This window comes from Momordica charantia, assembly GCF_013281855.1.
Source record: "Momordica charantia cultivar OHB3-1 chromosome 5 unlocalized genomic scaffold, Mcharantia_2.0 BLBB01000005.1, whole genome shotgun sequence".
NCBI lineage: Eukaryota > Viridiplantae > Streptophyta > Magnoliopsida > Cucurbitales > Cucurbitaceae > Momordica > Momordica charantia.
In genome coordinates, this window is record NW_028275163.1 from 1,680,470 (window position 1) to 1,889,048 (window position 208,579).

At 33.0% G+C, this 208,579-nt stretch overlaps 23 protein-coding genes and 1 long non-coding RNA gene across 46 annotated transcripts; 15 read left to right on the top strand and 9 right to left on the bottom strand.

The window, feature by feature from the left end:
- Positions 1 to 4,822: 4,822 nt before the first annotated feature.
- Positions 4,823 to 11,730, bottom strand: LOC111016028 (very-long-chain aldehyde decarbonylase CER1). Of its 2 annotated transcripts, none has more exons than XM_022291266.2 (10): positions 11,493 to 11,728; positions 10,865 to 11,088; positions 10,462 to 10,694; positions 10,101 to 10,320; positions 7,160 to 7,535; positions 6,660 to 6,767; positions 6,381 to 6,581; positions 6,149 to 6,247; positions 5,891 to 6,064; positions 4,823 to 5,266 (listed from the first exon to the last, which is right to left on the bottom strand). In XM_022291266.2, exons 1-10 carry the CDS (start codon positions 11,550 to 11,552, stop codon positions 5,087 to 5,089), a joined length of 1,875 nt encoding a protein of 624 aa, XP_022146958.1. In that variant the 5' UTR covers positions 11,553 to 11,728; the 3' UTR covers positions 4,823 to 5,086. The 2 variants fall into 2 exon arrangements, with proteins under 2 accessions (XP_022146958.1, XP_022146959.1); XM_022291267.2 differs by having other exon boundaries at positions 5,110 to 5,280; positions 11,493 to 11,730.
- Positions 11,731 to 23,976: 12,246 nt separating this feature from the next.
- LOC111016029 (very-long-chain aldehyde decarbonylase CER1) lies at positions 23,977 to 30,450 on the bottom strand. Its single transcript, XM_022291268.2, has 9 exons — positions 30,293 to 30,450; positions 29,688 to 29,911; positions 29,052 to 29,284; positions 28,020 to 28,239; positions 26,139 to 26,514; positions 25,718 to 25,825; positions 25,041 to 25,343; positions 24,497 to 24,670; positions 23,977 to 24,395 (listed from the first exon to the last, which is right to left on the bottom strand). The coding sequence occupies exons 1-9, from the start codon at positions 30,350 to 30,352 to the stop codon at positions 24,201 to 24,203; spliced, it is 1,893 nt and encodes a 630-aa protein (XP_022146960.2). The 5' UTR covers positions 30,353 to 30,450; the 3' UTR covers positions 23,977 to 24,200.
- Positions 30,451 to 39,871: 9,421 nt separating this feature from the next.
- LOC111016141 (zinc ion binding protein) lies at positions 39,872 to 42,599 on the top strand. Of its 7 annotated transcripts, XM_088123676.1 has the most exons (6): positions 39,884 to 39,973; positions 40,091 to 40,135; positions 40,774 to 40,934; positions 41,017 to 41,934; positions 42,005 to 42,147; positions 42,216 to 42,599. In XM_088123676.1, the coding sequence occupies exons 2-5, from the start codon at positions 40,115 to 40,117 to the stop codon at positions 42,105 to 42,107; spliced, it is 1,203 nt and encodes a 400-aa protein (XP_087979802.1). In that variant the 5' UTR covers positions 39,884 to 39,973; positions 40,091 to 40,114; the 3' UTR covers positions 42,108 to 42,147; positions 42,216 to 42,599. The 7 variants fall into 7 exon arrangements, with proteins under 7 accessions (XP_022147140.1, XP_022147139.1, XP_087979802.1 ...); XM_022291447.2 differs by lacking the exon at positions 40,091 to 40,135 and adding an exon at positions 40,443 to 40,556 and having other exon boundaries at positions 39,882 to 39,973; positions 42,005 to 42,599; XM_088123675.1 differs by having other exon boundaries at positions 42,005 to 42,599.
- Positions 42,600 to 43,336: 737 nt separating this feature from the next.
- On the top strand, positions 43,337 to 57,062 carry EMB2411 (DNA replication helicase). Of its 11 annotated transcripts, none has more exons than XM_088124295.1 (35): positions 43,337 to 43,899; positions 43,991 to 44,158; positions 44,223 to 44,444; positions 44,576 to 44,638; positions 44,836 to 45,042; positions 45,146 to 45,199; positions 45,282 to 45,343; positions 45,908 to 46,040; positions 46,181 to 46,291; positions 46,475 to 46,571; positions 47,745 to 47,827; positions 48,256 to 48,321; positions 48,487 to 48,642; positions 48,773 to 48,828; positions 49,176 to 49,233; positions 49,310 to 49,420; positions 49,498 to 49,554; positions 49,999 to 50,133; positions 50,238 to 50,489; positions 50,943 to 51,017; positions 51,177 to 51,298; positions 51,420 to 51,492; positions 51,569 to 51,673; positions 51,807 to 51,974; positions 52,688 to 52,757; positions 52,842 to 52,993; positions 53,708 to 53,785; positions 53,880 to 53,972; positions 54,069 to 54,206; positions 54,746 to 54,785; positions 54,885 to 54,958; positions 55,112 to 55,249; positions 55,712 to 55,831; positions 56,024 to 56,190; positions 56,719 to 57,062. In XM_088124295.1, the coding sequence occupies exons 1-34, from the start codon at positions 43,432 to 43,434 to the stop codon at positions 56,186 to 56,188; spliced, it is 4,170 nt and encodes a 1,389-aa protein (XP_087980421.1). In that variant the 5' UTR covers positions 43,337 to 43,431; the 3' UTR covers positions 56,189 to 56,190; positions 56,719 to 57,062. The 11 variants fall into 11 exon arrangements, 7 of the variants coding, with proteins under 7 accessions (XP_087980421.1, XP_022147124.1, XP_022147123.1 ...); XM_022291432.2 differs by having other exon boundaries at positions 56,730 to 57,062; XM_022291431.2 differs by lacking the exon at positions 56,719 to 57,062 and having other exon boundaries at positions 56,024 to 56,334.
- A 4,207-nt stretch (positions 57,063 to 61,269) lies between these two features.
- On the top strand, positions 61,270 to 69,649 carry LOC111016131 (putative ABC transporter C family member 15). 2 transcript variants are annotated; one of them, XM_022291429.2, is made up of 11 exons: positions 61,274 to 61,483; positions 63,008 to 65,370; positions 65,542 to 65,628; positions 65,956 to 66,609; positions 66,868 to 67,032; positions 67,120 to 67,414; positions 67,888 to 68,102; positions 68,223 to 68,528; positions 68,671 to 68,734; positions 68,826 to 69,065; positions 69,179 to 69,649. In XM_022291429.2, the coding sequence occupies exons 1-11, from the start codon at positions 61,420 to 61,422 to the stop codon at positions 69,307 to 69,309; spliced, it is 4,584 nt and encodes a 1,527-aa protein (XP_022147121.1). In that variant the 5' UTR covers positions 61,274 to 61,419; the 3' UTR covers positions 69,310 to 69,649. The 2 variants fall into 2 exon arrangements, with proteins under 2 accessions (XP_022147122.1, XP_022147121.1); XM_022291430.2 differs by lacking the exons at positions 68,671 to 68,734; positions 68,826 to 69,065; positions 69,179 to 69,649 and having other exon boundaries at positions 61,270 to 61,483; positions 68,236 to 68,395.
- A 2,257-nt stretch (positions 69,650 to 71,906) lies between these two features.
- Positions 71,907 to 78,782, top strand: LOC111016062 (putative ABC transporter C family member 15). The gene is made up of 11 exons (XM_022291334.2): positions 71,907 to 72,002; positions 72,625 to 74,984; positions 75,122 to 75,208; positions 75,442 to 76,089; positions 76,300 to 76,464; positions 76,549 to 76,843; positions 77,078 to 77,292; positions 77,510 to 77,815; positions 77,942 to 78,005; positions 78,095 to 78,334; positions 78,416 to 78,782. Exons 1-11 carry the CDS (start codon positions 71,975 to 71,977, stop codon positions 78,541 to 78,543), a joined length of 4,536 nt encoding a protein of 1,511 aa, XP_022147026.2. The 5' UTR covers positions 71,907 to 71,974; the 3' UTR covers positions 78,544 to 78,782.
- A 625-nt stretch (positions 78,783 to 79,407) lies between these two features.
- MSI1 (Transducin/WD40 repeat-like superfamily protein) lies at positions 79,408 to 82,759 on the bottom strand. The gene is made up of 7 exons (XM_022291355.2): positions 82,278 to 82,759; positions 81,670 to 81,996; positions 81,124 to 81,276; positions 80,801 to 80,925; positions 80,559 to 80,654; positions 79,776 to 80,367; positions 79,408 to 79,628 (listed from the first exon to the last, which is right to left on the bottom strand). Exons 1-6 carry the CDS (start codon positions 82,620 to 82,622, stop codon positions 80,142 to 80,144), a joined length of 1,272 nt encoding a protein of 423 aa, XP_022147047.1. The 5' UTR covers positions 82,623 to 82,759; the 3' UTR covers positions 79,408 to 79,628; positions 79,776 to 80,141.
- A 1,347-nt stretch (positions 82,760 to 84,106) lies between these two features.
- COX10 (cytochrome c oxidase 10) lies at positions 84,107 to 88,271 on the bottom strand. The gene is made up of 7 exons (XM_022291273.1): positions 87,830 to 88,271; positions 87,154 to 87,283; positions 86,512 to 86,649; positions 86,252 to 86,385; positions 85,530 to 85,655; positions 85,066 to 85,169; positions 84,107 to 84,764 (listed from the first exon to the last, which is right to left on the bottom strand). Exons 1-7 carry the CDS (start codon positions 88,180 to 88,182, stop codon positions 84,394 to 84,396), a joined length of 1,356 nt encoding a protein of 451 aa, XP_022146965.1. The 5' UTR covers positions 88,183 to 88,271; the 3' UTR covers positions 84,107 to 84,393.
- A 651-nt stretch (positions 88,272 to 88,922) lies between these two features.
- On the bottom strand, positions 88,923 to 94,563 carry LOC111016031 (protein NRT1/ PTR FAMILY 7.3). Its single transcript, XM_022291272.2, has 5 exons — positions 94,358 to 94,563; positions 93,286 to 93,424; positions 92,532 to 92,749; positions 90,442 to 91,004; positions 88,923 to 90,330 (listed from the first exon to the last, which is right to left on the bottom strand). Exons 1-5 carry the CDS (start codon positions 94,388 to 94,390, stop codon positions 89,487 to 89,489), a joined length of 1,797 nt encoding a protein of 598 aa, XP_022146964.1. The 5' UTR covers positions 94,391 to 94,563; the 3' UTR covers positions 88,923 to 89,486.
- An 11,946-nt stretch (positions 94,564 to 106,509) lies between these two features.
- BSK2 (BR-signaling kinase 2) lies at positions 106,510 to 111,215 on the top strand. 2 transcript variants are annotated; one of them, XM_088124190.1, is made up of 11 exons: positions 106,520 to 106,969; positions 107,066 to 107,286; positions 107,441 to 107,576; positions 108,252 to 108,385; positions 108,543 to 108,648; positions 108,782 to 108,867; positions 109,097 to 109,282; positions 109,392 to 109,550; positions 110,085 to 110,198; positions 110,329 to 110,625; positions 110,874 to 111,215. In XM_088124190.1, exons 1-10 carry the CDS (start codon positions 106,888 to 106,890, stop codon positions 110,578 to 110,580), a joined length of 1,476 nt encoding a protein of 491 aa, XP_087980316.1. In that variant the 5' UTR covers positions 106,520 to 106,887; the 3' UTR covers positions 110,581 to 110,625; positions 110,874 to 111,215. The 2 variants fall into 2 exon arrangements, with proteins under 2 accessions (XP_022147029.2, XP_087980316.1); XM_022291337.2 differs by having other exon boundaries at positions 106,510 to 107,286.
- Positions 111,216 to 118,603: 7,388 nt separating this feature from the next.
- LOC148211132 (uncharacterized) lies at positions 118,604 to 120,496 on the top strand. Its single transcript, XR_015790682.1, has 3 exons — positions 118,604 to 118,654; positions 119,810 to 119,925; positions 120,464 to 120,496. It is a non-coding gene; the product is annotated as an uncharacterized LOC148211132 (long non-coding RNA).
- Positions 120,497 to 128,842: 8,346 nt separating this feature from the next.
- Positions 128,843 to 134,822, top strand: LOC111016043 (ent-kaurenoic acid oxidase 1). The gene is made up of 7 exons (XM_022291289.2): positions 128,843 to 129,147; positions 132,312 to 132,789; positions 132,873 to 133,136; positions 133,318 to 133,486; positions 133,555 to 133,661; positions 134,210 to 134,331; positions 134,427 to 134,822. Exons 1-7 carry the CDS (start codon positions 128,915 to 128,917, stop codon positions 134,530 to 134,532), a joined length of 1,479 nt encoding a protein of 492 aa, XP_022146981.1. The 5' UTR covers positions 128,843 to 128,914; the 3' UTR covers positions 134,533 to 134,822.
- A 1,071-nt stretch (positions 134,823 to 135,893) lies between these two features.
- On the top strand, positions 135,894 to 141,940 carry LOC111015994 (P-loop containing nucleoside triphosphate hydrolases superfamily protein). The gene is made up of 9 exons (XM_022291215.2): positions 135,894 to 136,207; positions 136,516 to 136,620; positions 137,226 to 137,303; positions 137,650 to 137,800; positions 137,940 to 138,010; positions 138,331 to 138,427; positions 138,655 to 138,842; positions 139,475 to 141,060; positions 141,745 to 141,940. The coding sequence occupies exons 1-8, from the start codon at positions 136,040 to 136,042 to the stop codon at positions 139,721 to 139,723; spliced, it is 1,107 nt and encodes a 368-aa protein (XP_022146907.1). The 5' UTR covers positions 135,894 to 136,039; the 3' UTR covers positions 139,724 to 141,060; positions 141,745 to 141,940.
- Positions 140,919 to 145,589, top strand: LOC111016000 (E3 ubiquitin-protein ligase PUB23-like). The gene is made up of 2 exons (XM_022291223.2): positions 140,919 to 141,060; positions 144,031 to 145,589. The coding sequence occupies exon 2, from the start codon at positions 144,063 to 144,065 to the stop codon at positions 145,341 to 145,343; it is 1,281 nt and encodes a 426-aa protein (XP_022146915.1). The 5' UTR covers positions 140,919 to 141,060; positions 144,031 to 144,062; the 3' UTR covers positions 145,344 to 145,589.
- Positions 145,590 to 151,225: 5,636 nt separating this feature from the next.
- On the top strand, positions 151,226 to 153,190 carry LOC111016145 (pentatricopeptide repeat-containing protein At1g08070, chloroplastic). The gene has a single exon (XM_022291453.1). The coding sequence runs from the start codon at positions 151,226 to 151,228 to the stop codon at positions 153,188 to 153,190; it is 1,965 nt and encodes a 654-aa protein (XP_022147145.1).
- A 188-nt stretch (positions 153,191 to 153,378) lies between these two features.
- Positions 153,379 to 160,774, bottom strand: LOC111016041 (3-hydroxyisobutyryl-CoA hydrolase 1). The gene is made up of 14 exons (XM_022291287.2): positions 160,616 to 160,774; positions 160,135 to 160,215; positions 159,398 to 159,466; positions 158,542 to 158,605; positions 158,249 to 158,328; positions 158,067 to 158,150; positions 157,356 to 157,440; positions 156,426 to 156,511; positions 155,568 to 155,689; positions 155,103 to 155,163; positions 154,824 to 154,922; positions 153,961 to 154,062; positions 153,835 to 153,876; positions 153,379 to 153,705 (listed from the first exon to the last, which is right to left on the bottom strand). Exons 1-14 carry the CDS (start codon positions 160,652 to 160,654, stop codon positions 153,568 to 153,570), a joined length of 1,152 nt encoding a protein of 383 aa, XP_022146979.1. The 5' UTR covers positions 160,655 to 160,774; the 3' UTR covers positions 153,379 to 153,567.
- A 994-nt stretch (positions 160,775 to 161,768) lies between these two features.
- Positions 161,769 to 165,383, top strand: LOC111016114 (transthyretin-like protein). Of its 3 annotated transcripts, none has more exons than XM_022291401.2 (6): positions 161,769 to 162,147; positions 162,238 to 162,323; positions 163,200 to 163,257; positions 163,416 to 163,517; positions 164,055 to 164,211; positions 164,728 to 165,383. In XM_022291401.2, exons 1-6 carry the CDS (start codon positions 162,004 to 162,006, stop codon positions 165,186 to 165,188), a joined length of 1,008 nt encoding a protein of 335 aa, XP_022147093.1. In that variant the 5' UTR covers positions 161,769 to 162,003; the 3' UTR covers positions 165,189 to 165,383. The 3 variants fall into 3 exon arrangements, with proteins under 3 accessions (XP_022147093.1, XP_022147094.1, XP_087980757.1); XM_022291402.2 differs by having other exon boundaries at positions 161,771 to 162,147; positions 164,731 to 165,383; XM_088124631.1 differs by lacking the exons at positions 161,769 to 162,147; positions 162,238 to 162,323 and adding an exon at positions 162,352 to 162,586.
- Positions 165,384 to 166,375: 992 nt separating this feature from the next.
- Positions 166,376 to 167,681, top strand: LOC111016115 (uncharacterized). Its single transcript, XM_088124538.1, has 2 exons — positions 166,376 to 166,518; positions 167,230 to 167,681. The coding sequence occupies exons 1-2, from the start codon at positions 166,437 to 166,439 to the stop codon at positions 167,493 to 167,495; spliced, it is 348 nt and encodes a 115-aa protein (XP_087980664.1). The 5' UTR covers positions 166,376 to 166,436; the 3' UTR covers positions 167,496 to 167,681.
- A 439-nt stretch (positions 167,682 to 168,120) lies between these two features.
- On the top strand, positions 168,121 to 170,921 carry LOC111016109 (Heavy metal transport/detoxification superfamily protein). Its single transcript, XM_022291395.2, has 4 exons — positions 168,121 to 168,242; positions 169,012 to 169,202; positions 169,759 to 169,843; positions 170,504 to 170,921. The coding sequence occupies exons 1-4, from the start codon at positions 168,134 to 168,136 to the stop codon at positions 170,863 to 170,865; spliced, it is 747 nt and encodes a 248-aa protein (XP_022147087.2). The 5' UTR covers positions 168,121 to 168,133; the 3' UTR covers positions 170,866 to 170,921.
- Positions 170,922 to 172,120: 1,199 nt separating this feature from the next.
- On the bottom strand, positions 172,121 to 174,062 carry LOC111016091 (AT-hook motif nuclear-localized protein 23-like). Its single transcript, XM_022291371.2, has 2 exons — positions 173,423 to 174,062; positions 172,121 to 172,704 (listed from the first exon to the last, which is right to left on the bottom strand). Exons 1-2 carry the CDS (start codon positions 173,860 to 173,862, stop codon positions 172,326 to 172,328), a joined length of 819 nt encoding a protein of 272 aa, XP_022147063.1. The 5' UTR covers positions 173,863 to 174,062; the 3' UTR covers positions 172,121 to 172,325.
- Positions 174,063 to 185,048: 10,986 nt separating this feature from the next.
- Positions 185,049 to 190,589, top strand: LOC111016144 (replication factor C subunit 3-like). The gene is made up of 10 exons (XM_088124462.1): positions 185,049 to 186,138; positions 186,991 to 187,023; positions 187,154 to 187,310; positions 187,902 to 188,080; positions 188,563 to 188,699; positions 188,796 to 188,894; positions 188,997 to 189,066; positions 189,351 to 189,428; positions 189,593 to 189,707; positions 190,311 to 190,589. Exons 1-10 carry the CDS (start codon positions 185,239 to 185,241, stop codon positions 190,376 to 190,378), a joined length of 1,836 nt encoding a protein of 611 aa, XP_087980588.1. The 5' UTR covers positions 185,049 to 185,238; the 3' UTR covers positions 190,379 to 190,589.
- Positions 190,590 to 192,165: 1,576 nt separating this feature from the next.
- Positions 192,166 to 193,959, bottom strand: CYCP4;1 (cyclin p4;1). The gene is made up of 2 exons (XM_022291210.2): positions 193,489 to 193,959; positions 192,166 to 192,792 (listed from the first exon to the last, which is right to left on the bottom strand). Exons 1-2 carry the CDS (start codon positions 193,827 to 193,829, stop codon positions 192,513 to 192,515), a joined length of 621 nt encoding a protein of 206 aa, XP_022146902.1. The 5' UTR covers positions 193,830 to 193,959; the 3' UTR covers positions 192,166 to 192,512.
- A 3,775-nt stretch (positions 193,960 to 197,734) lies between these two features.
- Positions 197,735 to 200,668, bottom strand: LOC111016090 (Tetratricopeptide repeat (TPR)-like superfamily protein). Its single transcript, XM_022291369.2, has 2 exons — positions 200,191 to 200,668; positions 197,735 to 199,372 (listed from the first exon to the last, which is right to left on the bottom strand). The coding sequence occupies exons 1-2, from the start codon at positions 200,557 to 200,559 to the stop codon at positions 198,128 to 198,130; spliced, it is 1,614 nt and encodes a 537-aa protein (XP_022147061.1). The 5' UTR covers positions 200,560 to 200,668; the 3' UTR covers positions 197,735 to 198,127.
- Positions 200,669 to 201,137: 469 nt separating this feature from the next.
- On the top strand, positions 201,138 to 205,981 carry LOC111015984 (TatD related DNase). 2 transcript variants are annotated; one of them, XM_022291204.2, is made up of 10 exons: positions 201,164 to 201,293; positions 201,406 to 201,527; positions 202,622 to 202,773; positions 202,870 to 202,943; positions 203,060 to 203,141; positions 203,637 to 203,687; positions 203,879 to 203,979; positions 204,386 to 204,539; positions 205,071 to 205,295; positions 205,727 to 205,981. In XM_022291204.2, exons 3-10 carry the CDS (start codon positions 202,630 to 202,632, stop codon positions 205,835 to 205,837), a joined length of 942 nt encoding a protein of 313 aa, XP_022146896.1. In that variant the 5' UTR covers positions 201,164 to 201,293; positions 201,406 to 201,527; positions 202,622 to 202,629; the 3' UTR covers positions 205,838 to 205,981. The 2 variants fall into 2 exon arrangements, with proteins under 2 accessions (XP_022146895.1, XP_022146896.1); XM_022291203.2 differs by lacking the exon at positions 201,406 to 201,527 and having other exon boundaries at positions 201,138 to 201,293.
- Positions 205,982 to 208,579: the final 2,598 nt, after the last annotated feature.

A 208,579-nucleotide genomic window follows, 5' to 3' on the forward strand; every position in this document is an offset into this window, starting at 1 on the left:
ATTTATGATTTTTTTAAAGATTATTCATAATCTCTATAATATATTATGATTTTTATTTTTGACCATACTTTTATGTTTCTTAATTGTAATTCAATTCTCTAATAAATGATACTATCATCATGGTTTTAATTACATAATAAATAATTTTCATCTGCTGAATAGGAAAGATGGAGAATCATTTATGTATTAGTTTATTCAAATTATAATTTTACCATTTGAGATGGGTCTCTTACTCGTACCAATTTTAATATAACTAAACTGATAAATATATATTTCTTTTGAAAAATTTAAATCTGTTAATTTGAACATAGCTCTTATTGTCATTCTAATGGTCTTTGATTTGATCCTTACTATTGCAAGTGAAAAAGAAAAACATATCTTTTTTGGGTTGAAAGTCGAATCTCTCACATCCTATTTTTTGAACTAAAAATGTGTCCCCTAATAATCAAATTATTTATATTTATTAATTGTAATATAATTGTCTAATAATAACTGATGCTCGTGTTGATTTTAATTACATAATAAATTATTTTCATTTTACTATATCAAGTAAAGGGAAGATAGAGAATCATTTTTGGGTTGTTTTATTCAAATTTTAGTTCAACCATTTTAAATGTATCTTTAATAATACTAATTGAAGCATAATTAAGTAAATAAGACATATATTGTCTATCAATTCAAGTATAGATCGGATGACTTAATATCATCTAAAAAGTCATTAAATATCTATCGACATGTCAACATTTTCATGTATTAAATATCTATCGACATGTCGACATTTTCATGTATCCATAGATACAACATCGACATTTTCATAATATTATAAAAAAAATTCGACAAAATATGAAAAACATCAACGAAATTTCACTAATATATACATAATATTAATATTAATTATTTTTAACTTATTTAAAAAACATGAAATGTTTATTTGTTAATTTAAATATTTTTTATGAATTTTTTATTTTTATAATCTTTCAAGATTGACATCGACATTTTATGGATATTTCCATTGACATTTTCATGAAATTGAGACTTCGAAATTGTCATCTAAATCGATATTTAAAACCTTTATTAAATTAGACAAAAAAAATATTATCCTTTTGAATTTGAAGATTCCAATCTTCTCCTAATAATCAAATTATTTTTATATTATTTACTAATTTAATATGTATTGTTCTTATGAAAAAAAAAAGTAAAAAAAAAGACATACATTATTTTAAATTTAGTTGATTATTCGATCTCTTATTATATAAACACGATATATATAACCTTTTTCTTTTTTTACTTTCAAGTTTTAAAAATATTTCAAATTCATTAAAGCAATAAAGAGTTTTTGTTTTGTTTAAATTTTTATTTACTAAGTTTTTTTTTTCTCACCGTGTCATATTGCTTATGGAGCCACAAATTGCGAACCATATCTAGAAACAATTTTTTAAAACAAAAACCCACCGTTTTCAATTCATATTAATCTAGTCCGAAATGGTTAGAATAATAATAATAATAATAATAATAATAATAATAAAAAAAAAAGAAAGAAAGAAAATTAGAGGGAAAAGAACTATTTTTAGCCAAACCAATAAAGTATGAAATAAAAAAAAATCATCTTCTAGGTTCTAAGCGATCAACTTTATAGAAATAGACCAATATACTATCATATATTTAAATTTATTGTTTTATCAAATTTTCGAAACTAACTATTTTTAAACCTTATCTAATCAAATCTCTCTCTTTCCAACAAAAAAAAAAGACAATTATGTAAAATATTTAATAAATAAGATATTTATTTCTAATAAAATACAAAATAAAACAAATTTGATTAAAATTTTATAAAACGTGTCAACTCTAACATAACTCAATATTTGAGGTAGGGTAAATAATTTTGTTATAGATTATACGAAGAAATGGCTATAATGTTCATTTTTTTCCCTTTTTCTTTTCTAGCTACTTCCTAATTTTTCGGCTAATATAGGCTTTTTTTTCCTATATTAAAATGGTGGGCACTCTTTTTTTTTTTACAAAGGCACTTAATTACCAACCATATTAAAATTCTCTACAAGTTTTAACTACTAAATATTATATAGTGTTATTTCTTCAACATGATTAAACTATCAATAAACTCGAAATCTTAAATTGAATTAGTATAAATTTACTGATTTATAGATATCTTAACATTATTTGTGTAAGTTTGCCTATACACTTTTGACTTTCCTATAATAATTCTTTGATCAAGATTTTAACCAAGTATGCAAACCTCGAACCTTGGTGATTGACAAATGAAAGAACCTGCACGAAGAGAATAAACAACTCTGACGCTAAAGTCAGTACAAAGTTCGATCTATACTTAGAGAGATTATAATTTTACGTACCTGAAAAGTTAGAAAAAATGCCCTACTAATTAAAGTTGACCTTCTTACCGCAATTGAGGAATAGTTTAGGACTTGATCAAATCATTATTAATAATAATAGTTGTTTGATCACTAACAACAACGATTAAAACACTAACAATAATAATAATATATATATTTTTGAAATCGAACAATAATAATAATAACAAAACAACAATAACAATAATAATAACGAGTTCTAAGTATGAATAACGAATAACGAATAAATGAATAGCGACAATAACAACCGAAATAATAATTGGCACAAAATTTTTAAGGTTCAAGACTACATTTCCAAAACCTATAAAATTTTTAGAAATTTTCGACCACATATTTTAAAGGTAAAAGTTTCGAAGTTTGCTTTTAAAAAATCATTTTTGAAATCTTAGCAAAATTTTTATAGAAAAAAAAAACAGAAGAAACATAGTTTTTCTTAACTCTTTCCTCTTAAAATTTGATTACGACTTCAAAAATATTTTAAATTTAACGTTATCTATTTTATTCATATAATATTAATATTATTACTACAACAAAATTAAATTTATAAATAAAGCATATATTATCCAATAGGTTTGGAACTTTAAAAATTATGTAAAAGGATAAACATATATATAGGTGGGGATTGCAAAATGTACATATATTAATATTATTACTACTGGAATATATATTGGAAAATGATTATCAATTATTTCACATTTTAATACAACAAACCTAAAAATGCTAAAACTAAATCATCACATAAAATACTTTTTTTTTCTTTTAAAATATTACATCATCAATATATGGTGGAGATTTAAATCTAAGTTTTCTTAATATAAGGGAAAGATGTTTAAACCATCAAGATCGAGTTGGTCTATTAAAATATTACAAAAAAAATTATAAAAATATTTAAACCTATCCTTGTGTTAGTAAATTCAAAGAAGTTATTTACTAACTTCTATAAAATCAACGTATTTGTTGAATTCAATTAATAAATAAATAATTAATATATTTATTTATTTATGAGTACAATAAATAAATATTTGTATATAATAATAATAATAATAATAATAATATTACTAATATCACGGCTACGAATAACAGAGATGGATACACATTTAAGTTAAAACTGATAATAGAAATTATGGTTGGAACTGCAAATAGAGCTAAATTAGAAAGAAAGTAAAATTTTTGCCGTTAACAGGTAAATACTGATGAGTTTGCAGTATGCGGCCATGAGGTAGGTGATGGCGTCGCAGTAGGAGTTATTATTGGCTAACCGGCAGTACAGGTAGGAGGTCAACCTTTGCCAATTCAGGTCTTTTTACTTTTTCTTCTTGCTTTTTCCTTTTCATGAAAGGCAACATTAAAGCTTTGATTGGTATTTATGTCCTTTTCTTCATTTTTTGTTTTTTGTTTTTAGGAGAGAAATGGAGAAAATAACAAATGAGATTCAATTGAATTGCATTGAGAAACAAAATTAGTAATCTTTTTATGCTAATATAATCTAAATCATAATTCAAATAGGAAATGTAATTCAAATAACATAATCTACTAATAATTCAAATAACCTAATGTAATAATATAATATAACAAAAACAAACTCCAATCTTAAATTATTTTTGAAAATGAGTTTATTATGTTTGTGTCAAGAAATTTTCCAAAAGTAAACTTCGTCCTACTCCTTATCAACTACCATAAGATTTGATGATCTTAGCTACTCTCTATCTCATCTTCCTTTCAATGTCATAACCAACAATTTAGAAAAAGCACATCAAAGATGACAAAAATTTCCGACTTTGATTTTGTTAAGTAGAAAAATGAGGTGGAAACAAGAAATAAAGTTCCTCCACTTTATCATCGATCCCCTAATTTTGTAGAGTAATTAGGTATGATAAATAATATATTTAAATTTGCAATTTTACTTACTTCTTGTCATTTAAATTTATTGACTAAGCTTTAGACTTAGGACTCCCATTTTCTTTCTCCAAATTTAGATCTAAACAAATTTATTGATTTTGGAATGTAAACCAATATTATTACAACTTCATTCTATGGAGAATTTGAAAGTGTGTAGATAAAAGGCTAACTTTCTTTCTGCACTGCAACTATCAATCTTCTCAGAGCCAATAGTTGGAAATCTCTTCGATTCGAATTTCTAAACATTATGTTCATGCACTCGCACCCTAAAAAGATATAATTCTATTTCTTGGCTCTAGTCATACTATTTATAATATTTTGAAGTAATTTCTACAATTTTTGTATATAGGTGAAATTATAAATTTAACATTTAAACCCCTAACTATAATATATCCCCTCAATCTCTTAAAAAGAATGGTTACTTATTCGAGCTAGCTATGTCAGGCTTCCATTTAATCTATTATTATAGTCATCACTATTAATAAAAAGTTATAATTAATCTACTTATTTATCACATCACACCAACTCAATCAAAATTTATGCAATAGATATCTACCGACACTATTTTATTAATAGTATTAATAACATAGAATAAATACGAGCAAATAAAAAAAAAAAGAAAAAAAAAATGTTCCACAAACACCTATTGTTAATCATAATAGCTATTTAGGGGGGAATAACAAAAGTGAGCCTATATCCAGATGGCACATACTCATATAGGCTGATGATACCCCTATTAATTTTAAAATGGAGACATAATATATAATTATATACTTAAATTAGGTTATTAATTGATTAGATTACAGGGAGCCACAGGGAGTGGGTGTGTAGAGAGGTTGAAAACCATGTCCAAGGCTTGCCTGCCAGACTTTGTCCACGTTGGACATTGAGTACCCACACTCGTGCTCCGTCCACCCTTCCATCGCGTGCACGACACCCGCGATCCGCCACGCGCTCATCACTCTTCTCGGTAACCAATTCTGCAATTATTGAACTTCCGCTTAGAAAATGTTAGTGATACATATCTTGACTAGTTGAGTTAAAACTAAGTATAAGTAAATTTACGGTGATTTATTAGTTTAAACTTTTATGTTAAAGGATAATTTAACCGGTATTATAGAGGAATAGAAGATCCTATGTTTAAATCTCTTCAGCGTCCTATCCTTTCGAAGGGAAGTGTTAGAATACGAATAAAGAACAAAATTACTATAACCATCGATTTAAGTTTCTGAGTTGAATGGCAAGGTCTTAAATTATGCCGTTATGCTAGCATAAATTTAGTATCTTCAATATACTAATTACTATTAGTTTAAACTCGAGACCCTCTTGCTTATTAATTTGATTGTTGAAACTCTACACATAACTACTAATATCAAAGAGGAGAAAATGATCACATTCCATAGATTTGAATATATCATATTACGCTCTAATACTATATCAAACTACCCCTAAAAACAAAATCTAATCTTAAATGGATAGGCTACGCATGGTTAAGTGATGCAAACTTATATCTAAAAATTTAAATGAATAGGTCGGTTAAGATTTAAATTTGTTTAATATATTTTTAGTAAAATATTTGTGAGGAAATTTGTGGGAGTGCGTACCTCGCAGGAGTGCACATTCTCAATAGAAGGAGGAGCCTTCATGGCAGGGGTGCAGTGGTAGAAGCAGTCTTTGCGTACAGTCTTTGGAGGGAACTGAGAGAAGGGAATGAAAGTGGTTCCTTTTGGTGCCTTAAGCTGTTCTTCTTCTGTAACTCCATCTCCCACTAACCATATCTGCAAGAATCTTTTTTGTTAAGATTATGGCTAAAAAGAGTTGCCAGAAAAGCAGGTGAAAAGATTTTGAATTTTGAGAGTTACATTTTGGGAATAGCCTTTTGAAAGCACTGGATTGCTTTCAAACTTGGTGTTGAATGATTTGTTGAGCTTCCTGTATTCTTCTTCATGTAACACAGCAACCTGTACACAAGAATTCGCTATTAAGATATTTATAAAATAAAATAAAAATTAAATTTATTTTAACAAATCAACTTAAACATTTGAATTGATTGATGATTTAACATGGTATCAGAGTTAAACATCCTCTATTCACCTGAATGCCTTTTTGGCAGAGAGAATCAGAAAGGGCATAAGCCACTTTTGTAAGTTTTCCTCTAAGGAGAACTTGGGTGGCCAATTTGGGGATGGTGTTGAGAACTACAGCCACAGCCAGGCTACTCCCATCCACCACCTTCACTCTTAGCTTAGGATTCCTCTGTACATAAAGCCCTCCATATAGGTTTAGCTCCTCTCCCTGGAAATTTCCATATTCTGTTAGCATTATTTCTACTGAATATTTATGATCAGTTCAGGGTTTTAGTAAAGAAATGACCTGATTCAAGAGACCTAAAGTCAAGACTTTACAACCCTTTTGCTCTGCCTTCACTATAGCTTCTTCAATCAAACTGTTTATTGACTGGGTTTGCCATTGAAGGAAGTACTGCACAGATCATAAATAAGTCCGAAAAAAGGTTCAAGCTTTAGATAGAAGTAGATGATGTTCATCTCAAAACTAATTGATAATAGGAAGAATAATCCACTTATATTATAAATCCTCATCATGTCCCTTAACTTTTTAACGTGACATCATTAATAATAACTATTACTTGTCAAAGCAAGAACTCAGTGGTAATTGATATATATCTTCAACAAAGACGTTGTGAGTTCGATCTCATCCCCAACTTAAAAAAATAACAAATGTTATTTCTCGCATTTCAATTTTGAAAACTAAACAAGAGTAGATTTTAAATTTTTGTTCTTGCTTTTTAAATTTGGCTAACAACCCAAATGAATTTAAGAGAGAGGTTAAAAACATAAGATAATTAACGTCACCTGAAGATTATACTTGGGGATGGCCCATGTTTGGAGCTTCAGCTTTTCAAATTGGTTCCTCTCGACGACAAATGTACGGCCATAAATCCAAGTCATCAGCATCGACCACATGGTGATGGGAGACAGGAGCCACAGATACCATGTGGAGGTGTGGGGCCTGGAGGCCAGCGCGGCAAATCCTAGCCGTAGATGATAGATCGACTCAGGAGTGGTGAGATGAGTCAGATGAACCACGTCAGCACCCTCTTCCTCTCTCTTGAGGGATTTTTCGTACAGAGTATCTGAAGATTTGTCCAATGTGCCGTATAGGTAATCATAAAAGGGCATAAATAGGGAGTAGTTGGTCCGAAATTGCGTGTGATGCAGCGAATGGAACCTGTAATTGTAAGTAGCAACTTTTATTCTCTAATTATTTCTAAGAAAAGAGTTTAGCCTCGTTCCTACTCTTTGTATAATAGTACTTTGGGTTATTGTTTTTGAAAAATATAAATAAACAACAAGATATTTAGATTAAAATAATTTTTATGTAATTTTATAGTAAAGAGTTTAGGTCTAAATGTTTAGTGATAGCAAAAATAAAATATAAATCTAACTTTATTTTGAAAAGGTAAAGTTTGATCACAGTTAAGTCTGAAATTGTTTTTTTTTAATCTAACTAAAAGGAAACTTTCTATGAAGTAAAGTTTATGGGCGCTTCCAAAAGTAACCCAAAAAAAAAAAAAAAATTAATAGGAATTTGTAAAATTAAAATCTACTCTTTAATTTTGTAAAAGTAGCAGCTATGAACCTAGCTCACGATATACCATATTAATAAACACCAAAATCACACAATGATATACATGATATAACAATGATGTGCTTGATATACGCATGACTTGATATATTATTTATATAACTAAAAATCTGAAATTTTTAAATAAAAATAATTAAAAATTCGAGAATCAGATTTCAATATTTTAGGCAAATTTAAAAAATCTAAAAGTTATTGCTATATTTATAAACATGATAAATATTTTAACCATCCATTACAAATTCCCTAGAGTTTAAGGTTTAAATCTTATTTTTGGTGTCATAGCTTCAAATTATTAAATATTTTATTTTATTCTCCAAATTTGTCTTAAAAAAATTATTTTATCCTTGCTGATAATTTTTTTTATAAATTATTTAACAACAATCTAACATTATTTTATTTATTAGCCGAATAAATAAATAATATTTACATAAATGAGTTTTTAAGTTACCTATAGTAAGTTAAAGTTATGTTTTAAAATAGAGTACTCAAATCTAAGTCGAAACAATTGAACATGGTTTAAACTTGTTAAGACACGTACCTTCAACTAAAAAATTGTGAATTTGAATCTACACACTCTACATGTTCCTAGTTCAAATTGTTAAGACATATCTCCAACCAAAAAATTGTGAATTTGAATCTACACACTCTACACGTTAGTATTAAAAAATCTATGTCAAAATAATTATTAAAAAAACTAACAAAGTAATTATTTATGCAAATTTTAGATACTAAATAAAAACATTAAAATCTAAAAGGACTGAAACAAAATTTTTGAGAATTTAATACTAAAACAAGAATGAATAGTTAATAAAAAGTCATTTAAACAAAAATTGGGAATTCTAAAATTAGAAGGCACCGCAGTTCATCCACGTGGTTGTATTAATTGCAAGGCAGCTATTATACGTATGAAAAGCGACGAGAGAGTCAAAAAGGAAATGTTTTTGGAACTCATTGATGTCGGAGTTTGCTGTCAGCCTGTCTCAATATTTAATGCCTGCCAGTTTCTCCAAAGAAACGTAATTTGTTTTTTATTATTATTATTTGTTTTTTTTTTTTTTGGTAGAGTTGCTTGTTTATTTGTTTTTCTAATATTATATTTTAATTCTTAATTCTTCATAAATGTTCCTTTTGACCTTTGATGTAACATTTTGATTTTGTATTTATTAAAAACTTTTCTAATACTGATGTAAGCCAAAAATATGAAGGTTAGGACACAAGTTCACTATTTCACAGGAAAAGGAAAAAAGGAACACATAAACAAATTCACGCGTGATAACACGCAAGATTTTTGTCAAATGTAAGATAGAAACTTTAATCAAAATGAGCTTCTTCTTGGAGATCAAATGTATAAAAAAAAATTATTTCTAATACTAATAATATAAAATAAAGATGAATGGATAAATAAATAAATTAGTATATAATAAATATGGAAAAAAGTTCCCCCTTAAGTTTAAAGCCAAGTTTTTTCCAATAAATATAAGGATGTGATAGAGAAAGTTAGTCACCCATATTAGTGAAAATTTTTGGTTGAACTATGATTTTTGCAATAGTAATAAATATTTTATCTACTTAAATTATGTTTTTAATATAAAATTGAGAAACAAGATCAAAATATTTAAACACATATTTAATATCTAAAATAAAATAGGTAGAAGATTTCTAAAGATGGAAATAAAATTTAAACAATTCTAAAGAATACCATGGAAAAGGATCCAAATAATTCAATATACTTCTATTTCTTGCAACAAAATTTCTATTTTATTTACTTTTCTTACTGCATCTAACCAGTCTCTATTTATTATTTATAAAATATAAGATAAAATAAAATTTTATTAGACACTTTTAATTAAATGATTAGTTAGGCACAAAATTGAAACAATATTAACAATAAAAATATTCGGTTCCTCGTAAGTTTGTCCTCCCACCATTAAATTTGACAGCTCCATATTTTTTAAAAGAAGTTTACGATTTGAGTTGTCAATGATTTAACGATAGTAAGAATAAAGTTGTTACTTATTGGAGCCAAATATTTTACTTTTTCATTTATTTCTCTTAGGTGGACATTTAAGAACGTGGAAGAGAGGACAAGTTAGAACAGCCAAATATTTTTTCCAATCAAGTAGAGGGGGGAGAGAGAGAGAGACTTACGATGGAGTATACATGAGATACTTGAGAGGAGGGAAGAGAGTGAAGAGGCGATTGGGGATGATCTCGAAGTTGCAATGCCCCATGTTGTTCATGAAGTCAATGTATGTAAGGTATATTGTGTAGACTGCTAAAGAAGCGGTTCCGTTAAACAAAACCGTCAGCATTGGAATGGCGAAGAGGAGGAAATATGCCAAATGCTCCGCAAATGGATGAATTACAGCTGCCACATTTCCAACCCAGAGGCAAGACATTGGGAAACTTAAATTAATCCAGTGATACTGGAAACTCAGAAGAACAAGGCAGAGGAGCAGAGTACTATAATAGGAAAGTAAAATATAAGTGCAGAGAAGGAATGGCTTACAAGTAATAGGCTCTGTAACAATGGAGGAGTGGTGGTGAGAATGGTAGCGAGAATAGAGATAATGATGGTGCAGAGCTCTGTGAAACCAGTAATACAGAAACTCCACTGGACCTGCGTGTAGCAGAAACGTAATAATCACTCCATCTGTCCTCCATAGAGGTAGGTTCCAAGATTTCGTCGTCAAATTGCCGACTAAGTAAAATAGGACTCCATTTAACAAAATTTGGTCGTCCCTGTCCAGTAAAAACAAATCAAAACAAATAAACCGCCAGTTTGATTTTCTCAACTTTTGTTGGATGCTTTGTGAAGAATCTACTATCTAACTACATTGCATATGAATATTGAATATTAATTCAATAGTTGAATGGTGCTTATGAATAGATTTGGAATGTATAATACTGACCAATTTCTTTCTCTATCCACTTGATCGAATTCGAGGCCCTTGTCCAAGATCCGAGCATTGCCTTTCGCAGTTCGATAACGAGAGAGAGATATCCATATCTGGTTATGAATCATTCTCCATAAAAGAAGTGGAACAATAACAAGGCAGGTAACGTTTCTCTCTGCTTCATCCTTCGTCACGTACTGGTAGATGCTGTAGATGAATCCAGGAGCCAAAATCGCGTACTGCAACCGAAAAATTACACTAATTACTTCATTTCGATAGCTCTGCCGACTGAAAATACACATACACGGCTCACACATCACATTTATAGTGCTCGTAATTTCTCGTTGCGATACATATCTAAACGACGAAGAGCAAAACCTCAACAGAATGAAATTAGAAACAGTTTAGGGCCAATGTACATCATCAATACGAGCACAACATCAGAAGTTAACTATAGCGGAATGCTCTATCGTCTATATGACATTTTCACAAACAGATGGCGGACAAGAGGTGCGATGAAACGGAGAAGCATTGAACGATAAAATCACCATAAACGACGACGGCATACGAAAAATGGGGGAAAATAAACAATGGCGACATATAGGAACGAAGCAGGAGGAGAAAGAAGGGACATGAAAGGTACCTTGAAGCTTCCGAGAGGCGTCCATGGCCAATCGGTTAGGATTCCAGGAGTAGAAGCCATGAACGCAGAAGCTCCAACGCTGCTACGGAATGTATTCTATTTTTGTGCGGTTGCTTAAACCTCCTTTAGAGCACCTCTTTTATAACAGCTGATACCTGTCCTCTTTATTGCCAAATTCGTAATTGCCCCCCTCGGTTTCTTTCGTTTGCTAAAAGTTTCCCTTGATTCCTTGAAATTATAGAATGTGCCCACTGCACTCGGGATGGGCAACGAGTCCTAGGTAGACGCGGTTCCTTTTTATAATAATAATAATAATAATAATAATAATAATAATAACAACAATTGTGGTGGGTCTGGGAATGATTTTAGATGGCCAAAATCTTGGCAAATTGAAAAATTAATTTTAATAAAACTTAAAATGATTATAAATGGTAAAAAAAAACATAGCTCGATGTTAATTGAGATATATTTCTAACTAAGAGGTTCGTCACTCTTAAGCACACAGTTGAGTTTTCGTGAGTTAATAAATATCTTCAATTTATTACTATTAAAAGAATTAACTATATTAAAAATTGTATAATTTTTTAAATAAATAGCTGTTAATTTTTAATGAGGGTAGTAAGTGTTCAAGAAATATTTAAATATTATCATTTTAGTACAATAATTAGTAGATAGAAATTTAATTATGTGACCTTTCAAGAAATTATTTAAATATTTCAACCGTTAAAACTATGCTCGTATGGACACGTTGAGACGGGTAAAATCATTGTCTCTATTTTGCCAAATAAAATTGTACGGTCTACGTTGTATTCCTCAAGAATTGGAGCTGGATGGGAAAATCTCCCTTCGTTGAAATTGAATATTTTATTAAAAATGAGTGAAAATATATAATAATAATAATACTTTAAAATTTAATTAAATATACCAAAGGGTCTCTCCTTCATTAGAATAATTTTAATTTGATTTTTTTTATCTTTTTAAATTCTTAATTTATCTTTTATTGTATTAAAAATTCTCACATCATTTGATTATAAAAAGTTGATGTATATATTATTAGACTCTTGTTTGGTTGATATATTTGAACGCGTAAACATATTATCCGAATACTCTTCATGTGTGAACTTCAACTCACACGTTAATTTGGATTAGATTCATTTATAAACAAAATTCATTAACTTTATATTAAAAGAATATATTATCCAATGTCTTCATTGAAATTTATTTTAATATTAAGAGTAAGATTGAAAATTTTTAAAGAGTAATAACTAAATTGATAATTACGTAAAATATTAATGACCATTTAATATATTTAGACACAAAATTTTGATCCAAGTCAGAGGTCAGAAAATTAGTCGTCCCCCATCTAGACAAGGCTCAAGAAACTTGTGGCAAGATATCCACACACACTCTCTACATATGTGAAAAATGTGGATTAAATATGGTTTTATTTTGGTGTATGAATTTTTTATTTTCTATTTTATCCTTTGATTTTTTATTTTCAAATTTTGATTTTGATTTCTAAATTAGTTTTAATTTTTAGTTTTTTAGTTTTTTAATTTTGAAAACCTTAATGGTGCTGGTATTCAGCTTCCAAACGTTTATGTTATAAAAAATTTATCTTAAGCCAACTTGGACTATAATTGGTAAAGCATTTATTTTATACTAATGTTTGAATTTTTACCCCTACATATTGTATTCATATGGTATTTGTTAATCATATATCGTCATTTTTACAATATAGCAGTTAATTACTTGAATTGAAATTTTAAATAATGAAAATAGAAAGTGGTAAATATTCCACGGAAAAAGTTCAAAATTATCACATAATACCACTAATATTCAAAGTATTTTCAACAGGTAGGTTCTGATTGGTAATCCTTTCGTTTTCGTTTTTTAATATATGTTTTCAAAAATATATGCTTGATTATTTGAATTCTTGGTGAAATTTCAATAACAAAAATAAGTTTTTAAGAATTACTTTTTTTAGTTTTAAAAAATTAACTTTAGAGTTCGGAATTTTTTTCAAAAAACCAGAAAAGAAAAAATAAAGAAACATATAGATGGAACTAGTATTTCTGCGTCTTAATTTCTTTAATAAAATAAAATAGTTATTAAACAAGTTAATTTTTCTTTTTCTTTTCTTTTGTTATTTTTTAGTATGGGAAGCTTTCTAAGATGTGGTTTATGATTGAAATAAATGGTTTGTATACCATAGAATAATAATTATATTAAAGAAAAAATAATTATCTAAATATTGAATCTTGAAATTTCCTTTTGTAACCGTGTAATAAACTATGAGAAAACAGCTTAATTAAAAAGAAAAACTATTATCAAAAACATATTTTCATTGAATTTTTGTTTTGAAAGTTTAAAAATTTTATTCCAAGATACCTCCAAAAAATAAAATGTCATCTTTACCAACTATTATATATAGTGATTCCACGTGGCTCACCATAATAGGAAGTTAGTTGATGGCATGATGAACCAATCCATATTTCCTTAAGATCCAAAAATTTCTATCTATCTTTATTTTTTTATTATTTTATTTATTTGAATAATTAAATGACAATAAATATGTATCTATTAAACTAGGTTCGAATTTTGAATTGACCAAATCTATTTTCTTTTAGTGACTTACATCTTTATATTTTAAATTGTATTTATTTCTCTTTCCGAAAAAAAAATTGTATTTATTTCACGTTGATCGGTAGAACGATGATATTCTATAGCATAATTTCTTTTATAAGGTGTGATATGTTAGTTGATTGAATAAAGTATAATTTGTTGATTTGTGTTCTTATATAAAAATTTAAAAAAATACAAAATTGCAATTTGTGTCTAATTGGATATCAATTTAGGCCACATAATTCAAACAAAAAGTCTAATATATGTATAGTTCAACTGTTAAGACATTTTACATTTTTTTAGATGTCGAAGACTTAATCTTTCATTTATACATTTGTGGTAGTAAAAAAATAAATTATATTTCGAAAAATTAATTTAATGGAGTGAAAATTAAAGTTAAATGTATGATTATTGATTTGTTTATTTGATAAAAATATGTAATTTGTCGCTGTCAAAGTAGGTAGTTTCATTGGAATTTTATCCAATTAAATAATTGATGTTGTTTAAAAAAATTAAAAATTAAATAGACACAAGACTCAAATTAGGCGACAACATACGTGGGTAAATAAAAATCACAAACAGAAAAAGATTAATATGTCATTATTCATTTTTGGAAATTCGACTACGTGCCGTCGTTGAATTCCATCGGAATTTGGAAAAATAGATTCGTACCATTTTTCCATATGAATCCAAGCTCCCAACTTTGGGAAAAAAAATATTAAAAACAATTTTTTTTCAAAGGAAATTATAAACATTATTGAAGTACCTTATCCTAACATTAAATATTCAACTACATAGCTAGTTCTTTAAAATAATAATAATAATAATAATAATAATAATAATAACTACATAGCTAGGTTGAAATGGTACTTTTATTTAACATTCGAAAAATGTTGTTGCGGTTCAAAATTTAATGACAGTACGATGAAGAAACGTCCACACGTATAATTAAGACTCTAAATATTAAATTTAATGGTCCAACTTCATAAAAATAATTGTCAATTTGACCGTAGCTCAATTGGTTAAGACATCTATTTCAACCAAAAGGTCAATAAAATTTTTTATAAAAAACACTTTATGTTAAAAAATTAATATTTTACTCACTATCTTTAAAAAATAGTTGTCGATGTATTTCTTTTAGTAGGGAATTAGTTGGGATGTTTATAGATATTTTACATTTTGATTGCAAATTTGATATTTGAATATTTTAAGTCACGTATAATATGTCATTCAATTTTGGAGAGTACCTCATGAATTTCTAAACATGTCTGATAGATCTTCGAACTTTTACATTTTTTGTCTAATAAATCTTTAGTAATATTTACAAATATTACAAAACATAAAGAAAGCTTAGAAATTTTATTGAATATATTTTTTTTAAAAAAAGGAGGGAACTCTAAAAATTTAGAGGTGATAATTGTAATTGAATAGTGAAGTGGATATTTACTCGCAATTCCCCAACCACCTCATGGGCAGCGCCAACTTAGAATTCATTAGGCGGCTGGATTGGTGGTCCTGCCCGCGCTGCCCCGCTTCTTTATGCCGCCCGGTCGCCACTCGCCTACCTAGGCTGCACTTGTCAGTTCCTCATTATGTCTCATTTCTTTTTTTTTTTAATGGTATATGCTGGCTCAATTATTGTATTTTCAAAACGTAAAAATTTGATTTAAATTTGTTATTTGTAAAAATATAAGGATGGAAATCAACATTTCTTTTTAATTTTATAGCAATAGAGAACCAACAAAAAAAGACGATCAGAAGTAAGAACTCAAATGATGGCTGTGAGATCTTCCTCAAGCCACATTCTATTAACACGCTGCACTAGAGTAGCTATACTTAACTAGTCGATGGAAATGAACACTTTATTATGACTAAAATATTTTTTTTAACCAGATTAATATTTAAATTATAGAAATGTAGGATAATTAATATTGGGGAGTTTTTCTTTTTTCTTTCTTAGTTAAATCGTATTTGTGGTGGGGATTCAAGCCTAATTTTTTTTAGAAACATATGTCTTAACTTAGCTATTATAGGTTGGTAATATACTAATATTTGAGAATAAACATCTGTGTTTGTTTTATGACGTTTGCTAAAAGAAAAAATATTAAAAAATATATATTATGGATTAATTAATTAATAAAGAGTAACTTAATGTAGTTTCATTAATTCAGATTTTAATTAATGAGTATTTTCTCTCCCTGCTCCAATTTATTTTTTCATAAACAATATCTCATGATATTTTTATCATGGGATAATAATTATGTGACTCATCTCAAAATTGTCAATATAAACATGGTTTAATTGGCATCTACTATTTCCTTTAAGACTGGAGTTTCGAATCTCATATCCAATTTGTTATATTAAAAAAAATACTCATATTAGAACCTATGGAACAAACAAACTCACTTATTTTCCGTTTTGCCCCTCTTCCTTTCCAAAAACAACATGACCTTGAAAGTACATTTTCTACCATCTTTTAATATCAAGGGTAAAATTGAGTTGTTTCAAAATATTGACTGAATTGAGAATTACCTAATATATCAGAAAATGTTTTATTTTTCTTTTCTTTTGATTTAGTCCATGTGCCATGTGAAGTTTCAAAGTTTAAATTAATTAAGTTGTCGTGGAGTCATATGAAACTTTGATTTATATAATTGAGCCAACTTTAATTTTGAACTTTGGAGCGGACCCAATTTACTCATTTATGATCAAATCACATGCCTAGGTTTCTTATTTGACCAAATTTCCTGCCTAAATTGAGGACATTTTCAATTTTGCAAAGGTACTAAAACAAAACCACACTCACTCTAACAATTGCTCGGGTGGTTATGTTACGGTTACATATTCGATCAAAATATTGGAAGTTCAAATTTCCATCCTTGTACCAGAGAAAGTAATTAAAAAAACCATTACTAAAAATTGATAGTCAATAATGTTGAGGATCCCACGTTAGAAAGATAAGAGACCTAACAAATCTCATCTTATTTCTAATTAGTTTGGAGATAAAAACTGTGAATATTGATACTAACAGATAACTATAATGTTATAAGAGTTTCAAATTTGTGTTCAATAAATTTTTAAACTTTCAATTTTGTATCTAACAGATATTTCACATGTTTTGGCATTTTTAAAAATTAATCAATATCTTCGACATAAAATCGAATTTTGTATCTAATAAATTCTTGAATTTCAAGAATCTAAAAATACAAATTTTAAGTTAGGAGATTAAACTTGTAATTTAACGTAAAAAGAAAAAAGAAAAAAAAACTTAGTTATGAATGGAAAGGGCATTAATTGGGGGTGGTTTCTAAGGGGAGGTTGGTTTGGTGGCATGGGCGGTCAGCGGTCAGCGGTCTGCTTCACACCAACTAAACTCATAAATGCTTACAACTTCTACTTCTCAAATTTCACCACCATTCAATTCAATTTTACACCAAAGAGGCAGCCTCAGTTCAACTTTCTTGCTTTTCAATTAAAAATTTTCCCCTTTTCCCTAATAATAAATGTGTAAGATATGCAACTTGATATGATTTTGGTTCATGATGCTTAGCAAAGTTCCATGAATATCGTAAAATTGATATGCGATTGCAACGTTTCACTTGAAATTTTGGACTATATTGAGTAAATAGTTATGACATCTTTAACATGAGATAAGAGTTGTTGTACGTTTTATTCTTTATTTGATAAAACGTCAAATTTGAATTTAAAACGGGCAATACTTTATGAACCTTTACCATGTATCTGGTGAAGTTAACTTTTAGGTTAGTGAAAAGTATTTTTATTTAGTTAAATGTATTTTTTCATAGGGTAAATTGATCCGAGCTAATAATGCAGAAAATGTTACTCTACGTATTGTTCTGCCATTTTCAAATGAGATATCGTGGGTGGTTATAGTCTAGTCGTTACATATAAATACATAGGATAATTTTTTTTTTTGAGAAAAAATACTTAGGGTAAATTGATCCTTAGATGCATGAATCTTAATATTAATTTGAGATCGACATATTTTAATCTTAAATTAACTTGAGCGTTAGAGTGTTCATTTCTATTTTGCTGATCAATTTTCATTTGGGATTCATGATGAGTTTGAGTGAATTTTGTGCTCAAATGTAATTCGTTTATGATGTTTGGCTGCATGATCCAACGTTTTTTCAAGATCAAGATTAAAAAAAATTAATTGGTATATAATTAAAAAGAAAAAGAAAACTACCTTTGATTTAGATGAAGATCATATGATGTTTGCAAAACAAAGTTTGGCAAAGAAAAAAGAATATGGATTCATGCATATGGAATGCTGGCCTTAAATGGGAAAGACTTATATTTAGAATTTTGGAGATTAATTCTTCATTTATCTTCCATATAATGAAATTATAATTTTTAAATATTACCTCATCCATTTATTTTTTTCAGTATTGGAGATCGAATTCGCTAACTTCTTAACTGGAAATATATGCCATAATTATTAGTGAGCTTCGTTTAATTAATTTTCTTTTAATATTCATAATGATCTAGTCTAAATATAGTAAAGTTTAATAATTTCAAGTGAATCATTAATCTTACGACCAAATTTTATTCTCGTCAAATTTCCATATTTTGAATGCAATTATTTTACAAATAAAGAATTAAGTAATAAAAAAAGTGAATTTTATATTCTGTAGGTAAAACAAAAATTATATTAATTCTAGATATTAATTAGATTATATAATTGAAGTTAGTGTGATATTATACAGCTTAAATTAAATTATAAATGAAATAAATAAAATTTGTTTAAAAAAACTGTCAGAAAGGGAAAGCATGGCATAGTTTTTTTTAAAACAGTAATAAAGCATATAATTGAGTTGAGTTGGCCATTTCCAAAAATTTAATGAGTAACATAATTTATATTATGTTATTTATTTATTTACTTTTGACAACCAACATAATTTATTTTTCAGTTGGATGGGCATGGCTGTGGGACAATGATCGCATAAAAGTTTGTCATCCCTATGTTGCCTTATCCACATTCATTAATGAATGTAAAGTTTATAATTAAAAATTCAGAAACTGTAACAAAAAGATTAAAAAAAAATGGTCCCATTCTCAAGAACTCAAAATTTAATGCTATAATTGGGAAAGGTGGAAACTTTTAAAAACTATTTTATGAGTATAAAATTCCATTGTACCTCTCACACGTGGTACATTTTGATTGGGTAATGTTACACGGGACTTTGATTGATAAGACTCCAGCTCCATTACCTTGGTCTTTTAACTATTTGGACTGAATCGAAGGCTTCGTAGACGAGCCGACCAAACTTCCTTAAAGTCTTGTTCTCATTTATTTGTTGAACTAACTAGTTTCACTTCGATCCAGTCCCAGTCTCCAACAGATTTCGTGACAACACGTTGCAATTCACGGTTACTTTAAAGAGTCGTTGAGGCCTTGTCGGAAATATTTTCGGGAAAGTTGCATATAAATAGAACCCATTTGTTTCATTTTGATGTATGCGAACACTCAATTATCTCTTGAGTTTAGTTCGGTCAGCTATTGACTTTAGCATCGAAGTGTGTTCTGTTTTGCTGGTTCCCTACTCATTCCATCTCCAGTTCGTTCGTCGAGTCATCTTCAATCCGAATCGAGGTTCGCAAAATTGGTCAATTTCTTGATCAAACAAATTCAATTATCATAGAATCATACTCAATAAATATTGAGTATCAAATATGAAAAATAAAATATGATATAAAATATCTTTCTTTATTAATTATATATGTATACAGATTAATTAATTTCAAGAAAACATTTTTTTATGTCCAATAATATAAATAATCAATTTGGTAATTTGACACGTTAATATATATACTAATTATAGCATGCGTTATTTAATAATTTCTAATCTCATTGACTAAAGATTAATATATTAGTTCCCTTCCAGTTAAAATTAAAGTTATAGATGACCTCCTACCTCAATCAAGTGATGTGAATCCATCTCCGATCGCAAGAGTATGAGACACGACTAACCTGCCAACGTGTCTCCAAGTAGGCAACATACAGCGTACGAATACCCGCCGACATGTCTTTAATTACAACATATAATGTATATTCCACTGATGTGTCTTCTAATGTATGATAAGGGACATGATCCTAGGTACGAAACAATTAGGTTGCCTGATTCTTCCTTAGGTCCTTTGTAAATAACAAAACTCACCTCTCCATAGGCAAAATTATCCTTGCTCATTCGTTGCCACCTCAAAATATTGACTTAAGCATCAGAGTGTGTTTGACACATCACCCTACAGATTATGAGTTTCTTTGCGTAAAAAATGAGAAGTTGTAAATTGTTGAAATATTTTTTTCCTTTAAACATTATTCAATTTCATTAAGAATTTAATTGAATTTTTTCAATACGAGAGACAAAATTAAAGTTCTTAATATACAAAAAAAAAAAAAATAAAAAATTATAGACATACCTAGAACTGAATAATAATATATTTAACCTTTATTATAACTTAAAAAGAAAGAAATCACAATAAATATATGCAACAATAATAAAAATTGTTCTCCGTTTCCATGAATTTTCACACATCACCACTATTATTATTTTTCGAAGATCATGTTACAAATAATATATAGAAAATTTCCGACTGGTAGTTGAGGATTTAAATGTAGAGCAATTTAAAGGCTTAAAAAATTATATTTATTTGGAATAATAATATCAACAAAATTAAAATAAAAAAGTTTTCCGCCCATGAGGTAGGTCAGACGGTGCCTACTACCTCGGGAGTAGCTCTCGTCCAGCCGAAAAGGGATCCGTTTATTTTTAAAGAAAAACTCTATTACGTCACTATTGTTGCAAGCCATTTCCTCCAATGGAGTTGGAGACTTTATCTTTTTAATAGGCATGCCAAGACGTCCCTCATGTCTCAACAGCACAAGATCGAGCGGGACAGACTTCTGAGACTATTAAAGTCTGATCTCAAATTGAGACTCGTCCCTCAGAGGCTCGGAGGAACCTATCTCTCAGTATCTCCCTCATTCTCACTCTAATAGAAAGATCGAGAATGACCAGAAGTGTATGGACGTTCATTCAAAATGATCCGTATTTTCAATTAGAAACAAAATGTAGAATAGGTGTGACGACGAGTTACACAATGAACTGTAAAATATTAAAATAGAGGTACACGTGACCATAAATGTTTTCAATTATGCCTTTAAACTTCAGGACAAGTTTCAATTATGCCCCTATTGTTTCCAAAATTTATACTTCTCGTTAAAATGAAGCTACAAATGTGACTTTGACGATGAGTTATAAAATAGAAGTTACATGCGAGTACAAATAGATATTGGAGGATTTATTCACATTCAAAATGGTGTAAACTAGGGAGAGAAGCAGATTTTGTGGTAGAGTTTTAGTCAAAATTTTGTCGATTAAAGAGTGAAGCCACACACTATGGAAAAATCATCGACTGTCATAAAATAAATAAAAGCCTACCTGTATTAAGTAAAGTCGTGTTTTGTGAGAGGAACATATCCTTAAGAGAAAAATTGTGAAAAAGTGAGGTTCGTGGAATGTATGGGTTGAAAGTTAGTAGGAAAAAAAAAACGAGAAGGAAGATTTCATCTTCAATTATAAGAAATTTATCGAGTAATACATTGGCCTGTAGATTTGATTGTCTATCGATTATGGGAGGGAGACTCCATATTTTATTTGTTTTTTTGTCCCCTGCTCTTAAAAATTTTGTTTCCTTCCAAATCTTTTGATTGAGAAAGAACAAAATTTTATTCTAACCTCCTAAATAAATTTATGGAAATGATGTTTTTTTAGTGTATCTTTAGACTCAATTTTTTTACAATTCTCATGTCATATTTTTATTTTTATTTTAATGAGAATTAAAGGATACAATTATTATGAACCATTTTAAAAGTGAAGTATTAAAATCAGACTTTTTAAATTATAAGAGCATCATTAAAATTTAATGTAAAATTCTTGGACATAATTATATGTCGATATGTACTACCTCTGTCATCACAACTCATTGTTAATCACACTTTTATTTTTAGTTTGAATAGAAAAGTTGATTTAAGATACTTTTGAGATAATTTTAAAGATCGAGAGTAAGATTAAAGTTTTTATTTTATTTTATTTTAGTTTGGAGTGAAATTAAAACTTTTCAAATACTAAGAACATAATAAAAACATACCCTAAAGTTATGGATATTTTGTATAATCTTGACTAAAGTTAATCCTCCGTAAAAAAAAGAAAAGAAAAACTAAAACTAAAAATTAATAAAGAAAAAACACCGATAATCTTTTCAAGAAAGTTAAAAGATTTATACTAAAAAATAATTTAAAAATGTAAATATCAAAATCAAAATAATTATTCGAAGTTTTTTTTATTTCAAATAATTATTAAAGTTATAACCAGCATTCTCGACCTAACTCCAAATTCTCTAAAATTGGAAAATAGGTCACAAAAATGTCTCCATCTTTGACCTACCAACGCAATCTCATCACTACATGAGGACAATTATTAGATATAGATAGCATGTGATATGTTTGAGCTTGAAATTACTGGGCTTGGATGGATAGCAGATCGGATCAGGATGAGCTATTCCAAACTGCCCAACACCTTTCCAGAGCACTCACGACACCTGCAAAACAAAGTTGGCACTCCGACAAGCAAGTTAGAGTAAGGGTTTCTATATATAGAAACTGGGTCCGACAGGAACTCTGACACACCCTAAAAATGCGACGTGTTGTCGAATTCGGAAGGGACATTGTTACGGACTTCGCTTAAGGCCAGCTCGACCTCGTAGGTCCTACCCTAACCGCCAACCTAATCGTTTTGCAGTTAATTCTTATTTCGTGTGCGCATTAATTCAACCCGCCTCTTCGAGCATGACACGTGGCAGGCCAGGATTCGCATCCAACATGATAAATTGATTATGTAAAATCACTAATGTTAGGGTACTTTTTACCGTTCTTTTAGAGAATATTTACAGTTAAATTATAAATTTGGTCCTAACCTTTTACCATTATTTTTAATTAGTCCATTTAATCGAAATCAGTTCCGTTTAGACATTTCGTCGAACAACATGGCTGCATGTAGAACTGGAATGGCGCCTCTCAAAACAACTCAACCAAATGAGATTCTCATTTTATTAGACGAAGGAAGAAATTGATCTTAGAGTAAAAGAGAGAATACCCAATTCTGTTCTGTTCGGTTGCAAGTTGAAATTAGGGGCGTATTGAAATGAAGGATCAACTGCATGAGAAGAGCAGTGCGTTTCTTGTTTCTCGTTTTTCGTTTTCAATTTTCTTAAAAAATCTATGCATTTTACAAATAACTATGCTTCTTGTTTCTCATTTTTTCTCAAAATTATATAAAAGTTTTGAAACAACCAAAACACGTTTCTTCTTTTTTGTTTTTATTTCAATTTATTTAAAAACAAAAGTAAAAAGATTGTTTTTGTCATATTTAAATTCATAGATGTTGAGGTCATGAATTTTTCTTTTATTTAAAATGAAGGAAGAAAATCGAGAGCTATATGAGTATAAAAAGCAAGAGTAAAGTGCCTCCAAGGTAATGTATTGGAATAGATATAAACTTAGGCTTTTATAGTAATTTTTAAAGTTATATTTTTCTACAACTACAAAAGTGGAGATGTTTGTTTCTTTTTGGTTGTTTTTTTTTTAAAAAAAGATTGTTTTTGTTAGGTTTGTAAAAAAAGTGCAAACAAAGTTTCAGATTGGTTATGAGAGAGCAGGATCTATGTGTGATATATAAAATAGGACAAGTATCTCCATTGATATAAGGTATTTTGAGTGAAACCAAAAATAAAATCCTGAGGATTATACCTTGTAGTACTTTATTCGAAGGGAGGATTGTTGAAGAATTTAATCTATAATATATAAGAGAGAACAATTTTCATTTTTCTTTATTGAAAATGAAGAGACAGAAATATGAACGTTACTACCATGAGCCATATATACCCACCCTTTCTCATCTCCTCAATCATGGCCTTAGATTCCTCACACACCACAAATACCAACATATATAAAGTTATTATAAAAACCACACATAGGGACCTATTATATAGTACATAAAACTATAAATTACATAGAGAGCCATTGGTAGTCGTACTAGGCATCTTCAAAGGCTGAAAACCATGTCGAAGACTTGCCTGCCAGACGTGCTCGACATCGAACATTGCGTCGCCACACTCGTGCTCGGTCCACCCTTCCATGGCATGCACAGCTCCCGCAACGCGCCATGCACTCATCACCCGTCTTGGCAACCAATTCTGCAAACAGATAATTAAATCTTTCGCTCAGCCTACACTACAAAATTCTAACGACGTGTCGAATCGAGTGCGGTTTTAAATATTTGTTGTGAGTGCCATACCTCGCAAGAGTGCACATTTTCAATGGAAGGAGGAGCCTTCATTGCAGGTGTGTAGTGGTAGAAGCAGTCTTTGCGTACAATCTTTGGAGGGAACTGAGAGAAGGGAATGAAAATTGTTCCTTTTGGAGCCTTTAGCTGTTCTTCATCTCTAACTCCATCTCCCACCAACCATATCTGCATGATTTTTTTTAAAGAAAGTTATGTATTTAACCTTATACAACTATATTGATCTTAAAACTACTCTCTATATTCGAGCTCAAATATTAATTTGATTCACAAACACACCACATCAAGTAAGATTTCGGCTAAAAACAACTTTGAACCCCGTCGAAACTTATCGATGAAAATATATCAAAATCGAACCACCTCGATTCGGACAGCTTTTTGGTATTGGGGTTTGCGAGCCTCCAAATCATGTAGGGGTATAATTAGTATGGCAAGAGTTCGAATTCTATGATCTCTCCCACTCTAATACTACGTTAAATTATCGAAGATTGCAAAAAGAAAAAAGAAAGAGAAAAAAAAGCTTAACCATGGAAGTTACCTTTTGAGAAGAGCCTGTTGAGAGAAGTGGGGTGGCATCAAAGTTGGCACTATCAGAAGCTTTTTTGAGTTGTTTGTAGTGTTGTTGATGCAACACAGCAATTTGAATGCCTCTTTTGGAGAGGGAATGATAAAGGGCAAAGGCCACTTTTGTAAATTTGCCTGTGAGGAGAATTTGGGTGCCAAATTTAGGGATGCTGTTCAGCACTATACCCACAGCCAAGCTACTCCCATCCACCACCCTCACTCTTAGTTTAGGGTTTCTTTGTACATAAATCCCTCCATTTTTGTTCAGTTCCTCTCCCTGCAAAATAATTTTGAATATAAATATTTATCTTTATGATTAGGAATTTGTTATGTTTTAGGAAATTAAAGACCCTATTGGTAACGTTCTTATTTTTTGTTTCTCGTTGAAATATAAGTATTTTGCAACTAACCATATTTCTTGTGTCTCATTTTTTTAGAACATTTTCAAAATTGTATAGAATTTCTGGAAACAACCAAAACAAGCTTTTCATTTTTGTTCTCATTTTCATCTTGTTCCAAAACATGAATAAAAAGATAGTTTAACCGTACTTGAATTCATGGATGTTTGAGATCATGCAATTCATTTTATAGAGAAACGGAAACAAGAAATATGAACGTTACAAACGAGCCTTAAATGACTCATTGGCTGACCTGATTCAGAAGGCCTAAAGTTAAGACTTTACACCCCTTTTGGTCCGCCTTGGTTATCGCTTCTTCAATCAAGTTGTTTGTTGATTGGGTTTCCCATTGAAGCAAGTACTGCAAATATAGACGAGGTTTAAACATGATTAAACGACCAATGAATCTAAATTTAGGTTGATGAGTCACATTAAATTTTAATCGTTTATAAGATATTTATTTTGAAGAATTAAAATTGAGATCCTTACCACAAGTTCATTTGTTTTGAAAATAGGTTATTAATACGCTAACAGAAAATAAAGGGAAAAAATCAAATGGTCTTTTATAGATTCAATTTATTTTTTTCCCCCCAAACCAGAAGACTTTTATAAAAGTATTTTCTAAATAATTTATATCCAAACATAATAATGAAGACAAAACAATTTTGTGTCACCTGAAATTTATACTTGGGGATGGCCCAGGTTTGCATCTTGAGATCGCCAAACTGGTTCCTCTCGGCGACAAATGTACGTCCATAAATCCAGGTCAGCAGCATGGACCCCATCGTTATGGGTGACAGCAACCACAGATACCACGTGGAGGTGTGGGGCCTGGAGGCCAGCGTGGCAAATCCTAACCGTAGATGATAGATGGATTCGGGAGTTGTGAGATGAGTCAGATGGACCACGTCAGCAGATTCTTCCTCTCTTTTGAGGGATTTTTGGTGGAGAGCATCTGAAGATTTGTCGAATGTGCCGTAGATGTAATCATAAAAGGGCATAAATAGTGAGTAGTTGGTTCGGAATTGCGTGTGATGCAACGAGTGAAACCTGTCATTGTAATTGTAATTGTAAATCATAAATTTCAATTTTCTCTCTCTCATCATTTTTCAAAAATTGTACTTCATCATTGTTGTTTTCTTTCAACAAGTAAATTAAATTGTACTTTATCGTTGTTGTTTTCTTTTAACAAGCAAATTTTTAACTCTAACATCAATCTAGTTCAACATATTCAAACATATATTATCGAGTTAATATTCAATCATATATTATCGACTTAAAGATTGATAGTTCGAGTTTACACACTCAATTTAAAAAATATAAAGAAATAATTGGAAGACTTCTAGATGATATAATATTCGAAAAATAAGTGGATCTCATCCTTCCTTGAATTTTCATCCATGTACAATGCTTGGTGAGATGAAATGTTGCCACCTTAGCCTATTGAATGCTCTACTCCGTTCAAATAAAATAATAGATATCATTTGATCACGTTGACAAGCACATGTTAGTTTGAACTTTCTTGTGTAGTCTATTTTTATTAATTTTTTTAGGTTAAATTACAAGTTTAATCTTCTAACTTTCAAGATTGCGTCCAAGAAATTAAGAGATCTCTAATTTGTTAATTTATATCTAAAATATTAGACATTCTTTGAAATTAATAGATACGGTTACTGCACAAAGTTGAAAGGTTAACAACCTATTAAACATAAAATTGAAAGTTCAAAAGCCGGTTAAACAAGTTTAAAATTTTGAAGACTTATTAAATATACTAGACTAAACTTGTAATTTAATCTTATTTTTATTACTTTTTTTCTTTTGCAAAAGAAAATTTTATTTTATGATACATTCAGACTTCAACTTGTGATATAAGTGTTAACATTCCACCTCTAACCAAACCAACGTGTCAAGACCTTAACCAAACCAATATATCAAAACCTTAGGATTATTTTTATTACATTTCACGAATACAAAAGAAACCTTGTCTTGAATTTCTCTTTGCTCGTTTGGAGTAGAGGTGAATTTTTTAAAAAATTCGAAAGAGCAACCGACCAAAACGACATCGATCAACCAGTCTCACGAAGGATTCATCCATTTTCTAAAACTCAAAAATTGATTAAACCGGTCGGTCGACCAACGTTTAGTTTATTTTTTTAAATAATAAATAAAACGATACAGACTGCATTAAATGCAGTGCAAAACCACCCTTAAGGTTGTACACTAAATTTTAAAAAAATAATAACTATTAATAAATATCTTTTATTAGTTGAAATAATTAATTTTAAAGAACCTTAAAACATTTTTCTCACACTTCTATAAAGTATAAAAAATGTGTGCGTATCAAATTTAAAAAATATTAAAATAGGTCAAAGCGAGCTCAACGGTAATTAACGTATATCTCCCACCAAAAGGTTGTGGGTTCAAACCTCTCCCACATTGTATTAAAAAAAAATATTGAGATCGGATGAAGAATTTTTCTGTCTCCGATCCCATTTTCAACCAGAAATTCCCCTCCCCCAATTATAAGATAGAGAGAGAGAGAGAGAGAGACTTACGAGGGAGTATAGATGAGGAACTTGAGAGGAGGAAAGAGAGTGAAGAGGCGATTGGGGATGAACTCAAAGTTGCAATGTCCCATGTTGTTCATGAAGTCAATGTATGAAATATAAACAACGTAAGTTGCCACAGACACAGTTCCATTCAATACTGTTGTCATCAAAGGTATGCCGAACAGAATGAAATAAACCAACTCCTCTGCAAATGGATGGATCACAGCTGCCATATTAAATCCAATCCAAACATTAACACTTAATATAACATCAACATGGAATCCCAATATAATTACTAACACTGCTCTTAAAAAGTCCTTGATTCGATCTCCACCATTTGCATGTCTCTATATATAATTACTAGATTCAAAAAGGAAAAAAAAAAAAAAAATTAGAACCCACCCACACAGTTTTATTATTTCAAACTATACTCTCATAGCCTTTTGAGAACTCAGAAAGAAAGTAAGATGGAACTGGAGGAGAATTATTAAAAGGGGAAGGAAGAAGGCATAATCAACTTTTTGGAAAAAGTGCTACTCACAGATATTAAGATGGCCCATCTCTACATATTAGTTGTCCTCATATCCCGTCCTTTTTTAAAGGAAAGTTGTTTGTTTTTTGTTTTTCGTTTTTTTTTCCACTTTGAACCAAACTTCATAAGAATTTTGACTACTTGAGGAACCGACGATCTCGATATGGTCTATATATGAGTTGTCTTCATCATCAATTTAGTTTTTATACTTTCAAATTGGTAACAATCTGTTAATTTATGATGCAACAGTTTAGTGTCCGTACTTTAAAATTTGTAATAATTTAGTCCCTACCATGAGAAATCTTATCAAAATTAAGTGTTAATTTTTATTATCTAACAATTTAGGCTTTGTAATTCACCACCCTTCATCATTTTATCGATCTGCATATATAAGACAACTTACATGGACTAAATCCTTGTGATCTAAAGTTCAAAGCCTAATTTTTTAGGAATCTGTATGCTACAGTGAAACAAAGTCAAAGGAAAGGTTAGAAAGTGAGACTTACAAGTAATAGGCTCCGTAACAATGGAAGAGTGGTGGTGAGAATGGTAGCGAGAATAGAGATAATGATGGTGCAGAGCTCTGTGAAACCAGTAGTATAGAAACTCCACCGGACCTGCGTGTAGCAAAAACGTAATAACCACCCCATCTGTCCTCCACAGAGGAAGGTTTGAAGCTTTCGCCAATGCATTGCTTACTATGTAAAATAAGATTCCATTCAACAATATTTGGTCGTCCCTGTCCACAAACATTCTTTACTTTGAATTATGAATAAAAGATTAAATTTACCATAATTTTAAGCTTTTTGGTTTAGTAGTAGTTTAACGAATTCTTGTGTCATCAATTCTTCTGAGATTAAAATTAATAATCGCTTATGCAGCCTTGTGCTAATGTTCAAGGTGATTTTCAAGCTCACAGCGAAGGAGTGTTAGAGTATGAATAAAAGTTTGAACATACAGTAATCTATCAGCCTTCAGTTTTTTATTTAGTGGTGATTTAACGCTTTAAAAGATGCAAATGATGTGTTTAGAGGTGTAAAATTTTGACTCTATTTGCTTGAACAGTTCATAAAGTAAATTACTACATATGGATGATTCAAATAGTTGGATATGGTGCGTAGAAATGGGTTGAAAATACTGACCAATTTCTTTCTCTGTCGACTTGATCGAATTCGAGGCCCTTATCTACAATACGGGCCTTGCCTTTAGCAGTTCGATAGCGAGACACAGAGATCCAAATCTGGTTATGAATCACCCTCCACAACAGGAACGGGAAAAAGATAAGGTACGAAAAGTCCCTCTCTGTTTCATCCTTCACCACGTACTGGTAAATGCTGTGAATCACCCCAGGCGCCAAAATCGCGTACTGCATGCCAAAAACCAGCAATTACACAAATTACACCATTTCATTTCGATATACACAATCGTAATGCTCGTAGTTTCTCCTTACAATACACATCTAATCGACGAACAGCAAAACACAAAAGACGCGAAAAAAAAAAAGATTTAGCGCAGTTGATCGTCGATTAGACTTCATCAGAAGTTCATTTTAGTGGAAGTATCATCGATAAGACTTGATCAGAAGTTCATTTAGCGGAATGTTCTATCTGACGTTTCCACAAACAGATGGTGGACATGAGATGGAGTCGACAGGCAGAGGAACGTTGAGCGACAAATAATGGAGGAACACATGCGTAGAAACGAGGCAGGAAGAGAAAGGAAGAAAGTGAGAGGACATGAAAGAAACCTTGAAGCTTCCGAGAGGCGTCCATGGCCAATCGGTGAGAATCCCGGGATTGGAAGCCATGGATGCAGAATCTGAAGCTCAAGCTTCTAGGTTTTCAGTTATACTCTCAACCTTCCCCGCAGCAACTCCTTTTATAGGGGAGGATCAGTCGTCTTAACTTTTTACTAATCATTCTTGAGTTTACGTCCAATAAAATATGTTACAAATGTATATAAAGTTTTCCTTTTAAATTTGGATTTTAAAGTGATATATTTTAAAAAATTAAATACAGTTGTTATTTTGTTTTTCTCATATTTACAACAGTCCAAAAAAAATATCCTTCTATTTTATCTTTATTTTTAATATTTTTATCCTTTCAAAAATTTTAATATTACCAAGTTTTGGCTTTGCTTTTGGTTCCACCCAAAATACAGATAATTGTTCGGATCACCCATTTTCTTAACTAATGTGGGAATTTGTTTGCACTCCTCACAAACCCAACAATACACGCTCATCATTTTCGCTTTTAGTTTAAATCGCAAAAACAAACTTGATCAAATCAAAATAAAATAAATTCTTCAGCTCTGTAGTATCACCTATTATAAAGTATTGGGTTCAAGTCTTGTGCTGATCGCTATGTTGCTTAGCCTAAACAACGAGTCCCGATTATAGGAATCCATAACATATAAGTCACATGATATCAATTCCAAAAAATAAAATAAAATAATAGGTCGAGTATTTAAATCTTAAATTTAATCCTATACTAAAAATAATATGGAGTGAATAATTTTGAGTTCAATGACCAAACGTGATACACATATGCAAGACTTCTGTGGTAGTTCAAGACAGATAAGGGTTGGCTGCTCACAAGGGAGAGGCACCATCAAAACCATTATATTATTAAAAACAATTAAAAAAATGAAGAAGAAGAATGCTAAATATATGTTGTTGCTCCTAATGTTTGAGAATTTTTTCAATTTGGTTCATATTGTTTTAAAAGGTTTCTAACATTTTCATTTTGGTCGCTCGTTGTTGGTAAATTATAAACTGCTCGGTGATAAAAGAAGATCAAAGAAAATTTTGAAATTTCTACTAAATTTATAGAAATTTGGATGAGGTCATTTAAAACTTCTCTTTCTATGATCTTTACTTAATTTACTATAGTTAATTTACTAAATATCGTGTCATTAAGTCTATCGTCGATAAGTGATTAAATTAGAACTTTTTTAAATAGTAGAGGCTAAATTATAAAAAAAGGACGCAAATATTATGAACAAAAATTTATATTTACAGTTTTCAGTTACAAAGAACTATCTTGATTTGAATATGGGACATTTTTTCCACAGGAAGAACATGGGACACATTTTTTCACAATAGAACATGAGACACATTTCGTACCTAACAACCTTATCCACTTGCAATGCAAATCAACGTAGATCAAAAATGTATTTTTTCCTGGTTTTTATTATTTCGACGGAACGTTTATTATTATTATTATTTTTTTTTAGTACAACATGTGGGAGGGGGATTCGAATTCGCAACATCTTAGTTGGAGATATATGTCAATTACCGCTGAGTCATGCTCATTTTGGCAACAATTATTATTGATATTATTGTGATGATGATTGATATTTAATTTAGTGGAGTTGAGGATGTAAATTAATTGCATGGAAATGAAGAGACAAGAGGTTGTTCGAAGCATAGTATATTAATATTCAATTTCTGTTGACATGTCGATGACATTTTTATGTGTCTACGGGTTTAATATTTATATAAGTGGTGAATCGACATTTAAAAAGATTGACAAATGCGTAAAATATCGATATATTATTAATTAATCATTTTTAATTTATTTACTAAATGATGAAATATTTATTTGTTAATTTAAATATTTGTTACGAAAAAATTTAATTTTTATCATCTCTATAAATATCTATTGACATCGTATTTTATTGATATTTCCGTTGACATTTTCATGAAATTCAAATCTCGACATTTCTATCGACATCAACATTTAAAACTTTGGTTAGAAGTTTGAAGGTTGTAGATTAACTGCGGCATTCATTTTTATGGATTTCAAATGTTTGATACTTTAGATATCCAAATGCATGAAAATATAGATATCTATACTTTTAGATAGTCGTATTTGTTTTGTAAAAGTATTTATAAGGATCTCTGAAAATATTTGAATACCATGTTTATTTTGCCCAAAAATTATATATATTTTTTTCCGAAGAAACATTAACGAATGTAATTTATACCTTGACTTTTATGTCTTTATTAATTCTATATACTTGATTTATATTAAACTTAAATATTATTGTGCATAACACGTTAATTTATATTAATTTGATATTTTTATAAAATATAAAATATTAACTATTGATTCCAATTTTAATTTCAACCTTTTTTTTCCTCAAAATAAAATTATATAATTGATGACATTTTTATAGGTTAATACTTTTACGTCTTTATGGTAATATTTTTCTGGAATTTTACTCTTAGAAACACCTAAGTTTGAAGTAATTAAGTCTTGTATTAAGATTTCGTTCCTTGCCTTCAATTGGAAAACGACTTGTCAAGAAAAAAAGAAAGAAAATTATTACGGTCGTCCCCCATTGGTTGTTGGCAGATTCTATTATCAAAAATTACATGTCCATAACTTATTCAAAGTACAATTTAATGGATTTTGTTGTTTCAATGATTTACCTAAAATAAATTTGAGTTGATCCAAACCAACTTAAATTTACTATTGATTTGAAAGCCACTAATTTTACTTACTATAAAATTATATATGGATATAGTTATTTTACTTTTATTTCATTAAAAATTCTTTGTAGATTATTTATTTTCCAACAACCTTTAAATAACTTTTTAAGTTTTTTAAGTATAAATTTTCACCGTATAAATCTTCAAGTTTTTAATTGTTTTGTTACACAATCAGAATTGCATGAACCATAAGCCAAATAAACACAACTCAAATATTTAATGGTTGAATAGATTTCGTTGTTTAATAAAAATTATTTGGGTTGAACAATTCATGAACACCAGTAGTTGCCAGCCTTAAAAGATGGATAATTTTTTTAATTTTTCTTTTGTTGTTATTATTATGTTTGAGGAGGTGGATAAGGGTCTTTAAATCTAATTCCCATGGTACTATTAGAGGTTACTTTTTTTTTTATTACAACATGTGGAGGTGGGAGATCGAATTCACAACCTCATGATGAGATGTATATGTCAATTACCGTTGAGTTATGCTCACTTTGACTGGTACTATTAGAGGTTAGAGTAATAGAAAAAAAAAGATAAATAAAATAATAATAATATTATTATTATTTCGAAATAATGAATTTGGTACTATGATTTGAACTTATTTTATTTTTTAAAAAAAATATGTGGGATGCAGATTCCAACTAATAATATTTTGATTGTTAAACAGTTTGAATTATGTTATTAGTTTGAAATTTTTGATTTGATTACTAATATCCCAATTTGTATTGTTATCAATGTGGCCTGCTATCTACTCACCTGGTGATAAGCTAGGTCTTTTTTTTTTTATTGTGCTACCTGATTATAATAGGGTTTAAAGTGGATAAAAAAACATTAATTTTTGTCCGTGAGACACGTGTGAAATTTAATCAAACTATATGAATTAAAATTGAAATTTTAACAATAACCAATTGAAAATAACCTCGAACACAAACACATACCAAATGGGCAGTTTAACATTTTTCTTATTTTTCTTTGGATTATAATGTAAATTTGTCATTTCGACCTTTAGATTTGTGTTTGCTTCTTCTTAAAAAGTTTTAATTATATTTTTTAATTTCAATTTTGTGTTTGATAAGTTATTGTTTTGTTATTGGTTTAACTTTACCCACAAATATAAGAATGTGTTTGCGTGGCAGTGGCTGAAAAATTAAAAAAAATATATTGTGGGACCCACTTGCTCTGCCAGCTAATCAAAATAATAAAATGAGCATTATTTTTTAAATTAGTTTAAATGTTGCAATATTTTTGGAATTAGTTTCTGTTTTAACAATATTAAACAAAAAATCTCCCACATGTTGCCTATATTAATTAAAATTATGTGTAAAATGACAATTAAAAATGTAATTATGGACAACTAGACAAGCTAATGAAGGCGCCAAAGTCCATTTTGTAGTTGCGGCTTGTGAAAAATACTTTTATAATCCATTTTATTTGCAATTTCGTCCCAAAATTATTTCACCCTTCAAGGTTCTCTAGTTACCACGTGGCACCAAATAATTTTTAACTAATACATGTAAGGTAATATTTATGGTTTTTTTTAATATAATTTAACGTGTGGAATTTAAAATTTAAAATTTATAAATTTATAACTTTTTAGTTTATGATATAGGTTAAAGTTCACGAAATTTTATGTAAATAGATGCAAAAACTATAAAATTTGGAGATATATTGAATTTTTTGAAAATTTATATAGTCAATAGGCATAATTTTAAAACCACCACATTTTAATTTAATTTTCTTCTAATGAGAACTTAAAAAAAAAAGAAGAAAACATTTTTTTATGACATATGGGTTTAACCGATGGAATTTATTTAACTATCAAAGGAAGTTTACTCATCCAAAAGAACTAAGTTAAAAAACAAAAAACTTTAGAGGGAATGAATTTAAACTCATGATAACCACTTACGTATGAATTAATTTTCATTTGTGATATCATTGCCAATACTAACAATATCTCATAGACAACTGTCATTCTTCTAATATGCAACTGTATATGCTTATTCGAGCAAATGCATCCGCCACCTGATTTCCTTCTCTTATTCTCCTTAAATTTTTACTTTAGAGTAAATTGAAAAAGTGAATTTATTCAATGAACTAACTTATGATTTAATAAACTTTTGCCATCTCATTTCCTTCTCTTATTCTCCTTAAATTTTTACTTTAGAGTAAATTGAAAAAGTGAATTTATTCAATGAACTAACTTATGATTTAATAAACTTTTGCCATCTCAGCCAAGAAAATGTTCAGTTTATTATTATTATTATTTTTTTGTTAACTTCTCATTTTAAAAAATAATTTTTTGTCAGGTAAAAGGAAGGTTGATGGGAATAAAAAATGTGAATTTTCCCAACTTCAGATACAAGAATGAGTTTGAAAATAACCAAAGTGTAAATTAAGCCCCATATAGGGGACTAAAGTGCATTTTAAGAACAAATAATTATTTTTAAAACTATAAAATTTTAATTTAATTTTCTTCTAACCGGAACTTAAAAGAAAATAAAAGCTTTTTTGTTATGACAAATGGGTTTAACTGAGAATTTATTTAACTTATCATGGTATACGGGTCCTCATGATGATCAGCTATGTAAGAATTAATTTTTCGTTTGTAATATCATTACCAATACTAGCAATATCCGATAGGAAAGCACCCATCCTTCAATAATATGTAATTTTATGTTTCTTCGAGCAAATGAATCCACCACGTGATTTCTTTCCCTCATTCTTCTTAAATCTTCACTTCATAGTAAATTGAAAAAGTGAATTTATTCAATGAACTAATGTCCATTAGACATGATTTAATAAACAATTGCCATCTCAGCCAAGAAAATGTTCAATATTTTTTTTTTTGTTAACTTCTGATTTAAAAAATAATAATTTTTGCTAACTAAGTAACAAAAAAGTTGATGGGAATAAAATGTGAATTTTCCCAACTTCCGATACAAGAATATGTTTGCAAACAGCCAAAGGGTAAATTAAGCCCAATATAAGGGACTAAAGTGTATTTTATACAAAGAAAGTTAGGATAATTAGAGTGTTTTAGGGTGCGTTTGGTTGATAATGAGAAAACATAAATTTGAAAACGAGAGATCCAATAAAAACTAGGGTTGTATTTTTTGTTTTCAGTGTTTTCATATATGTGTTTGGTAGCAGATTGGTAATTGAATCTCAATTTAAAAAATTGTTCAATGTCTGTTTAGTAATATATTTGTAAACTAGAAATAGTTGCAAACTAAATTTTAGTTTAATCTAAAAACTTATATTAATTAACTTATTAACATTTTCTTTATGAATTTTGTATAATTGTTATTTTACAAGATTGTATAATTTAGAATACATTATATTTTACATGTTTTAATTTTAACACACATAATATGAAGTAATATATTTATCAAAGTTTTTATCATTTTTAATGTAATTCTGCATCTTAAAACAAATATCTGCCAAACACGTATTGGCTGGATCCAAAATCTAAGTGAATCTGAAAACAAAAAACAGAAATCGAATTTCCAACCAAACAAGCCCTTAGCTACCGATTTTATGAGAATGAGCAGAAACCATTTATTGTCAAGCACGCTCATGGACGAAATAGTGACGAAAGAAAGAAACTCCAAACAAACAAAATTGTAAACTTTAGGTGGCTCTTAATTATTGTGCGGCTCTTGCGAAGTTAGGAAATCGTACCATAGGTCTCTTTATTAGCTTCTAGCACGAAATTCAATTTCTCTCCTATATTTTCTATCTTGTTTGGTCCTCCAACTGATAACTTTTGCGATATCGTATCCCATGGGTGAATAGAAAGTTGGATCTACATTGGATAGATGAGTTGCAGTCTATAATATGAATTGAAGGTATTTTTTAAAAATAATTTAACGCATGTTTGGTTGACAATTCAGATTATGCTTTTTGTTTTCAGATTCACTAATCAATCTTGATTCAGTGAATATGTGTTTGACAACGTTTGTCATATTTGTTTTTGAAAATTCTTTTCGTTGTGATCAAAACAGTGGAAATTCTGAAATCAATATAGTGTTTTCATTGTTTTTAGATTTTAGATTTGAAACTTTTCAAAATGTAGAATTATATTAAAAAATGATAAACCTTTAATAAATATATTATTTCATATTATAAATTTATTTTATATTTTTTTTAATTAAAACGTTTAAATTGTAATATTATTATAAATTATATAACATTGTAAAATAATAATTATAGAAAATTTATAACAAAAATGTTAATAAATTAATTGATATTATTTTAGATTAAACTAAATATTTAGTCGGTAACTACTATTAGTTTACAAATTGGGAAGTATCCTTGGCCTATGGATTTCTTAACCTCGGGTCAGCCAAAGCGGCTCCTTCAAATCGGGAAGTATTCTGGCGGGTCTACCTAGTGCAGCGCGAGCTGGAAGGATCTTTCGAGAAATACCTGATCGAGGGTTAGCGGATATGTTTTCATATTGGGTTTCAGACCTTATTCACTCGCCTTATAAGAGCTCGCTCGATCTTATGATCCTTAACTTGAAATTCAATTTTCAAATCTGCTACCCAAACACATATTTGAAAATAAAAAAAAATTTTTTTTTTATTGAATTCCTTGTTTTACATTTATGTTTTCGGATCACCAACCAAATCCACCCTTAATTTCACTGTATTCTTTAGATGCATTAACTAAAAAAATGAAATTTTTCTATCCCCATCTATTTGCTAGAAACAATTGGTTTCTATTGGTAGGTCGAAGGGAATGGGCCTAGATCACAAGCTAATTAAGGCCACTAAGGGCTCATTTGGTAACAGTCTCGTTTACCATTTCTCGTTTCTTGTTTCTATTTTTTTTTAAATTAAAAACAAGAATATGTTTGTAATCATTTCTGTTTCTTATTTCTTGGAAAAAAGAAATAGAAACAAAAATATGTTTGATAACTATTTCTGTTTCTTGTTTCTATTCTTTTAGTTAAATAAAATTTAGTAAATATAATATAAAAAGATATAACATAGGCTCGAAGAATAATATTTATTAAAAAATATATAATTTAGAATATAATTTTTTTGATATAAAAGTATCGATTATTACCTTAAATAAAGAATAAAATTTCAAATTTTTAATTTTATAAATATAAATTTTTTGTTTAATAGATATAACAAGTTTAAATAAATAATATTTAAAGTATAAATTATTAGTTTAAATAAAGAATAAAATTTTTAAATATTTTTAATTTAAAAAATATAAAATTTTTTGTTTAAAAAAATATAATAGCTTTAAATCAAAATAAAATTTCAAAATATTTTAGATTATAAAATATAAAATATAAAAAAAGGAAAAAAAATAGTAAAATAGTAAAATTATATAAAAATAGGAAATTTTTTGTTTAAGAAAATATAATAGTTTTAAGTCCAAATAAAATTTCAAAACATTTCAGATTACAAAATATAAAATATAAAAAAAGAAACTAAAAAATTACCTTGGTGTCCAATTCTATCAACCTTGTACAAGGGCGGTCATATGCACCACCAGATCATTGAATACTTTTTCAAAACCTGACACACATATATTATTTAACTTGAGACAACGCCTGCACACAAATAAAGAAATAAAAATGGCAAAAACGAAACTATTTTTGTAGTTTAAAAAAATTGGTCCCTTTTTTGGAAACGTTTCTCAAAATTTAGAAACGAGAAACGAGATTGGTTACCAAACATGTTTGTTTCTCCAAAAATGAAAAACAGGAACAAGAAACATGAAATGGAAACGTTACCAAACGAGTTTTAAATAACTGTTTAGAGACCTTTTCCTACTACGAACTAGTCGGACTAGGGAGAGCCACTCATCTTGGAAGAATTTTAATATTTGTTTTCAACCAAAAAAAATTAAATGTTCAACCTACATTAATGAATCATAAATTTGAGAGGGTGTGTTGTGTTACACAAGTTAGGTATGGACATTTTTGGTTTTAAACTCCAAAATAGATGTATCATATTTAATGTGTGTGTACATATCAACTCATCCAATCTGAATGAAAAAGAAACTAATTACCTTCTTTACCATTGCATATGTCCAGTAGACAAGACACGTTTTCATATATATACATATAGTTCGAGTCTAACCAATAAGAAAGTGAAGATTTAAGCATCTACCTTTAAGGAAAAGTACAAATATAGTGACTACTTGTGACGCCCTACTAGAGATGAGGGGTACATGAAAATGAGAGGATCCTGAGATTATGGAAAAATGGTAAATAAAAAAAAAAGGCTTAAAAGAATTGATAGTCATTACCTATACTAACAAGCTGCACCTTCATTTTCGGTGGCTAAATAGTAAAAACTCCAAAGTTAAGCGTGCTTGGGTTGGACGACCCCCTACTAGGAAGTATGTGAGACTCGTGTTGGTTAGGGATAATCTACGCTCTTCTAAATATCTGAGAATAAGATGGTGGCTCCTTCCCTAGAAATTGAAGTTTCAATCCTCCGTACCCACATTTATTGTGCTAGAAAAAATTAGACTTAATTTAGTTATATTTTTATATTTACATTTGTTTATCAATTCAGTAAAAAAACAAAATGTTGTGTATACAATAATTTTGAAATTGTTTAACACGGAAATTTATATAGACGTTATATAGAAAATTTTCGTTTTTTATAGGAATCAATTATACATTGAATGTAATTACCCACATAATTCCTTTGCAAAAGAAATATATACACGAAGAGGGAACATAAATTAACTGGATCGGACCTATTGGGCTTGAGTTAAGATTGGGCCGTTGGCCCAGAAGTGAAAAAGGCCTAAGAGAGAAAAGCAATAAATGGAAAAGAAAAACAGAAATATAATAAACAAATATTATGTTTTGGCGGGAATCAATAGAGCGCGAAACGGAGTTCTCCGCCATTGTCTTCTCTGCAAATCCTCGGCCGACCTGTATCAGTTTCTGTAGTAAGTTTTTCGCTCCCGCCGTTTCGCTTTTTCTCTTCATTCATTGCTGATGTTCAAATCTGAAGTGTCGTCTGTGTAATCTTAGGTTTGTTTCTGAATCTGTAATTGTTTTTTTAGTTTCTTCAGTTTCTCCCGAAGACGATGAATGAAATGATAGAGGAGGTAATTATGTTGATGATCGGACTTGAAACGTTGCGTCTAGCAGCTTTAATTTGATTGATTTGTGTTGCAAACTTGTTCTAGGGTTTCGTTTTATATTCCATAGATTTGTGTTTCGAACTCTTCTTTGTCCCTCTTACAAACATGTTCTAGGGTTTCGTTTTATAGTTGATAGATTTATGTTACGAACTCTTATTTCTCCCTCTTACTCTATTCCAAGCGATACATGGTTAGGACAACGCACAAATCTCTCTCTCACGGTCACTTTGCTATTCTCTCCCCCTCACCTCCTAGTTCCCTTCATCTACAGGCCTCGAGCAGCCGACACTACGGATTCTTTTAGCAAAAATGTGGCGGGCGAGTAATATGGTTTATGGAATCTTGATTGTCTAGATACTCGAAAGGCCTCGCACACAATGTTAAGGTCAATTGGTTTTTGTTAGATACAGAGAATTAAGATCTACATTTTTCATTATCTATCCCAATCTTGTGGAAGCCTTCTCATGGTTGCGTTAGGTTTTATGGCTTTCTGTATATACAATATTTAGTTAGTTCATGACTATTCAATGTTGGGATTAATGGTCATCTCGACAAGTGGTTAGACATAGCCCACTTAATACATTTTGATTCATTTTTGGAAGATGGAGCAGCAACTTCCGAATGGAAGTGGAGCCGATGCAGTTTTACATCTTCGGACAAACTCCTCCATTTCTATTGCATATCATTCACTCTTTGGTCCACATGATGATTTAGTCCTCCTTGAGGTCGACGAAAAGCTTCTGGAAGAAGTTCTCCACCAACGGTAAACAGGGGTGGCCTTAAGTTACTTGCTAATCTCTTAGAACTATTTGAATTGGTCTAACTTTGGGGTTTTCTTTTCTCAGAGTAAGCATCAGAGGACAGCCAGAAGAAGATGCCGTCTTTTGCACTAAGTCAAAAACTTATGGAATAAAATATGTTGGAACTTCCAATTCTGTACTCCTCATACCCCCATCAGGTCGTTTGGAATATTATGAGAATGATCTTGATAGCCATGGGAAGGATAGCAGTAGGAAAGTTGCATCTGTGATCAAAGTTGCTCCTGGCATCATGGAACTTGTTGAGATTGCTCCCAGGATTGATAAGCTTAAATTGCTTCTCTCAGAGAAACCTTACAGCTTAGCCGATGAGTGGGAAAGCGATGAGGTGGACAAATATGAAAAAAAGCTGTATAATTGGGATGATCTTATCAACAAGATTCAAGCTAGCGATGATGAAATGAAAGCCGGATTACAAGAACTTTCTGCGGTTGAGATTGACGGGTACTGGAGAGTTGTGGATGAAAAATACATGGACTCCATACTACAGATGCTTTTGCATAACGCAGTTTTGAATGACTGGTCACTGGACGCACTTAATGAAAATGAAGTTATGAAAGTTATGGAAGTAGATGGCTTTCCTGAAAAGCTTGTGCGTCATTGTCTCCATGTTTATGGCGATAAATTGGATGAAGATGAGTGCAAGAGCTGTTTATGGAGATTGGACCAAAAACGGGTATGTGTGCATTTTGCAAGAGAAGTCTTGAGGAAGGGAAAGATGAAGTTGGAGAGTTTCATGGATGAATGGACACGGAAAATCCCACTAGGAATGCGTGCTGTCTTTGACCTGTTGGAAGGTGAAGTTCTGACTGAGAGGATCGGTGTCGAGACATGGGTTCGCGGTTTCAGAGTTTCTTCATTGCCATCAAATCCCGCTGAGCGTTTCTCCATTTTGTTTAAAGAGCGACCAAAATGGGAGTGGAAGGATCTGCAGCCCTACATCAGGTTTGTTTGTGTCTTATTGATTATTTGTTACTTATACAGAAAGTTTTAACAACTGTATTGTGATTTCCAGGGATCTTACCGTTCCAGGTCTTTCATCAGAGGGTTTGCTTCTGAAATACACCCGAAGAACCCAACCGAACCCCAATTCAGAACCTGTGTTCAGTGCAAGATGATGATATGATGTGCCATGGCCTCACTTGCTCCTAATGACAGGTTTGGTAGATTGTTCAATGTCACATCTGGCTTAGGCTTATCGTATTTATGTACCCGAAATCTTGCAGTTTCAATGGAGAAATCTACTCGATCGCGATCACAGACGACGTTATAATAAGTACCCTTTAACTTTGCATGGTCTAGAGGGCTCCATTACTCCCAGAATAGAGATCCAAAGGTTCCCCATTATCAGAAGTCTCTATTTCAGTTTCAGGCATGGAAAGGGAAACCTTGAGGAGAAGCAAATTTTTAATGTGCTCTCAGAGTTTGTATAAGTCAGATCAAATGGCTATTGGAAGGTGAAAGTAGGGAAAAAGACCTGCTCTAAAGGTTTCTACTTTCTACTTTCAAAATTAGCCTGGCCCTGTACATAGTCTTTTGAAACAAATTGTGTGTGAGAAATGAGAATCAAACATTTTCATGAAATTTTAATATCTGGTTGAAGTTTTGAAGTTCTAAATTTTCAACGTTTCCTCGATGTCATTGTCAAAATATTATAAATAATGTAAAATAAATATCATGAGATAATATTGAAAACGTTTAGAATGAGAATTTTGTAAAGCAAATGAGATATATTGTCTTTATTTAAAAAATAAAATGGGGGGTGTTGGAATTAAGTTGTTGAAACTAAATCGGAGGTTTCAAGTAATTATATGGTAAGAACTTTCAATTAATTAACTACTTAAAATATAAAAATAATTTGCAGTCCAAATAGTTTATCAGTACATGAATATGTTGGCGTGAGGTATTAGAGGTTCAAATCTTCACTTTCATGCATAATGTACTATTATATAACTTTTTTTTTTGTTGGATTCACTAAATCGTAGGTGAGGGATTTGAACTCACGATCTTTTAATGAAGTACAAGTGCTAATTACGGTTGAGTTAATCTATTTGTGAAAATTTTGTTGAACTGAGAAAAAAAAATAATTACGTAAATATTATTAAATTACACGAACTTCCTAAAATTCTTCGCAATCAATCAATAATTAGCATATTAGCTTGACTTGATAAATTCATTTGAGCTTTTCGGAAGCCCATTAGAAGTTTCAACAGTCCAAAACCCTAACATTATGGGCTTAAATTGGGTCAATCAACCAAAAGCCCAGCCCAGCCAGTACAGTTGCTGAAACATAAGTTTTGGCGGGAAACCAAAAGTCACTGTATAGTCATATAAATAAAGACGGCGTCTTATCTCTCATCCTTCTCCGATGAACGTCCGATGCCGGTTATTCAGAGGAAGGCTCAAGAGCTTCACTTGTGATATAGCCTCGCCTCGATCACCATGCCTCCAAGGAAGAAGCCTAATTCTTCTTCTAAGAAGCTCAATTCAAATCAGCAATCGCAGCCTTCCAAGTTCGGCATCCAACACTTTTTCGAGCGCCACTCTCAGAATGTTGCGCAGTCACAAAAGCTCACTTCACGATCTTCCGATTCGAAAACTGATGTTTCTAACTCTTTGAAACGTGGAGCTGATGATCTGAATGCGGCAGCGGTTGATTCAAAGGGCGCCGCTGCGGCTACGGCAGCTCAAAAGTCAGAGTTGCGGGTGCTCCCAGTGAATGATGCAGTTTTAGCTTCTGAAAACCCTAAGGTACCGCAGGGGAATGATGCTAGCTGTTCATCTCTGAATACGACGCCTGAGAATTTGGTTACGGCTGTTCGGAATGATGGTGATGATCATCCTAATGAGGTGTCTCCACAATTTTCCAAGTCCGTGTCCCTGAAGCGCTTCAAGTTCTCTCCGGGGATGGTAACTTTATAATTTTTTTCTTGTTGGCCTCTGTTTTTGTTTTAGAATGTTTAGAATGAATTTTACTTACGAGAGTAACAATGGTGAATAGCTGATAAAGCAAAGTCAGGATGATGGGAGTGATGAGATCACATGGAAGATATCTCCAGTAAACGTAAGGCTTCAGGCTGCTTCAAAGCAAACGCCAGAAACTATAAGAGTTCTGGCGAATTCCTCGAGGCTCAGTTCTTTGAGAATTCGACAGTGCTCACGAAATAAGGTATTGATATTAAGTTCAAATTGGTTATCTTGACGCAAGGATTCACTAACAATGATCCATACAGGCTTCTTCAGTAGAACCCGAGAATTTGGAGCAGTTAAGTTCACCAGAGTTGAGACCTTGTCAAAGATCAGTGGTTTCGTTAAATAAGACTGGATTGAAAAGGTTAAATCCTCAGCATGATATGGAACCTAATGGAGTTGCGATTGATAGTTTGGGTGGCTCTGGAGTAAGTAACAGTCAGAGTCCATTCCGGACGCCCCCATCTTTGTCATACTGCGATAAGGTAACAGTTACTTCATAGACTGTATTTCCTGTGCTTGATAGGTTCTATGAAATTGTCAGTTACAAATGTTATTATGTTTCTGCCGGGTGGACTGTATAATTCATATACTTTATGCCCTTATTGATCTGTAGATTGCCAATGGCGTTGAATGTAATGAAGCACAGAATCACCCTACTTTAAGACCGCACAAAAAGGTATTAAGATATAATACTATTTGTTGGCCTTTATGATTTGACATCGTTCTGTTTGGTCCAAATTCCAATCAGCAGCCTTACCTGGTGGATGATTTTCCTCATTTATTGAACTAGTTATACTCGTTAGTCGAGCAATTTTGTTTTTATATTTACTTTACAGCTACATTTGATGCATTATTGGTTCTTTATCTTTGCAGGCATTGCTTGATCTTTTAGATCAAGTAGAAGATGTCATTGCTGTTGATACTGTGGCTTCCATCGACTTGGGGGTGCATTCATCTAAATTAAAAGGTAGAAATGGTAACAAGTTGACTACTAGAGTTGATTCAGCAACAACGCAAGTTACTAAAAGTCTTCCAGACACAGTGATAAAGAGACCCCCTTCTGATTTTCTTGTCTTGGAGGTATATTTCACTTTTTCAAACATTGTTCATTTTCAGGATTGCGCATCTTTTAGTTGCTTGTTGATTATTTGATATTAACACATTGATTCTATCTATTCCAAAGGTAACTGAGAAGTGTGAGCTGGATGCTACATCTGGTGGTAGACGCTCATATAAGGTTTCTTCTAAGCGTTATTCACTGATTTCTACATTTCCTCACTATATCAAGTAAATTAATAAAGGTAATTAATTAATTTCAGGTTCTTCGTCTGCTAAATGAGCAGAGTGGAGAAGAACGGGCTGTATATCTTTGGGAAGACTGGTAAATACATAAATATATTGTGCTGCTGAGGCATGTAACTGTGCTGCAATTTCTAACTGTAAATTATACTGTTTTCTCGTCACACAAAATCAAAGCCTAAAATCAACTTGAAATCTGACCAAAAAAAAAAAAAAACGTCGGAAGAGTATATTTGCTCTTTCGTGATTAACATTCCCATTTTTCTTAATGAAGCTTTCTTAAATACCTTCTTAGTCTGAAGATCAGATTGCATCACAGTAGTAGTGATGAAAAGCTTGTTGTTCCTTCATTTCTGTTTGACTCCAGCATGTCCTCAGGAAGAAACGAGACTTTTACTTGTTACCTTCATGAGATTGTTTCTTGATTTTGAGTTCAAACTCTAGATCCCAATAAATGACTATTGAATCAAAGACAAAGACTTTTATTTTTACTAATTATTGTTGTCTAAAAAGTAAAATTAGAATAATAGTTTTGAAACCATAATCTCTAATCTTCTTCTTGAAAGCCTTTCAATACTGAAGGTGAATTTGTTTATTAGTTACCTACAGTTTCTGGTTTGAATTTTCTTTTCCATTTGTTTGTCAGGTTTGACAGTATTATTGCACCTGGAGATGCTGTGAATGTTATTGGTGAATTTGATGACGAAGGAAGGTGTCACGTTGACCATGACAATAATTATGTTATCCTACACCCAGATATACTTGTCTCTGGAACTCGGGTAATGTAATTCCTTTGCCAAGTACTTGGCACCTCACCCTGCCTTTTGGGTCATGGTGCCTTTGAGCTATTGAACAAAGTTATGATTTGGCAATCATTCATGATTAATTGTCATATTTACCAATCCCAAATGATTTCTAGGTTGCTGGTCATTTGACTTGTCCGAGAAGGAGTGTTCTTGATGAGAGGCTGAAATGTAACGAACAGTCAATTTCAGCATTACTTGGTACTTTGCTGCACCAGATTTTTCAGGTTTAAAGCTCTATCATTACCTATTACTAAGAATAGATTCACAGATACAAAATTATTAATAATACACTCGATGTTTGTATTTATTTATCTGTATGTGTTTATGATTGTCTTTTTAATTCTTCTTAACGCTCAAGCTTTTAGCAGTTACCAATCTAGCACATTTTAATTCATCTTGCTTTGAAGGCTGGTCTTATGGAAGAAGCACCAACTGTCGCCTTTTTGGAAGAGGTTTCAAGAACGGTGCTCCAGAAAAGTATGGAAAACGTGTATGCATGTGGAGGTGATCATCTCTTTAATATGCATTCTTTTGGTCATGATGGTCTAGAGGCAAAGGTGCAATGGATGGCTTTTAATATCTTTTAAAAGGGATGCAGAACTTGCTGTTATGGAAACTTTTTCTGCATGTATATATATCTGCCTCCATTCCATGCAAATGGATCTAAAATACGGATTTTTTTCACGTTGTTTTTTCCAGTGTTGTTGAAGCGCACCCGGGCGCTCGCCTCAGGCGAGAGGCGAGGCGATTTCCCCCAGGTGCGCCTTGCAAGGTGCCCAGGCGAGCGCCTTCAATCGGGCGCTCGCCTTGGTGCGCCTCGGTGCGCCTTTGTGCGCCTCTCGCCTGAGGCCAGGCGATCGCCTCATTGAAGTGAGGCGATCTGCCTTATTTATTTTATTTTATTTTAATTTTTAATGTGTTTTTTTTAAAAGAACCTTTCTCCCTCGCGAAATACCTCAGTCCACAAACCCTAACCATTCTCTCTGCCTCTCGACATTCACCTTCACCACCCTCAATCTTCGGCCATCGCCCACTCCCGTCTCCGATCATCACCGTCGCCGCTCCCGTCTCTGACTAAACTTATTGCATTTGGTTGTTTTATGTATCTTGTTGACATTTACTATGACACTATTTTGGTATTTATTTTTTAAACTATGTTTACTATATAAATTTATGCACTATATATATAATTTTTATTTATTTATTAAGGTGCGCCTCGCTTCACTCGGGCGTCGCCTTTGTATCGCCTCTCGCCTCAAGGCGATCAAAGGGCTTGTCGCCTTGAGGTGCGCCTTGCGCCTCGAAAATACTGGTTTTTTCCACTTTTGTTTGAAATGCTACACCTGAAGTATATGACCCAGTAATTTGGGCGTTAAGGCACACTGCCTAGAACTTACGAGGCTAGAGCCTCTAGGCCATTCGATTAACTTGTCGGATACTTTATGAAATGAATATGTTTCCCTTAAAAAACATCTCATTGGTACTTTGAATCTTTGCTTCAGCTAACTGCAGGATCAGATTTCTTGCATTATTGAATTCTCTCCCTTTTTTTTAAGTGCCATCACATATTTCAATGTATACATCTGCTAAATTTATTGCATTTAATATTTTATATAAGTTGTGAATAATAATTAATAATTTGAATGATTCATTTTCCTTACATTACCTTGGATGCAGCAAATGAAAAGGATATACGCAAAACCATGAATGAGGCGATTCCAAAAATGTTGCATTGGATCACCCTCTTCAAATGTTCCATGGTGAGAAAATATCATGTTTAATTGCCTTTACATTGTCCTTACCCAAACATGGAGCTTTGGTTGTTAAATTACCAATTCCTCACTTCCCATTCCTGATGATATGAATTTTTTTTCGAAATTTATCTACACTGGTGTATAAACTTGATAATGCTTTCATAGGCCATAGCTCTGGATTTCTGTCTTAGATTAAAAATTCACATGGTAATATTTACTGAATATAGACTGTGATGTTATTAAACACGATTTGAGTTTCTTCTTTGTATGTCTGTCTTCATTTCCATCTTGTGTACTGTTCATGTATTTTAATCCTACGCAGGTAGTTTGATGGATTAGATATTGCTTTATAATTATTACTAGGTTTGAGTTTGACATTGTCATTATGAAACAATTATGAATTCTTTTGTAATAATTGCTTCCACTGATAGCAGGGTTCTAAAGCACCAACTATTGAGTTTAGATCTAATGATGGTCCCAAGAAAGTTAGTATATCGGAGGTAGGTCTTGTGAGTGCTGTTTCTACCATTACTGCATTTTTTTCAGTATTCATCTGTATACTTCCTCATCTAAGTATCTGTCCAACAGGATGCACCTAACTGACGTGAAGTGCTTGTTTCAATGTCTGTATGAACCTATATTCTTATTGAAGCTTTCATTTTTAGGTAATTGATATTGAGGAGATGGCATGGGCTCCCAAATATGGCTTGAAAGGAATTATTGATGCTTCTGTCAGGGTAAATGTAACGTCAAATGATAATAAGCGTGCTGAGAATGTCATGCCTTTAGAGTTTAAAACTGGAAAAGTGCCAGCTGGCCAGGCAAGTATGTGATTCCTTTAAGTCATATTTGTGCATCAAGGGTTCCGTGTAGGATTGGTCTTGTTTACTGTGGACCAATCATTTTTTCGTCGTAATTAGCATGGCATGATAATACTGATCTGTTGTGCAGTCCTCCATGGAACATTCTGCCCAAGTGATCTTGTACACACTGCTTATGTCCGAGAGGTATGTACATCTTACTTATTTTCTTTTTAAATATTTTCCTAAGCAGTGGCAAGCTAGAAATTTTTATGATAAAAATTTTACATTTTAACTCTTTACACGTATAATATTTCAATCTGAAAATTTAGGGGGAAAGTTAGAGAGAACTTCAAAATTTAACTTTTTTATATAATGTTTAATCTAAAACTTACCTGGAGGGGAGAAATTCCCTCCTCTCCTTCGCTGCATCCCTGTTCCTAAGACTGTCCTATGGGTGACATTTGAATTGCCTTTTCTTTGGGTTGTTGTTCTTGTTGTGTGTGAGAGAATGATTAAATGCATTCTGTTATTTTGCTCTGTATTTATGTTAGGTACCAGAAACATGTTGGTCGTGGTCTCCTTTATTATCTCCAGTCGGATCAGACACAGGTAAAAACCATATTCATCTGAAAGTTTGTTCTTCCCTTTGATGGAAGGCTGTTTAAATTATATCAAACTTGTGAAGGGAATCCGGGTTCAAAGATCTGACCTGGTGGGGTTAATCATGCGTCGGAATGAGCTTGCAAATAACATCCTCAAGGCATCAACTGCACAATTACTTCCCCCTATGTTACAGGTATGGCCACTCCTAGACATGGTTCTGCAGATCTCTACTGATCACTGAATCACTGAAAGTTAATCTTTTTGCTATAGATTCAAAGTGTGTGCAAAGGATGTCGCCATCTTGATGTTTGTACCATTTATCATAAGGTATATATATTCTAAATACAATTCTATAGTGTTAATTTGTCTTCATTACCATGTTGGTTATACATAACTGTATGCTCTAGGTCTTCCCATGACAAAAATTTGCCTTAAAGCATTCGCATTATCTAACAGAAATACTCTGTGCATGGTCACTGTAGTTCAGTCACCTGATATAGCTCTAATTAGAAAGTTACATTACCATTCCTAACCCAAGTTCACAATAGTTTCATGCTAGTCATGGGAGATTATAATCTAAAAACTGTTGGTGAATCTTGGAATTGGCATAATTCCTGCAATATTCGAGAGAAGTAGAATATTTAATAACCTTTTCATTACCTCTAATGAATTAGTTGTTTCTGGTGGGACATTACTTGTTTGTCGACTGACGTTATTTTTCGTTTTTCTCTTTATATTTTAGTTGGTAGTTCACAATTTTATATACTGCAGATGCAAAATGGAAGCAAAGATAGTAGTGGGCTTGGAGTTCTATTTGACTCCCACACGGATCATTTGAAAGCTTCTCATGGTACTTTCTTTCAGCATTGGGAAAGATTGATTGATTTAGAAGCCAAAGAAACGGAGGTTGAAATTTTAAGTGATTTCAAATGTATCATATATAATATTCAATTCCCATGCTTATTTATGCCAATGCTGAGCCCACTCATCTACGATGTTCATTTCTTCAGCTTGTAAAGAGGGGAGTTTGGCACTCACGTAGTGTGGGAAAAAATCAAATGTCTACCTGTATTTCTTCTCTTGTTCTTACCACGTTGGATGAGCGACCACATTGTACTTTTGAAAAGGACAACCGGATCATCTATCGTTTTGTCCGTCAAGATTTGTCTTCACCGTGTTTGAAAGATTCAAATGGTGATAGTTCAAACACTGATACTTCAATAAATGAAATGGATAGTTCACTTAGAGTTGGAGACTATGTGGTGAGGCCTTTTCTCCTTGAATGTTGAATTGATTAATATTGTTTAATCACTTGGGTGGAAACGATTTTGCATGTATTCTGTACTGATCACTAGCCTATGTTACAATGATAATTCATAAACTGAAATTAGTTAGAGGTACTAAGCCCGAAGTTATCATTTCCAGAAGTAGATTTATTTCTTTTATACTTTCCTATTTATTTTAACATTTAAAGGGAAAAAGCTCAGCTTCTAGCTGTCTTTATGTACTTCCAATTGATTTTGGATCTGTTGGATGTATGGTGTCTACAAGTCGCTAGCCGGATATCTGCTCCTGAATATTAGAAAGATTTAACCATGTTCATGTACTTCAATTTATGGATCACCTGTCATTCTAAATTCTTTCTTACACGTTTTTTATCTTCCATAATATTTCTTCCAGTAACTAATAGGCGATTTCTTTTGCTTGTATTTTAGATACTTAGTACAGATTCTGGGCATTTGACCCTAGCAAGTGGTATTATAACAGATCTAAGCAGTCTCCATATATCTGTAAGAAAATTTCCCTGGTTTCTTTCCCATTTTCTGATGCCACGAGCTGGAAAGTTTCACTACTTACTGGAGGCAACTATAAATCACAGTACTGTTAGTGATCGAAGACATTTTTGTAGTCTCTTCCTTTCAGATGATTATATGGTTTAAAACTTGTAGGTCTCTTTTTCTAAGCGCCTACGTTTGCCTGGAAGCACTCCTTCTACAGAGGCACGTGATCTTTTGAAGCAAGTTTGGCAGATTGACAAGGATGAATTTATGACTTCGTTTGCAATCATGAGGTACTAACTTGATATAATTGTTCTGCCAGAAATTATTATCAATTTCTTCCGGTTGTAACGTCAGCTGCTCCCAAACATAGTAATGCAATATTCTGCTCTCATGTTTATTTTGTTGCTGAAGGTTTAATCTTGTACAACTGTTTCTGCAAGGTGAACGAAATGCTCATCTTAGAAAGTTGATAGTAGATCTTTCGGTAAATGCTCATCTTGAAAAGTATTTGTTCATTGTCCCCTTAGATATTCTTTATTTATAGGCCTTTTCACTTGTAGGCTCCAAGATTTGACGGTGGATGCATATTCAGCCAGGATCCAGCAATATCTTATATCCGGTCAGAGAAAAGTTTAAATGATGACCAGCGTCGAGCCATAATTAAGGTGTTTCTGTAAAAATGTTTCTTCTGATGCTAACTTGACTCTCCTACTCTATCTCTCCTTCCCCCTCTTCATTTTCTGGTTTTTCTTGAAAGACAAGCTATTCTGACATGAAATTGTTACATGATTATCTTAGATACTTACAGCAAAGGATTATGCTCTCATTCTAGGAATGCCTGGAACAGGCAAGACGTCCACAATGGTTCATGCTGTGAAGGCTTTGTTGATGAGAGGTGTATCCATTTTGCTCACATCTTACACAAACACTGCTGTTGATAATTTACTTATCAAACTGAAATTTCAGGTATTCATTTCAACTATTTTCATCTTTAAAGGATTGAAAAATAATGTTTCATTATCTCTCAAAAGAAGAGAGAGGAAATGGTAAAAACTTCCATTTATGGTCCCTAGAATTATTTTTATCTTTTAAAGATTGATACTATTGAAATACTGGGAAGCCTGTTTTTTGAGTCTGTTGTCACTGTTTTCTTTTTCTATTCTTAAATTTACAAATCATCCAACAAGGCATGATATTTTTGGCCCCTGTGACTTACATGTGACTCCGCACCATTAATAGATCCTTGAAATTTATTTCTTTTTTTTAAGCGCCCATCACCTGAGTAATACTTGGATAATCATCTTTAAGCTTCCATAAAATGACATTTGCTAGGGTCGAGGTCGAGGATGGAAATGTCATCAATTAACATGTTGGAGGTAGGTTTTTTAAGAATTAGTTGGAATTTTTTTTATCAGAGTGCAAAACTAAAATTATTAATGGTTGTAGAATAGTCGGCACAAGTTCCTCGTTATATATATAATTTTTTTTACTTTTTTGTGGCTTCGTTGTTTGGTTTCGCTTGTGTTTCTGTGAGGTCTTCTTTAACAATAAAGATCTCTTAGTTTTATGTACATGTATCAAAAGCATAAATCAGATTCTTTCTCAACTCTAGTCATCTAGTCACATATAAAGTATCATGCAAGTTGGCTTACTCTTGTTGATTTATCACCGAACTGCAGAACATTGATTTTATACGAATTGGGAGAATTAATGCAGTGCATGAAGACATTCGCAGCCATTGCTTCTCGGGTCTGATTTTGCCTATTATGTAGTTTTGTTTGTATCTGGATACCTGCTCTTCTTTTTGTAACTGGTAATAGTTATATTTGACAGAGTTGAACATACAAAGCGTGGAAGACATCAGAATGAGATTGGACCAAGTCAAAGTTGTTGCAGTTACTTGTTTGGGGATAACTAGCCCCTTACTTGTCAATAAAAAATTTGATCTATGCATAATGGATGAAGCTGGACAGATCACCCTTCCAGTATGTAGAACAGCGCTGTTTGTTGCAAAATTTTATTTTGGTAGTATGATGATATAGTGCACATTGACGATCAATTATTTTTGCGATTAGTTAGCACATGTCTAATTGGTAAATAATTAGAGAACTCGTTGTCCTTCATTTCTTTTAGTACTAGCATGTCACAAACACCTTCACTGACAGAAGGTAGGGTCTACTTGTATTTCAAGAAATTGCCAAGAGCATAAGACTAAATGATAGCAGAAGCCAGAGGATGCATGGTCACACGCTTGATAAAACAAATGCTGTATTTTATAAATTGAAAATCTTTGTCATGATTTTGTCCAATCTTGTCAACACCAGTATGAGATATAACTCTATATTGATAACTCCAAATTGCAACATCTTCCTAAATTGTGTTACAACAAAACATAATTTTGTTGTATATAAGGTTATTTCTAGAGAAGCCTTGTTGGTGAAAGGCTACATTCCACTTTCATTTACTAACAGGACAGCATTCATTCAATTTCATGTATGCTTCATATAAGATTTCTAAAGTGGAACTGAGTTTCTGATATCCATCTCCTTCTACAGTTTCTGATATCCATCTCCTTCTACAATCATTGTTCGTATTTCTTCTATTGGCTATAAATGAAATTGTAATTTATATAATGTAATCAAGAGTTACTGAAAAAGGGGAATATCTTTGCATATTTAATTTTTATATCGACCCATCAGGTTTCCCTTGGACCTTTGATGTTTGCTTCAACATTTGTCCTTGTTGGCGATCACTATCAGCTACCTCCTCTTGTTCAGGTGTTTATCATGCATTGTCATTTGGATTTTTAATTAAATTTTTTTTTTTAATGATGTTGCACTTTTTAAAGTTATCATTCTCATTTATTTCTAGAGTACAGAGGCTCGAGAAAATGGAATGGGGATAAGCTTGTTCTGTAAGCTTTCAGAAGCACATCCTCAAGCAATTTCAGCATTGCAAAGCCAGGTTCTTTTTCTTTTTATATTTTCAGCATTGCAAAGCAATTTCAACTTTATATTTCTATGCTGCCGACATCAATTTACTAGGTTTCTTTGAGTGTAGTATCGCATGTGCCGAGAGATTATGGAATTATCAAATGCCTTGATATATGGAGACAGATTGCGTTGTGGTTCTGAAGAAACAGCGTACGCAAAGCTTGAGTTTTCTAGTTTAAAGTTGTTCCCATCTTGGCTTAAGGAGGTTAGTGATCTTATTATAACTTTCATGTTGTTTTATCTTTATCGACTGGGTTTATTCTGCCTCAATAAAATAGAACTTCGCCAATTTTTCCATGTGCAGACCGTGACGACAGACTCTAAATTACTACTTTGCTGACCATTTTTTTTTTTTTAAATTTTGATATATGATATATCGTCAATATACTAATTTGATGGGGCATCTGATATAGGGCAAGCAATGAGTTAAACATCCAACCAAATTTTGTTTCCTCATTTGTGGGCAGTTTCACATTAAATTTCATTAATTTAGTACTTGACTATTTGTGTTTAGAGAGTTGTCATCTTTACATTTGTTTGCTTCAATTCATCGAACTTAGTTTGTATTTCACTTATTTTTCCTCGAACAGCTATTTAAGCAGGACTAAAAAAAAGGTTGATCATTTCATGAAACTAAGTTTATGTCATATAAGTCGGTGATTTTATTTAATTTGAACATTCAAATGCTGCTCACTTCTAAAACTTCCTTGACTTAACTAATACACTTTCTATTCATGGTTACAGGTTCTAAACCCATGCAAACCTGTTATCTTTGTTTGTACAGGTTTCCGAGTATATTCTTTTTGCGTTCCAAATTTTGTTAATCAGTTTAGTTTTATCAGTGGTTCTAGTTTGTTAACTGAATCATGCCCAACAACTGTAGATCTATTACCTGCTTACGAGACAAGAGATCGCAAGATTGTGAACAACCCAATTGAAGCCAACATATTAGCAGAGGTAGAATCTTTACTTTGATATGTCTCTTATACTGCTTATCGGTTATCAATAAGATCGCTACTTTTTTTCTCAAGAAGATTGATACCTTGGAGCAGGGAAAGCTACATGGAATTTTACTGTGCGACACTCATCTCCATTTTCATAATTTTATAGGTGACGAATGGATTGCTTGATGGTGGGATTAGAGGGAATGATATTGGCATCATTACTCCGTACAACTCCCAGGCAAGCATCATTCGTCTCGCTATCAACATAGCCTCTGTGGAGATTCATACCATTGACAAATACCAGGTTAGACCAGTTATAAGGAAATTAGTAAAGTAATCATCAATTGTCATAAAATGATTAGATTGTCATGTGTATTAAAGTATAAACCTCAAAGATGTCTCATATTATTAGTGATCAAAGAACAGCTATTTATACAAGCTGTTGAATACATGAATAAATTACAATTCAGCCCATCACCTAAGCACTCAACATAACAAATACAACAGAAATGTAACCACCTATACAGATGACTCAATGTGCTCTCTTAACAAGGTGCTTTGTCAAAAGATTATGAATGTCTATAAAACCTTTGTTTATTGGACCGAGTTCCCTCCGAGCAATTTGTGATAAGTTTTAAATTTTCATGTGAATGTGCATTTTTTGGTTATTTTGTGTGAATAAATTATTATATCTTATTTTTGGTCCAAGTTGTCTGTTCTTCACGACCCATCTGTTTTCCTTTTTGGTTTGTTTTTTCTTTTTTAGGGAAGAGATAAGGACTGCATTTTGGTGTCCTTTGTTAGGTCGAGTGAAAATCCAAAGAGCTGTACGACCTCACTTCTTGGAGACTGGCATAGAATTAATGTGGCCATTACACGTGCCAAGGTTAGAAATCCACCTTTATCTGCCCACCTCCAATAAAAGGAAAAAAACCCTCATGTTTGGTAAGAATATTAACATGTAAACCCTTCTTGTCAAAATAAACCAATAAAGAAATAAAAGCGAGGCTGCTTGTAAGAGCTAAGCAATTTTCAAGTCATCAGTTTGATTGATGTATAATTGAAACATATTCTGCAGAGAAAATTAATCATGGTGGGATCACGTAGAACACTATCAAAAGTTCCACTGTTGAAGCTTCTAATCAAGAAGGTCGAGGAGCAATCAGGAATTTTGAGTGTAACAAAGAAGGATATTCGCCAAAGTAGCAAGCTTCGGGATTGCACTTCGACCGACTTGTTGTAAAGGTTTAACCCATCGTCTTGATTTTGTTTAATCATTAATCTGTGTTTAAAGTATGGCAGAGTATGGCAGAAATGTGTCATAATGGTATGAAAATTTTTGTGCATAAAAATAGAAAAAAATTGATTTAAATTTTTTATTTTGGTTCATTTTAGTTCCTTTATTTTCAAAACATATATTTTTTTCCAAAATATATATTTCAATTCCTATATAATATATATATATATATATATATATTTTTTTTGATGTTTGTAAACATTTTGATTCTTTTACTCGAAAGAAAATGATATTTTGATATTTTAATTTTGATTTTAATCTTATTTCTTTCGGACCTAGCATTGTACTTTATTCTTATAATAGAGTGTGTTAAAATTTTACCGAAGGGATTAAATTGATTACTTTTTAAAAGCACACATACTAAAATGAACATTTTAAAAATACAAAAAATTAAAAGTATAAAAATTAAAATAAATATTTTAAAAATATGTGAATCAAACAGATAATCAAAATAATTATAATAATAGCTAAAAAAGGTTGGTCTCAGTGAACGGTTGTAAAGGGGAGAGGAGCAGAGGCTTTACTAATGTCATGTGTGAAGCACAGAGGAAATCTTGTCTACTTGCGAAAGGTACTTTCCATTTCTGGAAGTTTTAGTGATACTGCTTGCATTGCTAATTCTTTTCAAGTCTCCATCTGATACGGCCAAAGCAATTCACTATCACAATTGCTGGACCCTTCACTTTATTTATTATTTGTACTCTCGACGGTCCAAAATCCAATGTTCTGAAATGATTTTTTGGAATATATAAAATTTAAGTAGTTAATATAAAAAAATCATACGATTACACTGCCACTTTGTGTCAGTGATTTCAGCCGAGCTGATGCTTTCCCTTCTTGTCCTTATATTGCATTTTATTCTTTTTAATTGTAAACTTCTATTACAAAATATATAAATAATTGATAGATACTAGGCACTTGCTGACTGCTGCCCTTTCTCTGCCAACAAAAACCAGTGGGTCTGGGTGGGAGTATTTTATTTTTATGTTACATTTTATTTTTTTTAGTTATAACCTTTTATTACAAAATAGCCTTTTTTTCCCGATAGTTGAGCCCATGCAGGTAGTGGGGCAAGGAACCCATGTATGGATCCAGGGTTAAAACATATTTTCTCAACTAAAAGTCTGGATATTTGAATCTCCGCTCAGATTAGTTAAAGAATATTTTTCTTGTCATAGGAATGTTCAGACTCGATAAATCAATAGTCGCAAACACTTAAAAATATAGTTAGCTTATTATCAATGTCTTTTGGATTGATGTCATTGTTATCCTTGTGGTGTTGTAGTTTTCTAAATCTATTTTCAACTATGAGGTAACTAGTCAGTTTTTTTTTATGGTCAAAATTTTATTTTAACCATGTCAAGACAAAGCATCATTCAGTTCTTGCTGTGTCTCATTTCAACTTTATTGGTAATGAACAAAGACTTGTGTCCAAATCCAATATGATTCTCTACCACTTCCTAAAAATAATTCATGTTGAAAATGACTTCGTAAAACCACCGAGCATATTACAATAATTTCATTCAGACAAATTGATTGAGACAAAAATGCCACTTGAAAGGAAATTTCCCGTACAGCCTCATATGTAATTTTCTATTAAGGTCTTTCTTTTGTTTTTCTAACTTTCTTTGATTTATAGGGATCAATAAATCTTCTGCTTGCTTTTTGTGTTCTAGTTTATGTGGTTGGTATTGGTACCTAACTTTGTGATATCCTTTCAATATGATTTCATCTCCTTTTTAGATTTAGATTTAGATTTAGATTTTACTTAAAGAAAGACCATTTCAATGGGAACTTCTTTGACCTTCGTATCATTTTTGCTTAATATTGCTAAGAAAGATTCTATGCCCATTGTGTTGGAATTTTAACTAGAGAGTCGAGTAGAATCTCACAATTTTAACAAGTCTTAGGTTTGTGTACCTTGTATTTAGGCTATAATGTGTAACATGCATTTAGTTTGAAAGTCTTGTGATTTGCAAAATTAAATGTGTAGTGTGTGAAATATGGCTTTCAAAAGCTAAGTTCTATGTTCTATGTAGCTTGGAAATTTTTAGAACCTGGAATTTGTTTATAGAAAAGGGCTGCAATGGACTATAAAAGTGATGGGTAAGGATCACATGGCCTTGCAATTTTGCCAACTTTATCTACCATTTTAGTGGTTCATTCTTTAGCTTCTCTCTCCATGAAATGATGAAATTCCACATGCTACTCCCAAAACCTGTCCCGTATGTCACTTTTGGGGAATCTGTGAAAGATAGATTTCTTTTTCTTTCTTTCTTTCTTTCTTTTCTCTTTTTTTTTTCCTTTTCTTTTTCTTTTCATCATTTTCAAATAGATTTCAAAATGACAAGTTTTTAAAAGTACTCGAATCAAAACAAACATTTTGAAGATACAATGATAGAAATACTAGAATGAATCAAAGTTGAAAGTATGAGTTAAAATAGATATTTTGAAAATACATAAATCAAAATAAACCAAATTTAAAAGTAGTATTAATTATTTATTATTATTATTAGTATTTTGAGGGAGGGGTGCAACTTGCAAATATAAAACTCTCTCTGCAACTTGGTGGGATTTATCCAACTCAAAATTTTGTTAATCAGCTCCACCTAACTCTTCTAGTTGATTGAGAGAACTTTTAACGAAGTGCATTGTTACAAAGTATTGTATTGTTGCTTTTTCTAAGGTCCATTGTTGTCCTGCTGCACTATTCATTTGAGGTGGGGAGGGGAAAATGGTTAATAGGAGTAACTTTTTTTTTCTATTTTGGTCTCATTTTATTAAAATGTTTAATAAAAATTTGATATAGGTGCATATTTTGTTCATATATGATATACTTAATCAATAAGTGTTTATACAGATAGGTGTTGGAAGCTACACATAGTGAATTAGTTATGTGCTGGATTATAAATGAGTTTAGGTTCTTTAACGTAGGGATTAAAACGTCTTTTTATGCCAAGTTTTGGACCAAAATCCGAATAATTGAAAATTGACTGCCTACAAGGTAGCATTTGGAAGCTTTAGAGATTAAAATAAAAAAGAAATGTAAATGATGTAGACTATCACTCAGGGTAGTGGCAAAAGGAGAGGCCTTGGAATTGGTGGAATAGTCTAATGAAGACATAAGACACTAAAATTGACTCAAATAAGTTGATGTGAAAGCTCGAGGCTTTTTTTTGTTTTTTTTGTTTTTCTTATTTGTTGATGAAAAATCAGATTTCTTGGACGTCAAGTATGAATATTCCTCACGATTCTATTATTACATCTTTCTAATATGGCTGACCCAAATTTACGTTTCATCACGTGAATAACTTTTTCTGTGGAATGCTTTAAATAATCGAGTAATAATTTGATTGGGTATGGATGCATTTTTTTCATTACATTGACCAGGTAGATATTATGATATTCAAATGTTTTTTTTTTTTTTTATCATCTTTGAGATGGTGATAAACTTGGGGTTAAAATCATACCTTGGTGTCTATGGTTGATTATATTTTACTGATTGACAATTAGGCTTTTAATCAAAATTCTTTGTTTATTTATTTATTTTCCATCTAAACGTTACCCTTCAGAACCACTGTATTTGTGTGGTCCTGTGAATAGTGCTTGAATTGGAGTTCCTGAATAAAATATGGAAAATATTACAAATTCTAATTCCAACCAGTAATGTTGCTCCATGATTAAGAAAGGACAAGGAATTGCCTATAAATCATCAAATCTGACTCAGAAGCACTCATTATTTGGGATTGAAATCTCAGCCATAAAAATATAATTAAAAAAAATCAAGATTTGCCTTGGAATTCTCTTTTTGGAGCATAACATAAGTTTTTATAATCAAATTTAGTAAAGTAGTATTAAAATTAGATTTTTTTATTAATCATTTTTGCATTCATTTCGTTATGATTTGAGCCAAACAAAAAGCATATATTTCTGCTTCTGCCCAATAGGAACAAACCTAGTGTGGAATCTTATCCTGCGGTCAGCTCAAATAAGATAATCTGGAGAAATTCTTATTGAATTAATTGAATTTTTATATACTTTTCTTGCTTATATTTGGCTACATTCAAAGTATTTAAGAATAATGTGGGATTTATACTAGAGATACTATACACTAATTATTGGCCTTATATGATCAATTATATTGTTACAACTTGAAGTAGAAATGGAAGACGGACAAGTTTGAAATATAATCCACACATTTCAATGGCTAAAATTGTAAGATAAAAATTCCAATGGTTTCGTCAATCTGGGCATAATTCAAACTTTTGTAAAGGTAGAGGCTTGAATCCCCATCTCACTTAATGTAGAAAATTTTCAATCTTGCCATTGAAGATTTTGATTGAGATTTTTTTTTTTAAAAAAAAAAATGTAGCTTTCAATTCAATGAACTTCATTGATATGATCCATATAAACATTCTTATATTGGAGTGTTGGTCCCCTATGATTCCCACGCATCGTACTTGCAACCCACTTCCAAAAAATAACAAGCTACAAAAGCGATTTTCTCACTTCATTTTGGCAACTTGAATTTGGTCATTATATTTTTATCTACTTTTTAAATGTTTGAAATTTGGACATTTAGTCTACAAATTTTTGTTATGTTTGAGAAAGTCAAGACTTTTTAAGAGTGTGTAATCCACCATCATCTAAATAAAGATGTTAAAAGGAGATTGTTGTGTGAAAGAAACGTAGTTTTCACAAATAAACAAGGGGAAGAAAGCAAAAAGATGAAGTAATCCCTAGTTTAATGAGTTATTTTAATAGGAATTGGTAACCAAAGTTAAAAGGACCAACAAAATTCACAACCAAATCAAACTAAAAGTGGACAAAATCAATCCCACAAACCCAATTCTATTCTTAAATTTATTGACAAAATTATATCGTCATAAATAGTCCATTTCATTTTCTTGATAACTTCCAAATTATTTATATTAAAAAAAAAAAGAGTTGTAGAAATTTTGGACACTGGTTTCAAAAAGTTTCGTCCTTTTGCTCCTCAAATCTATTTACATATACACCACTTCTAAAACTCAAATCTTACCCTCTCTCTCTCTCTCTCTCTCTATGAGCAGCCATAGCTAGAAAGTGGGAGCAGTTGTTCGAAGGTCAAGCAAAGATGGAAGATTATTCTCTCTCTCCTCTCTCTTTCTCTCTCTAAAATTTTTCAATAATCCACCATGGCTGTGATCACGAAGAATCAGCTTCATCACTTCTTCAACTCTATCTCTCTCTCTCCTCCATGTGAGTTCTCTCCCTTCCAAATTCAATACTTCAAACTTCATTTCTCTCTCTCTCTTTTCAATATAAAGTTTATTTGGATTTTACTTTGATTCGTTTAAAACAAAAAGCAAACAAAATGCTACAAATGTCGATGCCCAATTTTCCATTACAGCAGATTCTCAAGAAAATTAATCAATTTTGATTTTGATTTTTTCTGTAGTACATTCTTAGATGGATCACACTTTCACGAAAGTGGGGAAAATCATACCAACCAAATTCATGTAGTTTTAAGCTCAAATTCGACGGTATCATACACTTTAATATTTGTATTAAAATATCAATACAAATATTAAATTTGTTATCTTAACTCAATGCTGATTTCACATTATATCACACAATAATATTATGTATTCAAACTGTTGTAATATTGAATGTGCTAATTTTTTTCAAGTCCATAAAAGAAGGACAAGTGTCTTATCGACCTAGCTATTGTCGAATTTTTGTTTACTTTATAAATTGGTACAACATTATTATTTTAAGTTAATATTGATATGATTTCTCTTTCTAAATTAGGAATGAGTCATCGATGGATATTTGATGAGATATGAAATTGTGTGTGTTTTATATATTTTGCACTTTCTACTTTCATGCTTCGATTTGATTTGATAGGTATTTTTGCTATTTTATTATGTCAAGTACGATGGAGTGATTGAGTAGAGATTTTTAACTTGAATTATTTTAATATATTTATTACACATGAAATTTAAAATTGATATATATTTTTATGCCAAATTATAGCAAATTTGAAATGATTTTAAAGAGTTGAAATTTTGTATAGTAATTATAACATACCTAAAAATTTTCTGTAAAATGCTTTGAAGGAAAATACTCCATTGATATTTAAAAAAAATATACTTATAGAACAAGTAATTCACTTTAAAATATTATTTTTAAAAACACTAATCTCAAAATCACCGTTAGTTCTTTTTCTCTCTTTTTTTTTAAGATAACTATTATTATTTTCTTCGAATGAGATAAGTGAGGTTTTTAAAAATGTACATATACACCATGACATTTTAATTTCTGCTATTAATTTAATTTAATTTTTTTTATGAATAAAAAAAATGTGTTGCTACTCGCTATGAATAAAACATTATATTTTTTCTTTTATGTTTTTTTAATGTCGTCAAAACTAAAAGCGATTTCCTTTCGGGAACAATTTCTTGAAAACTGAAACTGACCTTTTTCTCCGAGTGGGCCCGCGGCCCAAGACTGATTGATTTGAAGCTCAGAAATAACACAGAGGTTTCAGAGAATAATTCTAGGGACCCACATATATAGTAAACCGACGTCGTTTTCAACGTCCCTTTCAAAATTCTAGCCGGCCCACTAAATGATTGACAAACCCAAGTCGTGGGCCAGAACTTTGGGCCTCAGAAATACAGCCCATAACAATTGGGCCTAAATTAAATCGTCTCTGGCCAATATATTAGGGCCCAGTCCGCAGATATTTTTGTTCTGATTTGTTCGGTAAATCTGTTGCAGTTTATAAGCTTCCTCAACTGGGAATGAACTGGCGGGAATTTGATTCGACCTCGCCGTGTTTGTGCGAGTTCATTAGCATAGGAGTGCAATTAGGGTTCGTTGGATTCTTGTGCTTTCGAATTCTTCAGAAACTTGTTGGTTGGATATGGGATTCTTACAATGGAGGGAGAAAATCGACGGATCGTGCTGCAGAAAACTGCCGGATCAGTCGGAAATTGAGCGTTTCTTACAGAGCCAGTGTAGGTTGCTCCTTCTTACTGTTGGCGGTTCATGTTCTTATTGTGTTTTCCTTGCAAAATGGAGATGGTGGTTCTTATTGCGATTCGAGAATCGGAGTTTTTTCTTCGGAGATAATGCAAGTGATAGCGTGGGGAGGAGCAATTCTTGTAGTTTGTAGAATTCTTCGCGATAAATTTGTCAAGTATCCTTGGATTCTACGAGGGTGGTGGTTTTGCAGCTTCGGTTTGTCGATTCTTCGTCTGGCTTATGATGTGTATTTCGGAAATGTCAATCACTTGAGAGTGCAAGATTATGCCGATTTTTTCTGCCTTCTTCCATCGATTTTCCTGTTTGGGATTTCAATCTATGGGAAAACAGACATTGTTTTCAATGCTCATAATGGCTTGGATGACCCGCTGCTCCCGGGAAAATTCTCAGAACAAAAGGGAGGTGAGAGGAATTCTCCTTATGGAAGGGCAACGCTTGTTCAACTTGTTACCTTCTCGTGGCTCAATCCCCTCTTCGCTATTGGATTCAAGACTCCTTTGGAACAGGAGGACATTCCAGATGTTTGTAGAATTGATTCTGCGAAATTTTTATCACATTCCTTCGAAGAAACCCTAAATTTTGTAAGGAAGAAGAACAATAGCACAAACCCATCAATCTACGAGACAATATATTTGTTTGGTAGAAAGAAAGCAGCGATAAATGCTTGTTTTGCGGTAGTAAGTGCTGCAACATCATATGTTGGACCATACCTTATTAACGACTTTGTAAATTTCCTCACTCAGAAGAAAATGCGTACCTTATCAAGCGGGTATCTTCTTGCACTTGCCTTTGTTAGTGCAAAGATGATCGAGACGATAGCTCAGAGACAGTGGATTTTCGGAGCACGCCAACTGGGTCTTCGCCTCCGAGCTGCTTTGATATCTCACATATACAAGAAGGGCCTGCGTCTGTCAAGCCAATCTCGCCAAAGCTGCAGCAGTGGGGAGATCATGAACTACATGAGTGTTGATATCCAAAGAATCACAGACTTCATTTGGTACTTGAACACCATATGGATGTTGCCCGTACAAATTTCATTAGCCATCTACATTTTGCATACAAATCTTGGATTGGGGTCATTGGGTGCATTAGGAGCAACTCTAGTAGTAATGTCCTGCAACATACCAATGACCAGAGTTCAGAAAAGTTACCAGACCAAGATAATGGAAGCTAAAGATAATAGGATGAAAACCACTTCAGAAGTTCTCAGAAACATGAGGACACTCAAACTTCAAGCATGGGATACTCAGTACCTCGAAAAGCTTGTTAGCTTAAGGAAATTGGAACATCACTGGCTATGGAAGTCGTTGAGATTATCAGCAATTTCAGCTTTTGTTTTTTGGGGAGCGCCCACCTTTATCTCTGTTGTGACATTCGGGGTGTGTATCTTACTGGGGATTGAATTGACTTCTGGAAGAGTCTTATCTGCTTTGGCTACCTTCCGTATGTTACAAGACCCCATATTCAATCTGCCCGACTTGCTCTCTGCCCTTGCACAAGGCAAAGTCTCAGCGGATAGAGTTTCTTCATACCTCCATGAAGATGAAATACAGCAGGATTCCATCAATTATGTTTCTAGGGATCAAACAGAATTTGATATAGAGATTGAAAATGGAAAATTCAGTTGGGACCCTGAATCAAGCAGGGCGTCTCTTGATCAGATAAACTTGAAAGTGAAAAGAGGGATGAAGGTGGCAGTATGTGGGACTGTAGGTTCGGGGAAGTCCAGCCTGCTCTCATGCATACTTGGTGAAATTGAAAAGCTATCTGGAACAGTGAAGATCAGTGGCACGAAGGCCTATGTTCCTCAGTCTCCTTGGATACTGTCAGGAAATATCAGGGAGAATATTCTTTTCGGAAATGAATATGAAAGTACCAAATATAACAGAACCATTAATGCATGTGCTCTGACAAAAGATTTTGAGTTGTTTTCTTGTGGAGACCTGACTGAAATTGGAGAAAGAGGGATAAATATGAGTGGGGGACAGAAGCAGAGGATACAAATTGCTCGAGCAGTTTATCAGGATGCCGATATTTACCTCCTTGATGATCCTTTCAGTGCAGTTGATGCTCATACAGGAACCCAACTCTTCGAGGTTAGTCAGGATATTAAATACTGTAGAGGATAAACGAGCAGAACTAATACCATTTCTTTCTTTTTCCTTTTAAAACAGCAGTCCTAATACAGAATACAGCTCGTTCCTGCAATTTTTAAACTTGAATCAACAACCTAATGAAACTTTTTGATTTCCTTTAATACTCTGTAGGATTGTCTGATGGGTGCGCTCAAGGGAAAGACCATCATTTATGTAACCCACCAAGTTGAATTTCTACCGGCCGCAGACCTCATCCTGGTTAGTGTAGTGCCAGAAAAGTTCTCTCTTTTATTCATCTTAATTGTTTCTATATACTTTACTGTGCATGTCTTCATTATCCAAACAACTATGCATCCGAATTAAGCAGTCATCATGTCCAAAAGGGGAATTCCGCCCAGGATTACCTTGAATGATAGAGAAATTTCCTCCAAAAGCTAGTCAAGTGGCAGGAACTATCCATCTTATTAACAATGTTGTGAATTGTATATTGCCTAACAAGTTTAATGCAATTGGTATCTGTGCTTGTTTGTGATTGATAGTCTCTGGTCTCTAAGATGGGCATGTTTTGTAATTAACATTTAACAGGTGATGCAACATGGAAAAATTGCACAAGCTGGAGGATTTGAAGAACTTTTGAAACAAAACATAGGGTTTGAGGTTTTAGTTGGGGCTCATAGTCAAGCTTTAGAGTCGATCCTCACAGTTGAAAACTCAAGTAGAATACCTCAACTGCCAAATCCTGAAAAAGAGTTGAATAAAGATTCCATCATGAATGTGAAGCCTAAAAGCTCACAACATAATTTAGTGCAGAATAATAATTCTGCAGAGATAACAGAGAAGGGAGGAAAATTGGTTCAAGAGGAAGAGAGAGAAAGAGGAAGCATTGGTAAAGAAGTGTACTGGTCTTATTTAACCACAGTGAAAGGAGGAGCAATTGTTCCAATCATAATCTTAGCGCAATCATCATTCCAAGCTCTACAGATAGCTAGTAACTATTGGATGGCATGGGTTTGTCCTCCTACAAGCGACGGAGAACCAGAAGTTGGGATGAACATCGTACTACTTGTTTATTCACTACTTGCTGTTGGAAGTTCACTATGTGTGCTGCTGCGAGCTATACTAGTAGCCATAACAGGACTTCAAACAGCACATAAGCTCTTCACAAATATGTTATGTAGTATACTTCGGGCACCAATGGCCTTCTTTGACTCAACTCCAACCGGAAGAATTATAAACCGGGTAATTTCAACTTACAATTCAGCCTATGATACTAACAATCTGTATAAGTTTACCTATAAAACACAATTTTTAGTGACATGTTACAAAGATACAAGGAAAAAGTTCAATAAATTATTGCAAGTATAAGTTATGTTCCAAACGTATGCCCAGGTGGATCTTAATGTTTTCATGAGGAAGACACTAGATGGTCATGTTTGGCAAAAGAATTCAAGAAATAATTCCCAGGACTTTAAACTTTGCTCATATTTTAATTTGCAGGCATCCACTGACCAGAGTGTTCTAGACCTGGAAATGGCCATGAGGTTAGGTTGGTGTGCATTCTCTATAATCCAGATTATAGGGACCATTGTAGTAATATCGCAGGTAGCATGGGAAGTGTTTGCTATTTTTGTTCCTATTTCTGCAGCCTGCATCTGGTACCAAGTGAGTAACTTCACCTCTGTAGACTTGATCTTTACAAATTTTTGTAATGTCATTGAGTACTGATAAACTAATTTGTGATTGTGTCAGCAATATTACACACCTACGGCACGAGAACTTGCTAGGTTATCTGGGATACAAAGAGCTCCAATCCTCCACCACTTTTCAGAATCCCTAGCAGGAGCAGCAACTATCCGTGCTTTCAATCAAGAAGACAGATTTTTCAAAACTAACCTTGGTCTTATAGATGATCATTCAAGGCCGTGGTTTCATAATGTTGCAGCAATGGAGTGGATTTCCTTCAGACTGAACATACTATCAAATTTTGTTTTTGGATTTTTATTGGTTTTGCTGGTAACTCTCCCGGAAGGAATTATTGATCCAAGTGAGTTTCTCTGATACAACTAGTTTGTGTACATGTTTTTACCATGAAAGAAATCATAAGCTGAAAATTTTGGAATGACTTTTGAAAAAAATGCTTTTTAAATAAAACTATTTTTCTCACACGTAGAAGAATTACTAATTTAGGGTGTGTTTAGTATAGCTCCTTAATGATTTTAAATACAGTAAGTTTTCTTTTAAAAGATCTACCATGGTAAATTAAAAAAAAAAAATTCGAAAAACACTTTAGAGAGGATTATCAAAAAGTGATTGACACTCTCGTAGTTTAAGCACTTAAAAGTTGATTACTCACAAAATAGTGCAAAAGATGTGTTTAAATTAAAAGATATACCGAGCTCACCCTTAACATGTTCTTATAGAAAGATAATTTAACTAAATGTCAATTTTAACTTTAATATCTCACGGCCAAAATAAATAGGAGAATTAACTACTTACAAAAAATTGGAAACTTTTCAGGTATTGCAGGCTTGGCAGTAACGTATGGGATAAACTTGAATGTTCTGCAAGCTTCAGTCATATGGAACATATGCAACGCACAGAATAAAATCATTTCAGTTGAAAGAGTTCTTCAGTACTCGAACATAAAAAGTGAAGCACCTCTTGTTATTGAAAATTGCAGACCACCAAGCAACTGGCCACAAGATGGGAGGATTTGCTTCAAAAATTTGCAGGTAAACCTACGTTTATAAAATTTAGCAAAAGAAAATTCAGGAGTACTTAAGTCATATATTCAGAAATACAAGTTCTATATGTGTGCCATTTTCTGTATGATGAGCTTCAACCTTTTGTAGATCCGTTATGCAGACCATCTCCCGGACGTCCTGAAAAACATCAGCTGCACCTTCCCAGGAAGGAAGAAAGTGGGTGTTGTAGGAAGAACAGGTAGCGGGAAATCGACTCTCATACAGGCAATTTTTAGGATTGTTGAACCTAAAGACGGAAGCATTATAATAGACGAGGTTGACATTTGCAAGATAGGCCTTCATGACCTGAGATCAAGGCTAAGCATCATCCCTCAAGACCCCTCCATGTTTGAAGGAACAGTTAGAGGAAACCTCGACCCACTAGAACGGTATACGGATCAAGAAATTTGGGAGGTAACCTTTCTTATTTCCTGAGGTGTCTTGTTTTCTGTTTTGAACAAAATCATTTAAGAAAAATGAAAGAAAGTTGGAAAGAAGAAAAATGAATAGTATTCTGAAAGTCTCTCTAGTTCACAGTGCTTTTACTGTCTTTCAGGCCTTAGACAAATGTCAACTAGGCGATTTGGTGCGTGCAAAAGACGAGAAGTTGAATTCTTCAGGTTGGCCTTGCCAGTTTGAAATTGATTACATTAAGTTTAAAATATGGTATACTTGGCTTTTCTAATGCATCAATGTTTACGTTTTTGACAGTGGTCGAAAATGGAGAAAATTGGAGTGTGGGTCAACGGCAGCTATTTTGTCTTGGAAGGGCATTGCTCAAGAAGAGCAGCATTCTGGTGCTCGATGAAGCGACCGCCTCAGTCGATTCTGCAACTGATGGCATCATACAAAACATCATTAGCCACGAGTTTAAAGATCGAACAGTGGTTACCATAGCTCATAGAATCCACACAGTTATAGATAGTGATCTTGTTTTGGTCCTCAGTGATGGTGGGTTTGAAGTTCTTTCCCATTCATACATAATCTTGCTTTCTGTTACTTAGAAGGTTTGGTTACACAATACTTTTAGAGACTGAACAACTACTATTGTTTTTGATGAGCAGGAAGAGTTGCAGAGTTCGACTCACCGAGAAAGCTTCTCGAAAGAGACGATTCGTTCTTCTCTAAGCTAATAAAAGAGTACTCCATGAGATCTCAAAACTTCAATAGTTTGGCAAATCAAATGTATGAATAGAGCTTCTTCTGTGCAGCTCTCAGAGGCAGATTGTGGGAGAAGCAATATAAGAAGCAAAAAACTAGCAGTGAGAGCATTCAATAAGCAAAAATCTTCACTGAATTGTAACCCTTAAGGTTGCTGAATAGGGAATTGGAATTTTTTGAGAAAAGTTTAGTAGGAAAAAGAATAATTTGAAGTCTTTTTAAGATTCTCAAGATTTCATTTGAACTCTGGAAGTAATTGGAGCATTGTTTCCACTACTCTTGCTGATTACAGGCTTGTAATTTATGATCCTCCTGAAAACTAACTAAGGTTTATCATATTTTTATATCTATTCAGCTAAATTGGTTCTTTGCTAGCTAGTTGCTATCCTACAGTCCGGAGAATCACGGACACAGCAACATGTCAATTTTAAAAGTATAAGACAGGAACATGTAAGGGATGCATTATTTTCTTTTAGAAAAATTAGATAATATGTTATATATCACGTAGTAATATTTCTAAATAAATTAATCATACAAATTGAACATGCCAAAAAGAAATGTGCTTTATTCATACCTAAAAAAACAATAGTACAAAATTCGTTATCCAACCAAACGTTACCGTACAAATTAAAAGGAAAAAAGGTAAAAAAGTATTGTTTCATACAAAAAAATAAATATAACATTCATCTCAAACTTTCATGACGTCTTCATTTTATATACATTGTTTAACAAAATGGGAGGACTCAATTGTAAATCATAAAATTCATTTTTTCGATACAACATGTGAGGGTGAGGAGATTTCAACTCATGACTTTTTGATCAGAAACATATATGTCAGTATCGACCCAAGTTCGCGATACAATTTCTTTGACCACACATTTATTAATCATAAAATTAAATAAAGCTTGAAATTCATCGAACACAGATGCCTAAATTAGGAGTAATGGCTATTATTTCTTACACCAAAAAGTAGGCCTTGGAGTCCAAGTTCAAGTTTTCCATTTTTTTTTTCCCTCTTAAACAAAGACCAGAAGGTTCAGCTTTTGGCTCACATTGGTGGTCAACTTTCAAAATTTTATTTTTTTTTTGGTGGAATCTTTCAATCACTGTTACCTAATCTCCATTAGGGTTAAGATTGGAATGATAGCCACTTTTATAATTTAATAATTGATGCACCCACTTTATATTTGTCCACATTTTTCTAATAATGTAAAATAAATGTAGAATATTAAGTCTCCATAAAGTATTATTTCTTTAAAAATGTTTCACTTGATATGCAAGCCATGAATTTTGTTATTTATTTCTTACAATCTTTCTAACTTTTTGGCCTTATTGTTATATTCATTGAACTGTGTAATTAATAATAAAAAAAATGCACATAGAGATGTAAGAAAAAAAAAATTGCAAGGTCCTTTACATGGGTCACAGATAAACTAATTAATAACTAATAAGACTTTTTTTATATCAAAATAGCGTCCCTCACGCCAAAGGGCACTAAATAAAATTTATGTGAAATTTAAAGAAAAAATATTAGCTCACTCAAAAGAAACCAAATAAAAAATAAAAATTTTGTCGATGAACTAATTATTTCTCTATTATTTATAATATAATATTATAAAAAGAATAATAGATAAAATTATGTCAATCTGAATATAGCCTAACCGTCGAAAGGAATAGATGGAATCAACCAAAAATTTTCAGTGGAAAATATGCAATGCTTGAGTAGCAAGTATGAAATTTCCACATTTATTATAATAAACTTTTATGATTATTTTTTATTTTTTATTATAAACTTTTATGATATGGATTGGTAGAAGCGCATGGGCATGCATTATGAGGTCAGTATTTTTGTCTCATAATGCTTCAAAATATGTCACAATAGACAAGTTAGAAATGTCTTTTCTATCCTTAGTGTATCTTTTTGAGGATTGAGAAAGGAGTTTCATCCCTGTTTCAGTCTCTCCAATCTGGATGGAAAAATAAGTATCTTACATTCGAATAGAGAATAGATACATGAATGAAACGACACAACATTCGAAAGAAAGGTTATGAGATCATACGAGCATGGTTAAGAAATATTTAAAAGAGTTGATAGTTATATCAACGAAGTCAACTTTTTCTTTCGTTGTGGTTCAATCGTAAGAATTTCAAAGTAAAACGTGCTTGAAAGTTGAAACGACTGAATGACCTGTGTTGGTCTATGTTGAAATGACGACACAATCTTCACTTTTCCAAATAACTCAAATCGTAAGCTATACAGGAGAATATCGAGAAAAAATCCTCTATTATCTCTCATTTGTCCTAAGGCTTACCTTGAAAAACGACATCTCTATCTATCTCCAATTTTCGTCTCAGGGCCATAATTGTAATTATGATATGAAAATGAAAACCACTTTCTTTGAACGAACATACTTTATTAAACGTGTCTTGACTCATTAACTTATACTTATAATTGCACTAAGTTGGAAGAAGCCAAGAAACTCACTTTTATTACATTAAAAAAATATTCGAAATAAAGAAATGAGATAATGGGAAATAATTAATTAATTAAAATTTATTATTATATATATATATTTTTTTTTTGCAAAAGGAATAATTAATAATTTACATCCTTTATTTCTATATTTATACCATAATCTCCTGAACCTCACACCTCTTGGCCCTATGTTATCTCCCTTCCAAGTTCTAAGCACTCTCAAATGGATTCTCTCATTCTCACTTTTCCAAGTAAGTTTTTCCCTCTTTTTCTTAAGGAGGGAGAGGAAAAAACACTTCACATAAATAAATAAATAAACAAACGAAATTTGACTACTAAAATCTCATTTACTAATCTTTTTTTTTATTTTCTATTATAGAATTGTATTTTGATACTAACAAATTTTGAGTTATTTTGATAATCAAAATTCTATAATCTAAAATTATCATTAATCTTAAAATATAAATATTTAAATTAAGGTTCATGTTATTTTCCATATAAACAAACATGTATTTTTCTTTATCTATGAATATATTTTGTAGTAGTAAACTGTAACATATTCAAATATTTTTTTGGTTTCTAAACTTTAGTAGTGTAATAATTCAATTTTATGAGTCTATTTATGTTATGGATTTTCAAATTAATCTACTTTGTTATCAAAACTTAAGGATTAAAGGTTAACAAAAATAAGCAATTCATATTCAGATATCACAGAAAAAGAAAAATTAATCTAATTCTAAAGGGGTTTTTTTTTTCTCTCTTTCTAATGATTTCTTTACTTTTTTTCCCTCCAAAAAAAGTACTTACTTGCCGATGAGAATTTCATCCATTTTTCCTCTCAAACCGCTGGAAATTTTTGATGATCTGCTACAGAGTTTAAGCTTCCCAGATTTGGAGGAGATTGGCAATGGCAGCAGCTTGAATCGCCTTGTCTTGGCGAACATTTGAGCATCGGAGTGCAACTCGGGTTCACGGGAATCTTGTTCCTTCAGTTCGTTCAGAAATGTATCTTTCAGGTATTGGATTATCACAGAGGAGGAAGAAAAACGGCCGATCAAGCACCAGAAAACCGCCCGATCGGACGGAATTTAAGTGTTTCTTACAAAGCCAGTGTAGCTTGCTCCTTATTCTTATGGGCGATCCATGTTTTAATGTTCTTCGCTCTGCTAAATGGAAGTGGATCTCGTTGTCGTTCGGAAATCTCAGCATTTACCTCGGAGATTATGCAATTGATCGCATGGGGAGTTGCCGCGATTGCGGTGAGTGGAATCGTCCGAAACAAGTCCGTCAAGTACCCTTGGCTTCTGCGAGGATGGTGGATTTGCAGCTTCTTTTTATCGATCATCCGTGTGGCTCTCGGTGCGAATTTCAGAAATGGAAATCAAGGAAGAGCTCACGATAATGCCGAACTTGTATGCTTTCTTCCATTGATTTTCCTGCTTGCGGTTTCAATTTATGGGAAGACGGGCATAGTTTTCACTGTTCATAATGGCTTGGGCGATCCACTTCTCCATGGAAATTTCTCTAAGCATGAGGAAGAGAAGAGGAACTCTGCTTACGAGAGGGCAACTCTTCTCCAACTCGTTACCTTCTCATGGCTTGATCCCCTGTTTGCTGTGGGATACAAGAGGCCCCTTGAACTGGATGACATACCAGATGTTTGTAGAAATGACTCTGCCAAGTTTTTATCCCATTCTTTCGCCGAGAGGCTAACTTTTGTGAGGAAGAAGAATGAAGACATAGACCCATCAATCAATGAGGCAATGTATTTGTTTTGCAGAAAGAAAGCAGTCATTAATGCTTGTTTGGCTGTGTTAAGTGCTGCAGCATCATATGTTGGACCGTATCTTATTGATGACTTTGTAAATTTCCTTACTGAGAAGAAAGGACGCAGCTTATCAAGTGGATATCTTCTTGCACTTGCCTTTCTAAGTGCAAAGGTCATTGAGACAACTGCTGAAAGGCAATGGATTTTCGGGGCACGCCAATTAGGCCTTCACCTCAGAGCTGCCTTAATTTCTCACATATACAAGAAGGGTATACGTCTTTCTAGCCGGTCTCGCCAAAGCCGTACCAGCGGGGAGATCATAAACTATATGAGTGTTGATATTGAAAGGATCACTGACTTCGTCTGGTACTTGAACATGATATGGATGTTGCCTGTACAAATTTCATTAGCAATTTATATTTTACATACAAATCTGGGTTTGGGGTCGTTGGGTGCGATAGCTGCAACTTTAATTATTATGTCATGTAACATACCCATGACCAAAATTCAGAAAGATTACCAAAAGAAGATAATGGAAGCTAAGGACAATAGGATGAAAGCCACTTCAGAAGTTCTTAGAAATATGAAGATACTCAAACTTCAAGCATGGGATCATCAATACCTCCAAAAGATAGAAAGCTTAAGGAAAGTGGAGGATGATTGGTTATGGAAGTCGTCAAAATTATCAGCATTTTCAGCTTTTCTCTTCTGGTCATCACCTACCCTGATCTCTCTTGTGACGTTTGGACTCTGTACCATGCTGGGGATAGAATTGACAGCTGGAAAAGTCATATCTGCATTGGCTACCTTCCAAATGCTACAAGATCCTATATTCAGTCTTCCCGATATACTCTCTGCATATACACAGGGCAAAGTCTCAGCAGATAGAGTCACTTCGTACCTCCAGGTAGAAGAAATACAGCAGGATGCCATCATTTATGTTTCTAAAGATCAGACAGAATTTGATATAGAGATAGAAAATGGAAAGTTCAGTTGGGTCTCAGAGTCAAGCAACCCATCTCTTGATCAAATAAACTTGAAAGTGAAAAGGGGGATGAAGGTGGCAATTTGTGGGACTGTAGGATCGGGGAAGTCCAGTCTGCTCTCATGCATTCTTGGTGAAATAGAAAAGCTCTCTGGGACAGTGAAGATCAGTGGTACAAAAGCCTATGTTCCTCAATCTCCTTGGATACTGTCAGGAAACATCAGGGATAATATTCTCTTCGGAAATGAATACGAAAGTACCAAATATAACAGAACTGTTAATGCATGTGCTTTGACAAAAGATTTGGAGTTGTTTCCGTGTGGTGATTTGACTGAAATTGGAGAAAGAGGGATAAATATGAGTGGGGGACAAAAGCAGCGGATACAAATTGCCCGTGCAGTTTATCAGGATGCAGATATTTATCTCCTCGATGATCCTTTCAGTGCTGTTGATGCTCATACAGGAACTCAACTCTTCGAGGTTAGTCAGGACATTAAATAATGGGTGAAAAAGTGAGAAGGCTAAAATATCAGTTGTCTACTAAACTGATGTTCTTGTAATGACCTTAAGTGGATCTCTCTAACAGATCATTGTAATTGTTTTTTAACATTGTGTAGGACTGTCTGATGGGTGCTCTCAAAGAGAAGACTATAATTTATGTAACCCACCAAGTTGAATTTCTACCAGCAGCAGACCTCATTCTGGTGAGCAAAGTTCCTAGTGTTCTTAGTTCTATTTATTGACTTGACCATTCATGCTGTGATTACATAATTTCTGGATACATGGGGGATTTTCTCAGTCAGATTTACCTTAGCTAACCAATCTTATTATTGATCAACTGAACTCTATCATTTGAAACTTTTGGAGTTGGAGAAAATATTCGAACTTCTGAGTTACTGTCTAATAGATGTGCCTGTTTGCAATCGGCATTCCGCAGGTGATGCAAAATGGGAAAATTATGGAAGTTGGTGGATTTGAAGAACTTCTAAAACAAAATTTTGGATTTGAAGTTTTAGTTGGGGCACATAGTCAAGCTCTCGAGTCAATTATCTCTGTTGAAAACTCAAGTAGAATATCTCAAGTTCCAAATTCTGAAAATGAATTTGATGGAGATTTTATCACAAATGCTGATCTTCATAATTCCCAAATAAATCAGAACAATTCCGCACAGCAGATGACAGGAAAGGGGGGGGAACTAGTGCAAGAGGAAGAGAGAATGAAAGGAAGCATTGGAAAAGAAGTGTACCTATCTTACTTGACCACCATAAAAGGAGGAGTCTTTGTCCCAATCATAGTCTTAGCACACACATTGTTCCAAGCACTTCAGATAGCTAGTAATTACTGGATGACGTGGGCTTGTCCAACTACAAGGGAGACAGAAGCAAAAGTCGGGATGAATATCGTACTACTAGTATATTTTCTGCTTGCTATTGGAAGTTCACTAGGGTTGCTGCTGCGAACCACGTTATTAGCAGTAATAGGGCTTCAAACAGCACAAAAGCTCTTCAAAGATATGTTATACAGTGTACTCCATGCACCAATGGCATTCTTCGACTCAACCCCAATTGGAAGAATTCTAAGCCGGGTAACTATAACTTTAAAATCATCCTGAATAATGCCTTTGATCTAATTTATTTTTGCTAGAAAACACACATTACACTTGCAATATATTGATGAAATGTGACAAAGACACAGGTAACTAGAAAGTTCTAAAATATTGCACTAAGTTATTCATAATATATACCAAGACTGGATCCTAAGACTGAGAAACCTCACGTATATTCTCTCCTGCCAGGCATCATCTGATCAAAGTATCTTAGACTTAGCCATGGCTGTAAAGTTAGGTTGGTGTGCGTTCAACATAATTCGGTTGCTAGGGACAATTGTAGTAATGTCTCAAGTAGCATGGGAAGTATTTGCCATTTTTATACCTGTTACTGCTGCCTGCATCTGGTACCAAGTAAGTCATTTCACCTTTTAGATTTGAAACCTACTAATTTGTGTAATACGTGATTACTAATCAAGTAATTTCTGATTATGTTAGCAATATTACACACCCACAGCACGAGAACTTGGACGGTTAGCAGGGATTTATGAAGCTCCAATCCTCCACCACTCTGCAGAATCTCTAGCAGGAGCAGCAACTATCCGTGCCTTCAATCAAGAAGAGCGGTTTTTCAATACTAACCTTTGTCTTATTGATGGCCACTCAAAGACATGGTTCCATAACTCTTCAGTTATGGAGTGGCTCGCCTTCAGATTGAACGTGCTATCCCATTTTGTGTTTGCCTTTTTATTGGTATTGCTGGTGACTCTGCCCAGAGGAGTTATTGACCCAAGTGAGTTTCTCTGATACGCTTGAAATGTAATGTGCTTCTTAAACAAAAGCTGGAAGTCTTGAGTTAAAACTGTGAATATATTTATACAAACTGAAAATTGTTTCAGCACAAATTTGAAATTCATGATCAAATAGACCAAGTTTCCAACAAATGTCAAATTATCTTAAAATACAAGATTATTTCCTTTAACCCAAATGAAATAGGAAGAATAAAGTATTCATGATGAATTGACAGGCAATGCGGGCTTGGCAGTATCGTACGGGATAAACTTGAACTCGTTACAGGCTTTAATTATATGGAGTATATGCAGTGCACAGAAAAAAATCATTTCAGTAGAAAGAATTCTTCAGTACTCGAAGATAAAAAGTGAAGCGCCTCTTGTTATTGAAGACTGCAGACCACCAAGCAATTGGCCGCAAGAGGGGAGTATTACTTTCAAGAATTTGCAGGTAAGACTCTGCACAATAAATAATTAAAAAAAAACATAAATCTAGAACTTTGTTAAAGAAGTTTGAAGATTTTTGAGTCATTAACCTCAAATTGTTCTCATCCAATGAAGTTCTTTAAAGTTCAAGTTTGACATGTATACAAAACAATTAACTCTTGTGCGTACTATGTTCTTCAATTGCACACCATTACTTCTTAATGAGCTTGAACCTGTTGTAGATCCGTTACGGGGACCATCTCCCGGATATCCTGAAAAACATCAGCTGCACCTTCCCAGGAAAGAAGAAAGTGGGTGTTGTAGGAAGAACAGGCAGTGGGAAATCAACCCTCATACAAGCAATTTTTAGGATAATTGAACCTAGAGAAGGAAGCATTATGATAGACAATGTTGACATTTGCAAGATTGGCCTCCATGACCTGAGATCAAGGCTTGGTATCATCCCTCAAGACCCGTCCTTGTTCGAAGGAACAGTGCGAGGAAACCTCGACCCGCTAGAACAGTACTCTGACCAAGAAATTTGGGAGGTAGTCTTTCTTATCTGCAAATTTGAGATATAATCTTCTAATTGAGAACTAGTAACTAGCTAACTTTACAATCACCAGCAAACCATGGAGAATTAACCGTCTCTTTTCTTTCTTTTGCGTCTTCAGGCTTTAGATAAATGCCAATTAGGTGAATTGGTGCGTTCGAAGGAGATGAAGTTGAATTCTCCAGGTTGGTTTGTCAGTGTGGAATACTGAAATTTAAGTTGAATTCTATCCTTCCGCTTTGCTAGTTCATCATGGTTTGAATTCTATTGATAGTGGTTGAAAATGGGGAAAATTGGAGTGTTGGTCAACGACAGCTATTTTGTCTCGGAAGGGCATTGCTCAAGAAAAGCAACATACTGGTACTCGACGAAGCCACGGCGTCTATCGATTCGGCTACTGATGGCATTATACAGAACATCATTAGGCAGGAGTTCAAAGATCGAACAGTGATCACCATAGCTCATAGAATCCACACGGTTATTGATAGTGACTTCGTTTTAGTCCTGAGTGATGGTGAGTAGTAAGTGCTTACTCCTTTTATGTAATTTGGCTACGAAGTTACTAAAAGTGAACCTCATTGCTTCTAATGAACAGGAAGAATCGCCGAGTTCGACTCGCCCGGAAAGCTACTAGAAGGAGATGATTCCTTGTTCTCCAAACTGATAAAGGAGTACTCCATCAGATCTCAGGGCTTCAATAGCTTGGCGAATCAAAACCATTGACAGATTCTTTAAGAACAAGTAATTGGTGGAGCATTGAAAAATCAGAATCTGCAGTACCAGTAGTGTTGCGTTTTGCGCAAAATTTTGTCTGAAGCTTAGAACTGCTTGAGGCACTTTTTCAATAGCTTTAACGAAATGTTGTGGTAATGTTCCATTCAGAACTTTTTTTTTTATCTATCCATACATCCGTGCAACATTTGGTGCCAAAAAATACAAATACATATGAATCAATTTCTTAAGTACAGTACCATTATGAAATTTAAACACATTCTCACAATTTACCTGCTCTTTGGACCAATAAACCTATGATGGTTCCTTTATCCATTCAAAATTTCTTTTTTTTTTATAAGAAAAATATATTTTAAAAATAAGGTTATGTTGTCTAGAGTCATTTTGTCCAGGCTATTTAGGTGAGGAAAGACCATTTCTGTGGAGGCGTAAAAGAAATTGCACGTGTTGATAAGAGAAGGGAGAGTTCCTCTTCAAATCATTTGAACTAAAATTGATTATTGTTGCTATCAGGTTCAACTACTTATGAAATATTAGCCATAGAATTTTCAATATTTATAGACGAGCAATTATAAACCCTCAGCTTGTATTTACATTTCAAAATAGGGTTGAGATCGAGGTCGGAGGGAGATTTTTCAGGAGGTGAGGTGGTGAATCAAGGACGGGGATGGGGGTACATTCCCTACCCCAATTCATTGCTGATCTCGATTTGGAGAAATCGAGGAATGGAACAAGATCGGAGATTAAAAGTCCCATTAACTACCTGTCGATCCCTAGTTTTGGTCACCATAAATGCATATTTTTTGCTTCCTATTTGAAAAATAATAATGATTCGAGGAAGAGTAAGCTAAAATGTGAAAGAAGAGGAGGAACCAGCAATCATATAAGATCGAATTATCGAGATACATGAAGAAGCATACATCGACCAGCTGAACCGTTCATCAAAAGATGGATACGATATGATACGATTGATGCGTAATTCTCTTACTAGATAAGATGATAAAAGTCCTTTGGTCATTTTTAATCCTTCGGGTCATGTTTCATTTTCTGTTAGGTCTCTGTCTTTCCGATGCTACCTACAAAGAATAATAAAGATCTAAAACAAGTTATCTTTGCAAAGCCTCAGTCCCCTAATAGTAAGTTAACAGTGAATAATTATAAACGCTAACAATAAACATGTATACTACTGAAGGCACTGAACTAAAAGTTTAGGAAGGACAGACCTACACCACATCCTCTCGCCATTGCTCGTCCTGCATGTACTTCTCTGCAATCTTTTCTTCCAACACTCGCAACCTCTATCGCCACCACCACCAAGCTCTACGACGTTTCGCCTCTTGACACATACCCATGAGGTGAAAATCACCACAAACCCAAAGCCTCAAAAAGTACCTCTTCATATTCAGAACTGGGAAAGAAAATTTCTAAAACATCACTTTGAGGTGGCTTTTTTTTGTTTCATGTTTTGGAATACTAAGAATAGGGACAAGTAGAGGAGAAAGACTGCTAAGAATTGGAAGACCTAAATGACCCCTTGGTAGATTTTAATTGTCTCGAGTAATTCTTAAAATACATGGAATAAAACAACATTAAGAGGCCTTGGGAGGTTCTTCTGGCAGATCATCTTCATCATGGTAGATGTTCTCAGCCATCTGCCAGATTTGGAGTATGTTATCTTCAGCTACGCTAGCAACGACCCAATCCTCACAGGGATTCCAAGAAAAGTCTGATATTTTACTGGTGTGACCGCCGTGAATAAACAGCAATTCTGGTGGGCCATCTTCCGCATCCTCAGGCGTCTGCTCCTCGTCGATCCTGCAGAATAAAATCAAATAAGAACTCCAATATGTGTGCGCATAATTTGGTGACAAGTTAAACAGGATTTAGTTTATGGCTTAGCTTATCTCATAACAAAGATTTTTTATTAGATATCTCTCACCGACTTTAGCATGCAGTCGTTAATCAAATAAAATATCCATGTGACTACAGTTTGTTGATAAAATTACCTGCTAAGGTCCCAAACCATGAGTCTCCTACCAAGACAACAAGAAGCTAAGATCGTTTCGTTCTTTGGATTCCAGCCAACCTGAAAAACCTCCTCCCTACAGCAGAAGACAGCAGTATAGAAGTTCAAAAACAGGTGCACAGCAGCAATAAACTAGATTTTAAAATCTGTCTAGACGTGTAGCTGTGGGTGCAGTGTGTTTCCAACAAGCAAAATAATGGTTAACGTAAGGAAGATGCTTACTTGTGACAGTCAAAGGTATGGAGTGCAGAGCTGATCTTACGTAGATCAAACAACTTCACCGTCTTATCAGTTGATCCAGTGGCTACTACCCACTCATTAAAGGGATTGAACGCCAAGCAATTAACCTGAGACAAAATTACAATGGAAATTTATTCTATCAATGCCAAAAGACCAGCATCTATTTCATTAGCACAGTGAATATAGCGCCACGTGATTTCAACCCAAAAAGGGAAAAGAGCCACAAAAGGAGCACTTCCTCGCATGGAAGACACCAAACATTTACAAGTGCAGTTTATTTTTATCTATCTTCCAGTAGCACCTACCTCACTTTGATGAGCAACCACAGACTGTACAGGCTTATTAACTGTAGGAGTTCGCAGATCCCATACGAGTAGGTATTGATCATCACCTACTGAACCAAATAAGTACTCATGCCTCAGATGCCATGCAACATCTTCCACAACACCTTCATGAACCTATTATAGAGATCATATCAAATATTCAAATCATAGTTAGAACCAAAATAGCACAACACAATAGCTATAACATGTTCCACAAGTTCTTTCCTAGGAATAATTATTACATTATAGTTCACCATTCAGGACATAAACTGCAAGGGCTCTCCACTAGCTAAGTACCATAAATTATAAATGGCCATCTGAATCAAAAAATTATACACTTGTACAAGTTCTAAACAAGTCCTTGTCTAAGATCCAAACAAAACATTATGTAGCTGGATCCCCTTGATTGAAAGCAGTACAACAACATCAAATTTAACATGAGATGCCTGATTATTATTAACAAGCATGTAAGCACGAAAACACAACCTAAATTATTGTAAGAAGAAGGCCTGGTTAAGAGGAGCTCACCTTAAAAATTTGCATAGCCTCAAGGGTTTTGTTCTTCGGAGTAGCATTAATGTCCCATAAACAAATCTGTGCATCATCAGAGCCACTAAGTAAATGGCCCTGTTTGAACTTACTCCATGATAAACCATAACCTTCAGTATTGTGGCCCCTCAACCGTAAGTCGGGATTGCATGTACCATCTAGAGGTGGTTTGGATGGGTGTTTACTATAGTCAAAAACAAAGACTTCGGCACTGACAGTCTTTGTGGCAATGATAAATTGATTTTGAGGCATATAACGGGCTCTATTGACCTCGCCATCGTGATTTATTTGCTGGATTATTTGTACCTGACTTGAGAAAAGAAACAAATTAAGTTTGAATCTCTACAACAAAATTCCATCAACCGATCTACTTTGAATCTACGAATCGCAGTGCCTAAAGATAGTATATGTTCCCTTTCAAATTTCCCGCTACCTTACACTTTAACCACTGGAGAAAATTCCCGTAATGGTGATTAGAAGGAACTACTCCGAATGCAAATTCCCTCCAACTCCAGATTAATATTTCCAGTAAACAAAATTCAACTTTACGTTCTTTCTCTCCACGAAAAGGGTAAAAATACACAAACCTTGCCGTTAGCACACCCGAAGCCACCCGCATCGGCACGGTCGTCGTCGTAATGGCGCGCATCGTTCTCGGAATCCTCGAGCGGAAGCTGAACTTGAGCGAGCATGAGGTAATTGGGCTCATTCTCGGAAGTATGAGTCCCCAAAATCATCTTCTGAACGGAGTAATCCTTGCCGGGAGGCTCCTCCCGGTCCGGCAACCACTCGACGGTGAGAGAAGGCCACTCTAGGGCATGAGTGATGACCAAATCGTAGAGAAACGGAGTATTCTTCTTCCATATCTTGTACTCCTCGTTTATCAGCCGCTCCTCCATTTCTCCACGCATCCCCTCGTCGTCCTTCCCCATTGGAGCCTTCGATGAAGCAAAATTCGCAGAGTTTGAGAGCCGATTGCGTCGGTGAGAAGCAGAAGTAGGGGTCTCCTCTGAGTTTCCCGGTGAAGTTCCCGCCAATATGTCTCCACCAAAAGCTAGGGCTAAAATTAGAACCCTCGTGAAATTTTCGAGGACCGTGGCATTTAATATATTTTTAATGAACTGTTTTTTTTGCCCTTTTTTTTGTGAAATGAAATAAACTATTCTGATTATATTGAAATAAAAGTTAATTGCTTGATTTGACTTTTTAAATTTTAAAATAACTGATGTAGGATTAGACTATTTAATATGAAGTGATATACTAAATAAAATGATATATATATATATATATATATATATATATATATATATATATATATATATATATATATATATTAAACTGAGATACGGGTGTAAATTCTCTCCCTTTAAAATATACATTCGCATTTGAAAGAGGTTGACAATAAGTTCTTTCATCATTCGCTTGGGAAATGAAGTAGGTCAATCTCTTTTTGGCTTTGACCAAACGCTTTTTCCAACTTGATATCTGGATATTATAACTACGAAGAAGACTTTTCGAATTTTGATTCGTTTCACCCGGGAGATTGGCCGAGTTAGTAGGACAGATTTTGGCCCCATTTTTTCATTGGGTTCGAGTAGAGACCAAAGGTCTTGAAGGACCAATCAAACTATTAGCTTGGTGGTAGAGCGTGCCTCTAATAATTGCATCGTTGTGCCTGGACTATGAGCCTTGATTAAATTAGGCTTCGCAGCACCCTGAATCAATTAAAAAGTTTACTTGATTTACCAACAGGATCACGAGTACCATACCGTATCATATCCAATCGTCAAGCGAAGTATTATGGATGCAATTATTTTAAGTGGACGCTAATCCAATTTATCTTAAATCAAACTATAAAGCTTTTCTTTTCTAAGGAAAAAAAATAATGATATAGTGAACCTAAAAATCATTGAAAAAAGTAATTTATATATCCAATTTGTACAAAATGGCAATATTAAATCCAGTTCTTCTACTAAATTTCTTAGTTCAATGCATATTAAATATTGGTTAGAGACAGGTACCAATATAGAGATGAAAAATACTCCATATCTAATTATCCAATATAATATTACAAAAAAAAATCATAAATATTTGATATAACTTTTGGAAGGTAGGGTTTAACAAATTTAAATGTTAGTCTGATTAATCGTATAAAACGTATAAAAGATCGATAACTCAAAGAGAAGCATTAAAATGCACCAAATTCTGAACGTTTCCCTTCATTTCTAAACAAATATAGTCACACCCTTTTAAGAAAAAGATATAAGCATCTATTTGTTGACTTGAGATAAAATAAACATAAAAATAGAAGAATAAATATATTTTTCGGTCCGTGGGGAGTTTTTTCAGTTTAACCGCGAACATAACATACAAAAGAAAATAGATTGGGAAGTGTCAAATGGCCATGCCTAAAATGTGAAGAAAGAGTAATGCAAAGTCGCCTAGCTCAATGGGTTAAAGATACATATGTTTGACTAGTTCGAATTCTCGACTCACCTGTCGTAAAAAAAAAAAAGAATGGAAAGTCTCACTGCATGCCCCAAAAATATCACAGTAGTATGTATACCTCTGCGTATTTCTATCACCATACAAAATGAGCAATAATTGATTTTACATAATTTGAGATCCTTCCTCATTATTTCCACTCAAAAGAGGAAGCTGTTGAAGGTGGATGGTTACAAAGCAAAACAGGAACTAAGTTCATCAAGAATCAGCATATAATGGAACAGGCAAAAAAGGGAAGGGTGCAACCGAGGCGTACGCAACAGGCGGTCGTCCTTGGGCGACACCTTTGCTATACCCTGTCTTGTTATTTCGTGCAATATATCCATCCTCCTCCTGTGCTCGACCATCCAACATCCTCTCGAAACTATCTTCTTCCATCGTCTGCTCGTTGTCAGGAAGACGGTGGAGCAGAAGTCCTAACATGAAAACAGGAAGGTACAAGAGGCTAGCATGAAACATCCTTCTTGCTTTCTGCATCGTGCAGTGACGGTAGAAAGAAAATGCGGTCGCACTGATTGCAAGAGTGAGGATAGATGATTCTAGGCAGAACCAACCTGAAGTGATGTCCCCTGAAAAGATTAAAATTCAACAAGGAAATACCGGTGTGAATTCGGTCGTGTTTAGGGACAAAAACAGGTATACAACACAGTGGTCAAAGGTATTATAGCTTAACGAGTACTAGAACAACGTGACACCAAAATTTAGTCCTTTTAGATCAGTACTATACATTAGTTCTACACTGTGTACTCTGCCTATGAGGAATGAGCTATTGTGACTTGAAAACTACTCATAACTACTTATAATTTGCTTGCATCATGATGAAATCTGCTGCTGGTAACCAAATATAAAGAGGGTGTGATTGTAACTTACAATCATAAGCCAAGAATCCCAGAGGAACGAGATACAGACAGTTTCTTAGAGCCACTGCGGCAGTTCTCTTGCCAGAAGCATCAGCAAGAGAATACATTTTATACCTAAAATAAAAGAGAGCAGGCTAAGAGAAGGAACCACAAATAGTCCCTATAACCAAACAACTTCTCATTATGTGTTTTAAATTTTGAAAAAATATGAAAATTGTGAACCACATGAAGCCGCCGTAAATTTCATATTGTTAAGCTTCTAATATTAAATTGTCAGGACGTTTGGCAACCTATGACAATTTAATCTAAACTGAAAGTAAACTTGAACCCTTAAAACTCTTCCAAATTTCCAATATATTTCAAATCATCCAGGTGCATGAACACTTTTAGCAAGTATTCATTATAACACTGATGATAATTTGATGGGAAACAATTAACATACCAATAAGTATTGCAATCATAATATGTCCTTACCCTCCAGCAGCATAATCGTCACGGCATAAATATGCAAGAGCCATAAAATGGGGTATTTGCCAAAAGTAAAGAGCAGCAGGGAGAATCATTGCGTTCAAAGATATTTGTCCTGAAGCAGCAGCCCACCTGAAAAACCACATCAAAGAGCTTTCATACTGCAAGGCTGCAAGCTAAGGATTATGACTATGTTCAATATGATATCATTACAAAATATTAGTTTTAAGTTTTAATTCAGATGTTTCCTTGATCATGATCATTTAATTGTCCTTGGCAACAATTAGGCTCGTGTCTATTATTGTCCTGTCTTTTGGTTTGTGTCTACAATGCCATAATCAGCATCTATTTTGTATACTTTAGTCTAGTAACTTAAAATGGAGAAAATACCACATAAAAATCTAATGTTTGTAGATAATCAAACACAAATAATCATATTACGCATACTAAAGGACCCATAGCTAAACTTCATTGTCACTTGAACTGCAATGTACACTCAAATCCTAACAGTACTTATGCAGCAATATCTTACAAAAACCACATAGATCAAATGAGAAAAAACATGAGACTCCACTTGTTGTCTAGGATGAAAGGGTTATTTAGTCGGAAGATTTAATTGTCAAATTTGAAAGGTAAGGGCCCGATATGTAAAAACCTCTGTTTTCTAAAGGGGGAACATCTATTTTACTTAAAAAAACATATAGGCGGAACACTGGGTAAAAACGTACCCAAGAAGTGGTGGAATAGCACCAACTATGGCCCCAACCCATGTATTAACAGGGTGAATCTGCTTAAGTGGGGTATATACAAATGCATAGAGAATCAAATTTGAAGCTGCAAGACCAGCTGCCAAGATATTAGCCTGCAACAACCTTGTCGATAAAGATTGAAATAAGCATATTGGCTCATAGTCAGTGGAAATTGGCAACATATTTATAAATAATGGTTGAATGACAATAAAAAGATGATGAGCGATTTATCTTGTCACCTTGCTAGCTAACATAACAGTGCCAGCTAAACCAACAGAAGTTGCCCAGGTGACTGCATGTGGTACTGTGATGCGCCCTGAGGGTAGTGGTCTTCGTTGTGTTCTCTTCATTTTAGCATCATTGTTTATTTCGAAAACCTAGTTAAATAAATTTCTAATTAGTGTAACTAACAAGAAAATTACACGAACATGGAAATCTAATGCTTTTGTAGATAAGCAGCTTAAGTTTCTCTCATGACTTCCAAGGAATAGTGGGTGTTGATATCAAGGTCGCGCTGTTATTATCTTAGTGGAAGTCAATTTCAGCCAAAAAACAACAACAAACCAATAGGCAAAGATGTTGCAATTATTTTCCATGATATCATCCAGAATCATAAACAGGTCCGTGTTTTATTAGTTCTAATCTTTTACAACATTGGCTATTATGTCACAAGTCTCAAAACTCGAAGTGATCACCTAAGAAGCATGGACACGAACAATATACATGAATACGATGCAACAATTACAAAGTGAAGCGCTATTTTCTAAAAAATTAAGACACAAATACAACATGGGAACTTTTTAGAGTTTTCAATTTACGATGCAAGAAAGCGGATTTAAGGTTTCAATATCACAAAATAAAATTGACGATGGAAAAAAAACCTGATTTAAGGAGTTTGCAGATGCTGCAACCATCATGGTACCAGCACAAGTCCAACAAAGTCCCCCAAGGTCCATAGCACTTCCACTCCCTAGAACAAACCCAGTCCCAGAAGTTGCAACAACCAGCATGCTGCAACAGATGTGTAAATCCGAGACAAGATACAATAGTCATAAACATGAATTTAGAGGTACAAATTAGTTCATGCAAGTAGGAAGAAAAGAAAAAACTTTTCATGAGAACAAGAACCTCCATTGAAGAAAGAAAGAGATACAGTTAAGGTTATTTTTCAACCTAATAATATCAACCAATAAAATATCCTTAACTCTGGCATAAAATACTAACGTCGACTCGAACTGATGCATTTGCATGATGAAGACAAATAATACTCGAAGTTCCTAAAATAGAAGCTATAATTATAAAGAAAAAATCCAAAACAAAAAAAAAGAAAGATAGACACGAGACGACCCAATAGTTACAATATATTCCTCGTCAGAATTTTGGGATTCATTGAGATTCAATGCTGCCCTTTGGTGCTGTAGCTCAATTGTTGCAGTATATTGCAAAGCCCATGATACGAAATCAAATTTTACTTAAATTAGAGTAAAATTAAACCGTAAAAGCACGGTCAAACACTACCAACAAATGAACACAATCAATTTAACAGTAACAAAGTACCTAAGGCGAGCCTTGGAGAGCTCCCAGTAACAGCGACCATAATGGCGAGCTAAATCCACGACCTCCCTGGCTCTAGAAACCGATGCGGAAGCCAAAGACGACGGATCAGCAACACTAGAACATGCTCGAAATCCATAAGAATTCGAAAACCCTATTCTGATGGGATCCGAAGAGGACGGCGACGAAGATAACGAATTGAACAACGATGATGAATATGGATGGAGGGCGCGAAGAAATGGACGAGCAACGCCGTTGTGACCATAGAAAGTGGAAGCGGAGGGTGTGGTTTTAGGGCTGGGAGAGGAAGACGGTGACCGGAGTTTGGATGAGAAACTCCGGGAGCTTCTCCACATGGCGGCAGCGGCGATGGCGCGGGACGGATTTTGGGATCTGACGCGGTCGAGAAACAGACCTTGGATGCCCGAGGCTCGACAAATATTATATTATTCATATTTTCGTTGATTTTCTTTTTTCAAGTGGATTTTTCTAAAACAATATATCGAATTTGTAGATATTTAATGTAAAATATGTCTTGGGTCAATAATTTCAATGTAATCCTATATATTATTGGTTTTTCTTTTTCCTGAGAAAATATATTATTGGTTGATAATTAATTATTTCGATGGAAGTCTGCCAAATATTTTTACTCATTAGTGGATTAAATACTATGATTTATTGTAAATATTTTTTAAGAGTTATTGTGATTAACTAAATTTGAATATGTTTGTAGTTTTTTTTAGCACAAAAATACGGAGATGGAGATTCAACCTTTAGAAAATTAGCAAAATGTCATCCATTTTTTTTTTATTATTACTTGTACTTTTTAGAGCTGTGACCTTAGTTTATTATTATTATTAATAAGTTTTAACAATTGCATGATGAAGGATTAAATCATTGACTTATGAGAGCCATCGATGAGCCCATTAAACTATCCAAACAATTTGGATAGTCCATCTTAAGTTTTCGTCAATCTACTAAATATTATGTCATATTATTTTACCGTCAACCAATTTTAACATTACCAACATTGATAACTTAAATTAAAATTTTCTAAATATCAAATATTAAATTTAAAAAATATACAAAAACATCATAAACGAAATAAAACTAAAACATATATTTTGTTTACAAAAGCGAGTATAGCTCGGGGTAATTGACATATATCTCAAACCAAAAGGTTGTGAGTTCGATCCTTTACCCCACATGTTGTACTAAAAAACATATATTTGATCATTTAATTGGACTTTAAAGTTAAAATTAACCAATTAAACTAGACATGGGAGTGAAGAGTGATACAACTTTTTTACATAATAATGAAACATTGAATTAAATGGAAGAGATGAACAAAAGTTTTACTCAACACACCCACATGGTCAAGTAAAATATCTCACAACACCCGCTCAACTGGAGAAGTAATCGGAATCATCTCTCTAGTCTCATAGCACCAACGGTTGATCATCCCTTCAACCGGATCTACGGCCACAATTGTCCTATCCAATTTCAACGACTTCGATCAAATCACCTTGAAAATATTTATTTATTTATTTCTCCAATCAAATAATTTGATCAGACACCATCCAAATCAGATCGAACGGCGTGGATTCCACTGGCAACTACGCTCTACCTCTCCGCCGCCACCGTCGACCGGAGAAAAACCCTAGACGGCGGCGTCCGCCTCCCGGCTCTCGAATTTGATGTACTTGTACCATTTCGCGCAGAGGATGTAGACGGCGAGGTCCGCCGCCGTGAGGGCGGCCAAGAGGAAGAAAAATCTGTCCAAATGGCCTCTGTTTAGGTTTCCGGGGATCCATCCCGGCATGTTATCGGTCGCCGAGATCTTCATCACGATCGTCACCAGCAAGCTGCTCACGTAGTTTCCGAACGAAATCGACGTCATACACAGCGCGCTACCGAAGCTCTTCAGTCCGTCCGGCGCCTGACTGTTGAAGAATTCCAGTTGTCCGACGTACATGAAGACCTCCGATGCGCCGATCAGAACGTACTGCGGAATCTGCCAGAATATGCTTAAGGAACTCGATCCATCGCAGTGGAGGCAATCTCTTGTGGCGTGTTTTAATCTGAAAATCTCGACGGTTCCGGCGGATACCATGGCGCAGATTGCGATTACGAGGCCGATCCCCATTCTTTGAAGCTCGGTGACGCTTGATTTGGTCAATCGAGCGTAGACTGGATCGATTACTCTGCGGTAGATGAAGATGAACGCTGCGACGCTGAGAATGTCGAAGCTGGACATGCTTGCGGGAGGGATGTGGAACGTGGAGATGTTGGTTCTCATGGCGGCGCCTTGCTCGACGAACAGAGAAGCCATTTGAGTGAAGACGACGGAGTAGAGGATCGTGCAAAGCCAAATCGGCAGGAGTCTGAGGATGCATTTGACTTCTTCGACTTGAGTAACAGTACAGAGACGCCATGGATTCCGAGCTCCGTCCTCCAATTGGTCCGACTCCGACGAGGTAATTACTGCTGCTCTATCCAAAAATCTGTAGAACAATGACACAATCACAGATTCACAAATCACATTCACTTTTCTCAGAAACAGAACAATGACAAAAACTCCTTCAAATAAAACAAAAATTGATCACGAAACTCACTTGAATCCATTGGTATGGAGAATCTTCCTAGCTCCGTTGCTGACTAATTCCTTGTCATCTTCGTCAAACAAACCCTCTGAATCAGTCATGATCTGAACCTTCCACTTTGTGGTGGCTGCAATCACCACCTGAGAGACCCTAGAGAGGGGATTTCCTTTAGGAGTGAAATGTCTGTACCTAGGGATTCCACATAGGAACAAGAGCAAAGCCATGGCAGCAGAGGCTGTAGAAGCCCAAAAACCAAGGACCCACATGCCTTCATCCTCAAAGTAACCCAAAATAGTGTTGGAGAAGAGGGAGCCAAGGTTGAGAGCCAAGTAGAAGTAGCTGAAGAAGGCAATTTTGGAGAGGCCTTCTTTAGGGTCCTCTTCATCAAACTGGTCTGCCCCAAATGTGGCTATGTTGGGCTGGTAACCTCCATTGCCAAGGGCAACCAAGTAAACAGAGAGGTAGAACAGAGCCATGTGGAAGGAGGAACGGGAATTGCATGGAGTTTGTTCATCACCACACCCCTTTGGTCTCACCAGAAATATGTAGGATGTTATTGATAGTGAAGCAAGACCCTGTTCAAAACGAAAAAAAAAAAAGGTAAACAAAACTTGTTCTTTCTCCATATTTACTTTCAACAATACTTAGATGTTTACGGGTCAACAATGTTTAGATGTTTACATGTCAGTATCCATCTTTGTGCGACTACCAATAGAGTTTAATGATCGTCACGTAAAAGATGGGCGTCCATCGATATTCTCCTAAGTATTGTTCTTACATCGTGACTTCTTATCCATTTGTTTAGATGTCCTGTCTATTGAAAGATAAATCATGACAAGAAACTAATGGCCAGATATTTTTTACTTATACCCAAAAATTTCTTCATTGTTTTACATTTTCTTAAAAACAAACTTTAGCTAATATTGGATGCATTAGTGTTTTGTTGTCAACGTAAGCCTAGTTTTAGCGATCTTCTTTGTAGTTGAAGGTTCGAGTTTCCTCCTCCAAAATTGAAATGGTATATTGAAAAAAAATATGTTTTGTTTGACTTGGTTAGGCTTCTACAACTCAAGTATATGGGAGTTGCTATACTCATCTTTTATGACTGTTAAAATAATTGTTTAGTCTACACACTGAAGATAGTCAACACAAACTCAACTTCTCATAGCTTCTCTTTAATAATTCCAATGCAAATTATGCAAATCTAAGCTTTTTACCACTAGATTTCACAAATTCAGCCTTATGAGCCAAACAAACATTTCTAGTAGTTTGTTTTATTACTTTGTATTATTACATCAATATTTGTTATTCAATAAAAAGTTAATAAATGTCATATGTGGGGCCCAAGTTTTTTTTTTTTAATTATTTTTCCTTGATCTAAGCATTATTGGGCCAACACTTTCCATCACACATTTTCCTTGAGCTCACACTTTATTAAACATTGTCTTATGGTTTATATAAAGCATACATTTGCCAAGGCTTATGTCATGAATAAAGGCAGTTTTTTTTTTTCTAATTTTTTTTAACTTTTATATACTTTTTCTCTTTAAACGACATCGTGGGGTCATAAGTACCCACTATAATTTTCAACAAGTGGAGTCATATATTTAGTTGCAAAGTTGAAATCGACCCTATAAATAGTTCCATTTATATTTTTAATTTGAAAAAAAAAAATTCACTACTCAACATTCTGATACCCTATCAAACTACTGTTTATCTTCACATGTCAGAGTATAATTATAAACATTGCCATTTTACTTCAATTATCAGTTCCCCATTGGCCATTTCTAACATTTTTAGACCCACTATTTTGATTTGAATAGTTTTAGTTAACAGCAACCAAAAAAAAACAATAATACGATAAATTGACATGACACCCTCGAACCAAATAACGCGCTACGTCATGTTAGGTCATCGGCATTATTGACATACAAGAACAAAGTATTAAGGACAATAATGATAATTAAATAGTTTAAAATGACTAACTTCAGTAGTATGAATTACCTATGAAAATAAAAAGTTTGGTGGGACTGTTAAAAAAAGTGATCAAGAAAGCATTAAAGGTAGAAGTGATTGCAGTTAAGGAAAAAAGGGGGACTTACAATGACGAAAATAGCCTGGAAAATGGCACAAGTCTTGAACCTTCCCCAGTAGGAATCGCTGAGGAAGGCACCAAGAAGAGAGAAAATGTAGACAGTTCCTGTCCACTTGCTAACGTTGTTGGCCGCCGCGGCGTTGTCCTGTCCCACCACCCGTGTCAGAAACAGCACCAAGTTCACTCCTACTCCGAAGAACGCCAGTGTCGCCAGCCCTTGGTTCACTGCATAAACCATTTTTCATTCCATCAAATAATTTTTCACCATCAATTTTCAACAATATATATATTCTCTTTTTTTTTATTTATTTAAATTTGGTTCATCGATTGAATTGCAGTAAGGTCGGAGGTTCGAATGTTCCAATACACACGTTCTTGCATTTGTTGTCCTAGAAAAAAGACTTTAAGAGTCATGTGTCTAATACGTTTATGATCTTTTAAGAAAAATTTAAAATTCATTGTTACCGTCACTGTAAATATATACTTTAATCTATTAGCTTCGAACCTTTTGAATCTCAATAACATATATTATAAGAGGGATGTAGGTTTTTATTTCACAAATAAAGAAATTAATATACTTGAATCTATTGTCTAACCTAAATTTAGTTTCTTAAAAAAAACTGAACATAGCTTAATTGGTTAAGGTCCGAAGTTCGAGTCACCATCTTACATGTTGCCGAACTAAAATAGATTGTTTTTTAGTCCGATTAGTTATATATGTGTGTGGTCTGCCATGCATGGGCTGGTTTGGTCGGACATACCTAGTATCAGGATTCCTGCGAACCAAGTTCCGGTTTTGTCCCGGATGGCAGGATGGCCGTGTCGGTCGACAGCTCCATCGAGCGTACATGTTTCTTTCTCCGATATCGTCCTCTTCTTCGTCGTCTTCTCTCCAACAGTCTGAAAAAAAAAGTGTCATGTGATTTGTGTCACCCATCAGCTAACTATTTAAAAAAGCACCGAATTTCAGGAATCAGAAGGAATAATCAGCTCAAAGTTCTGAATCCAAACCATATATATATATATATATTCCTTAAAATTATTAAAGAAATAAAAAAAGCTTCAGAGAAGAATTTGGAAAAAAGAAAAATAGAGTAAAGTTTTCTGAACAAACGAAAGTGCTTTTTCACTTTTTTTTTTTTTTTGGTTCACTTATGAATCCAACACTGATCCCTAAAACACGTCAAACGATACCCACTCAATGGTACGGCAACACCAACAGCAAAAATTAATAATAATAAAAGTAGAAATAAAAAGTTCCACTTAAAATTTCCCTCTCCCTCATCCTATTCCCACATCATTACTTTTTTATAGAGAGATGTGATTCAAGTTAAAAAAAGGGGGAAACATTTGAAGTAAATATTCTAAAAGAGTGAAATGAAAAATAGAGATTTTTTATATAAATTAATGAATTGTCAAATTATCAAATTAATGGTCTTTACAGCAAAATATTTTTCTTAAAAAAACTGATTAAACAATCATCACCCAGTTCAAATATTCGTAGCTAAATTACTCACTTTTTGATGCGGTGTATTTTTATTAACTACAAAAATGGAGTACAATTCACTTCTTTATTTAATAATACAATAAAAATATACCATCAACCCATATATCTTACGGTTTTGAGCTTTTTTTACTCTTAGAACCATTTTAATATACATAAATTATAAATTTTGCTAGGTTTTTTTTTTATCTTTTTCGACTAAATGATTTAGAATATTAATATCATCTACCATACCAGATTAGTCGAGATACGTATATGTAAATCGATGCAACGCAGGAAGTAAATATAAAGAAGAGATGAAGTGAAAAGTTGTATGGCACAATACAAACCTGACGAAAACAGGAGGTATTGAGACACGCCATTGGGAGGGCGTGCAGTGGAAGTGGAAGAACTTGAGAGAGAAACAACAATGGCGGATTTTTGTGGGAGAAAAAAGAAAACAAAAAGTTAATTTTGGAGAGGATATGATGGATGGATGATGATGAAATGGGAAGAGATGGTTTGGAGAGGTGTATCTGGGGATATGCGATGTGGGATTTGGGATCTATTTATAGACTCTGAGGAGAGAGAAAATCATGAGAGAGAGTGGACAGCTGTGTCGAGAGAGAGGGAGAGGGGATCAGAAGGGAGGAGGAAAGACAGAGATAGAGAATTTATTAATAAAAAAAAACAAGAAAAAAAGAATTTATTAATAAAAAAACAAGAAAAAAGGAAAAAGTGTGAGTTAATGATTCTTTATTTTTGTTCTCTTGAGTTAGCGATCTAGTTAGTGATTTGAACTTCTGATATTTTGGTTGATCACTTGGTTAATATATGATGAGAGTAATTAAAATAGCTAGTTTGAGTAGAAAAAAAGAAAATTTTGATTTATAGGATTTGAGTGGGTGTGATTTTTTTATTAACTAGTAAACAACACCTGCATCGTTTATCATTTTATTACCTAAGAGTAATTTTGTGGTTCAAATACAAATTCTCTCTCAATTCTTCTAATTTTATCTATATTTCTAAATACCATCTCTTAATCTTTACAAGTTTTTCTCTCTCGATCATTACCCTCTCATATTCGCTAATTTTCTCTCTCTCTTTTTAAATATTATCTATATATTCATCTTTGAAATTTCAAATAAACTTAAATAAATGATAATTTGAATAAGAAATTTGATTGGGTGGAGAAAAAATTGTAAGAGTGAATGAGAAAGAAATAATGGAAATGATTATGAGAGATAAATAAAGTTTTCGAGGGAGAGTTAAAATTATTTGAGAAAAGTAAAATTTGTAATCGGAGAGTATGTATTTGAAAATTAAGAGGGCGGTTCAGAGAGGGAGAGAGAATTTGTGGAATTTGAAGAGATTTGGAGACGGATAGATGAATGACACAACTATCAGTGAAGTAATAGATAAAATTATTAAAATTAAATGGCAAAATAGGAAGATAAAATTTCTCCCAATTGTACTAGATTAGTGGTTAAATCATATTTTGAGTTATGAAACTTTCAACTTTTGTCTGTGGTAATTTTTTACCATTATTAAAACTAACATTTTCAAAGTATAAGGAAAAAATGAACAAAAGTTAGAAATACATAACTAATTAGTTTAGTTATACTTCAATTGGTGTTCAGGGATTTTTCTTTTCGTCCGAGAATATAATTGATTAATGTATATCCTATCCATCAAAATACCTAAGATTTTAATTTGATTGAATTTAATATTTTTGTATATAAAACTATTTTGGTACTTGTGGTTTCTATCCACAAAATTTTACCCTAGATTTTATATAGAGCGATTGTTTCTCCATGCAAGTAAAAATATTATCAATTTAAATTAATTATGATTGGCGTCCTGAATATTTTTATTCTTAAAAATGCCATTTTATAGGAGCAAATCAAAGAAGAAACAAAACCACCTTTGTAATAAATGTGTCTTTTCAATTCCAAAAATACCCCTCAAAATATATTATCACCTAATTAAAAAGAATGAAGGGGGAAGAACTTCTCAAAAAAATAAAATAATATATATGAATTCACCGAAACGAACAAATATCTTTATTATTTTTTAAAGGAATTTTATCTCATCTTTTAATAATGGTGCATATTTATCACATTATCGGTCAATGTTAAAATTGGAAAAAATAAATCAGTGGATACTATAAAATGGCTGTGTCATAAATAAAATAATTATTTTAAAAAATTCACATTAAATCCACACAAAAATAAAGGAAAAAGGTAAGATAAAAAGTGCGTAGGGTGCACAATTTTTTGTAATTACAAATTTTTTAAAAAATATATACTCCATCTAATTATTTAATCATATAGTTGTTCAGATAGAGATAATCTTAGAATCTTAATTAGGTGAATCTTAATTAGGTGATCATTATAATTATAATTATAATTATATATATATATAATAAAGCAAGGTCTAAAAATTAATCATTTCTACTAAAGCTTTCAAATTCATATAATCGTACCTTTAATTTGAATAAGTGTGATAATATATGTATTAAACTCAAACTTTATATGGTTTGGAGAAGTACTAATAAATAAACAAATTAATTGTGCAAATATTGACTTTCATCCAAATTCATGAGTTTTTATAGTTCTTTACATTGTTTATGGGTTAAAATTAGTGGTTAAATTAATAGAAATTAAGCCAAGGTAAAAATTGCCTAGCTTATTTAATTTTAAAGTTTAAATTAATAAATAAGTAAAAAATACTATATATTAATTCCCTCCGTAGTAATATGTTATTGCAATTTTTTAAAACATAAAATAAATATAGTAATTTATATTAGCTTAAGAACAGTTCAATTAATTAATATGTTAACATATATATTATATATATTAATTATTCGTCATATGGTATGTTACGAAAAAATAATATTTAACTCTACTTCTTAACATTTTTCGAGGGTAGAAAAATCTAAAATAATTATTGAACTAAAGAGATTGATGTATAAGTAAACATAATCACGAGCTCGTGGGAAAAATATTCTTAATTAAAAAAATGACCTTTACTTTAATTAAATATTATATAGCTTTAAGATAATTAATTATTTCAACTACTATTTAAACTCAATTTAATTCAATTTCAAAATTTAAGTTATATTGATTGGGTTCATTTTCTTCTTCGAAAGTCATATAATGTGGTTAAACGAAATTATTCGTCTCCCTTTTATTTTTTATATTATATATATACTGTAACAATAAAATTATTCAACATTAATAATGACTTTAAATGAAGCTTTCGGCAGTCAGTTTCAATTTTGCAAACAAAGTTCAAATTAATCAAACTACCCATTGGAAAAACTTAGATTTTTAAGTAACTGACAAAAATCACATATCGGAAAGAAGTCAGAAAATATCTTATAAAGTTTTTGATAAATTTCAATTTAATATATGCATTCTACAAAAATATCACAACTTTTTACTTTTGTTAATATAATACAAATTTAACTTTTTTTTTCTTTTTTTGTTTGATGTATCTTGTCCGACAATTGAGTTTGAATATATACCTAAGTTTTGTAAAGTTTTACATTTTTTTTGCTGTATTTATAAATATATATTTATTTTATGTCATTATTGTAATTACCTTGTTATCGTAGAAAAATTACGGTAGTTAGTAAAAATCTTTTATGTATTTCAAAATATGTCACCTATTTTTTAAAATTTTCAAATGTAATACAAATTTTTATTATATCAGTAGTATATCAGATACTCATATCAATAGTATATCGGACACGTAGTATATCAGATGTATATTACATCACTCCATATACATTCATATCAATAGTAAATCAGATGTATATCACTACATATTGCAAGTATACCAAACATTCATCAGTAGTCTAATATATTACATATATATTACAATTATATACCATTTGAGTAAAATTGTGATTTTAAAATTCAGACTTTCATTTTTTCTTTAAAGGACTATATTTAAAAAAAAACTAAATGTGGTTGCTATTTCATGAATTTTACAAATTTTTTTTGCTATATTTGCAACTAAGACGTTGTTAGAATATAATGTAATAAACAAAGTATAATTATTTCGAATGATATTTATCATTTTCTTTCTTTATTTCTTTCTTTCGCGTTTGGATCGTTTTTCACGTTCCAATAATTATTGTGAGAAATTGAAGTCTTTATTGCAAATAAAAATAAAAATAAAATACAATAAATTATTTGCTTTAAAAAGAATTAGAGATTTTGTTTTTTTATTTGACTTCGAACTTGAGAATCTAATTTCTTGGATCCAATAATATCATCATACACGTCACACATTACATCTTAACATACTGTTCAGCTACATTCAATTCACATAGCTCTAAATAACAATTTAATAATAATAATAATAATAATAATTATTATTATTATTATTATATTACATATATATATTAAGTGTACGAGGGAGAAATTTCAAAATATTTCCTAATAATATTATATTGTCTACAGCGGCACCACCGTAGCTCTATAATTAACATATTTTTTATATCATAAAAAGGTCATAGGTTCAAAATTTTCTTTTGTATTCATGGCTGATAACAACAATAATATTAAGATTTGATGGTACGTTTAAACAAAATTACGTTTTGACACCGTGAATATAACTCAATGATTAAGACACCTTATTCCTTTCCTCAAGTTTGGAGGTTCGATTGACCATCCTCATATTTGTCGTACTAAAGGGGGAAAAAAAAAGAACGGTTGAGTGTTAAACTTAAAAAATATTGATTTTACTTTTAATTTTATTGTCGAACTTGTTGATGTGGAATTTTGATTGAAGTTATACATCAACAAGCGATATGAGGCGGCCCCTAATGTAGGCTAATAAACGACCTGAAAATATAAAGTTGCACTGGTGTCTAGTGTAGTACTCGACCATGTATACCTTGAATCTTAAGTTAGTATTTAGTATAAATTGGTATCGAGTTGAGCTTAGTTTAATGCACATAAATTACTTGTACCTTTAAAAATGTAAGACTTTGTGTTTGGGAGCTTTAATAATTGGCGCTCTGCTCGTTGATGACGTTCGTACTTGTCATTAAGCGGACCTTTAGTCAGTAGTTAGAAGGTACTCTACTAGCAACATTAACGTTAATTATGTCAATCTTCAACATATTTTCTATGAGTCATAATATTTTCCAAGTCGGAAGCAGAGCTGTTGGCACCACTTATTCCTTGTCTTTAGATTGTCCGAGCTAAGACTCGTACACACATGTCTCAGGATAACACATATTTATACTTGATTCTTCATTTAATTTTTTTCCCTAGGACAATTTACGATGATTTGGTTAACAATGTTGAACTCTTTCAATTCACGAGAATATCGTAGAATATATTATATATCATATTATAGGAGTCAAGTTAAATAATTTCTTATCTGTATTTGATCAACATAATTAATTTAATATACCAAAAATGCCTTCGGGAGAGAAAATGGTAGGGATTTAGTTCATGTTTTTGGTGGGAGACAAACAAAAGAGGTGGGCTGCTAGGTTCTATGAAACATATGTGCATGTTTTGTGTAAGCTTTCGGAAAAATAAAGGAGAGGTCGGCTCTCATAACCAAATATAGACGCGGCTCTAAAATTCGTGTTTTCTTAGTACAACAAATAACAGCATCAAATTGACATTATTTATGGTCGAAATAGAGATGCAGGTTCAAACTTGAATTGAACTTTCAATATATGCATGTACATATATAATGAGGGTATCAAATTGACATTATTTGCTATCTAATATATAGATGTTTCAAACTTGAATTCAACATTCTATATATAGTTATATAATTTTGTGTACGAAGATATTAATTTTTAGTATGGGATACTTTTGGTCAGATAAAAATTGACATGCCAACCACATGTCGGGTAAGAAATATTTATAATGTGACACAATATTAATGTGAGTGATCAAATAAATATAAAATCTGTAATATGTAATATTTTTCTATTCTAGTCAGTTTTTATAAAAAAAAAAATTTCAGGTGATGAATATTGTATATATAATAAACCTATATTAGTCTTAAGTTAAATTTTCGTTTAGTCATTTGATTATTTCGAAATTGACGTCCGACCTACCAAACTCTTTCTTTTGCATATACCGTTGAATAAATAAATAAATATATATGTGTCTATATTAGACATTTGTAAAATAATTGGTAAAATAAAAAAAATATCCAAACAATTTCAACAATCATAAAAATGACATAATGCAATTGACTCGCTGAATTAGGTACAACAATATAAAACAAAAATTTTCAAAATATTAATCTTAGGTGTCGTTTGTCTGAAATCTTGGGTGTCAACATCTAAGCTCTTGCTACTGTGCCAACCCCCGAAAGTACTTTAAACTAATTATTTTTATAGATGGTAAAAAGTTATTATTTTGATCATTTATGGTAAAATTTTAACATAAATTTTTATATATAACGAAAACTGTTTAATACAAAATTGTGACTACATTTCAAGAAAACTAATGATTAAAAAAATAAATAAAAAAATAAATGGACTACAATGGTTGCTTTTAAAAAGTAGAAGGACGAAAATGGATGTTACTAGAATGGATAAAGGTCAAAATAGTTTCTTTTTTATTACCGCTAAAATAGTATTTAGACATTTAAATTTTATATATTTAGTTTTTAAATATTAATTTTCCCATCTACCAAACAAAATGCACCAACCAAACGGGTCGTTGGAAATAATAATATTATTATTATTTAAAATCGTGCATGGGATTGATGGGATAGGTGACGTGGCTTTTAGGTCGATGAATCTGATCTTTTCTCTTTCATTTTCAGGAAAAAGAAAATAAAAAAGACGAAGAAAAGAAATTAAGGGAAATGACTGAATAAAATATATTATATCAATCAAACTTTTCCACTTTTGTTTAGTTGCTTACTTAATCTGTTTCCACTTTCGTTAAAATAATAATAATAATAATAATAATAATAATAATAATAATAATAATAATAGTAAGTAACGACCTTCTCTCTCTCTTTATTTTTTCCAGTTTCCACATTTATTTAATTTACGTTTTTTAAATTAAATTATCTCCGACTTTCAAACTACAAATTTAGATAACTATTATTTAATGAACAAAGTTGAAATAGATTTAAGTATAATTGATTTTTCAAAATTATCATCAAAGTGATAATTTAAAAATCAATTTAAGGTGATTTTAAGTTTCTTAAAATCAATTTCTTAGTTTACCAAATATGAGATTTTGATTATGCCACAATCGCTCCCAGATAAAATTTCATAAGAAAAAACAAAAAACAAAAATAAAAACAAAATTTATTGTATATTTAATTTTGTTTAATATTATATTATAAATAAAGAGAAGGAGATTTTAACTTAAATTTACTGATTAGGTATGATTACTAGTTATATAGAGTGATAATTTTTTTTAGGAGAAATTTGAATTCATGACTTATGTTGATTCGTATACTTAGCTGAAGGAGGTCACTTTAATTTTAATCTAAAGCATAAAGTTGAATAAGCACTAAAATTTATATACTTTTCATAATTATTAAAAAAATTAATTAATCACAATCTTTCAATTATTAAAGCATTTAAATTCAATAGTAGTTTAATATGGCATTAGAGCCGAGTTTCTTTTTTCTTTTTCATTATTTACAAATGTCATTTCATCCCTTTCTAAAAGCAATATCATCTCCAAATAAATCATTTCTAAAAGCAAATCATCTCCAATCACATCTCAAGACAAAATCATATTTCATAACTCATTTACATAAAAAGCATAAAATAAATATAAAATTTTAAATACAACAAAAAATATATAAAATTATACAAAAACAACGTATAATTACTAAAAAAAAAAGTCAAAATTATGCTGTGTTTGAAAGCAAAATTGAAAAAATTAACAGTTTTTCGAAATACATATTAACGAGAATGTATCTAAACTTTTGTTAAGCAGAAATTTCCAATTTTAAATACCTACATCCTGCTAAGCTAATAAAGAATATCTAATATTTTTCTATAAAGTCGTGTCTCTTTAAAATACACACATAGATACATATACAAACACTGTATTTTGATAAATGTCACACCTTATCATAAAAAGTCGAAGTTATCAGCATTTCAGCCAACAATTCCGTTCAACAAGCTCGAAACCCCAAATATAATATAGACGAACAATATTTTTTTATAAGAGTTAAACACACTACACGCAAGCTTACTCGAACATAGACAAAGTTTTAGTTTAATTCGAAATAAACAAGTAAATAAAATGTCTATATTGTTAATAATAAATTAGGGGAAGTGGTGGGGAAACGTGCGAGCCACGTCGCCAATTGCGACAATTCCACTGCCGTATGACGTGGATTTCAACCACTGTAGTCTGTAAAATTTATTTTTAAAGCATTTTAATTTTGTCTTTTCACAGTTTCAGTTTCAGTACAGAATCCAATTCCATTCCCTCAGCTTCTGAGTTCTCTAGTGCGATCCAAGTAAGCGAGCTCGGCTTTAATGGCGGAGAGAGACGCTGCCCGTTTGCCCGCGGGCAGGGTGTGGGGCAGTGTCAGTGCGCTGTCGGCGGTCAACGTCATCGCGCTGAAAACGACGTCGTTGTTCGTCGGGTAGCCGCCGCCGTGTTGTTGTATTGGCCACCTGCTTAGCTGGCTGGAGTCTGAAAAGGAAGCGCTCGTATCGGTATCGCACTCCAATTAGGACACGGCTTCTGCACGCACGCCCACCAGGTGTTCGATGAAACGCCTCTTTGATTTTACAATACCAAAATCTAAACAAGATGAATCAAATCTAGTTTTATATTTGATTTTTTTCAAAAAGTTAACTAATTTTGTCTTTATTTATGGAATTTGACACAAATTTCATACAGTTAATGTACCATCAAAACTTGTTAATGTAAAGAAGTTATGATCGTATTTCAAAGCACGAAAAATTTGACCTTTTGAAAATACGGGAGGTAAATCTTGTTTAGATTTACAATTAAAATCAACTAATTACACTGTTCCTTCAAGATAATTGATAAGGTATCTCGTAATCTATTCCCTTAAATTTTTAGTTTGATTGATGATTTGACATAGTATTTGAATAAGAAGTCATGTTTGTGAATCCTTATAATATATTTGATCCACGAACGAGAAAAGTGCTAAGATATTATTATAAATGATTAAGTTTACTGTTACCCATCAACCTAATCATTTTGGTCGATCGATAATTTAACAATAATTGTGTTTTCTATGTAGTACTCACATGGTCAATCTCATAGCAAGCAAACCCAATAGTATGTCAGTAACCGTAAAGAGAAGAAAATAAAATTTGAATATATCTATTGACTATATGTCATCATCCAACTAGTTGCTTATCTTCATTCGTATAGAATCATATATTTTAATAAAATGATGAATTTCTCCGTATAAAATTGTATTTTTTTTATAAACAACATATTATTCATATAATGTTGTGTTGTTATTCAAGAAGATAAACTATGGTTGTATAAAATTGATTGAAAATTGTATTTACAAATCTACAAATATCCAAAAAGTCCCTTATAAGCAAGGTTGGATATCTCTGTCATTTTTGTGTGTGCTTATCAACTGGACCGCAAGCAAGCGCCACCGCCGCCGGCTTGTGGTTGGTTTGGTTATTTCTTTTTTTTTTTTTTTTTTTGCCAACTTGTTGGGATTTTTTTAAATTTTTATTATTTATTTTTTGTCTTTCTTTTTTGACTTTCAACACTATAACTTATTAAAGAAATTACAAAAAAGGGGTTTTGGGATTGTTTTTTCAAGCTGGATTCATGTTGCCTTTTCGTAAAAGCAACTAATTTTGGCAAGTTGTTGTGATTGCGAAAGGTTTATCACTAAATTACCATTTAAAACGATGAGATTACCAGCTGGCTTGAACTAAAGCTTTATCATTATATATTTGTTTCAACTCAACTTTTTTTTTTTCCTTTTGAAATTAAGCGATCAAAGATTACCCGTTTCTCACTCGTTAAACGAACATGTTTAATCGATTTTTGACTCTTTTACATGTTTTGATTACACGTGTGAAAACAATTCAAAATAGATGATTACCCATATAAGTCAATTGAGATATTTAAGTAACTTAAACACGTGATTATAAATCACCCGACACATGATTCTCAATTTCTAGTATGTGGGGAGGAAATTATGTCTGTGGGATCGTTGTGAGATTTGAGCCTATCTTTTTCTAGTTGACTGGGTTTGAATTCTCTTTGTCAAACAGGTTTCGTTTTTTTTTTTTCCATTGTCTTCTTGTCTAATAATGAGTAGACCTTGCCTCTTGTGGATGCACTGAATGTGTTCTTACAAATATCCTTAGGAGTCAACATGGAAAATATGCTATAATTTGCAAAGTAAGGAATGAGTTTGAAATTTTATGTGCAAAATACAAAATTCATGCACTTTAGGGATCTTTTGAAAATTTTAAATCAAACTTGGGTTTCTACTTGATTATATCCTTTGTATATGTACATTATTTTACATGTTCAAACATAATTAAACTTCAAATGAACTAGAAAAAATAATAATAATAATATTGAACTTAAAAAATTCCCTTTTGTTTAACTTCAAGATTTTTTTAGTACAACAAATATGAGAATGAAAGATTGAACCTCCAACTTAATTATATATAAGGAAGGAACAAAATGTCTTAACCACCGAACTAATCCGTTTAACTTCAACTCTCGGTAGTGGCTAACCCTATTAATTACAAACATATAGTAATGGTGGTTTTAGGAGGCTTTTGACAAAAAAAAAAAAAAATTTAAGTGAAACATCTTTTATCTTTAATTATTTTTGGCGAAGGAAGATACACAAATGCTCATCTAAAAGCATTTCAAGTGTTATTTATTTATTTAAATCCCTCTATGTATTTTTTTTATCTATATATATATATATTATAAAAAGGGTATTTTCAATCGGTAAAACAATTTTTAACACTTTTTTTTGGAGGAACAAAGGGGCAAAAAGCCCAAAAACAAAAATAAAAAAGAAATAAGGCGGGACATGGAGACCCCTACACTATCTGCCATCAGTATATGCAGAAGACCTCTAAGAGGTTCGTCACACACATGTAAGTCTATAGGATGAATGCAGCCATGCTTCACCAACCAAAAATTTAAACCAAATATTATCAGTTTTTTGAAAAATATTGTTTAATCATTCATAAACACTTAAAAGGCACGCCAAACTCCTTAGTACCCATTACCCAAATATTATTAATTGTTTATTAGGGTGATTAAGACCAAAATTTTAAAAACTCCATAATCCATGGAGAAGCAAAGTTCTTAAAACAGAACACAAAGAAAAATAGAACCTTGAACACGCAATTGACCATAAATTCATCTCATTTGAAGTAAATATGCCATATATTATGTTTTCCCTTTCTTATTTTATTCCACAAAAAAAAAAAGACAGAAAAACGAAAAAATCTAGAACATCACACTAATATATTTATTGTAAAATATAATTCAACTAGTTAAAGGCATGTATCATTGATCAAGGGGTTCGAGTTTCGGATTCACCTCATGGTTAGATACATGTGCCTTAACACGCTGAGCGTTATTTTATTTGTTATAATTTTTCTATATTAAAAAAAAAGTGAGAATTGATATTGATTGTTTTTCATGGCTCGTTTTGGAAAAGCCATATTTTCACGGTGGTTGCAGCAATTTCTGGAACAAAAAGCAACAAGCTGGGCCTCGGCCCATGATGTCGTTTTTTTGGACTGCGAGGTCAGATTCCGAGCCCATCAACATTGCTGAGCTTCGGCCCATTGGGCCCAAGTAGGGGGGGGGGGGGCGGCGGCGAACTTAATATTTAGTTTTCTTCTCTCTCTTTTTTTACAAAATTTAATATTTTTCTCAGAGAACAAATTGAGATGTGAGGGTTCGACTTACATCTCAAGAAAATGAGCATGTGCCAATTATTGAGCTATGTTTATTGACTAATATTTGAACTTAACTGAAAAGGTGATCGAAAATTAAACATGAAAGTAATCTTTGACTATACATTAATGATTTTTTTAAGTTAATACCAACATAGCTGAACAATAATTTACATATATTCATTTATTCGAGATCGGAGATTCAATACCCATACCTCCAAATTGATGTACTCAGCTAGCAAAAAATGTAAAGTAACATTTACCAAAATAATGTATGTCCTTCAACTAATCAGAAACTTTTCACTTTTCAAATGAGAAACTTTCCAAATTACAGAACCACTAATTTATTATTAAAAGTACAAGTAATTGAAACTTTCTGACTAAACTTAATTATGTTTATCATTATACTCTACAGTATACAGTATCCAGTCCCTCCCTCACCAGTGGCTCTTAATTTCTGCAAATTTAGCCAATTATTGCGTCTTAATTCTCATCCCTCGAGCCATACTTGTCAAAAGAACAAGAAAAGAAAGGGTGGTGGGGGAAAAAGAAGAAGCCCCATTTGCAAATTCAGTCTGAAAAAATGGGGCTTTTTTCCGCCATTAGAGGCAGTGGCAATGTAGTGTCCAAAAATTGGCATTTGGCCCTTTCTTTACTTTCTCCTTCCCCATAACCACGTCCCTGGTTTTCTGTCTCGCATCACATGCCATCCCTCAGATAATCACGTGACTCTCTCTCTCTCTCTCTCTCTCTCTCTCTCTCTCTAGGATTGACCACTGAGCTGAGCTCACAGTCCCTCTGTAGAGTCACAATCCCCCAAGTCCAACCCCTTTTCATGCTCTTTCTCCACTTTTTCCTCTAACCCATTTCCAAATATTTCCTTTTCTTTTTGACTTTTCCCCCTATTTTGTTCATCAGTGAATCTTCTTCCTCCATCTCTGTGGCTCTCTATGTAAGCTTTCAATCATGGGCTGTTTTCAGTCCAAAACCATTCACATTCCTTCCACTGAAGATGACCCTCCCCCACCTCAGCCCAAGCCAGATCCAGGTCTGCTTCCTTCTCTCTTTGTATTTTCTTTGTTTTTCGATTGCGTAGTGCGAGATCGGTTTTGCGGGGTTTTGAAAATTTTTGGGGGTTTTGAAGCTAATGGGGAGGAATTGGAAGAAGGACAAGTTCCGGCGTTCAAAGAGTTCGAACTGGTGGAGCTTCGAGCTGCCACTAATGGCTTCAGCTCCGAGCTGATTGTTTCTGAGAGTGGAGAGAAAGCTCCCAATGTGGTTTACAGAGGGAAGCTTCGGAATAACCGATTGGTCGCCATTAAACGCTTCTCCAAGCAGTCATGGCCTGACCCTCAACAGTTCGTGGTAATCTCTTTTTGCACGTTGAACCCATTTCTCAGTTATGTCTCTACAATCAATCGGTTTACTGTAAACTGAAAATGGAGGATGGTGATTCTGGACTGGGTTCCATATGAGTTTTTGTTTATTGATTGCATGTGATTTTTTGTATTTGAAACAGACTGAAGCTTCTGGAGTTGGTAAACTGAGATTTAAGAGATTGGTTAATTTGATTGGATGCTGTGCAGAGGGGGATGAGAGGCTGTTGGTGGCAGAGTATATGCCCAATGATACTCTCTCAAAGCATCTGTTTCACTGTGTGGTTTAGTCTTTTACTTGTTTCTCTCTTTACTTTGTTTCTTTGATCTTTATAACCATTGCATTATCTGCAGTTTTCAAGTGCGTCAAATCCTCGAAATGCCTGATTTCGATATTGTTTAGTAATTTCGTATGTTATATGCATTCTCTAGAACTTTTGTGTTTGGTAGGATTAAAGAGCTTAGTGTGAAATGCTAAGGACGAGAGCAGAAAAGGGCTGTGTTAGACCTTCATGTTTGACCTTTACTTCTCTATGCCTGCTCGTGATTCGAGACTTTCCTTTCTTGTAAATTCTCCCCTGTAAATGGCTTCTTGTCTTGCTTAGTTAGATACCCACGTATGCTGCATGTCCTCTATGAAATGCTGTATGATATTGACTCCCCCAAATTTGAGGAAGGCCTCAATTTTTGTTATTAAAGGACTATATATACAATACACTTTCATTTGAAATCTTTTATAACCATAGTTATGAATTTTGTATGACTTTTTAGCATATTTTTATTACCATGAGGGCAATATTGAAACTTGACATTTTGTGCGTGTTAATTCCATCCACAACTCCTTTGAGGGGATGAAGAACATTGTTCATTGATACGTCTTAGAATGCCCGTTCAGTCGAACATAAGGATTTTTGCTGTCTTGGTGCTGGGATTTTCATTTTTCTTACACTGCAGGGGAAAAACAACCATTTCCTTGGGAAATGCGTGGTAGAGTTGCATATTACATAGCACAAGCCCTTGATCATTGCAGCACAGAAAACCGGAAAATATATCATGATCTAAATGCCTACCGAGTTCTCTTCGATGAGGTATGCATTCGCCATTCAAAGACATCACTGTTTTTAAGGTTCTTACTTTTAGAATACTAACTTTTGTCTGCAATGGTTTTTATTGATTCATCAATACCAAGCATTTTATATTGGCAACGAACTTGCTCTATCATTGGTCTTCGGTTTCTTGTGGCAGGATGGGGATCCTCGATTATCTAGTTTTGGTCTGATAAAGAATAGTCGAGATGGTAAAAGCTACAGCACTAATTTAGCTTACACTCCACCAGAGTTTCTACGGACGGGTACGTCACTAGAGCACCGAGCTTCTGGTCGAGTTCTTAAAGACCTTATGAACTTTTATTATGATTTTAGTTCAAAGAAAGGCATGTCAAGTGGTTCTTTAGCAAATTAGATGCTTGATTTTGTTTCTTTCAGGCAGGGCCATACCAGAGAGTGTGATCTACAGTTATGGAACCATTTTGCTGGACCTTTTAAGTGGGAAGCACATTCCTCCAAGCCATGTACGATAAATTTAATCTTTTCGATCATTGAATGTGCCCTTATTTGTTGAATCTATCACATCGAGTAAAGTAAACTGTCACTGTATGTCATCTCTTCTAGTGGATGTCGTTTACTAATCGATTGCTTCTTGAGGAGAAGCATCTCATTTGAAACGTGTATGAAATACGTTTTTTAGAGCGATTTTTGAAACCACTTTATCTAGCTTGATCACATCGGTTACACTTGCAGGCATTGGATTTGCTAAGAGGGAAGAACTTATTGCTGCTAATGGATTCATCCTTGGAAGGACAATATGGAGATGATGATGCAACTCAGTTGATTGATCTTGCTTCCAAATGTCTCCAATACGAAGCAAGAGATCGACCCGATATAAAATCTGTTCTTTCAGCAGTGGCAGCACTGCAAAAACAGGAGGTAAACCTTTAATGTCACTGACTTAACCCGAAATCTTTATCAATGATTTCATGTTACCCTAAATTATTTTGTTTGCAATCACAAGTTTTTCTTCTTGTTGATATCCTAGGTTGCATCCCATGTACTAATGGGCCTGACTAAAACGCCTGTTGTGTTGCCAACTATGCTTTCTGCACTCGGAAAAGCTTGCGTTCGAATGGATCTTACTGCTGTACACGACATATTACTTAAAGTTGGTTACAAAGACGAGGAGGGCGCCGATAGCGAAGTGTGTTCATTTTTGCCTTATGTTTGTCATTCTTAGTAATATGATATAAATCCCCATTATGTTCATGACTCACTTGCCCACCATAAGGCCGTAAGGCCAGCTCGAGCTGCTTCGGAGGCTTTGGACTCCGGAATTTGGGAGGGTATCTGTAAACATCCTAAGTTCTACCACTAGGGCCACCTCGGAATAGGGGTTATGCTAGTTCAAGATGCTCTATTCATGCATATATCGAGGTGTGTTTGGCATTTGAAATGGGCGCGTTTCAAATGAAACACTTGTAGTATGAGTACCTTTTGGGAGAAAATTAGTGAAATGCTTCCTCTAAAAGCACTTTTAGGTACTTTTTACCCGTTTTTTAAAACTTTCAAACCATTTTTTATTGTCGAAAATTGAAAAAAAAAACGCTTTTAAACTCATCCATAAGCATTTGAAAAGGCATCCCAAACCCACACTAAATATAAAACTAGGATTGTGTTTTGTAAACAACATGTTAGTGTTATATGGACTGAATGCTTGCTTGTATTCAATTTGCAGCTTTCATTCCAAGAGTGGACTCAGCAAGTACAAGACATGTTGAACACCAAAAAGTTTGGGGATATTGCATTCAGAGACAAGGACTATAAAAATGCCATAGAGTACTACTCAAAGGTGATTCCTTCTATCTCGACTTTTAGAACTCCGATATTTTGTCGTGGGTCAGATAATGTATCATGGGTGGTTCAAAACTCCATATTCGACGTTTTTACAATTAACATTCTGATCATCTTTGAAAATGCAGCTAGTATCAATGATGTCAGTTCCTTCTGGTACTGTCTTTGTGAGACGAGCGCTCTCGTACTTGATGGTCGGTCAACCAGAACTCGCATTGAGAGACGCAATGCAAGCTCAGGTATGCTTGCCCGAGTGGCCGACTTCCTTCTACATGCAGGCTCTTGCCCTCTCAAAACTAGGAATGGAGTCAGACGCGCAGGACATGCTCAACGACGGAGCCTCCTTCGAAGCGAAGAAGCAAAACATATGGCGCAGTTAAGCGGGAAGAGATGATCGAAGTCGAAGAATCGACGTTTTGGCCATGGTAAGGGGCTATTTGCTTAGTTAACAAAACCTGATATTTGCTTAGATAACATAACATGTATAAAAGCATCCATCATAGAAGGAACTTCTTGAGTTCTATTTGAAGTTTGAACTTAGAAAAATTTTCTTATGAAAGAGATAGAGAATGAAATGACTTTTTGCAACTCTGCTGAGAAAACAGGGGAAAATTGAATTTGAGGAATTTTTTTCCCTTTTATTATTTAATTAATTTGTTTATATTTTAATTAGGGGGATTCACTATACAAATCAGAGCTTCCCTTCAATTTTTTTAACAAAGGAGGAGACAGAGCAGAGGGAGAGTAGACAAGCAGATGCCCAAAAATTTTAGAGGGACCAAATGGTTAAAAGCAAAAATGTAAGGGTTGAAATTTTAAAAAATAGTCTACTAGAGGGCTTCTATATAAATTTGATGATTTGCGGGGATCTTTTAGCTAATTATCATTTCTTTCCCCCTTTATGTAGTTTCAATTCTCTTCATATTATATTCTATATTATGATGATGAAACAAAAGAAAGTTAGTTTCTTTAAAAAAAAAAAAAACTAATAAACAATTATGGATTATTTTGCTTAGACTTGAGGGTCATGGTGTTACTTAGCTTCAAAGGCATGTCCTTTTAGCAATAATTTCTGGAATTATGAAAATTTAAAAATTACAAAATATAAAATAAGATATAGCCATGCCATCTTGCTATATTTTTTAAAAGAAATAAAAAAAAATGCTATTCTTATGGAAGTATAAAAGTGTTAATGTATTTAAAATTTTGTTTATTTTATTATATAGTAGGGTTGAAATTATTTTTAAAAATTTTAAAATTTGATTCCCATTTTGTAATTCTCAAATGGGAATGGGATTCTGAGGCTGGTGTTTTAATTGAAATTCAACTTCTTTAGCTTAAAGATGATTTTTAGTTAATTAAAATATGAATAAAATTTATATTGAAATATTAGTTTTGTTTCTATATTTTCAGCTCTAGTTCATTTCGGTTTCTAGACTTTCAAAATATTCACTTTGGTTCTTATACTTTCATGTTTGTTCTAGTCACCTACTATTAAAATATTGTTTTGGTACCTGTATTTTTTAAAAGTGACAGTTTTAGTCTCTATTTACAAAAATTTTAACACAAATTCAACGTGTAATGGTAACCCTTTAATAAGTTGTTATTTTTTAAGCAATATATTGAGTGTAATGTTGAGTTGAAATTGTGATAGAAAAATAAAATTAAAAATAAGTTGATGAACTCAAATAATTACTTTTTAAGAGTAGGTAGGCCAAGATAAATATTTTGAAAATATAGAATTTAAATGGAGGAAAATTGAAAGTACCAAAATAAATTAAATTACCCCACTTAATGTACTAAAAAAAACTAAATTAAAAATAATTTATTCGAAATTCAATTTTAAATTTCGAATATTATATTTATCAGTTGTGGCATATAGAACAATAAACCATAATTTTACTCGCCTTGTCTAATTTGAACACGCCAACAAATACGGTGTTCGCCACGTCAACAGTGCCGGTTTTTTACCTAAATTGATAATGGGTTCACGCGTAGCGCAGCGTGTTGTGGGCATGCTTGTCCACGGTGTGTTACCCATGACCGCATGTCCAAACCATCCTCACCACTCGCTTTCCTTTCATGTCTTTAAAGCTTTCTAGTGTAATTTTATTGTATCGGGTTTTTGGGGTTGTAGGTGGAATTTGGCCGAGCGACTTTGGAACTAGGTGTGTATTAGTAAGATATGTAAGCACGCCAAATTTCAAGCCAATCGGAGTTCACACGGGCCCTGTAGGCCACCGAGTGACTCCTCGCCACTTAGGACGTCTACACCTGCCACACCAAAAATGTCTTATAATGTCCGACCAAGTGTTGTATACTTTCTTGCAATCAAAGCTTTCTTGCATCCAATGTCTACAATGCTTGTTTTAAAGATGTTTTCAACTGTTTTTCTCTCTCACGTTTTCTAAAACCAATTTTCTCCTAAAACGTGAGCGGAGGCTAGACCCACGACCGAGATTGTCCGCAACTTACAGTTTTTCCTGGCTGACTTGCTCGTTTGAGCTAGAGCAAGTGCCGCACAATCGCTCGAGCTGCTTTGAAAAGGTGCGATTGTGACAAGTGGTATCAAAGCTTAGTTAGCTCCTCGACCCGAAAAAGTCCGGAACCATGTCGGCGACAAAACAACTAAGCAAGTCGCACATCGACCGACTGGTAGAGATAGAAGAACAACTTCTCTACCTAAGAGGAGTCCCAGATTCCCTCCGTCTGCTGGAGGCGCGAGTTGATGAATTCTCCGAGAAGTTTGGAGAAATAGACGCAGTGAATGCCCGTGTAGACGAGTTGCCGATACAAGATATAGCCATGAGGGTTGAGACCCTAGAAAGCAAAGCTACGCGTCCTGGTAGCTTCGAACTTGGAGATAGTTCCACGAACCCAAACACACAGATAGAAGTACGTATGGGTGAGTTAAACAACTCGCATTCCGCAATGATGCAATTGTTTAACGAAATGACATAAGACTTCAAAGTAACCATCGACACCCTCCGAGCTGAGATGACTGAAATAAACACTAGAGTGAACCTAACCATGCGAGCCGTGGGAAATCAGGCTCCCAACCAAGCGAACATGGGGTTCAACAAGTTGAAGGTCCCAGAGCCCAAACCATTCAATGGCAATAGAGACGCAAAAGATCTCGAGAACTTCCTGTTCGACGTAGAACAGTACTTCAAGGCTACGGGGACAACGTCAGAAGAGATGAAAGTGACTTTGGCCACCATGCATCTTACTGATGATGCAAAGCTGTGGTGGAGATCTAAAGTCAACGACATTCAGAATGGTCGATGCACGATCAATAGCTGGGATGACCTGAAGAAAGAATTGAGGGGTCAGTTCTTCCCCGACAATGTCGAGTTCATGGCTAGAAGGAAGCTACGTGAACTCCGACACACTGGAACAATCCGGGACTACGTGAAACAATTCTCTGCCGTGATGCTGGATATTCGCGACATGTCAGAGAAAGACAAGGTGTTCGTCTTTATCGAAGGATTGAAACCGTGGGCCAGAACCAAGCTGTATGAACAAAGGGTACAAGACCTTGCCACCGCCATGGCCGCTGCCGAAAGATTGCTAGACTATAACAGTGAACCATCCCACCCGAAAAAGAATGCTACAAACCCCACTGGGGGAAACAAGACGTTCAAACCCTTTACCCCAAAGAGTGGGGGAGCTGACAAGAGACCTCAAGGCCCGAATCCCGGTCCTTCCCGAGGACCCTATCCACAAAGTCAAAACGCTCAAAGGCCGATGTCATGCTTCTTATGCAAAGGTCCCCACCGGGTAGCCGAATGCCCACACCGAGCTGCCCTTACTGCCCTTCAAGCATCCGTTCAGTCGTGCAATGAACCTGAAGTCGAAACGGATTGTGAGAAAGAAGAAGACGAAGAAACACCTAGAATGGGGGCGTTAAAATTCCTATATGCCATTCAAAAGAGGGTCAATGGACCCAAAGGAACGTCCGAAAAGGGGCTTATGTTCGTAGATGCTACGATCAATTGTAACCCTGCAAAGAGCACCATAGTGGATTCGGGTGCAACCCACAACTTCATATCAGAACAGGAAGCCCGCCGACTGAAATTGACTATTGAGAAGGATACGGGTAAGATGAAGGCCGTCAACTCCGAAGCTCTACCCATTGTAGGAGTTTCTATAAGAGTGATGTTGAAATTGGGGACGTGGACAGACAGTGTCGATTTCGTAGTAGTTCGCATGGACGACTTCGACGTTGTACTGGGGATGGAGTTCCTCATCGAACATAAAGTCATACCGATGCCTCTGGCCAAGTGTATGATTGTCACTAGTAATAGTCCTACTGTGGTCACAGCTAGCATCAAACAACCTGGTGGCATAAGGATGATATCCGCGTTACAGTTGAAGAAAGGCCTCAACCGGGAGGAACCTACCTTTATGGCCATTCCGATGGTCGAACAGCCGGTGGAGACAAGAGATGTCCCACCTGAAATTCAAGTTGTCATGAAAGAGTATGTTGACATAATGCCAGATAGTTTACCGAAGACCTTACCTCCTCGACGAGGGATTGACCACGAAATCGAGCTCATTCCAGGAGCTAAACCTCCGGCAAAGAATGCTTACCGGATGGCTCCACCGGAGTTAGCCAAACTCCGAAAGCAGCTAGATGAGTTGTTAAACGCTGGGTTCATCCGCCCAGCTAAAGCTCCCTTCGAAGCCCCTGTGCTGTTTCAGAAAAAGAAGGATGGGATGTTGCGTCTGTGCATTGACTATAGAGCCCTCAACAAAGTCACGGTTCGCAACAAGTATCCCCTCCCTATCATAACCGACCTGTTTGATCAATTACATGGAGCTAAATACTTCACGAAATTGGATCTCAGGTCGGGCTACTACCAAATGCGTATTGCAGAAGGTGACGAGCCTAAAACTACTTGTGTGACGAGGTATGTGGCTTTTGAATTCCTCGTGATGCCTTTTGGATTAACGAATGCCCCTGCCACGTTCTGTACTATGATGAATCAGGTCTTTCACGAATATCTCGATCAGTTTGTGGTAGTCTATCTAGACGATATAGTGGTACACAGTCCGACGCTGAAAGAACACCAGATCCATCTCAGGTTGGTCTTCGACAAACTAAGGCAGAATCAGTTATACGTAAAGAAGGAAAAGTGTGCGTTCGCACAAAAGCGGATCATGTTCCTTGGCCACGTGATCGAACAGGGGCAAATCAGTATGGACACAGATAAGGTAAAGGCGATCCAAGAATGGAGAGTCCCTACCTCTGTGATCGAGTTGCGCTCCTTTTTAGGGTTGGCCAACTACTACCGACGATTTATCGAAGGATTCTCAAGGAGAGCCACCCCAATGACAGAGTTACTGAAGAAAGGAATGACTTGGATGTGGTCGAAGGAAAGTCAAGACGCCTTCGAAGATCTAAAGGCGGCCATGATGAAAGGCCCAGTACTTGGGCTAGCCGACGTGACGAAGCCATTTGAAGTAGAAACGGATGCTTCAGACTACGCTTTAGGTGGTGTCCTCCAAAACGGTCACCCGATCGCTTACGAAAGTCGCAAGCTGAATAATGCGGAACGACGTTATACCGTATCAGAGAAAGAAATGCTAGCAGTCGTTCACTGCCTCAGGTCTTGGAGGCAGTACTTGTTGGGCTCATATTTTGTGGTAAAGACGGACAACAGTGCAATTTGCCACTTCTTCAATCAGCCTAAGCTAACATCCAAACAGGCCAGATGGCAGGAATTGTTAGCCGAGTTTGATTTTAAGTTTGAATACAAGGCAGGAAAGTCCAACCAAGCTGCCGACGCTCTTAGCCGTAAAGTAGAACATGCGGCCCTGTGCATGTTAGCCCACATTCACACCAGCAAAGTGGACGGGTCGATCCGTGACCTCATTAGAGAATATCTTCAAAGAGACCCCTCCGCCCGAACTGTGGTCGAGCTGGCTAAGACCGGGAAGACCCGCCAGTTCTGGGTTGAAGGGGACCTATTATTTACAAGAGGAAACAGACTGTACGTGCCAAGAACGGGAGACCTGAGAAAGAAGCTCCTACTTGAGTGTCACGATACTCTATGGGCTGGTCACCCGGGGTGGCAACGGACTTACGTCTTGCTGAAAAAGGGGTACTTTTGGCCAAATATGCGGGAAGATGTGATGCAATACACGAAGACCTGTCTTATCTGTCAGCAAGATAAGGTAGAAAGGACTAAAATAGCAGGGTTGCTTGAACCCCTACCAACTCCTACGAGACCATGGGAGAGTGTGTCGCTCGACTTCATCTCTCACTTGCCCAAGGTAGGAGAACATGAAGCCATTCTTGTCGTTATCGATCGATTTTCCAAATATGCAACTTTCATTCCGACTCCCAAGACGTGTTCCGTCGAGCTGACGGCGCAGTTGTTCTTTAAACATATAGTAAAGCTATGGGGAGTTCCGACGAGCATCGTTAGCGACAGGGATGGCCGATTTACAGGAACCTTCTGGACGGAACTTTTTTCTATTCTGGGTTCAAGCTTGAACATTTCCTCGAGTTATCACCCACCGACCGATGGTAAGACAGAGAGATTCAACAGCATGCTTGAGGAATACCTGCGTCACTTCATCGATGCCAGACAAAAGAACTGGGTCCAGCTGTTAGATGTGGCTCAATTCTGTTTTAACGGCCAGACAAGTTCTTCAACAGGAAAGAGCCCCTTTGAGATTGTGTGCGGAAGACAGCCGTCTATGCCACATATTCTTGACCACCCGTATGCGGGGAAAAGTCCTCAAGCCCACAACTTCACAAAGGAATGGAAGCAGACGACAGAAATTGCTCGAGCATATTTGGAGAAAGCTTCCAAGCATATGAAGAAATGGGCCGACCGCAAGAGACGCCCTCTCGAATTTCGAGTAGGCGACAAAGTTCTTATCAAGCTGAGGCCAGAACAGATTCGTTTCCGAGGACGCAAAGACCAGAGACTCGTGAGAAAGTATGAGGGACCCGTGGAAGTCGTTAAGAAGGTGGGGAGTGTCTCGTATAAGGTGGTGTTACCAGCTTGGATGAAGATCCACCCGGTAATCCATGTGAGCAATTTAAAACCTTACCACCCCGACCTTGAGGATGACGAACGCAATGCTGTTGTGCGGCCCGACATCGACTTCAAACGGAAGGAAGACAAAGAAGCAGAAGAGATCCTAGCAGAGAGAACCAGAAAGGTGGGGAGACCCGTTCGAAAAGTTCGAGAATTCCTCGTCAAATGGAAGGACCTACCTGATGCAGAGACCAGCTGGGAACGAGAAGAAGACCTTGAAGCCTGGAAGACGAAGATCGAGGACTTCAAGTTGCAGCAGTTGACAGGGACGTCAACCGTTTAAGTGGGGGAGAATGTTGTGGGCATGCTTGTCCAGGGTGAGTTACCCATGGCCGCATATCCAAACCATCCTCACCACTCGCTTTCCTTTCATGTCTTTAAAGCTTTCTAGTGTAATTTTCTTGTATCGGGTTTTTGGGGTTGTAGGTGGAATTTGGCCAAGCGGCTTTGGAACTAGGTGTGTATTAGTAAGATATGTAAGCACGCCAAATTTCAAGTCAATCGGAGTTCAAACGGGCCCTGTAGGCCACCGAGTGACTCCTCGCCACTTAGGACGTCTACACCTGCCACACCAAATGCCTTATAATGTACCTTAGGGGGACCAAGTAGTCATCAAACCTTCCCCCGACCAAGTGTTGTATACTTTCTTGCAATCAAAGCTTTCTTGCATCCAATGTCTACAATGCTTGTTTTAAAGATGTTTTCAACTGTTTTTCTCTCTCACATTTTCTAAAACCAATTTTCTCCTAAAACGTGAGCGGAGGCTAGACCCACGACCGAGATTGTCCGCAACTTACAGTTTTTCCTGGCTGACTTGCTCGTTTGAGCTAGAGCAAGTGTCGCACAATCGCTCGAGCTGCTTTGAAAAGGTGCGATTGTGACACAGCGCGTGCAAACTTGTAACTAACGCCGTTTTCTAAATTATTATTTACATATAAAATACTATTTTAATAATAAAATTCCAAAATACAAAGTAAGTTGTGAATTATTTTATCTTATTTTTAAATAATATAGCCTGCACAAATAAACTAACAAAGCAATCTATAAATATATATTTAAAAATAAATATTTACTAAACGGCAATATAGCATAATTCAATTATGCAATTTTTTTTTGAAATAATGTATTGTTAAATTTTTGTTCTTATGTTTTTTTTATAATTTCTCATAGAAATATAACCCCTACGAAAAAAGATTTAAAAATTTGAAAAAAATGATTAAAAAAATTGGACCGTGTTCCACGTTATTAGGGATTAATTTAAAATTTTAGACATGGCCCGCAATAAATACGGAATTTTCCTTATTTATTATATTTTAAAAATTAATTGATTTAAATAGATCGTAGGGGTCGTTGATCAGATTTCGTAAAGACCGTATTGCGCGTTACCCGCTTCCTCTAGGTATTTTCTCTCTTCCTTTGAATTTTCGCTCGTGTTTTTCGTTTATGTTCCTTTTCGATCGATTATTTGTCTCTTCGATTTTCCGTTGATTCGGGTTTAATTGTCGTTTAATCTGCCTGTGATCTTTGATTGTTTTTTTTTTCCCTGCTTGGTGAAAATTTCTTCATCCTCTTTTATCGCGAAAGGACATGGAATTCGTAGCTATTTAAAAGTCGATTTCGTTTGTCGGAGATATTGGTTGATCGCCGGCAAGCTTTTAAATCGGGAAATTCAAATTATGGCATCTAGTGTATCGGTAGAGTTTTTGGATTTAGGATTCGGAGACGGAGAATCATGAAGGTGTAGTCTCAAGATTGTTCAAGACGTGTCGTTACATCTAACTGCAAATTGGCGTTTACTTGAATTTGGCTCCGCCGTTTTTTAGGATTCTTGAATTCGTTGTTCTGGAGATTTGCATCAAATAGACGAAAGTGGTGTATGGCGTTAAGTTTCCCTCAATCTTTATAATCATCCTGTTGAAAATTGGAACCGTGCCCCTCGCTCTATCATAATCTGAAAATTTAGTTGAGATAGTTTAAATTTTTCGGATATGCTTAAAATAGCTTCTTGCTTGGCGGACATATTTTTTTCTAAGTTATCTATAGAAAGAGTTTCTTGCGATTGTTTTGTGCAATGTTTTGGTGTATCAAATTTTTATGGTTCTGATTCGAATGTAGAGATGAATTTCAAATGATTGAAACACATTTTTAATGTAGTGAACTCTACAAATTATTTCTGAATATGAAATAACCTGTTGAAATCTTTGATTAAAGACCAATAAATTTAATTATTTCAACGCAGGGTCAGTTCTGTTGTCTGACTAACTTATGTAAGTTTTGGGTTTTTGATGGCTTGGAAAAACATAGAGAACCATTTGTAGGCTCTGGTTGTACGAGGAGATAAGTGTTGTCAAGATATGGTTGAGAGGCTATATTTGGATTTAAGTTCTTAGTCTTATTTAAATATGCCTCCTTTACCAAAAATAGGCATGTTGTAAATTTTTTTCTGGTCAGAATGGGAATGAATGGAGTATTCAATTTAGTTGAGCTGTGTGCTTGTGGTATTCTCCCGCTCCCGGTTATTCTTTTCAGTTCTCTCTTTTCTATTCTGCCTTAGGTTTCCAACACTATAGACCCTGAAAAAGTTCCAGCCGATCAGACTCCATGCCCCACAGAAATGCACCATGAGAGGGAGCTTTTTGCATTCAATTTTTAAAAAATGAGATAATCTAGGCAAGCCGCTTGACTTAAAATTATTAGGTGAAGGCTCATAGCTCCTTTTATTTCTTTTAGTAATTTTTTTAAGGTCTGTTTTTTGTACTCTGGTTGAATCAGGTTGCTGCACAAATAATGATTCTTTACTTTTATCAAGTCATGAGTACCTCCTTAATTTTTATGGGTATTCTACCCAATAATCTGTTGTATTTTAAAACTATTATAGTACACATAAGTTTGTCCGTGCAAAATCTGCTCTGACATCTAAACATCATTTACCTATTTGTTCAAATGCAATCAAATTCTGTAGTATTCCTTTTCTCTCCCATTCTTTGCTGCTTTTGTGTGCTTCTCCATATTTGCTGCAGGACTTTATTTATTGCGTTTACAGGGTAGGTCCTCTGAAGTTTGTATGCTACGAAAAGGGTTTGATTGTATGTTGGAAATTTTTCTCATAATTATTTTGTTGCCATGCATTGCCAGTGCCGTTAATAGTTCATTACAGCTTCTGTATCACTTCATGTCCAGCTAGAATAACATATCAAATCACTTGCAGAAAACAAAACAGAGTGTCATTATATGGATATAACAGCACCTGGAAGGAATGAACCTGAGGAAGTGACTCGTGAGTCGCTTATCGCCATCTCTTACTCACAACCAGAATCAGCTCTTTCTTCCAAGCGATCGTCTGGAAAGCTTAGTAGTGAGAACCTCAATCTGGTAAACAACGGGGTAGGCCACAATCTGGTGGAAGGGAAAGAATCCGATGTAGAGAAATATAGATCTGAGCTGATCTCTATTTCCTTCCTTGAATCACCACCTGACCTGAAATTGGAAGTGTAACTGTGGGCGAACTCAAAGGTTAGTGTCTGGATACCAGTGACCATATCTGTATACGCATTGTCATGTAAAAAAATGATGCTAATGCTAATCTAAGTTCATCGACGTGTAGGTTACGACTGTAGGGCAATGATGTCCATGTTTGTTCTTGTAATATAGACCCTCGTGGGGGTCGTCTATACTCTTGTGGAAACTTAAATTGCTGTGTAAGCCTAATGAATGAACTTGTGAACTCTTGGTACTCAGCTTTCTTATCTTTCATTTTTGTCACTTCTAATGTGAAATCATATATATATATATTTTTTTTTTTTTTTTTTTTTTTGGTTTCAGGTAGTTTATAGTTGAGATGTTTGATTTTGTATTTTGTATTTTGATGAGAGTCATTTGACATTTATGCAGCCAGTTAGGATAGTTGCATAGGTTAGTAACGTGCTTGTTAGATTATTGCTCATTGTTACCGAGTAGTTTGGTTGTGATCTTTTTTAGGTATGTAATTGCTTTTGCACGAAAATTACTTGTATTTTATTGTCAAACATTGAGATATATAGATATATATTTGGGAATGATATACAAGTGGTTTTAGAGAATGACCAAAGCGATCTTGACATCTAAATGACCAAAGCGATCTTGACATCTAAATTCGTTCCTAAACGCGTTTTCAGTGTCCAAAATTCAATAATTGAAATCACGAATTGAGGTGCTAACAAATTGATAGTTGAGTTTGTTAATCCAAAATTCAAAGTTGATTTTTGCTTTTGAGATTTGCTTTTAGTTCAACCAATATGTGATGGAGATTAGGGATGTCCATGGGGAGGGGACGGGAAAGGCTTCCCCTTCTCCATCCCGTGAAATTTCGAAATCTCACGGGGGATTGGGGTGGGGTTTTTTATATTTTAAATTATTTTTCAATAAATCTTTTTGTCTTAAATGAAGACAAATTTTTTTATATAATTGGTTAATTTCTAAAGATAAAATCTCATTTCAAGTCTATTTCTACCACATATAATATATATTGGATGAGTGGGAAGAGAAGTATACATAATTTTTTTTAGTATGTATATAAAATGGATAATAGAATTATTGTAGTGTGTGTGTATATATAGCAGAGAAATTTTTCATCTCCACCTCACGGGAGATCTAAATGGAGATTCATGGTATTATTTAAGCGGGAGGTCTCACGGGTGACATGAGGCATATGTCAATTACCACTAAACTATGCTCACTTTGACGTAACTCAAAAAGTTATGAGTTGGCATAAACATGAAAGTTGTCCAATTTTGGTGGGATTTGGAGAAAACCAGACACTTGGCTTTCATGATTTAGGCAAAATGGGGTGTTGAAGAATTTGTGGCTTGGAGGGTTTCAAGGGGCTCGAAAGAAATTGGTTCAACGGCATTTTGAGGGCCATGCAAGGTTTTATGACCTTCACAAAAAAAGTTGTAAGATTTTTGATTTAGTTTAAGAAGGGCATATTGAGGGGAGAGTAAAGTTGCATCTCGAAATGAGATCAAGTATTGCGTCCACTTAGGTCTGGTTTGGTCCCGTTTTTATTTTATGGGTTTCGTGTTTTTTAAATAAAAATAAATAAAAGTAAAAAAATTCTTTTGGTAATTGTTTCGTGTTTCTTATCCTTTCTCTTCTGGTGAGAAAAAGGAAGAAACATGTTTGGAAAAAAAAGTTTTAAGTGAAAAATTAAATATTCCATTTTTTATGTTATATTTATTTTTTAATATTTAATATTGTCAAGAATAATAAAATAATGCTTTATTTTTAAGAAAATTGAAAACGAGAACGAGAAACAAGAAACTTGATTTTGTTATTTCTAAAATTTCTGTTGAAGTTTGGAAAGATTTCTTAAAAATGAGGAATGTGAAACATGAAGAGTTACTAAATGCTTATATTTATCAAAAACTAAAAACAAAAAACTGAGAAATTGGAATCTACCAAAAAGAAGCTATAAAGATGGTTTCATTTTGTAGAAAGTTAAGCAAATACTTAGAAAAAGTTTTTTGATGTTCAGTAGAAAATTTATCTGCTCAGTTAATAGAGAAGTACTCTTGTGATGGTCGTTTCTTTATTTTCAGTTTACACCTCGACTCTCGATAAGAGGGGTAAACAAAGAACACTTGGATTATGTTCGGATACGAGGACGATGACGATGACGACAAAAGAAGAGTGTATTTCTTATCTCTAAACCTTTTATATATATGCATTTATTTATTCATTTCTTCTTGTGAAAAAAAAAAAAAACATATAACCGTAAGGTTATAGAAAGAAGTTGTCAAAAAAGGCGGTGGTTGCAGCGTGCTTTGCATGCAAGAGGTTTAGACTTTGGATACTTGGGACAAATTAGTTTTCTTTATCCCAAGGGAGCCTTCTAGAAGAAATTTTTCCTTTTTTTTTTATTATTGAATAATACTTTGCTAAAAATTGGATCACTCGAAAAACCGAAGAATGACTCAGTTCATAGCATTTGGATTGAGTTCAGTTTAAATATATAAAATTTTTATAGATCAGGATAGGTTCAAGAGTTTACTTAAAATAACTTTATTTTTAATTTTAAAAATTTTTTTTTTACTCACCATAAAATTAAACATAGATATATTTATTTTAATCTTATTTCATTCAATAATTTTGTATGGATTGACATTTTTTTAATATTGTAAAAAATTTAATTGTTTAAATATAATTATTTCAAAACTAATTTTTAAAATAATTCTTTCATTTTGTTTAGTACAACAAGTACGGTGAGAGGTTTGAACTTATGGTCAGATATATGTGTCAATAGCTAAGCTCGTGTTAGCTTGGAGAGACAATTTGACTACACGCATAGCAAGGTCATCTCTTCAAGAGGCGATTTTGCTTCCAAGTTAAAACTACAATATTTTAAAATTTAGTTTTGGAAAAAATCATATTTAAATAATTAAAATTTTCTATATAATATTAAAAAATATATTATTTATTCTCAAACAATTTTTAAAAATAAATTTTTAAGGTTTTGAGGTGTAATTTCTAACCATATGAATAAACCTTGATTTATATTGGATCTTGATTCAATGTTAGAAAATGTGTAAATAAATGATTATGATATTATTATTTGTATTTGTATTTTTATTTATACAATATTTAACTCGAATAAACCCAATCCAAATATTTTATGGTTGGGTTGAGTTGAGTTCATTACTTAATAAGAGTTGTTTTAGTTGAATAAACTTATTACCCAAATAATTAGGTGGGTCGTCTAAAAAATACTTTCAATCCAATCCAACTCATCAACAATTTATTGTTTTTGAGCCAAAGAGAGCCTAGTTTAGTGGTAATTGACATATACCTCCAATCGGTTGGAGGTTGTGAGTTTGAATCCCCTCCCCAACATGTTGTACTAAAAAAACAATTTATTGTTTTTGAAGAAAAGAAAAATATATCATCTTTCTTCATTTTTGTATTTCTCTTTTTTATTTATAAAAAATATAGCAGTGATTAGCATGAAATTGATGTTGGTCAACATGTAACTAAATATTTTTCTTTATTTAATATTATGTCAGTATATTTTCCGTGCCACCCTCATTTATTAGGACTAGTTAATATCACATGCATTGCATGTGGTTATAAACATTTTAATACAACAGAACTTTTAAATGCACTAATATTTTGTTTCAAATAAAATATATTTAATATAATATTTCTACCAATCTAACCTATAGAATAACAACCCAACGGAACTTTTAAATGGTACTAATATTTTGTTTCAAATAAAATATATTATTCGTTATCAATTTTTCTTTTTTAAGAAAACAACAATAATCTTTTTGTGTGTTTTCTTAAATTATTTACTCATTCTTTTATCTTTTGTATATTATGTAATAAGAATGAACCAAAATTAAAGAATTGAAATTTGAGAGAGAAACTGAATACTATGTATGTCATGAAATCATGGAAAAAATGTGGAATAAAGAATCACATGACCAAGAAAAATAAAATAAGAACAACAACAATAAAAAATTCATATTAAGATAAATAAGAAAACTAATACTTAAATATAACATAAATATATTTTAAAACGTGAAAAGAACCTTAACTAAATATTAAATCAAACTTGAAAATAACATTAACTAAATATTAAAACACGAAGGTATCATGAATATATAACTTAAAAGTAATCCACATAAAAATATTAAAATAATCTAAAAGAAATAAAAGTTGAAGATAATACGAATACATGTTTTTGTTACTCAACCTCTTAATTGATTAAATATGTTTCTGGAATCTCAATTTTTTTTTTTTTGAGATGGTTCAGTTTTCACTCACAAAAATAAGAAAAATCTTCATTAATATTTTGGAAATGAGTTTTAGGTCATAAAAGAAAAAGACATAATTTTTCATTTTATAGATTATTTCATATGACACCTATACGTGGATAGATGCATCACTTCATCAAATAGTTGTAATTTTCATTGGATTAACTTCTCTTAACACACCTCTTTACTCGAACAGTTACAACTTGTTTCATCGAATGGTCACAATTTTTTGGATTTATTATCTCAACAGACACTTTACCTGGAACAGTCGCGTATCTCCTAAAAATTTGAAGGACAAAATGGGGAGGCAACTCTCCTATCTATACACACAATTTGTCGAGGTTAATTTTATTTTATTTTTAGGACAAATTAATTCACGATATCCCAAACATGCTCAGACACTCTCCTTCACACAAATTTTCAAAATTGAAACCTTCTAAACTTGAACGAAAAATATAGATCATTTTCTTTAATTTAAAGTTTTCTAAATTCTCCGCTTAAAACTTGAGGATTAACATTATATCAGGTTTAAGAGACATGTATTATGTCATATGCTTTAATGTAATCCAAGCAAATCTCCATATTTGAGATGCTTTTTGCCTTGGGGGTGTTGGAATTGGAATTAGGTAATGTGTCAATCAAATAATATATGAAGGATTCCAATTTTCCAAAATAAAAAATAGAAAAAATATCAAAGTCTTGTGTTATTTTTAAGCATCTCCTTAGGACCATTCATTTCCTTCATTAAACAGTGATTTCTATTTCACCTAAGCTTAGGCACCATATCAAGGAATAGTAACCTACCTTCATCATTCAATTTAATCATGCACTAAATATATATCTATCTATATATATATATGTATGTCAACTTTATATACAATCTTGGGAAATCTCGTGTTGCACCCCTTTCTATTTCGAGCTTGTTCCTCTACTTTCGAAACCAAAATGATGTTCGTTTTCTGATTTGTTTGCTTGCAAACCAAGCGGTTAATGCAAATTTGTCGCTATGTTGTGACAGCGTAACCCAATTCTGTTGGGTGGAGTAATGCAACTAGGAATGATGGTCTATCAATTTGTAGCCCAAGTGGTATTCTTTGAGGAACACTAATTTTATTTTATGTTAAAAAAAGCTATTTAATTTGATTTTTTAATTAATAATTGACATATATTTAGATATTTAATTATAAGTAAACGATAAAAAAAAAGTGGCTATTTTAAGTTTTTCTTCTTCTTTCAAGTGAGGAAGACTGATGTGGTTTTTATGTCAAGTTTGGGACTAAAAAGAAATATTTAAAAATTTTGGGATCAAAGTGAAACAAACATGGAAAACTTAGCGAGTTAATTTAAGATTTAGATAAATAAAAATTTAATTGGAGTTTTATAATAGTTTTGATGAAGGTTTATTTTTAAACCTACGATTTTGTTGAATAAGAGTACGGAATTATCTTCTTAAAAGACATTTTAAAAAGTATTACATTTAGCCGATCAAGACACGGACTACCATTTAAAAAAAAAAAAAAAAATTATACTTGAAAAAGGAACAAGAAATTTGGAGCCATCGTGAAAGGATATTTTGAAAAGACAATTAAAAAAAACATACGTTACTTTTGGAATAAAATATCTAATATTTTTTGAAACGTACTTTTGGAATAAATATATGAACTAGAACTACTATATTTTCAAAGTAAATAATAATAATAGTAAATAAAAGAACTACAATTTTTTATTTTTTTTCCAAATTTTCTTTATGAATCAAGAATCTTCTAGAATTTATTTATTGCATTACCAAATTTATATTTTGCAGAGTTGTAACGTTAAATTATATGGTACCATACATGTCAACTAGACAGAAAATACATAAAATTTTCCCTTTTCTACCAAAAAAAATATTATATTGGATTTCTACTAAAAAAAATTATAACTATATTGGATTAATACCTTTTTTAGCATAAGTAATAAAAGCTTGTTGATTTGGTAACTAATACAGTAAGTTAAAATTTCCTACTAAAACATACTTTAAACTCGATGATCGACAAATGATCATGTTTAATAATATGGTAAATACAAATAGAATTGTTCAAGGTATCGATTCATTAACATGTTAAGTTTTTTCAACTTATAATATATTTTGATTATGATACAGTACAATAAAAAAAGATTTTATATCTATTAATCGGTGAAATTAATAGATATAATGTATTTTAGGCTCTTTTGTCAAAAGGAAATACCAAGGAATTGATTGTTTTGAGCAAGTTAAGATCCTATTTTACTACTACATCTGACATTATAGAAGTTTAAATACTTTGAAACAGAGAGAGATTGGACTACTTTTTCAATTAAGATTTTAAAAATATCTTTATTAAATAAAATTAAAGAAAAGTAAAAATGGTTGAAATTTTAAAATATGGCTAAAACTTTAAAAAACATGTTTAAAAGTAAAAAGAAAATATATATACACACTTATATATTTTTGAATCCTTAACAATTCAGGTTTATTTTACCTATACAAATTTAATTAATTTTTTTAGTAAATTTGCCACTTGAGTACTATTAAAAAATTAACAAATATTCATATATATATATAAAAAATTAACAAATATTCATGTATATATATATATATATATATCAAAACTTTCTATTTAAATGTTTTTTATTTGGACATAAGACAAGGTCAAATAAAAGATACGACACAAATAACTTTAAACATGCATAAGCAATAACTAGCTCGGATTCTTCTTCTTCGTTCTATTACTTTAATCTCTAAACTTTTGTATTTATTTGATTTTCGAATCATAAACTTTCAAACATATATTTTAGCTATTAAAATTTTCATAATAAAACTATTTGAATTTCTTATCAAAAGATCGTGAGTTCGAGTTCCACCCTACATATTGTAATCAACAAAATAAATAAATAACATAAAATAGTTTGTAGCGGTAAGTTTTTCACTGCTTATTTATTAAAATTTTTCATTTAACATATATTTAATTTATTTACTGTAAATGTCTGAATTAAATTTCATAGGTCATGCTTTATATTTTTAAACACATTTGAATTTTTGTTCAATAATTTACAGAAAATAAACAGTGTTTTATAGAAATTTTAAATATTAAAGAAAATATAGAAGATTTGTAAGTTTAAAAATAAAAATAGTATAAATAAAAGTTCAAAATCACGCAATTATTTTATTTATTTTTGTTTTTTTCGAGAGCATAAAATGTTTACATGCAAAAAGCACAATCAAATAAGGACAACCACACCTTTCTCCCGTTACCACCGTAATAAATCAAATAAATAAACAAAAAAGAAGTAGCGTTTTTTATTATTAAAATCCAAACTTATCTACGGATAATTCAACCAATTTTTTTAAAAAATAAATTATAGAAGAAGCAAATAAGGATAGGAAAATTAAAAAATAGTCTAATAAATGAATAACAAAATTCATTCTTATTAAACTATTTACAAACAAAATATATATATGTCTTGAAAAGAGTATTCTTATAGATATATTAATATTAAAAGAGAATACTTCTTTTTTCGTTTTCCTTTTGAGAAAAGAGAATACTTCTTATTTACTATAACATATCATCGCACGACACACGTGACGGTGGTCACGTGACATTATATTAATAAACTAAAAGAAAAGCAATTTAAGAAAAAGAAGCAATAAAATTTATAAAAAAGGTAAAATCACGACTAGAAAATACAATTTTACCAAATATAATAGAAATTGCCATGTAAGCCTGGAGGCAGGTACATTTGTAGTGAATTGTGTGTATAAATAGGAGAGTTGTTGGGGGGAAATAGGCATCTCCATTTTTTTCTCTCTCAATACCAAAATTTCCTTCTTTGTGTTGAAATTTTAGTAAATGGAGTTGAGTTGGGCTGTGGCGGTGGCGGCGGTGGCGACCGCCGGCCTGGTGGCGGCGAAATGGCTGCTGAAGAGCGTGAATGTGTGGCTTTACGAGGCCAAATTGGGGCACCGGCGGCTGGCTCTGCCGCCGGGGGATTTGGGGTGGCCCTTTGTTGGGAATATGTTTGCTTTCTTTAGAGCCTTCAAGTCTACCAACCCTGAAACTTTCATTGATAGCTATGTTTCAAGGTCATCCCTTTCTCTCTCTATCTTTGTATTTTTCATGCCCTCTCACAACGGGCTCGATATAAATTCGAGATACTTTTGTGATTTTTTTTAATGTTTTAGTCTTGTAACTGTTACATGTATGATTAAGTTCTCAAAATTTCTTCCAAATTTCCATTGATTGGGCTGTAGAAATCTTGCTTACCATTAATAAACTTTTTGTTGGTGATTATTTTTTAAAAAAGATTTCTTCTCTGTGTTCCTTTTTCTTAATTGTCAAAAATTTAAGGTGAATTTATTGTGACCGAATCAAAAAAATGTTTTCTTACTCATTTCAATTGTTGGGTTCACAATATAATGGGGTGACGTGAAGTCTAGCACTATTTAAGAATAATTGAGGACCTATTTAGTAACGTTTCCCGTTTTTTGTTTCTCATTTTAATTTTTTTAAAAATCTAAGCATTTTGCAACTAATTATAACTAGGATTTTTTGTTTTCCCTTTTTGGAACATTATCAAAATTGTATACAACTTTTAGAAACCACAAAAAACAAGTTTCTTTTTGGTTGTTTCCATTTTCAATCGGTTCCAAAATATAAATACAAATATTGTTTGATCGTACTTAAATTCAGTGATGTTAGATCATACAATTCATTTTTCTTTATTAAAAATGAATCAATTGATTACTATGGACAATTTTAATGTGAACAATATGTACTACATGAGTTGTACAAGTTTTGTCTAATTATCCATTTTCTTCTCTCACTTTTATTTGGGAGAGTACTTTAATGCTTACTGCATAGTACCTATTCTCCTCTTGGAGACTACCCATAAAAATTTGACAGCTTTTTAATTTTTTTAATAATTATATATTTTTATTTATATATCTGTTTTACTTATGAAAAAAAGGCCAAGTATTTTATTTATTTATTTCATGCATGTTAACTGACGTCTTTTTCTTTTTGTTTTTGTTTTTTCTTTCACATACGCGAAAATGACAGTTATGTTGAGTCGGTTAAAATTAAATGTTTCTTTCTCCATGTACTTTCTCTCTCTAAAAAGTATTGGTAGCAGTATTAAAAAAAAAAGAAAAAAAAAGTATTGGTAGCAGACATCGAGATATAGGGTTAGTTTTGTAATTTACACATGCATTGTTAATTGATATTTTGTTTTTATTTTTCTTTCTCTCTTGCCTACATGCATTCGATAGTAACGAAAATGAAATGATAGCTACATTCTAATAATTCAATTCGATGTATTTTTTCTTTCTAATTTTTAATTTAAATATACTCGTTTGATTATGAAAATTACTTAGGAGCCTTCGTGTTTGATCTTGATTCTAATTCTTTTTTCATTCATGTCTGGTTTAATTAGTAAATTTTTGTAAATTTAATTCAACTAATTAAAATATCTATATCTCTAACAAAAAAATCATGAATTCAAAAAAGAAAAAAGACCAACAAAATAGACTATTTTGAATTCTTTTTTTTCCTCCTCAAAATTCTAGATTTATTTTATCCTCTTTTACTTTGATTTTACAATGTTGAAAATAAATCTGTCACCCACTTATTTTATTCGAAGAAGGTTCTTTTTTTCATGACCAAACAAATAGTTTTAAGGCGAACTTTTTACCACCCATTTTCTAACATGATATTTCAATTCTAAAATTTAAAAGTGGTAAAATAGGAAAATTTTTGAAATCTGTAATATTTATGAACCTTGATGTTGCTTTAGAGCAATGCTCAAGTTAGTTGGTCGTTGTCCCTCCTTTTTCTAAAATTGCATAGTTGGATTATTAAATAATAATAATTTTTTTTTAGAAAACGTAAATAATAATAATTAAAAACGGTTTATATGATAGGTTTCATGTATAAAAATAAAAAAATAAAAAACAGGGGAGAAATTACTATAGTGGCCTTGAAAGCGTTTTTAACGGCATGCATGTAAAAATGCTGAGGAAGTGAGGTACGAAAACGGAGAACTCACCTGTCCAAAACAGAGGACTTGATTCGAGCGATATTCCTCCTCGCTGACAAATTTGTCCTCGCTCAACTTTTCTAATTTTGTTTTTTCCCCATTTTGTCATTTTCTAATTATGTTGCTTTTTTTTACAATTTTTTTTTTCTGAAAATAGGTGTTTTAATCCATTAAATTATATTTTTGACAAGTTCAACATTATTAAATAGTCTTTTAATTATATCAACTTCTCAATATTGTTTTTAAACAATCAATTTCTCAATATTATTTGCCCCTGAATTTATTCTTATGAAATTTGAATTTTAATACTCTAGGTATACAGCTATAAAATACTTCAAATTTTTCTTAAAAGGACAAGGAGACCAATTGGACTTTTGATGGCTAGCTACTATGCACTGAACAATTCCCTTATATTTCTTTTATTATTATTTTTACATTACATCAATCATAATTTTAGTTATTGAATCTAACCTTATACATTTTTTTTCAAATATTACATTAGTATGGGGAAGATTTGAAGGTAGAGATAGCATGTGACAACTTAACATTATACTAAAACAAGCACTTTAATTAAAAAATATTTTTTTTGTTTTCCAATATATTATTTAAAATTATTTATTGGTATCATTACATGTCGGCGTGGTACCATGATCGATGATGCGACTTTTCTGTTATTTGTTTATTTATTTTTTACTTTTTTTTTTGCTGTCAAAAGTGGACAATTTCTTGTGTTCATCTTATTTGCTCAATTCTAGGAATCCTTAGCTTGTCATAGTGTTCTAGAATACTCTTACAATATATTTTTTCTAACATTGTTTTTAAAAATATATATAATTATTTACTTTTTTTTAATATTAGCCAAATATTTAAAATTAAAAGAAGCGTTTCCAAAGGCTTTTTCTCTTTTTTTTTTTCTTTCAAATGGGTTTTGAGAAATGAAAAAACACTTTAGTGTTCTAAAAGCATAAAATTAAAAAAATGGAAATATTACACTTCATTTTACTATTTTGAGAAATAAATTTATTGAAAAGCGGTTCCCCTTTTTTAAAAAACCTGTGTTAAGTTATTTTTATTTTGATATATTTTTTATTTTTCTCTTAAAATGCGTGAATCGCTTTGAAATTAAAAAAATATATATATATGGAAAAGAAAGCAAGCAATCAGTAATTAGAAGATTAAAAGTTAATTATTTTAATTAATTGCAATTTACAGGTACGGTAAAACCGGAGTATACAAGGCTCATTTGTTTGGAAACCCTAGCGTGATCGCGACGACGGCGGAAACATGCAGAAAGGTTTTGACAGACGACGAAGCTTTTCAACCTGGCTGGCCACGCGCCGCCGTGGAGCTCATCGGAAAGAAGTCGTTCATCGAAATGCCGCCGGAAGAACACAAGCGCCTCCGACGCTTAACCTCTGCTCCGGTCAACGGCTTCGAGGCCTTGAGCAATTACATTCCCTACATTGAAGAGAATGTCTTGGCTTCGTTGGAGAAATGGTCAAAGATGGGGAAAATCGAATTCTTAACTCAACTTCGAAAGCTCACTTTCACTATTATTATGTACATTTTCCTCAGCAGCGAGAGTGAAGATGTAATGGAGGCATTGGAGAAGGAATACACTAAGCTCAACTATGGTGTTCGAGCCCTGAGAATTAACCTTCCTGGATTTGCTTACCACAGAGCACTGAAGGTGTTTGATAATTTGCCTCAATCATCTGCGAAAGTTTTATTTATGGAATTACCTGGTTAACTAAACCACGGATTAATGTGCAGGCTCGGAAGAAACTCGTGGATACGCTGCAGTCAATTGTGAGTGATCGAAGAAGCCGAAAATTGGACAAATTGTACACGAAGAGGAAGGACATGATGGACGCTCTGATTGATGTGGAAGATGAAAATGGCAGAAAATTGACCGACGAGGAAATCATTGATATTCTGATCATGTACTTGAATGCAGGTCATGAATCTTCGGGCCACACCATGATGTGGTCAACCATTTTGTTGAATCAACACCCAGAAGTCCTGAAGAAAGCCAAGGTATATATCAATTACAAACTTAATTAGCCTGTTAATTGAAAGTTCAAATAGGGTTCTTGTAGTAGTTGTTCAAATTGAAGTTCGATGGGATTCTTGTAGTTTAGAATGGTTTTTGCAGTTTTCCTTGAAATTTGTCGTATGAGATGAATCATGATACAAAATTTTTTGAAAAACTGAACAGGCAGAGCAGGAGGAGATTGTGAGGAGGAGGCCTGCAAATCAAAAGGGATTAACATTAAGAGAATGCAGGGATATGGAATATCTCTCAAAAGTGGTCGATGAAACCCTTCGCTATGTATCATTCTCCCTCGTTGTTTTCAGAGAGGCGCAAATGGATGTCAACCTCAATGGTCTCTCTCTCTCTGTTTTTCTCTCTGTCTCTCTCTCCATCGTATAAATGGTCTGTGTTTGTTTGCAGGTTATCTAATTCCCAAGGGCTGGAAAGTTCTGGCCTGGTTCAGGGGCATTCACTATGACCCTGAAATCTACCCAGATCCAAAGAAATTTGACCCTTCCAGATGGGATGTAAGTTACAATCAAAGTTCTAAAACCCCTTTACAAAAATTCAAGTTACATCAATGCACTGAAATCCATCTCTGATTTTGGAGGATAGCCACACAAAAAACTATAAAATCTTAAGTTTTACACACACACATACATATATCTATATTTTGATAGGAAACATTAGAACTGTGTTGAAAAAGAGAAAAAGGAAGAGCCTAGAGGCCAGGGATGAGAAAGCCCCCGCAAACAAAAAATTTGTGAAGGACAGCTTGCCAATTACGTATTATTAACATCGTAAGATCGTAATTACAGAAAAAGGCCTTGTCAGTTAGACACCATGTGGAGGCGTAAGCTGTGCATAATCACAAAAAGAATCAAAAGAACGTGCTTTGTTGTTAAAAACCCGACCATTCCTCTCTTTCCAAATACACCAGGCTCTAGATGCACAGCCCCAAAGAACATAAGCTTTTCCTTTGAAAAGTGATCAATGAAGAGCATAAGTTTTACATATATACGATTTGAGTTATGACAAACTGCCCTCTTCCTTTATGTATCTCCGCTCTTTTTAGGGATTCATACCGAAAGCAGGGGAGTTTCTTCCCTTCGGAGCAGGAAGCAGGCTGTGCCCAGGGAATGATCTAGCCAAGTTGGAGATCTGCATTTTCGTCCACTATTTCCTCCTCAATTACAAGTGAGTTCCAGTTCTTGTTTTGCTTAAAATCCATGGAAAACGAAACACAGAAAGCTAACGAGTTGTTTATCTGTATTTTGGGACGAAATTTACAGGCTAGAATGGTTGAACCCTGAAGGTTCAATCTTGTTTCTGCCGCACTCAAGGCCAAAAGACAACTGCTTGGCAATAATCAGCAAGAATCCGAGCTTGGCTGCTTGAGGAGAATTGAGTTTTATGTAGGCATAATGGGGTGTGTTCTGTACCGTGTCGCCCACACAGATTAGCAGATAGACACATTTGGCTTCTCGTTTGTGTCATTTGGTAGTGAATTTTGTAGTGCAACTCTGGTTTTAATAAAATTAGGAGTTGTTCAAGAACTTCAAGTTTGTCGGGTTCTCTTATTCTTCAAATTAGTGTTTTATGATCTATAATGCCATATCCTTGTATTACTAAAATGCTGTGTTTTGAAGTCATTTGAAATGGAATGTTTGTCATTGTTATATCTATAATTTGTACTTTGATGAGTTCTCGGGATTTTGAAGGTTGTGTCCAGTAGGTTATTTAACTTCAAAAAATATTTACATGAAAATTCGATAATTCTATTATTATTTACTGAAGAATATATATACACAAATACTGAGGTACAAATGGATAAGGATGATAAAAGGCAAAATAATAAAAGTGATTACAAAAATATAAAATATAACAATACAAATACTCTAACATAATAAAAGTGATTACAAAAATATAAAATATAATAATACAAATACTCTAACATAATAAAAGTGATTACAAAAATATAAAATATAATAATACAAATACTCTAACAGTTGGTAAATAATTTATTAAACATTAACATTGAAATTTAAATGATTTGTATCTATAACAAAGGTTTAGGAATTTTTTTTGGAAACCTATTAGAATTTTTTTATTGAATTATATATCTGACACAACTTTAAAAGTGGACCAAAATTAAAACTTATAAGTTAAGTTATATTTTTTTTTGAAAATTGAAGAACTATAGTTGAAATATATGAATCAAAATCAAAGATTTAGCAAAAATACAGAGACTCAAACCATATATCAAACAGGAGTTTTTACTGAGTGCCACATTTTTTAAATATGTCCATGTGTTTTGAACTTGCAATTAGTAATGTTTTTTACTAAAAAAAATGTAAATTAGTAATGTTAAAAAATGTCCCTAAATAAGTTAATTTACACTTAAATATTTTAATTGCCAAAATTGGATAATACAATTATATTTGATTGCGCATTTTCTTTCTTTTTGTTTTATATACATTGGAGACTTTATAAACATTAACACGCGGATCTTTTGAAATTTTGTGGGTAAATTTAAAATAAATGAGAAAAACAAGTGTATACTACAAAAAGGTGTTTTATTCTCACATATTGCTATATTTGAAAAAAGTTATAATTTTTAAATGTTACTTTTTAGTATAATATGTGAGACTAAGATTCAAATTCATGTAACTATTTGAGCTCTGAATTAAAAATTATAATTTTTAAACTTTATCATAAAATTACCATATTAGAAATTAGAATATCGGTTTATTTATCGTGTCCGGTCGATAGCAACGGCGTCCCCCCTCGGCGCTGTCTCAAAATTACCATGAACTCCGCCGTAGACGATCTCTTCCCCCGACCCGCGAAACAGTACTATATAATCTTCCGAGTCTAAACATCGATTCGAAGTTTGGAGCCAAAAATGGCCGCGGCAACATTCGCGAGAAGAATAGGTACGGCTATTAAGGAAACAGCAATCGGAAACCGGACATCCGGCGGATGGTACGATCCTCACATGGCGGCCGCTTCTCGTGCCGTCGCCGAACGAATTCCACTGGTTGATTTTGTTCTTGAGGTCAGAGATGCTAGGGTATGCTTGCTTCTACTATTGTTTATTCGCTCTCATTGTATGTTGTTTGATTTGGCATCGGGACGCCATGTGTTCGTTGAAATGTCGGTTCCTATTGAGTTCACTTTTTAGTTTCAGTTCTTTTCGGAAACCTGGATTTATTTATTCTTTTGCGTGGTGATTCGCTTCGTTTTCGATAGAAGAATGTAGAACAGTGAAGTTGTATTGTAAATAAGGACTGCGTTATTATTATGAAGGAGAGAAAGAATCACTTAAAATGTTTGTTTATTTCTCTCCGTGTTATTGCTTTTTTTTTTTTTTTCCTTCAGATTCCAGTGTCATCTGAATATGAAATCATGAAAAATCATTCACCATCCTCGAAACGAATCATTGTAATGAACAAGGTGGACCTGGCGGATCGGTCACAGACAGAGGTTCTGAACTTTTCTAACTTCTATGTTCTTCGGCATAGAAATCACTTGTGAGCTTTTACTGTTGGAGTTACTTTCAACTCAAGTCATTCGGGATTTCGCAGGTCAATGTAGCTTATGTGATTCGTTACTGAAGTCTGTCTCGTAGTTTTTTGATTAAATATGACAATGACAAGTTTGTGGGATATTTTGAAAGGATAAGAGCAGAAGATACGCATAGAATATCTATGGGCCAGAATTTATTTTCTCCCCTTGTTATGGTCAATGATCGCACAGGAGTTCCGTAATTTTCCATTTTTACGATTTTCGCACACGGAAGAGTTTTTTACTTCAATTTTTCCCCTTTTGGTTTAAGTTGGATACCTGGCCACCTTCTTTGATCTTGCAATTATCTGTTGATAGAAATACTAATTGTTTTTCTTATATGTAAAAAAGGAATTTGATTATATGGAATCGGATTAGTACTTTAGCTATCAATTTACATTAATCCATCAGTACATATAACATTTTGTGAATTTATTTTTGCTTTTACAATTTAAACCATATTCGAAATGATTTTTCAGTCTGTTTCCATTGTTTCACACTTCTATACTGCATTCTGTTAACAGGTTTGGACAAAGTATTTTGAAGATCACAATTGCGTTTCTTATGGCGTTAATGCCCATAATAAGGATAACATTAGGGAGGTAAAGAACTACGCGATGAACTAAAGATGCGATGTTTATGTGTTCTTTTTTTATTTTTGCTATCTTGTTTGATCTACTCTTATTCCTTTTTCTTTGGCTTAGGAATGCTGGTGATAGTAATTGTTAGATGTCTTGTTGATATATATGTTTATTCTCCCAGCTTGTTTCAAGGAAAATTTTAAGTGTAATGTCAATTAAATGTAATTTATATACAAAAACTTCCCCACATTTCAATTGTCAGTTGATACTTTCTTATCATGGGACAATCCAATAGTTGTTTATTCTTTTGAGCTGGCCTTAGTTGTTCATGTTCTTGATGTAATAGTAATTGGTGGATGGTTCACAGTTTCTGAACTTTCTACAAGCTAGAGTGAGAGAACTGAAGAAGAGTGGTCATTCTAGTCATGCCACAACAATGATGCTGGTTGGAATTCCAAATGTTGGTAAGTCGGCCCTTGCCAACTCTCTGCACCAAATTGGGAGAATTAGTGCTGCAGGTACATCTCTTAAATCCCACAGAATTTGAATTTTCTAGAGAAGTTGATACTGGAATTATTTGGATGAATGATGATTGTTATTTATATGATAACAAAAAATTGCTACATGTGACATTTTGAAGAACTGCTCACCTCACAGAAAAAGGGAAGTTGAAGCATGCTGTGGTGAGTCCAGAGCCTGGTGAAACAAAAAATATCAGCAGCTTGAAGGTCTGTCGCTTTTCTCCTCAACAATGTATTAGGTGGTGAACTTTTCTTACTGATTTGAGGTTACTGCGTTACCTGCTTAGGTGTTTATCAAATTCTTATATTGGTATATTTTGAATTGAACAAGGCTTAAACAAGAGTAGAGGAAACTGAACCACAATAAATCTGTTATTTGATTTTATAATAGTGGGCAGCAAAGAAAAGATCTCTCATTAAGCTATGGGCACGAATATCATGTATCCTTTTTGGAAGCAAAGATAATATGTCTACTTTTGCTTTGTATAAGCTTTTGAATTTTATCTTTAAGTTTCTTTGTATTACAGATAGCTAGTCATCCCAATATTTATGTGTTGGACACCCCAGGCATTTTGCCTCCCAAGATTCTCAATATCGAGGTCTGTTCCAAGCTTGCTTTAACAGGTACAATATTATGTAGCCAACTTATCCATCTTCCTTGAGTAAACTATTTAAGTTGGTGAATTAGATACTGAAACACGCATACGAAGTGATAAATTTACTTGTGTGTGTGTGTGTGTGTTTTTTTTTCTCCTTTCTCCTGGTTGTAGCACTAGTGCTATTTCAGAGACAGTGGAAATGATCAAGAATCTTGAAACTATCAACTTTTTTGTTTTGCCTCCAAACTGTAGGAGCTATTAGAGACATCTTAGTTGGGGAAAGAGTAATTGTACAGTACCTTTTAACTATTCTCAACTCAAGTGATAAATATAAGAAGTGGGCAAGTTTGTCTGCCACCAACTGTGACAGCTCGTTGGAGTGTTCAACTTGCTCAAATTCAGAGAGTCAGAAAAGGGGGTACCCCTCTGATCACACGCAGGTATGCATTATATGGTTATTTTTTTCTTCCCAAAAGCATTATGTATGTATACTGAACAGTGAACCCAATTCATGCAGGTTTATTTTGCAATCAAAGTCTTTGTAGATGTCTTTAGGTTTCACATTATTCTCCATCTATTATTAGAGAGGGGACACATGGTTGATTCCTTACTAAAATAGTTTATTAATATATAATTTTTGAGGACACATGGTCGATTCCTTACTAAAATATTTATTTATATATAATTTTTGAGGTAATCTCTCACATTGGTGATATGCTTACTAACCAAAGTAACTGGTAAGTGGAAAAGTTAAGTGCTTTTTCAAATGTTACCTCGGGTACGCGCGATACTTTCTAGTTCCTTGCCAATGCAAGATTGGTCCAAATACAGTAGTTGATCACTCTTCTTGTCTGTTATTATCTTTGGATGTGTTGGTTTGTAGTTTACACTTTACAACTCAGCCTTTGGACGTAAAACTGACGCTGAGAGAGACTTGAGAATGCAGTGCTCCTTATATTTTCAGCGACACTAGGCTTAAGAACATACTACATTATATTCATCTCAAGTTTATGGAACTGTTGTTAGTAAAAGACCACTGGGCTGAAAATGATAGATTTGGTTGTGTTTGCAGGACTTTATTGTAAACGATGTTCGTAGGATTCTCTTCGAAACTATATCATCTTTTGATGGTAAAACGGAGGATGAAAAGGACATGGGAAACTTTATTGAGGTACAATTGCTTGCTCTGCACAAAGCTTTGCACGTTCCTATGGATTCTAGCAATGATGCTTCTACCAAGGTTGCTTCTAAACTTTTGAATCTTTATCGTACCGGGAGGCTTGGTCGTTACACACTTGATTCTGTACCTGTTAATTCCTAGTTTACAAAACCTTGTAAGATTATGCTGCTTGATATAGTTTCTTTTCAGCCTCCACATTCATTACATTACACAATCGGCGGCACATTCTCTGTACATAAAATTGGTAAAAAGATGGAACGGACAGGTAAAAAACACTAAAAAACTTTTCTTGTCATGGAAGTTTCGAGGAAACGTCCTGAAATTCCATCAACTTTTTTTTTTTTTTTCCGAGTTTGATATTGTTGAAAATTCTGATCTTGGCTTGATAGAGCTCTCATGCTATGCTAGGGAGACAAATTTCTCATTGAATAAAATTCTTTTTTTCTTTGAAGTATAAATGAAAGATAATCATCAGATAGGTTCGAAGAGCAATTCTCAAAGTCACAACAAAAGCCTTAAACATATTGACTTGAGCTAGTTTGATGTTAATCTTTTTATTACATATATTCCTCTTGGATTCCTCTTGGAAAGTAGATCCTTCAGTGTCATGTTTGTTTTTCTTCATTTTCATTTTATATTTATGTTGGGTTATCTTCATTAGAAATTCTACATCATATTAAAGTCAAGATTGTGAAAGTAAAAAATGTCATTCCCATTTTTGATTCTCTTATAGGGGAGAAAAAGGGAGGGAGGGAGTTCGGAGGTATTTACTCATTATTTAAATACTAAAAAGGGCAAGAAACCATGTTTGTTCTGAGCCATTTACTTTAATTAAATAACAAAAACCATGTCTTTTCCTATTTCCTTATATTATGCCTTCATTTTAGACATTAATTGATCAACTGCATCACTTTGAGGGAAAGAAAATGTTAGTGTCCAAATTCTTCAAACACTGCTAAATAGAAGTCCAATTACCCATTCCTTGTTCCCAATTCCTATTTCCTATGAGTTGAAAATTGATAATTTCTTTATCATCTTTCAAAAAATACGGAAGACATTTTCAAATATAATTAATGTTAGTCAAATATTGCTGTTTCCTTCACGGTTGTGCATTATGAATCATGATTTTGATTGCTGTGCCAAAGACAGTTTCATTCCCTTCTTATCTGTGCTAAATTATGCTATGTTATTTAGGTTTAAATAAAATTATTTTGGTCCATCTACTTTTAACTTTGGTTCATTTTAGTTTTTTTATTTTTAAAACGTGTATTTTGTTATTTCTACTTCTAATTTTTGTTCTGTACTTTTAAAAAGTTATTATTTTGAAAGCACGCAAATCAAAATGAACCATTATACTTGTATTGCTATTTAAACATTGAAATTGCTGTTGATGAGACCAGAGAGGCAGAAGGAAATGTGAGCTCTTTTCCATTTTGATGTTGATGAGACTTCCTCTGTTCTTTTCCACAACCTTCAGAGTAAGTGAACTTCCAATCATTTCCATTTATTTATTATTTTAATTCCTCCAATCTCTTGACTTTTTATGCTCAACTTTCCCCAAGGATCAGGATAGCATATTTTTCTCATTAATTCCTTGTTTTACTAAAAATAATGGACTCAAAGTTAGATAATAAGATAGAGACATCTCATTCTTTGACCATAATTTAAAATGACACATTCATGGCCGAGGAAGTTTAGTTCAACATTGTTTTTGAAATTTTGATATAGGTATATGCTGTGTTCTTCACATGACATAAGATAGAGTAGGAAAAAAGGGGAAACAAAATTAAATCTAATCATATGATTGAAAAATATATTGATATTTAGGATGAAATGGTACCACATAACCCAATGATTCTTCTTTTTTCTAATTTATTAGATAGCTTTGCTTGAATTTTGGTGCTCTAGTGGATTAATTATGTAGTTTCTTTAAATATTGGGTTAACCATCACTCTCTAGGCATCATGAACTGAGGAATAATCATCTTTGACTTTAATCTGTTTTATTATGAAATCTTCTCCCACATACATAAGCTTGATCTAGCAAATGTTTTGGTAACTTAACAATAATTTTGAAGACCTCTTCATTATGTTTGAGTGTGTCAGATGTGTTTACTTTTTCAATATTATTTATTTGTAGTTTTTTTTTGGTTGGCTAAATAGGTTGAACCTCTAACGTTTCGGAAGGCAAATAATATCTTACATGTTGAACCATGCTCATGTCAAACTCATATAATAAACTTATATATGTATGTAGAGAGGTGTAGGCTAATATAGATGAAAATAAAATTTGAGCCAACATGAGTTTAGTTTAGTGATAATTGACATATATCTCTGATAATGAGATTATGAGTTTGAATTTTCCACCCCCACTTGTTGTACTAAAATAAATAAATAAATAAATAAATAAATAAATAAATATATATATATATATGAAAATAAAATTTGAGAAATTGACCTAAAGAATAAAAACAATAGTTTTAAAGTTAAATAAATTACTTTTCTCTATGTATTTAAATTAGGGGGTGGGGGACAACCTAATGAGATTTAAAAAAAAATTATTTATATTTGTTTAGTCCGATAATTAAAATGACCAGAAAGAAAAGATTAGAAAAAACAGGGAGAGAAAGAGGCATCGACTTTCGTTTGAACCTCAAGAAAAGAAACATTATTATTTTAGTAGTATTTTTCTTTTGATAAATTAAATTATTAAATTATTTAGACTGATTCAGAAATGAAACGAAGAGGAAATAGAGTCTGCAAGGCAGCTCAACTGTCCAGAAGAGATTAATGAAAAAAGTATTTTCCCACATTTTTGGGTTTGAACTTTGAATGAATAAATATTAATTTTCCAATAATGAAAATGGAAACACGTATAAAAGTCGGTTACGCCCAGCAAGTCTTTCGGATCTATTTCAATTTACGATACATGCCCCTTCTCCAAAAGTCAACTACCTTACCTTTCCTTCACTTTTGCTTCTTGGTCCATGTAGTTTGCTATATTTTCACACTCGCCCAACGCTTTCCATTTTCTTTTCTTTTGACCCATTTTTCAAATTTTGGATTTTTTTGGTTTTATTCAGTATAATAATATGGGTGATGATGGTTAAAACGAACCTAAATCAGCAGTAATTAATATATATTTTCAATCAAGAGGTTGTGAGTTGGATCTCCACCCTTAAAAAAATAGGAGGTGTGGATTTAAACTTTCAATCTTAAGAGAACGAGTGAGTGAATGTTTAATTATTGAGTCATGTTTATTTTTTTTTTCGAGTTTGAAAATTGCAAGATGTGAGATCAAATTCTAACTTTTAAAAGGGTAATTAGTGTATTATTCATCAAGCTATGTTCGAATTGACTGTTAAAATTTAGATTTGAACCTACGAATTTTAAGAGAGATTACTAATGTTTTAATCGGTGATGATCGTAGATATTTTACTAGGGTGAATTTGTGTTACTCTTCGATGAAAATGAAACTTTTTGAAGTATAGGGGTCAGTTGAAATTAAGAGAAAGTATAAGTACTGAGAGTTCAATTTAGCTATAATTTTGAAACTTTTGGTGGGAAGTTTTTGACTAAAATAATTGGGCTCATTTGCCTAACATGAATGAAATGCAACCAATAAAAGATCTGCCAATGCCCTACTTGTGATGCATGCAACTTATGCATTGGGGTTGAGTTGGTTCAACTGCAAATTAGTTGAATTACAAAATTACCCAATGACCCATATGGTCAATTTTCATTTTTGTTATAATTTGATGGAGATGGTGTTTTTTTTTGGTATGTTCATTCCAATTCCAATTCATTGCCTTGCTGGTCTTTTATTCTTTGGCATTGGCAACATACAATATCATAAGGGAAAAAAATTGAATTTTATTGATTAGAATGGCTTATATATTATATAATTTGACAAAGTAATTGTTGAATGCTACTTTTTTAGGTCTACTTTTTGAGATTGTTCACTAACTTTTACAAATTAGAGATTAACAAATCAAATTCAGACGCCGGAGTTTCTAATTTCCTTCAAGTCCAAACTATTATAGTTGTAATCAAATACAGTAACTTGCTCGATCAAATTTCTAAAAAGAAAAAGAGTCCTTAAACAGTTTTATGAATTTAAAATACTATTTTTATAAGTTATGAAGTTAAATATTGGAGACTGAAACGCACTTTGCATAATTGCATTTCTGTCTGTCTGTGGGTCAGAAAGAGGAAACCAAAAAACCCAAGGGGGCCAAATTGCAAATACCAAGAAATTGAATTTGTTTCAAAATACATATACGTTTCGTTTTGCTTCCCATTTATTACATAACAGCTTGCAGACCCACCGATTTCATTTGACTTTCAATATTTCCAAAAAAAAAAAAAAAATTAATTTCAAATTTCATTTTTCGCATTTAAAATTCTCAGAACGCTTTTTGACGTCACGTTGCTCTCACTCACACACAGCTCCCTTATAAAATCCTCCGTCTCTGTCGCCAATGGAGGGTTTCACAGATCGATCTTCACTCCGATCATCAATGGATTCCGATTTCCCTCCCCTTTTCCGGTGCCCTATTTCCATGGAGCTCATGGAGGATCCCGTCACCGTCTCCACCGGCGTCACCTACGAGAGAAAAAGCATCGAAAAATGGCTCTTCACTTACAACAAGAAAACCTGCCCGGCGACCATGCAGACTCTCGCCGCCGGCGACTGCGTCGGCGATCTCGTCATCACTCCTAATCTCACCCTCAAACGCCTCATTCTCGCTTGGAAGATCGGAGATTCGTCGCCGGCGCTCAACGAAGTTCGTCTGCTACTTGAGACCGTTGAGTCTTCTCCGTTCAAGGTGAGTTCGTTGAGGAAACTGAAATCGATGATCGGTACGAGCGATGAGGCAAAATCGGAATTCATCCGATCGAACGGGATCGGAATTGCAGTGAACGTCGTCGTTCAGATTCTCGTCGATTGCTCTGATTTTTCGACGTTCGAAGCATGTGAGGAGGCCATGGGAGTGTTGAGCCAGCTCTCAGTTTCCGATGAAGACAAACTGTTCGACGAAATGTCGAAGAGAGAATTTACGAAATCGATAGCCATTGTTCTTCAAAGAGGAACCGCAGAAGGGCGATTTTACGCCGTCAAGATCCTCCGAAACGTAGCGTTTAACACCAATTACAATTGGAATTCTGTTCTGGAAGAACAGGGGATCGATTTCTTCAAGCCATTATTGGAGCTGGTATCCGACGAATTTGCGACAAAAGCAAGTTCGTGCGCATTAGATGTGATGATAGAGATTCTAAGGTCATCGAAGAGGAGCCGAGTGAAGGCGATCGAGGCCGGCGCCGTGTGGGTTCTGATCGAGCTGTTGCCGGAGTCCGGCCGGTCGAAGTGCGAGAGAATGCTGCAGATTCTGCAGATTCTGTGCGAGTGCGCGGAGGGGAGGGCGGCAATGGTGGAGCACGGGATGGGAATCGCGGCGGTGACGAAGAAGATTTTGAATGTCTCTAATGGGGCAACCAAATTGGGGGTGAAGATTTTGCTGTGGATTTGTAGTTTTCACCCCAAGGAGAGGGTGGTGGAGGAGATGGTGGCTTGTGGGGCGGTGAAGAAGTTGCTGATGATACTGCATATGGACGGCGGCGGCGGCGGTGGTGGTGGTGGCCGGAGTTCGACGAAGGAGAAGGTGATAAAGATCTTGAAGATTCATGGTGGCAAATGGAGGAGGAGCCCCTGTTTTCCTTGTGAGTTGAAGGATTATTTGAAGTTTGTGAATGATGATTGATTAAATATTATTTTTTCTAAGTAAAAGAAGTCAATATATACAATAGAGGGAAAAATAAAGGGTTTATTTTTGCACATTTTTGCTCAATTTTAATTGGGTTTTGAAATATATGGTAATTCAAAAGGGTGGTTTGTTATATAGGATGAAGGATGGTTAATTTTTGTTTTTGGGTTTTGAGTTTTATTTTTATATATGTTTTAAGGTTAGCTTTACAATCATTGAAGTTTTGTTGTAGTAAAGGTGAGTTCTTTGGGTTAACTTTACCATCATTGAAGTTTTCTTGAACTTTTTTTTATGATCTTTTGGTTTTCTGATTTAATAAAGTTAATTTTATTTAGTTAGTCACTTCTTAACAGAGAAATTTTGAAATCTTAGAGGGATTTTAAAATATAAATTCAATTCAAAATTGTGAATCACTTTTTTATTTTTAATATTTTTAAAAATGATTTTAAGAGATCTTAGGAAAAACTTTTAAGAAAACATTATTAGACAAGTTTAAACACACCCATTATATTGTAGAACAAGGGGGCAAGATACCAACTCAAGCCTGTAAAAGTCGTGTGTTCGAACTCCGATTTCTAAGAGTGTTCATTGGTCGGTTGGCATTAGTTTGGCACTATAATCGACCAACCTTTTATGTTTTTTCACTTTTGTCGACCGACTAAAATGTTGATTAGTTTCTGTTTTTATACATATATATATCTTTTACCTTTTCTAAAACACAAAGAAACAACGTCAAGAAAGAGAATTTCTCAAACGACAAATGGTGAGAGTGAAGAGAACAAGTGACGGATCAAAAACAGATCTTAGAGACACTAAGAAGATAAAGCATATCTGAGGACACCGAAGAAAGTGAGATGGAGATAGAGGTACATGCATTGCGTTAAGAGCAAAAGAGAGGGGTACATTGAGAGATAAAGTGAACGAGGAGGGTGGGTATTAAATTGTGAGTCGATAGGTTGATTTCCCACAGGTCTAGATGGACCGACTGACTGACTAGTCAGTTTTTAATATAAAAAATCGACTATCGACCGACTGGCTTCGATTTGGTCGGTTTCGATCGGTTCGCTCGACTTTTTAGCTATACATGAATACCTCTACCCACTCTCCACATGTTGTACTAAAAAAAGGGACAATATATTTAAACCTAACTTTATAGAGGTAACAAATATATTGACCAATTTAGCTACGTCGTATAAATCCATTAACTAAAGAATTTATCATTTATTTTACCTTAAACAATTATCACCGTTTGATCAGAAAAATGATCAACCCTACGAACGTCGGATCGGCTAGGATGAGTTGGATAGAGAGCTTCAAATGTCGCGTAGAAGACCTGCAAAACAGAGTAAGAACTCTGATGCTAAAGTCAGCAAATTTCCAAATCAACTTGAGAGAGAGAGAGAATTGGGTTGTTCGCGTAACTCAAAATGAACGGAATGATTCTATTTATAGGCGAAGACCCCGACAGCGTTCCCCACAAGGCCTAAACGGTTTTTTAAGGTTACCGTGAGACGCGGCGTGTTGTCGTCGAATTTGTCGGAGATGATACCGAACTGAGGTAAGCTAATCGGTTCAACCAATGATATTGGAATGCGATTATCAACAGAATTGTTCGGCTCGGCCACCGAAAGGGTTTGGCTTGGGCAAATGGATAAGCCGAGATGTGCATACTTGGGTTAATCTCGGGATCTATGAGCCACGTGTCACCTTCCACGCCCAGTCATCTCCTGCCACGTGTATGTTGAAATCTACCTCCAACAATCACTTATTCACATCTATAATGCAATTCAATACCACAGAATTTTTAGTTAATGTTATATTTGACTAACAAACAATATGTAAATATAAAATTAATTTTTTTTCTTCAAGTATGGGTAAAGGCATTGGTCCAAACATAATTTAATAGATAAGAGACATTTATTACAATTTTAAATATCATGGTTTTGATCGGACTCCTAAACTTTTAAACTGAAAAAAGAAGTCAAAACGAATCTAGCTCAGCAGTAATTGACATATATCTTCAATCAATAGGTTGTAAGTTCGATCTCCCATCCTATATGGTGTACTAAAATATATATAAAAGAGGAATGATAAAGCAACTCCACTTAAGTTGAGTTGTACTCTCAAAGGAAATTGATTCAAACCTATACATCATTACACCTAAACTTATAATTACAATTTCTAATAATCTCACTTAATTAATATATAAATATCTATCTCTAGTTTAGTCAAATTCAATTTTCTTCTTTATCAAAAGAAAAAAAAAAGTTCCAATTCTCTTCCTTTTGACTATTCATGTTATAGATAATATTACTGTAAAATCTCCTCAAAAAGAACAAAAATTACTGTAGAAAGACTAGGATTAATATAAATATTGATCCATATTATTTATAAAATTTTAAAAAGATTTTGTTACTATTTATTTTTATATAAAACTTTCAATTTCATTCTCCTAAATATATCAATTTATTTCAGACAAGTCCTTTTGTTAAAAATAAAAGAAAAAGAAAAAAAAACCATGAAAATATGTATATGAAAGTATAATGTGACATACCAATTTAGTAACACAAAAATATCCCCTTGCATAGAATAATCAATTAAAAAAAAAACTCACCATGTGTTTTTCTTCCTAAATCAAATCAAACTTGTCATTGTGTACTTCTATTATATTACATGAACAAAGTAAAATAAAAAATTTTCAGAGAGAAATCGACCAAGAATGTGAGATATAAATAGTGAGAGAGATGAGTGAGTTCAGAGAGAGAATTAGATAGTAAAAAGTGTAGGGTTGAGATTTCAACCTCCAATCTTTTAGTCGATGATATATGACTTAATCAGCCAGTCATCTTCAAGTTAGACAATTTTTTTACCCCTACGAAAACAATAAAAAAAAAATTAAAGATTCTTTGCTTTGGTACTTTGTTTTTGGAAACTCTAAAAAAAAATTATTTCTTATCGATTTTTTTAAGTGTTTGAAAATTATTAAGCCCAGTTTTGGGATACATAAATAAGAAATAATAATTTTTAGAGTTGAAGGTAAGAAACATAAATAAGAAATATAAAATTTCCTCCCTCAAAATTTGAAAATATTACCGTGAAATAAGAACAATATTTATATAATTAAAAGGGTTACATTTTGACCCACCAACCCATATTTTGTTACAATACAAATTAAAAAAAAAAAACTTCTTAATTTGTTAAGAGATTAGCTCTTTTAAAGATTTATGTCCTCACTCTACCTTTTCAACTAAAATAACTTTGTACAAAATCAATCTTTAGAGGAAATTACAAAAATAGCAAAAAAATAAAAAATAGAAATTGTATGTATTTATATATATATAGCATTAAGCTTAATTTTTTTTTAAAAAAATGACATAGATTACAAACTTATACAATCAGATGAGACTAACTTAAAGTCATTTTTGTGACATTTAAAAAAAACAACGATATTTTTATAAATACATATTTATTTTATGTCATTTAGTATAATTTTTCTAATATTTTCTTTCTTTAAAAAAATGAGATTTGGTGGTTTATTTTCCTTCCTTTTTTTAGTACAAGTGAGAGGTAGATATTCAAACTTACAACTTTTTTTAGATATCTTAATCAGTTGAACTATGTTTAGATTAGTCGATTTTTTTTTCAGACTATTTTTTCTCTTTGACATTTTTCCAAAGAGGATGAATGCATTTCATTATTCTCCACTTTTGTACATTTGAATTCTTTGGTTTGGTCCATCTTTCTATGCAATTCTACTCATTTTGCCTCCAAAAATAGTCAACTCCCCACTTGATCAAATCATTCAGAATCAGTTTCCAAAGGTTCCTTTTTTCCCCCCTTTTCTTTTGTATGCATAATTCAAATGCTTAAGCTGGAAGCAAGAACAAAGTGCATACATACCACCATCAATTATCCTCCTAACCCACAATCTGAATGACCAAAATGAAGAACTTTCTACCCATTTACTCAACGACTCGAAGTCACTCGGTTGGAATTATTTTTCTTTTTTTGAGTTCAACAATTGTAAGGTAGAAGATTGAACCATTAATTCAATAAAAAGTTGAATGGTCCCCACTCCTAACTATGTGCTCCTGGACTTCCAATTTAATAAAGTGTGACCTACTCAGTAAATACCAGCAGTTTGATTTTACAAAACTGACGAGAACCCTAAGATCAACGGAAAAAATAAACACATTTAGTTTTCTTCTCATAGTGATAGGTCCAGTATTCAAATCTTGAATCCAACTATTTCTATCAATTCATCTCCTAGCCTTCTATGCTTAGTTTTGTTCTTGAATATGAAGGTTGGTTTGTTCTAAAATAATTATGAATTAAGACCTTTCTTTAACAAAAAGTTACTCAAGTTATTGCTTGAAACTACAACCAGTGAAGAAGAATGTGGGGCCGGGGCTCCTGCCTGCTGATGGAATATAGGACAGAAACTCTATATTTAATTTAGTTTAGAGTTTTTTTGGTTTTTTGAAGTTGCTAAAATATGGATTTCTGATGAGACAGGCTGAATATTTCTTACCAAGTGTGAATTATGAAGGCATGGAAACCAAGCAAGATCACTGATCTTTGGCAGTTGGTTTTTGTAAAATTAAAATATTTGCCTACAAATCCACCAAAAATTTTAATGGGATCCAATTATCTATTACACACAATAAAATTAGGCCAATAAATACATCACATTAAAAAGTGATAACAGACAAGTATTTTTCTTTCCTTCCAATTATGTATGTCATATTAAATGCGCATGTGTGGCTTTTTTATATAATTAATTTTAAAATTTTATATTTGGTGGTGATTTAATATAGTCTTCGAAAATAGAAGTTTAATATTAAGATGATGAACTTGTAGTTGGATTGGGTGGGATCCCCCGAGTTTTAAAATAGTGAAGACCCATTATTCAAATATTTGTGTCATGTGTATTTTAATTTTTCTCCAAAAATAAATTGATAAGATCTACACCATTCAAACCAAATTAGATGGCCAAATTGAAATATCACCCAACGCAATTAGAAAAAAAAAAATGTTCAAATTTAATAACTGTAGTTGCTGATGAAAGAAACGACTTTATCCAACTTGGGTCACTTATGAATTGGTGGACATCTAAACATGACAACGTTTAAAACTTTATATCTAACTATCAAAGCGAGTACTCAACGATAATTGACATATATCTCCAATTACGAAGTTGTGAATTCGATCTCCCACCCCACACTCACATGTTGTACTAAAAAATAATAATAAAAAACTTGATATCCGGTATTTATGACGCTTTTTTTTTATAGGTTTATTTGTTCTATTTTTTCCTCGATCTCATATTGTGAGATTCATATTTCCCTTGCAATATACTTGACATTTGGAGAAGAAGAAAAAGGAAAAAAAAAAAATCAGAGTTCCCAAACTTCATCTTAGTCACAGAAAGATTATCTAGGTTCAGGTCCATAAACAATGACAATTATCCATGAAGAAGCTGCGGCTTCGTTGGTTCCTTAACCAAGCCATTTTCACCAATGAAACAACGTGTATCTCAATTCACCCCAATTCATGTTCTTTTTATCTCTTTACAATTGAATGGTCCAAAAATGCAACCTTATCTTCTCAAGAGAACCCCAAAAAGAAAAAGAAAAAAAATCAAAACAGGACCTGATGATTTTGACCAAAACTTATATGAAAATAATATCCTTTATTTCTTGAATGCAAATTCATCCTCCTATATGCTGCAAACAGTTTCTTACTTATGTTCAGCAACTCATCCCATCACTCCAAAACCCAGTCTCAGTTTCAACCAAAAACCATATCCCATCTTTCACCTCTTAAAAGAAACTACAAAATGGTCAAAATTGACACAACTCCAGCAACTCCATGCCCAAATGGTAGTTACAGGTTTCATCCACCACACGCCATCACTTAACAAGCTCATTGCCCATGTCCTCTCAATGGGCTCGCCTGGTCTTGCCTATGCTTATTCAATCTTCTCTCACACTCAAGAAGCAAATATACTTACTTGGAACACCATGTTGAGAGGCTTCGTCGACTCCGACATGCCGAGAAGGGCACTCCAGAGCTACATTGAAATGCTTCTATGGTCTAGCAATGTTCCTGATAGATTCACGTTTCCTTCTCTGCTGAAGGGTTGCGCCCATTTATTGGATTTCAAAGTTGGGAAGATTTTGCATGGCCAAGTTGTCAAGTATATGCTTGATTCTGACCTGTACGTAGAAACCACATTGTTAAATATGTATGCTGCCTGTGGGGATTTAAACTCAGCGAGGCTGCTGTTTGAGAAAATGGGTCACAGAAACAAAGTGGTTTGGACTTCTATGATCAGTGGTTATACCAGAAACCAATGTCCAAATGAGGCCTTGCTTTTGTATGAGAAAATGGAGGAAGATGGGTTTAGCCCTGATGAAGTTACCATGGCCACGCTTGTATCAGCTTGTGCTGAATTGAGAGATTTGGTTGTTGGAATGAAGCTGCATTCTCGAATTCGGGAGACGGGTATGAAGATTTGTGCTGTTTTAGGAAGTGCTTTGGTTGATATGTATGCTAAATGTGGGGAGCTCAAAACTGCAAGGCAAGTGTTTGATCATTTGTCAGAGAGAGATGTATATGCTTGGTCGGCTTTGATTTTTGGTTATGTCAAGAACAACAGAAGCATAGAGGCATTGCAATTATTCAGGGAAGTGGCTGGCAGTTCGAACATGCGTCCGAATGAAGTCACAATTCTAGCTGTGGTTTCGGCTTGTGCTCAATTGGGTGACTTGGAAACAGGAAGATGGATTCATGACTACATTGCGAGGACTCAACACGATCTGTCTGTTAGTTTGAGTAACTCATTGACCGACATGTACGCAAAGTGTGGAGAAATAGATGTTGCCAAAAAAATCTTCGATAGCATGTCGAAAAGAGATTTGATCTCTTGGAATTCCCTCATTAATGGTCTTGCTCTGCATGGCCTCGGCAGGGAGGCTCTCGCACGGTTCCGTCAAATGCGAACGACAGACTTGAAGCCAGATGATATAACTTTAATTGGGGTACTGACTGCCTGCAGCCACGCAGGGTTAGTTCAAGAGGGCAAGAAGCATTTCCATGAAATGAAAGCTTTATATGGAATCAGACCTAAGTTGGAGCATTATGGGTGCATGGTAGATCTTTTATGCAGAGCGGGACTTCTGGCAGAAGCTCGGGAATTTATCCGAGCAATGCCTTTAGAACCAAATGGTGCAATATGGGGCTCTATGCTTGGCGCTTGCAGAGTTTATAACAATATTGAACTCGGGGAGGAAGCTGCGAGATGCCTGCTAGAACTTGAACCAACAAATGATGGAGTTTACATTTTGCTCTCAAACATTTATGCAAGAAGGAAAATGTGGAATGAAGTGAAAAAGATTAGAGAATTGATGAATGAAAGAGGAATTCAGAAAACACCTGGTTGCAGTTCGATTGTCATCGATAACGTCACCCATTCGTTTCTGGCTGGAGATTGTTCTCACCCAGAAACAACTGAAATATTTATGATGCTTACACAAGTTAGAGAGAAGCTGAAGCTGGCAGGCTATGTTGCAGATATCTCAGAAGTATTACAAAACATTAATGATGATAAGAAGGAAGAATCAGTTTCTCAACATAGTGAAAAACTAGCTTTATGTTATGGCTTATTGAAATCCAAGGAAGGGGGAAGAATAGTTATCCTGAAGAACCTTAGGGTCTGCTCAGACTGTCATACTGCAATAAAACTAGTCTCAAAAATCTACCGGAGGCAGATAACGGTCAGAGATCGAAACCGTTTCCACCACTTCAAAGACGGTTCCTGTTCCTGCAGAAATTATTGGTGAAGCATGTGTGTGCGTACACATGGCACAGCAGAAAATTTTGAATGTTATACCTATCACAAGCTCAGAAATAGTTCAAGCAGCAAAGTGGAATATGGGGATAGGAAATGAGATATTTCCTTCTCTCCTGCATAAATAGAAAATAGGTTTACAATAAAAAGCAAATAACAGTGTTATCACCTGCAGCACAGTGTAGAATTCAAATTTTATTATGAACCGCATTATTTGTCATATGTTAAATGATTATAGAATACATTAATCAACTATTTTTATTGTGAAAGGCTAACTTCCGACAATCTAACCCACCCACCATGTATGGCCATTGACAGCTAGACAGGTACTATATATATTTATTGAGCAGGTTGCAAAACTCATGGTAACTAGAGCTTTGAAATGGCTGAATTAGGCAAGTTGGATCTTGCAGGGAGCTTTAGGTCATCCCACTCTTTGTCTTCAATCCTGGAGAAGTACCTCTCAACCATATCGTCGGTGACAAGCCCCAGCTTCGAGGGTTCCCACTAAATAAAAAATTGAAAAGAAGTGGAGATCAGAGAAAGGATGCATCAACTTCTAAAAATGTACATTAGAGAATCACGAAGAACTTGCAAGAGAGTTTAGAAATGTAGATGTCTACTATCTGCATATACCTTCGGGTTCTTATCCTTATCCAACAGTATAGCTCTGCAACCCTGCAATTAATGAAACAGAATTATGACCTTTAATAATTTTGGGGGTGGGAGCGTGGGCAGAGAAGCAGTCCAAGCCAGTAAGACCTCAACGAAATCTTTGCTGACTTCTCCTCGCAAGACATGGCAAACCATTCTATACTCACGAATGAGACACTGACCAACACCTTGAAGTCTGCCTTCTCTGATCTGTCATTTCAGGAAGAAGACTATATTAAGTACATTGTGTTAATGTCAAAACATTCACAAAATCAACAGCAATTTTAACAGCTCTGTTAAAGTTATTTGGAAAGACTAAAACCCTGACTGAAGTTCTTCCTTCGGACACTCCCACTGGCACTTGCAACAAGGATCAAAAACTTCCTGACCATGTATCTATTCACAAACTGGTGCAACATATGCAACCACAGCAGTGAACACCTTGAGCTCACTTTTATCTACTGTCCTTTCCCTTCAAGATGGATCCTCAGAACTGTCATGTAGATCTTGTTTTGTCATAGGATCCAAGAAAAGGCAAAGGTGCTCTGATTAAACGCCATCAAGGCTCTTCTTTGAAAATTTTGGTGGGAAGAAAAAGAAGAATGTTTTTTGGCAGCTAGTTCTTATTTCTTTCTATTGGAATGCTATAGCTAAATCTTCTCCAAACTACTCAATTTATTTGTTATTTGTACCAATTGGAATGTTTTTGCAGTCTCTCTTGGGATTTTAGCGTCAAGGATATCCTATTGTTTCCCATGATACCCTATTTGTCCCCCATACTTGTACATCTCTCATTGATATTTTCGAGTTTTACCTAGAGAGAGAGAGAGAGGAGGCATGAACCTATAATGCTAAATGATATCAATCATCAAAATTCCAATAACTAAGACTGTCAATCATCAAAATTCATAACCAGAGCAGCAGTCCTTCAAAGAAGGGACTGTTTTGGATTTACTAGGATGGTTGCATACCGATCTCAAAGAGATTTTAAGACTTGTTGGTGATGCTTTCTTCAAGGCCTGAATTGTGGAAGAGATCCAATCATCTTTATTTTTCAGTGCCTCCTCCTCCTACAAGAGCAAAGCATCAGACTGTAATCAGTTAAATGGAAAGATCCTACCAATAATCATGATCACACAATATTCAATGAACTACAAGAAAAATAAGGAAATGATGGAGTAAAATTATAAAGAATACATGCGACGAAAAGATATTGTGTTGTATGCTTAATCTTATCCACATCAACTTACAAGAGCAGCCAAAATATCTTCAACTGTTCTTCGAGAAAAGCACTTATCAATAACATTCAACCTGTTACAACAAAAAAGTTTTACTGCGTTTGAAAACCAATCATTTGCTTTAAAACAAAAATATTCTAATTGAACTTCTAAATCTCTCAAGTTTTACAACATGGAAAGAAGAAGATATAATGCAATAACAGTGTGAAGGGGTTGATTACTTCTAGGTAGATAATAATTACAAAAAGAATGTAACAAAATACTCTCTTTTGTAATTTATGCAAATAAATTGTCTAACTAGTAAGAGCTCAATAGGACATAACTCGCTCGAAAGGGTTTTTGATGGAAACCCTATAACTATAAATATAGGGTGATTATGTACTAAAACTGATAAAATCATTGCCCAACATTTGCGCACAAATAAAATTTGTTACTATCGCATAAAGAAAAAACAATAAATAAAAGATAAAGTCACACCGATGATAAACACTTTGCTCTTTAAAAATTGGTGTTTGGGAGAATTTATCAATAATTTCCGAAATGATGCTTGGCTGACTTGTATCTGCTCTGCAAAGTGCTTCCTCTAACTGCGCCAATCTCTGGTCATTTATAGGAGTAACAAAAAGGAAGAGGAATGTATTATCTTTTAAATTAAAGAGTGGAAGTTAGAGATTAAGTAAAAATATCAGAGATGAAGGGTACTGAGACAAACATCTCACCGACGTATGGTGTAAATCAAACAAAAGAAAGAGACTTTTATGTGAAGTGCAAATTGCAGAGTTCGATAATCAATTTCCACTATTTATATCAGAATCAGAAGTTCAAGAATTTAGACTTCCATAAAAGTGAAATTCCTAGAACACAAATTTTATAATTCAACGTCTTCAAAGAATTCAACGGGTAAAACTAAAATCCCATCAGCAGGGCAAGTAAACTATCCAAATGAGTTAAATTCAGAATATCAGAAAGTCAAGTTATGAAGAAGCTTAACATTTTTCACTGGGGAATGAGGATAATTGAGCCGAACATTATACTCCAATATCAAAATCATGAATTCCTTATCACTCGATTTTTTCTTTAAAAGAAAGGCAAGGAAAAAAAAAAAGAACGTAAACTAAACAGAATTATCTCTAAGCAATCCATAGGTTTCCAATTGTCTTACATATACTTCAACTAATGCTAGCAAACAAAGCCTTGACCTATGACATATAGTGTCGGAAAAACTTATACAATACTATAATTTCTTGTTCAAAACAATTCTTCACGTAAGCAGGGGATATGATTCTTTTTGCTACTTAACATTTGAACATCACAGAAATTTAGGAGGTAGCTTACCTCTGAAGCAACAAAGTGAGTAGCAAGGCCACATGCAAGCATTTCAGCACCATCCAACCTAGCACCTGTTAGACCAACATATTCACCTGCAAAAGTTTTTGCAAAATAATAAGACTTAATGAATAGAGTGCCTCCAAGCAAAAAAATCTCACTACATTATTCATTAGATGAAAAACAGTTTATGGTACGGTGGAGAATTGGTGATGAGGAGTCTCTTTGCTTTCTGGTTGAGGCGTTGAGCTGCTTTGAGCTTCCAATATTGGTATTGCTCTTCTGAAGCCTTACTTGCACAGGCATTTCAGATGTAATCACAAATGAACAATATTTGGAATTGAAAGCACAAAGCCCCATTTCAGATGTAAAACCAGCCAGTAAGTAAATGGCTGAAGGTAATGACTATTCTGATCTGAACCTTACTCTGTTCACTTTGCTCATATAGGACCTCATAGCTGAATCTAGAAGAATAGGCACTAAGTGATCTTATCACCACCTCCACCACGGTTAAAAAATGGATCAAATGCTTGGTGCAGAAATGTCTCAAATATTCCTAAGAGACCATTCACATGATCTATTTACCTATTATGGTAGGCCCAACTAGCAAAGTGGGGATACAATTCAATTTGGCGCAATTTGACTAAGCCACGTGCTGAGGGGGCTTTCTTTGTTTGTTCGGTACATACAATCTATGACGTATTTTTTGCTTTAATGGATCGAGTCTCATTTGAACCTATCTTTTCAGTCTATATGAGGTAAGTACCATTTATGTCAGCATGCAAATCTAGTTTCTGAATTGAAATATGCATGATAACGTGCAAATAAAATTTTCCATAGTATATGCTCTGATGTGCATGCCAACTGATAATACTAAAAAAAATACATACAGGAACACATTGGACAAAGGGGTATCTAGGTTAAAATAATTAGTTATACCAAAAAATCCCGGAAGTCTTGACAAGTAATAAGAAGCACCAACATCTGGAAAGAGTCCTAAAGCAGTTTCAGGCATAGCAAACACCTGCAAAAGGTATGTTGCCATATTCATGTATTCCCTTTTCGTAATGATTAAAAAAGTGGCATAAACAGAAACAGACTCCACCCACAGTACAGAAGCACTAGATTCAGAAGATATTTCAACATCCTTAAATTCCTAATCCTACATAATAAAAAAAAGCAAATCCGCTCTTCCGATCATTCTACACATACTCAAAAGGCTCTTCTTTCTTGTCTCAATTCAACAATAAAATTCATAAAAGGGCTACATTAGCAACTCTTTTTTAAAAAAAGAACTCTCTTTGCAGCTTAATCACTAAATACCATCCCAATGAGTAAATTATTCTACACATCTTTGAAGGAGCTAACTTAGCAACTCTTTAAAACAATAACTCTTTTTGCAGCTTACTCACTAAATATCATCCCAATGAAGAAGCAAGTAAACTATTTTAGGAAAAATCCAAGAAAATACAAGCTTGAAGTGATTATCCAAGTTCTAAATTTGAACAGCAGGGCTACTTGAAAGATAAATAAAAATGAGAGCGAAGAATAAGAAGCTAAATTCAAGTTCTAAATTTGAACTGTAAAACGTGGACATTAAATCAATAATTCAAGGGACCAACAGTTCAGAGCTTCAGTAAGGTAATATACCGAATTCTCTGTTGCAACACGGAATCTACCATGTATTGAAACACCAGCCCCTCCTCCCATGACAATACCATTCAGGAGAGAAACCTTGAAAAATATTTAAACAATCACTATGGAAGTAAAAATTAATCAAGTAAAAGTCATCATAGACTAAAACGACCTGCACTTAGAGTAACCAAAGTTACCTGTGGCTTACTGAAAGTTGCCATCAAATAATTTAAGATGAACTCTTTCTGGAAAAAGTTAGCACCTATCCTCCAATCACCTAACTCGCATAAACCAGGATTATGATTAGCTAAATATAAATGCTTTTGCATAGTATCAAGTTAACTTCTACACAACTCTCCTGGAATAGATGACCGGCTAACTGTAAACACCCCAAATCAGAACTAACATGTAAAACAATGTAAACTCTTCAATCTCAAGCATCGATCAGGATTAGTTGACACTATGAGCTGTGCAATCAAAAGAAATTTACCCCGTGTAATGTCACGAACCACAGCTGACACGTCACCCCCAGCACAAAATGCTCTTCCTTTCCCCTACTAACACATAGAAGATACACTATTAATTAAAAAATTATTTGTTATCAAAGATTAAAAAGAAAATTACAAATCAGTGGTTATTGGTAAGAACCCTACAAGGAGGGCGCTTAAAAAATAACTATGACCAAATGGTTCCCTAGAAACAGAACAAATGCTCAAGCCCAACTCATCAACTAGAATATAACTCATTCATCAAATAATCATCCTCATTCTTACTTCCAAATGTGGGATGCAAAAAACCTAAAGAAAATCTACAAAGGTAATAAGCACAAGGGAAATTTTCATTTTAGACCTATAATAGAATTTTTTGGCTGATCTAATAGCTTTTTGGGCTAAATTTTGGGTGATCTAATAATATAATTTTAGGTAATTTTATAATTTGGTCTCGATAAAATATTAAAGTCACTGCTGGTTTGAATTTAGTATCTAATTTGATTACATTAAAACTTCAAACAGTAGTATGAATTTAAAATTGACTCACTTGTAAAAACAATGAGTTTTTTTATAAATAATAATAATAATAATAATAATAAAATTAAATAAACTTAGAACTGTGGGCTCTTCTCGTCCAAATAGTTAATGGTAGTAATGAGTGTCTTAGCCTTAAAAGAGTCAGAGCATGTCATGGTATGGATCCTTTTGTAAGTGTCATCCTTCTCCTCCAAATCTTTTCCAGAAAGATAATAGAACAATACCATTGGAACAAGATAACGATGGAAGCAGTAGGTTCCAATAGGTTAAAAGGACCTGAAGCAAGATATAAAAATTGTTGAGGGAAAAGTGAAATACCTTTACAACCACAAGCTTCACACCAGGATCTGCCTCATAGGAAACAAAGAGTTCCAATAGCCGGGAAATCTGGAATAAAAGATTTTAAAAAAACACTAATTAGAGCAGCGTCATCAAGTTTCTCAGACATGAAAACTCCATTGCATCGTAAATTCCAAAATCTTGGAGATCTTGAACCATAACAGGTATCAGGCTTGTCAAAACTGACGCTGTGACATATAATGCAAGCAAATAACAGGATAAAGAGTTCTTGATCACGAGAATTTGGTGCTTATCGAATCGAATATAGTCTGTTAACTAAATGTCAAAAAGGTCCTTACAGGATAATCATTGCTAATCCGCAGCACATGTGAAAAATAACAGGATAAAGAGTTCTTGATCACGAGAATTTGGTGCCTATCGAATCGAATATAGTCTGTTAACTAAATGTCAAAAAGGTCCTTACAGGATAATCATTGCTAATCCGCAGCACATGTGAAAAATACATCAATCATGTTTTCAAACTTTAACAAAATTAATGTCATTTTTTTTTAATAACATTATTCTTTTTTTCTAATCCATGTATACTCTGTGAGCATCGCATACACATTGAGTACTTCAATTACGTAGCATTATAGATTAAAAAATACTAGCTAACAAAAACACACAAAGCTTGTGGAGTAGTAATATGAGATAGCAGCAAGTGAACCAAAAATCACGACACTAGGCTTTATAAATGGACCAATCGCAAGCCTCACCATTTTGGATGAAAGAGCATTCAACTGCTTAGGTCTGTTTAAAGTCAACAATCTCACAGACTGCTTCTCTTCCACTAAAACCTGTTGCAAAGAAATTATTGACTGAAACGTGAATGATACCAACTCTAATCAGCAACGTCTCAATTTAAAGTGTGTGTGTATAGAGAGAGAAGTTAAGCTAATAAGCACCATATTTTGTGCGGTGATTCTGAATTCTCTGGATACCTTTAGAAACCATGACCTTCATTATTTACACAGTTACAGCGAAATAGCAAAGATAAACAACAAATGTAAAAAGAACTCCATCATCAAAAATGGCTATGTGATGATAAATTATCTGCTCCGTAAGAAATCTATTGTCACTCAAAAGCTAATGAGACTAGAAATGCTAGCAAATTGCGACATGGATTTAGCAAGCTTCGGAAAGTGGCAATTGTTTAATCTTTACAATCACTATAGATAAGGAGAGGCAGTGAGCGACCTGATCTTCGTCGATTCCGGTAGAATTGAAGGATGCCATGACTCGCAGATGCTACCGCCTCGCTCAATTATCGTCTCGTTCGACGAAATGAAATGGAAAGGAGAAGAGTATGGCAATCGAAGAGCTTACGTTTCAGTCAGCAGGCTTTATATAAGTCTCTTCTCTTCCAAACGTGGATTCTGCTGAGTAGAGCTGCCATCAAAACTACATGTCGTTCTATGCTGGCTAAATTACCCAAAAAAAAAAAAGGAGTAAATTTTACCCTTGGTTAAAAAATATTTTCTTAGTACAATAAATTGGGTAAATCAAAGTAAGGAGTAGATATCAATATTCTATTATTGTGTGTGTGTATATATATATTCTATTTGTTGGGGTGAAAATCAAGCTGAGGTGCAAGGAGTGACACATGACAGTAAGGACCAACCCCACTATAGACATTGAGGAAGCGACACTAGGCATGTGGACAATTATAAAACATGTCTTGCTGCATAGCGGGTCAAGATGGTAGATGAGTGGAGCGATACCACATACTGAGAATGTCATTCCAAACGTCTTCTCTGCTCAGCTCTCTCACTTATAAAAGAAATTAGATCCCACCTCACAAGGCAGGTGAAGAAATATGTTAATCAATATACAAAGTGTTCTTTATTTTCCTCCCCTCTCCCAATTTACTAACTTGGCTGTTGGAGGACCTTAGGCAGTACTGGCACCATGGTCCATTCATGCATGTTGACTTGTCCAACGACCTAATCCAAGGATACATGGACCATCTGGATTTAAGCATCAAACTATTGTTTCAATACCATTCTTATATTTCATCAACGTTTTAAAAATATTTATGAGTAAACCTAAGTTAATATTTTGAAATGTAGTAAAATCTAGAACACTATGATAATTAACGTGGCACATGAGTTTAAATTTTTCCCGGATACTTCTTCATCATCTACCTAATTTTTTCTTAATCTATTTTAAAAAATGATAGTCTATTCCATATTTCATTTATTTTATTGAATGTTTGTTCAAATGATATTTTTTTTGAAACATTTATAAGCAAAATTCAAGAGTATTAATTTAATAATTTAGCCTTCTAAGGATCGTACTGAAACTACATGTAGTTTCCATCTGTTGCTTGATGCACCGTATACGACACGTAGTCCAGAATCCGGATGAAGTTGAGCCGCATCTGCTGTCGACGCCATCGGAACGGCGTCGTTTAACCGTAAAGCATAACCCGCCAGCGCAGCAGCAGATTCGTTCTATTCAACGAACCGTCGGTTATTGAGTGAGGCGTAGAGGTACAGACTCCGACTGAAGACAGTGGAGAGCGAGAGCAAGAGGGAGTGAGAGAGAGAAGTGTGATTCGTGATCACTGATCGGCGGCGATAACGATGGCGTCGAAATTTGATTTCTCAGAGGAAGAATTTCAGGCATGCTGCGGAAGCTCCAAATTCGCCAGAGAAATGGTTGCCGCGTCCCCTTTTTCATCCTTGGAAGAAGCTCTAGCCACAGCTAGACTCGTCTGGTTCAATAAGGTCTCCATTCTTTTACCTTCTTTAATCTCTTCTTCACATATCATTGTTGGTGATCAATCTTGGCTGAATCTTGATGTTCGTTTTTGAAAGGTTGATGTGAGTGGTTGGCTGGAAGCGTTCTCTGCTCACCCACAGATTGGTCAACTCTCCAAGTCATCCAATCAGAAGAGTGCTCAGTTAAGATTCATTTTATGTCAGATTGTTACTTCTCTGTGTTCTTCGTTAAACTTGAATTGTTTGGAGCACTTTTAAGTTCTGATTGCTTCCGGTTTAAGACAAGATTTGAATAGTCGCTTTGTAGTAGATGCAGATGAATTCTGGAATGTAAGACTTAACTTCAGGTTGTGATGACTGTGAGAGAATTCTTATTGGTTTCAATTTTAACTGATACATTCCATAATAAAATACTCTCCAAGTCATCCAATCAGACGAGTGCTCAGTTAAGATTCTTTTTATGTTAGATTGTTTCTTCTCTGTGTTCTTCGTTAGAATTGAATTGTTTGGATCTCTTTTAAGTTCTGATTGCTTCCTGTTTAAGACAGATTTGAATAGTCGCTTTGTAGTAGATGCAGATGAATTCTGGAATGTAATACTTAAACTTCAGGTTGTAATGACTGTGAGAGAATTCTTATTGGTTTCAATTTTAACTGATACCTTCCATAATAAAATACTGAATAGTTTGAAATAGGGGATATCGATATGGTTTTGAAGCTTCCTTTCGTTTTATCCTATTTGCTGCGTTCTAGGTAATGTGAAGATGCTATTTACTGGCCAATTATGATAGTTGCTCATCGGCTCTGAGGTTGTTTGGGGAGGATAGATTTCATCTCGTTTTATTTATTTTGTATGTATGACTGACTCATTGGATGAGAACAGGGAGAAATTCAGGCTATTGATAGCCGAAACAGGGAGACTTTTCCCTTCATTATAGGTTTCATTATTCGTGCATTTGTCCTTCCCAGTTCCCACTTTTGATAATATTTCTCGTATAACTTTGTATGTTATTGCAAATCGTACACTTGAAGTGACTTCTAAAATGAAATTCTTCATAGATGGAGTAAGGGAGAACAATCAACTGCACTGGCAACCGCAACTGATTCTAGCTTACAGGTTAACATACCGTTCTGCTCCCAAATATGACAAGTACTTTGGAGTCTGTTTTAATATCATTGAGTCGCCTTATATCAACCATCAACATTTTTTCATTTTTTTCCCGCGAGGGTGGGTTATTAGGCGTACTTTTGCATAATACTTGCTGGCCTTTGCAGGAGCTCGCAGAATGGAATACTGAATATCATCAAAAGTTTGGATTTGTGTTTCTTATTTGTGCATCAGGACGGAGCACTAGCGAAATACTTGAAGAATTGAAGGTAGATCCTTTCTTGAAGTTCATTTTTATGATGATGGTTTCTAAAATTTTAGCTATCTATTCTTAAACTTTTTGAACCTGAATAAGACTATGGAATAATTTGTCTAGAACATATAGTGATCACAGGAGCTACCGTTACCATTTTACTAGGAAACTTCAAGCAAAATACTGAACGTAAATCAGATAAAGGATTGCCATAAATAATACTTGTTTTGCTTCGTCTTCTTTGGCCTATCTTCCAACAATGAGTGACTGAATCTGATCAAATGGAAAACCATTTCTTCCCTATTGAAAAGCCTCAATATTCCATTGAACTTAGCTCAATGATGAGAAGCCATTAGAATTTATTTTCCTTGTATTTTGTTCATATTTTCTGGCCAGTGGTGCAAGTCTTGAGATTTCGACTGAGTGATTGGTTTTGTTGTGATTGGAACTTTGAATTTTGTTTCATTTATTCTAAAACTCCATAAAAAATCCCCCTTCATTTAGTCAAATATGTTGTCTTCGTCTGAATTATGAACAATTGTGCCTGCTGCAGAAACGGTATCTAAATATACCCATAGTTGAGTTTGAGGTTGCTGCAGAGGAGCAAATGAAAATAACAAATTTGCGTCTTGCAAAGCTTTTCTCTACCAAACAAAATGGCTCTTCAACAACAGAGAGCTATCCTGCAGGTTTCGCAAGAAAAGTAGAAGGTACACTTTGATATGGATATAACAAAAGAACTTGCAAAGAGTACTTTATCTCTATCATCGGCGTGTTCATATCTTCATGGAAATTCATGCTTATTTGCTATATTCTGTTTTCAATGAACAGTAACTTCTATTAAGTGAACTATAATGTTACAAACTTAGCATGTTCAATTTAATAGAAAATAATTCTCTCGCTTAATCTTTCTAATAAGAATGCAAGAAACAACGAGATGAAGAGATTAAAACGATCTGCTCCTCAGAAGTCAGAAGAAATGAATACTAAACTGACACATTCTGATTCCACTAAGAGATTAATAATTCTTTGCACTACAAGTAACAATTATTCAATTAATCTCTTTTATTCTTTCTTGTGTGTGCCGAACACTTATTCAAGTGGTTTCCTTTATACCAATTTCAACTGTTAAGGTGGATGAATGTGACGTAACTATTTCAGAAAAATAGTAGGTTGATTGACATCCTAGTAACACTTTCTAATCATTGTTCATTTTCAAATTCTAGAAGATCGTGTGAGCATTATTGGAGGGCATCTCACTGCTGCAAATGCTGAAGCTCCAACTGGAAAGATGCCACAATTTTCAACTCGAACTCGTCCACCAATTACGACCCATGTGTTGGATGTTGCACGGGGATATCCAGCTGCTGGTATCGAGGTGTGCTTGGAGAGATGGAATGGTACTGAACCCCGCCCCTTATTCGGTAATGTTGATGCTGGTGGCTGGGTACTTGAAGGATCTTCAGTAACAGATAAAGATGGCAGAAGTGGCCAACTGTTGAGCATAGTTGATGCTATAAATCCAGGAATATACAGGATAAGTTTTAACACGGGCGAGTATTTCCCCACCGGGTTCTTTCCCTACGTTTCTGTCGTGTTCGAGATCAGGGAATCCCAGAAGTTGGAACACTTCCACGTCCCTCTCCTGCTTTCACCATTCTCATTTTCCACTTACCGTGGAAGCTAGAAGTTCTTAGTAGCAAAGAGACTGTTTTTGTCAAATATTTGGACGTCCTTTAGAGTACTATTTTGACTAGAGTCGAACAATGCAATGTCGATTGATACTAAACGACGTGGATGATTGGTGAATGTTGTATTTTCTGAAAAATCTTACTGCAAATTTGTGAGAAGATATCATCGTACATATGCTTTTTGAAAACTAGATTGAAGTTTCAGTTTATGATTATATAATGGCCCTTGGATGGAAAAATGTCTTTCAATTTTGTTTGTACGCATTTGGTATGACCATACTGATTGATTGACTATTTGGAGACTTTGATAGAAACAGCTGCTGGAGTAGTCATTGGGAAAGCTCAATTTCAAAGGAAAGGATTGTGAAGGCACGACGAGAATTTAATCTCTTTTCTCGCAGTATGATTTTGTCTTTATAAGTAACTATTTAATGTTGGTAGACTTCATATTATTTCTCATATGATGTTGATTTAGCACATCCCGCCTAGAAAACCTTTTATAATCGAATCTAAAATAGTTGTGTTTGAAGTTGAGAGAAAATTATGAGATATAAAATTCACATAAAGTAGTATGAAAATTAAGGAAAAAAATTAAGTAACTTTCAATTTCATCATTCACCTCTCTAATTAAACTTATCAAACATAAATAGTTTTGAAATTAATGGTGAGCTGCCGTCTCGATCTAAGAAAATGAAAATTTTATATTAGGGGTCTGGTTTGTGCATTTTTTCAATCTTGAAATGTTCAATTGAGGGTGTGATTATGACAACTCCCACAAAGTTTATGATGGTTTTTACAAATTTTCCTAAGTTTTATTTAAAAAATGCGAAAAAAGTCGAATACAAATTTTCATCCAAGGCCTTGAATTATCTTGATTGATTGATAGTATAACATTTCTATTGGTTCAATTAATTTCACCTTAAATTTTATTTTCATTAGTTAATAAATTAAATTTATTCTAATGAAATACCCACCTTAAACTTTCACTTAAGAGTCGGACAAATGAAATCAGCAAGATCACAAATTTCAGGCTATCAAGGAAGTGGCCTTGAATAATTGAACCACAATTTATGCTATAATTAATGCTCATTTTACAATTGTTGAGATAACAGCCAACAGAGGGAGAGCGAATAACTATAAATACAGTTGTAAACTTCAATTCTCTAATCTCAGCTTCTTTCTGGAGAAATATTTTAAAATAAACTAGCTTCAATTTTTTATTTTACAAGTCCAAAAAAGCAAAGATGCAAGCTGTGAAGGATAAACTACATGACATGAGCGCCATGCGCAAGGCCAAGGCCGAGGCAAAGGCCGAAGAGAAGGCGAGTTCTCCATAAACAGATAACCATTCTTTCATATTTGTACCTTTTTTTAAATATAATAATATATGAAATAACGTTCGAACACATGACATTTTGATCAAATATAACTCTCTGGAATTAGGCTCAGATTGAATTTTATGTTTATATCTTATAGCTGAGAGAATTTTTCATGCTTAAATCAAGTTGGATTGGAATTCTTTTTAAAATGTTTTTAAAGTTTTAGTTAAATTTTAATAAATGAAAGTAGTTTTGTAGATTTGTTTATCATCAAAGGGGAGGGAGCTGTATAAAGGCAACCTTTTGATATTCTTCAATCACCTTCATCCTAGATCCGCCTCAATTTTTCTCATCTATTGTCAGCTTCACATCGTTATATTCTTCATCCACTGATTTTAGCTAGTTGTTCAGCTTGAATCTCTAACACGAACCTTTTAAAAATAATGCTTGTTTTAATACAACAAAATTTTCGCTTCTTTGGAAAACATATTTTTCTTCCCAGCACGGTTTAAAAAACTAAACAAAGTTTTTAAAATAATTTTTTAAAAAAAAAATTGGCCTAGATTTTGAATATATATACACTTTTTTTTTTATAAAAAACTATAGGATAAAAATAAAAAAATACCTTGGTGAAACTTTCAAAGCTTAATTTGTAAAAGCAGAAAACTAAAAACAAAAAATTTGAAAAATTGAGTTTGAAAATGGCATTTGCAGGCAGAGAAGGAGCTGGCAAAGGCAAGAGTGGAGGTGGCTCATGAGGTAAGATTGGCAAGAGAAGCTGAAGCCGCAATGGATCTTCATGTGGCCAAAGCTGGAGAAAAGGCTGAGAGAGAAATGGCAAAGTATGCTCATACTCACCCCACTGCCTTTGTGGCTCCCGGCGGCACCACCAACTTGGCCGCCGCTCCCGTCGATGTCACCATGGTCGGGCCACCCGGCACCGTCGACATGACCGGAACCGTTCCCGTTAAGAAGATGCTATAAATTGATCATATGCTTGTTTTGTTTTGTTTCTGTCTTTCGCAACTTCTACCGTATCTTCAAATGCTGTGTAGTAGAATGTAAGAATTTGTATGGTTTCGTTTTTAATATTATTGATGGATCGTTGAGGTTTCTCCTTGTACTATTATCGTTTTTTTCTTCGAAAGATACTGGAACCATTTCATTAAAGTATGTGAGAAACATATCTATAAAAAAAATGGAAAAGTTATATAAAAGTACGTGCTCTGGTATAACGAAATGAAAGAGAAGATATTATAATTACAATGGAAGATCCAGAGAGAGTTATTATCGTATTTCAAGGACGTTCATGTATTAACACAGTAATTATTTTGATAACCCATTTTATTTTTATTATTATTATTATTATTATTTTTTCTAAAGATAAAAGGGAAAAAGTTCGATTCAATTTGGCACAAGAAAGACAAACTTTGGGTGGTGTAAAATGCAAGACACTATTCCAAGCAGTAGTTGAACCAACTCTCAGCAATTCTTACCAAAACGATGTCGTGTTGAGAAGAAATGACTAGAAGGGTCTCTTTTCTACCTATTCTCTTGTGTTATATATGAACATGAAAGATTTCTTGTGCACATTTTTTGTTGTGGAGTTTTTTGGTGCAAAAATGGCAGAGAAAGAGAAGAAGATTGAAGTCATCACTGCCATTTACAAAGTAAACCTTCATTGCCATCAATGTTGGAGAGAAATCAAAAAACCTCTTGCAAGAACACAAGGTAAAATTAATTTATCATTTTCTTACTTGCTTTTTTCTCATTCGTTTTCCCTCATTTTCTTGGCAACCAAACACGTTTAGAATAGAAATTTTTGCAAACCTCCTCGTTCTACCATGACAAAAGGATGACTTTTGAAAATATTTTTCAAAACTTTTTTAGTATTTCTTTACATAATCAAAAGGTAATCTAAAAATGGGACGCTTGCAAAAAAGAAATAATAACAAAGTTTGAAAGTCCAACCTATGAAAAAAAAAATGCAATACTCTAATATATAGCCTTAATGAACATGAAGCCCATATATATATATGTATATATATTCGATACACCATTTATATATTTGAAAATTTGAAAACGTACTATTAGAATAATTAGAAAATCGAAAAAAATCATATTTTAAACCTAAAAGTTGTTGCTATATTTGCAAATATGACAAATATTTTAGCTACTTATTATAAATTCTCTTTCAAAATTCTAAAAATACTTAAAAACGACTTAATTAGTATTTATCACTAAAAAAGGCTTATAAAAGAAGTATCAATGAAATAAATTTTTTTTTTTAAATTGCAAACCGTCCATGAATTAAGAACTCGTGATAGAATGCTCTAAATCTTCACACCTCACGGGTCAATAGTCATTTAAGACTGCCATTTCTTTTATATTTAGAATTTTGGTGGTGTGGTTGTATGTGTGTATATATATACTGTGTGATGGAATTATTGATCCTTTAACCTAATGTTTTTTTTTTAATTTTTTTAATATTGATTATTAGGGGTTCAAAGTGTCGAAGTTGAAATGGAGAAAAATGAAATTAAGGTGAAGGGTTCAAATTTGGATGTGCTGAAAACTCATAAGCAAATAGAAAAGTTGAGCAAGAAAAAGGTTGAGTTGATATCTCCCAAAGTGCAGCCCAACGAAAAAGAAACCCCCAAACCCACAGACAACAAACCCAAACAAATCCTTGTGAGTTTAATATTTTTTATTAACATTAATTTATATATATCCATTTTGTTCCGTCTGTAATTTCAAAAAGTCAATTTTAGTTCGTTAATTTTAAAAAAGTGACTATTTTTAATTTTTATCTTATTTTTTTCATCATAATTATATGGTTGTAATTTCAAAAAGTCTATTTTAATTTGTAAACTTTTAAAAAATAACTATTCCTTTTAATTTTTTCCTCGATCATAATTTTATCATCATACTTCACTCAACTTCTTAAGATTTAGTCATAAATTATGTGTTAGTTTCTATCAAGTATTCAATTTTACAAATAGAGACTAAATCGATCGTTTTTGAAGGGTACGTAGTCTGAAATGGACGTTACTAACATGAGTTTAATTGATGTATGTCTCTAACCAAAAGATCATGAGTTCGATTCTCCCATGGTAAAAAAAAAATATTATTAAATTTTTTTTCTTTTTAAATGGAAGAATATTAATCACATTACAAGTATAGGGGTGCAAATTCCAACCTCAACCTTTCTTTTTTCTATTTTTTATTTATTCTTTTCATTTGGCAGATCCATCGAACAATAACAGCCAAGGTTCACTTGCACTGCGCCAAATGTGAGCAAGACCTCAAGAACAAGCTGCTAAAGCATAAAGGTTCGCTGGCAAATCCTTTTTCATTTTATATTCTTAAATACTTTATTTTAGTTATGATCTTGTATAAATTATATTTTAATTTGTACAATTAAAAAGGCTACAATATTAAAAGTATACTAAATTTGAAAGCAAAAAATATTGTAACTTCTAAATTTGCTTTGATTTAATTTTAAACTCTCAAAAGATTGTGTTTTAGTTCTTAAACTTGGTCTCTCTCAGGGACCAAAATTTATGTTAAATTATTATCAAATAATTAATCAACCGGATTAAAATAGTTCGTTATGCAAAATTTTCAAACATCAGAACAAAATATTTAAAATTAATTTATAGAATAATACTTGGTAAATTAACTACTACTTTCATGTTAAATCCCCAAAAATTACATTATGAAAAATCAATGTATATTCTAGTTTCAACAATTTATTCATTCTGATGCAAAATCTGTCAGTAATTTGACATGCCTTATCTGATAATTATAAAGAACATGTTTCTAATAATTACGAAAATGGCAATTCAATAATTATTGAAAAATATAATAAACATATAAAAAAATTACTATTTCTCCAATTTCACTACTTTTGTAAATTGTGAAAATAGCTACAAAATTAGTCAACCTCTAAAACTGGAGCCATTTGAAAATAAGAAGCTATATATTTGCAGGTATATATAGTGTGAAAACTGATATCAAAGCACAAACCCTAACGATTGAAGGAACCATAGAACCAGAGAAATTCAGATCCTACCTGAAGAAGAAGCTGCACAAACACATAGACATTACCGCCGACAAGAAATCGGTAGATTCGTCGAAGCCATCGACGGAGAAGAAGAATGAAAGTACTGAGAAAGAGAAGCCGAAAGAAAAATCTTCATCTAAGACGACGACCACTAAAATTGCAGAGATTCAAATCAAACAAAGCGACAATAATGTTAATAACAACAGTAATGTTCCATATTTCATTCACTATGTCTATGCTCCACAGTTGTTCAGTGATGAAAATCCAAACGCATGTCGAGTAATGTAAGTAACGGTTGATTTTTTACGATAAAAATTTCATATTTCAACTAATTAAATAAGAGAAATTTGATATTGAAAGTGTGCTTATTTTTTTATTTTTAACAAATCACGTTAGTTCCTTTAAAATCTATAGCCTTTTTGAGATCTTCATAGGCTATTGAAACTCATTCTCATTTGTAATTTAAATGTAAGCAATTTAAACTAAATCTTGTGCAAATTCACATAATAAATAATTATTCTATGTAATGTAAAGTAAAATAGCTCAATATTAGAATCGTCTCCTAATTTATATCTTACTATTTTGACCTACACTGCAAGAAATTTAAACTCTTTTGGCCCAACAAATCATCATTTTAACTCACCATTTGTCAATAAAAACTTCGAAGCTTCGTCATAACACACTGTGTTGGGAGAAAATTTTACCGACGAAATTTACAGTTCATTGTCAGAAGTGGTCTTTTGGCGATGAAACTGCTTTCATCAGTGAAAATGAAATATTTGCCAACGAAATCAAGTTAATATCAGATATATTTATAATCAAATATATTCTAATTACTAATTGAGAAACTAACTTGTTCTTATTTCTTCATCTTAACTTGCCCTAGCTCTGTCTGAGAACATCACTGTGAAGAAAACCTAGTTTTTCTTTTATTAGTTTTACCTTGAGACTATCATGATTATCCAAAATTTATTATATTAGACAAAAAGTTTCTCAATGTTTATCTTTCCAGCTAATCCTATTCTTCTTTTCTTATATATATCCAATAATATAATGAGAGAAATTAAACTTCTATTTGGTTATATTTTTTTCTTATTTTTTGTGGGTTTAAAAAAATTATTTATCTGGTTTACTTACCATTTCTTTACTTATGATCTTTTCACTTTATTAAAAATAGTTTCGAAAGCTGAACAAAATTCTTAAAAAAAAAAAAGTTATCCACAAATAAGAACAATTAAAAAATGTAAAAAAAAAAACAATTAAAAAAATCATGATGAAACGATAAGTAAATTACTCACGGCCAAAGCGAGGCCGGTAATTAATATATACCTCCAACATCCTTTTCAATATGTTGTAAAAAAAAATGGATTTGTTTGGAGAAAAGGAGTTAAAGGCTACGAAGTCACTCAGTCGAACTATAAAGAAAGAAAGGGAGTCCTAAGTTCTGTTCCATCGGATTTAATTTATCTATATATTTATTATAAATAAAAAAAACTTAGGTAACTAAATATTAATGATTATTGGTTTAAATGGTACCCAAATCGAATCAAAAGCACTCTTAGGAATCATAAAATAAATAAAAGTTACAAACATTAAAAAGAAAAAAAAGAAGAAGAAGAAGAAGAAGAAGAAGAAAAAGTTGGGTTTTTTGTACCAAAGTTTGAAGACAATTAAATTATGACTAATCTAAACAATTATTATTAATTTCTCTAACCTTTTTTTTTTTCTCTTTTTTCCAATCTTGAAGCTCAATAAGATGCTCTCCCGCCGGAGTTTCCTTCTCCCCATCCGTCCACCGGCAGCTGACTTTGATTTGCCGTCATATTCATCGGCAGATTGAAGAACGGCAAACCGGCGGCCGACGGGTCGGGAAATGGGTTGCTGAGGCTCCCTCCGCAGCCACCTCCGCCGTTGGACGGCTCTTCCTCGTCCAACGGCAGCCTCTCGTAGGCGACGTTGGTGAACGATGAAGCGATGACGATCACCGGTCCGGAAGCAATCAAAGAGCCGACGACATTCCCTCCGACGATCTGCCCTTGCCCTCCGGCCAGAAAGATTGTCAAACTCGTGGCGCCCGGCGGAGCCGGCGGCGGTAAGAACGACCCCGACAAGGACAATATCTCATACCTGTTAACAAATATTAATAACCTAGTAATTTAGACTTTTTGGATTTAATAATAATTTAGTTTGTAAATATTGTTTTCTCTTCAATTAATAGTCGAGTTCTTTATTTCTTTCAAACGAGAAAAATTATTCAATAGTATAATCACCGTACAGCTCTTAGATGCTGGTCTAAAATCAGCTACAACAAACAAATATTAAGCACATATTTCTATCTAAAAAAAAATTGATAGTTTATTAATTTGTTTAATTTTCAATTTTTATATTTATCTTTTTAATTTGTCAACAATTTAATATGAAAATCAGCACTTTAAGTATTTATAAATATAGAATAACTTGAATTCAATCCCTTCATAATAAGAAAAATATTTAAAGGTCCGTTTCGCTTCTGTTTTCTTAAAAAAAAGGTTGTATGAACAATATTTAAAATAAATTATAAATTATAAAGAAATAAGAAATAATAAATTTGTTTTTATTGTTTTCAAAATTTTCCATATAATTTTAAGAATATTTCTAAAAAATGAGAAACAAGTTCAAAGTTTTTTAATTAAATTGAAAACAATAGAGGAGAAATCGAAACATTACTTAATTTAATGGCGATTGCCAGAATATTTTTCTGAAATAATTTATAAATTTTTGGGAGGAGTTAATTAAAAGATTAATAATATGAATTAATAAAAGTTCTGTGTATTAAAAAAAGAAGAATAAAAAAAAGATAAAATACCTGCCATGGAGGGTGAGGACAGCTCCGGCGGAGGCGGGTTGGCGGAGGGTGACGTTGGTGACGGCGCCGGAGCCGCTCAAAACACAGATCCCCCGCTGGCGCTTACGGGCGTACGTGGCGACGGAGTCAAAGATATCGCAGCCGGAGTTGACTTCCAAGATGTGGGCCCGCAACGTGTTGGCGCTTTCTCTGGTGATGATCACCGGCGGTTTCTGCTTGTTTTTCGAACCGGGCGGGCGGCCCCTCGGCCGCCGCCCCACGATTTCTCCGCCGGAGTTTGGTTGCTGGGAGTTGCTCATGTGCTCTTCATTATCGCCGCCGTGGAACTGGTCGGAGCCGTCGTCGCCTCCGTCCGGCGGCCTCCGGAGGTGGAGATCCACGGGGCGGTGCTGCAGCTGGTGGACGAAGTGGGAAGCAGAACCCAAGTCTAAGCCCGCCATCAACAACAAATAAGAATAATAATAATTAGGGAAAATAATAAAAGAGATATAAATCTTTTAATCGACACAGTGGAATTATAATTTTATAAAAACAAAAAACCCTAGAACGAATGGGAAACGGGAGGAAGAAGGGAAAGGGGAGAGAGAGAAGAGGAAGAGGAAGACGATGAAAGAGGAGAGAGAGAGGATGAAGAAGAAAATGCTGCGATTCCCACAAACAATAAATTCTAATAAAATATTTAAACTAGAAAGAGTCACTTTATGTTTTTCTATTATTTTAATCGCTGTTCATTGGTATGATTTAGTTTTGAACTTTAGCTTCTAATGTGATAGAGTTATTTTAAATTGACAATAATTTAGTTTATAAAATTTTAATGTATAATAATTTAGTATATATAATTTAAAGTTTGTCACATGCTAATCACTATTTTAAAAAATACCGCTACAATTTAATACGGTTTCTTTTGTTTAGGTAGATATAACGATAGATCAAATGTATTTATAAATTACAAATATATTCATTGTTATATAATAAAAATCAACAATTAAATTTTGATGAGATTTAGTATAGGGATTAAATTGTTACAAACATTAAAACTATGGGAACTAGTTAAATTGTTATACGAGTTACTAAATTGTTAATATTTTGAAAGTATAGGAACCAAACCGTTACAAACTAAAATTCAAATATTAAATCGTTATTTCATACACAAACCAAAAATGTTTTTTTAATCTAATTTTAATATTTAATTAAATCACACATTTTTTTAATATAGGGTGTGGAGATTCAAACTCACCATCTTTCGATCAGAATTACTTAACCAAATTTAATTAATTTAGCTTTAACTAAACTATAGAAATCAAATTGAAACTTCTAAAATCATTGTAACCAAATTCAACCAAATCCAAATCTTGGGGACTAAATTTATGAGAGCACGGCTATATTAAAATTAAGGCGGAGTAAAAAAAAAAAAGAATGTATATATTTTAAGGATGATAATTTTAAATAACACTACTACGAAAATGAAACTTTTAAAATAAATTTGGGACGAAATTATTTAAACTTTATTTTGAGATTATGTCAGGCTAAATATACTCTCATGAGGTTCAATGGAAAATTGTTAGTTATATTATCTGCATGCTATATTTTATGCATATTTATACTTATATATAAAGAATATTTTTTTTACTAAACTTAATTTTCCTACAAATTAATAAAGTCAAATACTTTCCAATTAAGTTAATTTAATATTCAAAGGAACTCCCTTCATACTGTGGTTTATTTTTTGTGATTTATTTGTTTAATAAATATGATAAAAACAGAACTCTAATTATATATATCGAAATTATTTAAATATAATGACAAAGTTTAATTAATGATTAATCTTATAAATTGTGGGAACAAGGAATAGATTATTAGTTTGTATTGGATAGTGCTGTCTGTACAATTACTTCAAAATTACAATGATCACATGTATATGACTAGAACTGGAAAACGGTTTGAGATTATTATAATAATTTGATTATTTTATGGTATATCATTATAATAAATTTATTATTAATTATTAATATTAAAAAAATCAACATGATTTTTATGTTTTAACAAATATTTCAAGTCAACAAAACCTAACAACATACGGTAATTAAGTTGATAGTAGAGATAATTGATTAAAACAATTTAATGTTATTTATACTGATCTATTTTATTTATTTATTATTCCAATTTTTTTAATTGTACTTTTTTGCATTTTTTTAGGGAACGTAGGTTTAATTAGTTCATTTAACTACTATTTAATTTGTGTGATCAACTCGAACATAATTCTAATTAGATATTGTAGTGCATGATCTTCATACCAATGATAGAGATTCAAACTTATTTACGAAGTAATTAACATGATAATATATATAATTATATATATAATTATGTAACATTTGATTTTGGATTATTTATTTGATTAAGTTGTGAGTAAAAAAAATAAAAATAAAAAAAGCTTGAGATACTGTCGGATTACTTGAAAATTTAAAATTAACAAAAATAAATAAATAAAAAATCATTCCAACCAAACGGAATAAAAGCTAAAAATATACCCTTTAAATTGAAATCTAACACAGATTCCTGAAAATAATAAATAATCTTATGTTCTAAGACATGATTATGAATGGTTGGAATATATAATTCCATAATAAATTAATTACAATAATATAATAATTAAATTATTATTTTTAGGGTTTATAAATGCTGCATAATTGGGGAAAGAAAGTACTATATGTTTCTTTTACCTTTAATTAATAAATCAAGAGGGAACAATATATAATTATTAGGTGCTTGAAAAAGGTGACAAGCACAAAGTGGATTAAGCTATGTACAGTTAGGAGTAAACTATAATTTATCCTATGATAATTTTTTTAATGTGACTTTACAATATTTTAAGAAAAACTAATGAATTAATTAAACTTCTGATTAATTTTTTGAAAAAAATAAAATAAAGTACCTTTTTAAGACACACCATGTTAATGAGTCTTTGGAAGGATAATAAAATTAAAGTTTAGACCTAGGTAGATTTTATATGATATGATTAAATTTTAACAAGGGGGATAAATTATTTGTTATACTAATATTTGACTAAGTGATTTGTCAATTAATATTTTATTGTTAGTCTAATCAAAATGATAATATTGAAAAGATATATATATTGTAATGGGAGAACAGAGACGATATCTTTGCATTGCACTAGTTAATTTTTATTTTTATTTTTCAATGCTCCTGTTGATCTTCACTTTTCTTTCTTTTTTAATAGTTGTGTTGATAAATGCACTTCTAATTAATAAACGTTGTAGAAAATATATAAGGGGAGTAATTATATAGTTAATTTTTAATTTGACGGGATTAAATTAGAGATGATATAAGAATTTGTAATCGACCCATGATTTTTTGGTCATAGGGATTATGGTTTCCTATGTCAGATAACGTTACGATACTTATTCTCATTCGCCATCAACCTACTTCTTCAACATAACATAGGGTAATTAACTTGATGAAATATAAGGTTAAAATCTTTCAACAATAATATGGCTTCACGTACGCTCTTTTGCTTCTTTAAATTTAAATTCTCTTAAATTCGATGCGGGGAAATCGAGCATATAGTCGTTTAAAATTCATGGATATTAATTTTCCCTAACATATAAAACTTAGAGAATGGAGCCAAATGATACAGAGAGACAAACAACTCTTCATTATATTAAAAATAAATTGCACAAAATGATTGTGATATCTAAAAATACCAATAATTAGTGTTACACACATCATATTGGATACGACCTTAACCTACTTTTTTGTAATTAAAAAAATATGATATAATGTGCATAACAATGCTACCTTAGGCTATCTTATAGGTGGCATGACCCAAAAGTTCTTTTCTTAATATTCCTTAAAAAAACTATATTATAAAACCCATGATGGCAATGAAGGGTTAATTTCTTTAATTAATATATTAATATAATGACGCCAAAGCCATAGGCATCATAATTTAATTATATTGTTTTGACTTTTTTACTTTTTAAGTTAAATTCATCTCTCCATGAAAAAGGCACTCTCAAGATATGTGAAAATTTGCAAGGTTTGCAAATTTAAAATTCTTATTTAATTAAGACCGTTATTTATTATCATATGAATATCATTGTAATATGTAGAGATGTTTTATATAAGAATGAGGGTAGCATACCTTCTTTTTAGTACAACGAGTAGAAATGTCAATCCTTCATAATAGTCTTATTTTTCCTCAACAACAATAAGAGACTGAAAGATCAGGGATTCAGACTCATGATCTTTTGATGAGGTATCGATTATCGTTGAACTAAGCTCAGATTTGCATGAGGGAAACATATGTAATCCCAAGTTAAAAAATGAAAATTAGTCTAATGTTCGAGAGAGGTAGTTGGATTATAGAGAGAATCAGAATCTATCAAATATTCAAATCATCTTAACTAAAAAAATCATTTTTTTATTTTATACTCAACTCAATGAGTCAAATTTAACTTTAAACTAGTAATTTATCCAACTAAACCTTAAATTTACAACATTCAACCATTAAGATATAGTAATATACTCTAAAATTAGCCCACTTGGAGTATAATTGAACTAGTTAAATTATTTTTTTTTAGTTTTAAATGTCAAATATTTAAATCACTGCCTTCATGTTTTACTTTGAACCAAAAAATCTATAAATCTGAGTAATTCGTAAAATTAGCACCTCCTCAAAATCCAAAATTTTTTTAAAAAAATTGACCGATAGACTGCCGAAAATCAAATTACCAAACACAATCACGAAATCAAACAACCAATACTTGCAACAAATCACATAAATATTCAAAGTATTAAAAATATTAATCTTAATCTAAATTTAGAATTCAATTTAAGGTAAAAATTAAAAATTTTCCTTATATTTAAAGGAATGTAAAAACGCTGGGCTGGCTAGGCAGGGCTACATAGGAATTTTGACATTTTTAATATTAAAAAAAGGTTTGGTGGGACCCACTTGTCTTCGAAGGAAGCTTTTGATTGCTTCCCGTCCCCTTCGCACTCCAAAAGGGCAGTTTTGACTTTTGAGTTGATGAGACTTGAGAGCGATCTGATATGCTCCGTCGTCGTTTCATCGTTATCTTTATTACTCTACCCAAATCTTTAAATTTACAAATATACCCTCCAAGTTCTAACCTTGGTTTTATCGCAACCTCATCGGTCCAATCCTTTCTCCACGTGGTTCTTCTCCCCTTGCGAATTTTAGGATACTACAATATCAATACAACTCTAGTTTATTCACTTGAGGATTCTTTTTTTTCTTTTTTATACTCGCGAGTATTAGTCTAGGTGCATTTCTATTAATCTCGTCCGACAACATAACGAATCTTAAATTTTTATTTATGAAAATTCTTTTTAGTTATTATATTCAAAAGAAAAATACTTGACTCCTCAACAGTAAGTGGAATTTCGTTCTTACCACCATTGCATGTTTAACAACTAAGAGAGATAAATACAAAAATATAGACATTTTATAAAAATTAATGAGTTGTCAATTTTCAATCGTGGTGAGGACAAGCTTTGTTCATCACCAATAAAGAGCCAAATATTTTTCCTATTCAAAATAATCTCAAATTCATAATAAGTATTATATAAAGTTAAAAGGAAAAAGTGCATCTTAGTCAACTAAAAACATTACATATATAAAATGATAATGTAAAGCATGCATGAACATTATATTGGCTGCATGATCTACTAATATATAGTACTATTATTTTAACATTTAAGTTGAGGGCAAACTCCAAATCGAGTCTAGTTTAATGATAATTGGTATGTAACTTCAATAAAAAGGTTGTGAGTTTGATCCCTGCTTCACTGTACTAAAAAAATCGGAACGTATAGATCCACTCTACTCTTGCTTAATCACATTTATTAAAAACTATAAACATTTAATAATTTTTCAATTTTTTGTTCCTGTCCATACATTAGTGTAACTTAAAATAATTTAATGAATACATTAATGTACATGTTTGCGTTTATTCAATTCTAAAACAATTGCCTTCTTAAAAAACAAAATTATAAAACAATTGGTCAAAAAAATATTATTAAACAATCGAAAGAAAAAAAAAAGGATTTATCCACTTATGAAGAAAAGAATTTCTCAATTTTTGGACTTTGATAACACTTGTAATGTTTCATTTCTTATTTTGGTTTTCTCTTTCTAATAAAAGTTGATGACGCTCAAAGTTTAATTCGTTTAAAAATGATAAAACAATATTTTTATTTGTAGGAACAAATTAAAAACGAGAATTAGAAGAAAAAAAATTTTTGTTTTGTTATTTCCAAAGCTTCATTTTGAGAAAGTTTCTAAGAAACATAAATATAAATAGGTGTCAAAAATTTAGATTTCTCAATAAAATAGGAAGCCATAAACAAAAAATGGGAATTTACCAAATGGGTCTTAAATTTTTCGTCATGCTCCTCTGTTCTAATCTTCAAAATAATTGATAATTAAAAATCTAAATGTTTGCTATAAGTTTTATTTGGATTCCCTAAAAGTAACCTAAACACAATAATAATTTGATTGAAATAATATTTAGACGTTTATCAGCTATTTAAAATTGACAACTAATCGATAACAAATTAAGAGAGAAAACTATATTTATTCTTCTAGAAAAACTAAATAGCTATCATTTTAGCAGTAGTATGTAGGAAGATACTTCAATAGTGAAAGAATGCAACTTTAATCGAACTTATGTAATAAAAACACGAGGTTAATGAAAATTAAAATATAAATATTGTTCTAAATGTGACACTCAAGTATTTACAACTTTATTTATTTATTTCCATTTCCAGATCTAAAATGTGGCCAACGTGCAGAACTATTTTATATATTTTTGAAAAGAAAAAAAAATGGAAAAGAAACAATATTTTTTCCAACTTTTGACGCCCAGTCAATTTAAATTAATACAATATATTTAATAATAATAATAATAATAACGTTAAAATATTATTTTGGTCTCTATACTATAAACTTTAGTTTATTTTAGTTCTTATACTTCGAAAATGTTCATTTTGATCCCTACAATTGAAAAGTGATAATTTTAGTTTCTATTTGTAAAATTTTAACACAAATTTTACACATAACAGAATTGTTTAGTATAAAGTAATGTTTACCTATTAAAAAATATATTGATTTTAGTGTCTGGTTGGAAGTGTGATAGAAAAAATAAGATTAAGAATAAAATTAAGGAACTAAATAGTCATTTTTTAAAAGTACAAGGACTAAAATAAATTAAAATTAAAAGTACAGGGACCAAAACGAATATTTTAAAAATATAAAGATAAAAAAATGATACAACTAGTATTTTAACAAATAATAATAATTAAAAAGCAATTAGGGTTCAAGTGGGACGGTGACGACCCGGACAAATCAAACCTCGCGTTTCATTTGCATTTCCTCGTCGTTTCCGCCGTATCTATTTAATAAAAAATTTCATTTCATTGACCAATCAGATTGCACCTGTTCTGGACTTGAGAAGTGTATTAATTTTGCTGAATCCGTTAATTGAAATCCGGGCGTCCCCACGATTGTTCTCTTTAATTCCCGCGCTTTTCATTTTAACCAAAGTTGGAGATTCATTTATTTATAAAATTTTTATATATTAATGATAAAGTAATGGTTGTTTTATTATTTTTAATTCAAGTTGGCTGCAGAACGGACACCCCTCGAGTTTCTCATTGTTATTGTATATTATATGCTCCAAAATATACGACTTTAATTTATATTTTAATATTGTCGGTCCAATCTGTTTTGATTAATGTTTGTTTCTTTCTAGTCTTTTTTTTTTCTTTTTTAAGTAATTATTAGATGATAAATTTGCACTTAGCATGTGGATTTGGATTAAATTTTTCAAACATTAAACTCTACAAACTCAACGAACCCACTTGTTATAAAAAATTCTACAAACTCTACGAGTCATGAACATGAACTATAGGAGTCAAGATGGGAGATATAGATCTATAGATCAAGCCCAACGAATTGAACTCCCGAACAAGACATCAACAACTGCCCAAATATCTTGAAAGCTAAGGCTTAAAGATAGTATGGCCCAAGGAGCAAGGTCCACGGTTGAGCAACTAATCAGTTGGTTGGTTAGCTAGGACTATGGCTCGGTTGACCGGCCTAGAGTCATGACCCTTCTTATGCCAACAAGTCAAGATCAGGTTGGCACCCTTAGGCTGGTCGGATGATCTACGGGCACCCTGAACTCAACTATTTTTTCGATTATTGACTAATTGAGTTATCAAATTCAAGATCTTACGATCTAAGGAGTTCAAAAGAAGAAGATAATGAGAAACATAAAATTTTCCCTTTCAATAAATAGAGAAAGAGATCTCGTAACCAAGCAACGGTACAAAATGTTAAAAGACACATTAAAAATATTTTGAGTGATATATATTTTTTATTTATACCTATTTTTTTAATACAAGAAATGAGGTAGAATTCAAACTAAAACTTTAAATTGAAAATACTTGTCGTTGTTATTGACAGCTAATTTTTCTGCATTGAGTTTTGACGAGTTGATTGCCACCTCATTGTCTTGGTGGAGTCCACTCAGTTTAGAAAATGTTTCCGGATCAGCTCCTAATTTTTTGGGGGCAGGTGTTTCGAAGCGGGTTCTTTTTTCTAGGGTCATTACCCAGAAAATTAGTTACACTTTCTGCCCTATTTCTTCTGCCGTGGGTGCTGCCGAAAAAGTAGAGAGTGATTTGGGTGAGCGTTTTTCTGTAATAGAGCGTGGGGTTGACTTCGTCTCTGGGTTTGTTAACTTCTTGTTCAAGAAGGAAGCTGGGTGGTGAAGTTATTGAAGAAGAGCAGCTGTAATTTCTCTGGTCTTGAGATGGGGTTTTTGAGGCACCGATTTCTTTGAGTATTGCTTCATTTTCTCTTGATGCTGTTGTATTTCTCACTTAGTGGATGACCTGAAAAAGTGGATGTAGATCATACTTGGATCGAACCACTATAAATCCGTTTGTCCATCTCTTTTCCTATCTCTCTATTTTAATTTTTGCCCTTACTTTGGTTTCAACTACTGTGTTTAGTCTTCGACCGCTGTTATTAATTACATCAAGCTTTTATTTGTTCTGTTTTGTCCTTGCCTGTGAGTTAAAGTTCAACACCTGTATTATACTTAGCTATATTGAGAAGAAATCTTTAATATCCCATATGTTATTGTTTATAAAAGTGAAGAATTAAATAATATGGTCAATAAATTGTCTTAGGAATTAATAATAATCTCCAAGGTTTCGGGAGGCTCTTCATTTTTTATTAATTAGCAGTTAGCACCACCTCTAACTAGACTTTTACTGTTAAAATTTTTCTATTTAATCTTAAAATTTGCAGTCTGTTTAGAGATAGATCTTTTGTTTGCTGATTTATTTATTTACTTCCGTTTGTCTTTTTCAGTAAACGAGATTATCAGATTTCTTTAGCTAATTTAGCAATTTATAACTACTTTTCAAAATTAAGATCAATATATCTCTCCGGATCCAATGGGCTCAATTAATTTCGTACAGAAGCGGCCCATTAAAGGGGTAACGTGGACTATAAGGCCCACTAAATTGAGCTACTTTCAAAACAATCCGGACCAGCAACAGCAATAATCGAGTTCCTCCGACGTGATAAACGACCAATTTCTTACTGCAAAAAAGAAAAAGAAAGTTTAATTTCTAGAAGAGTAATTTTGAAACGTATTTTCGGTGCCATTTTCACCTCTGAATTTTCAGATTTATTTTATTTTAATGGATAAAATTTTTCAAATGGTTTATTAACGAGTTAAGGCGAAAAAAAAAATATGTGAGTTTGAATCTCCTGTATGGTAGAAAAAAAACTTTTAAAATTTTGTTTTCACCCTTGAAAAAGAATAATCATTTTTTTGGAAACATTTATTGTTATTCTACATCAATTTTAATTTCACCCCACACAATACCTTATTGCTTTATAAAGATGACAAGGATACATTAGAACTCCCCCGACAGTTAGTTTTTGTGGCTTAAATTTATGGTCACGTCAATAAATTAATGCATACACAGGACATCATTTTTTAGAATATCAATTGAGAATAGAGAGGTCTAAATTGATAACCTCTAAATCAGAGACAGATGCCAATTAACATTGAACTAGTGGGTGAATTACGTTATTTATTTATGTTAAATAATTTGAATAAATAATAATAATGATCATGACTGAAATGATTATTTTAAAAGTTTTAAGGAGCAGAATAAATATATAGAAGTTTACATGCCCAAAAGTATTTAAAAAGAAAAAACATTAGTTACGTACTAACGTGGCGAAAGGTATAAAATAAAATTTCAGTCCTTTTTATGAAAATACAACGTAGGCTTTTTAGTTAGTATTAAAAGAATAATAATGTGTTGAGTTGCAGGTAATAGAAAGCAACACATTAATTAATTGGAAGGATCAGATAATTATTGCAAAATTTAATTCAATTTCAAACCCTTTCTCTCTCTCCACATTGCTTAATCCGCCGGTCTCCGCAAACCCTAACAAAGCTTTAGAAAATTCTGCATGGCTTACATCGCCCCCCTTCGTATTCTCCACCCCCTTCAAAACAAAATCACACCATCAATTTTATTTTTATTTTAATTAAAAAAAAATTCTTTAGTTTTGACCATGATTCTACGTATCCGTCGACATTTTCATCAACATATCCATGTTTCCATAGATTCGACATCGACATAAAGGAAGAATCTACATTTCTATCATGGTACAAAAAAATCGACAAAATATAAAAAATATCAACAAAATGAATTTAATATATATATTAATATTAATTATTTTTAACTAATTTAGAAATAAGAAAATATTTATTTGTTAATTTAAATATGTTTTACGATTTTTTAATTTTTCTAACTTTTACATAAATATCCATCGAGATAAACATTTTATCGACATGAAATTGAGACATAATATTTTCATCGATATCGATATTTAAAACCTTGGTTTTGACCGGTAAGAACCTATCTTGCATTAACCATCTTCAAATATTTGACAACTTGAAAAAAAAAAATAGTTGTGGCATAGAAATAAGTCTTTACCAATCAAGACCTAAGTATTTTTCCTTTTCAATTTTTGACTAAATTACAAACAACACTCTAAGAACTTTGGCCCAGGTTTAAAAAATACAACTATCCTTTCAAAAAATTCAATACTACTCTTAATATTTCATAAACTTTAAAAACATTTTTGAGCATTCGTTAATATTTTGGAGGTAAAGTTGATATGATAGAATCTGAAATGATATGAGAATTAACATCTCAATTTATCCCTAAATATCTTCTTCCTCTATTTTCAAGATAATTTGCTTCTCTATTATTTACCAAATTTTGCTTCATAACCCTATTTAAAAAACGATAGCTTCTTCCATATTTTTCTAATCCATTTTTCTAATCCTAATATAAGTAAATTTTTATACTAATTGTCACATTGTTCCAAATTTTACTACGTCAAATTGTCGTTCAAAATAAATATTTTTTTGAAACGTTTATGAAACATCAAAAATAGTTTCGAACTTAAAAAGATATGAATATTTTAAAAATAGATTGAGAATTAAGTTAATGAGTATTTTTGTAAATTATCCTTAATTTCAATTATTAAAAAGAAAGAAGACCGAAAACCAAAACTTTGCTCCACGTCCCCTATAAACCCCTTTCTTATCCCACATCCCTTTCTCTCCCTTTTCAAATGGAAATTTTTAATCTCTCCCTTCTCTTCCTTCTCCTTCTCCTCCTCCTCCTCGTTCCAATTTGATCCACCAATAATAACTCCCAATCCCATGGCCAACGACGACAATAACAACAACCCATCTCTCCGCCGCTCGGTGTCGGACCCCCGCCTCTCCCGCCACCGCCGGCGCCGCCGCACGTTCTCCACCACCTCCTCCAAGTCCTCATGGAGCTCGAAGCTGGCCAAAATCCTGGCCCGGCTGGCCCTCTTCTCCAGCGACTCTGAGCTGACAGAAGAAAGCCTCGAAGCCCACAACAAGAGAATCAGAGAAGAACTCGAACAACGACAGCTACACGACAAAACCCCCAAATCCAGCCCCTACTACCGCGGCCTCACCGACTCCTCCCTCGCCATCAACTACCACCATGGGCCCCTCGCCACTCCCGGCCCGGCCCATCAACAACTCAGTGGGCCCCACTACGCCAGCTCATCCGCCACCCAAGTCACGTCCTTCTCCTCCATCGTCGTCTCCAAGCTCAAGGGGTGGGCCCCATGCCTCGGCAAATCCAACGACAAACCGGCCCCCGGCCCCGACAAGAACAACAATAACAATAGCATCATCCAAAACATCCCCACCGTGACCAAAACGGCGTCGTCTTCGTCGTCAAAGCCGAAGCCGGAGCCGGTCAGGAGATCGGAGGAGGCGTTGAATATTAGTAATGATGATGGTGATCATCAAGAGAAGCTGTTGAGGGAGAGATCATTACAGAGCCAGCGAGGCGGCGGCGGGGGAGAGGTGGCGGAGAAGGAGAGGTACACGTGGGGGGACAAGTACAGGCCGAAGGTGCTGGAGGAGTTCATATGCAACAGGAGGAAGGCGAGGCAGCTGAAGGAGGTGGTGAGAGAGAAGGGGTGCGGGAATTACATATTTGAAGGACCGCCGGGAGTGGGAAAGAGGACCATGATTCGGGCCATGCTTCGAGAAGCTTTTGGACACCAAGCAATGGAGGTGTATTGTATTATCAGTATGACTTATCACACTTCAAACCCTTCCCTATCTATTAATTTTCCCATATACATATAAAATCCACACGCACCCTACCGCGTTGGGTAGTGGTAAGAGGTCTCGGTGGTTGGCACCCAGGATTACTACAATATAACTATTAGGACTTTAGAATATTCGTAACCAAGGAAAATACTTAATTTTTTAAACTAATCTTGTTTTAACTCTAACGTGAGGATAACTGATCAGCTGTCAATTTTTCAATTGTAATTAATATTTAATAGAGGGATAGGTTGTTTTCACCACTTAAGAAGTAAAATCTTTAGTTCTTTATTACTCGAGATCTATCTTGTCCTAACCACTATTTGACAACTAATGATGAGTTGTCAATTTTCTAATGGTGGTTAGGATAGAAATAGGTCGTCCTCAATAGTTAGGAAGGGAAATACTTAGGTTCGGGTAAAAACCTATTCTTATGTTGACCACCATTTGAAAATTTGACCACTCATCATATTTCTAATAAAATTATTTCTTTTTATAATTCTGTCTTCTAGTTATCAAATATTTAATAATAGTGAGCACAAGATTATTAATATTCATAGGTTCCATTTCAAAACCATACAATGAGAGATCGAGGAGTAACTCAGTTATATTATAAACTCGTATTAGATTTCTTATCTTTTTAATGTGTCCTTTTATCTTTTTTATCTTTTTAGTGTGGGATTCTTAATAAAGATAACTTCTCACGGTCTAAATATTTTCCTATTTAATTATAATAATTTTTGCCCGAAAATACTTCGTTTTGGAATGGGAATTTAGCTAACTTTTCTTTGTTTCCTCTTCGTTTATTTCTCACAGATTAAGGAAGTTGTCAGGGTTTTTGACTTGAAGGTAAAGAAACTACATTTCTCTTGTGTGTGTTTTTTTTTCTTTCTTCCTTCTACACACAGAGAAAAAATAATTTCGTATTTTTTTGCTTCATTTTGCATTATTATTAATATTTTTTGTGACACGTTTGCAGAGTGAAATGGTGGGGAGAATAGAAGTAAAGGTGAGGGAATCATCTCACTACGTGGAAGTCAATCTTTCACAAACCAAAGGTTTTGAGAAACAAGTCATCGTCCAACTCATCAAAGAAACTCACTCCCCTTTGCCATGTAATCATTCCAATTGTCAAGGTATCACTTGAGAATCCATATAAATGAATTAAATTTACCCAATCTATCAGTTTAAGTTTTTAAGTTGAGTGATGATTTATTCATCCGTATCAGAACGAGAGCTCTTGTATTCGAACCCTCGTACGTGCGTTTGCTTAAAAGAACAATTTTTTCAAAAGGTAACCCAAATTAAACTCTTTTTAATCAGGTTTTGTTTTACTAAACATGATAGTCCAACCAACCTAGCTCTATTGATTAAGGTATCAATAAAACTTACCTTTCGTGTGTTTGAATTCCACACTCATTAATTTGACAAACGTAATTTTGATAAGTGATAGACTTTGGGTCGCATGTTTAAATTCTCTATCTTAGTCCTCTGGGAATGATGCAGTAGCAAGAGCATAAGGCTTTATACGGTATCATCTACCATGACGTTTTGTGTTCAAGCACTGTACTGGTCACAATATGTTGCTCAATCCAAACAACGAGTCTCGATTATATTGGGTCTAAGCTACACAAAAAAAAAAAAAAAAAAAACTCTATCTTAATATATTAGAAGTATGGGACAAGTAAATTAGAAATGATGTATATTTTTGTAAATGGTTGTTGTAGGGATATTGCTGTGTGAAGCAGAAAAGCTATCAAATGAAACCCTAATGTATGTAAAATGGGCGATTGAAAGGAACAAAGGATGCAGCAAAATCTTCTTCTGCTGCTCTGATGTCTCCAAGCTTCTCCCTCTTACCTCCCTCTGCACTCTCATTCACCTCTCCCCACCTTCAAAACAAGAGGTAAATTCATTTTTTATTTTTTTATTTTGTGTTCCAAAAAATTAAAGCTTATAATTATAAAACCTACTTGTGTTGTGTTTTTTCCTTTTTATTTTTTTAAAAAATGTTAGTCGAATTTCTAAAACAAAAGTTCTCGAAAACTATTTTTTAGCTTTCAAATTTTGACTTTCATTTCAAGAACACATTTTTAAAGAGTAGATAAGAAAAGAAATAAAAATGTTAGTATGATTAATAATAATTTTTAAAAAACAGAAAACCAAATTAAAGAAATTTCCAAAATTGTAAAAACTTATAACTATGTTCCAATCTATTTTTATATTTGTCCTATTTTTTTATGCCGAATTCATAGATGTGTCAATGCAAATTTAACATTGATCAACACATTAAAATGAAATAAGAAAAAAAAACTATTATAAAAACATAAATAAATTATTTGATTTTTTTTTTTATGCTCAATATTGTGTGTACCGTACCGTACGTAGATTGTGGAAGTCCTCGAATTCGTAGCAAAACAAGAAGGATTCGACTTGTCGACTCGGTTGGCGGAGAGGATCGCCGACAATTCCAAGAACAACCTCCGACAAGCCATTCGATCCCTAGAAGCTTCCTGGAATAAAAGGTCAGTTTTGTCAATTCATTCATTAATTAATAAATTATTATTATTATTATTTATTTTTTGGTTGAGTGAATTTAGAATGGTGAAATGAATTTGTAGTCAATTGTTTGAAGAAGATGAGAATCAACTGTTGACTGGTTGGGAAGATGATATTGCAGATGTTGCTAAGAAGATTGTCGAGGAACAAAGCCCAAAACAGTAATTAACTAATTAATTTTCCCGGAAAGTTTTTGTTTCTTTTTTTCCGGGAAAATAAAGAACTTCTCTCTAAAATCTATTGTTTTTGGTATTTTTATGCAGGTTGTATATTGTTCGTGGAAAGCTTAAAAAACTTATCGAACATGATGTCTCCCCCAACTTCATTTTTAGGGTAATTTTCTCTCTCAATTTCGCCGCCACAATGTGTTTGTCTTTAATAATCGTGTAATACAGTTATTAAAATTTAAATTTAGTAGGTAAATTTTGTCTATCTTTATAAACTTTCTAGTTTCATTAGTCGCTTTTTTCTTTTAATACAACAAGTAGAGATGAAGATTCAAAGTCACGATTTTTTTACTGGAAATAGATTTTTAATCTAGTTGAGCACTGTTCAGGTTTGCGATTTTATTGGTGGCTTTCTCTTCTTTTTATAATGTAATAATTATGCATGTGTAGACTTTGGTGGACGAATTAAAGAAGTTTTTGGACGAAGAATTACAGCGTCGAATTGAAGGTCTTTATGCTGATTATAACGTAAGTTTGTAAGTTCATTTGATTTTAAATTTGCACCAAGAATTTTTTTTCTCTAGGGAATTAAAAAGTTAGCATATAATATGAATTATTATGAACAAGAAAAATCAATTGTGAATGAAAATATTTAAAGAATATAATTGTGGATGTGAATTATTGAATTTCAGAAAATAGAGGAAAAGACATTTGTTAGTGATCAACAAGGCAATGGGGAAGAGGCAGTGGCCAAAGTGCTGCATGACCCTATGAGAAAGAACGTTCACCACTTCATGAAGATCGAAGGTAAAAAAAAAATAAAAAATTATGTTCTAATAATTTTATTTATTTTTATAATCTACTTTTAATTTTAAAAATATAATTCGATTAAACGATGATTTTTATTTTTTATTTTTAAATTAAATTTGTTTACCTACCAATGTAGCCTAGCCATTTTTCAAATCTGTTACATACATTTTTTTAGAGCGTATTTCAAATATTGGTAGAAGGTAATTATATAAAAAGCATAAGATAATATGTATTTTTAAATATAACATAAAATTTAGATTTTACAAAAAATAACGTAATTCAATCAATGTCTAACTTAATAAAGAAAAGTCAAAATTGTCCTATATTTTGAAAAAAATGAAAAAGTATGATATTTTTAAAAATACATTTTAATTTTATATCATGGAGTGTAATTTCTCTTTTTAAAATCAAATTTCAGATAAACCCGATTGGGGGTATTTTCTGGAGAGAAAAAAAGAGAGAAAGAAAAAAAGAAAAAAAAAAGCGTCTAAGTCTTTTATTTACAAAAGTTGAAAAATTATTTTGAAAAAAAAAAGTGAAAATTAAACAAACAAAAATCATTACTAAACAATCTCTCTCTCCATTTTTTTTTTTTTACAGAATTCATAGCGAAGTTCATGAGCTGCTATAAGGGAGAAGCAAATAAGAAAAATTACTTGCCGCCATGAAAAAAAAGAAAAGGGAAAATCTCATCATATGAAAGCTTTGTGTTTGGAAAATGTTACTTTTGGGGTATACAGAGATTCTTGTTTAATATTTATACACATACTTATAAAATATTACATGTATAATTGTAATATTTTTACTTGGAATTTTTTTTAGGTGTGAGATAACTTTGACTCAATTAATAATATATATATATATATATATGTTTGATTATGATGTCTGATGAAGGAGCATTAATTTTCTATCAGTTATTTCGTTAATATGAACTCAGTTCTGTTTCAAAAGAAAAAAAAATTAATTTAACGGTAATTAACAACTGTCTCAAATCAAGAGGTTATGAAGTTCGAGTTCTCACACCCTTAATTATTGTAAATAAGTGAGCTCAAAAAAAAAATCTATAGGTATTTACATTAATATAAATGAATAAGTGAACTCGATATTAAAATTAAGTTTAATTAACAATCTTGGATAAATTAATTAAATTGAAATACTTCAAATTATTGAGATTAAATTGAATTGGAAAAGAGGTTAATTTTAGAACATTAAATACAAAATTGAAATGCAATTAATCAAAGGAAAATTCAGAACCACATATGAAAAAAATACATGACATGACAACTACCAATGAGTTGGAGCCATGTTGGTATCTTTCTTCCATGTTGGTGCATGTCCATGAATGCACATGGGAATGTTCTTTGTTTCTCTTTAGACAATCTCAAGCCAACTGTCAAACATGACAATCTAATTCAATTTCTATAAAAAATAAAAAAAATCATTTAATTGATTAAGGCATTGTAATTCATCTTATTTAATAAAGAAAAATAAAACCACCTTAGGCTTTATCCTTTCCATTAGTGAGCTTGTGAATTATGATTTGAAATATCTTTAGATCATTGTATTTTATGAACAATTTTAGAAACAAAATAACATTAAAGAATTGTTTTGAAATATATTTATTTTTTTAATACAACAATTTGGAGTTATAAGGGTTTGAACCTTCGACCTCAAAAGGAAGATGTAAATGAGGAGGATCCATTATACCTTAATCAATTTTACAACATGTTGGAGAGGAGATTTGAACTCACAATCTCTTGATTGGAGATATATGCCAATTACCACTTAGCTATGTTCGCTTTGGCTAATACCTTGATCAATTGAATTATGTTCAAGTTGACGTAATTTTATTGCTTGTGAAAATAAAGTGATTTATTGATGTCTAATAAGTTATATTATCCTCGGAACCAAAAAAATATATAATTTATATGAATTTAGAAAACCCTAAAAACCAAAAATTTCATTGTTTCTAGACATTCTTTCACCCATATTATAAGTACAAAATTGAAACAAATTGGTCAACAATGAGAATTGATGTGAAGTTTTGGAAGTGTCCCGTATTCTTTGGACGGAGAAAAATCCTATAAAAAAAGTTGCTTACTTATAGGCATTCGTATCGTTTCATCACCATTAAATTTTTTTTTACAAAAAGAGATATTTTTTATTTTTTCAAAAAACTTAAAAGCTGTCAAAGGTTTCTGTTGTTTATGGTTTCTAAATGTATTAAGAACATTTGAATAACTTCGTGTTTTTCTTTTGTTTTAAAAAAATGTTCTCAAAATTGTATTGAAATTCTAAAGACAACAAAAACAAATTCTTAATTTGTTAAAAAACATAAATAAAAATATTGTTTTATCATTTTTGTCATTCTTGAATTCATGAATGTCGTGGGTCATGCAATTGTATTTTTATTGGTTAAAAATAAGAAATAGAAACAAGAAACGAAAACTTTACCTAACGCACAAAAAACTACCAATGATTTCAAGTAATCAATAACCACAACTTCTACACCAAAAAGGCTGCAAAATCCCATCTGTACACAAGTTCAAACCCAAAAAACTCACAAACAAACAGATCAGAAACAGAGCGAAGATCTAAAGGGTCAGACCCAAATCCACTACCACAGCCAAAATTGCAAAAAGCTGTGCTGTGTGTGTATAAGTGTGTGAGATAGATACATAATACATTACAGACTCATCCATTCAGTGGCTGAATATTAATTACTACCATAATTCATTCTTAAAACTGGAGAGATTCCAATTTTTGAAACCTGGGTTTTGCTCCATTTGGGTTGAAAGTTGTTCAAACAGCTGCAAGTTGTTGCTTGTTATTGGAAGATTCATCTTCATCAAAACAGAAGTGGGATTTCAGCAGCTCTGATTTTGCAGAAGAACTACTCATGAGAGGAGGCTGCAGCTGCAGCTGAAGCATTTGTGTTTGGAGGTATGAGTAATAAGAATGGAAGGTGGTGGGTGTGACATTCAAATGGAAGCCTAAACCAAACAGAAAATCCACTTCTAGAAAGTTGATTTCTGCTGTGCTGATTCCTCCCACTTTTGCATAATATGCATTGTTGTAGTACCTGAAAGAAAGCAAAAAATTCCAACAACCTTCAACTCAAATTGCACATAATCAAAGCCCTTTTGATTTTTTTGGGGGAAAAATGATGATCATTGGAGGAAAATTCTGCAGCCTTTTTGTATTGTGTAAAGTTTGTATGGTTCGCAATTATTTTCAGCTGGCTGCCTTAGCTGTTGAAAATGATAGTGAGAGAGAGAGAGAGAGAGAGAGGACATATTCAGCAAGTAGAGAAGAAGATTCCCAGAAAACCAACAAAAGAAAGAGATCAAGACAAAGAAGAAGTTGCTCAAAGCATCAGATTCATCAAAATATTAAATCCCATCAAGAGGATCCTTGAAAATGGAGAGAAAAGAATCTCTGGAAATATCTTTTCTTCCATTTACAAGCAAAATCAAAACCCCAAAAAAACAAAACAAGAAGTTCCTCAAAGCATGAGATTCATCACTATAAAACCACATCAAAGAGATCTTTGAAAACAGAGAGAAAATCATCTTTGAAGACATCAAGTTTTCTTCAAATAATGCCCAGAAAAAAAAATAATAACCACAATCTGCAAATCCAAAACGTTCTCTCAAAACCCATCTCACATTAAAAAAGCAGAACCCATCAGAGGCATTTTATCAGTAACTTGGCAGGCAAACGAAAAAAAACCAAATCCAGCACCGAAAAATCCCTTTTAAACAGAGTAGAAACTCACGTATCATCCATAAATTTGGCAGCAACAAGCACGCTGGTGATGAGCAATCGATGAACATTGAAGGAATTGATGGGCAGAGAGGGCTGCCTCTGGACAAATCGATCGAGATAAACGTAAGCAATTACGAAGCAACAGGGGCTGCAATTGGCGTACTTGAAGATTCTGTCTAAGTAGCTTTGGATAGAAATGGTGGGGCGAGTTAAGCCATGGAAGGCGGAGATTTTGTGGGATTGAAATTGAACTGAGAGGTTCCGATCGTTGGATTCGGCCACTCGTTGGAGGAGACAAGAGAGGAAATCGATCAGCTTCGGCATGACAGTTGGGTCCTCGAGTTCCGCCATTGACGAGCAATTAATCAAGCTTGAAAGCGCAGCTTCGGATTTTTTTTTTTTTTTTTTCCTTTTTTTACCTTCTTTTTTTTCTCTCTGTTTTTGTGTTTCTCTGGTCGGCAGTGTCCGGCAAATTGGAAATGCATGGCTTTATATATAACAGTGGATGACGTGGGCGCTAATGGATTTTTATTTTATTTACAAGTTTAAATTTCATTTTGGTATATATATATATATTTTTTAATGTTAGTTCTGAACTTTCATAAGGTTTGTTTGTTTTTAAACTTTTAAGATTTATTTTGTTTTAGTTTTAGATGTTTAATCTCCAGACTTTAAAAAAATTTATGATTTTAATTTTTTTGATTTATTCTATTTTAATCCATACACTTTTTCGAAGTTAATTTGTATTTGGTTGGCTAATAGAAAATTAACTTCCATTTAAAAAAGAGCACAATCTATATATGTTTTTAAAATTTCTAAAGGAAGGCTTTACACCGTCTTTTTTCTTTTTTGTGTTTGTCAAAATTAACTCCAAATTGACCCCAAATAATATTTTTAATATTTAATAAAGTTGATAGACTAAATTTGAACATAAAGTTTTAAAATAAATATAATAAATCGCAAAGTAAAGAGACCAAAATGATATTAAAAAAAAAACCTATTTTAATTCTTATTACTATATGGTTAAATAGTTGAATCGAATAGAAACATTAATATATTACGGAGTACATATAGACGTAGCAAAGCCTGTGAAGACAGGTATTTAATAGTCAAATATTTTGTGACCAAATGATCCAAAAAACTAACATGATTATTTTTTAAGAAGTCTAGAAGTAAAACATACCGTTTGAAAATTTATAAACAAAAAAGGGAATAAATAACCTAAACGTTGATGACCTGTAAATTTAAATATTTCTTTAAAAATATATTTACTCATTTATATTTTTAATATTTAATGACTGAAAAGGGCACAAGAATTGGACATGGACTTCTCTGTCCCCTTTGGTAGGGCTGGTTGAGTGGCTTTTTAAGGGAGGGATTTTGAGTTGGAGTAATGATGTTTTGGATTCAAATTCATAATTAGAGATGGTGTGAAGTTGAATTAGACTCGTTTATTTCAAACATTAATGATTAATTATCTTCATTCATCAATGTTTTTACTTCAAACTGGGAAGATTGAGAATTCGAACATCTAACTTTCGATATATGTTTCAAAATTTTTTTTTTATTCCTAATATATGTTTTAATTTGTTAAACTATATTATGCTATTTCTTTTATTAATGTTTTTAGCTCATCATAAAAATCATACGTGATTGATACTACCATTAATGTCAACAATCTATTAATTAATTTATTGCGATAAAAAATAATATAATTACACACGATGATCTTATGGAAACAAAAAAATAATAATAATACTAATACTAATAATGAATAAATAAAAATAGTAGAAATAACACACACTGACATTTAACTTAACAATTTTCCTTTTTCTTTTTTTAAATAATTCAAATGGGATTTTATTTTTATTAATATTTCAAACTTGCAAGAGAGGGAAAAAAAGAAGTAAAAGATGATGGATTATGATGACTTTGGGCCATCTCTTTCTTCGTTTTTTAAAATAAACGATATATATTATGTATTTCTGTAAAAAGAAAGTTAATTTTTGTTTATGTAAAAAATTTAATGGTAGTCCAAAAAAGATGAAGGCTGATTAATAGATATTTAAATATATTTTTAATAAACTCTTAAAAAATTGTGATAAAATTGATGGGCAATTGAGCAAAGACAATCATGTGAATACATGTGCAAAAATTGGGTATCACAATTCTCAAACCAAAGGAGGAATTAGAAAAATAAAAAATAAAAAAGGAAAATAAAAAGGGGAAGAGAGAGAGAACATGTGTAGTGATTCAATTGAGTGAGTGACAGAACATGGATTTGCTATGTTCATCCAAAGCATTAGCATATGTTGTTGCTTTTGGTCCAAACACAAAGATTTGGGTTTTATGGGTTGGATTCCCAAATTAGGTAATCTAAAATTAATATATTACTTAAATATCATTAAATAATTATTTCTTCTAAATTCAACCAACATTTGTTTATTTTTTTTGTTTTTTGTTTCTTGCTGTAAAAACGTAATCGGTTTTGTAGTTATTCTCGTTTCATAATGCTTCCAAAATTATGTAGAAATTTTGGAAAATAAAAAATCAAGTTTTTTTTGCCTTTTTGTTCTGTTTTTCCAAAAATACTATTTTATCATTCTTGACTTATAAAATTCATAATAAATATAAAAAATTAAGTTTCATCTATCATTATTTAAAATTTTGGAGAATGATAAACAAGAAAGCGTTATCAAATATGTTTCCGTATTATCCAACACAATTATGTTTCTATTTATTAAAAAAGAAGAATAAAAAATAGAAATGTCACCTAAGTTGCCCTAAATTGGTAGTTCGAGATAAACACATCCCCGTATCAAAAAACATAAACTCAACTTTTTGTAACATTTAATCTTATGTTACAAGAGCCTAACCCGTGAGCTAAAAATCTCTTAGGTTGAGAATCTAGGTACGATATGCGTCTGCGTACTTCAATTATTCACATTAACTTGAAGAATAAACTCTCTCACTTTGATTTTCATTCAAAAATTTGGAATTTTTCCAAAGTAAACAATATTATATTCATGACAACTCAAAATAGTAAATCTTGATTTTCTGTCATTTCAAAATCTTGTATTAAATTGGTTGTGTTGTGACAAAAATGGTGATAAAACAACAGTAGACAGACATATTAAAAGCAAGTTGGAAATAGTTGTATTCATTCCAATTTTTGCAATTGGCAAGCTGGTTCCAACTTGAAGATGCAACTTCTCACAAGGATTTGAGCTGTAGACAGTTAAAATTCAATTCCATCTGATGACTGAAAAGGACATCATTTCATATGTTTTTATATTATCATACAGCCAACATTGACAAGATATTCGAAGATATTAAAGATTTATAATATGAGCTAGCCATTTGGTTTATGGGAGAGAGAGAATTGAATTAAAAAAAAAAAATCAAAACTTTTATCCATTGACTTATATATTATTTTATCCTATGCTTTCAAATACTATGTTATCGAACTTTTATCGTATGCTCAATGGCGTCTATAATTTCAAAAAACGATTATTTTGATTTCTATACTTTTAACTACGGTTTGTTTTAGTTTATAGACTTTTAAAACTTCTATTTTAGTCATTGTATTTTTTAAAAGGGACAATTTTGACCTTATTTATAAAATTTTAATACAAATTTTATATACAATAAAAATCTCTTTAAATATAATTTTAAGGCTAAATTTTAAGATATGTCACAAAAAAGGCTAAATTTTAAGAAATTTTGTGATCATACTAAAATTATGATAGGAAAAAAAAATTGAGATACAGTTGAAAATGAACATGTCAAAGTAATCATTTTTAAAAAGTATATAGGACAAATGAGACGTTTTGAAAATGCAAAGACTAAAATGAACAAATGTTGAAAATACGACCATAATAGACGTTTTGAAAATCCAAAGACTAAAACGAAGCAAAGTCAAGTACATATACTATTTAAACCTAAATTATTTTATTCATAATATAAAATATAAGCACCCATCATTTTACAAATATTCTTTATTGGCAATGATATTTAATATAATTTAAACTGCAAATAATGGTAAGTTAAAATTAGGTAGTGTATATTTGAATTTATAAAAATCATTATCTGTGATTTTTCACCAATTAAAAGTTCGATCCCAACCCTCATATGTTGTACTAAAGAAAAAAACATCCAATACTTGAGCTTGCTTGTGATTATTATAGCTGCAAGTGTTAATTTTTCATATTCTTTTGAAAATAATCATATTATCATCCAAATACCAACATCATAAATTAACAAAATCTTCACTTCCATATCTATCTCTCTTCCAACAAATGATGCTTAAAAAACTATCAATCAACGGTCAAGACGAAACTGCACCAAAAATTTTCACCCTATTTAGTATCTGGGAAAATTACATTCAAAATAGAAAGATCTCCTTCTAGACACAGATGGCTGCAAGTGTAACATAAATAAACATACCTCTGCTGAGTATTAACTTCAGATTTGACCCAACTCCCACATCCCCAAAGCAAAATTCCAGGTTGCTTTCACCCACTGCACTTGAAAAGTGAACCAACGGTCATCATTCTCGACCCTCTGCGACAGGGGCGACGCAAAACATATTTGCCAAACTTCTAATGACGATATTCTCGAAACCATAGATGACACTATCATTGGATCTGTCACAACTTGAGAAGTATCTCGGAGTCATCAGACTCGTACTCGGTTGTATCACGTTCATCATCTATACTGCTACCATTCCCTGAAACTACACTACTGTCGACTGTGTCGTTTGACAAACCGATGAGCGATGCGTATGATTTGTCTTGAAGATATTTTGACTGCCTCAACAATTCAACTAAAACCTCCTTACTGCCAATTTCACCTTCTTTCTCGCAGAGGTCGAAGTAAGCCAACACATTATAGGGCTTTGGCCTCCAACTCTTTGAACCCTCAGCAGAAAAGGCTTCTTTCCAACTAGCTACAGCATCAGAAACCCGACCCTCTTTAGTATGTCCATCGGCGAGAGTCTCCCACGTACTCGAATTTGGTTTTCCTCCGACCTCAACCATGTGATCAAAGAAGCTCTCAGCTTTGCTCACATTCCCTTCCTTAACATACCACCCAATGAAAAGATTAGCAATCCTAGGGTCGTAAGTCGTTTTAACCGATAGCCATTCCTCATATATTTTTTCAGCACCTTCAACATCACCTATCCTGATTAGAGCAGAGATTATAGCATGGTATCCTAGATTCGGAATGGTGGGGAAAACGGTTTTGTAAATGTTCCACACCCGATAAGTTTCATCTTTGTTACCAATGCTACCATATAGACTTATCAGATAATGATACGGTATCCGATCACGTCCCACAATTCTACTTTCAACCCTCCTCAAACATTCTTCAGCCTTTTCTATCAGTCCCATCTTAATGTACATTGTTGCCATTGTGCTGAAAGTAGTCCAATTGGCATTGATGGTCCTATCCTGTTTCATTAGCTCATATACTTTTTCCATATTCTCAGTAGATCCTTGTAATCCACAAGATGATAGCCATATATTATAGGAGTATATATCAAGTTGAATGCCTTTTTCGGTCATTTCCGACACTAATGACTCGACTTTCTCGTACTCTTTAAGGTTCATGTAGAGAGTCATCATTACATTGAATGGAAGCGGGTGCGTCGCATAACCTTTAGTTCTCATTTTCGCTAGTAAATTTTCAGCTTTTTCTCTCAGTCTTGCTCTCACATAGGCATTCAGAAGAGCCCCATATATCCTCCTATCCTTCAAGTTATCCGGCAACCTTAGGAAGTAGTCTTCAGCGCTTGTAATACCACGGACTTTCGAAATAAGATCCAATTGTATTGCAGCATCACTAGTTGTTAATCTAAACCTCTCTTCTCTATTGCTCATCCAATCATATATCTACAAAAGGCATGAAATTTCAGAACCGAGGTCCGAAACAGCTATAACGATCTACGTATCTATTTATGATGCTTCAAACTGGAAAGTGTAATCCATATGCACATGCAATTTGTGGAAATGAATAAGTGAATTTGAGTGCAAATACTACCGATAAACCGCAACAATTTGCATAAACACAGAATTATTGCATGTCATCCTTTTAAAGTTTAGAAAATATCATATAACCAGTTTCAAATGATTAACCCATATCATATATAATAGGAAGATAGAATATGAACATGTACAACAATATCACAGAGCACTCCCCATGACATAGGAGACTTTACAAGTTAAGAGGGAAATATTCAAAGGATGATATCCAACATTCTTCAATGAAATATACTGTCGCCCCGCAATTAAAAAACGAAGCGGTGGTACACACTTGATTGTTGTTTTAAAATTTTTTATTTGATAATGAATCTAAAAGCAAGATATTGAATATGGATAGGATACCAAATATTAAATTATCTTTGATCCAATTCAAAATCCGACGCGAGAGAGAGATTTCAAACTTCAAATGGCTTCCATGTTTGCCAAAGAAACAAATTAAACACAAAAAATGCACGCCAAGAATCATAACCAAGTAGCTGAACATCAGTTAACTGAATCCTACATAGAAAAAAACACTAGTTTCTTCCTCATTAACTCAAATAAATAAATAAAACACATAAACATCAGATTTCACAGCCCAATTTCACACCAATCCACAAACTCCAATATATGCATCCACCACAACCATCAGAAATCCAAATATAACCTAAAATCATCATCTAATTTACCTCCAAAGCCCTCTCATATCGCTTGTACTTCCTCAATTCCTTCACGACCCGAGAAAGCTCCCATTTCGTAAGCTTCTTGCCCTCGTTCTCCCACTGATTCAGCACACTCGCAGAGCCCAGCTCGGGATTCTCCATCAGAGATATCCTCCTGTATATGGCGTTCCATTTGACCATAGGCCTCCGCTCGAAGTCCACAGTTCCGTAGTTATGGACATGGGAGATGGAGCAGGTTACAGCGAGTGAAAGCCTCCGAAAATTCACGTTCCGGCGAAAGGCCTGAGCAGGAATCACGCAGGGCAATTTGCCAGAATAGGAAATTGACGATGAGAGAGAGACGGTGCGGTGGTGGACGGAAGTTTGGAGAAGCATCGTGGCTGCTCCGAGGGGTTCAAAGGGAGACGAGATTGCTCTGCCACTGCGCGCGAGCTCTGCTCTGGATTTGCAGTTTCTCGATAAGTTTTTTTTTCTGAAATTACATCCTTACCCTTCCCTCTCAGGCACGATTTCTCAATTATCTTCCCCCAATTTTTTTTAATCTAAACTTTCGAGGATTTTTTTTACTTTTGTTGTCTCAACTTTTCCAAGTTTTTTCAAAAATAATTATTTTATACTAAAGAAATTATTATTTTACTTGTTAAATATTTATTTTAGTCATTATAATTTTAAACCTGACTTTATATTAAAAAAATTTATTTTAGGTATAGAATTTGTGTTAAAAATTTTTAAATAAAAATCAAAATAATAACATCTTAAAGGTTATGATGATCAAAATAAATATTTAAAAAATATAAATTAAGGTAAACTAAGATTGAGAATACAATGACTAAAATAACCATCGTAAAAATATAGCAATAGATAGTGCGTTGATAGTGCGTTGAGATAATATTTTAACTTAATATAAATTTAAAATACGGAAGGATGGGCCAAAAATTAAAGAAATGGAAAGTTAAAGGACCTATCAGTTTTTCGTATAAAAGGCATAATGTTATGTTTTCGCTATTTGCTATTGAGGTGAAGTACGCGGCAACTCTGTAAGCGCGCGCTCTTCGTCTCCGTGGGGAGGCGGTTTCTGAGACGAAGCTCTGCTTCCATCGGCCGGCGAGGTATATCCGGCCTCCGAAATCGTCGTGAATTTTATTTCAATCTATTTCCTCGCAGTTCTTGTTTGAGTTTTCTCTTTGAAAGAATATTTTCGCTCTTCTATGGTTTATTTAGTCGGAGGCATGAATTGGATATTTTCTTTGACGTATTGTTCTGATCGTTCGAAATTGATCGCGTTTCCGGTTTGCTCTAATAATTCGCTTCATTCTTCGGATTCTCGGAATTGGAAGACGAAGGTACTGTGCTATCTATGTGATTTTCCGTATCTCTCTCGTCTTGCTGATTCTCCAATTTCTGAAATCTTCAGTAAATGTAGTCGTAGGTCTTGTCTTGGCGGGAAATGTTCTTACGCTCTTTCTCGTCATGATTAAGTACATTGTGAAGAGTTGGACTGAAAATGGATGTAAATTGTAATAGGATTTTACGTTGAGATCCTTCACGATTGGAAAACTTAGGCACTGTGGTAGCTGTGCTATTTTCCGTATCTTTATCTCGTTCGCTCGTTCTCCAATTTCTTAGATCTTTTGCAGTATATGAAATCGTAGGTTTCTCTGAGCCGGAAATGTTCTTACACACTTTCTCGCACATAATTTATTGGATGTAGTAAGCTCTTTTCGCCTTTAAGTTGAAATCCTTCTCAATTGGAAAGCGAAGGTACTGTGCTAGCTGTGTGATTTTCCGTATATCTCTCTCACTCGCTGATTCTCCAATTTCTTAAATTTTCTGCAGTAACTGAACTAGTAGGTTTTCTCTGAGCAGTGTTCTAACGCACTTTCTCAAGATGATGAATTACATAATCAAGGATTGAATTTAAATGGATATAATAGGCTTTTAAGTTGAAATTCTTCACAGTTGGAAATTGCAGGTACTGTACTAGCTGTGCTATTTTCCTATATTCTAGGGTCTCTGATTCTCCAATTTCTTAAATCTTCTATAATAAATGAACTTGTAGGTTTCTATGAATCGGAAATGTTCTTACACACTTTCTTGACAAGATTAATTACATTTTGAAGAACTTATATGGATATAATAGGCTTTGAAGTTTAAATCCTTAAACCAACATAAGAAGAAACTCTTTGTCTTGGATCTGTTTTGAGTCTTTAGAGGGAAAAAATATCTCATCTCGATTGCTCTATTTCTGTCGGTTTTTGTCATTTGGCCTCTCATTTGTATCTGTAGTATATACATCTTTTGTATCAGATTGTGTGTATATTGGCATTCGAGACTGTATAAGTCATTCAATTGAGACCATTGGACAATTGATGTTTCCTTCTGGGTCTCGGAAATTTTTCTACATTTCTTTCTTTCAGCAACTTTCCTCGTTTTACAGACACGGGGATGGCAAAATTATCTGCTACATTGAGACTATTTGATGCACATTGTCACCTCCAAGATCCAAGAATATTTGACAAAGCACCTCAATTAATTAGCACAGCAGTGGACTCTGGTGTTGTTCGTTTTGCTGTTAATGGAATCTCTGAGGTACGATAGTTTTGCTTTGCATTCTTTGTTGTATATGTTGTTTTCAGATTTGTGCTGCCTGCCACTCATCTCTTTCCATTGTTTTCATGTTCATAGAAAGACTGGCATTTGGTCAAGCAACTGAGTGAATTACATCCTTGCATAGTTCCATCGTTCGGTCTTCATCCTTGGTAACCACTGTCCATCTCCAATACGCAGAAATCATGTATTCCATCTTCTTTTACCGGCATGCCACATATTTGCGAGGTATATGGTTGATGACATTCATCCATTTTGTTGTATTTAGGTATGTTCCTGAAAGAACTCCCGGCTGGCTTGAAAAACTTAAGGAATTTTTTGAAGCAGTGCCAAACGCAGCGGTTGGAGAGGTTGGTACTTGTGGCAGTGGCCAAAGCTATTTCCTTGACCAATTTGAGCTTTGGATATTTTATTAGGAAGCAATTTCATTTTTAAATGAAATAGGGTGAAAAGATTTAAAAATTAAAAAAGTGAGTCAGATGAGTTCTTTTTGCTTGATAATTATTCTATTCTTCTAGCATTATCCCTGGAACCAGCTTAAGAGGCATGTTTTGGGTGATTTCTGAAGTTATTGATCCATGATTGTTGACTGTTTTTCTGGAGAAAGACAGTCAATGTTCAGGTGTATGACAGATACTTATACTGAACCTTTCATGCTTATACATGGTACTAGTGCCTTCCTAAATTATGTGCCCTAAACTTTTATATTCCGTCATCTTTTATCTACCTGCTAGGATCCAGGGTAGCACATAGGTCTTTAGTGATTAATTTGTTGCCTCAACTAGCAGAGGTATTCTTTTAGTAGGTTTCCAAATTCTGTAGGGCTCTAATTTTTACCTTTTCAGATTGGTCTGGACAAAGGTTCACGAGGAAGGGAGATCAGTTTTACAGATCAGGTGTGACTATTCTACATTTTCTTCTGAGCTGATGATAGAGGTCGATGATCATTGTCCACAATGGTTTCTTGTTTCCTGTCAAAAAGGAAATTTTAAATGGTTTAAGAAGCAAATTTTCTAAACAACTGCAGTGATTTTCGTTTTTTTTTTTATGATTCCCAGACTGTTCTTGACATAAAAAGATGCTGCAGGTTGAGGTCTTTCAGCAACAACTTGAACTTGCTAAGTCTTTAGAAAAACCAGCATCCATCCATTGTGTTCGTGCTTTTGGTGATCTCCTTCAGATAATGAAGTATGACTCTTTCTAAGAATTTATGGGTTTTCTTGTTATCTGTGCTGTTCACATTCTCAATGGGGTGTCAAAATATATCTTGAATTGATATTTCTTCATCCGGCTGGGTATATTTTATAATTTTTTATTTTCTTCTTTATAACTAATATGTTTGCGGAACACTGAACCTGGGGAACCATTGTTTAGCATGGGCGCTAGTCTTAGAATTTTCATGGTTTAATTCTCCTCTTTAGCTCTAAGCTCTAGAGACACATAACTCTCCAAGAATGTCTATTAGTCTTTTTGGCTGTTGTTTGTTTGGGGTAGGGGTGGTATTTGTTTATGTCAAAAGTTGTCACTTTTAGTCATGTCCCACATTTGTTTATGTGTTGACATGTCTTGTTCCGTGTCATCACAATTGCCTCAGATCTATGGGACCTTTTCCTGCTGGTTTCATTCTGCATTCTTATCTAGGATCTGCTCAGATGGTTCCTGAGTTCTCCAAGCTAGGTGGTTACTTTTCATTTTCCGGTTTTCTCATGTCCATGGATGCAAAGAAGGCAAAGAAAATGCTGAAAATGGTTGGTTTGCTTTTGTCATGCATATTGTAATTTATGGTTTTTTTTTCTTTTGGAGTTTCTGTTGTGTGGGTAAAAGATACCAGATTAGATATTTGTTAAATCACCACTAAATTCAAAAATTTAAACCGATATATTATGGAAAATATTAATCACTCTCTTTCCTCGTGACCTCGGAAATTTTCACAATGCTCAATGAGTGGTTATCAATATAAATTGGGGAGGAAATAAAATTTTAGGGCTTTAAACATATGTCTATCATGTTAAATCCCAAAAGCTTAAGCCGATGGATTATATATAATCATTTATCAATACTTTAACAATATTAACCATACGTATATGAAAGAAAATATACGAGTACAAAATAGGGTGGAAGTAAATATTTCCTAAAAAGGCAGTGGATCATAAAAATCACATCCTATTGGCTTGTATGACAGAAATAATAATTACAAAAACTTCTGTCTAGGGCGCACCATCTGAAAGAATGGAGCCCACCAAATCCTATATGTGTCTAAACATCGTGAATTTTTCCAGGTGCCCTCGGATAGAATTTTGTTGGAGACTGATGCACCTGATGCACTTCCCAAGTTAAAGTTAGACTCTATCTATTTTGTTGAAGGCGATCCTTCCCTTCCTGAAGGTCTCAAGACCGGAGAACAATCTGCCTCAACAGGCTCAGAACAAAGTACTTTGCCTTCTTCTACAGATGCATCAACACTGCCAAAAGAGACTCTCAATCATCCAGCAAACATCCAAAATGTACTTCAGTAAATCTCTTATTCATATCTGGAAGATGGATATTCATATTCATGCATATGTATAAAAAGTGAGGAGCATATATTGTTGGTCTAACAACTTGGCATGGCACGTGGCACCCATGGTTCATTATAACAAGCTTAAAGAAAACCTGCATAACAGCTCTCTGATGATCATTGATAGCATTTTATGATAAAGATCAGCTTTTAATACTAGTTAAACCTATATATAAAGTTTCTTTTACTCTTCAATATGAGGGCATAGAGAAGTAGAATCAGCCTCGGCTTCCGTCATCCTTGTTTAATTATTACATGCTGGCGTTCTTTAGAATCTTAAATTAAAAGTTTATATAGCTCTAGATAGTAGATTAGTTCATTTTTCATTATCAATTATGTTTTTATAAAATATATTTTATGCTTAATTCTTCTCTACAGGTCCTAGTTTATGTGGCATCTTTGTTGGAAATCAGTAAAGAAGAACTTGCTGAATTGAGTTACAGAAATGCGGAACATTTATTCTCTTTCAAAGGTCTACAAACTTCTTAGTGAACAGTCCGAATATTTAGGTGATGTTTATAATAACTCGATATAATTCCCTCTATTTTTCTCAATTCTCTGACATGTATCTTACCATATAGCAATGAACTCTTCTTGTGTGGAATGAAAGTAATAGGTGATACCTTTACAGTACTTGTATTCGGTATTGTGTACCAAGAACATCTAGAACCATCAAACGATGGGCAATGCTGGACACATGACATTTCAGAGGTAGGTATATGTGTTAACTAGGTCGTTAGACCACTTACCTAGTGTCCATGCATTCAAATTATTTTCGAGTATATGAATGTGATGGAGATGACTATTAGTAGGGACATTGCATTAAAGCTGCTAGAACCAGTTCAATCTTGGAACTGTAAGGTCATAAGATGAACAAAGATATGAGCAGAAGCCAGGTAATTTATCTGCTGAAACTCTTCCTCTCTCTCATCCTTAGATAAACTTGGTCTAGCTTCTCTGTCATAATTGGACTCTCACAGATTAAAGAAGTATGAAAAATTGATTAGTAGGGGGCATAAAGTTTTTAAATATATGTAATATTAGCTCGAGTCAATGCATGCATACAGAATATGCTTGTGACACAATCGGACAAAAAATTTATCTCTAGTCTATATGCCTGTATAACTTTTCAGCACAAAAACATATTTCTGCCTTTAAACTTGGAATGAAGAAATTTTCTTCAACTATTTGTTCTATCCAAATGGCGAATCCATTCCTATGCCCAGCAAATTCATTTTGATCATTGTCTGTTAACGTTTGGTTGGTGCTATTGCTGTTTATATTTAGTTGCTTATTCCGTAGGTGTTCCATTACTTTTACTTTTCAGTAATATAGTTTTAATAATGTAGAGCTTTTCTACAGTTATGGTGTAGTGTTGGAAAAATCTTTTCAATTTAGATTTTTATTTATTTTTTAACAGAATACAGTAGAGTTAAACCTTCAGAAAATACCAAAACTAGGCACTTGTCTGTGATGAGCGTGCGCATAATTGTATCCAGTCTGATGAAGATGAGACTTCTCGAAATTAAGGGAGATCAGTAAAGCCTCGTCAATTGGAAAATCTGGTCGGGAATTAAAATAGGATATAACCCTTGTTTTTCTTTTTTCCTTTTAATTATCAAGTTAGATTATACGTGAGATTGTGAGTTCGAACTTTTGATCTTTTTAATTGATGATATATTTCTTAACCAATTGAACTGTGTTCAGATCGACAACCCTCTCGGTTCATGTCTAAGTTGTTCAAATCATCATTCTTCATCTTTTAATTGTAAGTCAAGAATAGAAGTTCCCAAAACTCTTGTTAGCATCCTTCATTATTTATATCTAGTCTGCCCCTTGAAAACGATAGTTGATAGATTAGTCTTTTTCTCATTTTGGTCGTAGACCCCAATCCTTCAATATCTTTTTTATTTTTCCATAACAAAAGATAGGTTTTTTTCCTTCTATTTTTCTCAATTCTTTTATTACATTGTTTGTATCTAAGAATCGTGTACTATACTGATTTAGCTGTAGCCTGTAGGCATTGAATTGTGCACTTGTTTATTGCCCTAATTCTCCACTATTTGGCATCTCCAGTCATACTCCCCATTATAGTACTTTGTCTCGTTTGTAAATTGGTTCGATTTCTTCGGTTGGCATCTTACTTTTGCGGCACTGGGAGTATCGAAGAACATTTCGCACTGCCTGTGTTTTTTCAACAATCCGATTGGACTTGAAGGTATGCGATTTCTCTTTTGCAGACATCTTGGTCTTTTTTTTTCCGGATGAAGGAGATCCCTTTATTTTCTTTTTGTGTCTTAACCATAGTAGAGACGATATTGATAATCTTATAGTTTATATGCTAAGATAAGACTTTAAAGCTTATAAATTAAAAAATTATTTATCAAACCATGGAGACTAAAAAAGTTTGAGATTGATATGTTGAAATAAATCAACATACCTATGAACGGAAAAAAAAAAATTACATCAAGTTATTGGTTTAGATATAAAGTTTTGGACGTGTCATGACTCGGGTAAATGAATGTTTTTAACTTTTGAATCTAGCTCTGATTTTGAGAAATTTCACCCGTGCCATAAACTAAAGGTGTATTTTTAAGAATAACTGTGACATTCGTTTGGTTTGCAGTGCTAATAAAATTTCAAATTTTAATATACATTTGAAAATACAAATTGTAAATCGCTCTTTTTAAATTCTAATATATTCTACTAATTTGCACGTTTTACGAAAATTCTATTCACCCCATTATGAAGGTGCCTGATTGCCTGAGCTTGTGAGACTAGAGATTATAGCCCTATGGTAGGTAATTGAAATTTCATAGAACGACGAGTGTTATACTGTTAAGATATTTATCAGTTTTTTTTTTCCTTGTAATATTATAGAATTGATAGATTTGACCTTTCTATAAAGTTTCGTGATAACCGTCCAGGAATTAGAAGTCCCACCAGAATTGTATTGCGATTGAGACAGATGATTCTTCCAGAGGTAAATTTGAAAGAGTTTTTCCTTTTTTTTGGTTAAACATTGAAAGAATAGTTTTATTCATTATCAAACGTTTTTATATAAATAATTATAAGTATAATTATGATGTATTTTTAACTTCAATATCACTAATCAATCTATTTTTATTAATAGAATAACCAGTGGTTATGGTTAAATATATAAAATAGTTTCTAAATTTTTATTTTTTTCTCAAATAACTAATTTTACCTTCAACGAATTATATATATATA

Bases quoted from the DNA above. Each gene is read 5' to 3' on its own strand.
- LOC111016028 (XM_022291266.2), bottom strand. From the start codon at position 11,552: ATGGCTTCTACTCCTGGAATCCTAACCGATTGGCCATGGACGCCTCTC. The intron at 10,321-10,461 runs GTAAGCCATTCC...GAAATGTGGCAG, and splicing joins TGTTACAGAGCCTATTACTT to CTGTAATTCATCCATTTGCG. The intron at 6,248-6,380 runs GTGAATAGAGGA...TCTTGTGTACAG, and splicing joins TCTGCCAAAAAGGCATTCAG to GTTGCTGTGTTACATGAAGA.
- LOC111016029 (XM_022291268.2), bottom strand. From the start codon at position 30,352: ATGGCTTCCAATCCCGGGATTCTCACCGATTGGCCATGGACGCCTCTC. The intron at 25,344-25,717 runs GTCAGCCAATGA...ATTATTTTGCAG, and splicing joins CTTTAGGCCTTCTGAATCAG to GGAGAGGAACTGAACAAAAA. The intron at 24,671-25,040 runs GTAACTTCCATG...AAAATCATGCAG, and splicing joins CAACAGGCTCTTCTCAAAAG to ATATGGTTGGTGGGAGATGG.
- LOC111016141 (XM_088123675.1), top strand. From the start codon at position 40,115: ATGAATGAAATGATAGAGGAG. The intron at 40,935-41,016 runs GTAAACAGGGGT...TTCTTTTCTCAG, and splicing joins GAAGAAGTTCTCCACCAACG to AGTAAGCATCAGAGGACAGC. The intron at 41,935-42,004 runs GTTTGTTTGTGT...TGTGATTTCCAG, and splicing joins GATCTGCAGCCCTACATCAG to GGATCTTACCGTTCCAGGTC.
- EMB2411 (XM_088124295.1), top strand. From the start codon at position 43,432: ATGCCTCCAAGGAAGAAGCCTAATTCTTCTTCTAAGAAGCTCAATTCA. The intron at 51,493-51,568 runs GTAAATGCTCAT...TTTCACTTGTAG, and splicing joins AGTTGATAGTAGATCTTTCG to GCTCCAAGATTTGACGGTGG. The intron at 54,786-54,884 runs GTTTCCGAGTAT...CAACAACTGTAG, and splicing joins TGTTATCTTTGTTTGTACAG to ATCTATTACCTGCTTACGAG.
- LOC111016131 (XM_022291429.2), top strand. From the start codon at position 61,420: ATGGCTGTGATCACGAAGAATCAGCTTCATCACTTCTTCAACTCTATC. The intron at 66,610-66,867 runs GTAATTTCAACT...TTTAATTTGCAG, and splicing joins CCGGAAGAATTATAAACCGG to GCATCCACTGACCAGAGTGT. The intron at 68,529-68,670 runs GTAACCTTTCTT...ACTGTCTTTCAG, and splicing joins CGGATCAAGAAATTTGGGAG to GCCTTAGACAAATGTCAACT.
- LOC111016062 (XM_022291334.2), top strand. From the start codon at position 71,975: ATGGATTCTCTCATTCTCACTTTTCCAA. The intron at 72,003-72,624 runs GTAAGTTTTTCC...GATCTGCTACAG, and splicing joins TCTCATTCTCACTTTTCCAA to AGTTTAAGCTTCCCAGATTT. The intron at 76,090-76,299 runs GTAACTATAACT...CTCTCCTGCCAG, and splicing joins TTGGAAGAATTCTAAGCCGG to GCATCATCTGATCAAAGTAT.
- MSI1 (XM_022291355.2), bottom strand. From the start codon at position 82,622: ATGGGGAAGGACGACGAGGGGATGCGTGGAGAAATGGAGGAGCGGCTG. The intron at 81,997-82,277 runs GTTTGTGTATTT...TTCTCAAGTCAG, and splicing joins TCGGGTGTGCTAACGGCAAG to GTACAAATAATCCAGCAAAT. The intron at 80,926-81,123 runs GTAGGTGCTACT...ATTTTGTCTCAG, and splicing joins TGGTTGCTCATCAAAGTGAG to GTTAATTGCTTGGCGTTCAA.
- COX10 (XM_022291273.1), bottom strand. From the start codon at position 88,182: ATGTGGAGAAGCTCCCGGAGTTTCTCATCCAAACTCCGGTCACCGTCT. The intron at 86,650-87,153 runs GTTTTTTTTCCA...TTATTTAACTAG, and splicing joins CTGCAAACTCCTTAAATCAG to GTTTTCGAAATAAACAATGA. The intron at 85,656-86,251 runs GTACGTTTTTAC...GTGGTTTTTCAG, and splicing joins GCTATTCCACCACTTCTTGG to GTGGGCTGCTGCTTCAGGAC.
- LOC111016031 (XM_022291272.2), bottom strand. From the start codon at position 94,390: ATGGCGTGTCTCAATACCTCCTGTTTTCGTCAG. The intron at 93,425-94,357 runs GTTTGTATTGTG...TTTTTTTTTCAG, and splicing joins ATACCTCCTGTTTTCGTCAG to ACTGTTGGAGAGAAGACGAC. The intron at 90,331-90,441 runs GTGAGTTTCGTG...ATTGTTCTACAG, and splicing joins CTCCATACCAATGGATTCAA to ATTTTTGGATAGAGCAGCAG.
- BSK2 (XM_022291337.2), top strand. From the start codon at position 106,888: ATGGGCTGTTTTCAGTCCAAAACCATTCACATTCCTTCCACTGAAGAT. The intron at 109,283-109,391 runs GTAAACCTTTAA...TTGATATCCTAG, and splicing joins CAGCACTGCAAAAACAGGAG to GTTGCATCCCATGTACTAAT. The intron at 110,199-110,328 runs GTGATTCCTTCT...TTGAAAATGCAG, and splicing joins CCATAGAGTACTACTCAAAG to CTAGTATCAATGATGTCAGT.
- LOC111016043 (XM_022291289.2), top strand. From the start codon at position 128,915: ATGGAGTTGAGTTGGGCTGTGGCGGTGGCGGCGGTGGCGACCGCCGGC. The intron at 129,148-132,311 runs GTCATCCCTTTC...TGCAATTTACAG, and splicing joins ATTGATAGCTATGTTTCAAG to GTACGGTAAAACCGGAGTAT. The intron at 133,662-134,209 runs GTAAGTTACAAT...CGCTCTTTTTAG, and splicing joins TTGACCCTTCCAGATGGGAT to GGATTCATACCGAAAGCAGG.
- LOC111015994 (XM_022291215.2), top strand. From the start codon at position 136,040: ATGGCCGCGGCAACATTCGCGAGAAGAATAGGTACGGCTATTAAGGAA. The intron at 137,801-137,939 runs GTACATCTCTTA...CTCACCTCACAG, and splicing joins TGGGAGAATTAGTGCTGCAG to AAAAAGGGAAGTTGAAGCAT. The intron at 138,011-138,330 runs GTCTGTCGCTTT...TTTGTATTACAG, and splicing joins AAAATATCAGCAGCTTGAAG to ATAGCTAGTCATCCCAATAT.
- LOC111016000 (XM_022291223.2), top strand. From the start codon at position 144,063: ATGGAGGGTTTCACAGATCGATCTTCACTCCGATCATCAATGGATTCC.
- LOC111016145 (XM_022291453.1), top strand. From the start codon at position 151,226: ATGGTAGTTACAGGTTTCATCCACCACACGCCATCACTTAACAAGCTC.
- LOC111016041 (XM_022291287.2), bottom strand. From the start codon at position 160,654: ATGGCATCCTTCAATTCTACCGGAATCGACGAAGATCAG. The intron at 159,467-160,134 runs GTGAGGCTTGCG...CTTTTATTCCAG, and splicing joins ATGCTCTTTCATCCAAAATG to ATTTCCCGGCTATTGGAACT. The intron at 158,329-158,541 runs GTAAATTTCTTT...TATGCGAGTTAG, and splicing joins GGTTCGTGACATTACACGGG to GTGATTGGAGGATAGGTGCT.
- LOC111016114 (XM_022291401.2), top strand. From the start codon at position 162,004: ATGGCGTCGAAATTTGATTTCTCAGAGGAAGAATTTCAGGCATGCTGC. The intron at 162,148-162,237 runs GTCTCCATTCTT...CGTTTTTGAAAG, and splicing joins GACTCGTCTGGTTCAATAAG to GTTGATGTGAGTGGTTGGCT. The intron at 164,212-164,727 runs GTACACTTTGAT...TTCAAATTCTAG, and splicing joins TTTCGCAAGAAAAGTAGAAG to AAGATCGTGTGAGCATTATT.
- LOC111016115 (XM_088124538.1), top strand. From the start codon at position 166,437: ATGCAAGCTGTGAAGGATAAACTACATGACATGAGCGCCATGCGCAAG. The intron at 166,519-167,229 runs GTTCTCCATAAA...ATTTGCAGGCAG, and splicing joins AAAGGCCGAAGAGAAGGCGA to AGAAGGAGCTGGCAAAGGCA.
- LOC111016109 (XM_022291395.2), top strand. From the start codon at position 168,134: ATGGCAGAGAAAGAGAAGAAGATTGAAGTCATCACTGCCATTTACAAA. The intron at 168,243-169,011 runs GTAAAATTAATT...ATTGATTATTAG, and splicing joins ACCTCTTGCAAGAACACAAG to GGGTTCAAAGTGTCGAAGTT. The intron at 169,203-169,758 runs GTGAGTTTAATA...TTCATTTGGCAG, and splicing joins ACAAACCCAAACAAATCCTT to ATCCATCGAACAATAACAGC.
- LOC111016091 (XM_022291371.2), bottom strand. From the start codon at position 173,862: ATGGCGGGCTTAGACTTGGGTTCTGCTTCCCACTTCGTCCACCAGCTG. The intron at 172,705-173,422 runs GTATTTTATCTT...ATTTGTTAACAG, and splicing joins GTCCTCACCCTCCATGGCAG to GTATGAGATATTGTCCTTGT.
- LOC111016144 (XM_088124462.1), top strand. From the start codon at position 185,239: ATGGCCAACGACGACAATAACAACAACCCATCTCTCCGCCGCTCGGTG. The intron at 186,139-186,990 runs GTGTATTGTATT...TATTTCTCACAG, and splicing joins TTGGACACCAAGCAATGGAG to ATTAAGGAAGTTGTCAGGGT. The intron at 188,700-188,795 runs GTCAGTTTTGTC...ATGAATTTGTAG, and splicing joins GAAGCTTCCTGGAATAAAAG to TCAATTGTTTGAAGAAGATG.
- LOC111016090 (XM_022291369.2), bottom strand. From the start codon at position 200,559: ATGCTTCTCCAAACTTCCGTCCACCACCGCACCGTCTCTCTCTCATCG. The intron at 199,373-200,190 runs GTAAATTAGATG...TGCCTTTTGTAG, and splicing joins GATATGAGAGGGCTTTGGAG to ATATATGATTGGATGAGCAA.
- LOC111015984 (XM_022291203.2), top strand. From the start codon at position 202,630: ATGGCAAAATTATCTGCTACATTGAGACTATTTGATGCACATTGTCAC. The intron at 203,980-204,385 runs GTATGACTCTTT...CAATTGCCTCAG, and splicing joins GATCTCCTTCAGATAATGAA to ATCTATGGGACCTTTTCCTG. The intron at 205,296-205,726 runs GTACTTCAGTAA...TCTTCTCTACAG, and splicing joins ATCCAGCAAACATCCAAAAT to GTCCTAGTTTATGTGGCATC.